The sequence below is a fragment of the Rhineura floridana genome, chromosome 5 (assembly GCF_030035675.1).
Source record: "Rhineura floridana isolate rRhiFlo1 chromosome 5, rRhiFlo1.hap2, whole genome shotgun sequence".
Lineage (NCBI taxonomy): Eukaryota > Metazoa > Chordata > Lepidosauria > Squamata > Rhineuridae > Rhineura > Rhineura floridana.
This window is the reverse complement of record NC_084484.1, coordinates 169,590,489-169,878,846: the sequence shown is the minus strand read 5'-3', so window position 1 is coordinate 169,878,846 and position 288,358 is coordinate 169,590,489. Positions and strand designations below refer to the sequence as shown.

Here is a 288,358-nt window from a genome sequence, read left to right as displayed (position 1 = left end):
CGCACCAGCCTAGCTGTTCTAACTGGTGGGACTGAGAGAAGGTCTTGTGTGGCTGATCTCGTCGGGCGGCATATTTGGTGATGCTGGAGGCGCTCCTTCAGATAAACTGGGCCGAAACCGTACAGGGCTTTAAAGGTTAATACCAACACCTTGAATTGGGCCCGGTAAACAACTGGTAACCAGTGTAGATCTTCTAACACCTGAGTGATGTGATCACGGCGACGGCTGTTCTTAATTAAATGTGCTGCCGCATTCTGTACCAGCTGTAGTTTCCGGACCGTTTTCAAGGGTAACCCAACGTAGAGCGCATTACAGTAGTCTAAGCGAGAGGAGACCAGGGCATGTACCACCCGTGGGAGCAGATGGACAGGAAGGTAGGGTCGCAGCCTCTGTATTAGATGTAATTGATACCAAGCTGCCCGGCTCACTGCCGAAACCTGAGCCTCCATGGACAGCTGGGAGTCAAGGATGACCCCGAGGCTGCGGACCTGGTCCTTCAGGGGCAATTTTACCCCATTAAAAACCAGGTCTATATCTCCTAACCTTCTCTTATCTCCCACGAGCAGCACCTCGGTCTTGTCGGGTTTCAGTTTCAGCCTATTACCTCCCATCCATTCACTTATGGACTCCAGGCACTTGGAAATGGTATCCACAGCCAACTCTGGTGAGGACTTGAACGAGAGATAGAGCTGAGTGTCATCCGCATATTGATGACACTGCAACCCAAATCTCCTGATGATAGCTCCCAGCGGCTTTACATAGATGTTAAATAGCATGGGAGAGAGGATAGAACCCTGTGGCACACCACAATTGAGAGGCCAAGGGTCTGAAACCTCATCTCCCAATGCTACCCGTTGATGCCTGTCTGAGAGATAGGAACGGAACCACCGTAAAACAGTGCCTCCTATTCCCATTCCCCCCAGGCGATCTAAAAGGATACCGTGGTCGACGGTATCGAAAGCCGCTGAGAGATGCAGGAGGACGAGGAAAGTACATTCTCCCCTATCCAACGCCCTCCTTAAATCATCCACCAGAGCGACCAAGGCTGTTTCAGTTCCATGTCCAGTCCTGAAGCCCGATTGGAATGGATCTAAATAATCTGCTTCATCCAAGTGTGTCTGTAACTGTTTGGCCACCACTCGCTCAATCACCTTGCCCAAGAATGGTAAATTAGAGACTGGGCGAAAGTAGTTCAGTTCTTGGGGATCCAAGGAGGGCTTTTTCAGAATGGGCTTTATTACTGCCTCCTTGAGGGCTGATGGCATTACACCTTCTTCCAAGGAAGCATTCACCACTATCTTGATCCCTTCGCTCAATCTCTCTTTGCAGCCCATAATGAGCCACGTGGGGCAAAGATCAACCAGACAGGTGGTCGGCCTCACAGTAGAGAGCACCTTGTCCACTTCCTCAGGGGGAAGAGGCTGAAACCGATCCCACCGGACCGGAATGCAACTGGCCAACTCTGGCCCACTTCCTGTATTCATGGCGTACGGAATCGTGCTCTTCAGGCTCTCAATTTTATCAGCAAAGTGTTTGGCAAATATGTCACAGGAGGCTTTAGAAAGTTCCATGGGTTCCTGCGCAGCTGGACTGACCAGGCTACGGACCACTTGGAACAACCTCCTGGGACAACACTCTGCGGACGCAATAGAGGCAGCAAAGAAATCTCTCTTTGTTGCCTTTGTCGCCACTTGGTAGGCAGCTATTGCTGCTCTAACCAGTGTCCGATCGTCTTCGGAGCGAGATTTCCGCCACCAGCGCTCTAGTCGTCTCACCTCCTGTTTCAGACCCTGCAACCGTGGTGTATACCAGGGTGCCGTCTGAGTTCTATTCAGGGGGAGAGGACGTTTCGGAGCCACCCGGTCTATTGCCCCGGAGATCTCCCTATTCCACTCCCTCACCAGGGTTTCAACCGGGCAACCTTCAGACAGCTCCAAATCCCCCAGCGCATTCAGGAATCCCTTAGGCTCCATCAGGCGCCTGGGGCGGACCATCCTAATAGGTCCCTGTCCCATGCGGAGGGTGTGCGGCATTGAGAAGGCTACATTTACCAGATAGTGATCTGACCATGACACGGGGTTAGAAAAAACAGCCCCCATTTTCAGAGCACTTCCTCCCCCTCCCAAGACAAACACAAGGTCAAGAGCATGACCGGCTACATGGGTGGGCTGAGTATTACTAAGGTGAAATTCCCAGGAAGTCTTGGTTTCCATGAAATCCCGAGGCGCTCCTATGAGAGCTGCTTCAGCGTGCAGGTTGAAGTCCCCCAAAACCAATAGGTTGGGGGAAAGGACCCGCACGCCCGAGACAATCTCGAGCACCTCGGTCAGGGAGTCTGCTGTGCAGCGGGGTGGGCGGTACACAAGCAGAATCCCTAAACTGCCCTTTGGGCCCAACCTCCAGTACATGCAATCAACAAACTTGGTCTCGTGGAGAGGGGGTCTGGCAAAAATCAAAGACTCCCGATAGATGACTCCCACTCCCCCTCCTCGCCTACCAGCCCTCGGCTGCTGTGCATACTGGAAACCGGCTGGACACATGGCCTCAAGCACAGGGGCTGAGGCCTGATCCAGCCAGGTTTCCATGATACACATCAGGTCTGCGTTCTCATCCACGATCATGTCATGGATGAGTGATGTTTTCTGTACCACAGACCTGGCATTACACAACAGCAGTTGAAGTTTGGATGGAGTCATGCATCCCCCAGTTGTCTTCTGGCTATGAACAGGCTCGGAACAAGGAATGGATATTATGCATCTATCCCTTGTTCCCCTAAACTGGCGTGGCCTGCCATCCGCACCTCTCCAGCATCTGCCGCCTAGCCTCTTAATATCGTGGCTTCCCACCCTCCCCACCATAACCCTCTTTGATATGCACATGTCCCCCTCTCCGCCTGACACTTAAGCAGGTCCCCCCACCCCCAACAAGTCTGCGTAAAATTATTCACGCCTTTCTTGCTGCGGTCAGTTCGTTTGCAGCCAATAGGCCGCTCGTCTCCTGTCACTCCTGAGCCTCCAGCACGGCTTCTGGCCTTCATCGCTCTCCCAGTATGTCCAATGAGTCCCTCTCCTCTTCAAGATTGAAATGTTTCATCGTCCTCCTCCCCACGTAGGTCCTATTCTTCCGTAGCAGCCAGGGCGGCCGGCAAAGGGCGCACCGCGTCACGCCAATGGCTCCGTGGTCTCTCTCCTCCTTTCCCCCACGCACAAGCTGCAGAGGGACAAAACACGTGAGCAGCGCCCTGGCCCGCCACTCCACGCCCTCAGCTCGCCAGCTCCCACACCCAGGGGAGGCTCCCTGGGAAATATCTTCCCAGCAGCGGCCAACGCAGTCGCAGCGGCAAGCCGGCGATAATGAACGTCAGGGCGCCTACCGGGCCGATATCCTCGCAGGCTGCGCCTGATCTCCGGCCATTCTCCTCGGCGTTTCCCCGCCGCCGCCGTCGTTCTCGCCACAACGCCACACACCGGGCCCCAGTAGAGAAGGTAAGCCACATCAATTGAAGAGGGGTGTAAAAGCTACTCAGCTTTGCTCTGCTCTGCTCACTCATACAGTCATGCATGAGCCTTCCACTCAAATGCTGATGAATGTTCACCAGGACTTCTTTTTCATTTTTCTTTTAATTTAGACCTAATGCAACAAATGTCGCTGTCTTTCAGTGTGCATCCTGTTTTCTAATGCTATGTTGGAACAGAGCTTGAGAACTCTACAAGAGTTCAAATAATCCATGTTGGAGATATTAGAAACACAAACACACACCATCAAGTTTGGTCCTGCCCGATGATAAGAACTTTTTGGATGGCAATAGCTTCGGAAATAGAGGAAACTGCAAGATATGTTCTGCCAGTGAACTTACTAGTTATTAAATTTGGTTATGTAAGGATCTGGCTTTACCAGAAGACAAAGAATTGGTATTGCACTTATTGACAGATGCTCGTATGGTTATTAGCAATAGTTCAGAAAAATAATAATTCTCCAACACCAGATGAATGGATAGCCAAGGTATGACAGAGTGTTCAAATGATAAAAATGACAAACTGAGGTCCCATCTGCACAATACATTTAAAGCAATATTATACCACTTTTAACAGTCATGGCTGTAGTGAAGGGTGCTGAGAGGTGCTGAAAATGGAAATGGGCTGCCTTCAAGTTGATCCCACTTATGGCAACCCTATGAATAGGGTTTTCATGGTAAGCAGTACTCAGAGGGGGTTTACCACTTCCTGCCTCTGAGGCTGAGAGGCAGTGACTGGCCCAAGGTCACCCAGTGTGCTTCATGGCTGTTAGGAGACCCCTGTTCTTCTCATAGAGCTACAATTCCCAGAGTGGTTTTACAATAAACCTCTCTTTCCAGATAAAAGATCACCTGCCCTACCCCAGATCTGTCCCCCATGCCCCCATCCCCAAGCATATGAACACACACACACACTTTAATATACCCAGTCATGCTACGTCTTGCATTGCTGCATCAGCACACATGTCTGCCATCAACAAAGATGGCGGCAAGGGTGTCAACATACCCCCACCTCCATCTTGGGTGATGGCAGGCATGCAATGATGTAAAAGGTATCATGACTGGGTGTATTTAAGTGCCTGCCAGCTACATGTGTGTGCTAAGATGGTGCCACCTGGGAGACTGGAACTCCCAATCTGCACCACTGTCCAGACATACCCCATGACCTGATGCTGGTGAGGAGCACAGAGCGGGAGCTCTACCCTCTCACCCACAGGGGCTCTCGGCCAGTGCCTGACCTGGCCACCCACTGGCGCTGGGGCTGTCTTTCCCCAAAGCAATTTGGGATGGGTCTAATGTTTAATTAGGGGTTCTTAAACCCTAATTAAACATACAATCTGGAGGGATCAGGAGCAGGAGATGCAGCACATCCCCTCCTCCCCACCCAACTGAGAGAAAGGGTTTCAATCCTGCAAGGTGCTGCTTTGCAAGAACCTTCCCTGCAGGATGCTTTTCACATGCACCTTCCCCTACAGGGGACCTCTGCAGCTTCTCCTTCTTCCTTACCAACTTCTTCTCTCCATTCTTCCCACCTATCTTTTTCTTGCCCAACCTTCTTGCCACATGGAGCCCACTTCTCCTTTTAGCCCAACATCCATCCCCTGACAGGCCCAGATCACTCTGGGTGACCCGAAATGGAGCAATATGAGAGCTTCTCCATCCAACTTCATTGAAGCCCAGATCCCACTGAGTCAGTCCAATTCAGTTTGGGCTTCCTTTGGCTGAATTCTGTGGACAGACCTCATTTATATGCATAGACTCAAATTTAGGCTGATGTTCAGAGAGAAGTGGCCCTATAATCCCTGTATCGAATGGTGGCAGCGGCGGATCGGAGGAAAGTGTATCCAGTCCCACAGAGAAACCCAGGGCTGTATGCTTCAGAGTCAAGGGGCTGCAGGGGGGGTTACAAACTACCTATACCCATTGACACAAGGTATCGGAATAGCCAGGCAGAGACTAGGCACAGTCTATTGGCTAAAAGGGTTACAGAGTGTCGGGTGCTGCTGCCTAGCAGTGGGATCTTTTGAGATCGGTGCTAGTGCTGTAAAGGGTAAGAAGAAAACCTGACGTTCCTGTCTGCTGGTAGCCACAAGTGAGAGCTTCACAGGTGGTGCCAGGGAAGGATGTCACAGTGATTTTGAGCACCTTATAGTAAATACCGTATATTCCGGCGTATAAGACGACTGGGCATATAAGACGACCCCCAACTTTTCCAGTTAAAATATAGAGTTTGGGATATACTCGCCGTATAAGACTACCCCTCTTCCAACGCACACCAAATAAAAATTAAAAAAACATCAGATTTGATTTCAATATGGTAATTTTAATTCAAATGCTTATGACATGCAGGTACTTAGCAGAAAAACTGTCACTTACAAACATAAGGCTGTTTGTCATCAAACATGTAAACATAAAACAGTGCAAGTGGATTAAACTTTTCCTAATTCACTCTAAAGCTGAAAGGAAGGATAAGACAATAAACCCATGGGAGCTGCCATGCTGTTTGTTTTCTAAGCTGACAACCAAACAGTTTCCCTTTAAAAGCCTTCAAAATCCTCCTGTTCGTCATCTGATATCATAAGTACATCAATGACATCTTGTGATACATTTGTAAGGCAGTCATCGTATGGATTGAATTCCGTATCAGATGGTGTGGTCTCAGCTTCGGCTTCCTCTTCATCTTCCCACAAGTAGTCGTAAGAACATAAGAACATAAGAAGAGCCTGCTGGATCAGGCCAGTGGCCCATCTAGTCCAGCATCCTGTTCTCACAGAGGCCAACCAGGTGCCTGGGGGAAGCCCGCAAGCAGGACCCGAGTGCAAGAACACTCTCCCCTCCTGAGGCTTCCGGCAACTGGTTTTCAGAAGCATGCTGCCTCTGACTAGGGTGGCACAGCACAGCCATCATGGCTAGTAGCCATTGATAGCCCTGGCCTCCATGAATTGGTCTAATCTTCTTTTAAAGCCATCCAAGCTGGTGGCCATTACTGCATCTTGTGGGAGCAAATTCCATAGTTTAACTATGCGCTGAGTAAAGAAGTACTTCCTTTTGTCTGTCCTGAATCTTCCAACATTCAGCTTCTTTGAATGTCCACGAGTTCTAGTATTATGAGAGAGGGAGAAGAACTTTTCTCTATCCACTTTCTCAATGCCATGCATAATTTTATACACTTCTATCATGTCTCCTCTGACCCGCCTTTTCTCTAAACTAAAAAGCCCCAAATGCTGCAACCTTTCCTCCTAAGGGAGTCGCTCCATCCCCTTGATCATTCTGGTTGCCCTCTTCTGAACCTTTTCCAACTCTAGAATATCCTTTTTGAGATGAGGCGACCAGAACTGTACACAGTATTCCAAATGCGGCCGCACCATAGATTTATACAACGGCATTATGATATCGGCTGTTTTATTTTCAATACCTTTCCTAATTATTGCTAGCATGGAATTTGCCTTTTTCACAGCTGCCGCACACTGGGTCGACATTTTCATCGTGCTGTCCACTACAACCCCGAGGTCTCTCTCCTGGTCGGTCACCGCCAGTTCAGACCCCATGAGCGTATATGTGAAATTAAGATTTTTTGCTCCAATATGCATAATTTTACACTTGTTTATATTGAATTGCATTGGCCATTTTTCCGCCCATTCACTCAGTTTGGAGAGGTCTTTTTGGAGCTCTTCGCAATCCCTTTTTGTTTTAACAACCCTGAACAATTTAGTGTCGTCAGCAAACTTGGCCACTTCACTGCTCACTCCTAATTCTAGGTCATTAATGAACAAGTTGAAAAGTACAGGTCCCAATACCGATCCTTGAGGGACTCCACTTTCTACAGCCCTCCATTGGGAGAACTGTCCGTTTATTCCTACTCTCTGCTTTCTGCTTCTTAACCAATTCCTTATCCACAAGAGGACCTCTCCTCTTATTCCATGACTGCTAAGCTTCCTCAGAAGCCTTTGGTGAGGTACCTTGTCAAACGCTTTTTGAAAGTCTAAGTACACTATGTCCACTGGATCACCTCTATCTATATGCTTGTTGACACTCTCAAAGAATTCTAATAGGTTACTGAGACAGGACTTTCCCTTGCAGAAGCCATGCTGGCTCTGCTTCAGCAAGGCTTGTTCTTCTATGTGCTTGGTTAATCTAGCTTTAATAATACTTTCTACCAGTTTTCCAGGGACAGAAGTTAAGCTAACTGGCCTGTAATTTCCGGGATCCCCTCTGGATCCCTTTTTGAAGATTGGTGTTACATTTGCCACTTTCCAGTCCTCAGGCACGGAGGAGGACCCGAGGGACAAGTTACATATTTTAGTTAGCAGATCAGCAATTTCACCTTTGAGTTCTTTGAGAACTCTCGGGTGGATGCCATCCGGGCCCGGTGATTTGTCAGTTTTTATATTGTCCATTAAGCTTAGAACTTCCTCTCTCGTTACCACTATTTGTCTTAGTTCCTCAGAATCCCTTCCTGCAAATGTTAGTTCAGGTTCAGGGATCTGCCCTATATCTTCCACTGTGAAGACAGATGCAAAGAATTCATTTAGCTTCTCTGCAATCTCCTTATCGTTCTTTAGGACACCTTTGACTCCCTTATCATCCAAGGGTCCAATTGTCTCCCTAGATGGTCTCCTGCTTTGAATGTATTTATAGAATTTTTTGTTGTTGGTTTTTATGTTCTTAGCAATGTGCTCCTCAAATTCTTTTTTAGCATCCCTTATTGTCTTCTTGCATTTCTTTTGCCAGAGTTTGTGTTCTTTTTTATTTTCTTCATTCGGACAAGACTTCCATTTTCTGAAGAAAGACTTTTTGCCTCTAAGAGCTTCCTTGACTTTGCTTTGATATGCCACACTTCTTGAAAGACTTGATTACTGTTTCTGCATCAATATCATTCCAGGCTTTTATGACAAACTTGCACAAAACATCCAACTGTGGAGCATGCATGTTTCCTCCTTTTGTGAATGACTTTTCGCCGCTAACCATCCATTCATTCCATTGTTCTCGAATGCGATCTTTAAATGGCTTGTTTAGGCACACATCCAGTGGCTGTACCAACAATGTCAATCCTGCAGGAATAACTGCCGTATGTGTTTAGTCTTGCAAGCCTTTGCTTGGTGCTGGGAGTTAAATGAGCCCTGAACATATCCCACACCAGTAGACTACGTTTTTAAATAAGTCCACCTGGTCGCCTGCTCCATACATTATCAAGCCAGAGCTTTACCCCTTCTTCATCCATCCAGCCTTTTTCATTCACATGTACAAAACAACCAACAGGGAACTTGAGTTTCGGCATTGTTTTTCTTTTAAAAATAATCATTGGTCTCAGTTTGGCGCCATCAGCTGTGCATCCTAGTACCACTGTAAAACTGGACTTCTCATGTCCTGTTGTTTTAATTAAAATTGTTTTTTCACTTTTTTGATGGACAGTTTTATTTCCAACCATATCAAAATTCATTGGAGTTTCATCCATATTTCCAATACTACTTAACGCATAGCCATGTTTAGTGCGCTGTTGTATTACGTATCGATGGAAACTATTTACTTTGCTATCAAGATCTGCAGGTAACTTTTGGGCAACTTTCGTCTTTTGCCTCAGTACCAAACTATGCCTTCACATGAATCTAGTACACCAGGATACAGTGGCCTTAAATCTGTTGCTGTGAACTGGGTTAGATTTGGCCCACTGAAGTGCAAACAAACGTATTTTATTTCGTGTCACTACATAACCGTTTTGGCGATGCTCATTCACCATGTCTGCTACATGTTTTTCGAGTTCTGGCCAATGTGGGGTGCCTCTTCTTAATGCACACTTACCCCTTGGCATACTCTTTAATGCTTTTTCATTTGCTTTCCAGTCCCGAACCATCTTTTCTGTTACTCCATATTGTCTTGCAGCAGCGCAGTTATTATGTTCCATGGCAAAGTTTACAACTTTAAGTTTGAAACTGGCTTCATATTTCTTTCTTCTTGCTGGTGGAGCCATGATGGGGTTTTGACTGTTGGACACTTGTATACTGTACTGTATGTACTGGTGCTATACTGTATGAACAGGTACAGATACTGGTGCTGTACTGTACAGAGCTTGGAAAAGTTACTTTTTTGAACTACAACTCCCATCAGCCCAATCCAGTGGCCGTGCTGGCTGGGGCTGATGGGAGCTGTGTAGTTCAAAAAAGTAACTTTTCCAAGCTCTGACCCAGCATACAACATTATAAAATTATTTAGCCTATGGTGCTTTTGAGAAAAGCTGTAGTTACTTTGTTTTTACACAAAGAAATTTCTTTAGATTTACAAACATCCCCTGATGAAAGCCCTGGTTGGGCTGAAACGCGTTGGGCAAGTTCCAATTCAGATTTATACAATAAAAACCATTTTGAAAAATTTTTATCTCCCTGATCTTATGTGGCATTTTGGGGTTTCCCCCCCCTTTTTTTGCCAGTATACAACAACCAGCCAATCACTGGTTGGTTGTTGTATACAAAGCCTGCTTGGATTGGTCAGTTCTCCATCCAACCCAAACAAGAGCCAGCAGCAATGATCCAAAACAACACGGGCCGCGGCGACACAGCAGCACCCGAGCCCAGGCGAACGACGGTGGGCGGCGCCGCAACCGCTCGCGTCTGGGCCACAACCCAGAGCGGCAGCACCCGAGACCGCGGCGCCAAAGGCCGCAAAAAGAACGCGGCACCCCAAGCCAGCAGCGACCACACACACCCGCACTCCTCTCCACTCCAGCAAACGATGTCATCAGCGGCACAAGTAAGGTGGGGTAATAAGTTTAGACGACACCTGGCGTATAAGACGACCCCCAACTTTGGAGAAGATTTTCCGGGGTTAAAAAGTCGTCTTATACGCCGGAATATACGGTAATCAAGTTGCTAGGAAGTGTGTGCACTTTAATTTTTAGTTTCTGTGAAAAAAAAATCACATGCACTTTGATTGCTCTAGAAATGTTTATCGTATCTGACCCTGGTTTGTATAATTTTAGCCAACTGATATCAATTGATATGTTTTAGTGGTTTATTTTAGAATGAATTTAAAATGATACAACACTCATATTATCCAAATGAATTATTTATTTGGATTGTTATATTTTGTTTTGAAATGAGTTAGCATTTAGACAGGTAATGTAATGATATATTGATCTGCATTTTTTGCTGATGCGTTGTGAGCCACTTTGGCCACATTTACTTGGAAAAGTGGAATACAAATTAAAATAATGTATTGTTGTTGTTAACAAAATTAAAGTTTAAAAGAGGGGAAAGGGATGGGAGATCTGAGGCCCCATGCAAAAGAACATCCCTTAACACCACCCCTGAATCTGTAGGGAAGAGGGAAACCTTTTAGTCATTACTATGGTTAGACAATTGGCAATCAGAAACCCTTGGCGATCTACTACAAATCACCCAGAGATTGACCAGATGACCCTGAACTACCTTCTGCCCACTCCTGCATTAGGATGTATTAGGATTAGTTCATGCCCTGAATGCAAAAACATGCATGCGCAGGCTTCTCACAAGTGAAGTTCTGACAGAGGCCAGCGGCAGGTGAATTGCAAGCACACAGAAGCAGGTGTGATTTCCAGTTTCTAACAAACGTTATCCTTGTGACAGTCACCCCCAGGTACCCTGGGCCTTTGCTGTCTGAGGAAAAGGAATTCCCAGCTACTCTCTGCTCAGCCCACCCTTCTCCTTTAAAGAACTTGCTGCCACAGAGTAAGGGGAATTTGGCTATAAGACTTATTAATCAGCCTAATTATTATTATTATTATTATTATTATTATTATTATTATTATTATTATTATTATTATTATTATTATTATTATTATTATTATTATTAATAATAATAATAATAATAATAATAATAATAATAATAATAATAATAATAATAATAATAATAATAATAATAATAATAATAATAATAATAAACCTTCCTAGGGTCTCTCTGAAGACTCTCAAGGTATGTAGTTTTGCAATTTCTAGGCATGAAGGTGTTAAAATATAGATAAACCAGACCAGTTTTATGAAACATGAACTCAAGTCTGCTAAAACGCAAGTTTGGAGTTTTAGGAAAAGATATTATAGGCAAAAGTTATAGTTGCTCCCTTTGGAGCAAAAAAGAAAAACAAAACAGAGTGTTAAATGCAATCCTCTATCCTTGGGCCTATTGCATACCCTGCAGCAGAATCTTCTCCAGAGTTGCAGCCTTTGCTTCTTATCACGCTGAGATCCACCTTGATCTAACCCACTTACCAGCTTACTACCAGTTGCTATAGACTCCACTTGTCAATCACATACTCCACCCAGCATGATTCAGCCAGCAGGAAATGTTGATGCACAGGTTACAGGCAACAAGAGATTTGGAGCTTTTAATTATTCCCATCTTCAAATGAGATGTGCCATTTTTCAAAAACACAATGGAGTTATCATTGCCTTGATATTTGAGCTTTGGGGTATATGCTCGGTTTCCCAGCTAACCCTATAATCCCCAATGGACAAACATGAAAGATAAGAAACAAACAGGAAAACATGGACAGCCATCCATATTAAAGCAGTGTCCATACAAATAGTCCAGGACAGTAAAGTCCAATTCCTTCATAATCCTGGTAGTTACTGTTTGTTAACAAGGACAGATTGTTGTTTTTGCCCTTTAGATTCTGAAAAGTGTGCTTAGTGACCTCAAACTGTGGTATAGCACAACCTTCCCTAGTAGGGTTGCCAAGCTCAGGGCCTGGGACTGATCCTGTATCTTTAGGAGAAGAGAAAATCTGCCAAGTGCAGGTGTTCTTGCAGCAGAGTAATGGGAAAAACCACAAGGTGGAATTCTCCCTCCCCCCTCCACAACTTTTAAATATACAGAAGACCTCTTGGTTGCCAGGCCCAGCCTTCAAGACATCTTCTGTATCTTTAAAACTTGTGCAGGGGGAAGGGAGAATTCCACCTTGTGGTTTTTCCCATTACAGTGTTGCAAGAACACCTGCACTTGGCTGACTTTCTCTTCTCCTAAAGATACAGGATCAGTCTCAGGCCCTGAACCTGGCAACCCTATTTTCTAGACATGGTGTCTGATGATGCTTACTGGAATGAAGGGAGCCCAAACAGATGATGCATCTCAGACCCAGTGACAGAGCATTGAGGCAAACAGTTAAGCAGACCAGTGAGTTAAGCCCAGAGCTTGGAAAAGTTACTTTTTTGAACTACAACTCCCATCAGCCCAATCCAGTGGCCATGCTGGCTGGGGCTGATGGGAGTTGTAGTTCAAAAAAGTAACTTTTCCAAGCTCTGGAAGCCTGTGTGCAAGCAGAAGGTAAGTATAAGTAATGTCCTTGGCTGCATGCCGCCCTGGGCTCCTGCTGGGAGGAAGGGCGGGATATAAATCAAATAATAAATAAATAAATAAATGTGTTCCAGAAATGAGAGAAGGGAATGACTGACAACGAGCAGACTCAGAAACAGAAGCCAACATCTAGAGGAAGAATGATTGACTGAGCGAGGGCAGACACAAGCCCACCCTTCCCTCTGTTTATTTTCTGGGTCTTTTGATATGTGAGTGAATCCATTAGCTACTTTGAAAAAAGATGTGTGCGCCTGAGAAATGGACAGCCCATTTTGTCCTCCACCCTGCCTAACAAAGCCATCGCTAATCATGCTTTTTTAACCATTTGCCTCCCAGGAAACAGAGGGTAGAAGGGTCTTCTTCTACTAGGAAGCCTCTCAGTCAGTGGAAATGTATTAATATTACTGTGGGTGTCAGTGAAAGACTGGCTTTTGGCTTTGAAGGTTTTGGGGGGTACATAATCTTGGTAGGGCTATGCCCTATTTTGGCCTCCAGAGCAACCTCTCCTGCTGTCCATTTATTTAATATAGTAATCATCAACTGAAGTGGAAACAAGGGCAAAGCAACGGGCATGGTGTACCAGGACCAGAAGCTAAATCACGGGAAGGTGATCCTGTAGAAATGAACAGATCAGGAACTGAATCCTTGCAGAGATAATTCTGTAGAAACTTATTTTTGCAGCTCTGCTCTGGCAGGCAAGCCTTGAGTGACTAATAAACCTCAACCAGAAATAGGATTGCCAGGTTCAGGGCCTGAGAATGATTCTGCATCTTTAAGAGAAGAGGAAATTCAGCCAAGTGCAGGTGTTCTTGCAACACTGTAATGGGAAAAACCACAAGGTGAAATTCTCCCTTCCCCCTGCACAACTTTTAAAGATACAGAAGACCTCTTGGCCTCCAATTTCACCTTGTGTTTTTTCCCATTACAGTGTTGCAAGAAAACCTGCACTTGGCTGAATTTTCTCTTCTCTTAAAGATACAGAATCATTCTCAGGCCCTGAGCCTGGCAACCCTAACCAGAAATCTAGATCCATGTTCTTCAACAATGGCTCTCTAGATGTTGTTGGACTACAACTCCCATCATCCTAAGCCTGTTTAGCCAATGGCCAGGGATGATGGCAGTTGTAGTCCAACAACATCTGGAGACCCAATGTTGAACAACACTGATATACCCAATGAAATCCAATTTTGTAAATGGGAAGAGGTAAAAACTGATATGTAGTTCTACATTAACTAATTCCACAGTGCAGATCTAGCTAGTGGGAAAGTCAGCATATCAACAAAATCGGTAGGTTTAGCTTTCAATTCAAGATAAGTATATGCTCAGGTTAGGTTTCAAATGCAGCATATGTTTTAAATGCAGCATATGTAGGTGTAGATTTCAGTTCCATTTGGGGAGGGAAGCAGCTTTTAATTCAGTTTTTAGAGCATAAATTTAGAAAAGTGCACATTGAGACAGGCTTTTAGTGAGTCAGACCTTTGCATTCCCAGAAAGGCTCAAACTGCTGTCATGAAACTACTGTCATTGAAGGGCTGTAGCCTTGCATGCAGAAGATCCCAAGTTCAGTCCCTGGCATCTCCAGGTAGGGCTCACAGAGTCTCCTGCCTGAAACCCTGGAGAGCTGCTGCCAGTCAGTGTAGGCAAAACTGAGCTAGATGGACCAATGGTCTGACTTGATATAAGGAAGCTTCTCATCATCCCTTTAACCTTCTGTCGTTTATATAAATCACCACTCCCAGGAGGCTCAGATTACAAACTTCCTTCTCTAAATTTCCACTCACTGGAGTCTGGTGCAACCCAGTGGTTGGACCACTACACCCTCCTAATAACAGGGAACAGAGGAAGCTGTCTCAAGTCAAAGCCTCCTAATATATTTTCATGTAATTACCCTAACACGGCAAAGGGCTAAGCATACATAATTTTTATGGACATATGTTGCCTTACACCTAATCTTGTTCTATAAGATACACCACACTAATTTGTGCATAGACACAAAGGAGAACATCACTGAACAATGTATGCAACAAAACATTACATACATTAGTCTAAAGCAAACAGAATGAGCATTTGAAATGTATCTGCATTTTTTTTGGTGTATCTGTGCTTTCTGAGAAGATGGGTTGTCTGGAGACTGCATGCATATAGGAACAAAGGGAATGACTGTTTGACTATACATTATGTATGTTGCATACTCAACATTATTTAATGCATAGTCACTAGTTTATAGCAATTTTTAATTACCTATTTAGAATCACAGTCCCTGACCAAGCAAAGGGTTAGAGATGAAATCAGGCTTCTGCAAACCGTGCAGATGCGGAGACTTCCATGTATCTGGAGATGCAAGGAATGCTTATCAGATTTGCAGATGATACAAAATGGAGAGGGATATCTAATATCCTGGAAAACAGAAAACAGAAACAAAATCCAAAGGGATCTTGATAGGGTGAAGCAACAGAATGAAATTTAACAAGGTTAAGTGCAAAGTTATACACCTAGGAAAAAGAAACCAAATGCACAGTTATAAGATGGGGGATACTTGGCTCAGCAATACTACATGCAAGCAGGATCTTGGAATTGTTTGTTGATCACAAGTTGAATATGAGCCAGCAGTGCAATGTGGCTGCAAAAGAAGGCAAATGCTATTTTAGGCTATATTAACAGAGGTATAGTTTCCAAATCATGTGAAGTACTGGTTCCTCTCTATTCGGCACTGGTTCAGCCTCATCTTGAGTACTGCATCCAGTTCTGAACACCACATTTTAAGAAGGATGAAGACATACTAGAACAGGTTCAGAGGAAAACAACAAGGATGATTGGGTACTGGAAATGAAACTCTATGAGGAGAGACTGAAAGAACTGGGTATGTTTAGCCTTGAGAAGAGAAGACAGAGGGGAGATATGATAGCACTCTTCAAGTACTTGAAAGGTTGTCACACAGAGGAGGGCCAGGATCTCTTCTCGATTGTCTCACAGTGCAGGACACGGAATAATGGGCTCAAGTTACAGGAAGCAACTCAGGTTACAGAAAGGGAAACTTACCTAATTCAGACTCTTCAAGACTATATTTGAGCCAAAATACAGACAACCATCAAAATTTGCACTTCTCCAAATTTTGCAGTGAAGTTCTCCACCCAAGTAATGTGTACAAAAATGTGCATATTAGGGTAAAGTGCATGTAAATGCATGTGTTATTGATAATAACATACAAAATGCATTTGGGGAAATTGATCGCAAAAATGCATATATTTGTCAAAAGCTGCGGAGAAAAACATGTATAGTACAAAACGAAATTTGCATGAATATGCTGACAAATTTTCATGAGGATATTTAAAAATTAAATAAATTGCAGATTGCTGCAGAAATGTGGAGAACTGAATTTACGACTGGAAAAATGAGAAACTGAGAGGACCAAAACTGGCATATGCATCCATCCCTTTTAGAACTGAACATATAAATATCCCTGCTGGAACCAACCAAAAGCCCTTCTAGTGGCCAAAGAGATTCTTCTGGGGAAGCCCAAAGCAGAATAGCACTTTCCCACTGTTGGTTCCCCAGTGACTGGTGTTCAGGGACGTGTTGCCTCTAATGCTGGAGATTGCATATATACATCATGACTAGCGACCATTGATAACCTTACCCTCCACAAATATGCCTCATCCCCTTTTAAAGCCATCTAAGTTGACCATCATTATATTATTGTTATCGTTATTACTGTTGTCATTATTATTGTTTAGATTTCTCAGCCACCCTTCACCATAAGGTCCCAGGGTAAGCTACACCAGTGTAGACATACAGTTGAAAACAATTTATAGTCAAAATAATAGGGCGAATCCTAAAGACATATTGCCACCACACCCAGAACGAAGACATGTGAGACTTAGCACTGGAATAATGTTGTTGTTGTTATATGCATTCAAGTTGATTACGTTTTCATGGTAAGAGGTATTCAGAGGTGGTTTACCATTGCCTTCCTCTAAGCCTACGGCACCCTGTATTCCCAGGTGGTCTCCCATCCAAGTTCTAACCAGGCCTGACCCTGCTTAGCTTCCAACGAGATTGAGCATGTTCAGGGTAATATGGCCATAGGTGGAATGTTACATTTATTAAAATATAACCGATTTTGGGGGAACCTGCAAACCAAATCAACCAAATTCAAACCGTGCGGGCAGGTGAGGATTTAACTACCTCTGGCAGGGAAAGATCTCACCCCCATTCCTCTGGACATGTAATTCAGCCTCTAGCTGTGACTGTCCAAGCAGTGCAAGCAAATCCTCTGTCCTTGCTAGGCAAGACTTGGGTGGGCGCCCAACCTGTGCATCCGGGCCCTGCTGTACTGGTGTTCACCCAAATGCGCAAGTCAGGTCACAAGGGCACCCCCCAAGTCACCCCAGGCATAAAGCACTGGCAGCTTGCCAAAGGGTGCCCTTAACCCAAGAATGCCTCAATATAGCTCTTGTTTAACCCCTCACCTTCCTCACCTGCTGTCAGGATGTATGGTTGGGATTCTGATGTTTCTGAGAATGAGCTAGGAGAGGGGGGCAGTTGGGCTGAGTCATCTGGAGGGGAGGAGGAGGCTTCCCAGATAGAGGGGGGAAACCTTGAACAGGCAACAGACTCGTTTCCCACGCACTCCCCCCCTAGGAATGTGAAGCAGTTATAGACAGAGGGGGAGGAGGAGGGAGACCAAGGCCCTTCGGCTGCAGAGAAGGGTAAAGAGAAATCACCTGAAGTGTTGGGCCACCCCCCCACTCCCTACCATCCTTTCCGAATCAGAAGGGGAGGAGGTAGCTACCCCCCCATCGCCCCGCACCCGAAGACAGTTAAAAAGGCGCCAAAGAAAAGAGGAGGGAAGGGGCGTAGATGTGGGCAATTTGAGGCGGAGCAAGAGAATTCACACCCGAAAGCCCCCTTGATAAGGGACAGGGAATGTTTGATACTCTGTTCTATCAACTCTCTTCCATGTCATGGGTTTTGGTTCATGTTAAGAGTTCATGAGGCGGAGAAGCCTATGTCTGGAAATTACTCTAATAAAAACTGATTTGCTTTCATCAAGTGATTCTGTTCTTGAGTCCCAACCCGGGCACGACACCTGCCTGAACTCCATGCCAACAGGCAAGCTAACCACACCACTCCAAGAGCCAATTGAATCACACACACACCCCAGCAGTATGAAGTAGGCAAAACAGGAAGGATCTGAAAGAGAGAATCCAACAACAACAACAACAAATCCTACTCAGCCCCTAAGCGGCAACTGGCAAAGCTCAAACTACAGAGGGAGGGAGGGTGGGTGGCTGCAAAAAAAACAGCGAAGAGGAAGAATGGGGGGTGGAGGTGGCTTTTAAGCCACAGGCTCCCCCTTCCTGATTGGGCCTCCAGCCCATGTGGAAACCCCTCATCCCCTCCCTTCTGGAACAAACTCCCACGTCCTCCTTCCAAAGGGGGAGGGATAGAGGCATATGCATCCCCGCTGAAGGAGGGAACAACGTTGTGGCAGTACATTTCCAAGTTTAACTATGCACTGTTTGAAGAAGTGTTTTTTGCCAATCCTGAATCTCCCACCATTCAGTTTCACTGGATGATCCCAGGACTGTTCTCCAGTTATGAAAGAGAGAGAGAAATATCTTATCAATTTTATGCACACCATGCAACATTTTATACATCTCTTGCCACGTCTCCCTGCCCCAGTTGCCTTTTTTTTCCTAAGCCAAAAAGCCCCAATGTTCCTTGTTGATGAATGCTTTCTTTTTTTATTCTTATGTTTTATTCTGTTATGGATTTTAAATGCTTGATGTTCTCTGTTAATCCTTTGCATCTCCCACATTAAGGGGCAGGGCTCTGGCTATCAGGTCTATTCAGGGCATATAAGACCTTGTTCAGGTGTCAGAAATTCATCTACAGCTTGGATGTTGATCCAAGGCAGAGAAGCATTCCAGAGAGTGTAAATCTCACTTCTCCTTGAGGTGGGTGCTGGAATCCCCAGAGATCATTTCTGAGTCTGGCTCAGGGGAATTATGCAGACATCTTCACAGTTCATTATCCTGTGCAGTCAGTGAAGCATCCTTGTACACAGTCCCTTTCACTTTGCCTTTCACAACAAATCATAGAATGACCTTGTTATTCTGAAATTTGCACACACAGAGACTGCTAATGCTGCCTACAAGTCGGTTTAGTCTATGTAAAGAAAAAAATTGTAACAAAAAATCAAAATCCTGCTAAGCAGACACAGTGGCGTTTGGTGTCACTCGGTGCGGTAACTAATGGTGTCACCCCCATGGACCTCCTCCCGTACCAGACCTAGGGTGCCTAGGGGTGGGGCGGCTCTGGGTTAGGGTTGCCATATTCCAGTTCCACAAATCCGGCAGGCTAACTTGCATATTATGCAAATTATTTGCATATTAATATTTGGATTGTCCAGTTGTTTTGTTTTTGTGCCTAGGAATTACCACCAAAAACTGGGGAAAGATGTGAGAAATCTTTTTTTAAAAAAACATTTTCAGCCTTAAATGCCTAGACTCTAGTTTCCAACACTATGGAATGTTGATTGATTGATTAAGAGGATTTATATCCTGCCCTTCTCCTGTTAAAAACAGAGCTCAGGACAGCTTACGAATATAATAAAAACAATAAAAATGCACAATCAATATAAAAACATAATAAAAACACAAAATAGCAACAAACATAAAGTAAGTCAGAGCAGCAGTACGGTTAACCATTACATATACAATATATTTCAGTGATGTGGTGGGTGGAGAAAAACAAGCCAAAATGTTAGGAAAAGGAGTCTTTCACGCCACATGCTCAGTTCTAAATACTGTTGCAGCAAGTTTTACAAGTTCCTCCAGTATTCCACTGGTGCAGACACTCAGACATTCAACGTATCTGTATGTTTCTTAGGTTTTATAAAAGCAGAGCTTTGCTTAACTCAAAATTTCTTCTCCCTTTGATCAACCACATCTACACAGGTTCCACCTCCATACTCAAAATGAAACTGGGCCTGGAAGTGTGCAACAACCCCACACATACCTTGCTAATTAGATTACCAATGCCAGGATGTCTGTCTTATCGACTACTCTCCTGCTCCCTCCCCCCCCCCCCAGGCATCATGAAAGACCCAGTCCTGGGCTCAGAAAGAAAATAAATATCTGGTCCTCTTCAAAGTACTCATAAGCCTCTTGTTTTAATTAAAATAATAATTATAAGTTCTTGCTCTTATCACTAATGGGAGTTAATTATCTTGCATATGCTGCTGTTGCTTCTATGGCTGTAACGGAGTGAGGTTAAAGATAAGTGAAATGCAAATAGGAAAAAAAAACACAGAAGGCAGTAACACTTTCCTAAATGTAATACCATACCAACCACAACAATATTCCTATGAGTAAGGCAGAAGACTAAGCATCTCACAACCAGTCAGGATTCCTAACCAAAAACCAAAAATAGGATAAATGAAGAAATATTTATATAACCATGACTATCAAATATATTTATTATTTACACAAACTGTAAAGATATTTATAGTGCAATCCTAGGTTTATTTATTCAGAAGCAAGTCCCAGTGTATTCAGTGGAACTTACTCAAACAGGGACAGTACTGCAACCTCAAGTGATAAGCAACTTCATTCACACAACCCAAAATTCTGAATCATGCCACTTTACGCTGTTTTGCAACTGTTTATACTTGTTTTTATGGTTATTGGATTTTAAATGGCTTTATTTCTTGTTGTGAGCTGCCTTGGTTTCCAACGCTACCTCACAGGGTTGTTGGAAAGACTACACACACACACACACACTGCATATGTATAAATACATACAGCCCATATAATAGTTTATTGTCAAACCAGTTGGTCATTGCAGAAAAATCAGTATTCGTTTTTAAAAAATCAGTATTAGTTTCCTACAGAATAAAAATGGTAATACCTAAGTAAGCCCTGCCTACTTGCTTTAAAATAGGACTGGAGGGGGGGGGACAGAAAGAGAACACAAACACAATTCTTTTTTACATTCACTCCAAAGTCCCATTGATTTTCAGCACATTCATAACCATGTCTACTCAAAAGTAAATCCTATTGAATTCAATGGGACATACTTACTCTGGACATATGGGATTAGCAATGCTTTTACCCCCACAAAAGCAAGTATTAGGAAGGTTTTGAAAACACAGCCCAGGATCTGACTCCTGCACACAACAGGGGGAAAAACTGAAATGTATATACTTACCCAATTTATGAGATTTTCAGATAAACGGGGGGAAACCACCATTTTCTGGCCTTGCAAGGAGGTTTACTAGACACTGCCACAGGTCAACCAAACACTTCACTGATTGGCTGCAATCCTGAACGGGTGGGGTTAAAGCTACGAAGTGCTATAAAGTAGTTTAAAGAAAGATTTAATGGGGGGGGCTAACGTTTTTATGTATATCTCGAGAACTGGACCACCTAGAAACTTAATTTTTTAAAAAATTAAAGCTGAGAATCCGGGTCAGCTAAGGGACTAAACAGGCGCCAGGTGGCATGCAAAGAATCTGGGTGAAACCCGGCTAACCGGGCAATATGGCAACCCTACTCTGGGGGACACCCCCCTCTCATGCTATCACCCTGGTGCGGTCTGCACTCCCCGCACCCGGCTAGTGACTGTTGGGCTCTCAGGTTATGTGTGTGTTCCTCACAGAGAGGAAAGCAACTGAAAAACCTGCTCTTATGGGGTTAATCTGGCTAGGGAGAATACCAAGGCCATCTGTGGCAGCTGTGCCAATACAAGGGCACTCTTATCTACTTAAGGCTTGAGATAAACCGAAAGTGGTGTGGGGGTGTAGCGTGATGTGGAAGAAGCTGATTGTAATTCTGAATGTCTCAGTAAAAGGACTCTTAACGAAACCATTGCCTGTGACTGGATCTTTTCCTATACCAAACCTGCTTTTGGTGTTGTATTGGACCACATGCACTATAGCAGCGCAACAAGGGTTATGGGCCCAGGATTCTGGTCCGCTATACAGCGCTAGAGCCGGTACTGGTCTGAAACCTCAGAGCTGAGACCCGAGCTTGGTCGGAGGCCATGTGAGAAAGAGGTGAGCGGAAAGCAGAGTGCTGAGAATGGCAATAAATATGTCTGCTGGAATGCCTATGGAACGGCTCACTGAAACAAATTATGCCAGCTGGAAGCTATGGATGAGGGCTTTTCTGATCAAAGAGGATCTGTTTGAAGTCATTGACACCACCCCACCGGCGGCCCCTCAAGCGGCATGGACACGTAAGGATGAAAAGGCGAAGGCTTTTCTCACATTAGCACTGTCCGACTCTCAACTGCTATATGTGAGAGATGAACCCACAGCAAAACGTATGTGGACTGTTTTGAATACTGTACACGTGCAACAGACCGCAGGGAGCAAACTTTGTTTGGCGAGAAGGTTATATCAGATGCGTCTAACTGAGGAGAGCACCATGATTGACCACTTAACGGAATTTCGACGTCTGTTTGCAGAGTTGGAGGACAGAGGGGTCGAGCAAAGCAATCTACAAAAGGTGTACATCATTTTGTCTTCCCTTGACGAGAAATGGAACAATTTCGCGACGTCTATGGAGGCAATGCCTGACGGAGGATTGAGTCTGGATTTTGTAGAAGAGAAACTCAATCAAGAATGGCAAAGAAGACAGAAGGCTAGGAGGACTGAGCCGAAAGAAGCGGTCAAAACTAAGCAGTCTACCTTCAAAGAGCAGCATGGACTAAAATCCTGTTATTTTTGTGGAGCAAGGGGACATATACAGAGGAACCGTGCAGCCAAGCAAAGAGACAGAGGCTGGAAGCACTCTAGCATGAACTTTGTTAGTGCCCAGGAGCATAAAACAATTAACTGTCAATGGGTAATTGATAGTGGTGCGTCTCGTTGCCTCATAAAAGATGCAAGCCTATTTCACTCATCGAAACCAGTGCAGGAAACTGTTTTATTGGCTGACGGATCCAAACGTGACGTCCTGGCGCGTGGAACTTTGAAACTGAGTAAGCTCCAGACTATTTTGACAGATGTATTGTTAGTCCCGCAATTGGCAAGTAATATTTTGTCTGTAAAGAAATTAACAGATATAGGTTATTCTGTAACGTTTGAGAAAGGGAGATGTGTTGTTAAACGAGAGAATGAGATATGCATGCAGGGGTGTCTGCAAGATTCACTGTTCACATTGCAAAGCACTCACGCTGAGCCGGAATGTGCTGTATTAAGTGCCAATATACAGTTGCACGACAACTGTGTACATCAGTGGCACAGAAGATTGGGTCATGCTCATTATGACACAATTAAGAAAACCCCTACTCATAGTGAGGACATGAAATTACAGGGGTGTGAGCAAGTATATGAATGTGATGCGTGTTACCGAGCTAAAGCCACAGTGGCACCCATAAATCAAAAGACAGAATGCACAACCACTGCACCATATCAGATGATACATGTCGACTTATCTGGACCATTGCAGTGTTCAAAGGGGGGTGCTAAGTATTTCATGGTTGTGGTAGATGATTTCACAAGGTATTGTCATGTGTACTTGCTGAAGAGAAAAGATGAGGCAGATACGAAATTACGCTTGTTCATAAAGAGAGTGGAAACACAACATGGGGTCACGATAAAATGCATACGCTCAGATCAGGGGGGCGAATTCACGAGCCAAGCTTTGCAGGACTTCATGGAAAGAAAGGGGATAGCCCAAAACTTCACTGCCCCATATTCTCCGTTTTCAAATGGGGTTGCGGAGAGAAAAAATAGGTCTCTTCAGGAGTCCATGAGAGCCATGTTGGGAGATTCAAACCTAGCCAACACATTTTGGAGAAAGTGTATCCTATATGCTGTTTATATCCAGAATAGGTTGTTACACAGGAGTCTTGGAATGTCTCCCTATGAAAAACTGACAGGGAAGAAACCACGGATAAGGCACATTGAGTGTTTTGGGGCTAAATGTTGGGTTCACGTGCCCAAGAGTAAAAGGCGTGGTAAGTTAGCACCGAGAGCCCAGGAAGGACATGTGCTGGGCTTTCAGAACGCTTATTACAGGGTCTGGGTTCCTGAGCTGCAACAAGTCGTTCTTAGTCGAAGCATCAAAGTTTCAGATCAGGAATGGAAGCAAAGTCAGACCATAAACCTAAATGGGTCGCACGATACACATGCAGTAAAAGAGGAGGACATACAGCCAGGTCCTAGCGCAAAGGAAGAAGTACTGCAAATGCCATTAAAGGAAGCGTTAAATGAGCTCATTTGGGGGAAACATAACATTAAGAAAAGAAAAGCTGATGATGTGTCATTACATGAGAGGGAGTTACCAGGAACCAGTGCAGGCAACGATGGCACAAGGGAAACGAAGTCCCAAGTTCCCTTAAGACGCTCAGAGAGAGAGAACAAAGGGAAGCCGCCTGAAAGATTCACAATTGGTCTTATCACAGACCAGGGGGCATACACTAAACAAAACATGGATGCAGAAATGTTGTATTTAACATGTGTGAAACCTAAATGCGATGATGAAACGTGGGAAAGGAATGTTGATTGATCTATTTATGAAATGTAACAGATGTAGTGAATAAAGAAAGCCTGGAATCCGGAAAATGTTAACGTGTAAAGCAAAGCTGAAATGTATAAGGTGCTGTCAACTGTAACCAAATGTTTTTTTTTTTTTTAATAATTTTTATTCAAATTTTCATACAACATACAAAACTAAACATTCAAAGACAAAAAACAAAATCAAAAATAATTGAACAAAAAGAAAAAAAAATAAGGAATAAAATATTGACTTCCCATTTGTCACATATCAAATCAGTTATAAGTCTATAATATATAACAATCCTGTCTCTTAAATCATATTATAAAATCACTTTCCTCCAATAGTTATCTTACTTAATCATCAGATCTCATAAACATTACTTTGTTCTTTCCACAAAAAGTCAAAGAGAGGTTTCAGTTCTTTAAGAAATATATCTATCAATTTTTTTCCAAATAAGCATATCAATTAATCCATCTCATTACTAATTATAATAATCTTATTGTCATAACCATAGTCAAAATAAACATTTCAAACAATCCGTCTCATCAGAATCTGTTAGGTTCAATAATTTCAATAGCCATTATTCTATTGTCCCTATTAGTTCCATCTTCCATCTTCCATCTTCGATAGTCCTGTTAAATCCAGTAATTTCAGTGTCCAATCTTCCGATAGTCCTGTTAAATCCAGTAATTTCAGTGTCCAATCTTCCATTATCAGTATTCCATAATAATCTTGCTGTCATAACCATAGTCATACAATAAGAGTCTGATGGGAATTACCTCTATCCCAAATATTATCTTGCCAACCATTCTGAATAGGTTGCTGAAATACTGCTGTAAGATCATATCTCTGTTCTTTTTTTCAAAATGCACTGGCTCATCTCTTGAAAGTTTTTCCATTGTCACATGGCTGCAGTTAATTCCATCCATCACATCATTCCAGTCCAGAAGATTATCCATGCCATTGATAACTTTCTCTCTAGAATCTTCCTTAGTTTCTTCAGAGATAACATTAAATTCCAAACAATAGATTTTATTTCTAAAATCCATAAGCTTCAAATCTTTTTCCTGTTCCACGTTTGTTCCAGTCTCCAGGGTCTCCTCTCTCACAGGGACCCCTATTTCTTTAAGCTCCTGTGACATTTTGCTCAATTCAATTATTCCAGTCTCCAGGGTCTCCTCTCTCACAGGGACCCCTATTTCTTTAAGCTCCTGTGACATTTTGCTCAATTCAATTATTCCAGTCTCCAGGGTCTCCTCTCTCACAGGGACCCCTATTTCTTTAAGCTCCTGTGTCATTTTACTCAATTCAATTTTCAGCTCCTTACTACCCTGTCGCAGGTCTTTTTCCTGTTCCACGTTTGTTCCAGTCTCCAGAGTCTCCTCTCTCACAGGGACCCCTATCATTTTGCTCATTTCAATTTTCAGCTCCTTACAACCCTGTCGCAGGGTTCGTTTCGTTATCTCAATTTCATCCATTATTTTCTGAAACATAGATACTTCCAGGTTCTCAGCCACTTTCTTAATTGCCATTTTAAAAGAAAAATATAAAAGAACCACTTCTTATTTCAGCAACAATTGGGTTAATACTCCAAACTTGGTGACATCACAGCGTAAACAGAACAGACAGCCTTATCTCTCCATGCTTAAGTAAACAAAATGCAGTTCCCAGGATCGAAACAATTAATGGCGTCGTCAGAAAACAGATTCGACAAAATAAAATGAACTAGGAAAAAAGTAATCTCAGACAATATAATATTCTTCAGAATAAAAATCAGGAATAGAAATCCCTCTTCCGTGTATATCTTTAGGGTGCAAATCCAGGACAGCTTTTTGCAACAAAAACAGAGATAAGCTATTAATTAGTGAATAGCAGAGAGAAGTTATGGCTCCCCGGTGAGATGTCAAAAACTGATCAATCTGGCAAATCTCTTTTAAACAGCAACAATTTAAGTCAAGTAAAAGAAAAATATAGAAAGAAGGGTGCTTGCCTGTTAGTGCGTTCTCTCTTTGAAGAAAAGATGAACGTTCGCTTTATCAGATAGAGCTTGTTGTTGAAAATCCATCCCACCTTCGTCGGCTGGACCTCGTCCCACAAATTAATGAGATCTGGTCGTCCCAACAAAAATAGGCTTTGAGGTTAATCTCTTCGTTTCTCCCTACCCGGGAGAAGTTTAATCAGTCAAAAAAAAAAAAAAATCTGACTGATATATCTGAATAAGCTTCTTTTGAGGCAGGAGCCCGTCTCAAAAGCAGGCACAGGCTAAGTCACCCTTCCCGGAAGTCCAACTGTAACCAAATGTTAAAGCAAGTGCATGTAATAGATAAGAGGGCATTGGAATTTCTGTGAGAAACAGGTGGGGGCTGTTGGGGTCTCAGGTTATGTGTGTGTTCCTCACAGAGAGGAAAGCAACTGAAAAACCTGCTCTTATGGGGTTAATCTGGCTAGGGAGAATACCAAGGCCGTCTGTGGCAGCTGTGCCAATACAAGGGCACTCTTATCTACTTAAGGCTTGAGAGAAACCGAAAGTGGTGTGGGGGTGTAGCATGATGTGGAAGAAGCTGATTGTAATTCTGAATGTCTCAGTAAAAGGACTCTTAACGAAACCATTGCCTGTGACTGGATCTTTTCCTATACCGAACCTGCTTTTGGTGTTGTATTGGACCACACACACTATAGCAGCGCAACAGTGACACCGCTGAGCAGACAAACTATGCAAATTAAGTATATTTGTGCAAATATACTCATTTGCATAATATTTATCCTGTTTGTAGAATCCCAGATTCCTTTAAACACCAGTACTTACATTATTTAGGAGCAGTTTCTCAAAAGGCAACGTTTTTCCATCATTCACAAAGGGAACAAAATGTTGGGTTTGATCCTGAGCTCTTGAGGTCCAGCTGAAATGGATCCAAAACTCTGCAGCTGTGAATCATTCTTATGGGAGCCATTAGGCAGCAACACAACTCCTTCTCCCCCTAGACTTTTGTACTTTTTCATCAAGCATCTTGTCTTTTAATGATAACTATAAATGCTGAGCAATCACATCATTTTGATTTGCATGTGTGATAAATATAACTAATGTCATGCAACAATCTCCTTGTAGAAGTTTTGTACTAACAGCTGTCTTCCCGCAATGGGGTGCTGCTTGGATTTTCCCATGAGCAATTTTTTTAAAGTCAGTTGGGCAAGATTCCCCCTTCCCTCCCCCAACACAGTGATTTACAGAGCCATCCAATTTTCTTCCTAAATTAGGAAACATTAATGATGTCCCCAATGCCATACATTTCAATTAACACCTGGAACAAACCACCTGGAGGGCACCCTCCATGCTTTTAATTATCGCTTTGATTGCCCTAACAAATCTGTTGCTAATATGTTTCACTTGTTGCCGGTTCTTATTAATTGTGTACAGTCTTTATCAAAGCTGTGTCTTTAAAGGACCTTTAAGAAAACTCTTCATCTTATGCAGAAATCTTACAAAGGTCAGGGGCTGCCTTTAGGGGAGGCCTGCAAAAAGAGAGACTTCCCACCATATATTGTGGCTTTTCAGATGCTTGATAAACTAAGCAAGGAAGCAAAAGTAGGAAGGCTTATTCAGCCCCTAGTGGGCTGTCTTACCTGACTGGTTGGTTGAACTTGGCTTGATGGGTCACTCCGAGGAATGAGCAAAGCTGGCAATTTTAGTTTCTATCCCTTTCTCGTTCTTCCAGGCTTAAATCCAGTTCTTCACATTTCCACATTAATTTGCAATATTTTATAAGTCCCCATGGAAATTTGTCAGCATTTAGTGCAGATTTCTCCTAATATACAAAATTTTGTATGCAACTTTGCCTAATAGACACGTTTGCAAAAGCAATTTCCCCCAATATAATGCACTTATATGGTATTTTCACCAATATATGCATTTCTATGCATACTTTAGTCTATGTGTTTTTGTGCACATTACTTGGCTGGAGAAGTGCCTTGCAGAATTTGGAGAAGTGCAAATTTCAAAGGATGGTTTTGTTTTGGTTCGCATATTGATTCGCAAACGGCAAATTAAGGAGTTTGGCCTTTAAATGTGAACTGAATTGAATTTCTTCCCCATACCTAGTCACACAATATTTTTTGGGGGGGGAAGACAAATTATTTAGATGGGGAAATTTAGAGAACTCTAAAAAAAAATGAAGATTATGCAAGAAGAAATTATATGTTCTGCCAGCAACAACCACCAACAGTGGCTGATGTGGTCAGGGCTGGCTCCAGGCATGCCAGGGCCCTTGGACACCAGCCTGCCCTGAGCCCCTCTGCTCCCCTTCCGCAATCCGTGGAAGCAGCCGCAGCTCACTGGACAGGAGCTTCCAAGCTGCCCGCCATCCCATTTCACCTACCTTTCTCTCCTCTATTTTTTGCGGCTGTGCACACTGCGCACACAGGTTTGCCATCAATCAAGATGGCAGGCGAGGTTTCCCTAAGGGGCTGAAGCCTCTGCCGCCATCTTGGTTGATGGCGGCAATGTGCGCGTGTAGCACGCAAGTGTGCCATCAACCAAGATGGCGGCAGAGGCTTCAGCCCCTTAGGGAAACCTTGGCCGCCATCTTGATTGATGGCAAACTGCTGAGAGAAAGGTAGGTGAACCAGGGGGATGGGGGTGGCTCGGAAGCTCCTGTCCGGTGAGCAGGGGGGGCCCTGGAGCTACAGGGGCCCTCAGGCCAGTCCCCCCACTGGCTGCCCTTTAGAACCTGCCCTGGATGTGGTGGGGCAGAGCAATGGAACCGCCCTTCCAACCGCAGTGTCACTGCAGCTTACTTGGATGGGGAAGCAGGGCATGGGTGAGGTTGGGGCTATGTGGATACAACGGCAAAGTCAACCCAGTGTTCCTGCCTCTGCATCCGTTCAACCCCAACCTTACCATCACCACCTGCCCCACCCCAGTTCATCCAGATAATCTGCAGCAATATGTTGGGGCCCAGGTTGGGATGGGAGGTTTCGAGGTGCCAGACTCTGACATTGAGGACTGTGAGGATGAGCTGGGGGAGGAGACAAGCAGCAGGGATAGTCCACAGAGGGTGCAAATCCCAGTCACTGACACCTCGACTCCCCCCAATCCTGCCCCTCCTGCTGAAGTGCAACCAGAACTGCCAGAGACTGCTCCTTTGGAGACTGTCCTGTTAGACACACTCTCATCACCTGTACCCGCAGCAGAGGCACTGCCTGTTTCACCTGACATTTCCCAGCCAGGCACCCGCAGGTTCCCACAGTCGAGCAAGCTTACTGCCCACCACTCTCAGAGGGGGAGACTGAGAGCTAGCCCCCATTGCCCTGTGCACACTGGTGGCAGAAGCGGGAGATTCAACAGACATTGAGGAGGAGCCAACGGCTTCGTGCGAAAGCCAAGCCTTCTTAAGGTAATGCAGGGGAGGGGTTCATTGCTGTGCCAGTGTCATAGTGCTGCAAAGTCATGCTTAGTCAGTGTTAGTCAGGGAAAAGCTCCTAGAAAGTGTACTTAGGTTAATGAGGTGCACTGCTTTTGATGTAACTGTAACTAATAAAAAGAGAAAAAAATCACAGCCGCGTCTGACACTGGAGGATGGTTCTGTGGCCCTGCTCTACCACACCATCTGCTATTGAGAGACACTCCATCTGTCTTCTCATCCACAATAAAGTGAAAATCAGAGAAGAAACAAAACTGTCCTTGGTGGGAACCCATGCTTTGTAAGACACATCAACAACAACAACCAAAATGGCAGCCTCGTTTTCAGATCTAGGTCCTCCCCCAAGCTGTATTGGGACTATGAAGTAGGAGCAGGAGGGGTTTCAACCCTTTGCCCCCAGTGTAGGTTCAATTAGACAGCAAGCACAAGGGGTCTGTGGGTCTGGGTCTGTGTGCATGTGTAAGTCCGTGATTCCAATCAAGGCTATGGTGGTGCCAAAGAATTAAACCCTTCCCTCCCCCTGCTATGATCCTGATTCATCTTGCACTTCCAGCACCAGCTATTTATTTAACTAGACAACTACACACCACCAAACTACATGACAAACATCGCATCTAGGATTTTTTTTGGGTGGGGGGAGAGATCTTTACATTCTGTTCATTTCTATCCCCAATCCAGTTACTAAATCAAACATCTTTAATTGCCCATTACAAGTCACTTGCTCTGTAGCATAGTGGTTAGAGTGTTGGACTATGACCTGGGAGACCAGGGTTCAAATCCCCAACAACCATGAAGCTCACTGGGTGACCTTGGGCCAGTCACTGCCTCTCGGCCTCAGAGGAAGGCAATGGCAACCCCCCTCTGAATACCGCTTACTATGAAAACCCTATTCATAGGATCGCCATAAGTCGGAATCGACTTGAATGCAGTCCATTTCCATTTTTTGTCTCTATTATAGTAGCTGTTCAAAGCCAACATCCTCATTTCCTTATCTGCAACAGAGAGTTCGGGGGGGGGTTCATGCATTGCACCCTTCTGATTTAAGTGGTTGAGTAACTCATATTGCAAAGACAGATAGTACTTAATTGCCTGGGCTTCTCGTCATTATAGCTTTGGTTAATAAAGCAATTAAGAATATGCGTTTCATGTAACGAGTGATTACAAGGTAATTTTTTCTGAATAATTTACAGCATTCCAAGACCGCAAAGTCTGAGGCAGCAGGAGCTTCTCTACTTCATTCTGCTCACACATACATGTACAGGTACATATGTACATATGCACACACACGGCCTCTTTTATTTCTTAAGACTTTATTTCCAATCTCTAAGGCAGTCAACATTACAATACTTGACATGAGTGAATTAAAATAGACAGGAATGGGACACTTTTAATCAGGCAACTACAAAATATTTTATGCAGAAAATAAGAAATTAAGAAGAAACGGGTTTGCTTTAATAGTGAGAAGTGATGTAGAAAAAGCAATTAGGAGCTATAACACAAGGTTGGTGCAAGTGAGATTCAGTTCTTTCAGCAACGGGGTAACATGTTGGCAATATCCTGCTCCAGTGAGCAGTCACACTGCCACATTTTGCAGTGGTTAAGGTGTTGGACTACAACTTGGGAGACCAGGGTTCTAATCCCCACATAGCCATGAAGCTCACTGGGTGACCTTGGGCCAGTCACTGCCTCTCAGCCTCATGAAAACCCTATTAATAGGGTCGCCATAAGTCGGAATTGATTTCAAGGCAGTACATTTACATTTTACAGCTTCCAGACCAATCTCAAGGGCAGCCCCACATACAGCGCTTTATAGTAATCCAGCGTGGAGGTTAGCAGTGCATGGACAACAGTGGTCAGGCTATCCCAGTCCTGAAATAGCCGCAGCTGTCTTACCAGCCAATATTTTTATATTGCCCTTCTGTTTATCACTACCAGGGTGGCTGACAGAATAACAACAGCACATCATACAAATACAATAAAGACATCTTGCAAAACATCACTCTCCCTGTTCCCAGATTCCATGCAGCTTCTCTGGTTGCATTACAATCAAGTGTGCTTAAGCATCACCCTGAATGGTCTTGTAGTGCAACACTGATGTTATTAAATCAAGTATGCTGTGATCTTGCTCACCACAGATGGAGATTTAAATGCCATAATTAATGAGATTGGGATCATCATCATAGTATTACCACCTGGACACACTCTCCTTGAGAGCTGATCTGCATCAATTTGATTTGCTTAAGCATCTGTCATCACAACTGATTAATAAGCTCCCATAATGAATACAGAAAACAAAGTAGGCTAATAGGTGGATGAGCCTTCGCATTATGCCTTTGTGCACATTATTAATGCCAGAGCTTGGAAAAGTTACTTTTTTGAACTGCAACTCCCACCAGCCCAATCCAGTGGCCATGCTGGTTGGGGCTGATGGGAGTTGTAGTTTTAAAAAGTAACTTTTCCAAGCTCTGATGCTATGTCTAATACCTGCTGACTAAATTACGGCATCACAATCTGCAGTGTCTGTCCATATAGAGGTATAAAGTAATTTTCATCACATGAAAACCTTTCCCCCCCATGGCGGCTCTTTCAGACAGATTTTCCATGGTGAATTAGCACAGTTCAAATGGATACCACTGCAGAAAGGCAAGCATGGATCTTCATCTGTTTATTTTTGGGGTGATGAAACACACATAGTGATTTTGCTAACTCAAAAACAAATATAGGAATTGGCCCGATTTAATGGATTAGCCTCTTTTTGGTATGCCAGGCCTTCGTTTCAGGGCTACATGAAAATCCATTCAGAAGAAAAGATCAAGAATCTTGTTTTGAGAGCAAGTATTTGTGTGTAGAAACAAGTAACAGTTTCAATTTCTGTCAATTTTGTTGACATGGAAACAGATGTATCATTGTGGACCATCTGGTCCATGTTCTTGGCACACTTCACCAGGCAATGCTCATGTTGAGTAGACAATTCTGTTATACAGGAACACCAGGTTGAAGCCAATTTGTTACCATGGAAAATTCTGCTATATTTTGGCCAGGGAGCTTTTCATCCTTTGAAGCAGACCATATAGAGTTGATATAGGGACAAAGGAACTTCAAGTTCTGACATACTTTACTCCTGGCTTATAGAGAATCTGTCAGAGTTCTCCCAAGTCAAACTCAGAGACAAACTTCACGGGCTCATAAAACAAGTGGTAATTTTACAAGCCCCTGAATTCTTTGCTGGTTCAGATTGAAATCTGAGCCAAGGGAAAATTCAGGGTGCAAAAGGCAGCCACTAATATTTGTCAGCTATGGATCATGTGGACTTCTGAGTTCCCACAATCTCTGGCAGACAAAGGGTTTGCTCAGTCAGGAGAAAGCTCTCTTTTGGCTGCACAAAGCCTGTCAATCAGGGAAGTCGAAGATCCATCATGATCATGCCTGAAGCATCCACCATTAGTTGCTTCAGACATCTTATAAAGGCATATCTTTTTGCCCAGTTTTCCCTGGCTCATAAGATTGGGCTATTATAAAATTTCTGGCTTTATCTGTTATTTATAATACTGTTTTACTGATTCTTATGTTGTATCTCTGATATTATGTTACTGATGTATTCTTGTATATCGCTTAGAGATTTTTAAATATTAAATGGATTAGAAATATTTTTAAATAAATAAATAAATGGCTTCCATCTGTGTTGTGTCATGTAACAACCCAGACACAGCTTCACCACCTCACTGAGGGCCAGACAATATATGATGTCATTTCTAAATTTATTTTTGTTTTTATAAAATGATTTATATGCCACCCTTTAGTCTATCCAGGGCAACGTAAAGTCCTTATTGTCATAAACTTACCATTTCCTGATACGTTTTTATACTATTGGCAGCAGGCTCCCTCTGAAGGGGTGGAGGACTTATTAAGACCACCTCTGGAGACTCATGGAATTTGAACGTTTACTGAATTGTCTGGGGCAGGATTTCTCAAACTGTGGTCCGCAAGCTTCATTTAGGTGGTCCATGGCATATACACATTAGATATTCATATTGATTTTTAATAGTATTTTGTTGTTTCTTTTCTTTCTTGTATCATACTACTATTTGAATTCTACAGAATGCAAATTGTAATGAAATAAAATACAGCATAAAGAATAAAAGAAGCAATAAAAATACAACACAAAAAAATCATGCAGCATCAAACACAGTGCATTACAATTGCTACAATGGGCAGAAAAAGTAGTCCATCAAGAACATAATCAATTCAAGTAGTCCATGGCAAAAAAAAGTTGGAGAAACACCGCTCGGGGGGGGGGTTTCTGGTTAATACCACTGGTAGGTTGCCCTGCCAAGGCCCTTGTCCCACTAGAATGTAGAATGATGAGATGGAAAGGGCCAACAACACAATCATGCCTAAACACCCTCTCCAGTAGTGCAGAGACTAGAAGGCTCTTTGGTTTTCAAGAGAGCTCCAGGTGATCAAAGATACTGGAAGACAGCTAGAGCACAAGTCTCATACAGAAAACAATTGAGCACAGGGGAGAGGGTATAATCAGCCTACAATGTGGCAGTGAGAGTGATGATTAAAGCTTACCATTGTATTTTCAAGTAGCCATCCAGCAGAGCTTTTCTGGGTAGTGAATGGACTAGTGGAATCCTGCACTGGCTGTCTATTCACTGTTGAACTTAATCCAAGGTGCTGGTATTAGAATCTGGGGCTTTAAGGCCTGGGGCTGTATTAGGGTTGCCAGGTGAGAAGCATCCCAAAACCTGAGATTTCAGGGGCAGGCCCGAGAGATGTCATTAAGCATGATACATTAAGCATCAGTTGGTTGGTGCATACAATTCACTTCTCTGATTGGCAATGAAGACAGAAATCTTAGCTAAAAGATGGAGCCTGGGTAGGGAACATTTAATCTAGCCAACTTCCTTCTGGCAAAAAGGGTTTAAGTGCCCTCAGGCCAGGCCAGTCACCAGAAGGCCATTGTAGGAAGAAAGGAACCTAGTGTTGTGGAGATGTTAGATGGGAGCACTCAAGAGTAAAGATGAATGCCCCCAAAGGCTGCAATTCTAAACACACTTACTAAGGGACTAAGCCCCATAGAACTCAATAGGATTTACTTCTGAGTAGATATGGCTTGGATTGTGTTGTTGGTAAAACTTGACTAGGGATCCCCTACAAAGATATCCATATCCAAGTAGGGTTGGCAACCCCCTGCCTGGAATGTCCTGCCCCTACCTTTTAACATGGCTGCTCCAAATGTCTTTACAGATTTGACCCTTCACTTCAGAAAGAGGTCTGAGAGATCAGTACGAGTAAGAAGATTATCTACTCTTTTCTGTCTCCCCTGTGGGCTGCTATAAACTCACTTTGACACCCAACCCAATTCCAGTGAATAATAATTGACAGAGAGAGCACACACATGGTTTGGTCTATCTTCATAGGCAGCAGCTTGGGAACAACAGCAGTTGCAGCCACATTTCCCAGTATGTGAATTCTCTTTTAACACTATTGGGCAAGAAACAAATCGTCATACAAACAACAAGGTACATCATCAGTGGGTTTAAGAGGATTGAGCAAAGCACATGGAACCACTGTTGTTGCTTCTATGGATGAAAGGAAGAGAGGTTAAAGGTAAATGAAATGCAAATAGAAAAAGAAAAGTCAATGATGATTTCCTAAATGCAATACCATACCAACCACAACAAGATTCCTATGAGTAAGTAAGGCAGAAAACTCAGCATCCCAAAACCAGTCAGGATTTCTAACCAAAATCCAAACCTAAAAAAATCCTAGCAGCCAGTCAGTCAAGGTCACAGAAATCCCCATGCAGCACAGCCTGACCCAGGGGCTGCAGTTAGTACAGAATGCTGTGGCATGATTACTGACATGAGTGAGACCCTGTCAGCACATAATACCTCTACTCTAAAATCTGCACTGGTTGCGGTTTGCTACCACATGAAGTTCCAGGTGTGCTTTCCATGTTATGGGTGCCACATAGTACCTGTTCTGGTATTGTAAGAAATCAGTCCTTTAGTGTGGCAGCACCTACAGTTTGGAACTTCCTGCCTATTGACATTAGGCAGACTCCTTCATTGTACTCTTTCCGGCACCTGCTAAAAACATGTTTGTTTAGCCTACCCAGGCATGTAGAAGCTATGGTTTTTTAAATCTGTTTTTAACTCATTGTTGGTTTTATTATTTTGAATCTTTTTCTGTCTTTAACTGTTTTTGCCAATAATTTCATTGTTTTAATTCTTTCTGTAAACCTCTTTGAGATTTTTTACAATAAAGTGGTATATAAATGTTGTACATAAAATACATAAATAGATTTTAGAGTTACTGTTGCCCTTGGGTCTCTTTTCATTTCTGACTCAGGCCATTTGGTGCCATCTAGCTCAAGACTGATGCCATGGACTATTCCAGCCTTTCCCAACCAGTGTGCCTCCAGATGTTGTTGGACCACAATTCCCATCTTTCCTGACCATTGGCAATGCTAGCTGAGGCTGATGGGAGTTGTGGTCCAACAACATCTGGAGGCACACTGGTTGGGAAAGGCTGGACTATTCATTCATTAATGAATACAGATCATACCTAGGGCAGATCCACACCATTCATTTAAAGCACATTCTACACACATTTGAAGCACATGAATCCCACCACAGAATCATGGGAACTGTAGTTTGTTAAGGGTGGTGCGAACTATAACTGTGAGGGGGAAACTACACTTCCCAGGATTCTTTAGGAGAAATCATGTGCTTTAAATGCAAGTTGGATATGCTTTAAACATATTGTGTGGATCTACTTAATAAACTTTGTCTCCACGTTAATTCGTTTTAATTACTTTTTTAAAATGGAAATGAGCTATAAAGTTTACTGGGTTACCATGGACTACTCACCATCTCTCAGCCTAATGGGCTCCTCAGGATGAAAACAACAAAAGGGAACCATGACCACTCCAAGGAAGGAGTGCACACTTAAAATGTAGAGGAAATAATCATGTACAATCATAGTGTGAAATCAGATACTTATCAGGACATAGTATGAAGAAATATTTATATAAGAATGACATATTTATTGAAGATATTTATTATTTACACAACCTGTAAAGATATTTATAGTGTAATCCTATGCATGTTTACTTAGAAGCAAGTCCCAGTGTATTCAATGGGGCTTACACAAACAGGGAAAAGTGCACAGGACAGCAACCTCAAGTGATAAGGAACTTCACTCACCCAACCCAAAATTCAGAATCATGCCTCTTTATGCTGTTTTGCAACTGTTTATACTTGATTTTATAGTTAATGGATTTTAAAGGGATTTATTTCTTATTGTGGGCTGCCTTGGTTTCCAGTCGAGAATCCTACCTCACAGGGTTGTTGGAAAGACTCCATATACACGCACACACTGGAGATGTAAAAATATACACCCCACTGGTTTTATTGTCAAAACCAGCTGGTCATTGCAGAACATTTTTTTAAAAAAAATATCAGTACTAGTTTCCTACTTAATAAAAGCAGTGATACCTAAGTAAGCCCTGCCTAATTGCTTTAAAAATAGTATTGGAGGGAAAGAGAAAGATTTACAACATAAACACAAACCTTTGCTATGTTCACTCAAAAGTTCCATCAATTTACAGCACAATCCAAACCATGTCTACTCAAAAGTAAGTCCTATTGAATTAAATGGGGTTTACTCCGGGTATGTGAGATTAGCATTGCAGCTTTACTCCCAAAAAAGCAAGTATTGGATTAATGCTTCATACTGGGAAAATTTTCAAAACACTGCCCTCTTCAACAGCCCAGGAAAAGTTAAACTGGTTTGACTCCTGCACACAAGAGAGAAAAAGACTGAAAACTATATACTTACTCAATTTATGAGATTTTCAGATAAGCAGGAAGAAAAACAGTTTTCTGACCTTGCAATGGGGTCTAGCTACTGCCTTGTCAATCACAACCCTGACTTCACTTATTGGGTACAAACCTAAAAGGGCAGTATTAGAGCAGCCAGCTATGAACTCATTTTACAGAAGTTGCGGGGGGCGGCGGCTGATGTTTTGGTGTATATCTCTTGAACCAGACCACCTAGAAACTTACTAGAGTCTGGAGATTAAGGTAACTCACTTGGAGACCCAGAGAGGACCCTAATAGGGATGCCAGGTTCAATCCCTGAGACTGATCTTGTATCTTTAGGAGAAGAGAAAGTCAGCCAAGTGCAGGTGTTCTTGCAACCCTGTAATGGGAAAAATCACCAGGTGGAATTCTCCCTCCCCTCTGCACAACTTTTAAAGATATAAAGACCTCTTGGAGGCTGGGCCTGGCAACCAAGAGGTCTTCTGTATCTTTAAAAGTTGTGCCAGGGGGAAGGGAGAATTCCACCTTGTGGTTTTTCCCATTACAGGGTTGCAAGAACACCTGAACTTTGCTGACTTTCTCTTCTCCTAAAGATACAGGATCAGTCTCAGGGATTGAACCTGGCAACCCTAGACCCTAAACATCCAGAGTCTCTGGGCAAAAACCGGAGATTTAGCAACCCTAAGCTGTATGTGGCCTTCCAGGCTTTCATATATGGCCCTTGGGCTCCACCATCTCCCCTCTTTGAGTGTTTTTGGCTGGTTGGGGTGTATTCTTGAACTCTGATCATGCCCCTGCTTGCCTGGAGGACGGGTAGAGAGGGAAGCATGAGTGGCTATAAAAATTAGCCAACTGTACCAAAGCTTGTTTGTGGCCCCTGATGGGCATTGCAAGATGAGACTGTCTAAATTGTTGCCTGCAGAGTTCTGAAGGCTTTGGGTTTGCTAAAACAGAGCAATATAGAATTGTTAAAAATCTAAATGAAGCTTTTAACTTAAAAAAAACTCCTTTGCTATTGTGTTTTAGCAAAAAGGCAATCAAAGTGCTCTTCAGTGTTCTATGGGCATCATTTTGAGCAGCATCGTCTTTTGAAAAGCTCGTGGACTTAAAGGAACACAGAGAGTTAGAAAATTACAGTGCTATAAGACTTTGAAAAGTAACAACAGTGTGACAGCAACATGAACCTTTGTGGGGGCCCTCGCCCAACTGGGGGGGGAGTGTTATTGACATCACACTTCAGCTCAGGAGCGTGGGAAACACCTCTGAATCCCTTCATTATTTGACCTACACACAGAGCTGATGCACACCCCCAGCAAATATTCAGAAGCTATCTAACAGTCTACAATACAATTCTCAGATGACTTCTTGGAAGGACGTGTAGGGACAAACTCTTTCCAGTTCTAGTTAGGGCAGTTTGGACAGAAGACTTAATATTCATGGCTGTTGCAAGGCATTCTCAAGATACCTCCTGAAAACTGTATTACCTCTTCTGCCTGTGGTTCCATATGTTCATATTAATGAAGTGTCTTTGCTGAGCAGCAATTTCAATTTATTTGAAGGACCTGAGGCGATTACTTTTTTTTACAACCCTCTTCCTGCCTTTCGCTGCATCCGCTCACCACTACATGTGGCCCATTTGGAAAGGGTTGCTGATGAAGAGTCCTTTTGCCTGCTATTCCCTGCAGGCTTCCCGGTCCCTTTTCCTCCTGTAGTTTTCTCAAGTAGTTTTTCCCCTTGGGATTTAACAGGTTACTCTGTCAGAGATTGCCTCTGCAACCTTGTGTGGCCAGCCGCTTTTTTACTAATCCCTTTTTCCCCACTCCCCTCGAATGTCACTTGAGCTGCCAAAAAACAAACAAACCCTAAGTTATATTTATAGAAGGTGTTAGCTATCACCCAAATTCCTTGGACCATGACAACAGAGGTGTGCTTGTTTAGTCCAGCCATCTCCAACCAGGTGCCCCCGATGCTGTTGGACTCCAGCACTCATCAGGCCAGGCCAGCATGCCTAATGGTTAGGGATGGTGGGAGCCATAGGCCAGTGATATCTGGAGGGCATCAGTTGGGGGAAGCTTCTCCAGTCTATGTGTATGTGTGTATGTGTGTGCATGTGTGTGTGTGTGTGTGTGTGCGTGCATGCGTGTGTGTGTGTTCAGATCTCCATGATTCCTGCTGTGAGCATGCAGATATTGCAACACTAATTTGTTTTTCTGCACATCAGCTAGGAAGGAGCATTGCCAGCCAGATTGAAAGATCAACATTCATAGACCTTTAAATCTGATACAGCAAGAAACAAGGCAGCCATGGCTTCTCTAGTCTATTCACTCACTGGACCTATCATCTGTCCGCCTCTCCTGCTTGTTGTGTGATGCCACAAGTTGGCATTGACTGTTGACCTGCAACAGGGCCTTCTTGGTGAGAGTTCCCTTCCTGGTCTGTCTCTCTCTCCTCTATCAACTAGCCATTTATCCCAGTCCACATCTGTGTTGGAAATGTTTTTAAGAGGTTTTAAAGATTTTTTATAAAGTTGTTTTTAAAGTGTTTGGTTTTTAAGAATTCTTTAATATGTTTTGTTTTTAAGATGTTTTTAAGATGTTTTTAGTGTTCTGCTATTTGTTTGCTGCCCTGGGCACCTTCTGAGAGGAAGGGTGGGATATAAATTTAATAAACAATATTAACTTTCAGGAGGAATTTGAAAGCATCCCTGTTTACCCAAGCATTTGATGGCTGAAAGATACTGCTCCCAGCAACACTTACATTAAATAGTTGTGACAGTATGTGATTGGTTTTAGGGGTTTTTTTTTAAAAAAAGTGTATTGTTTTAACTTTTTTTTTGCATTTGTTGCCCTGGGGCTCCTTTTGGAAGAAGGCAGGATATAACGGTAATAAATAATAGATGGCTATTGTATCTGGAGGCATTGCATTCTGAGCCAGCTGTAGTTTTCAAGTAGTCTTCCAAGACATGCTTTGATACCTGCCGACCACTTTCAATCAATCAATCAAATTTTATTATGCGTTCATAGACCCAATATACAATTGATTTAACAGGAGGTAAAAGAATAAAATTTATAAAATAGAGCTAACAGAGCTCATATTAATACAGCATTAAAATAAACATTACTGCCTAAGAGAGATCTTCTTACATATAATTTGGGCAGCAAAGATGAACTTAGCAGCAGATAGGGTGGTTAACTTGTCAGTGCCGGCCAGAAAATGTTTCAGTAATCAGTCAACAGGCCTGCCTAGGAAGCTTTTCATAATAGGATTTAGGTACCTAAGGCATTCAACATTATAGTAGGGACAAACAAAGAGAACGTGAGACAGTGATTCAACGTCTACATTCCTATAGGGGCATAGGCGGAGTTCGAGAGGTATGCCCTGGAAATTGCCTTCTAAGAGTGAAGAAAAGAGACAGTTAAAACAAGCCCTGGAGAAGGCTAGACGATATTTAGGAATAGTCAGAATTTCCAGGTAGGTGGCAGGATTAGGAAATGTGAAGTTTAAATCGGAATGGGTAGGGGAGCAGGTTTTAGCAGCATCTGACATTGAATTTTGAAAATAGACGTCCTTAATCAGGGTCTCGATGGTCCGTTTGGCTAATCCAGGCTCCAGTGAGGATAGAAAGTCCACTGAGAAGCCTAGTGTGGCCAGTTTGGCAAATAATGTTTTTGACCATGTGCTGGAAAAGACGTCCTTCCAGATGAGATCTAAATGTCCTGAGGCGGGGCTTGTGTAAACTAATTTGGTCCAATATCTGAAAGCTAAGGACCAGGCAATGGATTCAAATGAAGGCAGTCCGGACTCTAGGTGAAGGCCGGCGGCCGGGACACATCGAGGTACATCGAAAATTGATCTTAAAAAGGTTGATAAGTTTGATTCAACCTTGGGGTCAAAACTCTGGGTCCAAAGTGGAACACCATAAAGGAGTTGGGGAAAGATCTTAGATTTGAGAACCTGGATGGCAGCAGGTATATACTGCCCACCCCTAGTGTAAAAAAAACAAAGAATGGCTTTTAGTGTGTTTCGGGCAGTTTGGGCAGCGGAGCGTATATGAGCAGACCAGGAAAAAGTGAAACAAGACCCCGAAATATCTGTATTGCCTAACCTGTGCTATCTTCCAGCCATTAATTGTCCAATCGGACACTGATGAGCATAGGGAGAAGACCAAGATTTTGGTCTTGTTAAAGTTTATGGTTAAAAAATTTGTAGCACAATAGGACATAAAGGCGTGGAAAAGCCGTTTCAGGCCAATTTTGGAGAGGGACAGGAGGGCGGCATCATTTGCGTACAGCAGCAGAGGGCATTTCAGGTCAGCCACCTTGGGGAGATGAAAGGCGGAAGAATGGCAACATGTACTCACGTCATTTAAGAAGAGGTTAAATAGTACTGGGGCTAGAACACAGCCCTGTCTGACCTCCTTGGTAAAGGGGATGGAGTTTATTAAGGTTCCATCGGTGCCGCATCGAACTCAAAGAGAAGTGGATTGGTAGAGGCGGTAGATAAGGTAGAGGAGTCTCCTGTCCATGTTAGTTCAAAAGAGTTTGGCCCATAGTTTGTCTCTGGGGATGGCGTCAAAAGCAGATTTAAGGTCGACAAAGGCCGTTTCCTAGGGGGCTCATATATTTTTCAGCCATGTGATTTAATAAGATACAATGGTCGAGGGTGGAACTGCCTTTTCTAAAACCTGCCTGCTCCCAGCCCCGAATGTTCTCCTCCTCAAGCCAGCAGATCAGTTTTGTATTTAGATAGCTGGCGTACAGCTTGCCCACCACCGATAGTAGGCTGATGGGTCTGTAATTTGAGGGATCGTCTCTGGCTCCTTTCTTAAAGATTGGTATGACAATGGCCTCGAGCCAGGCCGCGGGGAGGTGGCCGGAGTTGTTAATCTGGGTAAACAGGTTAGCCAATACGGGGGCCCACCAGGCATGATGTGACTTCAGCAGTTCAGGGGGGATAGCGTCCTGGCCTGGAGCTTTACCAGGTTTCAGGGCGCTAATCAGAGATTTTATCTCGTTCTGTGTAACAGATGGCCAGGGTGGAAGGGCAGTGGGGTCTACGGTAAGTGCACAGTTCGAAAAGTGATTACTTGAAGCCTCGAACAACCCTGTAAAATACTGCTCCTAGATGTTGGAGGGAATGTTGCAGGGAGTAGGGTTAGAAGATTTTAAGGCATCAGAAACAAGGGACCAAAAGATTTTAGAGTTTTTGATTTGGGAGGCATTTATCAAGGCCTTCCACCCGTCCTGGGTTGCCTGTCTCTTTTTAGTAGTTATCAAAAGTTTGTATTGGTTTTTAATGATGTAATATTCTGGTGGGAGTGAGTTAGAATTATCCTTCCTGTATTGATGGTATACCTTTCTGAGATTTCACTTGGCTTCGAGACAGGCTTTGTTGAACTACCTGGGGAGGCCCTGTTTAGTTTGCGGTCTAGAAGATGGGGGTTTGGATTTTAAGATTGAACTTAAAGCAAAGGTCAATAGAGAGTAGTCACTTAGGGCGGGAAGAGGTTCAGTAGCATCCACAATTCAGTTTTTAAGTCCCAACCCCTGGGGGGAGTCAAGAAAGAAGATCTTATTCAAGGCTCCTATAGACCATTTGGTTCTCCGGTGTTTGAGGGAGGGTATTTTGTCCTCAGAGTTACATTTGGCATCAATATAGCCTTTCACTGGGAGCGTGATGGAGAGATTGAGGGGGAGGTGGTAGCTGCCTAGTCTATCTCCCACAGTAAAGTTGGTAATCAGGTTGAGCAAATGTTGAGGGATCAAGACATAATCCACGACACTGCTTCCTCGGCCTGATACATAGGTGAATTCCACTCTGTGGTCTACCGAAGTAAGGCCGTTCAGAATTATTAAGTTAAAACAGCCCACCATTTGGGTCAGACAGATTCCCCTATAATTCACCGTTGGGTCTTTAGAAGACCAGTCGTGCTTAAAGGTGAAATTTCCGATGTCAGTTGCCTCCCAAAGGCCAGACAAAAAAAGTGTGGTGTTGTTAGGGCCTATCCTTGCATTGAAATCCCCCATTATTATAAGATGGGCTCTGGAGTATAGGGACTCTAGGTCCATTATGTATTGTTTCAGAGACTCCCAGGCCAAGTATATATCTTTTCTGGAGGGAAAGGGGGGAATGTAGATGTTGATCAACAGGAGAGACATAGATGTAAAGTCCATTAGGGAGGCTATTGCAAGGTTCCCGCATGGATTGAGTTTTTTGGTGTTTGCGAGGAGGGAGTTTGAAAACAGGATCACCAGACCTGCTTTGGGTCTGCCTTTCCCGATAGGGGGCACAGCCAGTAGATCAATTGTTGAAAAGCCGTCCAGGTACAGATCTTTGGTGGACCATGTTTCCTGCAGAAAAATTACCTCGAAGTCTTTTAAAAAGTCAAATATCTCAGGGGGGGGTTCCTTGGTTGCCCTTCCTGCTATATTCCAGGAGAGAAAGTTAAGCTGGGCTCCGGGAGTAATGCTGGATTCCCCATAGTCCTGAGGGCAAGGGGAAGGGCGGCCTGATGTTGGTCCGGTTGAAGGGTTACCTTGTCAACTTAGTTCTGTGATATGGTTAAACTCTCCAGTCGAGTCCACGTAGACAGCATCAGATTGCGCTGGAGGGATGACAAGCTTTGTTTTTTTATTATCCTGCGCGCTCAGATGAAGCATTGTAGGTGTAGGGCCCAGTTCCTCAGGACCCAGAAATCTGGATTGTAGCCAGTCAGTTCTGGACTGTAAAGGTCTGGTTGGGTAGTTTGAGGGGTATTCCTTTAGGGGCCTTAGGCACCCTATCGCAGTGTTGATCAACTTTGTTGGTGGTGGCTTGAGGGTAATGGGGACCTTGGCGTAAGGAGGAGTCCCCATGTGCCGCTTAGGCTGTCCGATTGGCCACTCCGGTTCCCTAAGAGCTGGCGTCGTTGGAGGACATGGTGATTTCAAATCTTGCTCTGGAGGTTTCCCGGCATTGTCCTGCATGGAGTGAACGAGCGTGTCTCTTAAGAAAGTAATTCTGAGGGTTATTTCTTCCTGGGCCTGTAAAGGTAATAATAGGAATGAGTCCAGGAGGACTTTTTCTTCCAGAAATTGGACTGATTTGAAGTCATACAGAGGTTGAAAAAGAGTATGTTTTGGGCTGTGTCCAGGATTCGAAGAGCTTTGGGTAGCCTGGGGATTGTCTGGACGAATAAGCGGATTACTCGAGATATTATTTTCAGAGGAACGGAGGTTGTTGTGGAACAAATCAAACCGATTATGATTCTCGAATAGTCTAGTTATTAAGATTCCAGCTTGGAAAAATTTGACTTTTTCTTTGTAGAAGAGTTGTACAGACGCCCAGGTCCTAAAGGTTATCACGGTTCGGGCGTGCCAGTAATTGTGAAATAGGTATTCAATGTCAATGATGTTGGTGATAGTGCCACACTGGGGGGCAATATTTTTCACCAGGTGAAGAAAGTGAGCTTTGCAATGGTCAAAAGACCAGGTACCTGAGGGTTTCGGAAAATTGGAAAGAATTAGACTTTGACAACTGAGAGTCAGTTTCCAAGCCTGGCTGGTTATGGGGTTTGGGGTGAATCCGGGTTTAATTTGGTCCTTAGGCGAGGAGGCAGAGCCCAAATCTAGCATGTTGCCCTTGAGGCTTCCCCCAGGCACCTGGTTGGCCACTGTGAGAACAGGATGCTGGACTAGATGGGCCACTGGCCTGATCCAGCAGGCTCTTCTTATGTTCTTATCTTGTGAACTGGCAGATGTGTGTATGGAGGCTGCTTTGTGTTCTGAGAAGACCAGGGGGGCTGGCAAGAATTCTTTCTTCCCCCTGCACAACTTTTAAAGATACAGAAGGCCTCTTGGTTGCCAGGCCCAACCTCCAAGAGGTCTTCTGTATCTTTAAAAGTTGTGCAGGGGGAAGAAAGAATTCCACCTTGTGGTTTTTCTCATTACAACGATGCAAGAACACCTGCACTTGGCTGACCTTCTCTTCTCCTAAAGATACAAGATCAGTCTCAGGCCAAGAACCTGGCAACCCTAATCCCAGATAAGCTTTTACATATTCCCACAGCTGCCTTGTCTTCTGCACACCAAGAGATGTTTAAAGGGACATAAATATTCTCCACTTTTGCATGTGGGAACGTTACTGTGAGGAGAGGAGAGTGCAAGCCTAAGAAACCTCGTTTAGTTAGGTATAAACACCTCCCCTCTGCCTTCCTGCATCTGTGTGCATATTTCTGTCTGCCTTTGTGTGTCATTGATTTCCTTATGAAAATTCAATAGCATTTTAGTGAATATTTCTCCTAACATAGACAGTTTTGTGTGCAGTTTTGCCTGATATGCACATTTTGTGCAAGCGATTCTCCTTAACTTACAGCATTTTATATGTTCTTTTCACTAATATATGCATTTTTTTATCCATACTTCCCCCTAACATGCACATTTCTGAACACATTGTTTGACTGGAGACCTGCATGCCAAAATTTGGAGAAGTGCAATTTTTGACGGATAGCTGTGCTTCGGTTTGCATATTATTTCTGAAAGGGCAAATTCAGTAGGTTCATGTTAAAATCCTAACCAAATCTAATTTCTCCCCCATCCCTAATATGATTGCAGGTGAGCGTGCAAGTGTGCAGACCACCACCCTCCACCCACCATTGAAGGCCAAAAAGACTGTCCACACTTGGTATAAAGCTTCTGTTTAATAAATTGTTGCTTCTTATTTTGTCATGTAGATAAGCTACCAGCTCCCTTACTTCTCCTAATTATCATTCCCCACTGAAGGAAGGGCTGCAGCTCAGTGGGACAGCATCTGCTTTGCATGTAGAAGGTCCCATGTTCAATCCCCAGCATCTCCAGGTATTATTATTATTATTTACCCACCTTTCACCCTGAGGCCCCTGAGGGGTTACAACCATTTAACATATATAATTAAAACCAATTAAAAACAACTTAAAACCACAACATCACAAAAAAATAAGGTGGATCCTAAAAATATACATCTCAGATGTCAAAGATTAAGGCTGTCTCTCCATCTCCTGTACATGAGAACTCTGGAGACATAACACACCTGTCTTTTCAGATTCAACAAGTGGTAGGAGGGAGGTGCCCAGAATGACAAAACAATATGATAAAAAGTCACAATTTTATTCCATTTTTATGAATAAAAATTATATAAAAAGCCCGACGCGTTTTCGCTAATCACATATAGCCTTCATCAGGGGCTGAAAGAAAGAAATATACATTGAAATTACTAAACATTCTGTTCAAAATTGTAACTTACAGTTTCAGTTTTTTGGGAAAGGAGAATGGGGTGGGAGTACAAACATTTTTCATCACTATGTTGTTATTACTCACATGCTTGTTTAAATTCTTCCTTCCAAGTGGTGGTATTGTTGATGTTATTCAAAAGATTACAAATTGTCAATAACACGTTCGTCAGGCTGAATCTGGTAAGCATGTATATTGAGAGCTGCCGTGGAAAATATAGTCTATCTTAATTGCTTTCAGATTCAGCCTCAATGTATTGGCCCACATCCAGCCCATCACCATCTCCAAGCACAATTTCAACACCTCAGTTTCCTTTCCTGAATCAGATGGAACAGAGAAATAGACCCTGGGTATTATCTGCATATTGATGACACCTCACTCCAAACCTTCTGACAGCAGCTCCCAATGGCTTCATATAGATGTTGAATAGCCGGGATAGCCACTGCCAGTGCATGGAGGCAACACTAAGCTAGATGTACTCATGGTCTAAGGCAGCTTCCTGTGTTCCAATGCTAAAGCACAAGCTTTGCATGCAGGAGATCCCAGGTTCAATACCTGGCATCTCCTGGTAGGGCTGGAAGAGAGCCATGCTTGAAACCTTGGAGAGCCACTGCCAGTCACAATAGTGTTGTGAGCCACCCCAATCTCTGAGCAGTGTGAGACTTCCAGGAGTTTCTGCACTTCCCCAGGGTTTGGATTCCTTGGAAAATCAGTGGAGTCTGTGAGGATATATGGTTTTTAATTACACATATTCACAACCTGAGCATAAGATGGAGGAGTTCTCAGCATTAACAGTCCATCTGATCTTGCTTCCCAAAGCCCATAGCTTTGAGGTTGCAGACACAGAAGACAGGCCTCTCTGTGTGTCTTTCCATCTTCACTCCCCAAGACAAAATTAAAAGATACAAGCCTGTCTCTGGCTCCAGGATGGGGGAGGAGGGCCTCTCTCCTAAAAAGAATTCCAGTAGCAATAGGTTCTCTCTTGGCCACATCCGTTTGGATATGCAGATTGATCACTCAAAAGCCCATTTACTCACAGGATGACTTGGCCAAACTATTATGCAAAGGAAACTGGTTGGCTTAGCCTAGCAGGTCTCTCCATTGCAGATTGTATCTCTTACGGGCACACGATTATAAACCAACCCCCACAATGCTATAACACTACTAAGCTAGATGAGCCAGTGGTCTCTCAGCGAAAGGCAGCTTCCTATAAATCAGGTGGTGACTTTTGAGACAGCTCCAAGGCTATCAGTGCTTATTTATTTGCCTGTTATAATTACATCCTACCTGATGCTGTCCCTTATTGAGAGGCAGAGTGGAGATACTAGCTGAAATCAAGCTACTGCCATGATTCGTGCTCTCCTGAAATTAATACCATGTGGCTTTGCTCCCACCTTATTCAGAGCACAGTGGAGAGAAAATATCGCACATGAAATCATGTCAAGGCTAGAAGCTAATCCCTTAATATTTTCTCATTACTTAAACACTATCTTTGAAATGAATCATGCCATCAAATTGGGTTCACAAAGCAAGCTGGCAGTTTCTGACTATTTGCAACTCTTCAGCACCAACATTTTAGAATGATGTGCATAGAATAAAGAGGCTGATCAGAAAGTTAGGAAAGGAAGCCTAACCAGGAAGAATAAAATATCACCAAAAAATTCTCTTCAACCATGAAGAGGTCATTCTGCCTTTTCCATGTGGAACAGGGAATATGTCAAGATTATCTGAGATCCGGTTGATTAAATGATGTTAAAGAGCAGCTCTCCAAAGTATTTACAGGCTAAAGATGTATTCCCCCTCTAGGATGCACACCTTAACGTGGTGAGTGTTGAAGAAGCTGAGAGCAATGCCGTCAGGAGTCTAGACCAAGAGGCTAGACTCCTAGCAGGGGCACCCAAGGAGGAATGGTCAAAGCTGAGACACCAGACTAAGATGCATCCAGCCTCAGAGGAAGGCAATGGTAAACCACCTCTGAATACCCTATGAACAGAGTATCTAAAATGCAACACGAGACAGTGCTGGAAGATGAGACCCCTAGGTCAGAAGGCACTCACCGAGCTATTGGGGAAGAACGAAGGACAAGTATGAGTAGTGCTGTGACTAATGACGCAGCTGGGTCAAAGCTGAAAGGAAGCCCAGAGGCTGATGCACACAGATGCGAGAGTCCGGAGTTGTAGGGCACACACAATAGGAACATGGAATGTGAGAAGCGTGAACCAGGGAAAGTTAGAAATTGTCAAGCAAGAAATGGAACGCATCAACATTACAATACTTGGCGTGAGTGAATTAAAATGGACAGGAATGGGACATTTTCAATCACGCAACTACAAAATATTTTATGCAGGAAATAAGAAATCAAGAAGAAACGGGGTTGCTTTAATAGTGAAAAGTGGTGTAGCAAGAGCAATTAGGAGCTACAACGCAAGGTCTGAGCGAGTGATATCAATAAGATTAAATGGGAAACCTATTAACATAACCATCATCCAAGTCTATGCTCCAACAGCAAATGCAGAAGAGGAATTGGAGAGATTTTATGCAGAGTACAGGAAGAAATTGATCACACGCCAACACAAGATGTGCTGATAATCATGGGAGACTGGAATACAAAAGTAGGGAGCAGAGAACTAGGAATTGTGGCAAACTTGGGCTTAGGAGACACATATGAAGCAGGAGAAAGACTTATTGGATTCTGTGAAGCCAATAATTTGTCTCTTGCTAACACATTTTTTGAGCAACCGAAAAGATGACTGTACACATGGACATCACCAAATGGTCAATATAGGAATCAAATTGGTTATATAATTGGTAGCAGAAGATGGAGAAGTTCCATACTTTCTGCAAAAACAAGACCAGGAGCAGACTGCAGTACAGATCATGAACTGGTCATATAAAAAATCAGAGTAAAGCTAAAGAAGAACAACAATCATAATGCCAAAATACAATTTAAATAACATCCCAGAAGAATATAAAGATCAAATAAGGAACAGGTTTGAGGCTTTAAACTTAGTTGACAGAGAACCAGAAGAACTATGGAGTGAAGTCAGAGACGTTATAAGAATGGAAAAAGACAATACCTCTCGGTAAAAAGAGAGAAAGATCTCAATGGATGACTGAAGAAACTCTTCAAATGGTTAAAGAGAGAAGGAAAGCAAAAGCAAAAGAAGATAGAAACACAGTCAGAACCCTAAATGCAACAATACAGCGTCTAGTACGTAGGGACAAAGAGAACTATTACAATAGTTATTGTATAGAAATAGAAGAGGACAACAAAAAGGGAAGAACAAGAGCCTATTCCAAAAGATTAGAGAAATGAAAGGGAAATTCAAACCAAGGGTAGGGATGATGAATAATCAACAGGGGAACACACTGACTGACCGAGATGAAATGAAAGGAAGATGGAAGCAATACACTGAAGAACTCTATAAAAGAGATGACAGGATGACAGATTCATTCACGGAGGAACCGTATGATGAAGAATCAGAAATTTAAGAACGTGAGGTGAAAGCTGCTCTTAAAATACTTGGAAGAAACACATCACCAGGAACAGATTCCATACCAATAGAGTTGCTACAAGCTACTGAGACTGAATCTGTCCGAAGTTTGACAAAAATCTGTCAAGAAATATGGAAAACTAAACAATGGCCCACAGACTGGAAGCGTTCCATATACATCCCAATTCCAAAGAACGGGGATCCCAGGAAATGCAGTAATTATCAAATGCCTTAATATCCCATGCAAGTAAAGTAATGCTCAAGATTCTACAACAAAGGCTCTTACCATATATGGAGCGAGAAATGCCGGATGTCCAAGCTGGATTTAGAAAGGGAAGAGGTACCAGAGATCATATCGCAAACATACGTTGGATAATGGAACGAACCAAGGAATTTCAGAAGAAAATCACCCTGTGCTTTATAGATTACAGCAAAGCCTTTGACTGTGTAGATCATGAAAAACTATGGAATGCTTTAAAAGAAATGGGGGCACCACAGCATCTGATTGTCCTGATGCGCAACCAATACTCTGGACAATCTGTAAGGACAGAATATGGAGAAACCGATTGGTTCCCCATCGGAAAGGGTGTGAGACAGGGGTGTCTTTTATCACCCTATTTGTTTAATCTATATGCAAAACATATCATACGGAAAGTAGGATTGGAACAAGATGAAGGAAAATTGGAGGGAGAAATATCAATACATAGAAGATCTATGTAACTTTAAAGTTGACAATGAGGACATTGAACTTGTCAAGGATTTTCAATACATTGGCACAGTCATTAACCAAAATGGGGACAATAGTCAAGAAATCAGAAGAAGGCTAGGACTGGGGATGGCAGCTGTGAGAGAACTAGAAAAGGTCCTCAAATGCAAAGATGTATCACTGAACATTAAAGTCAGGATCACTCAGACCATGGTATTCCCAATCTCTATGTATGGATGTGAAAAAAGCAGATAAGAGAAAAATCCACTCATTTGAAATGTGGTGTTGGAGGAGAACTTTGCGCATACCATGGACTGCGAAAAAGACAAATAATTGGGTGTTAGAACAAATTAAACCAGAACTATCATTAGAAGCTAAAATGATGAAACTGAGGTTATCATACTTTGGACATATCATGAGAAGACAGGATTCGCTAGAAAAGACCATAATGCTGGGGAAAACAGAAGGGAGTAGAAAAAGAGGAAGACCAAACAAGAGATGGATTGATTCCATAAAGGAAGCCACAGACCTGAACTTACAAGATCTGAAGAGGGTGGTTCATGACAGATGCTGTTGGAGATCGCTGATTCATAGGGTCGCCATAAGTTGTAGTCAACTTGAAGGCACATAACAACAATAACAACAATGATGTATTGGAAGAGCCTCTTTGACATTTTGGTTTATTTTCACCCATTGATTTATTTTTATTTTGGGAAGATAATGAGCAGTTTAAAAGTGTTTGAAAGTGAACACCTAGTATGAAACCATGGCTTGGAAGGGTACTTGAAAGCTACAGCTGGCTCAGAATGCAGCTGCACCAAGCATCTGTGCCTATCAGCTGCCCACCACTTAATAACAACAACATACAATGCCCTGAAACAATGCTTTACTGGGGGCGTTATGGGCTCTCATTAGTGTCAGCTCCAGATTTTAGAATGCTCACCATTGCTTCTCAATGCAACACAGTGCAGCCACTGTGAGAGATGTTTGCAAGTAAGGGTGGTGGCCAGTGGTGGCCTACAGAACTGGCAGAGCAGAAGGCAGAGAGATCAACAGAACGTGTAGCCAGAGCTAATGACAGCCAGAGCCAGCTAATTATAGGCTTGCCCACATCCTCCTCCCTGATGAGTTCTAAAATGGCAACAATGACAGTGAGGAAGAAGCTGACAGCCAGTGCCACCACCCTCTGGACTGGCTGTAAATCAAAAGACAGGCAGGTGGGGGCTGACAAGGTTGGTGGGACAGTGCTCCATTAGCCCTAATGGGCCAGCCTCTGTTGATAGTGGCTCACAAGGCCATTTTCACTCTGAGCTTCTTCTGCTGGGATGGAGCTGACGGTGTCCCATGAACAGAGCCGGCTGCTGTCTGGCTGTATTTGAAGGCCACATTGACCTTCCCAGTTGCAGCTTCACCACCGTGGAGTGCCCTTCCATGGGTTACACGGGTGGCTCCTTTCCTCCTGGCATTCTGCAGGCAGATTAATTATTATTAATTGTTTATTCAATGTATATCCCACCCTTCCTCCAAAAGGAGCCGAGGGTGGCATTTAAAACATTTTTTCTCTCAAACCAGTTGTTTGGTTATGTTCCATTGTTGCGGCCATGCTGTTGTTGTTGCCGTGAGATGTATAAAATTATGCATTCATCCTAGAAGTGTGGATCAGGTCACTTCATATTCTAATTCTTTGGGATCGAAATTCTTAAGCAATTGTAGGCAGTACCAAGGTAATCGAATGCTGGGAACTTGGGATGTTGGGGTAGGAGTTGCTACGTAGCAGTCGCCTAAGGAGAGAAGGAAGGACAATTGAAAAAGGGCAGTTGGGGGAACTACAGGTGACTGGGCTGCTCTGGACAGAATGACAGCCAGGAGCAGGTGAATTGGGAGGCCTGCATCATTTAAGCCAAGGCAACGAACAGCAGCTACCCAGAAAAGACTGCAAGTTGATACAGAGAACAATCACTTGAATACCCATACTGTATTATCCTGAGGAGTGCTGACAAGTGTCAGTCTTTGCCAGCTGCACCGAGGTGATTCATGTGGCTATAAAACAATTAGCTGTTAGCTGGCCAGGCAGAGTAAATCCGTCACGGCAGTGTAAATCCGTCATGGCTTGAGGATTATGAGGCATAATGAGGGTATGCAAGGGGGTCTAGAGGTTTGTTCGAGCTAGCAGTTCAGCTACCAGTAGCAATGCAAGGGTTCAATATTCCAGTAAAGCAATCCAGGTTTCAAGACTCGAAAAGGTCTGGGCATGGCTGGTGAGGGTCTGATGCTGGTGTCCAACATTGCTTCCAGCAGAGGGCAAAAGGCCTCTCACTGTCTTTTAAACTCCCCTCCCTGGTTCAGGTGACAGCAATCAGCCCTCCAACTCCCAGGAGCTTGTAACCTTAAATGGCCAGAATGCCTGCGCTGCTCTGCAGGGGGCAGAGGGGCCTGCTGTTCTCTCTCGGAGGCTGACTGAGGGGCTCCAGCTTTATCCTGAACATCTTCCAGCAGTGGGAGTTCTGGAGCTGCATCTTGGGTGATTCAGCTTGTTCCCTCTCCTGGTTTTGCTGTGACAATCCACAGCTCCTCATCCTCCTCTGAGGACTCATCTGATGGAGGCATAACAACAATGGACGTTGGGTTGTGGGTTGTTCTTGCTTCTGTGTTAACATATATATGTTTTGCTATTCCGATTGTCTGCTGGAATCCCTCAATTATCCATCTCTGATTGTCCTTAAAATCTTCTACATCTGTATTTTTTCTGGCATCACGAACAGGATCTGAGAGAGACTGGTTAGGGACCAGCAGACATGGAAGCAGGGGGGGCACAAAATCCCCCATGCCACCTTATGATGCCGGGGCTCCCTGGTTTCCTTCATATTCAGGAGAGCCAGGACGAGGTGATACTTTGGAGGGTTTTGAGGGTGCTAACACTTTATCAAATACCAGAAGAACATAAAGTGGACATTTTCCTGGCGCAGCTAAAGGGACCAGCCAAGAGAGAGGCAAGGGCTTGGGGACCAGAGCAGAAGACAACAGTAGAACTGATTTTTAAAAATTTGAGAAGTGTGTTTTCTCATAGAACTCTCATTCAATTGCAAGACCAGTTTTTCTCTTCTAAGCAGGGATCGGATGAGTCTCTGCATTACTTCATTCATAGGCTAGAGGGGCAAGCTCAAGCCACTGAAAACCTGGAACCTGGCAATTTAGGGGATGTAAAGGAAAATTTAAAAGACAAGGTCATCAAAGGAATGAGAGCCAGTACTCTTAGCAGAGATACATCGGAATCAACATTGCAGCCCTGGGCTCCTGCTGGAAGGAAGGGAGGGATATAAATCTTCTTCTTCTTGCTGTTGTTGTTGTTCTTGTTTTTGTTGTTGTTGATGATGATAGTAATAATAATAATAATCCAGAGGAAAGCCTCTGGGATTTTAGGCTGTTGGCTTTACGGCTGTGGGAGCAAGAATCCTGGCACGGTATGGCTAGTTGGGAAATTGGGGGTCCATCATTGGGGGCTTGTGCTCAGAGTAGAGAAAGGAAAGACTGAAATGGGGATTTCAGATGTGATGGAGTTAGCTGAAAAGAAATTCAAGGAATTGGCACTAAAGCTGCAGGAGGAGATCCAACAGCAAAGAGGAGATGAATATAGAGCAGGCTTTGGAAGAAAGAGGTTTCCATCCAACTCATGAATCAGAAGAAGGTGAGCAACCCAGTTGTTGGCGACATAAACAGGCAGAACATATGGCACAGCGTTGCTACAAACAGTAGCTATCCAACACCAGGTTCAAGGGGGAAACATCAGGGCAAAAACCATGTTTATGGTCCCCAGGGAAATTAGAGGGAAAGTTGATAGGGAAACAACCAGTAGTTGTGCTAGTAAATTTGGGGGGATTTTATTGCCTGCTTTATTGGACACTGGTTCTCAGTTAACCACACTGCAGTTTGGGAAGTTCTTGCAGCATTGCTACAACCTGGGAGACCAGGGTTCGAATCCCCACACAGCCATGAAGCTCACTGGGTAACCTTGGGACAGTCACTGCCTCTTGGCCTCAGAGGAAGGCAATGGTAAACCCCCTCTGAATACCACTTACCATGAAAACTCTATTCATAGGGTCGCCATAAGTCAGAATCAACTTGAAGGCAGTCCATTTCATTTTTCATTTTTATTGGACACTGGTTCTCAGCTAACCACATTGTAGTTTGGGAAGTTCTTGCAGCATTGGGATAGAACTGAATTAAAATGTCTTCCAGAGACTTGGACTTCTTTAATTGGGGGAACTAAGAGATTTCGGAGCTAGGGCATCTCGAGAAGGAAATGCAGTGCTTGGGAAAACAAATGGGTAAGCGGGGGGGTGTGGTAGTGGCAGTGGAAAGCAGAGTTTCCTCCCTTGATTGTAGGCAAGAATATTCTGTGAGATTGCGTGGTGGAGCTAGCGGAGAAGCTTAGGGAGAACAAGGAAAAACCAGACCAAATAGTATGGAAACATATGACAGGGAGTACAGAGTTACTGAGGGTACCCAGATGCAGATGTGAAAGTGGGAATAGTCACTTGTGCCATTCAAACAGTGATAGAGCTAGGACTGGAAAAAATAGTGATGGGTAGAATAAAACTCCCACCCTGGGGTCCACAACATACTATTGTGATTGAATATTCAAAAGAACACCCTAACTTGAGGGTGGGAAGGAGTTTGGTGGAGACAGGCCATGGTCTTGTTCCAGTGAGGCTATGTAATTTCACTAATAGTAAACTAAATATCCATCCTTGACCACCAATAGTAGTGACATGGATAGAAGTGCCAGAACAGTTGTGGATGTGCAGTCAGATGGCCTTGGAGAATAGCCTAAGAGGAGAGGATCAATGGATCAGGGATGTGAAGATTTCTCAGACAAGATTTAGTCCAGGGGAGCAGGAAGCTATTATGGGACTCTTACATCGGCACAACTCAGTGTTTCCTCAACATGTTAGTGATTTTGGAAAAGCAATAGCCATTGAACATAAAATTGTTAGTACACATCCTCCGATGAAGGAAGCATTTCGAAGTATCTCTCAAAAATTGTATCAGCCAGTTAAAGAAATGCTGTGAGAAATGAAGAATTAAGGAAAGTTTTAGCCCCTGAGCTGCACCCATTGTCATAGTTAAGAAGAAAGATGGAAATATGTGCTTCTGTGTAGATTACCAGAAATTGAACAAGATCACTCGTTTGGATGCATACCCACTTCCTAAAATAGAAGATGCTTAGGAACTTTCCACTCTGCTGCATGGTTTTCCGCACTAGATCTGGCAAATGGTTATTGGCAAATACCTATGGCAGCAGAAGATCAGAAGACAGCATTTACTACTTTTATGGGGACATATGAGTTCCTTCAGATGACCTTGTTTTGGAAAATGCACCAGCCACCTTTTCCAGAATGTTGGAAGGGTGTTTAGATTTACATTTTGAATCTGTACTTCTGTATATGGATGATATCATAATATTCTCAAGAAATTTCATGGAACGTTTGAAACATCTGGATGTGGTATTTACTCGCCTGGGCCAGAGGGGATTGAAGATGAAGCCTGTAAAATTTTTCCTCTTTCAAGAGGAAGTGAAATATTTAGGGCATCTAATGTCAGCCAAAGGGGTGGCACCAGATCCTGAAAAAGTGTGAACAGTCGAGGAATGGAATACCCCAGAAACCGTATGACAAGTGAGGCCATTTTTGGGATTTGCAGATTATTATCAGAAATTTGTTAAGAACTTTTCACACACACAAAAAGACCCTTGACTGATCTCTTACAGGGAGTGAAAAGAGAAAGGCAGGATCAGGCCATTCAGGCTACAGAGTGCCAGGAAGCATTTAAAAACATTAAATCTGAATTGACTTCTACTGATTCTGGCTTATCCCAACTATCAGCTGCCATTCAAGCTTTATATAGATGCTAGCTCTGATGGACTGGGAGCTGCATTGGCACAGAAGCAGAAAGGGCGAGAACAGGTAGTTGCTTACATTAGCGAGTGTAAAACAGAGTGTAAGAAATATGGAAAGTTATAGTTCCTTCAAACTGGAGCTACTGGCTCTATTTGGATGATTACTGAAAAATGTAGACATTATCTGAGTGCCCTCTGACATGATTACTGATAACAATCCTCTGGCTTATTTAAGTTCAGCAAAACTATGTGCTTTGGAACACTGATGGATGTCCCGCTTAGCAAACTTTAAATTCAGTATAAAATTCAGATCAGGGCCAGAGGAGGGGACAGATGAAATTGAAGATATAGAGATGCCAGAGTGGAAGCAAGTGTCTACTGAAGCTGTGAGGGTGTGTTGGAACAAGGATAATGAAAATAATGCTGTGGTTGCTGTGCCTCAGGTGTTAAAACTGGAGAATGAAGAAGACTGAGCAGACATGCAGAATCAGGATGAAAACATTGCATGGCTGAAGAAACTGCTACTGTCAAAGGGAAGCCATAGAAAACTGGACACGAAACAATTAAATAGAGAAGCATGGCTTGCTCAAACAGCTGCAGAGACTAGTAGTGCGGAATGGGCAGCTATTTTGAGCAATTATTCATCCAAAAACTGCTGAGAAGGGATATCAGCTGGTCAGCATTGCATTCTTTTACCAGGACTGTTACAGTCAATAGATATTGATAGCCTTTGGTGCACATGGGTAGTTTTAAATGACCCAAGGCCACTAACTCCAGTGGTCGACTAGCAATGATAGACTTCAGCGGTGCTTTCTCCTTTTTGAAATGTTTCTTTTTCAAGGTGCATGTTTGACATTTGCCAACCCAGACTTTAACATCCCTGTGCAGATCTGGTCAATAGAACCCAGCCCTCAAAGTGCCCTCATAAGAACATAAGAACACAAGAAGAGCCTGCTGGATCAGGCCAGTGGCCCATCTAGTCCAGCATCCTGTTCTCACAGTGGCCAACCAGGTGCCTGGGGGAAGCCCGCAAGCAGGACCCGAGTGCAAGAACACTCTCCCCTCCTGAGGCTTCCGGCAACTGGTTTTCAGAAGCATGCTGCCTCTGACTAGGGTGGCAGAGCACAGCCATCATGGCTAGTAGCCATTGATAGCCCTGTCCTCCATGAATTGGTCTAATCTTCTTTTAAAGCCATCCAAGCTGGTGGCCATTACTGCATCTTGTGGGAGCAAATTCCATAGTTTAACTATACGCTGAGTAAAGAAGTACTTCCTTTTGTCTGTCCTGAATCTTCCAACATTCAGCTTCTTTGAATGTCCACGAGTTCTAGTATTATGAGAGAGGGAGAAGAACTTTTCTCTATCCACTTTCTCAATGCCATGCATAATTTTATACACTTCTATCATGTCTCCTCTGACCCGCCTTTTCTCTAAACTAAAAAGCCCCAAATGCAGCAACCTTTCCTCATAAGGGAGTCGCTCCATCCCCTTGATCATTCTGGTTGCCCTCTTCTGAACCTTTTCCAACTCTATAATATCCTTTTTGAGATGAGGCAACCAGAACTGTACACAGTATTTCAAATGTGGCCACACCATAGATTTATACAACGGCATTATGATATCAGCATTATGATATCGGCCCTCCATCTTTTCTATTCCCCAGTGTCCTGATTGATCATGATAACGTTCCACTAAAGATGCAATTGTCTCTGATGGAACTACCAGCTGATATGAAAATGAAAAAAAATACAGATGTAGAAGATTTTAAGGACAATCTGAGATGGACAATTGAGGGATTCCAGCAGTCAATCAGAAGAAATAAAATGTATATATATTAACACAAGCAATAACAACCCACAACCCAAAGTCCCTTGTCAGCACTCCTCAGAATAACACAGTACGCATATTCAAGTGATTGTTCTCAGTTAGTATCAACTTGCAGTCTTTTCTAGGCAGCTGCTATATGTTGCCTTGGCTTCTCTGATGCGGGTCTCCCAATTGACCTGTTCCTGATTGCCATTCTGTCCTGTGCAGACCAATCATCTGTAGTTTCCCCAATTGTCCTTTTCCAACTGTCCTTCCTTCTCTCCTTAGGTGCTATGCAACAGTCCTATGCAACGGTCCTAGGCGCTATGCAACTCCTACCTCAACATTCCAAGTTCCCAGCATTCCATTAACTTGGTACTGGCTACACAACCATAATTTACAGTTAAAAATTAAAGTGTGGGGACATGGCAAGATGTACAAGATTATGCATGGTGTGGAGAAAGTGGAGAGGGACCATCCCAATGAAGGTGAACCACTGGAAGATTCAGAACAGACAAAAGAAAACACTTCTTCACACAGTGCACAGTTAAACTATGGAATTCGCTCCCACAAGCTGTAGCGATGGCCACCAATTTGAATGGCTCTAAAGGAAGATTAGAGAAACTCATAGAGGATAAAGCAATGTTCTGCCTCCACCATCAGTGGAGGTATGCCTCTGAATACAATTTTCTGGCAATCCCAAGAGGGGGGAGTACTCTTCCACTCAGGGCCTGCCTGGAGGCCTTCCCATAGGCATCTGGTTGGCCACTGTTAGAACAGGATGCTAGACTGGATGGGCCTTTGGTCTAATCCAGCAGGGCTTTTCTTATGTTGATTTTGCTTATTTGTCTGCTTTTTCGTCATACTTGATTTCATCCAAATTGTATTTCAATTTATTTTTCTTCAACATGCATCAAACCCTTTCCGGAGGAGGACTGTAGAATGATATATATAAAGTAAGTAAAACCATAACATAAATAATAATAAAGCTGTCACCAGGCAACAAAAAGGTATATATTGTGTTCTGCATTCATGGACAGGCCTGCACAAACAAGCCCTTGAAGTCATTGGGCAATTATCCCTCAGGGCATAGAGTGTGGGTTGGACACCCTGCTGTCTTCCAAAACCTGTTCTGAGAGGTCGCTGCTTTTTAAAAACTGGGCTGTTCTCAGCAGCACAGCCTAGTCCTCTTGGTCACAGCATGTTGGCTGTGATAGATGACACTGTGTGACTCCAGAACACACAATTGCCATCCATGCCACTCGGTGTTAACTGTTGGGCTCTTCCAAAAGATTGATTTCTATCCTGCTGTTAGTAAGACAGAAAGCAGTAAGTCGGGGAGAAAAGAAATCAGACTGCTTCTGCTCTGTGTTCTTTTCTGGCTTCTCTAGTTATTAAAAGTCAAGGACTTGGGGGGGACGGGGCACACATAATTTCCACCCAGGAATAGTGGCTCCATGTCAGCGGGGCAGTGGAATTCGCTCCAGGTTTTAGTCTGAACTTTCAAGGAGCTGTCCAAGGTGAATCATTCAATTCAGTTCACTTTTACAGCTGAATCAATAAAATGTGCACTTTCTGAAACAATATGAGAACGAAACGGCAACCATCCTTTGAAATTAGTACATAACTGAATTTTGCAATGCAGTTCTGCAACCAATGTTTACAAAAGCATGTTAGGGGAAAGTGAGCATAAAAATGAATATATTTGTGAAAATAACATACAAAAATGCATTATGTTATGTTGCAAAGATGTGTTCATTAGTCAAAACTGCATACAAAATGAGTTTATTAGAAGAAATGCTGAATAATTTTCTTGAGAATTTTTTTTTTAAATGGCATATTGCTTCAAAAATGTGGAGACCTGAATTTAAGACTGGAAAATTCAGAAACTGAGAGAACCAAAATTGGCAGATCCTTCCATCCTTATTCTCCAGTCAAATTAAACACACTCAAAACTTGCCTTAATGGAGAGAGTCAAATAAGACAGGGGCAGCTCAGACTTTGGAATCACGTGCTCCTGTAACCCCATGCAAGAACAAATAAAGAAGATCTTCATGGGCATTGAGCAGATCTCAAACTCTTGAGTCAAGGAACACTTTCCTCATCTGTTCTTCTGCCAAAGAGAGTGGCCAGGATGGTGAGGGTTCTGGAAACGAAGTCCTCTCAGCAGTGGAGGCCAAGGAAGGGTGAGAAATTTGATTCAGTTCACATTTCAAGCTGAATCTATCAACTCCGCACTTTCTGAAACAACATGAGAACCGAAATACAGCCATAATTCAAAATTCACACTTATTAGAATTTTTTGATGCAGTTTGCCAACCAAACAATATTTTTTAAAATGGAAATATTAGGGGGAAATGTGCATAAAATGAATATACCAAAATGCATTATATGGTGAGAAACCGCTTGCAAAAATTGTGTACGTTAGTCAAAACTGTCTACAAAAATGTGTTTATCAGTAGACATTCGCATTAAAATGCCACTGAATCTTCATGAGGAATTTTTAAAAAGACATTCGCAAATTGCTGCATAAATATGGAGAACTAAATTTAAGATTGGAAAAATGAGAAATGGAGAGAACTGAAATTAACAGATCTTTCCATCACTAGTGGAGGCTAATGGCTCTGATATCAGTGAGGCAGTGAATCCACTCCAGGTTGTAGTCTGAACTTTCAAGGAGCTGTCCCAGATTCTGAGAGCTAGAAACACATTAGACAGCTCCTTGAAAGTTCAGACTACAACCTGAAGTGGATTCACTGCCCCACTGCCGCTAGAAACACCATCTTCCACTGCCTTTAAGGAAAGGTTGAAACAGCCTGGAGAAGAGCAGATGAAAGGGAGACATTTATTTTTTATTCTAAGAATATTTCCAAACTGCCAGCTCATTAAAAAATATTACAGTAATGTACAATAAAAGAGATTATAGCCGTCTTAAAATTTCTGAAGGGAGGTTATGCAGAAGATGGAGCAGATTTGTCCTCTGTTGCTCGAGTGAATGACTAGAACAAATGGATGGAAACAGCAAGGGAGCAGATTCTGACTAAACGATAAGACGTGTGGAGAACTTTTGGCCCTTCAGATGTTGCTGAACTACAACTCCCATCAGTCCCTGCTAGCATGGCCAATGGTCAGGGATGATAGGAGTTGTAGTTCAGCAAAAGTTCCCCACACCTGCAAAAACTTTGTAGCGATAGTTTTTTGGCAGGGGACCAGTCTGTCCTGGTAGGTGGGAGGCTTTCCTTGGATCAGCTTTTCCCGACTAGTGTGCCTCCAGATGTTGTTGGACCACAATTCCCATCTTTCCTGACCATTTGCAATGCTGGCTGAGGCTGATGGGAGTTGTGGTCCAACAACATCTGGTGGCCCGCTAGTTGGGAAAGGCTGCCTTGGATGGTGGTATTTACATAAGGTCAGGAAGGCCATCTGTCAGGGATGTTGTAATCACATCCTGCACAGTTCATCCTGCATTGAGATTGGATTAAATCATGGGTAACCAATGTGGTGCCCTACAGATACTGCTGAACTACAGCTCCCATCTTCCCTGATCATTGGCCATGTCAGCTTGGGCTGATGGAAGTTGGAGTCCCAACAACATCTGGAGGGTACCATGTGGACTATCCCTAGATTAAGTCCCTTCCAATTCTATGATTCCACAAGGAACCCCTGATAAACTTCAATAGAATCCCAGGATTGTACAGCAACAAGAGTGGCTGTATACTATAGCCAGCGCAGATTGTTCACATTCCACCAAGTTAAATTGAAAATACCCCTTCATGCCATTCTGCTGGTTCATTTCAAAACAAAATCTTACAAAACTTATAGTCCTGAACTCAGAAATGCTAGCTTAATTAACCATCTAAGTTTCCATAGCAATATACAAAACACTCAGAATCCAGAGTTCAAAGTGTAAAACGAGGGAAAAAATCCAGACCCCTGATGGACTTTTTTCTGTCAGTGGTCTCATAATTTATTCAAATTAATTAAAAATCAGCCACATTCACAGAGTACCTGTAATCCTATTACTGACCTTGCCCCATACTCTGACCTTCACCTTCTGTGGTTTAAAAGTTAAAAAAAAATGCATGGCTGATTTTTAATAAATTTAACACTGGAATCTATAATAGTTCAGGCGTGCTCAGTAAGAACCAACAGCCAGATTCACAGCTGTTCGGCTTGGCTAATCAGGGGGCCACATCGATGCCAGCCATTTCTCCATTTTAAACAGTTATGGAATCAAAAGAATCCTGGGAAGTGTAGTTTGTGAAGGCTGCTGAGAGTGGTTAGGAGAGGCCTTATTCCAGTAGCCAGAGTGGTTTAACAATCAGCCCATCTTCTAGTGATTGTAGCTCTGTGAGGGGAATAGGGCATCTCCTAACCACTCTCAGCAGCCTTCACAAACTACACTTCCCAGGATTCTTTGGGAGAAGCTATTACTGTTTAAAGTGGAATAAATGTCTGGCGTGGATGTGGCCAGGAACATTTTGGTTTAAATTTGGGTGGGAGGCTACAGGTGTCTGCTGTAGAATAAAAAAAATGGGGGAACCCCCCCCCCAAATAATGATACTGTTAATGTTTTCTTTTTGGAAAGGAAAGGGGCTTTCCTTCTGCCCAGGGCCCGCCCACCCAATCTCCTCCCCTCCCTCTTCCCCCCTCCCCTTCCCTTCCTCCACTTCCCTCCTCCTTCCCCATCCTCCCCCCTCCCTGCCCCTCCCCCTTGTCAGATTCACCTATCCTAAGTGTGATTGCACAGGAGTAAATTCCATTGAACTCAATAAACATGGAAATGATCAAACCTACCCTACCCTCCTCCTCTCTCCTATCCCCTCCCTCCTGCCCCTCCCATCCCCCTTCCTTCCCCCTCCCCTTCCAATCTACACAGGAATTGGATCGGACTGTGAAAGACCAACCCAAATTGTGTTTGCATTTTGACAAATTTGTAGGGCAGTACAATATCCAGGAGAGGAGTTCAGGTCTCCTGTTCCCCTGGTGCATTCACTATAGCTGCCCAATTTCCCTGCTTTTTAAAGTTTGATAGAAATATCTGTTGGCTATAAGTACATTCTTAAACTGCAAGTTTTTATTGCCCATTAGTGAATTTATTCTAATCTTTGCAGAGTGGAGTCCCATCAGATATGAGAAATATTCCAAATCATTGAGAAGATAGAGAGGCAGGGCTCTTACTCTGGGGCAGTCATCATTATATCTCAAGATGAAAATTAAATTGGGAACTTAGCCGAGTTCTAAACATGCATTCACTTTATCCTTGGTATTTCTGCCCAGTCAAGCAGGAGACTGTGCTAGAACAAATATAAACTTAGGATCTAATTCATTGGTTTTTAATTCATATTATGTCCTTATAGAATAGTAGGAAGGGCTGCCTGGCATGTTGAATTCCCAGGTTCACACTTGCAGTAGGGTGAGGGCCAGCTTTTCATAAAACTGCTGGATACTCTCCAGTACTATTTAATTAAGAAAAAGTTTTGATGCAATAACCAGTTTGGAAAAGAATTTTAGAAATCAGTTTATACGAAGAACTCCACAGAGCTTGGATTAATACTGTGTAGTTGAATAGTTTGTGTTTTTTAAAAAACTTTCCCCATTCTGTTGCTATCCACAATAGATGCTGCTACAAGCAGATGGCAATTAGTGTGTGCATAGCATCAATTTAAGTGTCTCACATTTGTGGGAAGGAAATAAAAAACCACAATTTACTCAATAAACGGGACACAATAGGAACAACCAAATTAGAGATGGGAGGTTTGGGGCACTGCAAATGGAGAGATCATCCTAGGAGACATTAATGCTATGGCAATTATTATGTTTGTCCATATTATTGCTGCAGTGGGCTAGCCAACTTGACTGGAAGAAAATGTTTTTTCTCCTCCTGCGTCTCCTAATTCTATTTTGTTTGTGTTTCAGTCACAAGGCCAGCCCTACCATTAGGAAGAATGAAGTGGCCACAGCTAGGTATGGGCAAGAATTTTGAATCAGTTTACATTTCAAGCCAAATCTACCCAATTCACACTTTCTGATAAAATATGAGAACCGAAACACAGCCATCCTTCAAAATTTGCAATTATTTGAATTTTGTGATGCATTTTGTCAACCAATGTTTACACAAATGCATATATTAGTGGAAAATGTGCACAAAAATGAATATATGAGTGAAAATAACATGCAAAAATGCATTGTATTATGAGAAGGCTTGCAAAAATGTGTACATTAGGCAAAACTGCCTACACAAATGTGCTTATTAGAAGTTTGCACTAAAAAGCTGGAGAATTTTCATGAGGACTTTTCTATTTTTAAAAGAAACACAAATTCTGGAGAACTGAATTTAAGATTGGAAGAATGAGAAACATACCAAAACTAACAGAACTTTCCATCTCTAGCCACTGCAGGTGTCTGATTCTGGGGGGCAATGTGGACCAGTTATGAAGTGTTGAAGAACAAAGTGCCGTGTGTTATGCAACCAGCTCTGAGCCCCCTAAGCTAGCCTGCAGCCCTCAGGTATAGTGGAGGATGCTGTCTCATCTTGATGTAGCTGCCAGCCTACTCAGGCTCTGTAGATCGAATGGGAGGGTGAGAGACACCAGGTTGCCTATCACCTCTTCCAACAAAATGTCCTGGGATGGCCCTGGTTTCAAAGATTCTGTAATAAATAGATGGTGTTGCAAGATCTAGTCAGATGGAGATGGAAAGGGGGTAAGTGTGCCCTTGGGAAAGGGCCATAGCTCAGCAGTAGACTATCGTCTGCCTTGCGTGCAGAATGTCCCAAATTCAAACCACGGCATCTCCAGATAGAACTAGGAAGTCCCTTTTTCTGGTAGCAGCTCTCCAGAGTGTCAGTTAGTGTAGGTTTATTCATTTCCCACCCTTCCTCCCAGAAAAAGCCCAGGACGGCAAACAAAAACACTAAAAGCACTCTAAAATATATTAAAAACAAAACATCTTTAAAAATATATTAAAACAAAACATCTTTAAAAATATATTAAACAAAACATCTTAAAAGCATCTTTTAAAAAACAACAACCCAGCAGCTTTAAAAATATCTTAAAAAGCAATTCCAGCACAGGCACAGACTGGGATAAGGTCTCTACTTAAAAGGCTCATTGAAAGAGGAAGGTCTTCAGTAGGTGTCGAAAAGGTAACAGAGATTATTATTATTATTAATTACATTTGTATACCGCCCCATAGCTGAAGAAGAGATGACGCCTGTCTAATATTTAAGGGGAGGGAATTCCAAAGGGTAGGTGCCAGAACACTAGATAAGACTGAACTAGATGGACCACACTGGTCTGACTCAGTATAAAGTTCCTAAAGGTCTTCTAATTGTCAGGCAGCTAGAAGCCTCTCCATTGGCCTGGTATAACTTCAGAGAGGTTTTCCTTCTCGTCTAGCCTGTTCCCTAAAATGGCTCTATCCTTTCTTCTTTGTCTTTCCTTATGCCTAGAACTGCTTCCCAGAACACCTGTGTGATGGCACCTCTAGACTATTTCAGCAGTCCTATAATGAAGAACCTCCAGGTTTCAAATGTGGGTAAGGTTGCCCAGGACCCCAAATCTCTCTAACACTCTGCACCACTGTCCCAGGAGGAAGACTGTGGTCACATCCACACCATACATTTAAAGCAGCACATGGCTTCCCCCAAAGAATCCTGGGAACTGCAGTTTACTCCTCAGAGAGCTGCAATCCCCATCACCCTAAACAAAATACAGTTCTCAGGATTCTTTGGGGGATGACCATGTATGGCATGGAAGTGGCCTGCGTTTCAGCTGTAGAGACGTCAGTCATGTCTTGCATCACTGTAGCTTAGGTTGATTCACAACACTGGCGAACCAGATGCAGGCATCTTGTGAGCCAGTCAGTTTTTCAATCTGGCTCAGTTTATTTTTCCTATAAGAGGCCCAAGTCTCTGACGGAATATCAAATTCTTGCTGATATAGCTGAATGAAACCCAACTTTACTAGTCCCAACAGAAGGCACTTCATTAGGCACACAAATTATGAATAGCTTAATTATGTTCCTCTTTAAGTTTAGGGTGGCAGGTCATTGACTGCTTTTCAAAGGATTAAAAAGGAATATTGAACTGCAGGGGGAGAAAGTATCTTTTTTTAACTCAGTCTTTCATAAAAATCACACATGAAAAGTACATTCCAAATACAGCTATAATTTTCTTATATAGCCTGCAGCTGTGATCTTTACTCTCAAAGAAATGCATTCCTATTGTAGTCTACTTTAGAACTATTTTTATTACTTTATAGTTAAAAACTTTTGATTTCAAGTTTTTTCTCTGCCTCTCAAACTGAGGATCTGGGAGTTCAAATTTTAAAACAGAATCACTGTCTACATTTAGAGAAGATGGAGAAATATCTGTAGCACTATAGTGTTAGTATATGCTATCAGGGATGGAGAACTTGTAGCTCTTCAGATGTTGCTGGACTACAGCTCCCATCATCCTTGACCACTGGCTATACTAGCTGCAGCTGATGGGAGCTGGTATCCAGCGAAATTAGGGCCACAGGCTGCCTATTTCTGATGTAGATGAAACCAAAGTGCATTTTAAGATAGGGATAGGCAAGTGGAGATCCAGAGGTTCAGTATTCGTTCTGGAGCTTCCCAACTGACCCTTTTCTAGACCTTGAATTCAGGACAACTCTTGCTTTATTATATCACTTAGGCTGCAATCCTATATATGGAACTCATGGGACTTTGTTCCAGGCAAATATGCATTGGACTGCACTGTCAGCCACTTTCTCCCACAGTCTGTAAGACATAGAATCATAGAATAGTAGAGTTGAAGGGACCTATAAGGCCATCAAGTCCAACCCCTTGCTCAATGCAGGAATCCAACTTAAAGCATACCCAACAGGTGGCTGTCCAGCTGCCTCTTGAATGCCTTCAGTGCTGGAGAGCCCACCACCTCCTGAGGTCATTGGTTCCATTGTCATAGCACTCTAACAATTGGGAAGTTTTTCCTAATGTTCATCTGAAATCTGACTTCTTGTAACTTGAGCCCATTATTCCGTATCCTGCACTCCAGGATGATCAAGAAGAGATCCTGGCCCTCCTCTGTGTGGCAACCTTTCAAGTACTTGAAGAATGCTATCATATCTTTCCTTAGTCATCTCTTCTCAAGGCTAAACATGCCCAGTTCTTTCAGTCTCTCCTCATAGGTATTTGTTTCCAGTTCTCTGATCATCCTCATTGCTCGCTGAACCCGGTCCAGTAGCTGAACTACCATTTCTTTTCTCTGTCTTTTACTATGGATGCACCTGAAGAAAGCTTTTTTGTTGCTTTTAGCATCCTCGCTAACCTCCGCTCATTCTCAGCTTTAGCCTTCTTGACGCCATCCCTGCACTCCTTATAATCTGAACACCAGCAAAGGCTTCATCAGAATTGTTTGGGCCAGGGGTAACAAATGTGGTGTCCTCCATATGCTGTTGGATTGCAACTCCCATCAGCCCCAGCCAGCATGGCCACTGCTCAGGCATGATGGGAGCTAGAGTTCAACAACATCTGGAGGGCATCATGTTGGCTACCCCTGGCTTAGGCAAAAAAGATTTGGAAGAGGAGGTGTCTAACGGCTGGACATTGCTGTAATGGGACAGAGGTAAAAGAACCCTTTGCTCCATTCAGTGTGGGAAACCACACAGTATACCAATTGTGGGGAATCTTTGACCCTCCAGATATTGCTGAACTACAACCCCCATCAGCCCCAGGCACCATGGCCAATGGCCAGGGACAATGGGAGTTGTAGTTCAGCAAGATCTGGAGGGCCAAAGGTTCCCTACACCTTATAATGTGGGCAAAAGATTTAGAGGTCACCTGGCATGGAAGTGAATTTATTATTTAGTTAGTTAGTTAGTTGATTTATATCCCGCCCTTCCTCCCAGCAGGAGCCCAGGGTGGCATGAATGAAAGAGGTTATCTCCAGTTCAGAGAGCCAGTGTGGTGTACTGGTTAAGGTGTTGGACTACAACCTGGGAGACCAGGGTTCAAATTCCCACAAAGCCATGAAGCTCACTGGGTGACCTTGGGCCAGTCATTGTCTCTCAGCCTCAGAGGATGGCAGTGGTAAACCACCTCTGAATACCGCTTACATGAAAATCGTATTCATAAGGTTGCCATAAGTCAGAATCGACTTGAAGGCAGTCCATTTCCTTTCATGACTCTGAACACCAGTTGCTGGCGATTATAAGCAAGAGTGTTCTGGTGTACTCAGGTCCCGCCTGTAGGCTGTTGGAAGTGGGGCAAGAGCAACTCCTGTTTTGTTCTTTTGTTTATGTTCCAGAAGGGAGATAAGAGCTAGAGTCCTCCAGATGGATAGGCTTGTTTACCTTTACCTGTGATGCTCTGACTGACTTCCTTCTGTCGCTGGACTGTGACGTCTTTAGGGAAACTTACCTGCCCCTCCTTCTTCCGCCCTTTCCACTCCTTTCTTCTCTGACTGTCCGGGAGAGAGGAGACATCCCTTTGTCTCTGCTCTCTCTCCAAGCCAAGAGGCTAACCCCTACACCTGGGCATTATGCCTCCAACTTAGTTAGTTAGTTAGAACTACGTTTGCTTTTCAATCTACAATGTATTTCTATAAATAAAGTAGTTTTTCTTATTTTACTAAGTCTTCAGTCTCAGTGATGCTGATGCAGGGTAAAAGCCTGCATTCTTAGGCAAACGCACGCACATGCTGGCACACTCGCATTTCAACATCTGCTGTTACTCTGCTGCTGTTGTGTTGCTTTAAGCGAAATTAAGCACACAAATTACACACAGCGCAACATAGGCTGCCCATTGGCATCTGGTTTGGCCTGTTGCTGGTGTCAGAGGTGTCATTTAGCCAGGCTATGGGACACTGAGAGGTCCATATGGTTCTGTGTTGACGAGAATGTGGAAGTATGAACTTTAATCAGCTGTCTTTTAATGACATTCACGAAGGCTCCATTATAAGTTAGCGTCAGTGGTGTAGTTTCCTCTGGATGAGTCCATAGGCCTATCTTCATGACACCTCTGAAGCTAAGCTAAGCAGAATCAGTGGGAGTATACTGCACATAGAACAGGTCTGCACAATCCATGACCCTTCCCGCAAGCCAACTAGCCCACAAAACATGTATAGGACTCAACAGGAGCTCTACAAACCTTTTTCACTGTTAGTCTGGTAGGGATATAGGGAATGGCTGTAGCTCATGGTGGAGCTAAGGCCAGGAGAGAAACTTGATTCAGTTTGCATTTAAAGCCAAATCTATCAAACTCACACTTTGCAAAACAATACAAGAAGCGAAACACGGTCACCCTTCCAAATTTGCATGTGTCCGAATTTGGTGATGCCATTCTCCAACCAAACAATGCTTACAAAAATGCACACCCTGGGGGAAAGTATGCTTTTAAAAAGGCCCGGCGCTAGCGAGCGCCAGGCCCTCACAGGGCCCCCCTCGCTAGCCTCAGCCCAACCCCAGCTAGAGCAGCCAGCTCTGTGGGCCACTTAAGTCTCCAGCCTTGGCGTTTCCCCTCCAGGCTGCCGAGAGCAGCTTAGCCGGAAGGAGAGTGGCAAAACGCCGCCACGCATTACGCACAGGCGCTGAGGGCAGGGCAAGGGCAGCGCTGCGCCAAAGAGGAGGCGGCTGAGGTGAGGCGCGCAGGAGGAGGACAAGAGAGGCGCGGAGATGAAAAGCCATCCCTACGGCCTTCCAGCAGCGGGAAAGGAGAAGAAAGTCGGTGAGTCTGCAACCAGATGCCAAACCAAGGCAGCTTCGCCTTGAGCAGCTTCCCAGGGATTTGGGCTCCGCTAGACGAGGCAAGCCGGGTCTCTGCATCCAGGCGCACGTGGCTGCCTCCTCTCCACCTGGTGAGCTGCCAAAGTTGAGCCTCCACCGGGAACAGTTATTTTTCTCTTTCGCTGGCTTTTTGTGTCGAGGGAGGGGGGAGTGAATGGGGCGGACAGGTGGGCTTTGGAGACTTCACAATGCAATTGTTAGCGGTCTCTCTTACTGGGTTGAGCGGGGATTACTTCCCTGTAAGCGTGCTTAGGACTGCCCGCTCATGCATAATGGAGATTTGCTTTTTGGAGAGTTGCTGCTCCAGTTTTTAACTCTCGTCCTCCACCCCAATCTGTTGTGGGATGGGATGTGTCATTACAATGCTGTGTAGGTTGATGCTTGGCACTTGGGCAGCGCCCCTAGCCGATGGTAGAGTGTTTGCTTTGCAGGCAGAAGGTCCCTTGTTCAATCCATGCATCTCCGAGCAGAGGTAGAAGGGGCAATTAGGAGGTTGTGGGAAAGATCACTAGCTGATACTTGAGAGAGCTGCTGCCAGTCAGACCAGACAGTACTGGGTTAGATGGATCAGTGGCCTGACGCAGTTTACGGCAGCTTTATATATTTACTTGGGCTGTTGTTGGGAATGCAGGAAGTAGGCCTACATTGGTTGATTCCCCCGCCCCTTGATGAACAGAATATGGGAAAGACAGCCTATGGCTCATCTTTGAGCATCGCTACAATAACTATTTTTGTTTTTGTTCCTAGTTAATGAAAATATTTTCAGGAGAAAAGCATCTATCAGAGTTGCTTAGAGCAGGTGTATCTAATGCAAGCTACACATTCTAAACAGTGCCTTTTTGTTCTTAATTTAAATCCAGTTACTGCATAGGACCTTGTTCACTGTTACTATCTGTGATGTATGTAATCTGTTTCTCTTTTCTAAAGGAGAAAATGGCCTAAAACCAATCGCAACTCCCTGCTAGAATAGACCCAATGAATCAATGGGAACTTGGTAAGTCAACACTTATGTGAGTTCCCATTGATCCAGTGGGCCTAGTCTAGCTGGGACAAGTAACTGGATTGGTGAAGTAACTTGCTTCTGTTCTCTAACATAGTTTGTTAAATAAATAAAAAAAGCTTCTAACCTGATGCTGTTGGTTCTTATCTCTCTTTGTTTTTCTACCCTTATCTTAATGCCAGGGCTGTGGAGTCGGAGTCATGGAGTCTGAGTCGGAAATAATTTTGGGTGGAGTCAGAGTCGGTAGAAATGTACTGACTCCAACTCCGGCTTAAAAATAATTTTGATTGACAGATTATTTAAAATATAAATTCAAAATGTCAAAGAAGCTTCCCATGAAGTCAGCTGTAGTTGAGCATTTCACCATAACTCAAGATGGAAAACATGTTGTGTGTCAGTGTATGACACAGGACCCAGATGACGACAACTGCTGTGATGCCAAGATCAGCGGATATTCAGGCAGCGATAAAAATGCTCCTATGAGAGCTTCTAATTTAAAAAGACTTTTACCGCCCTTTCCAGGGCTGTGGAGTTGGAAGCAATTTTGGGTGGAGTCGGAGAGTAGAAAAATAGAGGAGTCGGAGTCGAAGGTTTGGCGTACTGACTCCACAGCCCTGCTTAATGCTAGAAGTAACTCTGTAATTGTGAATGATCCCTTCACTTCAGCTGGACCTGGGACCCTCCCCCTTTTAGTTAAGATTTCTGTCTTAATTTCCAACTAGAGAAATATTTTCTCTTTTATTATACACTGTGTTTTTTTATTTCGGTGTTCCAAGCAACTGTGCTTTATGCTTAATATATCTTGCTTAAAGCTATCACCAGGCCCTGCCTCTGAAATCTCAGGGCCTGGGTTGTTCCAGACCTAGCAACCCTACTGCAGTTCCCGTTTATAGGCATTACTATATCAAATATTATTTCCATACTTTGGCTGTATACAAATGTTACATTTTCTCTCCAAAAAATGTAGTGTGAAATGAGATTCTAGTAGAGAGACTCAAGGGTTAATTTTAGACATGTCGGAGTGGTGCATCGATTCATTGATGTAACTCATCCTTTCAAAAGTTCAAAATGTTGTATTGTTTTTCTTTTGACAATAAGAGGTTGATTGGTCAAGATTTGTTTTACTTTAAAGGGGTGAGGCCAAGGGGGAGTGTGGTTGAGGGGAAAAGCAAGAGGACAAGGGCCTGCAGAAACCTGAAGCCAGCCCTGCTTAAAAATGAATATATTGGCAAAAATAACATACAAATATGCACTCTATTAGGAGAAATTGCTTGTAAAAAATGTGTCCTTTGGCCAAAATTGCATTAAAAATGTGTTTATGAGGAGAAACTCACACTAAAAACCTGAAGAATTTTCAGGAGGATTTTTGTTTCTTTAAAAAAATGGCAAATTGCCACAGAAATGTGAAGAACCTGAATTTAAGATTGAAAAAAATGAGAAATTGAGAGAACCAAAATTGACAAGTTCTTCCATCCTTAGGGAAAGACGGCCCCAGGTTCAGTTCCAGCAGTGACAGCTGCTGTGCGCTGGTACTAGTGGGGCAGAAGGCAGGGGAACTGACGGTAGGCAGAGCCAGAGTCAATGACGGGCAGAGGCAGCCCCTAACTGGTTGCAAGTAAGATGATTACTGCTTCCACAGTCAGAGGCAATATACTTCTGAACACCAGTCACTGGACACTGCAGGAGGGGAGAGTGGTGTTGTGCTCACGTCCTGTTTCCCAGAGGCATCTGCTTGGCCATTGTGAGAACTGGAAGATGGACTAGATGGGCCTTTGGCCTGATCCAGCAGGGCTCTTCTTATGTTCTTAAGACAGGCGGGGGTGGGGTGTTGACTGAAGGCAGACTGAGCTTGATGGGACAGTTCCTATTCTCCCTAATGGACCATTCTTCACTGATCTCCAGATAGATCTGGGAAAGACTGTGCCTGAGAACTTGGAGAGCTTCCAGCAGTGACTGCAGACAATATCCAGATAGATGCACCAATAGTCTAGCTCCATATGAGGCAACTTTTGATGTCTGCATGAGATTGTCAAGCATCGGATGCTCTACAGTGCCTGGCCAGTGGGCTTCTTTCCAGTGTGTCGGGCTCAGGAAACGTAGGCTTAGTCTAAAATGTGTTCCGTGCATGTGCGGCAAGAAGTTCAAAATTATTGGTAGAACAGAAAGATGGCATGACAGCGTGGGTAATTGCTTGTTTTATTTTCCCATTTTAATGCATCCCTTTCTTCCCCATTTTAGAAGCAGGCAGCTCTAGGTTTTATCATAATTGAATTTAGGTTGTAGATATGAGTTATCACAGGTGCCCTTAATAGCAAGATTTTAGGGTTTTTTGGGGGGGAAATGATGGCATTGTGATAACAACTTCGCCAAGGTAGCAATTTGAGTGAAAACCCCACATTTGCAAAGACACAATATTTATGGTAATGGCAACAATGCCTCATTAACACAATTGGAGGGGGGGTGGAAAGAGAATACTGCAGTTGGAATTCAAAGGAAATTGTAATGACTCAATGCAGTAAAAACAAAGAATGGGAGAAAGGGTAGGAAAGAAAGAGCAACCGCATTTCTGATCCCAGTGATGGGGGTGAGGCGGGAGGCAGCAGGTGGAGATGTAGGCAGATGGAAGACAGCTTATCCAGTATTCTAGGATCCACCTCATCTTTGCATTTGGTTCCTCTTGATTTTGAGCAACGCTGAATTGCCCTTGCTGAATTCAGTGCCGCTTGGCGTGTCTGACTCTGAAATCTGTCCAGCTTATCTGCGTATAGTAGGGATGGACAGGGAACCAACCAGTCTTCCAGTTGTTACTGGACTCCGTCTCCCATCAGCCCCCAACCAGCATGGTCGATAGGGATGATGGCTGTTGGGAATCCAACAAAATCAGCAGGGCCACACAGGTCCCCCATGTCTGGTTTATAGAGTTCAGATTATTTATTTACCTAACCTTGAGAATGTTTGCAGTCCCTCCCGGTTTGGTAGCACTGACAATCTGGGCAATTGCAGGGTCTATTCCAGTAGCAGCGCATGTGGAGGAACGGAGCTGAAGAGCAACTCTCCCAACATTGACATTGCTGTTGTTGCTCCTTACCTAGGCAGGACAGCAGTGAGGTTGGGGCTGCATGGATGCCTTGACAGAGCATCAGACTTGATGGCAGCGGCTGTGCTGGTGCATCTAAAAGAGCACCTTCTCCAGTATTAACCATCTCAGATCCTATGATCAGCAGGCAAGGCTTTGGTGGTGGTGCCGCCACCCAGTGTTGCCCTGTTGGTGCTGACTCGTGACAGGGACTTTTCAGTGGTGGCTCCCCATTTGTGGAATACACTCCCCAGTGAGGTGCGTCTGTCTGAATCACTGTTAGCTTGCAGGAGGAATTTGAAAACATCTCTGTTTACCCAAAGGGTTGATGGCTGATGGGGACTGTTCCTGGCAACCTGAAGGTCACTGATAAAATACTGTTTTTAAGCTGTGTTTTATAATATTTTAACTGTGCTTTACAATATTTTTAACAGTTTTTTGGAATGTTTTTAGTAGTTTTTTGTTATCTTGTTAAATTGTTTGTTTAGGTTTGCCACCCTGGGCTCCTTGGGGAGGATGGGTGGATAAATAAAATACGTCATTGTCATCATCATCTGCACAGCACTGACCTCATTGCCACAGCCCCACCCTACTCTATCCAGGTAAGCAACAGCAACACCAACGTCAGCAGGGCCACTATTGGTCTACTTTGATTTGGATGCAGGAGTTGTATTGGAGTTTGGTATATATTGCAGTGGAGTACAGAAATGAGTAGTCTAGTAAGAATGGTGGCTGAAAAAATAAAGAGGTTTATTACCACTGGGAAATAAAGCCATTCTGAGTACAGGCACACATGTGGCCATTATGGAATCATGAGGCTAGCATTCACACACGCTAGCTAGCTAACAAGATGAAAGGGGGAAGGCAGTAAAACCTGAGAAAAGCAATCTACATATCGGCAAGTGGTTTACTGAAGAAGAAATCAGCGAGGGAAGGATAGGTTGCCTTTCTGTCTGTCATTCCCTAGTGGTTCAGGTTACTTGTTGCAAGTGTTGGTGCTTCACTCCCAACAAGATGAAGCTGCTGAACACAACTAGGTTCATCACTGACTATCCTCTTGAAAACAACCATTGAATAACACTTTCCAATCTGAATATACCATGCTGTACAAACACCAAGAAAATCCAAGCAACTGCACAGCTGCTCTTACGATAACCTAGTATTTTTCAGACTTGTGGCCAGTCTTTAACGGAAAGCTGCAACATATGAACACACAATTGGAACACAAGAGCTCTGCTGGATTGAACCAAAGGCATCTCTAGTCCAGCACCTTATTTCCCCACAGTAGCCAGCCAGACGTCTCTGGGGAAATCCATAGCTGGGACTTGACAATAGCACTTGCAAGCTGTTGTTCTCCAGTGGCTACAATTCAGAGCACGCTACCTCTGGTCCTGAAAGTGGCATATGGCTAGCATGGCCTATAGCCATTGATAGCCTTATTCTGCATAAATTTATCTAAACCCCTTTTAGAGTCTAAGGGTTGATTTCAACCAAGTCCTAATCAGACTCATTAAAACTAATAAACCTAAGTTAGTCATTTTTATTAACTTCAGTGGGTCTACTCTAAGAAGATAAGAAGAGCCAATGGCCTATCTAGTCCAGCATCCTGTTCTCACAGTGGCCACTCAGATGCCCATGGGAAACCAGCAGCAGGACCTGAGCACAAGACCACACACCCCTCTTGCAGTTTCCAGTGACTAGTATTCAGAAGCATGCCTCTGACCATGGGGTCAGAGCATCACCTTCATGGCTAGTGGCCATTGATAACCTTATCCTCCTTGTATTTGTCTAAGCCTCTTTTAAAGCCATCTAAGTTGGTGGCCATTGCTACCTCTTGTGGGACCGAATCCCACAGTTTAACTATTTGCTGCGTGAAGAAGTACTTTGCTTTGTCTGTCCTGAATCTTTCAATATTCAGCTTTATTGGATGTCCACGAGCTCTAGGGTTATGAGAGAAGGGGGTGGGGACTTTTCTGTGCCCAGTGTCTCCATGCCATGCATACTCTTGAGTAGGACTAGCATTGAATACCACCCTGAATCAGTAAGCTATCACTGCATCTTGTGGGAGTAAGTTCCATAGTTTTAACTATGGGTTGTGTGAAGAAGTACCTCCTTTTGTCTGTCCTGATTCTCCCAACATCCAGCTTCATTGGATGACCCCACATTGTAATATTCCATGAAAGGCAGAAAACTACTCCCATTTTCTCCACACTGTGCATCTTCTTATACACCTCTGGCACGTCCCCACTTTTTAAATTGTTTGCTGTAGGTGCTTAGGAATTTTGATCCTATTTGCTATACAAAGTGATCCGATCTGCACCTCTCAGATTAAGGTGGGGATCAAAACACAGCAGTCCACCTAATATGGCACTTCTCCAAAACATGTGATGCAATTCATGGCAATTTAAATGCTATAAATTAAAAAGTATTTTGAGAGGAAAATAGAAGTTTGACTATCTGTTTTGAGTTGTTTTTTTTAAATGGATTGATGCATGAACACATTTAAAAAATGAAATGGAACAGAAATAGATGCATTCATCTGGACTGTATGTATACCTTTTCCCATCTCTGCCTGATTCTCCTGGATGGAATGTGACCAGTTGTGGGTCCCAACCTGCCAGTTCAAGACCAATAATGTAATTCAGGAATGGGGACACCTGTGCCCCCCCAATATTGGTGAACACCAACTCCTGTCAGCTCCGGCCAACATGGCCAAAGGTCAGGGATGATGGTAGTTGTGATCAAACAACATCTGGAGGGCCACAGATTCCCCATCCCTGATGTAAAAAAACATGGCTTTGGGGACTTTGCACCAATTGCGTGAAAGATCTAATGGTTTTTTGACATCCAAGGCTTGCTTAATCTATCAACCCTGTGTAGAACTTCAAACAGCTCACTTCTGTTTATCCAGGGACAGATGTAAATGAGTCAGAGTGATTCCGTCATCCTTGGGAAGTGCTTCGCAGGAAAGGCACTGCTATAGCCAAGGAAGCAATTGCTAGCTGAACCCAATATCCTAATACCATACATACAAATGCACAACAAAGTGCTGCATTCAACTAGACTTAAGGTGTCTGAATCTGGCCTCTCATGAGTCACGCCTGCCTCTAATTTTGCCAAGAGCGTCTTGGATTCGAGACCTCCTTTTATCCCAGAATTCTATAGAAAAGGTCAGAGCAGATTATCAATTAACTTAACAAGGAAAGCAAGACAACTTGGCTATAAAGTTGAAACTGCCAGCTCAGTGAAAGCTGCAAGATGGGGCTGTTTGAAAAGGAAGCATGAATGGGTTTAGGAGAGGTTTCCGCTCCACAAACCCTCACTTAGGAAATGAAAGGTTAAACGGGAACAAAGACAACTAAAGCCAGAGCCTTTTGAGTTGGTGCAGTTTGGGGTCATGGCGTTGGTGGGAGTTTTTTTGGGTGTCCCAATCAAGCACACAAAATTGGTTTAATTTTTTTTAAAATGTGTTTTTAAAATGTTTTTTGTGTTTTAAAAATTGTATATTTGTTTTTAATGTTTTTAATTGCTGTAAGCCGCCCAGAGAGCTTTGGCTTTGGGGCAGTATATAAATGTAATAAATAAATAAATAAATAAGAAATCTCTGCCTGTCACCGCCTTCTTCGCCTCCCTTTGCAACAAAAGCCCTCTCATCTGTCATGGGGAGGCCATCCCCTCAGATGGCAGATACCAGGGGGTGGGACAGTACCGTCAGCTATACTTCCTGAGCTCCCTGGCCATTCCCATCTGTTAGAAATCAGAAGTGTGTGCACTCCATGGAGTCCCTCAAGCACCCATTCAACTAGCTTGCTGCCCTCAAGGGCAGAGGCGGCGGCGACTACCCTATTGCCAGGGATGAAGTAAGATTCAGCTGCCAGCCCAGTCAGCTTCTGTACATGGAATGGGAGGGGGGAGTTGCGATCTTATCTTGGGCCAGCCCTGCCTAGATGGTGGAACTTGCCACCTCTCCATTCCTGTCCCTTTTTTTTGTCCTTTTCCTTTTCAGTTCTGCCCTTCTTCCCAGGGAACTCTGGGAATTGTAGCTCTGTGAGGGGAAGAGGGGTCTCCTAACAACTCTTAGCACCCTTAACAAACTGCATTTCCCAGGATTCTTTGGGGGAAGCCATGACTGTTTAAAGAGGTAAGATACTGCTTTAAATATATAAATGCAGATGGGGCCTAATTTGGACCAGTACTGAAAATTTTACAGTGTTTCAGCTTGCTTCACTTCCAAAGGGAAACAATTTCAGAGTTCCTAATTATCTACATGCACTTTCTGTCTGGTGTTTGATTAACTAACTGATGATGAGTTCAGAAATCTCTCTTCCTAGCAACTGAAGAAAAGAAAAAGACCTTGAAGAGAGTGTTGCAATCACAGCTTGAAATAACCTCTTAAACAGGAGTGAGGGAGAAATTCAATTCAGTTTGCATTTAAAGGCAAATCTATCAAACTTGCCCTTTTTGAAACAATATGAGAACCAAAACTCAGCCATCCTTCAAAACTAACACTTTGCTCAATTTTTGCAATGCAGTTCTCCAACTAATGTTTACAGAAATGCATATCATAGTGGAAAGTGTGCCTAATAATGAATATATTAGTGAAAATAGCATTCAAAAATGCATTCTGTTAGGATAAATTGCTTGCAAAAGATGTGTACATTAGCCAAAACTGCATACAAAAATGTGTTTACAGGAGGGCCCTGCTTTATAGTGCTTCTCTTTACAGCGATTTGCTAATACTTAGACTAATAATTAGATGCAATTAGACTAAAGCACCACTCATACGGCGCTTGTTCTGCTTTTACGGCAGTTTTCAGGCATTGCACGCCATTCTATGCAATGAGTTCCGCTTTACAGCGGTTTCCACTTTACAGCGGGGGTCCGGAACGTAACCCGCCATATGAGTGGGGCCCTACTGTACTGGGAGAAATTCACACTAAAAAATTGATGAATTTTATGAGGATTTTTTTAAAAAAAATGCAAATTGCTGCAAAAATCTGGAGAACTGAATTTAAGATTGGAAAAATGAGAAACTGTGAGGACTGAAACTGAAGCTCTCCCCATCCCTGCTCTTAAGACATTCTAGCTCTCCTGCAATGAGGGGAGAGCTCACTACCCCCACCCAATCTGTTCCATTCCCATTGCCTGGCCTCACTGCCGTCTTTTTTTTTTTTTTTTTTTATTGATACGGTCATAGACCAAAAGACATTTATAAATAAAACTACATACATTTATAATAAAAGGTTACAAAGTTGCAGTCATGTTAAAACAGTAAAACAATAAAACAACAAGGAAAACAGTTACAGTTGGGTGGCGGAAGCTTCTGAAAGGATAGATGCCTTCCGAATTGATTGAGCCGCAAAAATAAATTTAGCAACTGACAAGATAGTATCCTTATTAGCTGCTGACAAAAGATGTAAAAGTAAACAGTTAAGCGGTTTGTAGGGGTATTTATTTATGATGGGGGTTATGAATTTGGAGCGAATATCGTCATATAGGGCGCACTCAAAGATGACATGAGAGAGAGTTTCTATGGCGCTGACACCACAAAGGCATAATCGGTTTGCATACGGGATACGTTTAAATCTCCCTTCAAGTAAGGCAGAGATAAGACAGTTAAATCTAGCCTTTGTAAAGGCTAGACGATATTTGGGGATCGTAAGAGTTTCCAGATAAGGGGCACTGAGCATAGGCACAAAGCTCAGACCAAAGTGAATAGGAGAGCAGGTCGAGGTGGCTGCAGTTATGGAGCGTTGGAAGTCCATATCGTTGATACGAGTCCGGATAGAATGTTTAACTATCTCTGGAGCGAGGGACATCAGATGTTCAATTGAGAGGCCAATACTTGCAAGGTAATTTGTAAACGTACGGGCCCATTTCGAGGTAAAAGAGTCTTCCCAGAGTAAAGGGAGATAGCCAGTAGATTTTTCATAAGACATTTTAAACCAGAAATTTAGGGAGGCCAACCACGCTTGAGACTCAAGTGAGACTAGGCCAGATTCTAACCTAAGGACCGCCGCAGGAACGCACCTGGGAACGGCAAAAATTTGTCTGAGAAACAAGGAGAGAACTGCCTCCGCAGAAGAGTTGAAGGCGCCAATCCATAAAGGTACCCCGTAGAGAAGTTGAGAAATAGTTTTGGATCTAAAAACCTTTAGGGCTGCCGGAATGTATTGTCCTCCTTTAGTGAAGAAGAACCTTCGAATACCACTGGCTGAGTTGCGAGCAGTAGAAATAGCCCCTCGAATATGGGGATTCCAGGACAGAGAGGAATGAAAAAGTATACCAAGGTATTTGAAATGAGAAACCTGTTCTATTTTATGGGTATTAATTGTCCATGCGTGAGCAGGAGAGTGCTTGGCAAAAGCTAAGATCTTAGTTTTGGAAAAGTTTATAGATAGTTTGTTATCATGACAGAAACTCATAAAAGCTTTAGTTAGGCGTTTGAGTCCTACTTTAGAAACAGAAAGGAGAACAGCGTCATCTGCATACAATAACAAGGGACAATGCAGGTTTGCTAACTTAGGGGGGTGGAAGTCCGGGGATTGACAATAAAGGGACAGATCATTCATGAAAAAATTAAATAAAAGTGGGGCTAGTATGCAGCCTTGTCTAACTCCTTTTGTTGTAGTAATGGGGTTTGTGAGATGACCTTCACGACTACATCTAACACGAAAGGATGTGTGGTGGTGCAGACGGCTAATTAAGAAGAGGAGTCTCTTGTCGATCGTAGATTTTGCGAGTTTCGCCCATAGTATCTCCCTAGGGATGGAATCAAAAGCCGATTTCAAGTCGACAAAGGCAACAAACAGGCCGTTACCCCAGCGGTTCTTGTATTTTTCAGCTAAGTGATTTAAAATCACACAGTGTTCTATCCCAGACCTACCTTTCCGGAAAGCTGCCTGCTCCCTCCCAAGGATATTATCCTCCTCCAACCAAGATGAGAGTCTCTCTTTTAAGTAGCAGGCATATAGTTTGCCAATAATGGAAAGGAGGCTAATTGGGCGGTAATTTGCTGGGTCCTCTTTGTTCCCTTTTTTAAATATAGGGATAACTATGGATTCAAGCCAAGACTCAGGGAAGCATCCGGAATTATTGATCAGAGTAAAGAAATTTGCTAGAAGAGGGGCCCACCAAGCTTGGTGCGCCTTCAACATTTCAGAAAGTATGTTATCAGGTCCAGGAGCTTTGCCAGATTTCAAGCTAGCAATCAAATCAATAATTTCTTTTTGGGTTACAGGTGGCCAAGTGGGAAGATTTGTTAAATTATCAATAAAGGAAACAGCATTTACAGTCTCGTTGTTTGCAGAAAAATATTTCTCCCAGAGGTATGGGGAAATGTGGCAAGGGGCCGGATTTAGTGGGCTCATAGAACCAGAAATCAGCTCCCAAAAACACTTCGAATTATTTGATCTGGAGGCTTGAATTAAGGCTTCCCAATCTTCATGCATCACCTGCCTTTTTTTGATGACTATCATATGCTTGTAGTATTTTTTGATAATAAAATACTCAGGGGGGAGGGTGGTTAAATTTTGGTGTCGATATTGAAGGTATAGCCGTCTCAGCTGTTTCTTAGCATCAAGACAGTCCTTATCAAACCATCTGGGAAAACCAGTGGTAGGAGGAGCCCTGAAGGAAGAAGATGGTGGGATAATAGAGGCTTTAAGTTTGGTAATTAAGGAGTTATACGCTATTGACGCTAAATATGAATCAGAAGCATGCATGATCTCCCTCTGTAAGGACAGGGCAGAGGGGGAAGTGAGAAATAAGGCCACATTAGAGGCTACTGTGGGAGTCCAAAATGTCCTTTTATGGGTAGGGTGGATTAGATTTGCCATTGGTTTATGGGTAAGGAGCAAGTGACCGCGTTCTGGTAGATAAAAGGAAAAGGTAAGGGGAAGGTGATCACTATCCTTTCTGGAGCCGACAGAAAAGTCCAAAATAAACCTGAACAGGGAATGCGAGATCAAGGCGTAATCGATGACACTGCACCTGAGGCCAGAGATGTAGGTAAATTCCGCACATGAATCTATCTGCTTATGACCGTTCAACATTATTAGGCTGTGTCTAGCGAGGAATCGGTATAAACATATTCCACCATAATTTATCTTGGGGTCCTTGGAAGTCCTAGCATAGCCTGGGAGGTATGGGGCGATGTCCTCGCCCCCCCAGAGGTTTGAAGCAAATAGCGCATCATTGTGGGGGCCAGACCTGGCGTTGAAATCACCCATAACAATGAGAGGCGCTTTGGGGAATTTAGCCTCGAGTGATGTTAGATAATTGGTAAGAACGTCCCAGTCACAGTCAATTTGTGCCCGAGAGGCATGAGGGGGAATATAAACATTTACTAACAGAAGAGAAAATGTGCTAAAAGATAATAAAACAGCCTGTGCAATGTTTTTACAAGGGGTTAAACTTATAGAGCGAGCTGTTACAGAAGTAGAAATGAGTATGGCTAGGCCTCCTTTGGGTCTGCCTTTGGAACTGGGTTGGGAATAGGTCGCTGGTAAACATGAACAAGAGAAACCATCCACTATTAATTTAAGGGTACACCACGTCTCCTGTAAGAAAATTAAGTCAAATTTGTTCAGAAAAGTAATAAAGTCAGGAATTTTTTGTTTGGCATTCCACCCTGCAATGTTCCAGGAGAGAAGGTGGAATGTAAAATTAGGTGAGAGAACAGAAACCTGGCATGCATTAATAATTGGATTCGTAGGATGAGAAATTTCCTTTGCTGTATAAGATTTGCAGAGTGAGTGCTGTGATGTCCTGAAATGAGGGTTTACCATTTTTTCAGGAGATTCACAGGATAGAATCGGGTTTTTAGAATTTAATAAGGGTTGTCAAGTCAGTTCAGGAACCTCATGTACTATCACATCACATATTGTGCTAGGTCTACAAACATTTGAGTAACAATGTGGCAGTACCTTTAAGGGAACTTTCAGAGGAGAAACTTGAATGCTGGATGGTGAGTTCAGTTCATAGTCCTCCAAGTATCTGGAACATGTCCTTTTTGCCCTTAGATTGTTCAGATTCTGCATTTTGTTTATGACCTCACTTTGTTCATTCTCAGTGAATGTATGGAAACTATTTAATAGTTCCTCCTCTCCCTCACAAGCAAAGTCAAATGCAAGATCTTGATTTTCCTTACTGTTTACCAGAGAAGGAGGTGACTGTAACGGAACGAAAATGGGAGCTGGTGGTGGGGAGGAGCTTACTTCATCCAAAATAATAAGATCAGAGTTTATGGAGTTAAGTGTTTCAAAGTTTAATGTTTCTTGTGCTGGGGGAGTCAAAGGGGATAAATTCTTTTCCAGCATAGTTGGTCCTAATGATAGAGAAGAGCAGTTCATGTTTAATGTGCTTTTAAGAGGAAGCTGTTCCAGGAATGGATCCAAGTTTCCAGAGTTTGATATATTTTTGCTGCTGATCGAGGAAAACTTCCTCCTCTCATGTGAAGAGATAAGGTTTGTTGTTGGAGTTCTCTTTGTGAACAAGGAAATTGGACTGGCCAGGTTTGTGAAATGTCTCTGAACGGATATTCCATGGTAGCTGAGAAGGGATTTATTTGCAATTATCCGTGCTGTTGTCTCAGCCGATTTAAAGGTAAGTAAAGCAGACGTTTTTGTTGAGGGGCTGTAAAGGAATTCCACATACGAGATATCGTCAGGCTGTAAATCCATTACACCTAACGACTGGAGGGCGTAACACACTCTTTGCTTCCTGGTGTTTACTTTTTCTTTGATGTTAAGAAGAGGAAGATTCAGCAGTGCAAGTTTGTTTGAATTATATTTGAGAAGCCAATTCCCATTTGTATTCTCTCGTCGTGAAATCTTGTTATTGGTAGAGCATATTCCGCTATAGGACCTCGGGTTGGGGTGAGTAAGTAGCTCTGGGAGATTTGGACTTTTTTTGCTTTCTGGTAAGGCTTTGCAATAAGATCTAGGGGGTGTTCTCGCTGTAGATGAAGCAGATAAATTCTTTGTTTGCGAAGCTGTTTGCTGTTGAGCTTTAAGTACTTTAAAAAGTTTCTGAAAGTTCATCTTCTTACTCCTTGGCGGTTTGTAATTTTTTATGTTTTTGGATTTTTTCTCCTTAGGTGCAATACGAGGTTTCTTTATGTTTGCACACTTCAGTGTTGTTGTTGTTTTGTGGGGGGGAAGAGTGTAGTTTAGGCTCAAATATAGTTTGGATAGTTCTTCCATAAATGATTTTAGAAGGTTGTTTGTTTCTTCCAAAAAAGCTTTGATGTTTTCAGTCTCTTTTGCCACAATGGCTAATTGTAACTGCAGACATTTTTGGCCAGTTAGAAGTAGTTTTTGGCCAATTTGTGCCAGTTCCGTGGTTTCAGTAACTTCTGTAGAGCAGGCAGAAGATGGCTGTGATTGAGTAAAAATGGGAGTCTGGCTGTCGATGTCTGTAGCATGCACAGTAGACAGAATGTCTAAGGGGGAATGTAAGTCAGTGTACTTGTACAGAGAGGAAGATGGCGTCTCCTTGCTTTCAGGTACCTGCAGCAGAGAGTTGATCAGACTAGGTGTATGCGTCTGCCCAAAAAGGGGATCTGTGGATGTTCCATACACCAGGCTTTGTATAATTTCTGGGTCATCCCTTGCCTGGAATTCCTCACTCAAGCAGGAACAGAATTGTTCTGTTTCGATTTGGGAAGGGGTTTTCTCAATAGATCGTGACGCATTTCTCTTTGTCTTATCCGCTTTGGTTGGTAAAAAGAAGTTTGTAATTTTAAGCTGTTGATCCCCATTCCCAGATTCTTCCAAAACCTGGTCTGATTTATGGTCATGTTCATAACATCTTTTCCTTGTTTGAACCATTTTAAAAACTATAAGGTTTGCCTTTTAAACTCTAAGATGAACGGAGGTATAATTATAAATTGTCGACTCCAAGGCTAAGTAGTTTTATCTTAGGAATCCTTAGATTTTGTTATGGTAAATTATATTCCTTGAGTTAGTAATGCGAAGCAGAGTTGTGACTCACCGGCTGATAAAGAGTCTGTTTTCTTGCTGATAAAATGGTTCCATAGCCTTCAAAAAATAGGTGTTGTTGATGCTGTTAGGTTCCAGAATAAAAATTTCCAAAGAATATCTCTGTGTTTGTTGGCATTGGGTGTGGCTATTAACCTCCCCCTCTCTTTCTAGAACCAGCTACTGGAGCTGCCGTCTACAACAAGGACTTTGCTGCACTTGCATAGGCTCCTTGCACAAATTAGAAACCTGATTGCAGGGGGCATTGCTAGATTCCTAAAAGCCTTAGGGCACAACCCCATGGCACAAATTTGCCTGGGCCAATTTACACATCTAGGCCACGTTTCAGGGTGGAAGCTGTCCTCTAACAAAAGCTTGAAAAAAATGTTGGGGGGGGAGGAGGGATAAGATTCCCAGGCCAAAAGGCATGGGCCACTCCCTAGCATTGCCACATATTATCATGAAAAAAATGGAAATGGACTGCCTTCAAGTCGATCATGACTTATGGCGACCCTATGAATAGGATTTTCATGGTAAGCAGTATTCAGAGGGGGTTTACCATTGCCTCCCTCTGAGGCTAGTCCTCCCCAGCTGGCTAGGGCCTGCTCAGCTTGCCACAGCTGCCCAAGCCAGCCCCTTCCTTATCCGCAACTGCCAGCTGGGGGGCAACTGGGCTCCTTGGGACTCTGCAGCTTGCCCACAGCTGCACAGGTGGCAGGGAATATCCCCTGCGCCACTCCCTGTGGGGGTGATCTCTAGCTGGCCCTTGACACCCAGGAGACATGAGTGGGGATTTGAACTCACAGACTCTGGACTCCCAGCCAGGCTCTCCTCCCCACTGTGCTATACCAGCTGCCCCATGTCATCATGCAGGGTTCTAAATGCTGCCCTGGGGTCCTTCTGGGAGGAAGGGCAGCATAGAAATAAAATAACTAAATAAATGGGCGGGGCCAGCAAGCGCGTCCCTGCTCTTGCCTTTAATGATCTTAATCCCCCCTCTGTGCATTCTCTCCACGCATGGACGAGGGAAAGGCCTGTAACGTACTGGCAGAGCATCTGCTTTGCATGCAGAAGGTCCCGAGTTCAATCCCCGCTATCACCAGGTAGGGCTAGGAGAAAGGTGCTGCCAGTCAGTGTGGGCAATACCGAGCTATAGATTCGGTGTATCTGATTCCGTATCATGCAGCTTCCTATGTTTCTCAAAATGTATAATGAAAGAAGCGTCTGTAAGAGCCAGAAGGAGGGAGAAGGTGAAGGATCTTCCAAGCTGTTCTCAGTGCAACCCTGTAGACAAAGAAGTGTCTAGTGCTTCTCAAGCCCCTTTTCTCCTTCAGAGGCTTTGGGATGTGCTGGAACGAGCAAGGATGGGGCCTACCGCTTCGCATGCTCCGCAGATAAAAAGGGCGAGAAATGACCTTTTAACATTTAAAACACTTAAAAAAAATAAGCTCAAAATCCAGGGAATGTGTTTGGGATCTCTCGCAGGCAGGGGAAACCACTCAGAGGCCTCCTCTGTGGCTGCGGTGCAGATGCTGCGGAAGCTCCATCACCCAATGGCTGGGGTGGGGAACTGTTTTCAGGGCAAAGGCCACATTTCCTTCTGGGGGCCACATGCCAGTGGTAGGCGGGGCCCAGGCAAACATGGGTGGAGCAACTGATGTGAATTTTGCCTTTCTACAATAGGCTAGTTTCTACACACACCCCTCTCTACCCTCTAACCATCCAAGCAAGCTAGCACCAAGGGCCAGACAGTGAAGCCAGATGGCCCACCCTTGGCCCTTCCACCTGAGATTCTTCCCCCCGCCCCCTCCAACCTATAGAATCAAAGAGATAATGCTTCTTAGCCAGTGGTGTTGTCAGGGAAAGACTTTGGAGCAGAGGTCCAGGACCCCACTCAGCAGAATGAGCAGGGAGGCCCCACGGGCAGTGGGACAAGTGATTGCACATCACTACTAAAATTCTCTAACTGCACGACTGTGCCTAGGTAATCAACTGCAACCGAAACACAACAGGAAGCCTGGCTCAAGGCCTAAGGCAAGGATGGGGAAACCTTTGGCTCTTCCAGATGTTGTTGGTCTCCAGCTTCCATCAGCCTTAGCCAGCATGGCCTATGGTCAGAGATGATGGGAGTTGGAATCCAACATCTGGAGGGGCACAGGTTCCCCGCCCCTGGTCTCAGCCTCCTGTTTGAAACTGGAGAGTATGCACACTTGCTAGTTATGCCTTGCCCATTAGCGGAGCGATACAAATTTTAAATAGGTATTAGGTTCTCAGTAATCACAGCTCTTAGAGGAGGGGAAATTAACACTCTTAGGGGAGGTGGAATTGGATGCTCAGTGTTTTTCACTGGGAAGAAAAACTAATATAAAACAAATTACTTAAAATATTTGCTACAGCTTTGTAACTCCCAAATTGCAGTACTAGCCTCAAAGCTTTAGTTCGATGCTCCCAAATGACTGTGATATGATACAACATAGGAGCAAAGTTGATTTGCCATTAACATGAGAGCCCACACACAGCTTCTGAACCTCATTGGAGGAGGCATAAATCTTGTTATTATACAAGAGAAATAGAAGATTCATTCTCTGATGAAAGAGCAAGAATTGAACATATGAGGAATTTTCTTTAGAGCGTCCTATAATTCTTAGTTCTGCCACAAACGTGTCAGCAAATCAGGATTCAATTGGTGAGTCAGAGTGACTTATATAATTTTGTAACTCATGTAATAACGGCAATTGTCACTTGATCATCCAGATGTACAGGAACTCAGTCATCAGTAATATTGTAGTAAGTCATCTGAGATTATTGCTGCTTAGGCTTAGTTTATTTATGTCTTTCTGAATTTTCCAATGCCAACTGACCAAGAGAGCAGACCCAATCCATCTTTTCCTTGTCTGCCCATACCTACAAAAGGATGAATGAAATAAAAATGAAAATAGATAGATTTAAATTTTATTATATCTAGAAAAGGAAAAATGAATCCATGAACAGAAGAGCAGACTTAGGGCACATCCACACCATACATTTAAAACACTCTTATGTCACCTTGACACTCATGACTTGCCCCCAAAGAATCCTAGGAATTGTAGTTTAAGGGTGTGAGAGTTGTTAGGAGACCCCTCACAAAGCTACCATTCCGAGCACCATTAAACTACAGTTCCCAGGATTCTTTGGGAGATGCCGTGATTATTAAAGTGGTATAACAGTGCTTTAAATGTATGGGGTGGATGTAACCCTATAGATCAATCCCATGCATGTTTACTCAGATGTAAGTTCCACTGGAGTCAATGAGGCTTACTCCCAGGAAAGCATAAGACTGCAGCCTTGCTTCCATTTTCTTGCAACCATAATAGTTTGCTTTTTATACTTCTAGTCTGACCGTCTCTAAGTTATCCTAGGGCAGATTGTAACAAAAGTACAGTTTACACTAAAATCATAAAATAAAACCAGACCTATGACAAAGTAACAAAATAGCAGAACAGAACAGCAATGCAGAAGGAAGCAGACATTCACTTAACCAAAGAGGTGTCTTGGCCAATCGCTGAAAAGCATACAATGAAATTGCAAGACATACTTTAAAGAGGTCATTCCATAATCTGGGGCCATCACAAAGAAGACCCTCTCATGTACCTTCTTCAAGCAAAACTATATGCTACAGTCAATGCATGGCTGCTGATGCAAACACTGGTCCTTGCCTGCTCCACATCTCTTTCTAGAAAAGCAAAAATGTGTGATGTGACATCCAGGCCCCATCTATGCTATACATTTCAAGCAGTATCATACCACTTTAAATACCCATGACCTAGGTTTGGATGCAATGCTAAGCCAGAGTATGTCTTAGCTCCCAGCAGAACAGCAGGAGCAGAAGAGGAGCAAAGCACCCGCAATTTTAGCAGCGTGCATCAGCAGACTCTGCATGCTCACCTTTAAACCATAGTTTAGTTTAACTATGGTCTATAGTGACATGTGGCCATGGTCAGTATGAAGAAGACTAAGAGGCAAGAACAGATGTAACTTGGATTTCTTAAACAGGAGAATATTTTTGGGGCTCAATGTTAAGAGGAGAGTTTTAGGAATTGGGAGGTATTGTGACCATTTGGTGACTTATTTGCCATGCAATGTAGTGGGCTGGCTAACTTTGAATGCCCTCCTTCTACACATTTTTGTCTTATATGCTGTTTAACCCTTGGTGATTTGTTTTTGTTTTAATTCAAAATATTTTTTAAAAAAAATGCGGAAAAAGGCAAAGTGGCCCCAACAAAGTTGCTGCATGTAGGCCCAATTGCCTTTCCAAATGAGACCAGCTGAAGAAAGAAATCTGTTGTCATACATGGAGCCTCTAGTAATGTGAATTTAATGGTGCCAAGAAAAGATCAGCTCCAGGAGTGTGCCTGTGATCTTTAATTATGGCACCCTTTATCTCGTTCACAGCATTTCAGGTATCTGGACTGGGCGGGGACTCATGGTGGATGTGTGGCACCAACAATATTAGCGTTTGGTCCTGCTATTCAGTATTCCATCATCTGGAATGAAATGCATTGTAAAAGGGACAAACTGGGCATGGGAAATGCAAGAGTCACTGCTTATTTTTATTATTTATTTATTTATTTTATATCCCGCCCTTCCTCCCGGCAGGAGCCCAGGTTTTACGTGCCTAGGTTTTCTTTGGAACTTTGAACAGGCAATCATCTCAGCTCATATTCTATAGAAGAACTATTTAATTTGTATACACCTCTGTTTCAGTATTACAGAGCTTGGCAAAGCTTCCCCACTGACAGTTGGGTTCTGGCAACATTATTTTAAAAACAGCCAATACTTTCCTATACCTGATTGGAAATTTCTTCTTCTGAAACCTTTTTTTGTGTGGTGGTGGGAAGAATGAATCACTTGGAGCCAGCTGTCCTGAGTGCTGGAGCAGAACGGGCTGTCATTGCAGCCTGGTGCAATGGGCTCTGTTTGAACACAGGAACCTGCCTTGCATCAGGTCAGGTCATTTTCTCCATCTAGCCCAGTACTGTCTACTCCGGCAGGCAGTGGCTCTTTCAGTCAGCCTCCCCTAACTTGCTCCTGATGTTTTGGACTGCAACTCCCATCAGCCCCAGCACACATGGTCAATGGTCAGGTCAGAAACTGTAGTCCATCAACATCTGGAGGGCATCAGGAGGAAGGTTGCCCTAGTCTTATGTCATCTTCTCTTCTTTGTTTAATGATCAGAATTTCCTTAGTCCCTGCTCCAAGCACAAGACCATCACAACACTCAACATCTGGAGAGCACCAGGTTGGGGAAGGCTGCTCAAGTGTCTCAGGCCTTCCGCATCAGCTGCTACCTGACCCTTCTGAACTGGAGACGGCATGGAATGGCCTTGGGGACTTCTGCTCCAGTGCTCAGCTTTCATCCCTCCTGAAACCCAGAGCGCTCCATCAATCCACCTTGAGGTTAGCACTGCTTCTGCATGGTACTGCTGCTTCCTCACCATTCTCCCTCAGTGGTTGCTTATTATTATTATTATTATTATTATTATTATTATTATTATTATTATTATTATTATTATCATCATCATCATCATCATCGTCATCATTATCATCATTCATTCATTCATTCATTCATACATACATACATACATACATACATACATACATACATACCTCGCCTTTTGGCCAAAGGCCCTCAAGGCAGCTTACAAAAAACACAAATATAAAAATATGATATAAAATACATCAATAAAACAATACAATTTACAAAAGTTAAATAACTGCTCTTAGGCTAACAATGTAAAATACAGGCAACTCCTTTTTATAGGCCTTTGTCTGTTCTAGCCTGGTTAGGAACTGAGCACAGAACCAATGGTAGCCAGATACTATTCTGTCTTCTCACCCCTTCTCTGACACCAGGGCAACTCAGCCAATCACAGTCAGTGACTTCATCATCATTGCCACAAAGTCCCCAAGCTTTATAAAGGAATTTACAAGACACATGAATGAAGATCTCTTGCATCATCAAGAAAGATATAATGCTACCATGTACTGAATCAGAACACATATATACTCCAACTAACAGTACATTTTTGAGGAACATAGAAAGCCAGTTTGTGCACAGTCAGACCATTGATCCATCTAGCTCCACATTGCCTATACTGACTGGCAGCAGCTCTCCATGGTTTCAGAGAGGGGGTCTTATCTAGCCCTACCTGGAGATGCCAAGGATGGACTTGGGACCTTCTTCATGCAAAGCATGCACTCTTCCATTGGTGCCTTTCCCCAATAATGATGCCTGTGTCTATGCTATAGACACCGGCCATACTACTGCCTTTGAAAAGTAGCATTTTAGTAATCAAGTCAGCACAAAAAAAGATGAAAGTCCCTGTTTTTCTTTTGAACAAGACCAGAGCTATTCATCTCAGAAAAACAGCAATTTTCTAAACAAGCGGAGAAAGTAAGGCAGAGGTCTGGACTAGGAGCACTAATCCAATGTCATAGAAAGCTGAAGACATCAAAAGATGGCTGTCATGAAAGAAAGCAACAAGATTCTAAACTTTCTTGATCTATCCAGTGAAAGTGGCAAAATAATAACTTGCAAATATGAAAAGTGAGCCACACCATTATTTTCCTGTCCCAAGATGACTCAGAGCTGAACAGGGAAGCTGACTGCAGCAGAGACACTTATGAGTAGGGCAGGGTGACATCAGGTGAGACTGTCAGGACCCTGGATAGAGCACTGTGGAAAGCCCTGGTTGTAGCATTCTCAGCCACACAAAGAGAGCTGTTGTCTTAGCAAGGTGCAGAGGCCTTATGAAGGCTGGCTGATCTGGGCCTGCTGTTAGTCCCTCCCCATCTGAGGAGCTTCTTTGTGCTCTACAAGGTCCATCACTCAATTCTGCAGCTTTTGGCTCCCATGGTGTGAAGGCAGCTCATGTTAGAAGTGTGACACTGATTCTACAACAGCTGCACTGATTACCAATTTGCTGCTGGGCACAGTTCTGTGTGTTGGTGATTACCTTTAAAGTCCTAAATGTCCCAGGTCCTGGATACCTTACAGACTTCCTGCCTCCATACTATCCTGCCTAGTCTCTAAGAAGAGAAGAAGACTTTTCTGAGTCCCATCTAAGGTGGGTGCATAGCTGGGTGGGACAAGAAAGAGAGATTTCTCAATGGCTACACCCAGATTATAGAACACCTTGCCTTGTAAACTAGGATTGGTCCCCTACCTCACTATTTTTTTTGTCAGATACCGAAGACCTTATTCCAGCAGGTATTTATTTTATGGGCCAGACAATGTTTCTATAACTTTTGAATGTCTGGCTGTGGTTTTTTTTTCTTGTTATTGTTTATATTCTCTTATGAAATGGTAATGTTATATGTTGTGAGCTGCCCTTTCAAATATATCCTGTATACTACATTTGCCCTGTACAATATGACTGAGTGTTGTTAATGCCCACTTTTGGACAATGGAACAAAAAGATTGATGTATCAACACTCGTTTCTGTTTACATGTTGAATCCACTATTGCCGTAGTTTTCAGACTGGCTTCTGGAAAACCCTTGAAAGTTTATTAGGAGTTCTTAAACGGAAAAATTAGAATCCTCTGCAACCCGCATGGATTCCACAGCTAACATAAGAACATAGGAAGCTCAGTATTGTTAACACTGAGGCCACATCTGCACTATACATTTAAAGCACTATTATACCACCTTAACAGTCATGGCTTCCCCCCAAGAATCCTGGGAACTGTAGCTTGTTAAGGGTGCAGAGCCTCGTTAGGAGACCTCTATTCCCCTCACAGAGCTACAGTTCCCAGAGTTATCTGGGAAGAGAGATTTATTGTCAAACCTCTCTGGGGCTTTTTAGTTTTAGAGAAAAAGTGAGTGAGAGGTGACATGATGGAAGTCTATAAAATTATGTATAGCATGGAGAATGTAGATAGAGTAACATTTCCCCCCCCCCTCTCAGAACACTAGAACTCATGGACATCCAAAGAAGCTGAAAGTTGGAAGATTCAGGACAAACAAAAGAAAATACTTCTTCATACAGCACATAGTTAAGCCATGGAATTCACTCCCAGATGAGGCAAGTGAGGGCCACCAACTTGGATGGCTTTAAAAGAAGATTAGAAAAATTAATGGAGGATAATGCTGTCAATAGCTACTAGCCATGATCGTTATGTTCTTCCTCCACTGTCAGAGGCAGTATGCTTCTGAATACCAGTTGCTGGAAACCACAAGTTCTTCCAGTGTTGTTGTTTTAAAGTGAATTCTACCACTGATTGGTAGAATTTTAGAGTGGGAAGGTATCTTGGAGGTCATCTAGTCTAACCCCCTGCTCAGTGCAGGAATCTTGCAACTATAGCATGCTGAATGAATGGTCACTCAACCTCTGCTTAAATACCTCCAGATGAGGAAAGCCCACTACTTCCTGAGGCAGGCTATTGAACAGCTCTGACCACTCAGACATTTCTCTAAATGTTTGCCTGAAGTTTGCTTCCTTGCAATTTCCCCGTTTGTTCTAGCTTTGCTCTCTGGAGCAACAGAGATCAAGTCTGTTCCATCTGCTGCATGTCAGATATTCAGATGTTCTTCAGAGAGTTGAAAACAGCTACCATGTCTACCCTTAATCTTCTATTTTAAAGGCTAAACATATGCCACTCCTTCAACTTGGTTTCCATACCCTCAACATCTGGTCACCCTCCTCTGGAACGTGGGGAAGGGCCATAGCTCAGTGGTAAAGCATCTGTTTTGCAGGCCAAAGGTCCCAAGTTCAATCCCTGGCATCTCCAGGCAAGACTGGGGGAGACTGTCTGAAAACCTGAAGAGCTGCTGCCAGTCAGTACCGTAAGTATAAGGCAGCTTCCTATGTTCTAGTTTGTCAGTGTCCTTCTTAAAATTCAGAACCTGTAAGTGGGCATGGACTCAGCAGTGGAGGCTGGTCTATTAGGGTAAATGGGGCATTGTCCCACCAACTTTATCCTGCCCTCAGCCAATGAGTCCCCCCATCTTACTTACAACCATTCCAGTGGGTGGCACTAATGTCAGCTTCCTCTTCCTTAGTCTCAGTGTTGCCTCTTGTAGAACTCAGGAGGGAGGAGGAGGAGGAGAAAACTAGAGTTAGTGGGCTCAGCCTGCCACTGGCTGTGGCCCCAGCAGCTCTTGGGCTCCTTGCCTTCTGCCCTACCAGTCCTTGTGGGCTTCAGCCTCCACTGGGGCACATTCCTCCAGATGTGGTCTGAGCAGCACAGAATAGAGTGAAACTATTACTCCTCCCGATAGTGAAGTGTCATGTGTAGTTACAGCCTTAGCAGGCCTGTTACCGCTGTTCTGCATAGACTGTCAGCTGATCAAGATTCACACAAGCTGCTTCATAGGCTACATAAGGAGGATACATCCTCACCAACCTGAGCAAAGGTGCCATTCCTTCCATTCTCTAATTTGCTGCATCTTGTGTTGCTACCCTCTTTCGCAACCATTAGAGCTGTCTTTTGATGCCCTTTATGCATCCAACGAAGCTGTAACAAGAGTCTTCCTCATCGTTAATGAGCCATTACAGGATGAACAAAAAATGACTCCAACGTTATTCTGAGTGGGTGGATCCTCCCTTCCCCCCCCCATTATTGGAATTCTGGGTTTGATACTTCCTGTTAGCAAAATGTGTGTATATACACATACACATGTACAGCATTATTTACTGTAATTCTAGACAATGATACTGGCAAATGTCAAAGCCCACGAGGGAGTTGTATGCCACACCTTGTATCGAAATTAACCAGAGCTCTGTTGCGAAAATCCACCAAATGCCTTAGAGACATCTACGTTGGAATCCAGGTAGCGTTCCTACAGTCTAGTTCCAACAGACCATAAATGTGCAACATGATGACTGAAAAAAAACCCCATCTGTATGTCAACACAGAAATGCCAATTGCAAGGAATGACATGTATTATTTATAGAAGTATGTTTCCAACATAGCGGTCTTGCTCTCTGCTCCGTAGGAGACAAACTTCTGCATTCCTTATGCTGCTATAGAATTCACAAGAAGACGTTGCTTATTTTCCCAATAACGTCCTCCTATTCTCTTTCCATCTCCATGGTGGCAGCAAATATTGATCACATACACGCAGTATATAAATATCATTTAAGATTCGCAAACTTCTGTCCCCAAAGGTGATTTATAGACTTCCGCGCACACATTGCATTCATCTGAAAATCAATAGCTCAAAGAACACAGGCTGCAGCTTACAGCTGTTTCTAGACATTTTGGTTTGAACCACAATTGGGGGAATGGGAGAAGAGAGATTTGATTTGAAGCTAGTTTTTCAAAGATGTATTTTTTTTATTCCTAAGATTTCTTACCCACCTTTCACCATGAGGTCCAAGGGCAGGTTACAACAGTATAATATACAGTTATGAAAGCAAGTAAAACAATTACAAAGTTAAAAGCAAGTAAAACACATAAAAGCATTACAACCAAATGGGGGTGCCTGTTGCGGTTCTCTCAGTTTCTCATTTTTCCAATCTTAAATTTGGTTCTCCGCATTTCTGCAGAAATTTATGAATTTTGTTTAAAAAATCCTCACATTTCTCTTAACAAACATATTTTTATATGCTGTTTTGACTAATTTTTCAAAAAGTTGGGTAGCAAATCGATTGGGCTGTCAAGTCCTGTAAAATAATTTGTGAAGGTTTCTATGGGTTTCCCATCACCATTTTGCAGAATTAAAAAAGGGGGGAGGGGGAGAGAAATGTCCTTTGTGAAAACACATTACTGATGGTGCATGCTTTTCCTGAAGACATCTTCCGTACAATAATTTAGTCTAGAATGACTTACTAAGAACACTGTATATTTTTAGATTAATATCAATGTTATGTTGTAAACTGCCCAGAGAGCTTCGGCTATGGGGCGGTATGCAATAATAATAATAATAAAAATAATAATAATAATAATAATAATAATAATAATAATAATAATAATAATAATAATAATAATAATAATAATAATACTTTTAATGCTCTTATGATTGTCAGGGAACAGTTTCACTCTGGATATCTCATCCATGAGTCATCATAATCTCTGTGTTAGATTACTAATGCCTCTGCTATGTGGTATCCCCTCCGGTGGATAATAGGGATGGGAGAGAAATTCAATTCTGTTTGCATTTTAAGCTAAGTTTATCACCTTCACACTTTCTGAAACAATATGAGGACTGAAACACAGCCATTCATTGAACTTCACGCTTATCCAAATTTTATGATGCGGTTCTCCAACCAAACGACGTTTACAAAAATGCATATAGTAGGGGAAAGTGTGCATAAATTTGAATATATTTGTGGAAATAACATACAAAATGCATCATATTATGAAAGATTTCTTGCAGAAACATGTGCATTCATCAAAACTACATACAAAAATGTGCTTATTAGGAGAAATCCACACTAAAATGCTGGAGAATTTTCACGAGGAAATAGCAAATTTCTGCAGAAATGTGCAAAACTGAATTTAAAACTGGAAAAATTAGAAACAGAGAGAACTGAAACGGACACATTCTTTCATCCCTAGTTCGTAATGACATCAGGAAGGTGAATGATGCAAAAAGGAGTTTCAGGGACTTCAATCAAGAGGGCGTGTACATCGACACAACCCCTTGGTAGGCTACAGAGCTTATTGCCACATTCTTCAGCTTTGGGTCCTCAAATGCACTACAACTTCCACAATCTCTAAACAACTTACCCAATGATCAGGGACTTATTTTATACAATACTAGCCAGTAGTACTGAGCAAACCCATCCCAATTCAATTCACAATTGGCTCAATATTTGTCAGCTTGCTTAGAGAACATTTGAGAGGAAAGCTCACCTATTTATAAGACTTCTTGTCTGGGGCATGATGACAGCATATGGGTGATGCTGATTTGCACATGTGCCTTTTTTGTGTTTCTGCCTGAGAATTGTGATAGTCAGCTCTTGCCATTCAAACGTTTTGTATTGCCACCCAAAATTTGTAATATTTAATGTCTTCATGTCCTTCTTGTAATGGCATCTGCCTCGCCATTGTTGAAAGCACACTGCTGGACTAGATGAACCTTGGACTGGATGTTCCTTTAGAAGGAGGGACTATGGCTCAATGGTATGCAAAAGGTCCTGAGTTCCATCTCTGGAGTCTCCAGGTAGGTCTAGGAAAAGGCTCCTGTCTGACACCCTGGAGTGACACTGCCAGGTCATGTTGAGAATACTTGATGGACCAATGGTCTAACTTAACATAAGATGGATTCCCTATGTTCTTATGCTGACATGCTAGTTTTGTGTGTACAAGGATTGCTTGTGTTTGTCTGCACTCACATGCACACATGAAAGTGATTGAGCATACACGCTCAAGCATGTTATGCCTCACCTCTAGTCTAACGTGATATAGGATAGAGACACACTTACTGTTCTGCTGATTCCAGTGCATCTATATCTCTCTTTTCTGAAAACAGGGGCACGTGACACTAGTTGAACCCCACCCCCTTTTACTGTAAAATTTGATGGGATCAGCTCAAGTGCATTTTGTTAAAAATTCCATTTTGGAGAGATTTTGCAACCATTTAGCAGATCAACCTGTTCTCCTTCCAGGTGTGGCCAATGGAAATGCTTTGCTGTAACCGACTAGTGTGCTCACAGCCATACTCATTCTGTAGTCTGGAAATGTCAGGCTATGTAAGCTCCCCACTGATTATAGCATCAGTCTGCGTCTGTGACGGAATTGCTTTTTAAATGTTTTTAAAGCTGTTTTTTGGGGGGGAGGAAGATGTTTTTCAAGATATTTTGTTTTAATGTGTTTTGTTTTTAAGATGTTTTAAAGTGTTTTTGTTTGCCACTCTGGTCTCCTTCTAGGAGAAAGGGCACAATATAAATTTAATAATAAATAAATAAATAAAACCAGTCCATTTTTATACCTTCACCGCTGGTCAATAGACAGGATTTAAAAAATGAAACTATTCCCATGTGGTCAAGTGAGCTTTGACCTCTGAAAAGCTCAAATGGGCTTTAGCCACTGCTGTTGCAAGACAAACTGCTTTTGAAAGTGAGGTGACTTGCAAAAGCCACTTGCAATGTGGGACAAGAGGCAGCTCTTCCAAGGAAGAAGGGCAAAGGTCTCACTGGGCTAGTGCAAGCCTTTGGGGCAACCACCCACAGAGACACACTATTCAGAACCTGAGCAAAACAGGAGAGTGACAAAGGCGCTCCTTGCCTGGAGCACAATTCTGGCACCAACCTGCTTCCAACCCAATTTACAGTTAACCAATTTACAGCCCAATAGGCTACCTTGGCCTGAATGCCTGACACTTTATTAAAATAAAAGCATCAGCCAAGGAAACAGCTGCCAGAGAGACTCTCTCTGTGGATAATGCTGAACTTCTCTCATGTAAAAAGGTAACAGGAGAGACAAAGTTGGTAAAACCCAGGAACTGTTCAGCTGCTGCTGTTGGGAGTGTACACAGTTTGTAACTTGAAAGAGTTTTTCCTTGACAGCAAAGAAAAGTGAGCTTCTCATTTTGTTTTCTTTGCATTATATACTCCAGAGTCCACTCTGTTTGTTTGCATACCAATCTTCAAGCCTCAGTCACAGAGCTGAGCTACACATTGATAAAAATCACACTGTAGAGACATTAATGGATGGCACCACTGAACACTGCAAATGGAAGGAAATTCATTTTAATGACCCCCCCGCCCATGTTGAAACACATATACACCACTGTTGAACAGCAAACTGAATGTAGAATTTAGACCAGCCTTGGCCAACCTGGTGCCCTGCAGATGGTTTGGACTACAACTCCCATCAGCCCCAGCCAGCGCATGATTGAACTTGGGACTTTTTGCATGCAAAGCAGATGTGTATCTCTGAGCTACAGCCCCTCCCCTGTTTTCACAAAAAGCAGGGGGTGTGCAGGGCCCCAATCTAGACTGGGTCTCTGGCACACATGGAAGAGAGGTATCTCTTTTCTCCCTGTGCTATTTTGTTACAGTGCTATTTTCAGTAAACAGTACCTTCAGGAGCAAATAACAGAGTGTGGAGAGGGGGGCAATTTCCAACTGGAAAATGACAGTGAAGAAAGGGTTAATAGCCTCTTCTCCAAGCACCATGGCCCCAATCTGGATTGAGGCTTGATCTGGATCAAAGTCCCAAGTGGCTTCTTCTTGTGAAAAAAAATTAAGTGGCCAGTGTTCATCGTTGTTTATTATTATTAAGAACAGTGTTAATAGCATGACTGTTCTTTGAAAGTGCACTTACCATCATGTATAGTGTGGCCCTTAGAGCCAGTGGGTGAGATCCAGACTAAGTGAGCCATGCTTTAGTGCCATTGAAACCCATGGGGCATCAATTAGGACCACTAGCTCTGTCCCGTTGATTTCAATGGGGCTAACCCAGGGGTGGGAAACCTCAGGCCCAGGGGCCAAATGTGGCCCTCCAGGCCTCTTCCCCAGGTCACCTGTCTCACTGGCCCTGCTCCATGTTCTCCTCAAGTGTTTTTGCCTGGCTGGAATTTGCCCTTGAACTCTGATCATGCCTCTTTCTTGCCTAGATGGAGGATGGAGAAAGGTGTGAGAAACTAGCCTGCTGTACAAAGGTAAAATTCACACTGGTTGCTCTGCCCACTTTTGCCTCTGGACCCACCCCTCACTGGCACATGGCCCTTAAAAGGTTGCCCAGAACGGAATGTGGCCCTGAAGCTGAAAAATGTTCCCCAGCCCTGTGCTGAAGTGTGATTAAATTAAACAAGATGAAAGGGGGGGGAAATGCATTGAGAGGTGAAGGAGATCTGTTGACTACAATATCAAGGGATGACCTGCATGTGCGATGGACAACCCACCAGAGATAATAACAACTCAGACAGAACATTGCTTTGGAGGGGATGTGCATGAAGACAAACTTTTTGATGGACTCCATTCTCTGATTCAGCTGCCTACCATCAATTGTGCAGTAACTCAGTGAAGAGAGATTAAAAAGATCCCCGCCTCTGAGCGAGCCAGGACAAAGAGATAAACCAGGGTGGGGAACAGAGCCTATCCATGGTCAAGCCCAAGGTTTGCACCCCTATCATCCATCCTTCACAGCATTTTCCTTGTATTGGAATTTGGTGTATGTTGCAGCAGAGTGCAGAAATAAATAGGCTGGTAAGACTGGCGGGTGAAATAAAGATACTTAAGGTTTATTAATACTAAGAAATAAAGCCATTCTGAGTACAGGCATACATGTGGCCATTATAGAGTCATTATTCACACATACTAACAAGAGGCAGGAGGGAAGGAAGGCCTAAGAAAAAACGTCAAGTTGTTACTCAAGAAGGAACCAGAGAGGAAAGAATAGGTTGCCTTTCTCTCTATTGCCCCCCACTGGTCCAGGTTACATGTTATAAGCATCGGTCCTTTACACCCAATGCCTTGGTCCTTCGATCAATCACTGTATTCCACAAACTCAAAAGTTACTGGAAAGTTAAAGATTTTGCCTTCATGGAGTCAAGAGTTGATTAAGGATGGGCTTTCCCAACTATTTGTTTTTCCCTTTGGTCAAAAACTCCCCAGATCCAGTTATCAGGAAGGCATTAGCTTTCATACCAGCAACATTCAGTAAAGTATTAAAGTCTTTGGTTCCTCCTCTTGCCCATCAGCACAGCTTGTCCTTTCCAGAGCTTTTGCAAAGAATGAGCCAGGGCTATGAAAGAGAAACCTCTCAGGGGACAAGACGCATCTAACAAAGCACGCTGCTTCCGATCAACAGTGGAACGTAGGAGCATAAGAAGGTGCCTTGTACCGAGTCAGACCACAAGTCCATCTAGCTCAATATTGCCCTCACTGACTGGCAGCAGCTCTCCAGGGATTCCAGACAGGGAGCCTCTCCCAGTCCTACCTGGAGATGCCGGCAGTTGAACTTGGGACCTTCTTCATCCAAAGCAGATGCTCTGCCACTGAGCTATGATTCTACCCGCTAGCTTCCCTAGTGGTGGGGGTTGAAGTTATTCAGTCTGATTTTGTCAGTCTTTGGGGAGCTAGCAATAAGCTGCTTTTGGAAGGGAGGGGACTTTGAGAGACGGAAATCACACACTCTTCAAGATGTGTTATAATAACCATGTTTCTTGGGAAGAGGCCATAGCTCAGTCAAAACCTTGGTGACGGAGTGGAATAGGGAGATCACCAGGGCAATAGACTGGGTGGCCCCGAAACGTCCTCTCCCCCTGAATAGAACTCAGATCGCACCCTGGTATACACCATGGTTGCAAGGTCTGAGACAGGAGGTGAGACGACTAGAGTGCCGGTGGCGGAAATCTCGTTCTGAAGACGATCGGACACTGGTTAGAGCAGCAATAGCTGCCTACCAGGTGGCAACAAAGGCAACAAAGAGGGACTTCTTTGCTGCCTCTATTGCGTCCTCAGAGTGTTGTCCCAGGAGGTTGTTCCAAGTGGTCCAAAGCCTGGTCGGTCCAGTTGTGCAGGAACCTATGGAGCAGTCAAAAGCCTCCTTTGACACATTTGCAAAACACTTTGCCAATAAAATCGAGCGTCTTAAGAGCACGATTCCGTACGCCGTGGATACAGGAAGTGGGCCAGAGTCGGCCAGTTTTATTCCGGTCCGATGGGATCGGTTTCAGCCTCTTCCCTTTGAGGAAGTGGACAAGGTGATCTCTACTGTGAGGCCAACCACCTGTCTGTTTGATCCTTGCCCCACGTGGCTCATTGTGAGCTGCAAAGAGAGACTGAGCAAAGGGATCAAGGCAGTGGTGAATGCTTCCTTGGAAGAGGGTGCTATGCCCTTAGCCCTCAAGGAGGCAGTAATAAAGCCCAACTTAAAAAAGTCCTCCTTGGATCCCCAAGAGCTGAATAACTTTCGCCCAGTCTCTAATTTACCATTCTTGGGCAAGGTGATTGAGCGAGTGGTGGCCAAACAGTTACAGACACACTTGGAGGAAACAGACTATCTAGATCCATTCCAATCGGGCTTCAGGACTGGACATGGAACTGAAACAGCCTTGGTCGCCCTGGTGGATGATATGAGGAGGGCGTTGGATAGGGGAGAATGTACATTCCTCGTCCTTCTGGATCTCTCAGCGGCTTTCGATACCGTCGACCACGGTATCCTTCTGGATCACCTGGGGGGAATGGGAATAGGGGGCACTGTTTTGCTGTGGTTCCATTCCTATCTCTCAGACAGGCATCAACGGGTAGCATTGGGGGATGAGGTTTCAGACCCTTGGCCTCTCAATTGTGGAGTGCCACAGGGTTCTATCCTCTCCCCCATGCTATTTAACATCTATGTAAAGCCGCTGGGGGCCATCATCAGGAGATTTGGGTTGCAGTGTCACCAATATGCGGATGACACTCAGCTCTATCTCTTGTTTAAGTCCTCACCAGAGTTGGCTGTGGATAACATTTCCAAGTGCCTGAAGTCCGTAAGTGAATGGATGGGAAGTAATAGGCTGAAGCTGAACCCCGACAAGACCGAGGTGCTGCTCGTGGGAGATAAGAGAAGGTTAGGAGATATAGACCTGGTGTTTAATGGGGTAAGATTGCCCCTGAAGGACCAGGTCCGCAGTCTCGGGGTCATCCTTGACTCCCAGCTGTCCATGGAGGCTCAGGTTTCAGCAGTGAGCCGGGCAGCTTGGTATCAATTACATCTAATACAGAGGCTGTGACACTACCTTCCTGTCCATCTGCTCCCATGAGTAGTACATGCCCTGGTCTCCTCTCGCTTAGACTACTGTAATACGCTCTACGTTGGGTTACCCTTGAAAACGGTCCGGAAACTCCAGCTGGTACAGAATCCGGCAGCACGTTTGATCAAAAACAGCCGTTGCTGTGATCACATCACTCCGGTGTTAGAAGAACTACACTGGCTACCAGTTGTGTACCGGGCCCAATTCAATGTGTTGGTGTTAACCTTTAAAGCCCTTTACGGTTTCGGACCAGTTTATCTGAAGGAGCGCCTCCAACATCACCAAATATGCCGCCTGACAAGATCAGCCATGCAAGACCTTCTCTTGGTCCCACCAGTTAAAACAGCTAGGCTGGTGCGGACCAGAGAGAGGGCATTTTCAATTGTGGCCCCCACCCTCTGGAACTCCCTGCCTTATGATCTTCGCCATGCCCCCTCCCTGGTAGGCTTCCGCCAAGCCTTAAAGACATGGCTATTCAGGCAGGCATACAGGATTGCTGGGGTGGACTAGGGTTAGCTGTATAGATGGGCGGTTTTAGATTTTCATCGACTGTTATTCTGGTTAAATGTTGTATTTTTATCCTTTTATCTTTTTATGTACGTCGCCTAGAGTGGCCGTTGTCGCCGCCATATAGGCGACTTAAAAATAATTTTTTTTATTATTATTATTATTAGAGCATGTGCTTGTTGGAAGTGGGGGCAGGAGCAACTCCTGTTTGGGTTCTTTTGTTTTGTTCCAGAAGGAAGGTAGAGTTAGAGTCCTCCAGCTGGCTAGGCTTACCTACCTTTACCTGTGCTGTGCTCTCCCTTCCTTGTAAATTGATATGCTCAGGAAAGCTTATCTGCCCCTCCTCCTTCCGCCCTTTGTTCTTCGACTATCCAAGAGGGAGGAGACATCTTTGTCTTTGCTGTCTCTCCTGAGCCATGAGGGCAATACCTGTGTCTGGGCGTTGCACCTCCAACTTAGTTAGTTATTTAGAACTAGGTATGCCTTTCCTATCTACTATGTATTTCTATAAATAAAGTAGCTTTTCTTATCTTACTAAGTCTTCTCGGTGTCTGTAATGCAAGGTAAAAGCCTGCCACTTGGGAAAATGCACACATTGGCACGCACGCATCTCAGACCATTGTCGATCTCTGCTCATTTATACAAATTTACATGTGCTTTGCATGCAGAATCGTCAAGAAACCCTGGGCATGTAGCAGCAAGCAAGTTCAATCTCCGGGGTTTGAACCCTGATGGCTCCTTTATACATGTAAGTCATCACTAGCTGTTGCAGTCAGTGAGTCATAAGCATGTATGTTCACTAGAGATGGACAAATCTATCAGTTTGGGGTTTTCTCCATTTCTCATCTTTCTAGTTTTAAGAATGCAGAGAACCGTTCCACCTGTGTTTTTTTTTTTTTTTACATTCTCATGAAAATTCATCAGTGTTTAAGTGCCAGTTTCTCCTAATAGAAAAACTTCTGTCTACAATTTGGCCTATTATACACATTGTCCAAGCAATTTTCCCTGCCATAATGGACTTTTGTATGCTATTTGCTCTAATACATGCCTTTTAATGTACTTTCCTCTAATGTATGCAATTTTTTTACACATTACTTGGCTGGAGACCTGCACTGCACAATTTGGAGAAGAGCAAATTTCAAAGGATGCCTGTTTCGGTTTGGTTTGGCATTGCAAAATTGGAATGTTGAAGGATAAAAGTGTTTCAGTTCATGTATTGTTTCAGGAACTGCAAATCAGGGAGGCTTGCAAAGCAAACCAAGTATCTCCCCATCCCTAGTTAAAACAGGATCTAGATTAAGTGTTGCAACCGTATCACATTTTTGCTGCCTGTCCAAGTCATCAATCGTTTTGTTGCTTTAAATCCCTTGGGAATCTGGAATTGATCCCCTGACCTTTCCGGTGGGCTTTTAAAAATATATACTCCTTTATGGACATAAAACTCTGACCACAAAGGTTGTCATGAACTGCATACTATTTACAGCAGGGGAAATGCTGGAAGCCTTTTAAGTTGAGACCTATCCCAGTCTGCATCTGTGTTAGAATTGCTTTTAATATGTTTTCTTTAATAATATGTTTTTAACCCTTTTTTTAAAAAAAAGATGTTTTTAAAGGTTTTTAAAAAATGTTTTTAACGTTGTTTTGTTTTAATGTATTCTAAGGTCTTTTTATGATGTTTTAAAGTGTTTTTAGCATTTCTGTTTGCCGCCTTGGGCTCCTGCTGGGAGGAAGGGTGGGATATAAATCAAATAATAAATAAATAAATAAATGTGACTGAATACCGTGCACGCAGCACAGTGCCCTGAATCTCAGGCGGGCATAGCTAGAAAAGCAGCAAAAACAGATGGCTCAGCTTCATTTTTTTTTAATAATCTTTTAAAGCCCTCATGTTCTAATTACTACACAGGAGACAGAGTGAAAACCAGTCTGCTTGCCAATTCAGAGAGAAGCACAAGACTGAAATAAAAAAGGCAGGGAGGAGGTTATGATTAATCATGATCAATAAAGAAAGAGTATTACTTTGCCATAAATCTCCAGCAAATCTGCTTTCATGTCGCAAATAATAACCCACCATGTCTCCACTGGAGGAAAGGAACACCGGAATACAACATGATTAAGAATGTGCTCAAGTGAAGATGGGTATCTGAGAACAGACAGGCCTTGGAAATGTTGCTGCCTGGGGCAAAGGATAAGATGCCCCCTGCAACACACATATTCCGCATACAGAATTCAATCAGACTGAGGCCAAATCTGCACTGTACATTTAAAGTACTATGACACCACTTTAAGCAGTCATGTCTTCCCCCAAGGAATCCTGGGAACTGTAGTTTGATAAGGATGCTGAGCGTGGTTAGGAAACCCCTATTCTCCTCACTGAACCATTCCCAGAGTGGTTTAACAATCAATCCCTCTTGCTAGGGCACTCTGGGAATTATGGCTCTGTGAGGGGAATCAAGGTCTCCTAAACAATAACAGCACCCTTCACAAACTACAGCTCCCAGGATTCTTTGAGGGAAGCCATGACTGTTTAAAGTGGTATCATGGTGAATCATAGAGTTGGAAGGGACCTATAAAGCCACTGAATCCAACCCCCCCTACTCAATGCAGGAATCCAAATGAAAGCATACCTGACAGGTGGCTGTCCAGCTGCCTCTTGAAGGCTTCCAGTGTTGGAGAGCCCACCACCTCTGTAGGTCATTGGTTCCATTGCCGTACCACTCTAATAGTTAGGAAGTTTTTTCTGATGTTCAGTTGAAATCTGGCTTCCTGCAACTTGAGCCCATTATTCCGTGTCCTGCACTCTGGGATGATTGAGAAGAGATCCTGGCCCTCCTCTGTGTGGCAACCTTTCAAGTATTTGAACAGTGCTATCATATCTCCCCTCAGTCTTCTCTTCTACACTCTATATAGTGTGGATGTGACCTGACAGTTGAAACTTGCTTCAGCAACATCCTCCACCATACCTGAGATCAGCAGGGTAGTTGAGACTCAAGAGGAATTATAGGTGAGATTACTACTAACTCCATCATCTGCCACTTGAGGCACTCATGTCACCAGTGCCAGATTTAAGAACAAACCAAGTAAGCCATGGCTTAGGGCCTCACATTAAGAGGTGCCTCTACATATGGTGGAGATAGCTAAGAAGATTTATCATCATTGAAATCGCTTTGTCTTAAATAACCTTTCATTTACAATCCACCCCTACAATTCTGACCCTTGGCCTCTCCACCCCAGTCCACACCCAATCCCATCAACGTCCCTTCCAGGGCAGCTGGATTACTTGCATCATCCCTAGGTTACTCATCCTTACCTCAGACCTCAAGAGGAGACAATGGGAGGTAGCCCAGCAACACATTCTAAAGTCTTTTTCCATATCTTCACTGCTAATCCCTTCCTTGCCACCTTCTCACTCCCCCCTATGCCATCACACAGGCCTGTAGCTAGGAGGGGGCTCTACTGGAAAATACATGCAAGACAAATACATGTTTGGAGGAGACAGGTGAAATCTAACATTTTGACTTTGATGCCCCATCTGAGGCCCATGTAAGGCCCTGAATCTGCTTAACTACATGCTTTTATGTGCTGCTGTGCCATTGCAATATTTGACTCTCAGACTGGCTTGTAAGGAGTTAAGTCTGTGTAGGAATGAATGACAGAAGCTGTCAGAGGAGGGGCTGTGTTCTTCAGTTTCATATGTGCTAATTAAGAAATCATAAGGTGTTTGATAGTGCAAATCAAGGTTTTTGCAAAAGGTATGTTTTATTTAGCTGTTTTTCTTTGCCTATGTCTATGTGCAAATGTAGTGGTTTACCATTTTTTCCATTACCCCTTCTATTATAATGTGATACACGTTTTTCTCTTTATTTTTTATGGCATGAGCCCTCTGAATCTTGATGTGCCATAGGGCCTCAGCATGTCTTAATCTGGACCTGCATGTCATTCTGACCATCAGAAGAGCCCTGCTGGATAAGGCCAATGGCTCATCCTTTTCTCACAGGAAGCCCATGAGCCGGCTCAGAGTGCAACAGTCCCCGCATGTGTGGTGATTGTTGTTGTTATTTATTATTATTATTATTATTATTATTTCCATTTATAGACCGCTTACTATCTAAAAGATCTCAAAGCGGTTTACAATAGAATACACAAGGTACAATAAAAAAATCAAATTAATTTACAAAGCAAAATACATGAACAATATCCATATACATAAACAAATACATAAACACAGTATAAAAGTCAGAATTCACCAAGGGAAGCCCGTAAGCCGCCCTCCCTGCTCTATGAAAGTGTCAGAAAACTGAAATTATGTTGACCATGGAGGAGGGCAACAAGCAGGTAAAAGGTTATCGCTCCCCTGGTGTTGCTTGCTGCCGTTTCTCTTGCCTCTCCTTCCTCCCGGGGGTGAATGGCTAGGGGAAAAAACCCAGACAATAGACAGCACAGCACTAGCTTAAATATTGGAGGCCTTATATGATACAGTCAATATTTTTGTCTGGTTCCCAGCAGCTGGTACAGAAAGGTTCAGTGGATATCATGGGCCTATCACTCTCTCTCAGCCTAACCTACCTCATACTGTTGTTGTGGCCAGAGCTGGCCTAAGACCTTTTTGCTCCCTGAATCAAAGGACATAGGAATGTAAGAAGGTGCCTTATACCAAATCAAACCATTGGTCCATCTAGCTCAGTATCATCCACACTGACTGGCAGCGGCTCTCCAAGGTCTCAGAGAGGAGATGTTTCCCAGCCCCACCTGAAGATTCTGGAGACTGCACCTGAGATCTTTCGCATGCAAAGCAAAGGCTGACCCACTAAGCTGCAGCCCTGCCGTCTCATGAAAAGAGGTGCAGGAAAGCCTGCACGTTAGTCTTGCTCCGAATGAATCCAAAATTCAGTTAATATGGTACGGCTGTACATTTTTATCAGTGATGAAACTGTATTTATCTAGGCCTGAAATGGCTAAGCTTGTGTTGTTGGAGGCCATTCCATCATCATGTGGATGGTGAAGTGAAAATATATCCAGGTACACAGCTCATTGGCTATGCAAACAGAAAACTGGTTCAGTGCACAAATATCCCTTGCTGGATTGGGGCGACTATTAGCTGTTTTATTTTGCGAGTTTTGTTTCAAGTACTGGGAGAAAAGTGGCAAATAGCTCAAGAAAGCTGTCTGAAACCCCGTCATAAGGAGTAACAAAAGAAACTTCCCCATACATAGGCATCAATGAGGGCTTGAAAATGCATAATCTGCTCCTATTTATTTTCCTAACGTCTGCCAAGTCCTAAGAAAGTTTTGGGTGGCAGCTCCAACCGTAAGTCTTCCTGTTCAGATGACTGCTGTTGGAGACTGTGTAAGCTTAGGCAAGCATGATGTCTGACATACAAAGACTCTGAATAACCAACAGGCAATGGGGAGAAGGTAGGAACCCTCAATCTTGTGCATGCACGTGGATCAAGGCTAAGGATGCAAAATGATCATCAGGCCATGTCCAAACTAATTGGGTTTCATTTGCTGATCTTAATGCCCTTACCAGACAGTGGAGGAGAAAACAGTTTTTTAGGTAACCTACTCCAGAGTTGTTTTATGTCACTGTATTCATTTCTAAACATATTTTATCAAAAAGAAATATTGTATCATAAAATACGCATTTAATGCATTTTGGTATGTATTGCAATAGAATTATATTGAAAAATTCAGAGAAGTGCAAAGTTCAAAGGACAACTACCTTCCAAAAGATAACTAGCACCAATTCACGCATTAGTTCAGGAAGTGTGGCTCAGGTCAATTCACTTCAGAATTCACAGAAATTGAATCCCTCCATAAATGGGTCACCATCTTGCACAATTTAGGTTACACTTGTGGCACTATAATCAACTTTTGGAGAGAGGAGAAAGGAAGAGGCTGACAGACATCTGAAATTGGAAAAGAGACAAAAACAGATACAATAAAGATAAAAACATATGTTACAACCATTAAAAGCAGGTCCATGTTGAGTGATTGGTGATAAAGGCAAGTTTTGGGACTGGAAAGTTTCAAGATTATCATTTAGGTGAGCAGTCAAGCAGTCTGTAATTGCTGTAAACCACCCAGAGAGCTTCAGCTATGGAGCGATATATAAATGTAATAAAATAAATAAATAAATCTGCTTAATCAATTTTCAACCAAGAACATAGGTAAGCACAACTTGGAAAGGGCCATAGCTCAGTGGTAGATCATTTGCTTTGCACATAGAAGGTCCCAGATTCAATCCTTGGCATCTCCAGGTAGGGCTGGTAGCAACTGTTGCCTGAAATCCTGGAGAGCCACTGACAGTTATTGTTAACCAGGAGTTCCCAAACTGTGGTCTGTCAAGCACTGTGGTCTTCAAGCTTCATTCATGTGGTCTGCGGCATGTCTGTAAAAATACAATTAAAAATCATGCAGCATCTAGCACAGCATGTTACAAATGCTACAACAGGAAGGAAAATCATTCAGTGGTCTGCTAAGACCCTCAGCAATTTCAAGTGATTTGTGGGGGGAAGGATTTGGGAACCCCTGGTGTAGACTGTACTGAGCTAGATGGAACATTGGTCTGGCTCAGTATACTTCTTATGTACCTATCCTTCAGGGCACCAAGGAGCCCCTCTTGGAAGCATAAACTACATGGAAGAACCAGCCAAAACAGACTGTTCTGCCAAAAGGATCTGAAGGATTACAGAAGGAAAGAAGACCTCTGGAACAAGTGGTGCAAAGCAGCACTGCAGAACATGATTTGTTGTTTATGTGCCTTCAAGTTGATTACGACTTATGGTGACCCTATGAATCAGTGACCTCCAAGAGCATCTGTCATGAACCATCCTGTTAAGATCTTGTAAGTTCAGGTCTGTGGCTTCCTTTATGGAATCAATCCATCTCTAGTTTGGTCTTCCTCTTTTTGTACTCCCTTGGTGTTTTTCCCAGCATTATTGTCTTTTCTAGTGAATCATGTCTTCTCATTATGTGTCCAAGGTAGGATAACCTCAGGTTCATCATTTTAGCTTCTAGTGACAGTTCTAGTTTAATTTGTTCTAACACCCAATTATTTGTCTTTTTCGTAGTCCATGGTATGCGCAAAGCTCTCCTCCAACAGAACAGAGTAGAACATGATAAGAAGTAATTATATCAATCACACAGATGTACATAGAATCAGTGTCATGGATTGAGATTGTAGAGTCTAAGGAGTGTTAAGAACGGCTGCCAAGTTCAGCCCTTGAAACAAATGAGTCAATCATGTGCATAGCACACCTGGCAAAATATGACAGATGAGTTAATATGTGCACAATAAACCCAGCAGAATGTGACCTGGATAGCCCTTGCTCTTGCACTTAACAGAAGACAAGAGGATATATTTTCTTTCCCAGTGTGATGCCCAATGAAATCAATGTGTTTTGAGAGAAAGCAGAGATAGGAATAAAACAGTGAGGTTCCATCCGGTATTATCTATTACGTAATACCCCATCCAGGGGCGGCCGAAGACATTTTGCTGCCTGAGGTGAAAGAGCAGGTGGTCTGTCCACTCCCATCCCACTTACAGAAGCTGTGGCAGTTGAATCTTACTTCAACACTGATGACAAGGCAGAGTCCTCCCAAGGGTAGCAGTCTAGCTTAAGGGGCACAGAGCAGGCCATGTGGTCCACACAGCTCTGTCTCAAACAACTTGCTGCTGCCCCCCAGTATCATACCTGAGGCGGCCACTTCACTCTGCCAAATGGTAGGGCTGGCCCTGACTCCATCTCACCCCCATTCTGTGGCTAACTGCTCTCCTTTATCTAGCCAAACCCAGTGTGAGTTCTGTTGTGAACATACTGAAGCCACAGTAGCCATGTGATTAATCCAGTGGCTCCCCAAAGCATTGCCTCATTCACTGTAGGCTGCAACTCCCATAAATCCTGCTAGGGGGCTGGCTGCTGAAAACACCCACTTTGGGAAGTTAGACCTAATGCTTTTATGCACAGGTATTTAACTGGAGTGATAAAACAAATGGGAATAACAAGGGATTGAAAATATTCCAGACAAACTGGAGAGACTGACCAATATTCCCACAAAGCCACATGTCAGACACCTCCTCCACATTTATCTGTATTCAGCATGTTCCCTTTGCACTGAAGCGATATGCAGTTGTTAGAGAGGAAAGCTGAGGAACCTGGAGCCCTCCAAGGAGTGGACTAATGAGTAGGTGCAGAATTTCTGGACCAATGGTGGCCCACAGATTTCTCACTTAAGAAAGGTGCTGGCCCCTTCACACAAATATTCCAAGGCTCATCAGACTGGGGCCACATCCGCACCAGACATTTAAAGCACCATTATACCACTTGAACAGTCATGGCTTCCCCCAAAGACCCCAGGTAATTGCACTTTGTTAAGGGTGCTGACAGCTATTAGGGAACCCGTTCCCATCACAGAGCTACAATTCTCAGAGTGGTTTAACAATCAATCCCCCTTCCCAGGGAACTTTTGGGACCACCCGCCCTGCCCCAGATCAGTTCCCAAAGCAATTTGGGACAGAGCTGATGCATAATTATGGTTTCAACTCTAATTAAACCATCAGAAGGAACAGGGGAGGGAGAAGCAGCATCTGCTCCCCTCCAGAGCTTGGAAAAGTTACTTTTTTTGGCCTACAACTCCCATCAGTCCAATCCAGTGGACTTTTCCAAGTTCTGCTCTCCCCCCCCCCCCGACTAAGAGCAGTGTGGGTTCAATTGTAGCCTTTCAGAAGATGTTGGAGTACAACTCACATCATCATCCCTGACCACTGGCCATGCTGGCTGGAGATGATGGGGAGTCCAGCGACATCTGGTAGGGTACAGGTTCTCCATCCCTGTTTTAAACTGTGTTCTGACCTGAGTGCAGTTGCGGAACGTGCTGTGTTCTTCTCATCCTCGTCGGTGACTTCTCTTCCCTCTTCTCCCCACAGCTCATTGGGGTAGAAAACCACCATGAAATATCAGCCAAATTCAAAAGATCTTGAAGAAACCCAGAAGAGAGCCTTCAAGAAAAAGAAACACCCTCTGCATATGTGGATCTCAAAATGCCTTGCCTCATTTGCCCCAAATATCAACTCCTGAAGGGAAGCCGGTTGGATAGATATTTGCATATCTAGGTAGGTATCAGTTTGCACTGATGAAACATGTTCAGTCTTGGGGGGGAGTTGCCCTGGGGGGTGGATGTGGGAGAACCAACAGCTCACTCCCTTTCATCCCTCTCTGAGCACTTTTCATAGCTACGAATAAAAGAATCCCCACATCACTGGAAGCAACAATGAAAATCCACCAGCCCCCCATCACTTCTCTGAATCACATTGCTTGGCAAACACGAGGGCAGTAAGAATGTATTCTTACCTCTGGCTTTTGTATAAAAATTTAATAATTGTGTCATTAGTTTCACTCTGAGGGGGAAAAAAACCACTCTCTCATTTAACATCAAGTGGCGGTGCTCCAAATATATTTGTTGTCCAACAGGGCAGGAGTAACTTATAGAATCATAGAATCGTAGAGTTGGAAGGGGCCTGTAAGGCCATCAAGTCCAACCCCCTGCTCAATGCCGGAATCCAAATCAAAGCATTCCCGACAGATGGCTGTCCAGCTGCCTCTTGAATGGCTCCAGTGTTGGAGAGCCCACTACCTCTCTAGGTCATTGGTTCCATTGTCGTATGGCTCTTACAGTTAGGAAGTTTTTTCAGATGTTCAGTTGAAATCTGGCTTCCTGCAACTTGAGCCCATTATTCCGTGTCCTGCACTCTAAGACAATCGAGAAGAGATCCCGGCCCTCCTCTATGTGACAACCTTTCATGTACTTGAAGAATGCTATCATATCTCCCCTCAGTATACTCTTCTCAAGGCTAAACATTCCCAGTTCTTTCAGTCTCTCCTCATAGGGCTTTGTTTCCAGTCCCCTGATCTTCCTTGTTGCCCTCCTCTGAACCTGTTCCAGTTTGTCTGCATTCTTCTTGAAGTGCGGAGACTGGAACTGGACGCAGTACTCAAGATGAGGCCTAACCAGTGCTGAATAGGGGGGAACTAATACTTCACACGATTTGCAAACTATAATTCTGTTAATGCAGCCTAATATAGCATTTGCCTTTTTTGCAGCCATATTGCACTGTTGGCTCATGTTCAGTTTGTGATCAACAACAATTCCAAGATCCTTCTCACATGTTGTATTGCTGAGTCACGTATCCCCCATCTTATAACTGTGCATTTGGTTTCTTATTCCTAAGTGTAGAACTTTGCATTTATCCCTGTTGAATTTCATTGTTGTTTTCAGCCCACTGCTCCAGCTTATCAAGGTCCTTTTGAATTTTGTTTCTGTCTTCTGTGATGACTGCCTGTACTCTTCCTTTGTGGCCTGGCCTTCTTTCAACTTTCTGTATGTGTCCTTTTTGTTTTCAGGTCATCTCTAAGGTTTTTGTGAAGCCACACTGGCTTCTTCTGCTGTTTTCCTTCTTTGTTCCTTGTTGGAATTGTTTGCTGTTGTGCCTTTAGAATTTCCTTTTTTAGAAACTCCCACTCATCTTGGACTCCTTTTCTCATTAGGGTCGCTTGCCACATAACCTTACTTACCATTGTTCTGAGTTTATTAAAATTGGCTTTCCTGAAGTCCAGGGTACGTGTATGGCTACTTTCAGTTTTTGCTTCCTTTAATATCAAGAACTCAGGTATAACATGGTCACTTTCCCCCAGAGTTCCCATTAACTGCCACTTCATCCACTGAGTCATCTCTATTGGTTAGAATCAAGTCAAGAATAGCTGATCCTCTAGTTCCTTCCTCCACTTTCTGTAGGAGAAAGTTATCTTCAACTCGTCAGGAATTTCTTGGAGGGGTCATGCTTCGCAGAATTTGTCTCCCAAAAGATATTGAGGTAATTGAAATCCCCCGTTACTACTACCTCCTCAAAACATTGGCAATTTGCTTTGCAAAAGTTTCATCCTTATCTTCTTCCTTGATTGGGTGGTCAGTAGTAGGCTCCAACCACCATGTTCCTTTTATTCCTTGCCCCATTAATTTTAGTGCAAACACTCTTGATGGGGTTAGCAAGCTCATCCTCCTGTATTTCTGCACAGGGATATATATTTTTAAGATATAGCGTGACTCCCTTTCTATTCCTTCTGTTCTTTTTGAACAAGTTATATCCTTCAGTTGCTGTATTCCAGTCATGGGAGTCATCCCCCAAGTTTCAGTTATACCTATCAAGTCGTATTTCTCCTCCTGTATTAAGAGTTCAAGTTTGTCCTGCTTGTTCCCCATACTCTGGGCATTAGTATACAGACAGTGAAGACAATGTGATTTATAGTCTGGCTTCACTCTTGCATTCTCCTGTAGGAGTCATTCTCTCAGTTCCTGTGCATAAGCCTTCAACAACCATTACCTCCAAGTTTGCATCTCCCTTCCCCTTAGGATTCAGTTTAAAGCCCTCCTGATGAAGTTCTCCGTGCTGTGGCCAAACACATTCTTCCCAGTCCTTGAGAGGTGCAACCCATCATTTGCCAGCAGTCCATCTTCCAGGAAGCTTAGCCCCTGGTCCCAGAATCCAAATCTCTCATGTCGACACCACCTCCGTAGCCAGTCATTCATCTAGAGAATTTGGCTCCACGAGCTAGAGGGAGCCCCAGCTGACGAAGCGTCAAGGCCCCAGCTGACGAAGCGTCAAGGCGAGTTAAGCAGCAGAGCGTGTTCGGCAGCAGGGCGAGGAGGCCAGGGCCCCCCACTCTGCCTGTCTGTTCCCTGACCTCAACTAAACCGCAGTCTCCAACCCATTGACGTAATAAACCTTAAACAAAACTATGCAGATAAGAAGCCAGCAGGGGTGTGGGGGCTTTCCAGTGTTTTGCACCGCCTGCAGCATGTACGACTATCTGCCTGTTGGACAGAAGTCGTGGGTGTGCTCTCGGTGCAATGAGCTCCTGGCTCTCCGGGAACGACTTCATTTCCTTGAGGCCAAGGTGGCGGACCTGGAAAAGCTGAGAGAGGCAGAGAGGTGTGTGGAGGAGGCCTTCAGGGACGTTATAGCTGTGTCCCACTCCAATGATGATAGCTCTCCTGCTATCATGGACAACGATGGTCTTGGGGAAGGAGAGCATCCAGCTGAGGAAGAGGGAAACGATCCCTTAGAAGGGACCCATTCCTTGGGGGATGAGCAGCTATCCTCTCGTGCCGAGGATATATCTCCAGGGGGTGGAGGGATCCTTGTAGTGGGTGATTCGATCATTAGGAACATAGACAGTGGGGTGTGTGATGGGCGTGTAGACCGCAAGGTGTTTTGCCTGCCTGGTGCGAAGGTTGCGGATATCGCCCGTCGTTTAGATAGTTTGGTAGACAGTGCTGGGAAGGAGTCAGTGGTCGTGGTGCACGTTGGCACCAACGACATGGGGAAATGCAGCCGTGAGGTCCTGGAAGCAAAATTTAGGTTGCTAGGTAGGATGCTGAAAGCCAGGACCTCCAAGGTGGCTTTCTCTGAAATGCTACCAGTTCCACGCGCAGGACCAGCCAGACAGGCCCAGCTTCGCAGTCTCAATGCGTGGATGAGACGATGGTGTCGGGTGGAAGGGTTTGGATTTGTTAGGCACTGGGGAACATTTGGGGACAAGCCGGGCCTGTACAAAAGGGACGGGCTCCACTTGAACCAGAATGGAACCAGACTGCTGGCACTTAAAATTAAAAAGGTAGCAGAGCAGCTTTTAAACTGACTGAGGGGGGAAACCCGACAGGAGCTGAGAAAGGTCCGGTTTGGAATAAACCTCCCCCCTGGGATAAAAACCAAAGAAATGATGAAATTTTAAAAGGGGTAGGCCTAGAAGTAGGCATTGTGAGAGCAGGGGCACAGGATATAAATTCAGAAGAGCAAAATTACCACAGGCCTAACCACAAGTGCCAAAGACACTTGAAGAGAGACACTGCTTACAAGTGCCTGTACGCTAATGCTAGGAGCCTCCGAACCAAGATGGGAGAACTGGAGAGCTTGGTCTTAGAGGAGAGCATTGATATAGTGAGCATAACGGAGACCTGGTGGAATGGAGAAAACCAGTGGGATACGGTTATCCCTGGATATAAACTATATCGGAAGGACAGGGAAGGACGTATTGGTGGCGGAGTCGCTCTATACGTGAAAGAAGGCATTGAATCCAGCAAGCTCGAAACCCCAAAAGAGGCAGACTCCTCCACAGAATCGTTGTGGGTGGTGATACCGTGCCCCAGGAGGGACTTAATACTGGGAACGATCTATCGTCCCCCTGATCAAAATGCTCAGGGAGACCTTGAGATGAGATATGAAATTGAGGAAGCATCCAAACTAGGAAATGTGGTAGTAATGGGTGACTTCAACTACCCGGACATAGACTGGCCGCATATGTGTTCCAGTCATGACAAAGAAGCAAAGTTTCTAGATATTCTAAATGACTATTCCCTAGACCAGTTGGTCATGGAACCGACCAGAGGGACGGCAACCCTGGACTTAATCCTCAGTGGGGACCGGGACCTGGTGCGAGATGTAAGTGTTGTTGAACCGATTGGGAGCAGTGACCACAGTGCTATTAAATTAAACATACATGTAACTGGCCAATTGCCAAGAAAATCCAACACGGTCACATTTGACTTCAAAAGAGGAAACTTCACAAAAATGAGGGGATTGGTAAAAAGAAAGCTGAAAAACAAAGTCCAGAGGGTCACATCACTCGAAAATGCTTGGAAGTTGTTTAAAAACACTATATTAGAAGCTCAACTGGAGTGCATACCGCAGATCAGAAAAGGTACCACCGGGGCCAAGAAGATGCCAGCATGGTTAACGAGCAAAGTCAAGGAAGCTCTTAGAGGCAAAAAGTCTTCCTTCAGAAAATGGAAGTCTTGTCTGAATGAAGAAAATAAAAAAGAACACAAACTCTGGCAAAAGAAATGCAAGAAGACAATAAGGGATGCTAAAAAAGAATTTGAGGAGCACATTGCTAAGAACATAAAAACCAACAACAAAAAATTCTATAAATAAATTCAAAGCAGGAGACCATCTAGGGAGACAATTGGACCCTTGGATGATAAGGGAGTCAAAGGTGTACTAAAGAACGATAAGGAGATTGCAGAGAAGCTAAATGAATTCTTTGCATCTGTCTTCACAGTGGAAGATATAGGGCAGATCCCTGAACCTGAACTAACATTTGCAGGAAGGGATTCTGAGGAACTGAGACAAATAGTGGTAACGAGAGAGGAAGTTCTAAGCTTAATGGACAATATAAAAACTGACAAATCACCGGGCCCAGATGGCATCCACCCGAGAGTTCTCAAAGAACTCAAAGGTGAAATTGCTGATCTGCTAACTAAAATATGTAACTTGTCCCTTGGGTCCTCCTCCGTGCCTGAGGACTGGAAAGTGGCAAATGTAATGCCAATCTTCAAAAAGGGATCCAGAGGGGATCCCGAAAATTACAGGCCAGTTAGCTTAACTTCTGTCCCTGGAAAACTGGTAGAAAGTATTATTAAAGCTAGATTAACGAAGCACATAGAAGAACAAGCCTTGCTGAAGCAGAGCCAGCATGGCTTCTGCAAGGGAAAGTCCTGTCTCAGTAACCTATTAGAATTCTTTGAGAGTGTCAACAAGCATATAGATAGAGGTGATCCAGTGGACATAGTGTACTTAGACTTTCAAAAAGCGTTTGACAAGGTACCTCACCAAAGGCTTCTGAGGAAGCTTAGCAGTCATGGAATAAGAGGAGAGGTCCTCTTGTGGATAAGGAATTGGTGAAGAAGCAGAAAGCAGAGAGTAGGAATAAACGGACAGTTCTCCCAATGGAGGGCTGTAGAAAGTGGAGTCCCTCAAGGATCGGTATTGGGACCTGTAGTTTTCAACTTGTTCATTAATGACCTAGAATTAGGAGTGAGCAGTGAAGTGGCCAAGTTTGCTGACGACACTAAATTGTTCAGGGTTGTTAAAACAAAAAGGGATTGCGAAGAGCTCCAAAAAGACCTCTCCAAACTGAGTGAATGGGCGGAAAAATGGCCAATGCAATTCAATATAAACAAGTGTAAAATTATGCATATTGGAGCAAAAAATCTTAATTTCACATATACGCTCATGGGGTCTGAACTGGCGGTGACCGACCAGGAGAGAGACCTCGGGGTTGTAGTGGACAGCACGATGAAAATGTCGACCCAGTGTGCGGCAGCTGTGAAAAAGGCAAATTCCATGCTAGCAATAATTAGGAAAGGTATTGAAAATAAAACAGCCGATATCATAATGCCGTTGTATAAATCTATGGTGCGGCCGCATTTGGAATACTGTGTACAGTTCTGGTCGCCTCATCTCAAAAAGGATACTATAGAGTTGGAAAAGGTTCAGAAGAGGGCAACCAGAATGATCAAGGGGATGGAGCGACTCCCTTACGAGGAAAGGTTGCAGCATTTGGGGCTTTTTAGTTTAGAGAAAAGGAGGGTCAGAGGAGACATGATAGAAGTGTATAAAATTATGCATGGCATTGAGAAAGTGGATAGAGAAAAGTTCTTCTCCCTCTCTCATAATACTAGAACTCGTGGACATTCAAAGAAGCTGAATGTTGGAAGATTCAGGACAGACAAAAGGAAGTACTTCTTTACTCAGCGCATAGTTAAACTATGGAATTTGCTCCCACAAGATGCAGTAATGGCCACCAGCTTGGATGGCTTTAAAAGAAGATTAGACCAATTCATGGAGGCCAGGGCTATCAATGGCTACTAGCCACAATGGCTGTGCTCTGCCACCCTAGTCAGAGGCAGCATGCTTCTGAAAACCAGTTGCCGGAAGCCTCAGGAGGGGAGAGTGTTCTTGCACTCGGGTCCTGCTTGCGGGCTTCCCCCAGGCACCTGGTTGGCCACTGTGAGAACAGGATACTGGACTAGATGGGCCACTGGCCTGATCCAGCAGGCTCTTCTTATGTTCTTATGTTCTTAATTTCCCTTTCTCTTCCTACTCCTTTTCATATATGATATCAGGAACAAGAGAGGGGGGTATGCCTTCACCAAAACAGCCTTGCAGGCCAAATGGGGAAGCTTAGTGAGCCTAATTAGGCCCATGGGACGGAGGTTCCCCACTGCTATTACAGAGAAACCATCAACGGAAAGGAAATAAAAGCGTCCCCAGACATGAAGCTGTCAGCATGCATGCATTAAACAGTTTGTGTTCTGTGAACATAAGAGCCCTTTTGGATCAGGCAAATGGGTCATCTACTCCAGCATCCTTTCTCACAGTGGCCAACCAGATGCCCCTAGGAAACCGGAAGTCATCACCTGCATGCCTCACAAATGCATCGTTTCCACTACAGATGTTACAGATGTTAGTGACGTTAGGGGGAATGTATCAGGGAGGATTGGCTACAGTTCCCCTCGCACGCATGCGTAGTTGCCAATAATACACTTGCCTCTCCATAAAAGGATTGTAATGATGCGCTACGCTCAAACACTCTTACAAGTGCTAAGAGCCAGTGTGGCTGGCCAGAGTAGTGTGAGGATGTTACATTGTTATTGTTTATTATTGCTATTCTACTCTAACTTTTCTTCAAGTGGCTCAGAGCGTCCTCCCATTTTCACAGCAGAGAAGCCAACTGGCCCAATATCATTCAGGGAGGTTCCCGAATGAGAAGGCGCATTTTTAGAAGAGGCCCGCCCTGCCATTAGGCAGAGTGAGGTAGCCATCTCAGGTGGCAGATGCTGGGGTAATATCTTCCTGGCAGCAGTGATCTCTCCCTGGCCGTAGCTCCTGTGCCACCCAGCATTGACCTCTGTTGGAGGACAAAGCTATATATGTATACAGTTGTATACAGCTTGGCCTGGGGCCCTAAACGACCCTACTGCTGTAGGAGCAGTGAAGGGCACACCTGTCCTATCGATGGTGTAAGATTCAAATGCCAGACCAGTTGCCTTCTGTACGTGGATTGGAGAGTGAGCATGATCTTCTCCTACAACCCAGGCAGCAAAAAATCAGTTTGCTTCCAGTTTGCTCAGGAGGAAATGCTTCTTTTCTCCAGGGGTGCCTGCCAATAATGTAGTGGCAAATTCAGAAGTGCAGGGTCCCCTTCATGACAGTCACTGCCACACCCCCTTCTAAAATTGTACAAGCTTCTAAGATTATAGAATAATCTGGCCAGGTTTGAATTGACTGTCCTTTAGGAACTCGGAACTCCTTACACTCTGATCAGCCGGAAACAAGTTAGAAGACACTTCTCAGTGGCTAACATGCTCCTCTTTCATGCTGATTGCCTCATAGGACTCTGGAGAGCTGGGACCTGGCTCCCAAAAAAGTAAGGGGTTTACAACCCCCCCAAAACCCTGAACAACTACACCCTTGGTGCCTGCTGAGAGAGGTGTGTGCATCTTCTAAAAATAAAAAACAAAGAAGTATCCTATCTGTATGCAAATATGTGCAGATTTAATTTGATTGATTAATCTTGTGAAGCATATTATTCACAAACATTTTGTGAAACTGAGTGACAGTCCTACTAGTAATCTGCTTCTGTATACAGAGAGGAAATGTGTGTGTATGGGGGGAGCAGAGCCATGATATGCTGATGTTCTCTAGAATGGTGCAAATCCACTGTCCCTCTCTGCTGCAGCCATTGGCACGAAATCATTCAGGCTGCAAAATGGAGAAGAACAAATCTGGATCTCAGGAGAGGCTGGTCCATCAGGGCGAACGGGGCACTGCCCCACCAGCCTCAGCCTGCTCTCAGCCAGCCCTCACTTGCCTACCTCCTTACATAAAACCAGTCCAGGAGGTGAAACTACTTGTCAATTTCCTCCTGCTTGGTCTGTGTGATGCCCTTGTAGAACTCTGCTGGGGAAGAAGATGGTGACAAAGCTAGAAGTTGGCTCTGCTTCTCATTGGCTCTGACTCCACCTACTGTTGGCGTCCCTGCCTTCTGCCCCACCAGTCCTAATGGGCACCAGCCACTACTGTTGAATCTGACTAGACAAGTGAATAGCTACAGTTACTGACTTCTGTGCCATTGCTGACTTTCAACACTAGCGTTCTGCTGTCTGCCTGGGAGGCAGGGGAGGCACTATCCCTGGTTTTAGATCTGGGTTAAATTAGATACCTGGTCAGTGTTAGTAATGGCAATTGGCAATGGTGCCAGTAACAAACATGCCTTAAGGTCAGCAGCAGAGAGAATTTGCACCAGAGTGGAGAATGATTGGTGGGAAGGAAGGCAAGATCCCATAGCCCGCTAGCTGTTTCTTAGCTGTGGTTGGCAACACAAGGCTATATGTATACTCAGAAATTCAATGAGGCTTACACCTAGAAAATTACATAGGATTACAGCCCAAGAGATTTACCAGCACTGTATCTCCCCTGGACACAGGCATCATAGAGTTGGAGGGGATGTTGGTAGCCACCTAGTCAGTGCAGCCTGGTACTCATTAGATCTGGTAGGACGGAAGACAGGGAGACCAACAGTAGGTGAAGCCAGAGCAAACGGCCATTGAAATCAGAGGCAATGATAGGCGCGGCCAACTAATTCTGCTTTTAACCCCATCCTCCTCTTCCCTGTTGAGTTCTACAAAGGCAACGCTAAAACTAAGGAGGAGGAAGCTGAGGAAGGAGGTGGCAGTGCTACCACCTCGGCTGGTTGTAAGCAAGGAGGTAGGCGGCTGGGGGCTGGTTGAAGACAGACTGCTCTTGGTAGGCACTTGCCCTAATAGACCAGCCTCCAGGCTAAATGTCCATAGGCCAACCTAGCCCAGCACTCTGTTTTCATTGTGGCCAACCAGATGCCCTATGGAAGCCCACCAGCAGGACCAGAATGCAACAATACGCTCCCCACCTATGATTCCTAGCAACTGGTATTCAGAGGCATATTGCCTCCAACAGTGGAGGTAGAACTTAGCCATCATGGCTAGTAGCCTAAAGCATGCCTAACATATTGCTATCTAGCCTTTGCTGGAATACCTCTAGCAAGGGAGAGCCCCAGTAATTGGTTCCGTTATGAGACTGGTCTTATCATCATGATGTTTCTCTGAATGTCCAACCAACATCAACTCTCCTGTACCTTAAGCCCATTAGATATAGCCCTGCCCCCTGGGGCAGCAGTACAATAGACGGGCCATCTGCTATGTGGCAGCCCCTCAGATTATTTGAAGAATGTTATCGTCTACCAGGGCAGGTGAAACTTACCCAGCTCCAAGTCAGAAAGGGTCCAGCTTCCCTATCAGTGGTGAATTGGGGAAAGACCATAGCTCAGTGGCACAGCATCTGGTTTGCATACAGAAGGTCCCAGGATCAATCCTCGGCATCTCTAGGTAGAGCTGGAAAAGACCCTGATCTGAAGTCCTGGAGAGGCGCTGCCAGTCAGTGTAAAGAATACTAAGCTAGATGGAAAAATCATCTCACTCAGTATAAGGCAGCCTCCTATGTTCCTAATTATGCTTTTCTATGACACTATATGTTGTAATTTTTAATATTCATAGAAATGACTCCTTCCCTACCAGTTTCCCACATAGGCTGATATAATTTCCTGATTAAGGATGGCTGATTAATTCATCATGAATACAGTTTTATTACTGAAAAATTCAGCTCCTCTCCCCCGCCTGTCTTAAAATATCTGTAGCTATGGGGTGGGTGAGGGAAGAGATAGCAACATGCCAACCTTGATCAATGCTATAGCTGTGAATTTTCCAGTTCAGATAACAACAGAATTAGGATGTTAACATATGCCCCCACCAATGGTGGCTGATGGCTCCATGTCAGTGGGGCAGTGGAATCTGCTCTGGGTTTTAGTCCGAACTTTTGAAGAGCTATCCAAGGTGCTGGAGGCCTTCAAGAGGCAGCTGGACCGCCGCCTCTCAGGTATGCTTTAACTTGGATTCCTGCATTGAGTAGGGGGTTGGACTCGATGGCTCTGTAGGCCACTTCCAACTCTTCTGTGATTCTATGATTAGGGGTCTTCGGAAGGGTCCTCTGGAAGCTTAGAAGCTTCCAGACAAGAGAAGATTGTGGGCTTGGAGAGAGAATGCCTGCTTTGTAATAGAATCAGGACAACATTATGTAATAATGCAGAAGACACGCTGTGCCTTGGCTGGTTTCAGATCACACCTCCAGGAGCTTAAAAGACATCAGCAGGGAGATATAGACATGCCGAGAACTGAAGTACTTGCAAAGCAGGTTGAACAATCTCTTTTTTATTATTTATTATGAAGCACTATTGCAACTCTTTGAGAAGAAATTAGTATTTAAGGGGGGAAAGCCTGCATGTAGATAAACAAAAAGCCAGGCGGGGACTTTCCATTTCTTCAAAACTTGCATACACAATGAAACTGCTCTAGTAGCAAATTTAATGTGTGCCAGGGTGGGGGAGGGCGGCAGCTTAATGAGTTTACAGACTAATATTTTCACTGCTATAAAAGATTTATTCATTATACCCCGTTCCTCTCCCATCCATGACTTGGATGCTGCCAGGCATGGCTGAGATCGTGTCATTTGCCAATCAGCTGAGAAAACGGCGCCTTCTGCTTGCTATCCTTTGGCTTCATGGGGTAAATGGCACCTTCTGGTGTAGGAACCCTTTTGAGGATTAATGCTGATGATAATAGGCAGGAGGCCGTAGCCCAGTGGTAGAGTATCCGTTTTGCATGTAGAGGGTCTTACGTTCAACTCCCGGCATCTCCAGGTAGGGCTAAGAAAGACTGAAACCCTGGAGAACCATTACCAATCAGTGTAGACAGTACTGAGCTAGGTGGACCAATGGTGTGACTCAGTATAAGGCAGCTTTGATGACAGCAATCTCAGGCTACATCTGCACTATGGCTGCTCCTATTGCAGCAGGATCAGCTCCCTGCTGCTGGCCAATATCCAACAGTGGGAGACAGAGTAAGAGTGGTAAAATGAGCAAAGCTGTTCCTTGCTGCTGCTCACAAGACACTGGCTGGGAGATACAATTAGGTTTTACATGGACATTATCATGTCCTCAAACCTTCTTCCACATTAAACCCAGTATGAATATTACATTGATATGAGCTTGAGGTTGGTTTAGATGTCATCTGAGGGGGCCCTCATCATGGCCCTGTGATTCTTGGCTACAAGACTGAGGTTTAGCCAGAAGAGGGTTAACGGAGCAGGAAAAATAGTCAGAGATTATCTTGGGCTGGCCCTGGCAAAGAGGTGAATGGACCCTTCTTTGTTAAGGAGCTGACTCAGTGTCAATGGATTGTTACTAGAAAGAAGCCATTTGGAAATTGGAGCTGTGCTTTCCCCACACCCCTCTCTTGGCTGCAGGTGAGTGTGAAAGAATAACCAGTCTAAGCTTGTATCCAGAGCTGGAAGCACACAGAGGCCTGATTTCGCTCTCTGTGCTGAATTTAAAGCTATGGGTCTGACTGTAGGAATGCTGTTGTTGTTATCTTTATAGCCCATCCTTCCTCTTGAAGGAGAAACGTTAAAACCGTGAGCCCTTCCATCTTATGCTGAACCTGTATATATGTGTAAATAAAACCATATATCATGAAGACACTGTCTCCAGAAACGTTCATTCAAAGGAAACCAAACTCAAGGCATTCATTGGCACCCCTGAAATCTCTCACTGCTTGTAGAGTGGGGTCTGTGTAACGATATAGATTGCTCCTGTAACTTATTGTTTATATGATGTGAACTTTTTTTCTTGTTTAGATGCACCAATATGCTTGCATTTAATAAAGTAAGAATAAGAATTTATTGTTTTATTTATTTATATGCCATCTTTTCTCCAAGGAGCTACCTGGAGATGCTGTGGAATTGAACCTGGGATCTTCGGTATGTAAGGCGGATACTCTGCCACTGAACTATGGCCCTTCCCAGTGGCCCTTTGTCCCCCGACTGGTAGTAGAGGTCAGAGTGTGCTGCCTTTCACATGACATGCTGAAGACCATCAAGAAGAAAAAGAAGAAAACAGGTTGTGTCGCCATTTTTATTCGATACAGGCCATGTAGGCTACTGAACACATAGTACAGACTAGCAGCAGGCTAATAACGCAGCTAGTGAATATGCTACATTACAACTGCTCACAATACAGCCCATTTAAATATAAATTCTCATACTGCATATAAACATAATTCCATTGTACTCAATGGGCCGTGAACATTTAAAAAATCCACTGGAATAGTTCCCATTTATCTTTCTTATGAATGATCATTTTTGTTCCCTCTGTAAATACATCTCAGAGTTAAAGTTCTGTGGTCGTTCATTAGTTCCAGCTGCCTTCATCTACACATCTCATTTGTAACATCTTAAAAAATAACTACATCGCTACTTAATTGTTTTAAAAAATATTTTGCTACTTTTTAAGATCTTTGGCAAATATTCCCTTGAACTTTATTTTGTACATGCCAACTGCTCTGGTTTTAATTTTACATGCTAGAATTAAATGCCTTTTCATGGAGGATTTTCATGGAGGATTTTCCCAGCCATACTTTTAGACCAACTGAAGCCAAACATACAGTGACAGAGCACTATTCAAACTACTGGAGTAGTGCCATTGACATAAAGACAATACACCTGTGTGAGCCTGCTCTGAATGAACCACCTACAAGTAGCCAGGTCCTACACAGTAGGAAGAACACTGAAAAAAATGTGGTGCAAATATTTTAAATATTACACACACACTATCAACACCCAGATGCCATACTGTTTCGAGTTACATGCCGCCCCCGCCCCCCATCTGTTAGCATTACTGGACACGCTAAATAAAAATTAAAAGGAGGTCCCGAACACTCAGGTGCTGACCAGGAAAGAAAGCCTGAATTGCTGGGCTGAGTGATGGGATAAACCAGATTCATTCAAGCATTCAAGCTTGCTGGTAAGTGCCCTGCACTCTCCTGCCAAGATTTTCGGTGTGGAATCCTTCCAAAGGATAGGAGCCAAGCGTTCCCAATGACCTGAATTTTGGATGTGGTAGTCTGCACCCATTTTAGGGTGGAGGAGGCAGGGTGTTCAGTGCTTCAGCATCCACTCCTCCCCCCCCCAATTTACAAAAGGCACTTATGGACTTAATAAGCATGACTTTGGACACCACGACCTCAGCCTCATTATCCGTTTGTGGGGGCCAAAGGCTATTGGTGGTCAAGCATGATGGCTCAGGTCCTTCAGCGCACTGGCACAGACTTGGGCCTCCAAGTTGGATTAATGGGACAGGGAAAGGATGATCCGAGTAGATTTGGTGGTTTTCTATCCTCTGAAGGCACACAGAGGACTGCCAAAAACAAGAGGAAGAGAAACTAGAGTCTAGTATTGCCTTTACCAGATTTTTTTTAAAAAAAATCTATGTACAGCAGGGGTAACAAACATGGCGTCCTCTAGATGTCACTGGACTCCAACTCCCATCGTCCCTGATCACCGGCCATGCTGTCTGGGGCTGTTGGGAGTTGTAGTCCAACAAATATCTAGAGCAGCCTTTCCCAACTAGTGGGCCACTGGTCAGGAAAGATGGGAATTGTGGTCCAACAACATCTGGTGGCCCACTGGTTGGGAAAGGCTGAGAGCCACCATGTCGACCATCTGTGATGTACAGAATAGTCAGTCTCAGGACAGAAGTAGGTGAAATGGCAACAGATCTGTGCTTTTGAACATTAATCTGCTGTATATGCGGTGCAAAACAGAAAGGGGGGAATCTGATTTAAGGATCAAAGCAGAAATTGAAGGGAACATGGATCCCTCTCCCCACACATTACGTAGCCGTCTGCAGCAGCCCAAGATTCGGAGCATTTGGGGAGAAAAGTGACACTTTTGCTCATGACTAGTGCACACACACACACACACTTTTTACACGATTGCAGCAGATCGATGTTTTAAAAGCACACAGATCTAGCATTGCTTTAAATGAAAAAAAAGTCATCACAGCAGCATATTTTTTTTACCAGTTCCATACAATGCAGTTCCTTTGAAACAACAAGAGTTTTAGCATTATCCTGTAATGAGAAAGAGCAGCCTCAGGCTATGCTTTACAAGCAGATCAGAAGAGTCTGGGTGGAGGTGGGGAAGAAGAGCTGAAAAAGTGGGACATAAATGCTTTATGTTTCCATCATCTAGTGGGAGGGAGGGAGAGACATGGAATGAATAACATTAGTGCCACTGTTACTGTTGCATAGGCTCATTCCCAGAGCTTGGAAAAGTTACTTTTTGGAACTACAACTCCCATCAGCCCCAGCCAGCATGGCGCTGGCTGGGGCTGATGGGAGTTGTAGTTCAAAAAAAGTAACTTTTCCAAGCTCTGCTCATTCCATTAAAAGTGCAGAGTGAGCACAACTTCAATTTTATATGCAGTTAAGAAAACCTGGGAGTCAGCGTGCACACACACACGAAGCCAAGGATCCTGGCCAGGAGGTGAAGCAGCGTATCAGCTGCACTCATCGCATGTAGTGTGAGTATTCCATTCATACACACACACACGATTTGCACTCTTCCCCTGCCCCCCAAGTTTTAGGAGGGAAAAGGATCACATGAGTCAGGCCTATGGTGGGGGAAGGTGGCACAGATCCCAAGAGGGGGATGTGGACCTGAGCTGCGTTCAGGAGTGAATTGGCTGTTAGTATCTTTTGAACTATGGTATTCCATCTCAGTTGCTGCTGAAGACACAAAGGAAAGTAAAAAGGCCTGTAATGCAGACCCCACGGCACAGCTGTTCTGCTGTGCAAGCTTCACTGAAATGAACAGGAAGCTGCACACCTTCATTTAAACAGAGCTTGCATAAGAGAACCTGCCATGGAAGCAGAACGACACAGATCGAGCACACAAGTTAGTTACACTCTTTAAGATTACAAAAAGTAAGATCTTGGGGGGAAATGAGCACAGCCCCAAGTTAACAGCCCTTTAACAATTGGTTTCAACAGGGTTCGAAGCACTGGGCTCTTCCAGTTACGGCCAACGCATCTAAATGCTACCAAAGTTTGTTCCCTAAAAACAAAAAAGGTAAATGAAAACCTAATGAATCCTCTAAAGTTGAATTCTGCAGAAATATCTCTTGAAGCGATATACAATGCGGAAGTACAAAATATAGAATCATTCTAAAGAGTTATGAATAAATAGAAAAATACAATTTGCAAAATTGCAATTAAGTTTGCTGGAGAATAAAAAAATAGCTTAAACAAGCCTATGTGGCCATTCATGGTCAAGGTTCTGCTCCACTAAAAAGAGTTAAGCAGACACTGCATGTGCAAATTCTCATCATAGCAGAGGGTATTTTTGTTGTTTTGTGTCATGTAAACATGATTCGCATCTTCATCACTGCAATCTAAGGCCATTTTGTCACATTCAGTCTCTCTTTAACCTCTGCTATGGATGATGTCAGTATGCTTCATTTTGTGGACCACTACCCATATGGGGGGGACTGCAGTGGAGGAGCTGGCTCAGAACCCGGCCACTGCTGAAACAGAACCTATTGGGACCTGCTCGTGGCCAAGCCTTGTAACAAACGTAACAATTTGCATTAAAAAAGTACATCTGTATTTTTTCATAAGCCTTGTTAACTTCTGGTGGCTTGCAACGGAGAGGGTCTTGACAGACACATAGCGGCCACACAATACATGAACAATGAAAGTCAATGGGAGACGGCCACCACCGTTTGCGTTGGCCAAATCATGATGTCCGAATAGCGTTTTTGCTCTCTGGTCCCATTTGCAAATAAATACACAGAAGGCCATGATGCTGTGAAAGAGCGTTCCTCGCTCGATGAAGTGCTTACGGGTCAAATGGAAAATGGTCTGAACAACTTGAAGGTGTGACAGGAGTCGTTTTAGGTTTTCGGATATTCACTCAACATACTGAGTGAATCTCAAACCTTCACATTTGGAATCAGTTATCTTTGGTTCTCCAAAAATTTTTTAAAATCCATAATTAAGAACTCCAGAGTGTTACAATCTTCTAGCATTAATTGGCACCCCTGGCCAAATGTGAAGCGTTGAAACAGCCAGATGAAGCCTCTGTAGCATTAACGGACACCAAAGAAGCTGGGCAAATAATCTCTTTAACAGCTACATATGTGCCTGTAACAAAGCCGATCACTCCCAGGGAGGCTACAGAAACATCTTTTAGTATCATCCATAGACTTTGCTTCTCCTTGTAAAAAGTGAGGATTTCGACCAGAGGCGGCAAGATCAAGGCTAATGTGCTGCTGCTTATGGCTCCAACGAGCGAGATCACGATGTCCAGGCGAGGAATGGAAACCGCCAGAACACCTGAAAAGAGAGGGGTGGGAGAGACAGAGAGGGCTTGTTATTTTTTATTTTAATATATATCTACATGAAGGGAAGTAAACAAAATCGAATGAATCACAGCTCTCAGAGCTGAAGGAATGTGTTGGCCTGAGAAAGAACAGCTAATTCACTATTATATAGACCAGGGGTGGAAGAGTGTGTCAATTTCTCTCGATTTCTCATTTTTCCATGAACATTTATCAGCATTTTAGTTGTGCATTTCTCCTAATATCATCCAATCCATGACTGCAATCCAGGCACCATCTTGCACAGCCTCTCCTGACTCGGATGTAATGGAAAAATAGAGCTGGGTATTATCAGTGTACCGTAGGTAGCATGAAGGCAGGAGAAGATCACAGAGATGTTTATTTATCACTGCCTTGCTGCAGACAAACAGACTAAATTGTGGGTAGATGGGGGGTTGCTGTCACTTTAATTCAAATAAATGCCTGTCCTAGTCCAAGTATGCTAAGCTGAAGCAGTATTTAAATCTACAAGTTATGCCACACAGGGAAAGTGGTAAACATGCCAATATATTATTTATTTAATTTTAAACAAATCCCGCCTGATCCCAGATGTACAGCGACAGATTACAACACATTGATGGGGACAAAAAATAGAAGAAAACCCAATACATAATCCCACCTGCAATAGCAGACCCAGTGCATATCATGTATTCCAACCGGACAACATTTAAACTTCTGGCTACATCATCCCCACCTCTGGGCAACAAATGTGACAAGTAGTATTGAATAAACAATTCCTCCATCTCCCACCCTCTGCAGAAAAGAAAAAGGCATACTGGAGGCATTCAAGAGGCAGCTGGACAGCCATCTGTCGGGAATGCTTTGATTTGGATTCCTGCATTGCACAGGGGGTTGGACTTGATGGCCTTATAGGCCACTTCCAACTCTACTATTCTATGATCTATTCTATGATAAGAGACCAGCTTCAGCATGTTTATACTCTCCCAATTCAGATGTCTATAGCAGGAAGATTATGCGAATTGTCTCAGGAGGTGAACGTCATTTACAAAGCATCTCAGCCCCCTTCGACTGGGCAAGAAACCCAAGTTGTTTCACAAAATGAGAAAATTCATAACAATGTACACTTTACTGGTACATCTCAATCCCATTCTTCCTCCAAGGAGCATAGGGGCAAAGTACAGCGAACCCTCCTGCATTTTCTCCACACAACAACCCTGTGAGGTAGGACAGACTGAAAGACAAAACTGATCCAAGGTCACTTAGCAAGCTTCATGGCCGAGGGGAGATTTGAACTCAGACTTCCCCCATTTCTGTCAGGCAATATCAACTACACTACACTGGCAACTTTCAAAGCAAAACAATTTTGCTACGGCCAAATCAGTGCGGCTGGTTGCTAAACTGCAGTACTGTATGTGAACTCTGCTCCGCTCCTGCTCAGCAAGTACTGAACTCAGTACATACAGAGGTCTGGATACTCATGAGTACACAAAAGCGAAAGAAGAAAGACCTGTCAAATGGAGGACAAGCAGTAGGGATTTATTCATTTATCAGTAAAACCATTAAATACAGTCTCTTTCAGTCCTAACAAGGGCCCCAAAAGCAGCTTACAATTAAAACTGGAAAAGTTAACACACAACTAATACAATATGATCTGAAAGCATGGAACAAAACCATTCAAAAGAACCCACAGGGATTATTGATTTTACTGCAACAGGCTTAACACTGCTATCCCCTCTAGAATTTCTTAAGAGAATGCACCGCTTTAAGACTAGAAGGCTGCAGCCAAATAATTGGCTGGCTAATCTGAATAAATGTGACAGATTCAGCACCCCCTCCTCGTGACTTCCTGGTCCTCATGGTCCCATTAGCTTTGCCAGGCTACAATACTGCAAAGACAACTTGGGTCTTCTTAAAAGATACTGGGAGATGTTTCAGTCTCTAGCCATAAGAACACCAGGAGGGCCCTGCTGGATCAGGCCAGTGGCCCATCTAGTCCAGCATCCTGTTCTCACAATGGTCAGCAAGATGTCCGGGGGAAGCCTGTAAGCAGGACCTGAGCGCAAGAGCACTCTCCCCACTTGTGATTCCCAGCAACTGGTATTCAGAGAGGTATGTTGCCTCCAACAGTCAAGAGAGAACATAGCCTTATCCTCCAAGAATCCTCTTTTGAAGTCACCCAATGGTAGCTATCATGCTGTGTTACACACTGTTTCTATATGCCTTTCCCTTAGACCTCCACAGAGGCTGTACTTTTTGCTACTGAGAGATTTGTCCATGACCCGCTGGAATGTTCATAAATATTCCATAACGTCACAACAGCTGAGGCTTTTCAACCATTTTGCCTTTATTAGGGTATCACTAATATAAAACAACTTTCTTATCCATTCCCACGGTGATGAACGTGGCTGCTCATCCACATTTTTTTCTACAAGGAATTTCTCTTTTCTGTATTTCATAATTAAATGTATATAAACTAAAGTCCTAAAAGAAGAGAGGCCACATCCTCACTATACATTTAAAGCAGTATCATACCACTTTTAAATAGTCATGTCTTCCTCCAACGAATCCAGGGAAGTGTAGCTTGTTAAAGGTGCTGAGAGTTGTTGGGAGGTCCATATTGTTGCTGGGAAGTATTTAAAGCATTTAAATGTATAGCTCAGATGTGGCTAGCGAAGGATAAAAATCTGTTGTCTAGTGACTGAAATTTGTCTCATACTGGGAATATTCAGCAGTATTATTAAATTCAACAGCACTATTTACACATTTGGAGCATGCTTATGAACGGAATATGTTGTCCTTCTTGACCCAGTGCTGAACTATAAGCCTATATGGGAGCTGGTTCAATCTCCTTCCGTATTCTTCTGACTTGGATGTTCATTACACCACTCTTTCACATGCGATTATTGTAATGTTAAAGGTAAAGGTGTCCCTGCACTTGTAGTGCGAGTCATTTCCGACTCTTAGGGTGACGCCTTGCGACATTCACTAGGCAGACCATATATATGGGGTGGGATTGCAAGTTCCGTTCCCGGCCTTTCTTTACCCCCCAGCATATGCCGGGTACTCATTTTACCGACCACAGATGAATGGAAGGGTGAGTGGACCTCGACCCCTTTTACCAGAGATTCGACTTCCTCCTTTCGTTGGAATCGAACTCCGGCCGTGAGCAGAGCTTCGGCTGCGTTACTGCGCCACAGAGGATTGTAATGTTAAAATGCCACAATTGCCACAAGTCATTTACCACAACCTGGTTAGTAACACTTGATACTTAAAAACAAGCAAACAGGAATTGGCACATTATCTATAGAAGTGCTCTCTCTCTCTCTCTCTCTCTCTCTCTCTCTCTCTCTCTCTCTCTCGTGTGTGTGTGTGTGTGTGTGTGTGTATTGGAGGGCAGAATTCAGCAAAGTCAAAACAAAAACATCTGAAGATCATTAAGAGGGGGCCAGCTGAACTACAACTTCCTCGCAGAAAAAGTGGGGAAGTGTCATAATTCAATGGTTGAGCATCAGCTTTGCAAACAGAAGGTCCCAGGTTCAACCCCTGGCATTTCTAGGTAGGGCTGGAAAAGACTCCCTGCTTGCTACCCTGGAGAGGGGCTGCACATCAGTGTAGACAATGCTCAGCTAGATAGACCGATGGTCTGACTCAGCATAAGGCAGCTTCCCATGAACTTTTTTGGAAATAATGTTCCACAACTGAAAAAGCCCGCTCATGTTCCCACCAACCACTCTCCCTTGGAGGTGGTGGAATGTGGGGCATGGATCCGGAAGGGGCTGCCTCAAGGTCTCAAGACTCTGCTGTTGTGATTCATGCCGACATACGACCGCATGGCACTGAAGCACTTCAAATCTGAAGTTGAAATACGCTTGCATTGGATGGCAGAATTCAGTTAATGAATATCTGGAAAGCTGAAGCAGCGGAGATAGCTGCACATTTATTACACTGCTAGTTAAATGGACGTGGTGGGTGGAATCATTACACATAAATTCTTAGCTATAATAGACCTCTTTCAATTCTCCACAAGCAACTACAATCGAGTAAGATCGTTCATTAGTTATACGAAATTGGCAAGTCTGACATTCACGCTGGTTATGAAAATGAGGAAATTGTTTACTTAAGGCTTTGGGTTTGTTTGTTTGGTGTTTTTTTTTAAAACACCTGAAGTGTAAGGACAGGTTTTCACTGCATACACATTTATCTAGAAAGGGCTACAAAACAGCCAAGCAGGAGACGCTTGCAGATGATACCAAATCAGTTGTGTGAACCGAAGCGGGTGGCATCCAGAGAGACGGCCTTCTTGGTCGTGGCCTGCCATGTAGGGAAAGTCTCCCTAGAGCAGGTGGGGAGTCAAATGCAACCCTCCAGGCATCTCTGTCTGACCACTGGGACTCATGGGAATATAGGAAGCTGCCTTACACCGAGGCAGACCGCTGCCCCATCTCGCTCAGTATTGTCTACACTGACTGGCAGCAGCTCTCCAGGGTCTCAAGGCAGGACTCTCCTCCAGCCCTATTTGGGTTCAAACCCAAGATTAAAGATGCTTTCAGAAAGTGGGTGGGAGAAGGAGAGGCTGTCATTCCTTCACTCCCACCGCCCACACACCTTGCAATCCCTTTTTTTAACATGCATCGGAAAACGAAGTGAGAGAAGTGGAGGCTTCCATTCATATCCCTCCCCTCCCTCATACCTTGCGCGGACACTTGTTAAATCAGAATTTAAATCCCTGATTAAACATGCAATAGGCAGTGGGGGAAGAGAGGCTGTGTGAAAGGGGCTTGCAAAGAAGCATCAGCTTTCATGCTCAAGCCCCGCCCCCTGACAGTCCCATATCACAGCTCTAGAATCAACTGTTCAGAGCAGAGGTTGAGTTAACAAAGGGCAGCCACTGCTGCTTCTGCTGTTCCAAGACAGGTCGTGTAGTTTGGGAACCTCTGAGCTAGATGGACCATTCAGTATAAGGCAGCTTGCTAACCCTTGTTGTTTGTTGTTGTTATGTGCCTTCAAGTCGATTAAGACTTATGGCAACCCTATGAATCAGCGACCTCCAAGAGCATCTGTTATAAATCACCCTGTTCAGATCTTGTGAGTTCAGGTCTGTGGCTTCCTTTATGGAATCAATCCATCTCTTGTTTGGCCTTCCTCTTTTTCCACTCCCTTCTGTTTTCCCCAGAATTAATGTCTTTTCTAGTGAATCATGTCTTCTCATTATGTGTCCAAAGTAGGATAACCTCAGTTTCATCATTTTAGCTTCTAGTGATAGTTCTGGTAATTTGTTCTAACACCCAATTATTTGTCTTTTTCGTGGTCCATGGTATGTGCAAAGCTCTCTTCCAACACCACATTTCAAATGCGTTGATTTTTATTCTTATCCGCCTTTTTCACTGTCCAACTTTCACATCCATACATAGCGATCGGGAATACCATGGTTTGAATGATCCTGACTTTAGTGTTCAGTGATACATCTTTGCATTTGAGGACCTTTTCTAGTTCTCTCATAGCTGCCCTCCCCAGTCCTAGCCTTCTTCTGATTTCTTGACTATTGTCTCCATTTTGGTTAATGACGCTGCCAAGGTATTGATAATCCTTTACAAGTTCAATGTCCTCGTTGACAACTTTAAAGTTACATAAATTTTCTTATCCATATAACAAGTCCTCCCAAGCATTATGATCCGGAGAGGGAGCAGCCACCTGTTCCCATGCTCTTTTGCACCAATATATAATGCAACAGACTTCAGAGATGGTCCAGCTTACAGTCATTCACCGACGATGAGCACTGCTGCTATAGCACTATATGATTACTGTACATTGACAATGAGTAATAATAAAGATAATAGCACTGCACAGGATAAAAGCTTTAGAGCCATGAAAGCTTGAAGGAATTGCACAATGATATCTGAAAGAGCAGAGGAACTACCTATCATTACCCATCTTCCCTTGCAGCTTTGGAGAGCCTTGCGAACTAATTAGGGCTGTACAGTATATTTTGATTAGAAAGAGATGTCCCATCAGAGTTCTAATTAGTGTTAAACAGAAAAGCCTTAGTTTTAAAAGGGCAGTTTTTTCCTTCCTCCAGATTAACTGTACAGTTTTTTCATTCAATTCTGGGACGTCAGACAAGCTTCCAGGCATGTGAATAAACATAGGTAAATAGGCTTCCTCCTTCTCCTCAGTCTCAGCACTGCCTTGTAGAACTCAGCAGGGAGCAGAATAAAACTAGAATGTGTTGGCTCTTGCTCCCCCTACTGTTGGCCTCCCTGCCTTCCATCCTCACAGTCCCAAATGGGCATCAGCCAACAGTGAGCTTGGCTGATAGTTTTCTCCACATTTTGCACGCATGATGACTTTCCACATTACAGTGCTGCTGTACCCAGTGAGCCCCTTGCATACATTACAGCAGCTGCTGTGCAGAAGTACTGCATATTCACTAACAGGCAAAAAAACCTTGTGGTTTATGAACGTACCTACAGCCAACAGATATTTCTATCAAACTTTAAAAAGCAGCAAAATCCCCAGTATTCTCTGGGAAGAGGGGTGACTTAAACCACTTTGGCCACTAGAACCGTAACACCATTTAGCACCCTTCACAATCTACATTTCCCAGGATTCTTTGAGGGAAGCCATGACTATCTCAAGTGAAATCAAATTTGGCGTGGGTGCGGCCCCCTGATTAGGCAAGCCCAGAAGCTGCGAGTCTGGCTTTTAGAACACTGACAGTTGGCTCTTACTGAGCATGCCCAGGCTTATCACTGACTCCAAAGCTAAATTTCTTAAATTAATTAAAAATCAGCCATGCATTTTTTTTAACTTTTAACCTGCAGACGATGAAGGTCAGAGTATGGGGCAAGGTCAGTAATAGGATTACAGGTATTCTGTGAACATGGCTGTTTTTTAATTAATTTCAACAAATTATGAGACCACCGAGAGAAAAAAGTCCAACAGGGGTCTGGCTTTTCTCTCTCAATTTTTACACATTGAACTCTCAATTCTCTCTGCCTGTTTTGTGTATCCTCATGAAAATTTACAGGGTTGTTAAGCAAGCGTTTCTGAATTCAGGACTATAAGTTCTGTAAGGTTTTGTTTTGAAATGAGCTTATGGGAAGCATCAGAATGGCATGGGGGTATTTTCAATTTAACATTGTGGAATGCAAAAAAATCCATGCTGGCTGTATAATAACAGTATGCTTGTGCTAACAAATGCTTGAACAGGCTTTGTATAACAGTCTGACATATTCTGTCATATTGCTTTATCTTGAGAATTTAACTGTTTACTGGCTAGAGCCAGGAATGTGTGTTACCTATGTAAGTAAGAATTAAGTTTGTATGAAATAAACCTTATTAATTATTGTTTTATTGTCATTATTTTACTGCTATATCTCTAGTGCTAAGAGTATCTTTGATGGGAGGTTAATCTTTTAATCTGCCCCTGCAGATATCTCCTACATTCAGAAACAGTGCACGCTTAGGTTAGAACAGTGTTTGGCAATTGGAGATCTGCAGGGCCACAAGGTTAAAAGGGAACTTGTGTGAACCCTTGATCCTGTGCATTCACTAAAATGAGGTAGTCCAGACTATTTCTGGGCACACAATGTTTGTAAAAAGGAAGCAGCTTGGCCCAAACCAGCCTCCAACATTTGGAGGGCCATGGGTTCCCCACTCTTGGTTTAGTCAGAAGGAGGTGCACTCTCAGAACGTCAGACTGCCCTTCTGTTCCCAGGGAGAGGATGGCAAAGGACCTTTCCACTCAGATTTCTCATTTTGGTGTGGAGCTAAACTGAAGTCATTGAGTACTTTTCTTTTTTAGTTTGCCTCAGCTTCTCTAACAAAAAGGGTGGAGCACAGAGTATTGTTCCCCAGCTTCCATATCAAGGACACCTCCATTGAGGTCCATAAGACCCTCCATTTCAGAAAATATCTGGAGGCGGAGGCTGATGAGGTCAGCAGAAAGAAGCCCCCAAGGCCAATAGGGAAAAGCAGAAGCTTAAAAAAGAAAAACAAGAACCAAGTGTAGCTTTTAGTTTTTATTTGTGAGATTACTTAGTAACTAATGGCAATTTATATATTATTTATCAGCGAAAAAGGAAAGGAGGCGGAGCTAGGTGGTAGAGCATATGCCTCACATTCTAGATTCAACACCTGATGGATGTAGGAGAGTGCAACTCAGAAAAATTCCTCCCAAAGAGCCAAACTACATATTATGCAGAAGAGTGAGTTAGAATTCTAGAATACTGAAGAATTCTAGAATATTGACTGAAGGTATAGGCTGAAACTGATTTAATTTCCCCCTCTTCTTAGGTTTATCTCTTTAGTCCCCTTTTAATATCACTCCCCTTGAATTGTTTATTTTATTTATTTATTTATTGTATTTATATACCGCCCCATAGCCGAAGCTCTCTTGTTAACTGTATTTTATATCCATTTTAATGTGTTTTGTGTTTTTATTTATTGTATATGATGGTATTGTGAGCTGCCCTGAGTGCCTCATTGTAGGGTGGAAGGGTGGGATAGAAATATTTTAAATAAATAAATAAAATATTCCACTCCAGGAGAGGAGCTTGGTCATGTCTGAATGGTCTGGTCTTCTCAACATCCCCGTTCTGTACTTTATGCCTTCAGTTACAGACATCCCTTTAGTGGAGAGCAGTACCACTCATCTTGAAAAAGCCAGATGTTATTATTTAAGCAACTCAAGGCAGAGGAGATATGCCGATTGTAGTGCCACTTGTTAAAAAAAAACACGATAGCAAATGCAAGAAGAAACACAGCTATTCAAGTTTCAATAAGTGCTAGATTTGATGGTGTAATGACACTCTAACCACTACACCACTCTGGCTGAGCAGTAGCAGCTTTTAAAAAAAAAAATCTAAGGCATCGAATCAATATAGAATTTTGGATTTGTGTGAGTTTGGTGGGGGGGGGCTGTTACCAGCATTATATATTGTGCATTAATCTGGCTTTATTTATTTATTTATTTATTATTACATTTATATCCCACCAAGAAGCTCAAGGTGGCCTCTGTGGTTTTCCCCATCTCCATATTATCCTCACTACAACCATGTGAGGTAGGTTAGGCTGAGAGTTGCTGAGTAGGGATTTGATCCCTGATCTCTCAAGTTCTAGTCTGACATTCTAACCGCTACACCACACTGGTTGAGAAAAACTCTTTTTTATCAGAAAGCCGGCACAGAGGGAAACAGATGGCTTGGTGAGCACCCTAGCATGCCTCTGGGGGTATAACAGTGCCCATGGCCACTACATTGGTGGCCCCAATTAGAGCTTATCCCTGCATAAAATTGCTTCAGCTTAACTTAATAGCCTTAACTCATGTACTATTCAGAGTTTTTGAACATAATTTCTGCATTCATATTCATGCTAAAATAAAAAAGGAGGAGACAATTCATGTATCGTTCATAAACAGAATTCAGGTGAGAAAGAACTTATCCAGGCTTGGAAATAGTTGCTCGCCTGCTAGCAAGAAATAAGCTCATCTAAGAGGCATAGCCAGGGATGCTGTCATCCGCAGTAAGACCACTCCCCCTCTGACTATATGTCATAGATTAGAAAGATAGGCATGTGTGACCCCGTGGGCTAGTCATCTTGCTGGAGTTGCAAAACTAATTTGCTTCTGTTCTCTCTGAGGTATAATGATTAGAACGAGGAATGGATTTCTGAGATACAGGCTTCGCAAGACAAACCCTGCTTTTATATTCAGGTGAAAACAAAATAGTTTTGGCTAATATCTAGGACAACAGCAACCGTCTCTTTTGGATTCCCCCCCCCAAGAAAGAAGACCTTTTCCATCATTATCATCATGCAACACACAATTTCACAGGGGAGACAGAATTCATCCTATTCCAGTGGTGCTGGTGGCTCCATGTCAGTGGGGCAGTGGAATCCGCTCTGGGTTTTAGTCCGAACTTTCAAGGAGCTGTCCAAGATGCGGATTCCACTGCCCCACTGACATGGAGTCACCAATCGCCACCGATCTTGACTTTACCTCTAAGGCTTGTCCTTCCCCACTTTTCACAACTGTGTTATTTTACATTGCCAAAGAAAGAAAAAGGGTCAACCAAAGGAAAATGGCTTAAAATTGCACTATTTATCTTCCCCTTGTGGCACAACAGTTATGCGGAGGTATTCACCAAGAGCATGCAAGAGCTAGAAAGACATTTTTCAAGCTTCATAATGGATTGCTTTAGATATAGTCCTTTCTCCACATACCATCAAAATGTTAAATTTTTCATTTTTACTTATTTACATCTCTATCTCATTGTCATCAAAGGGTATGGGTCAAGTAAAATATTTGTTTGCTATCTGTTCTTAAAAAAAGATGCCACAATTATAACTCCTGGGCATTGAAACCAGAACCAAGGTTGGCATTTGACAGATGGAACAAATCGTCAAGTCAATTATTGTCAAAACAGTAGCCAAGTACAGCCTTGAAAGGTAGCCAAAAAATGTTAGTAGATTTCAAAAAGTTTTACTTGCCTGGGTTTTTTTACCCATAAGAGAGACTGATGGAGGATGATTATGATTTACTAGACTTTTTCATTCTTGACAAAGGTCTCCAAGCAATTCATAACACATTTAAAAATATAAATACATTATGCCATTTTCACAACTTGTTTCATAGTTTTATTCTCTTGTCATTTATGTTTAGGCAAAACTTTTTTTAAAATTCCTATTTATGAATTGATACTGCAATTACCTAGACCACTGTTCTTCAACCTTGAGAACCCAGATGTTCTTGGACTACAACTCCCAGCCAGCTCAACCACTGGTCAAGGGATCATGGGAGTTGTAGTCCAGCAACATTTGGGGACCCAAGGTTGAAGAACACTGACCCAGACCAATGTGGTGACCTCCAGATGCTGCTGGACTGCAACTCCTACCATGCTGGATCATAGGCCACGATGGATGGGGGCTGATGGGAGTTAAGAGTCCAACAACATCTGGAGGGCACCACATACTCATCCTCTGGCCTAGATATTGTATACAGTGGAAGCTGGCCCATTAGGGCAAATACGGCGTCACCACCAACCTCAGTCTGTCATCATCCAGTCCTCACTTGCCTACCTCCTTACTTATAAGCAGTCCAGGCAGTGGCACTGGCTGTCAACTTCCTTAGATCTCAGTGTTGTCCTTGCAGAACTCAGCAAAGAAGAGGATGGGGTCAAAACGAGGATTAGCTAGCTCTGCTTGTCATTGGTTCTGTTTCCCTGCCTTCTGTCCTTCCAGTCCCAATGGGCATCAGCCACCAATGACTGTATATCAAATTGATACCTCAAAGCGACAAAAAGCTTGGCAATCCTGTTTCCGTGGTTTTTCTTGATAACAATTTTGAGTAAAATGTCCAAAGATTTGTTTTTAAACTTTTATTATTTATCAAAGCTGACATAAATTAATGTGTAGTATAACTTTATATTTTAGGGTAGTGGTTAGAGTGAGGGACTAGGCTGCAGAAAGCCAGAGGCAAAATCCTCACTCAGTCGAACAAGCTCACTGGATGACCTTGGGCCAGTGACAGTCCCTCTGCCTAGCCTACCTCACAGGGCTGTTGTGAGGATAAAAGAGTGGGGAGGAGAGCCATGTACATCGAGCCTTGAGCTCCTTTGGGGAAAGGTAGGATATAGTATATAGAAATAAAAATATTGAGGAAGGACTCAGTTGGAAATGCGTTGGGCTCAATAAGAGAAAGGAGAGTTTGTCTCCAGTTATCCACCAGAGAAACACACCCCAGGGAAGGGGTGGAATGATCTATGCCTGTTCTTCCAGTCTCTTGGACACAATCAGCTGCATTGTGCCCTGTAAGCCCCACTAATCAGCTGGTTGTTGGCGTTTTCCCTCTTTTGGCCGGGCTGGGTGTCTTTAACTGTTGCACATCTGACATCAGGTGTAGAACAGGTTGCAGTGGTTTGGCCTTGTGAGCCAAATGGGGAGGCCTGGCCAGCCTAGTTAGGCCCATGGACAGGAGGTTCCCAACTGCTCAAATCAGGCTTAACTGAGCTCTTGAACTTGTCTGCAGGAGAGCATGCAGCCTCCAAGTCCATTGCCAAGATCACACCACCAGCAAGAAGAGATTACCCATGCAGATGTAAAAAAAGGGAAGGAGAAGAAAACACACCCACAGAATCTATGTTCTCTTTCAAGATTATAGCATCTTTGTTAGATGTCCTTCAAAGGGGGCAAATTAATTCAATCTACTCAACTTTTACATTTTTAAGTACTATACATTTATTCTGTAAGTACTGTACATGTGGAGGCAGAGTGACTGAAAAACACCTCGAGCTGGAGTTATAATTATGATCATTTATCCTTTAGGCTTCTTACGTTATCATTTCATAACCAAAAATTTCACATCTCTTCCTATTAGGGGTAATTAAAAAGAAGCAAATAACAGGAAATTAACACTCACATGCCTCTCTCTTCTACCCAGTTCTCTTGCTAGCAGAAGAACATTATTAGGGTAGCCAAAAAGTGATGTTGATAGTTGTAGATAATTTATTTTCTCTAATTGCCATATTAGGAGTAAAGTGCATTTAATAATAGATTAAGAATAATTTTTTAAAAACTGAGTTATGAACATGAAGGATCTCTCTGGGGTGCCTCTGGCAAGACCCCCTCCCTCTCTTCCTCCCCACTTTCTCATTACGAGTTATTAACCTTCAACGTTCCTTCTGTCAGTCAGTGGCTTCCATTAAAAGATGGGCATTCAACCATGCCAGTATGTGGCCTCTGCGGGGCATTCTGTTGGGAAACTGACACAGTGTTGCTAACAGCGGATAAAAGCACTGCTGCTTTTTACAACAGCTTCAATCTTAACCACGTTCCTTAAGAAGCAAGCTCCACTTTCAGGACAGCTTGGTCCTGCACACTGGAGGATTGCAATCCCAGAATGACAGAGCCACAGAACCCAATAAGGGTGGGGCACGTTAGCAATGACCACATAAGGTCCCACAGCAGGCTTCCCTAACCTGGTGCCCTCCCAGATGCTGGTGGACTAAATCTCCCACAACCCCTGACCGCTAGCCATGCTGGTTGGGGTTGCTGGGAGTTGTAGTCCAGTGACATCTGGAGGCTACCCAGTAGGGGAAGGCTGCTCGATAGACTCTGCTGAATAACTATTGCTAAGGGAAAGTTTAAATCTCATATCATACATAAGAACAAAAGAAGAGCCTGCTGGATCAGGCCAGTGGCCCATCTAGTCCAGCATCCTGTTCTCACAGTGGCCAACCAGGTGCCTGGGGGAAGCCCGCAAGCAGGACCTGAGTGCAAGAACACTCTCCCCTCCTAAGGCTTCCGGCAACTGGTTTTCAGAAGCATACTGCCTCTGACTAGGGTGGCAGAGCACAGCCATCATGGCTAGTAGCCATTGATAGCCCTGTCCTCCATGAATTTGTCTAATCTTCTTTTAAAGCCATCCAAGCTGGTGGCCATCACTGCGTCTTGTGGGAGCAAATTCCATAGTTTAACTATGCACTGAGTAAAGAAGTACTTCCTTTTGTCTGTCCTGAATCTTCCAACATTCAGCTTCTTTGAATGTCCATGAGTTCTAGTATTATGAGAGAGGGAGAAAAACTTTTCTCTATCCACTTTCTCAATGCCATGCATAATTTTATACAGTTCTATCATGTCTCCTCTGACCCGCCTTTTCTCTAAACTAAAAAGCCCCAAATGCTGCAACCTTTCCTCATAAGGGGGTCGCTCCATCCCCATGATCATTCTGGTTGCCCTCTTCTGAACCTTTTCTAACTCTATAATATCCTTTTTGAGATGAGGCGACCAGAACACTGAGGGACGCAGGATGATATCCAATTGTGACAGCCCGCTTGCACAACTGACTCCAGAGAGTTGAGGGACCTTCTGGAGCACATGGGAGCTTTGTGGGGCAAGGGAGGAAGGGGATAATTCCATCGTATCCACCTGCCCACACAGTTCAAACCTATACAAGTTTACTCAGAATGAAGATCCACGGCTTTCAATTGGACTTATTCTAGGATAAGTATGCATAACACTGCAGCAGATTTTTGGAGATTAGTTTAGCAATACTCTAATCCAGGAAATATGAAAGAGTGGCCCTTGGGTTAAATCTAGTCTCCAAAGGATCTCTTTCACCTCCTCCTTGGTCATCCCATTCAACTTGAATGAAGCTGCAGTAAAAGGTTTGTATGAACTCTGCCACAGAAACGTATTGGAATGGCTTTAAAGGACGATTAGACAAATACACGGAGGATAAGGCTATCAATAGCTACTAGCCATGATGGCTATGCTCTGACCCCACAGTCAGAGGCTGCATGCTTTTGAATACCAGTTGTGGGAAATCATAGGAGGGGACAGTGCTCTTGCACTCAGGTCCCATTTACAAGCTTCCCATGGGCATCTGGTTGGTCACTGTGAGAACAGGAAATGGGCCACTGGCATGATCCAGCAGGCTCTTATGTTCTTAAGAGATGACCTCCTAGGTCGCTTCCAAGACTGTTCTACAATTCTCTTTCTCTTGTATTCAGATTCATGCAGATATAATCAATTAACAGATGAACTGACAATTTCCTATGCTGTGTAGACTTTCTGTAACTAGACAACAACCCCAATATATTTATTTCATTATATGTAGATCCTGCCTGTCTTCAATAGACCTCAAGGTGGAGTAGACCTCAAGCTGTCATCCAGATACTGACCGGACCAAGAGCTGTAGCTTCTGTACAGTTGCTGATTCAAGTACCCATCTCTTGGACCTTAGAGGCCTTATTTTCATGTAACCATCAATCATTAACAGATGTGAACATCACCATTCAAATATCAATGTACCTCTTTTCAGTCTTTGGATACAAGTTTCATCTCTGGCCAAGCATAATGTCAAAAGGGATGGGAAACCCCATGTGTACAAAACCAAAACACACACATATATTTCACATATATATGTTTAAAGAGCAAGCCCTTAAAAGCATTTCTAACGGCTGCAGTGAAGTTAAAAACATTTAAACTTTAATCCTTTCTTTAAAAGGATTTTTTAAAAACAAACACACACCACATATCATCAGAAGATCCCGAAGAGACAGGTTTTCAGATAAAATCTTTAATTAAAGTTTCATTTAAATTTAGTATTATATATTTACTTTCCTGAATAATTAATCAATGAACAGATAGTTAAAGGTAATAGGATTTTCCTTTTGTTTTGGCTGATATAAGCCACTGATATAAGATACTCTTGAAATTCAGTGGCAACATCATGGAATAAGCAGTCATGGAATAAGAGGAGAGGTCCTCTTGTGGATAAGGAATTGGTTAAGAAGCAGAAAACAGAGAGTAGGAATAAACGGACAGTTCTCCCAATGGAGGGCTGTAGAAAGTGGAGTCCCTCAAGGATCAGTATTGGGACCTGTACTTTTCAACTTGTTCATTAATGACCTAGAATTAGGAGTGAGCAGTGAAGTGGCCAAGTTTGCTGACAGCACTAAATTGTTCAGGGTTGTTAAAACAAAAAGGGATTGCGAAGAGCTCCAAAAAGACCTCTCCATATTGAGTGAATGGGCGGAAAAATGGCAAATGCAATTCAATATAAACAAGTGTAAAATTATGCATATTGGAGCAAAAAATCTTAATTTCACATATACGCTCATGGGGTCTGAACTGGCGGTGACCGACCAGGAGAGAGACCTCGGGGTTGTAGTGGACAGCACGATAAAAATGTCGACCCAGTGTGCGGCAGCTGTGAAAAAGGCAAATTCCATGCTAGCGATAATTAGGAAAGGTATTGAAAATAAAACAGCCGATATCATAATGCCGTTGTATAAAACATGGTGCGGCCGCATTTGGAATACTGTGTACAGTTCTGGTCGCCTCATCTCAAAAAGGGTATTATAGAGTTGGAAAAGGTTCAGAAGAGGGCAACCAGAATGATCAAGGGGATGGAGCGACTCCCTTACGAGGAAAGGTTGCAGCATTTGGGGCTTTTTAGTTTAGAGAAAAGACGGGTCAGAGGAGACATGATAGAAGTGTATAAAATTATGCATGGCATTGAGAAAGTGGATAGAGAAAAGTTTTTCTCCTTCTCTCATAATACTAGAACTCGTGGACATTCAAAGAAGCTGAATGTTGGAAGATTCAGGACAGACAAAAGGAAGTACTTCTTTACTCAGTGCATAGTTAAACTATGGAATTGGCTCCCACAAGATGCAGTAATGGCCACCAGTTTGGATGGCTTTAAAAGAAGATTAGACAAAATCATGGAGGACAGGGCTATCAATGGCTACTAGCCGTGATGGCTGTGCTCTGCCACCCTAGTCAGAGGCAGCATGCTTCTGAAAACCAGTTGCCGGAAGCCTTAGGAGGGGAGAGTGTTCTTGCACTCGGGTCCTGCTTGCGGGCTTCCCCCAGGCACCTGGTTGGCCACTGTGAGAACAGGATGCTGGACTAGATGGGCCACTGGCCTGATCCAGCAGGCTCTTCTTATGTTCTTGTGTTCTTAACATAAAAGCACATGTTAAACAGAGACAATTACACCAGTGCTGGTTTCAGCTGGTTTCAGCCTGGTGTTTAAATACTGGGGAAGTATCAGCTAAAAAGGTCTCTTGAATGGTAAAAGATTATTAACTTAGGAAAACCTGCTATTAGAAAAAAAATTGAGTGGGGGCAACTCACCAAGCCAGAGAGTACCAACCATCTAATGTGGCCTCTCACACACTTAACAAACACACCCAGTTTTTGACAGGCAAATAGCAAAAACAAGAGATTTATCTACTTCCTGGAGAGCCACATCCACTGCTGGTGAGCTGTGCACCATTCACCTTGGTGTCACAAAATTGTGCAGGCCTATGATAATTCAGGATTCAAAGAGATGTAGGGCGCAAGGATACAGGTGCCCACTGTCTGCACTTTCCAGAAACAAAAGACGACATCTGCAAATACTTTGTATGTTTTTTTTCAAAAAAACATACAATCTGCTGTTTTCTGTGTTCTTCTTAATTATTTTTTAGCTTTTTAAAATAAGATCATAAGAAGAGCCCTGCTGGTACTGGCCAATGGCACATCTAGTCCAGCATCCTGTTGACAGAGTGGCCAACCAAATGCCTATGGGAAGCCTGCAAGCAGGACCTGCCCCTCCTGCAGTTTCCAGCAACTAGTATTCAGAAGTATACTACCTCAGACAGTGAAGGTAAAACATAGCCATTGATAGCCTTACTTACCCTCCATGAATCTGTCCAATCCTCTTTTAAAGCTATCCAAACTTGGTGGCCATCACTGCCTTTTTTATGGAAATGAATTCCAAAGTTTAGCTATGTGCTGCATGACGAAGTACTTTTTTCACGTCTGTCCTGAATCTTCCAACATTCAGCTTCATTGGATGTCCTGAGTTCTGTTAGTTTATTAATTTAAAATTTATTTATGTATTTATTTATTAAATTAACAACAAAGAATTCTTAGAAACAATATGATATATAAATATATAAACAATACAGTTGTTTATTAATTATTTTATTAATTTATTTATTAAATAAACAAGTCTACTATCTAATTGATTTATTAAATAAATATATTATCTATCTATCTATCCTGTCCTTCCTTCCAAAAGAACTTCTAGTGTTATGAGAGAGGGAGAAAAGTTTTTCTTTATTTACTTTCAGATCCTGCTTGTGGGCTTCCCACAGGCACATGGGTGGCTACTGTGAGAACAGGCTGCTACACCAGATGGGCCTTTGGCCTGAACCAGGATTCCTCTTATATTCATTAAGAAGAAAAAGCTGGTCAGGCTTGTGGGAAAGGTAGTCTATTTCTTTTTTTGATGGGGGAAAAAGCATGATCTTTGTCTTGGAGGATTCACATTTCAGATACTTCCACAAGTATCTTAGAGAGATGTAAAACATTAATTTTAGTACCCCCATGCACTGCTTCGGGATGGGACAGTATGAGGAAGACAACAGAAAATCAAAAGAATAGTAAATGTGGCTTTAGGCACAGTAGAGGGGGAAAAAGGTTGTTTCCACCACTCCCTATTAAAAATAAAATAAATGAACAGGCCTTTTGAAAGTCAGTCTTAGTAACCTAGTAACCAAAGGTCTAACAATAAGCACTTGTCAGTTCTAAACAAACATCAGACTGAAATATGCCTAGAGACAAACATTGGCTAAAATATGTAATGATTCCACACATAACTGACCCCTAAAAGGTGCAAAAAGAATGAACCATTTTTGTTTGAGACACAGTCAGCCAATATAGTATAACACACACACTTCAGAATATGAATTCATCCCATAGTTTAATGGCATATTGAGCCATTCACAAGACTGAGTTCTACACAGATGCAGAGTCAGTGCCACCATTAGGCAAGATGAGGGGCACTGCCTTAGGCTGAAGACCCTGGGACAGCACGAAAGGTCAAAAAAGTTTGAATTCCATAGTCATGATATTTAACTGCATGAGTGGGGAAGTGGAAGAAGAGAACATGAACATAGTGAGGAAGCAGAAAATGGTTAAGTTTTGTCTGAACCCATAGACTGAGTTATGTCAAGGATGGGGAACCTTTTTCAGCCAGAGGGCTGCACGTGCTTCTGGACGGCGTTCCAGGGGTCACATGCCAGTACCGGGCAGGGCCAAAGCAAACGTGGGCAGAGCAACAAATTTAGATTTTACCTAGTTCCTGCATACACATGCACATCTACCTCTCTGTCCTTCATCTGGGCAAGCAAAAAGTATCATCAGATATCAAGACCACATTTCAAAAATAGTCAAAGGTACAAAGCAAGTGCAGTGAGGGGTGTCGCCTGGGTAGAGTCCTGAGGGCCAGATGGAGACCCTTGGAGGGCCACATCTGGCCCTGGGTCTAACGTTCCCCACCTCTGGGTTATGTGGTTCTCCCCAGGACAGTGAATTTGCAAGAAGATCAAAATATCTACAAGAATTTTTCTAGCCACAGCCTAGTTTTCGTCAACTTGTTAAGAATCCCAATCCTACAAAACTGCACCACCTGCCCTGTGTATCAGAAAATGTAGAGCTGTTTTATCATATTCAAGTGATGTGCCCTAATATTTAGGGTCTTGCTATTCAGCACTGGCTGACTGTGCTCTTCCCATATATCCTTTGCATCCCTCCCACCTTCCATAAGAAATTGTGCACTACACTTCTGATAACACGGGGGGGGGAGTTATTGAAATTTCACAACTAAGCAGCATGCCCCTCAGTGGCATGTACCATGTGAAGCATCAATCAATAAGCTTCACTACAATTTCATCAGTTCTAGCGCACACACACACCCTGGATGGGTTTCAAGAAACTAATAAGGATTCCAAGTTCACCTGGGCAACAACCGAAATAACATTTTTTTGCAAGCTTCACAATGTTTTGCAACTTGAACAACAGGAGTTCCTTATGGATTCGCTTTGAATTTAGATTTCAGTTCAGCCAGGTAGTCAAGCATGCAGTCCACAGACTGCAAGTTGCTCGGGTATTAATTCAGCACAGATTAAAATTCAGCAAAATCTAAACAGAAAAAAGTAGAAATCCAGCATGATGAACATTTCAAACAGAAATAAAGTTCACCTGATGACTCTAAAAAGCATAATCCATTTATTCAGAGATTTTAGGAACCTGAGAAGAAAAGAGGTAATAGCATTATGTTAGATCAGGGAAGCCAATGTGGTGCTGTACCAGAATTCCCATCATTTTGACTATAAGACCATGCTGGCTAGAGCTGATGAGAACTGGAAAATCCAACAACATTGGAGGTGCACAATGTTGGCTACCTCTACTTTCTATTAACATAACAGATTAACATATTCTATACATGTACTGCTGTCAGATTTGATTGTATTAAACCCATATTCAAATGCCTACTCAACCATGTAACTCACTAGGGAAGTCTCAGCCAAGTCACTCTTTCCCAACCTGGCAAGGTAACAAGAAAACAGTGTAACACCATGGATGCTTCCCCAACATCCTTTTGAGGAAGAGCAGGCCACTCAGGTAATAAACGAAATGAGCTGTTGTCTTGCCAAGACCAATTCCAGAAGCAGCTATGCCTTAAATTTATTCTCTTTCATGCCTTCTATATCATCACCAAAAGCACACCACCACTCAAGCATTAGAGTGGTGAAAATGTTTTTAAGGTTCTATTCCGTAAAATGGAATGTTCTGATCTTGAACTTCAGTGGAGAATTAATCCTAAAATCCAGCTAACAATCTAGAGGGGAACTGAGCTATATAGGAGGATGAGTTTTCGAGATTACAGAATGGCAATCCCTTTTTAATGGCTTGCTGTCATTTATGCTCTTATTCAGAGAATGTGCCATGGCAAGTGATGCACAGTTCTCACGTGTATGAATAATAATGATGATGATGATGATGATGAACTGCCTTCAAGTCGATCCCGACTTATGGCGACCCTACGAATAGGGTTTTCATGGTAAGCGGTATTCAGAGGGGGTTTACCATTGCCTCCCTCTGAGGCTGAGAGACAATGACTGGCCCAAGGTCACCCAGTGAGTTTCATGGCTGTGTGGGGATTCGAACCCTGGTCTCCCAGGTCGCAGTCCAACACCTTAACCACTACACCACACTGGCTCTCAATAATAATAATAATAATAATAATAATAATAGTAGTTTACCTTTCAGGTATGCATTTCAACAAATAGGAAACAGTTGTATTATAGGCATGGTCTTGTGCCGGCCAGGCTGAGAAACCGTAGGGCATCAAGCAAGGTTAAACAGTTGTGTTTAGTACCTTAGTCCAGGTACTAAGCAGAGGCTGGGACCTTGGAGAGCTCCCACACAAGAAAGAGTTCCCTGGTGATCCGAGCACCAAAACTCCAGCGTAGGCCTGTTGAGAGTCCCTGTTTGCTGCTAGCAAGAATTTTTTAAAGGATCAGAGACTTTGCTAGGAAGTGTACATACTGACATTCCCGGGTGGCATTCTCCAGGTGCACCCTTCGTCTTCTCTTCTTGTTGTTATGTACCTTCAAGTCGATTACGACTTATGGCGACCCTATGAATCAGCGACCTCCAATAGCATGTGTTATAAATCACCCTGTTCAGATTTTGTAAGTTCAGGTCTGTGACTTCCTTTATGGAATCAATCCATCTCTTGTTTGGTCTTCCTCTTTTTCTACTCCCTTCTGTTTTTCCCAGCATTATGGTCTTTTCTAGTGAATCATGTCTTCTCATTATGTATCCAAAATAGGATAACATCAATTTCATCATTTTAGCTTCTAATGATAGTTCTGGTTTAATTTGTTCTGACACCCAATTATTTGTCTTTTTCGTGGTCCATGGTATCCTCAAAGCTCTCCTCCAACACATTTCAAATGAGTTGATTTTTCTTTTATCCGCTTTTTTCACTGTCCACTTTTCACATCCATACATAGAGATTGGGAATACCATGGTCTGAATGATCCTGACCTTAGTGTTCAGTGATACATCTTTGCATCTGAGGACTTTTTCTAGTTCTCTCATAGCTGCCCTCCCCAGTCCTTCTCTACCAGCAAGGGGCCTTGGAAAGTTGGTGGAACTGCAGATCAAGCATTCTTGCTTCAGAAATGTCAGCTCCTGAAAAGCAACAAAGCCTAGGGGAGGGCCATCGAGTGATCTTCCTCATATCACAAGAATCTTGGATCTGGACCATAATAAATCTTGCCTAACCTGACAGGAGAGATCCATTATTATAGCATCAGGAAAAGAAAGGCTGCCCAGGAAGCTGCCTTATACTAAGTCAGACTATTGTTCCATCTAGCTCAGTATGGTCAACTCTGACTAGCAGCAACTTTCCAGAGTTTCAGGCAGGGGTCTTTTCCCAGCCCTATCTGGAGATGCCAGGTATTGAACGTGGGATCTTTTGCATGCAAAGCATGTGTTCTACCACAGAGCTTAGAGTACACCACAACTTTGACCCTCCTCATTATGGAAAGGAAGCATGGTTTTAGTACTGAGTAAGTTATTTGCAACATGAAAAAAAATTATCCATGTGCACTTTATTTATTACATTTATATCCCGCCTTTCTTTTCATCATTGAAACCCAAGGCAGCTTACATATGGTTCCCAGGCGGTCTCCCATCTAGGCACTGATCAGACCTGACCCTGCTTAGCTTCAGTAGGGAGCAGGCCTATGTGCTTTTCAACCATAGCCTGGGACATTAGTGTAAAGGACCCTCTGTGTATGGAAGAGGACAACATGCTTTTAGTGCAACCTATTTTGAGCCTCTACAGTAATACTTTGCACACATCAATGGTATTGCAGACGTTGTTTTTACAAAGATTATTTAAGAGGGTAAATATAAACTTACTCATTTTTGGTCTCAGCAGCTTTCTTGGCTGACTTTGTTTGTTGAAACTAGACTTTATTAGGCTGTTTCCAAACAGCTCCTTTCTGCAACCCCATACGTCTCTACAGAGTCCCTGGCTAGTTCACTCCGCTGTGTACACACTCACATTGGAGAAAGGGAAATGCTATAGCCAACACCCAAAGTATTACCTTAAGAGGCTGAATTGCTGACTCTCTCCCAGGCTGCATTCAGACATGGGGCTTATTGCATTAGTTTAACGGATTAGAATGGCAGCGCTTCTGTCCCAATTTTTTAAATTCCTTTCACACTGCACTACCTGTTGTGTTAAGGAATCATGGCTTTTTCAATCAATATATCAGCATTTCACACAACAGTCTTTTACGCTGCTCAGATCACAAGGGAAGCCTCTTTCTTGCCTGGGAGCTCTCCAACCTCTGCTACTCGACCTCTGCTTACTATCTGGACTTGCTTAGCCATGTTTAACAGTGCCTTGTTTTCATCCCTTACCCGTTATACACATGCGCACTGTAGTTCCCCCATAATTCACTGCTTGTGTTAGTGTCTAGCCATGGGGGGGAGAGGAGGGGAAATGCTACTACCTAGGACTACACTGGAATACTGGTACAATTTTCGTCAGGCAAAAAAAATGTGCACGTGCATAAAGGGCAGGAACACAGTGCATGCCAGGATGCCTGTCACGTGAGTGGCTGCAGCTAGCAGAAAGCTCCCATGATTTTCTGGGTTCCCAGACTTGCAAACAGATTATTTCTGGTATTACTTATCATGAAAATTAGCGCTAAACTTCCACTATATTCCACTAGATTTCTGGAACTAGCTTTTACATCATGTGAAAGGTCAAACATAATGTGCAAATTACCAGGAAGAGAATCATTGGAATAATGGAATAAAGAGCAGTGTGAAAGCAACCCGTCTCTCAGTCCTTTGAGAGCAACATTTACCTTGCACCCAACACTTAGGGGCAATGTGCACCATGGCAACCACAAGTCTTAAAAGAAGGGCACAACACCCCTTAAACCCTGCGGCACATACAATGGTGACTATTCCAGATAGCACAACACTGCCACCTGCTGATACATTAAATAAGAATCAACGGCCTACCCATCAGTCAGCACCTTTATTATGGCCTTAAGACCTTTTTTTTTTTTTATGTACTGCCTTCAAGTTGATTCCGACTTATGGTGACCCTATGAACAGGGTTTTCATGAGGCTGAGAGGCAGTGACTGGCCCAAGGTCACCCAGTCAGCTTCATGGCTATGTGGGGATTTGAACCCTGGTCTCCCAGGTCGTAGTCCAACACCTTAACCACTACACCACACTGGCTCAGATTAAAAATCAGAGCACACGTGAATAGTATACGGTCAATCGCTCGAGATTCATATTGAATTATGGTGAAAACTGATACCTTTAGCTTTATTTTTAAAACAAAACTTTCTGTAAAGAATGCTTTATTCAGGTGAAATGTGCGTACCTGGAGACCTGGGAAGATTGTTTGGCTTTAGTCTTCTTTTATTTTGAACATATGTACCTTATGTTGCTGCCATTGAAATATAAAATATAATAAAAGTTTTTAAAAATACAGAGAGCAAATAGCAGTACACTAATACAGCCAATCAACCCACAACAATCCAGACCTCCACAGTGATATGTTAATGGTTGTTGACAGTGTAAATTAAGGCATCAAACATACCAGAGTGCTGGGCGTGGTGGTGGGGAGGTGGCATGAAGAGAGAACAGCCAAACAGTGGCCTTCTCGCTCTAACGTTTCACTACTGCAAAAATAGACAGCAACGGTAATCAATGATTTGTTGGCTGGTCACCAAGCAAAATGTGTCTGGAAAATACAGGGGAAAAGAGAAGGAAAAAACCATCGGCTTCATACCACAACGGAATCTGAGTTGAACAACATATCTGGGTCTTCTAGTCCAACCATGAAAAAGAGGAATCCCATGTCAAGAACCACCAGAAGAAGACCCCTAGAACCCACCAGGCAGGGAACCCACATACTCTCTTAATTTCAAGGCATCTCAGTCCTTTTATTATTATTATTATTTATTAGATTTATATCCTGCCCTTTCTCCCAGTAGGAGCCTTTTACGGCCACTTTTCCCAACCTGGTACTCTCCAGATGTTTTGGGCAGCAATATTTATTTATTTATTTATTGAAGGGTCAAATTTAACAAAAAAAAGAAAGAAAACAAAAATAAAAAGGGAGGATGAAGACCCCAACACCAATAAGCACTGTCAACTCCTATTGAGAATACAATAGCTCTTCAGTGCTTCCATCTAAAATTAAGCATAGCAGTTCATATAAGCCCTCCAGATGTCCAAACAGGTATTCATACAAGACTGGTATTTATAAAAAAAAATGTTCAAATGTAGCAAGGGTGGTATAGTCTATTGTGTAATGGATGGTGGGTGTTTATCCTTCCCAGTGTGAAGTCTCATGACAACTTCTTGCCGCCACAATCACTGGCCAGGCTTGCTGGGGCTGATGGGACTTGTAGTCCAAAACATTTGAAGGGCACCAAGTTGGGGAAGGCTGCTTTGAGCCATCATTAAACAGATAATTCCAAGATCAGATGCAAATTAGGAGGCTTTCCCCTATGTTTAACACAATTCATTATTAATTAAGTGAAACAGTTTCAAACTGGCTTATACATCTCTTTTTACAGAGCATTTGATAAAGTTTACTTTAAAACTTTGGGGCATTTTAAAAGTAATTTTAGGGAATATTGTTAATATGATATGACATCATTACTGGTAGTTTTTAAAGTAGTAATTGTAAGCTGGCCTAGACTCTTAAATGTGGGCAGGACAGAAATGATTTGCAATTTTAAAAAAGCTAATTTTAATTTTGTCTGGTCTGGATTCTGTTTTACTAGGCCTCAAGGGTACAGGTGGTTGCGCTTTCAATTCCTCTTTGAGAGACTTCTAAATATTTAAGTATCTGTTTTAAATATTTAAATATCCATAAACACATTTGAACATTCCTCCCACCCCAGTTGAACTTTTCTCTAGGCTGTAGACAATCCATTCCCACAGGATTTCATGCTTACAGTTAGTTTTTACAGATCCTTTAGCTTCCTCTGAATATCCTGTCCAGTTTGTTAACATCACTCTTGAGTAGCAATGTCAAAAACTGAACATAGTACTTCAAAGAATAAAGCCTTACGAAAGCTTCAGTAGGTTGTGTTAACAGCACTCCTATGGAGGGCTGGTAAATAACCAGTAGTATACAGTAGGGCCCCGCTTTAAGGCGTTCCGCTTTAAGGCATTCCGCTGATACAGCGGCTTTCGTTTTCCATTTTAAAGGTTTTTTTTCCCCTTTTGCGGCGTTTTGCGGCGTTTTTGCACGACATGGCCCATTAAAGTCAATGGGGTTCCGCTTTACGGCGTTTTTTCACTTTACGGCGGGGGTCCGGAACGGAACCCACCATATAAGCGGGGCCCTCCTGTAGTGGCAAATTCAGAAGTGCACGGTCCCTTCATGTTAGTCACAACCATGCCCCCCCCTTTTTGCTGCTAGGTTGATAATGAGATCCTTGTTAATGCCTTCTCCCACAACTGATATTGCTAGGAGCCAACAAGCATGAAAGGGGAGAGTGTTAGCTGCTGGGAAGAGTCTTCTCAATGGCTGGCTCATCTCCTTTCCCTCTGATTGACTCCTAGTGATAGCTGGAAAAGACAAGGAAGCATGTTAGAAGACTCTTCTCAGTGGCTCATAGGATGCTGAAGACATAGGGACCCTGCTGCCACAAACGTAAAGAGTCTAAGCCCCCCTGAGACCCTAGATGACTACACCCCTGTAAGTAAGGTATTGCTTGCTTGCACAAAGCTCACAGTCTTCACTTCACTTCTGCATGAAGCTTGCAGGCCACAGCTTGGGAACCCCTCGCCTACACTGGCTGGCAGTGGCTCTCCAGGACTTCAGACAGGAGTCTTTCCCCAGCTGTCCCTGGAGATGTCAGGGATTGAACCTGGGACCTTCTGTACATAAAGCAGATGCTCTAGCACTGAGCTACAGCCCTTCTCCAATGAACTCAGTTAAAGAGCACCACCAGGCAGGCAGACAGCCCACTTCCAGCTCAATATTGGATGATGAGGGGCTATGTAAAATTGGGGAAGGGGGCAGATGCAGACCTCCAGTTGCCATACCTGTGAGCAAACATGCATTAGCTTCAAAGTTGACTTAGGTCCTGTACTAATCACAGAAGCGACAATCCACACCTAGAAAGCTTACAGAGTGCACTACCTCTTGACGTAGAGCTGACCTAAACAGAACAGCAGAGCATGAGTCAAGACTGTATCATTTCATATGGCAGGTAAAAATGACATTTTGAAGGCTCTACATGAACACACTGCACATATCAAAGTAGTATGTCACAGAGAAAGCTAGATTGCAGTCCTTTCCTCAACATCTAGTTTTCTGTTAGCAAGGAGAGACACTTGATCATACAGTCTTCCACTTGCCATCTGTACAAGTCCAGGAAATGATTGACCGCGTGATCTCCTGCAACGCAGGAAGTTCAGCCAACTTTCTTGCTTGAAATTTGTTGCTGCAGTTCAGCTAAGGTTCCCAACACAAGTGTATAAGTGAACAGAATCAAGACAAGGTTTAATTTCTGCAGCAATATGCAATTACAAGAAAGAGCAAAGAGGGAGTGTCTGAGGGGGAGTTGCAGAGGCAGCAATATGACGCTTCCCGACAAGTTGTCAAAGAGTCCATGGCTCTAGAATATTGTATCACCTCCTTGGTTTTCTGTGAAGCTTTACGTTCCTCTCTGTTCAAAATTCTCAGAACTTCATTCTAAAAATGGGCAAATATTTAGCACCACACTTAAGTATTTCTCAACAGGCATTTTGATTGCACTCAGACACCATGAACAGCCATGGTCCCCCCCCTTCCCCTTCTCCTCCTGTGGCATGGTCACAAAGAGGAGATTGGAAGCTTTTGCTTATCCACAGTGTAGCATTAGGCCATAAACCCTAAACTGTGGTTAATCTTAACTATGGTTTGTTGAAGCAAGCCAGTGTAGCCATTGGTAGGTAGTAGCACGTAGCTTACTCCAACCACATTTACAGAGCAAGCCAGAAGTGTGAAGTTGCATAAATGTAGGAGGCTGCAAAAGGAAAACTGCAGCAATCTGGGGATTTGCCAGTGACAGTCTCCCCCCTATTCCGGCAGAACTGAAGCACCGACTGAAGGAGACACAAGAGAAATGACACAGATGCAAGAATCATCTTGAATACAGGAGGACGCCTAAGTTGATTGTGACTCAAAACCTTTGCTGGGAATCACAGGTTAAGACAAACATTGAAAAGCAAGAATGAATGCTTGAAGGTGCACATTCTTCTCTTTCCCACTCCTAATATATTTAAAGAGTTTTAGCTATGCAACAAGGGCACTTCTTACTCCCCGGAGAACAGTATTTATATAGCTCTAAGTATTTCAAACCAAAACTGACAACTGAAACAAACAGGAGCTGAGCGCTGCTTTAGAGTTTCAACTAGCGTAAGCAAAGCAAAGCTGTCAGCTCGTTTGTTTGCCACTGCAAAACAGCAAGCAAAAGTTTCTTGGAGCTTTTTCATTTTTTAAATAAGTGGAACCTGTAAGAAAATACTGCAGCGCAGAGTGCTCCTGTTCAGTGTTTCAGCCAGGAACAAAAGGGAACAAGCACCAAACTGGAGACAAAAAGGAGGGGCAAGCTCTGGTGCTGAGTAAAATTTATTGTAGTGCTCTAAGCGTTTCGGAAATACTTTCCTTCCTCAGCAGCTAAAAACATTGAAACAAACTCAGATTAACGTCGTGGAGACAACACCATGGTCTTAAACATCAGCAGAATACTTTTAGAGACCACATTCTGTATAAATCACTTTAAAAACATTTTAATAATTTTTTTCATTATGCTATATCCCTAATCATTAACGTCGGACTGACATCTTATAAAACCACTATATGGCTCAAATTAAACGGAATCTTGCAATTATAAGATGTCAGTCTGATGTTAATGATTAGGGATACTGTACAGCATAATAACAAAACAAATTTAAAAAAATTCAAGTGATTTATACAGAATGTGGTCTCTAAAAGTAATCTGCTGATGTTTAAGACCACGGTGTTGTCTCCACGACATTAATTTGAGTTTGTTTCAGTGTTTCAGCCGGCCGGCCAGCCAGCCACAAGAGGCAATGATGGCCACCAACCTGAATGACTTTAAAAGGCTTTATAAGTAGACAGATTCATGGAGGATAAGGCTATCATTGGCTACTAGCCAAAATGGCTATTTTCTGCCTCCTAGTTTATTTCTGAATACCAGTTACTGGAAACTACAAGAGGGGAGAGTGCTCTTGCACTCAGGTTCTGCTTGCGGGCTTCACATAGACAGGTGAAAACAGGATGCTGAACTAGATGAACCACCGGCCTGATCCAGCAGGCTCTTCTTATGTTCAGCCATGTCCTTTTCCAGCATACTCCATTATATTCCCTCCTTGCTGATGATGCTATGCCGGCCCCTTTCCTAATGATGCCATGCAATATCACAATGCCATTAAACAAATCTATGGTGCGACCACATTTGGAATACTGTTCTGGTCACCTGTCCTCAAAAAGGATATTGTAGAGTTGGAAAATGGCAGCCAAAATGTTCAAGAGGATTGAGCAACTCCCCTATGAGGAAAGGTTACAACATCTGGGGTATTTTAGTTTAGAGAGAAAAGGCAAGTCAGAGGTGATGTGATAAAGGTGTATAAAATTATTCATGTCATGGAAAAAGTGGGCAGAGAAATATTTTTCTCCCTTTCTCACAATACTAGAACTTGGGACCATCCAGTGATGCTGAATGTTGAGTGATCCAGGACAGACAAAAGAAATAACCTCTACATACAATGCAGAGTTGAACTATGGAATTCACTCCCACAAGATGGCCACCAAATTGGATGGCTTTAAAAGAGAATGAGACCAATTCTCAGAGAATAAGGCTATCAACGGCTACTAGCCACAATGGCTATGTTCTACCTCCACTGTCAAAGGGAATATGCCTCTGAATATCCAATGCTGAGAATCGCAGCTGAGGAGAGTATTGTTGCACTCAGGTTCTGCTTGCAGGCTTCCCATAGGCATCTGGCTGACCACTGTAAGAACAGAATGCTGAACTAGATGGGCCAGTAGCCTAATCCAGCAGGCTCTTCTTATTTTCTTAGCTGCTTACTATCATTTTTTTCTGGTTTATGCATGAACTGCATAACATAATTTTTTTATTTACTTACCTTGTACACCACATTCTGTTTCAAGAAAACTCTAAGTAGGTTTACGTATCTCAAAAATCAATATATATTATATAAAAAGACAAATTCCACAATTTAACACAATAATAATAAAAGTCCACATTTTCCATAATGTAATGAAACAAAAAATCTCTCAATCACATCCTGAGCAAAAGGAATATCCTGTTCAAACACAGCCTTCCACGAAAAGTGAATCCACTAGTTGGTACGTATTATATATATGCATACAAACATGCAGACAGACATTGTTGTTGTTGTTGTCAATTACAACTTATGGCGACCCTATGGATCAGCAACCTCCAATAGCATCTCTTGTAAACCACCTTGTTCAGATCTTGCAAGTTCAGGTCTGTGGCTTTCTTTGTGGAATCAATCCATCTCTTGTTTGGCCTTTCTCGTTTTCTACTCCCTTCTGTTTTTCTCAGCATTATTGTCTTTTCTAGTGAATCATGTTTTCTCATTGTGTGTCCAAAGTATGATAACCTCAGCTTCATCATTTTCACTTCTAGAGATAGTTCTGGTTTAATTTGTTCTAACACCCAATTATTTGTCTTTTTTGCATCCTATGGTATGCGCAAAGCTCTCCTCCATTTCAAATGAGTAGATTTTTCACTTATCCGCTTTTTAAACTGTCCAACTTTCACATCCATACATAGAGATCGGGAATACCATGGTCTGAATGATCCTGACTTTAGTGTTCAGTGATACATCTTTGTATTTGAGGACCTTTTCTAGTTCTCTCATAGTCTCCCTCCCCAGTCCTAGCCTTCTTCTGATTTCTTGACTATTGTCTCCATTTTTGTTAATGACTGTGCCGAGGTACATAATCCTTGACAAGTTCCATGTCCTCATTGTCAACTTTAGTTACATAAATCTTCACAGACAGACATACAGACACGTATATGTATGAAAAACCTTTACTGTGCTTATTAGACACCGAATACATCTGAAATTCAGTATCGACATTCTTGTTAGAATCCTAGAGGATGGAAAGGCCTTATTCCATATTATAGCTCAACAGCCTATGAAATTACACATTGAAGGCTTTTTTAAGACTGCACTGGAAAATACCCAAAGCTATTTCACTTTGCCAGTTTGAGAACAAACACAACAAAAACCAAGCTTGCATCTAAATTGAGACATTACTCCTGTTTTGAGAAACCTACAATCCAAAAACAGAGAAACAAACTGACTGCCACCATCCCTCCTCCTAAACTTAATTGGTGCCACTGGGCATCCCTATATTTGGAAACCATTCCATATATTTTAGTTAAGTATAGAGGAGGACCAGCCTCAATTGCTCAACAAGCCATAATCAGCATGTTAAGAAGTTTCTAGTTGTTCCTAGACTTCCCCCCCCCCTACATTACATACAGCAGCTGCATGGTAGAAACAATATAAAAACCGATGCGAAAAAACTTTTTTTTAAAATCAAGTGTTGGCAAAGTACATAAATGTACATTGTTGGCAAATGTATATTTTTGACAATCCAATATATTGCACAACTGGAGTGTCTCATTACAACACATTCCCTTATCCCAGACATACTAGTTTTGGGTGCACAGGATGTTTATTTATGGACAGGAGCATTCAGGTACTTGAGTCCTCCTCACCCTACCCTCCTGCAGTCCGGGATGGTACATCCCAAGAAGCAAATGCATTTCATAGAACTGTTGGTCTGTTGCAGCTGCATGTACACTGTGGCAAATCACCATTTAGTAGAGAGTTATGTCTATTTATCCACTGCAGGGGCTTTGAACAAACTGCTTTTTCTTAGTCAGTCTTCCAATTGTAAAATGCCACCCTGGGCTCCTGGGAGGAAAGGCAAGATGTACATTTAATTTAATAAAATAGTAAATAGAAATGAAATTAACACATTACAGCAAATGAGTGGCTTAACTACACGGTTATTGCAAAAAGAAACAACAATAAAGGTTGCCAATGACTTTGCAAATATGCTCTGCCTCCATGGTCGGAGGCACCAGCAGGGCTCTTCTTATGTTCAAATTAAAAGTATTGCTAATAATTTTATACAGCTGTCTCAGACGGTACTTACACAAACCAAGCCTCAAATGGGCTAGTTATCCTGAATGGTATCACATCTAGTCCTGGGCAATAAAATTTTATGTGCATCAGAAATCACTCCCTACACCAGTTTTGAAAGTCTGTTTTTCTTTCAGTCTGCAACAAGCCAGTTGACTGCACTTTAGTAGCTACCCCAGAAAGCTCCTTGCTTACATGTATAGCATTATGTTCTCCAACCCCACAGAACTAGAGATATTTTTTCACCCAACAGGCGAAAGGGAAATGTTGGGAAAGGGAAGCTTATTGGGAGGTGGGGGGGTGGCTTCTCTATGCTGAGCTCCATCATACAGAGCTGCTGTCTCCCTACTGGGGAAAGCTTCACCGGTTGTCAAATTTCTACCTGGTCATTGTTAAAGAGCAGATCTTCCATCTTCTAAAAAGATGGCAACTGAAGAAACTAAGCAGCCACAGAAAGAGCCACATGTGCACACATCATATAAAGAGAACACACAGCTCAATGTACAGCACGTGCTTTGCAGAGAAATCCCAGACTCAATCTACATTGAGTAGAGAGGGCCTTCTCTGTGGCAGCCCCTAGGCTGTGGAACTCTCTCCCCACCGAGGTGCATCTGGCAACTTCATTGTACAATTTTCGGTGATTGCTGAAGGCACACCTCTCTACCCTGGTCTTCAAAACCTGAGATGTATATTGTTAGGACCCAATCTATTTTGGTGATGTTGTTTAGGCTGTTTTTAACTGTTTTATTTATGTGCTTTAAAATTGTTGGGACCTTTCTGTGAAAGGCGGGTAATAAATTCTGATCATCATCATCATCTCAGGTAACAGATGATGAGAAATGTCTCTGCTGAAGTCCTTGGAAAGCTGCTGCCGGTCATAGGATTATAAGAATCTGCCTTATATCAAGTCAGGCCATTGGCCAATCTAGCTCAGTATTGTCTGCACTGACTGGATGTGGCTCTCCAGGATTTCGGGCAGGGTTCCCTCCCAGCCCTACCGGGAGATCCTGGGGATTGAACCTGGGACCTTCTGTGTGCAAAGCAGATGCTGTACTACTGAGCTGCTGCCCTTCCCCAATTATCTACAGTCACAGATAATTAGCCTGGACAACGCTAGGCTAACGAAAGAGCTGGGAAACTTTTTGACCATGAATGAATCCCAAATCAGAATTCCTTAGTGATGTGATGTAGAGGATAACCATAAGAAGCCAAAAACTAACATGAAAAAATGAATTGCAATCAACAAAACAGGTGTGGATTCAAAAAGTACTGTTTTCTGCTGCGGCATACATCTACCTTGCATGTGGTCGATGGACATTCCTCCATGACTACTCTCAATAGCTCACTCATCCTGAAGCTTCTAAAGTCATGCCTCTGCTACAGAAGCCCACTGCCGTTGCTTCTGATGCACGCAATGACCAAGATCTTTTTTAAAAAAATATCTTTTAAAAGATGTTTTGTTTTTATGATGTTTTATAGACGATTTTAGTATTTTTATCATCTGTGCTGCCCTGGGCTCCTTTTGGGAGGCAGGACAGGATATAAATTCAATAAATAAATAAAAATAAATAGATGGACCAATGTCAGATGCAATACAAGGCAGCTTTAAATGAACCTATCAGGCCCTACTCTATTCCTGCCACCCAAGTCACCACTGCCCTTTCTCCTCTCTGGAGGATGACATCCCCTTGTTCCATAGAACTATTTTGCCATGTTGGACTATGGGACACCCATTCTTATTAATTCCCTCAGTTGATTCACTGCCCCTAGAAACAAGAGCAGGATCTAGCTCGACTCAGAGCACCCTAAGGCCCTATGCCAAGCAAAACTTAACAATCAACATTTGGCTATAAAAGGCTGTTGTCCACCTTGAACTCTTGGGATACTGGCGAAACAATTAATGGTGTATGTGTGTGTTTAATCTCTTTCTGTGTATTTATCCTCCATGAATTTGTCTAATCTGCTTCTAAATCCATCCATATTGGTGGCCAACGCTACTTCTTGTGGAGTGAATTCCACAGTTTAACTATGCATTGCGCGAAGAAGTACTTTGAAAAAATGGACTGCCTTCAAGTCGATTCTGACTTATGGTGACTCTATGAATGGGGTTTTCATGGTAAGCAGTATTCAGAGGTGGTTTTACCATTGCCTTCCTCTGAGGCTGAGAGGCAGTGACTGGTCACCCACTGAGCTTCATGGCTATGTGGGGATTCGAACCCTGGTCTCCCAGGTCATAGCCCAACGCTCTAACCACTACACCACACTGGCTTTACCTATACTTTACCTGCTTTTAAAGATGCTTTGTTTTAATATGTTTTTATGTTTCAAAGTCTTTTGTTTTTAAGATGTTTTAGATCGTTTTTAATGTTTTTGTTTGCCACCCTGAGCTCCTTCCTGAAGGAAAGGCATTAAAATATGCTGCAACCACATCAGTCTAATGCCAAACTAGATGATTCTTACCCATTCTGTTGAGTAAACTCTAGAGCAGTGGTTCCCAGCCTTTATGAGCACGGGACCCCCTTTATTAGCTGAAAGTTTTTTGTGACCCCTTCCCCCCAGGGAGGCAGGCAGGCTGCCAGGAAGGAAGGGGGAAAGCAGCCTTTCTTTGCAGGCTTGCTTCTTTTTGCTTCACAAAAAGCCCTCTCCTCTCATTCTAAGTAAGGGCATTGCCAGTAGCGGCAGTGCAAGGAGACAGGAATCAGTGATAGTATTCCCCTCTTCTTCCTGGTAGCTCCACCCTCAGCCTCCTTTGGCATCTGCCATGTGTTCTATATTTATTTATTTATTTTTATTTATTTTATTTCATTTATATACCGCCCTAAGCCTGACGGCTCTCTGGGCAGTGTACATAAGAGATAAAAACAGCACAATATATAACTATAGGCAGATGCCTGCCCTTAGTGCGCCTGAAAGACGCTCTGGCGCTTCAGCAAAAGGCCTCCCCTCTCGTTTGGAGCAAGGGGGAGGTGTCATCTGCAGCGGCAGTGGAAAGCAGACAGTGTAGAAGGAGTGAAGACTTTTAAAAAAAATTAATAAATAATTCATTTCTTTACTGTTCATGGCCCCCTCTGGATTACTTCGCGGGGCCCCTGGGGGTCCCGGCCCCCAGGTTGGGAACAACTGCTCTAGAGCTCTAAATGTAAGAAATTTGACACCCTGGTTTGAAGTCTCTTCAAGGGCCTTTCCTGACATTTCTAATTGTATGTCACTAGCCGTGCCAAATAATAGATTAGCTTGGTAAGTTGCTATACAGTGAGGTAGCTGCATTCCTCTCCTTTACATCTCCTGTTGACAACATTAAAATTTCAGCTAAGAGAGTAATTATACAGTTTGTGTCTTGCAGGAAGAGGCAGCCCAGCCATGACTGGTAAGGCACAAGAAACAATTTCAATGTAGAATAGTAGAATAGTAGAGTTGGAAGGGGCCTATAAGGCCATCAAGTCCAACCCCCTGCTCAATGCAAGAATCCAAATCAAAGCATTCCCAACAGATGGCTGTCTAGCTGCCTCTTGAATGCCTCCAGTGTTGGAGAGCCCACTACCTCTCTAGGTAATTGGTCCCATTGTTGTATGGCTCTAACAGTTAGGAAGTTTTTCCTGATGTTCAGTTGAAATCTGGCTTCCTGCAACCTGAGCCCATTATTTCGTGTCCTGCACTCTGGGACGATCGAGAAGAGATCCCAGCCCTCCTCTATGTGACAACCTTTCATGTACTTGAAGAGTTCTCTCATATCTCCCCTCAGTCTTCTCTTGCATCTGACCAAGTTGATTCTGGGTGTTAATAATAAAAAAACCTCCATATATGATGTTTTACTGGAAACATTTTCTCACATATAGAAAATTAGTATGAAAATACTCATTCCTTTGCATCATACATTTGCACACTAATCTATATTTTAAAATCTAAACTGGAGCTTGATACTAGATGGCCAAGCAGGTTAAAACAAAATGAAGGAGGGTTACTAAAGAAAAGAGCCAAAGAAGAAATGTGGAACTATTTGGTGCAATGTTAATTTAATACACAGAGTTTATTACCACAATGATGGCTCTAGTTTAGATGGCTTTCTAAAGGATTAGACCAGGGATAGCCAACGTGGTGCTCATCAGATGTTGTTAAGGCTGCCAATGCTCTAACATGGCCAATTGTCATGGATGATTTAATATTCCTTGTAAACCGCTTAGAGGTTTTCTTACGACCAAGCAACGTATAAATTTTGTTAAATGAAATAAATAAATGATGGAAGCTTCAATCCAACAACTTCCGAAGGTTGCTAGGTGGGGAAAGCTAGACAGACAAATTCGTTGAGGAAAAGCCTATAAAAAAGTATTAGCTATGGAAATCAGCCTCCTACTCTATTTCAAGCTTCCCATGGAAATCTGGTTATTGGCAATAGAACTCTGGACAAGATAACCCTATGGAATGATGTCTGTGTATGAGGGGGAGGAGTTTGAAATATCTGCAAGTTGAAAGAGGAAGAGGAGAAAGAAAATGGAACATAAAAATGGAAGACATTTTGGAGGGTAAAGGTTTTAGTGGACCCTGCCTGTTCCTTCCTGTTTGAGGCATCATCCCTATCAGTAGCGTCATCCATTTTATTTATTTATTAAATTTATATCCTGCCTTTCCTCCAAGGAGCCCAGGGCGGGAAACCAAAACTCTAGAAATGCTCTAAAACATCTTAAAAACAGAAGACTTTAAAACATATAAAAACAAAACATCTTTGAAAACATATTAAAACAAAGCATCTTTCAAAGCAGGTAAAGTACTTCTTCACACAACGCATAAACTGTGGGATTCACTCCCACAAGAAGTAGCGATGGCCACCGACTTGGATGGCTTTAAAAGAGGGTTAGACAAGTTCACAGAGGATAAATACATATGAAGAGAAGTTCATTCACAGTTCACACCCACACATCTGCTGCATGGTATCATAACACAGACCACTGGCTTTTGGACTCTTCCAAAGTGGGAGTGAGCAGATGTGAATGTAGAGGCAGCATGAAAGCAGAGAACTAAGTTGGCTTAGGGAAGGAAGTTGTTGAACTTTAACTAACTTTAACTTTAACTAAGTCATGTGATGCAGGAAGTAAAGCCAGTACCATGATAAAACAAGTAAAACCATTCCAAATGGAACAAGGTTTTAGCATTACAGCCTTGAGGTGGGCAAACCAGAATACCCCAGCACCCCTCTAAGGATTCCCAGTGATCTTCACACCCTGTAATATTTACAACTAGAGGGATACCAGAGATGGGCTAGCAGACAGCTGTTGCTCAAATTCCACTAGGGGCTCATACCTCTTAAAATGAACCACAACAGTAGCCCCCCTTGCACATTAAACCATGCGAAGGGGCTCCACAGTATTCAAAGGGGGAGTGGGGATGTGCTGCAGACCTCACCTCCAGCATGGCATGGCTCCCCTGGCCTCGCCCCACAGCATGGACATCTGCAGCAAGGGAGCCTATGTACACAGACCTCCATGGGTTCTGGAGCCCTGAATGTGTAATAATCCAGCTCCCAGGGAAGCCTATGTGCATGGGCGTTCCCACTGCAGGTGTCCACCTATAGGTGCCAGATGCGGGTCCAGGGAAGCTATGCGATGCTGAAAGAGAAGGCAGCAGAATGACTCTGCAGCTCTTATATTTATTTATTTAGAAGTTATGAACCGACTTACTAACTTGGATTCCTGCACTGAGCAGGGGGTTGGACTCGATGCCCAATTCTGCTATGCTATGACTCGATTATTCTAACCGCATAGTCAAAGAATCCCTAAAGCAGTGTACATGAAACTGTTCAAAAGAATTATAAAAAATAAAATCAGCAGAATGTAAAAACAGGTATACCTAGCTTGTTTACGTGTCCAGACAGTCTTGCCAGGACAGAAAGGTTTTTGCAGGGGTCTAAAACAGTGCAACGAGGATGCCTACCTAATGTTAATAAGCAGGGAGTTGCAGAGCGCAGGTGCTCAGTGCTGGCTGGTGCCCTTTGGGACTGGCAGTGTTGGCAGGGAGAACAACAGTAGGTAGAATCAAAGCATATCACAGGCTGAGCCAATTACTTAAACTTCCCCCCCCATGCTCCTCTTTGCTGAGTTCTGCAAGGGCAAAACTGAGACTAAGGAGGAGGAAGGAGGTTGGCAGTGCCACCCCCTGGACCGATTATAAGGAAGGAGGCAGGCAGGTGGACACCTGGCTGAAGGCAGAACTGGGTTGGTGGGGCAGTGCCCCATACACCCTAATGGGGCAGCCTCCACTGCAGGTACTGCTACACTGAAAGCTCAGATCCTCGCAGGTGCACCGAGGTACTTGCAAGAGTGAGATTTCCGCAGATCGAAGTGGTCGAGGAGGCATATATAAGGGGCCTAGGTGATCCCTCAGATAAAACCCTTTAAGCTCATAGAGCCCTTTTGCATGATTAGCAGGCGATGCTGGCGAAGGTTGATTCGGGGTTCTTGGCTAGCTTTGGTTGCCAGCCACAACTTGTGCTCACCACCAGCTCTTCCCTCCCTCTTTGCTGTGGCCGTACATTGAGTTCAGAAGGTGTCCAAGTGCGTCCCAGGCCCAGACTACAAGGACAAGGGTCTGCCCTCCTCCCTAGCTTTGCGCTTAGCAGGAGACGAGGACCTTCACGCCCAGCCGCTCCAGGGCTCAGCAGAATGGCCACAAGATGCGCTTTCCTTTTCCTGAGCCTGGAGAACAGTAAGGGGATCTCCCAGACCACACCATGATTTCAAAAAGGTTCAGAAAGTAGCAAGAAGCCAGTGCTCTTGCGGATGCAAACCTTCAGCCTCTCTGTAATGTGGTGATGGAGAGTCCTCAAACCTCCTTTTCCCTCTGCCTGGGCACTGTCTTGAAAAGAGCTGAAACGGGAAGCAGCACCGTTGGGCTTCTTGTCTCCCTCAACTTTCACCAAGCAGCAACCATTCCATCAGGCTTGAGCAAGAGGCGAGATGGGAAAATAGGGTCACTCCACCAGCTCTGCTGAGAGACACCAGTTTCATTTGCCGCCGCCTCTCCCTCACCTATTTCTACTTCAGCTGGTCAGGATAAGAATGGCTATTTAACTTCTAAGAACTGATACTTGAGTTCACTTATTTTCCTCTTCCCTCTTCCCTCCTCATTCTTCTTTCTTTTTGTGTCATGCCTGTGGGCAGGGACTGTCTTGTCTTGTTATCGATTTTATGCCAGCATCGCAGGCAGCCTTTTCAGCTGGAGAATAGGATGAAAATGCTTTAAAAAGCAAACAAGATGTCTTGCTGGTTCTATGTGCCTCTCCGAGGTTTAGTATAAGCTTCAAGCAAGATCTCCCAGCTCTTCTCTCACGCCTGGAACAGAGCGGGGGATCTTGACAGTAATTGCCAGTGGTGAGTTGGCAAGCATATTTGGGGACCCCTGGCTAAGTGAACTTAACTGCAGGTCACTCAACTTTTCAGCTCTGCTTCACACACTACTGATAATTTAAAAAAAAAAAGATATGTCAAAAGTTGCTCTGTAACTTTTTCACATAAACTATTGAGTGAATGCCTATCAGGAATGCCCAAGCACAACAGCCAAATTGTAAGCTGTATATTAATATTTTAAAAATCAAAATATGTTATTAGAGGCCATCAAAAGCATTCATAGAGAAAAGGCGGGGGGGGGGAGCTACAAGAACTGACAAGAGAATAGGAACAACCTAAAGGTATCTTCAAGCGTTTGCCTACTGCATTATCTTCTCTAAAGAGCTTTCCCTGCAGACCCATTCTCTCTCCTGCAAGGCTAAAATAAATGCAGGAAACAGAATTTAAATCCAAATTAAGTTGGATCCAAGATAAGCTGCCAAAGCAGTGTGCCTGCAATCCGTAATATTCCCAAAGACACAAGCATTATTCTTGCACACGCTTCTGCTACGTGAAATGTTAAAGCAAGCATGTGGTTAAGTCAAGCTAGCTAGCTTTTCTGCAACTACTAGCGTTACTTGAGGAAGAAGACTGGTTATGTTAACAATGTAATTCACTAATAGGCAAAAAACTTTGCGGTTTAAGAATGTACCTATAGTCCACAGATATTTCTACCAAACTTTAAAAAGCAGGGAAATTGGGCAGCTATAGTGAATGCACCAGGGGAGCAGGAGACCTGACCTCCTCTCTGAGATATTGGACTACCCTACAAATTGGTCAAAATGCAAACACAATTTGGGTTGGTCTTTCACAGTCCAATCCACTTGCTGTGTAGCTTGGAAGAATTTGGTAACATGTGCCTCTGAGCATATGGTGAGTGGTGGCAACACCTGCCATCTCCAAAGATGGAGAATTGTATTTTTGTATGTTTGCTGGTGTTCTTCTTACTTTGCTTCTTTCCTGTGTTACTAATGTTCCTACAGAGAATCTAACCTAGAAAATTTTATTTCCCTCATTATTCATCCCAGAAATCTGTGTCAAATTTATTTTTATTAATTTCAAAGCCTTTTTATTGGTCAATGTCATATGATGGTGAAGACAGCTTTTTGTGTTTCAAATTGGAGGTTATGTTCTATTTCTATTTCGGGTGCATTAAAAGTTGGATCTGAAACTGCAGTTTGATGTAAAATCAAACTGATTACAATATGTTGCTACTTCAGCAATGACTAGCTGTTGGAAAAAAGAGGATGCATGTTTTCAGCTTGCTATGTTTCAACCACTTTATTTAAGGCAACGTGGGCACGGTCAATTAAAAACATAGGGCACACCTAGAATTTTGCTAGAATATATTTCACCTCCCACTGTTTTATCTTGTGCAAACTGAGACATTCCTGAGGACCACTGGAGACTATTCTGCAGAAGCCAGTGCCATTATTTGTTATTGTGCGGTATACAAATGTAATAAATAAATAAATAATTCCACAATTATAGTTTTTTTAGTGTAAATTTTGCAAACTGTTGCTGTACTTCACATATTCACAGAAACAGAAACAAAAGAAAATGATTTCCTATAGGAAGCATCACTAAAATTGCAAAGTAAATCAGACATATTTAAAGTGACCATCTGAACTATATCAACTGTCTTAAAAATGTTGCTTCCTCCATGCTAAAACAAGATCAGCACAGGACACGTCTTCTTTCCATTCTTTGGGCTGGTTGCCGGTGTTGCCACCACTCACCATATGCTACACAGCAAGTGGATTGGACTGTGAAAGACCATCCCAAATTGTGTTTGCATTTTGACAACTTTGTAGGGCAGTCCAATATCTCAGAGAGGAGGTCAGGTCTCCTGCTACCCTGGTGCATTCACTATAGCTGCCCAATTTCCCTGCTTTTTAAAGTTTGATAGAAATATCTGTGGGCTATAGGTACATTCTTAAACTGCAAGGTTTTTTGCCTATTAGTGAATTTCCCTGCTTTTTAATCCAGCAGGTAAGAAATGGGATCCTGTGCAAGTTTGCTGAGAATGGATTGATCATTTGCATGCTTATTGAGTTCAGTGGGATTTACTCCCCTGCAATCATGCTTAGGATAGGTGAAAGTGACCACAGGGGATGGGGAGGGGAGGAGGAGGAGGAGGAGGGAGGGGAGGAAATGCAGAGGGGAGGAAATGAAGAGGGGAGGACTGGGATGGGAGCAGGAAGGAGGGGGAGGGGAGGAGGAGGACAGGTTTGATCATTTGCATGTTTATTGAATTCAGTGCAATTTACTCCCGTGCAATCATGCTTAAGATAGGTAAAAGTGACCGGGGGCGGGGGAGGGATGACTGGAGTGGGCAGGGGAGGAGAAAGGGAGAAGAGAGGGGAAGGAGGGGGAAAGCAGGTCTGATCATTTGCATGCTTATTGAGTTCAATGGGATTTACTCCTATGCAATCATGGCTAGAATAGGAAAAACTGACCATGGAGGAGGAGAAGTGGGAGGGGAAAGGAGCATATTGGAGGGGGACAAAGGAAGGGGGAGGGGAGGTTTGATCATTTGCATGCTTATAGAGTTCAATGGCATTTACTTCCGTGCAATCATGCTTAGGATAGGTAAAACTGACCATGAAGATGAGGAAGGGTAAGGAGAAGGGGAGGAGGGGGAAGGGGAAGAAGGGGATTGGAAGGGGATTGGAAGGGGATGGTTAGGGAGGGACAAAGGAAGGGGGAGGGAAGGGGCAAGAGGGAGGGGATAGGAGGGAAGAGAAGGGAGGGTGGGTTTGATCATTTGCATACTTTTTGAGTTCAGTGGGATTTATTTCTGTGCAATCATGTTTGAAAATGGAAATGTACTGCCTTCAAGTCAATCCGACTTATGTTGACCATATGAATAGGGTTTTCATGGTAAACGGTATTCAGAGGTGGTTTTACCATTGCCTTCCTCTGAGGCTAAGAGGCAGTGACTGACCCAAGTTCACCCAGTGTGCTTCATGGCTGTGTGGGGATTCAAACCCTGGTCTCCCAGATCATAATCCAACACTGACCTGGGGGAGGGGCAGGGAGCGGAGGGTGAGGGGAGGAAATTGGGTGGGTGGGCACTGGGCAGAAGGGAAGCCCCTTTCCTTTCCAAAAGGAAAACATTGTGAACAGTATCATTGCTTTTCAGGGTTTCCCCCAACTTTTTATTCTACAGCAGGCACAAGTAGCCTCCCACCCAAATTTAAACCAAAGCTGTCCCTGGCCACATCCACACCAGGCCTTTATTTCACTTTGGACAGTCATGGCTTCTCTCATAGAACCCTGGGAAGTGTAGCTAGTGAAGTGTGCTGAGAGTTGCTAGGAGACGCCCTGTTCCCCTCACAGAGCTTCAATCAGAGTGGCTGACTGTTAAACCAGTCTGGCCACTGAAGCTCTCTCAGTGGAACAGGAGTCTCCTCTCAACACCCTTCACAAACTACACTTCCCAGGATTCTCTGAGGGAAGCCATGACTATGTCACGTGAAATCAAAGTCTGGTGTGGGTGTGGCCCCCTGATTAGCCAAGCCCAGCAGCTGTGAGTCTGGCTTTTAGAATTCTGACCGTTGGTTCTTACTGAGCATGCCCAGGCTTATCATATGGTCCCAGCCAAAATTTATTAAGTTAATTAAAAATCAGCCAGGCATTTTTTAAACTTTTAAACTGGAGAAGATGAAGGTCAGAGTATGGGGCAAGGTCAGTATTAGGATTACGGTACTCTGTGAACATGGCTGATTTTTAATGAATTTCAACAGATTATGAGAACTCTCAGAGAAAAAAGTCCAAAAGGGCTCTGAGGTTTTTTTCTCTCTTTTTACACTTTGAACTCTCTATTCTCTCTGACTGTTTTGTGTATCGCCATGAAAATTGAGAGTGTTGTTAAGCAAACGTTTCTGAGTTCAGGACTATAAATTTGGTAAGGTTTTGTTTTAAAATGAGTTTATGGGAAGCATCAGAATGGCATGGGGGTATTTTCAATTTAACATTGCAGAATATGAAAAATCCTCACTGGCTATAATATACAGCCACTCTTGTGGCTGTATAATAAATCAAAGAGAAATGCCAAGCTAAGGTTGGAGGCATCCAGAATCTTTGTCTTTTAAGTACTTCTTTACTCAGCGCATAGTTAAACTATGGAATTTGCTCCCACAAGATGCAGTAATGGCCACCAGCTTGAATGGCTTTAAAAGAAGATTAGACAAATTCATGGAGGACAGGGCTATCAATGGCTACTAGCCATGATGGCTGTGCTCTGCCACCCTAGTCAGAGGCAGCATGCTTCTGAAAACCAGTTGCCGGAAGCCTCAGGAGGGGAGAGTGTTCTTGCACTCGGGTCCTGCTTGCGGGCTTCCCCCAGGCACCTGGTAGGCCACTGTGAGAACAGGATGCTGGACTAGATGGGCCACTGGCCTGATCCAGCAGGCTCTTCTTATGTTCTTATGTTCTTAACAATTTTTTTAAAAACCATAGCACCTTGAGCTGCCATCCTGACTCCTGGACAGCAATGGCAGGTCTTGATGGAGAGATGCAGGCAATCCAAACTGGTGGCCTCGATGTCAGGGGGCAGTAAATACATCTACATTTTTTGTGAGGCCAGAGCCTATTTAGTATAACCACTCTCTTTGAATTCCTCCCTATTGACACCTATCTTGTATTGCATTAAGTTCACTAATGACAAGGCAGAATCACAGACTAGTAGAGTTGGAAGGGGCCTATAAGGCCATCGAGTCAAACCTGCTCAATGCAGGAATCCAACTTAAAGCATCCCCGACAGGTGGCTGTCCAGCTGCCTCTTGAATGCCTCCAGTGTTGGGGAGCCTACCATCTCCCTAGGCAATTGGTTCCATTGTCTGACTCTGGGCCCTGCACTCTGGGATGATCAAGAAGAGATCCTGGCCCTCCTCTGTGTGATAACCTTTCAAGTACTTTAAGAGTGCGATCTTATCTCCCTTCAGTCTTCTCTTCTCAAGGCTAAACATGCCCAGTTCTTTCAGTCTCCCCTCAAAGTGCTATGTTTCCAGTCTTGTTGCCCTCCTCTGAACCTAGCTTGTCTGCATCCTTCTAAAGTGCAGTGTCCAGAACTGGAAGCAGTACTCAAGATGAGGCCTAACCAGTGCCGAATAGAGGGAAACTACTACCTTGCAGGCCTATGCCAGTTCCAGTGACCAGATATAACAAGTGTGGGGAAAGGTTGGCCCGTCCAGACGTTGCTGAACTATAACTCCATCATCCCCGGCCATTGGCAGTGCTTTTGCGACTTATGAGAACTGTAGTTCAGAAACACCTGGAGAGCGAAAGGTTCCTCACACCCGAAGTGATACTGCTAGTATTCACCTGAAAGGTGTTTCCAAGGGGGCACCAGGACCCCACCAAGTGGATTTTATCCACCAATGCCTTGAAAGCAGGAAAAATGTCATTGCTCCAAGATGCTTAGCAAATGGGACTTTTTGCCAAATGAGCAACTTTGTCAAATCCCATCTTCCCTGACTACTGGCCATGCTGATGGGAGCTGGAGTCCAACATCATCTGGAGATTACCATGCTGTCTACCCTTGCCCTATAAGATTCAGAATTACACATTAAAAAAAGATGTCCTGTGTTGCCCTCAACAAAAAGCCGCTTAAAATAAAATGGCAAAACAAAAGTGTTTGTCGAAAGGCCACATAAATGCGACAGTAATCAGTCCTGTTGAAACAACCCACACCACCAATTTGCCTGATATGATTGATCAATTCACAGTTCCAGTTAAGTGCAAAAGAAAGAAAGAAACATCATCATAAAAACAAGAATGCAGCAGTTACACCATCTCCTTAAGTAGTTTCCAGGAAAATCTACCCTCCATTCCAATTTCCCTATTAATTATGCTTTCTCCTATCGAAAACGCAAAATCTCAAGGACATGGTTACATACACAAATTTGAGGGACAAGGTTTAAAATTACACACATATTGATGTAGGAAAATAAAAATATATTTTTTAAAAAAATCTAGGTTTGCTAGCTGAAATGTGTGAATTTCTATGTAGAACAGGTGTGGGGAACTTTTGGCCCTCTAGATGTTGCTGAACTACAACTCCAATCAGCCCCAGCATGCATGGTCAATGACTGGAGATGGTGAGAGTTGTAGTTCAACAACATCTGGAGGGCCAAAGGTTTATTTATTTTTAAAAGGTTCCCCACACCCAATGTAGTGTGATATTTCAGTTTTGATAATTGTGATAAACTGTTAAAAGCTTTCAACTACTATATGGAACTATTTCATGTAGAAGTTTCTCCCTGTAAATTCCTGTTCTACGTGTCTCCTGGACAGTGTTCCAGAGTTTGCAACAAGCAGGGTCCCATCACGCTAATCCTCTTCTTAGCTTATCCAGACCATCCTGGTAAAGCAAAGGTGACTCCACACCCATACTTCCTCATGAAAACTTCCAAGAGTCTAGTTGCAACATGTGGACCACAAAAGAACAAACAAGATGGTCAAGGGGTTAGAACAACTTCTTATGAGGAAAGGTTACAATGTTTGGGGCTTTTTAGTTTATAGAAAAGGTAAGAAATAAGATATGATTCATGGTATGGAGAATGTGGACAGAGAATAACACTAGCAGTTGGGCCATCCAATGAAGCTGAACACTGAAAGATTCAGGACACACAAAAGAAAGTACTTCTTTGCACAGCGCATGGTTAAACTATGGAATTGGCTCCCATGAAGAGGTAGTGATGGCCACCAACGCTGATAGCTTTAAAAGAGGATTAGACATATTCATGAAGGATAAGGTTCTCAATGGCTACTAGCCACAATGGCTAGGTTCCAATATGCCTCTGAATCCCAGTTGCTGGGCATCACAAGTGGAAAGAGGGCTGTTATGCTCAGGTCCTGCTTGCGGCCTCCCACAGGCCTCTGGTCAGTCACTGAGAACAGGATGCTGGACTAGATGGGCTTTTGGCCTTCTTATGTTCTTAAGAACCAGAAAATATATAGGATACAAAATAAAAGGGGGTTAATTATAGGACTGTTGTTGTTATGTGCCTTCAAATCAATTACAACTTATGGTGACCCTATGAATCAGCGACCTCCAATAACATCTATTATAAGCCACCCTGTTCAGGTCTGTGGCTTCCTTTATGGAATCAATCCATCTCTTGTTTGGCCTTCCTCTTTTTCTACTCCCTTCTGTTTTTCCAAGCAGTATTGTCTTTTCTAGTGAATCATGTCTTCTCATGATGTGTCCAAAGTATGATAACCTCAGTTTCACCATTTTAGCTTCTAATGATAGTTCTGGTTTAATTTGTTCTAACACCCAATTATTTGTCTTTTTCACAGTCCATGGTATGCGCAAAGCTCTCCTCCAACACCACATTTCAAATGAGTGGATTTTTCTCTTTTCCTCTTTTTTCACTGCAACTTTCACATCCATACATAGAGATCGGGAATACTATGGTCTGAATGATCCTGACTTTAGTGTTCAGTGATACATCTTTGCATTTGAGGACCTTTTCTAGTTTTCTCATAGCTGCCCTCCCCAGTCCTAGCCTTCTTCTGATTGACTATTGTGTCCATTTTGGTTAATGACTGTGGCAAGGTATTGACAATCCTTGACAAATTCAACGTCTTCATTGTCAACTTTAAAGTTACATAAATCTTCTGTTGACATTACTTCAGTCTTCTTGACGTTCAGCTGTAGTCCTGCTTTTGTGCTTTCCTCTAACTTTCATCAGCATTCATTTCAAATCATTACTGGTTTCTGCTAAGAGTATGGTATCGTCTGCATATCTTAAATTATTGATATTTCTCCCTCCAATTTTCACACCTTTCACCTTGGTCCAATCCCACTTTCCTTACGATATGTTCTGTGTATAGATTAAACAAGAAGGGTGATAAAATACACCTCTGTTTCACACCCTTTCCGATTGGGAACCAGTCAGTTTCTCCATATTCTATCCTTACAGTAGCCTCTTGCCCAGAGTATAGGTTGTGCATCAGAACAATCAGATGCTGTGGCACCCCCATTTCTTTTAAGTCATTCCATTGTTTTTCATGATCTACACAAACAAAGGTTTTGCTGTAATCTATAAAGCACAGGATAATTTCCTTCTGAAATTCCTTGCTCCGTTCCATTATCCAATGTACGTTTGCAATATGATCTCTTGTACCTCTTCCCTTTCTAAATCCAGCTTGGCTATCTGGCATTTCTCGCTCCATATATGGTAAGAGCCTTTGTTGTAGAATCTTGAGCATTACTTTACTTGCATGGGATATTAAGGCAACAGTTCAATAATTACTGCATTCCCTGGGATCCCCTTTCTTTGGAATTGGGATGTATATAGAACGCTTCCAGTCTGCATGCCATGGTTGAGTTTCCCATATTTGTTGACAATTTTTTGTCAAACTTTGGACAGATTCAGTCTCAGTAGCTTGTAGCAACTCTATTGGTATGCCATTTGTTCCTGGTGGTTTTAATCTGTCACCCTTGCATCTCTTTTACAGAGTTCTTCAGTGTATTTACTTCCTTATATTTTGTCTCGGTCAGTCATTGTTTTCCTGTTGATTATTCAACATCCCTACTCGTGGTTTAAATTTCCTTTTAATTTCTCTAATCTTTTCTTTTCTTGTTCTACCTTTTTTGTTCTCCTTTTCTATTTCTATACAATAACCATTGTAATCGTTCTCTTTGTCCCTACTTACTAGTCGCTGTGTTGTTGCAGTTAGGGTTCTGACCGTGTTTCTCTCTCCTTTTGCTTTCCTTCTCTCTTTAACCATTTTAAGAGTTTCTTCAATCATCCATTGAGGTCTTTCTCTCTTTTTAACGAGAGGTATTGTCTTTTTGCATTCTTCCCTGATAATGTCTCTGACTTCAATCCATAGTTCTTCTGGTTCTCTGTCAACTAAGTTTAAAGCCTCAAATCTGTTCTTTATTTGATCTTTATATTCTTCTGGGATGTTATTTAAATTGTATTTTGGCATTATGATTGCTTTGTTCTTCTTCTTTAGCTTTACTCTGATTTTCGATATGACCAGTTCATGATCTGTACCACAGTCTTGTGGTCTTGTTTTAGCAGAAAGTATGGAACTTCTCCATCTTCTGTTACCAATTATATAATCAATTTGATTCCTATATTGACCATTTGGTGATGTCCATGTGTACAGTCATCTTTTCAGTTGCTCAAAAAATGTGTTTGCAAAAAACAAATTATTGGCTTCACAGAATTCAATAAGTCTTTCTCCTGCTTCATTTCTGTCTCCTAAGCCCCATTTCCCCACAATTCCTAGTTCTTCTCTGTTCTCTACTTTTGCATTCCAGTCCCCCATGATTATCAGCACATCTTGTTTTGGTGTGTGATCAATTTCTTCCTGTAGAATATTGTAGGACAGGGCGGAACTAACCAAATGTCCTTATCTAACAACAAAGACCACATGTAAAGCAAAGGCTTAGGTCTGAGGAGAGGATTACGCTCTACTAAAGAAACAACATTGGGTAGAGTGTTCTCCAGCAGACACAAAGAACGGGTATTCTCAGTAAGAAACTTCCCTTTCTCCTGTGGTTCCTAGAGAGCACTGCAGGCCCTTAGCATGTAAAAATGCAGTACCTTTTGGGGGCAGGCCTCCGGAACCTGGAAAAGCTCCCAGGGACGATGTAAGTGGATCAGAGGTAGTCTAACCCTGCCTTTACACCCTAAAAACAACCCAATGACCGTGAGTCCAGGTGAGTTAAAAGGAGTGGCAACCTCATTTGGAACTGTACACTAAGGCACTGTTGAACGGCATCCCACTGTGCTACTCCCTGCGGGAACCTCTGGACGAGTGACTCTCCTGGTAACATAAAACTTGTGCTTTTATTGGGAATCCTTTCTCCCTAGGTGTATTTACACTGCCCTGTCCCTGAAGCCTGGTTTCACTGGAAGTTGCCTTATACTAGGCCAATCTATTTGTTCATCTACTTCAGTGGTGTCTGACACACAGTGACTCTCCATGGTCATAGGTCTTTCTAACAGGAGATGCCAGAGATGGAACTTGGGACCTTCTGCATGCAAAACAACTGCTCTACCAATGAGCTATTCTCCCCTTACGTCAGGGTTGGCTAACCTGTGGCCCACAAGATGTTATTGGACTCCATCTCCCATCAGCCCAAGCCTCCATGGCCAATGGCCAATGGCCAGGGGGATGACAGAAGTCCAACAATTTCTGGAGGATCACAAGTTAGCCACCCCTGCCCTACAGTGAATCAATCCTGCTTTTAATAAGAAAGATCATTTCAAACTTCCCATCTGAGAGCTCCAAGATGAATTGGGAGTCTGGTGATTTTTAAGCTAGATAGTCTGACTTGGCATAAGGCAGCTTGCTATCCCCAGATGGAGTGTCTATGGGGAGTTTCCAAGCTGAAAGAGTCCTATACAGAGAACATGCCCAACTCAACTGAAAGAAATGGGAGGGATGGGACTGGAACCATTTGCACAGATTTCAATTGAGATTTGAATCAAGACTCCTAAAATTGGCACTTTTAAAAAAAGGAAAATCTGCCCCCAAAAAAGAAATCAGAAAGAAAATGAACAATAGGGGAAACGAGTGTGGAGTTTGGCATTGCTAAACTGCCAGTAAGCACCGGGATTTGCAGAGCAGAAAATAAACCATGCAATTACATTGTCATTTTCTGCTATTTCACATAGCAGAATTACTGCAAAGAGATGGAGTTAAAAAGCAGACTCAAGAGATAAATACCGTATAATCAAATGGTGGTTAAGTTAAATGTTGAATAATTAAAAGCAGTGGTTAATGCAGCTGAGAGTCACAGTGACTTCTTCTTTGTCAGTGGTGTACAACATAATCCATAAATTTGGGAGACTTCTAGAATCAGCAAAGAAAAAGGAAAAAACAGAACGAGAACTTCAAGGGGCTTTGGAGCCGTGATTTTTGAGTTCCAATTGAGGAAGGCATATCCTCAGTATGGCACACTGGCCAATTGGCACAATATGGCCTAATACAGGAGATTTTTTTGCAAGCAACTTGCCCCCAGTAATTCAGATAGCCTTGAAAAAGAGGACAGCCAGATAATACAGCTCAGGAACTTCAATATGTAGGGCACATTCCTCCACTCCAACTGATCACCCTTGAAATATACAGGTGCAAGGAAAGCTGGATGCCACCAAGGGCAGGGAAAAGGTAGACTCTGGGAGATTTGTCTGAGTCCAGCAGCAATTCAATTCCCAATAATTTAATAGCAAGAAAAAAGTTAAGACATTTGCCATGGCACGCCTTGTGCTAATTATTTATCTCTTTGCCTCCATGTTTGATTTTCATTTAATATGTATATGCTACTTTTCCAACAAGCAAGTTGAGCTCAAAGCAGCTCTCGACAATAACGAAAGCATTAACAGAGAAAAACACTTCCTAATACAAGCGGAATATACAATGAAAGTACAATAAATGAATCAAATCAATTAAAAAATAGCAAAATCACAAAATACATATCAATCACATGGATATGGGATATTGGTCCATTAACCGTGCACCAAAAAAAACCAAAAAGACTCTCAGTCTGGAAGAGTTCTCAGATGTTGGAAAAACTGGAAACACCTGCTTAGTTTAGAGCAGGGGCTCCCAAACTGTGGTACATGGATACCAGCTATCTGCGAGCTTCATTCAGGTGGTCTGTGGAGTGTCTGTTGGATTTGTGGTGGAAGACAAGTGACAGCACATCCATCATATTAAACATCCATATTGATTTTTATTGTCTTTTTATTGCTTCCTTAAATTCTTATACAGTATTGTATTTTATTATATTGCAATTTGAATTCTAAAAGAAGCGATAAAAATACCATCAAAAAATCACAGTTCAGTAACAGGCAGAAAGATTGGAAAATGGTATGCCAAGACTCTCTACAATTTTCAAGTGGGTCGTGGGGAGAAAAGTTGGGGAATCGCTGTTTAGAGGATTTGTTCTGGGTGAATAGATGCCAACGAATTCCTGATGAGGAGGTTATTTGTCACATTAACACAAGCCATTTCCATGAACCCATCCCCAACTTTCTTCTCCTGGTTTGCTTTCCTCTCTGTGCAAAAGGACAAGCGAAAGATGCTAAAATCTATTATCAATAGGGTTGCCAGGCTCAGGACCTGAGAATGATTCTGTATCTTTAAGAGAAGAGTAAATTCATCCAAGTGCAGGTTTTCTTGCAATAATGTAATGGGAAAAACCACAAGGTGGAATTCTCCCTTCCCCATGCATAACTTTTAAAGATACAGAAGACCTCTTGGAGGCTGGGCCTGGCAAGCAAGAGGACTTCTGTACAGTAGGGCCCCGCTTCTCGGGGGGGGGGGCTTTTCGGCATTCCACTAATACGGTGCCAGCAGGAACTCCCCGTGCTCCAGCTGATCTCGCTGGAGAAGGGAAAGATCAGCTGTAGAGCGCTAAAGCTGATCTCCTCTTCTGGAACGATCAGACTCCCACACTCCAGCTGATCTTCTCCTCCTCCGGCGCTATCAGCTGGTTAGGTTCCAGATGCCCATGCTACAGCTTATCCACTTTCCGGCAGTTTTTGCTTTTCAGCGGGGGTCTGGAACCTAACCTGCCGTATGAGTGGGGCCCTACTGTATCTTTAAAAGTTGTGCAGGGGGAAGGGAGAATTCCACCTTGTGGTTTTTCCCATTACAGTGTTGCAAGAAACCTGCACTTGGCTCGATTTTCTCTTCTCTTAAAGATACAGAATCATTCTCAGTCCCTGAGCCTGGCAACAAGGGGTGAGGAACCTCAGGCCCAGAGGCCAAATACGGCCCTCCAGGCCTTTCTATCAAGCCCTTGGAACCCTCCCAAGGCCACACCCCTCACTGGTCTTGCTCCAGGCCCTCTTCAAGTGCTTTTGCCTGGGTGGAACGTTTCCTTGAACTGTGATACTGCTTCCAGCTTGCCTAGAAGAAGAAAAAGCATGTGCGCGTGTAACCCATGCTTCAGTTGTTGCTACCAGCATTGTTAAAAAGAGCGGTAAACCCAGCATGCCTTTGTTTGCTGGCATTGGGTGTGGCTATTTCCCTCCCCCTCTGTTTCTAGAACCAGCTATTGGAGCATGTTCAGTAAGTACCCTCCAGGGTGGGCTGGCTTCTCTGAGAAGATTCCAGCAGACCAGCCCAACTCAAGAAGAGGAAGCTGCTCCAGAAGGGATGGGAAGGCCAGCAAACTCTATGTTATTCACAGGCCTGCTTCATGGGTCTATGACCGTAATAACAAATAAACTAAACACAGGCCTGCTTTGGTTGTTTTTAAGATCCAAGCAGCAAAGAAAGGAGATGTTATTTCCTGCAGAAGAAAATAGCAGCCAACCTAAAACTGTGAGCTCATCGTTTTTGTTAATTTTTTTTGCATCCTGTTAACTGCTGAAAAAAGGAGAATTTCTTTACTGCTATGAAACAACAGCAACCAGATTAAGAGTATTATTATTACTTATACTTATTTCGATAAAATATACATTTAATTCTGATCCTTGTTGTTTCTTTTCCTTGTCACTGCGACTATGGATGGGAATCACACTGTGAGAAAAGACTGAATACGCCCACTTCTCCTACTTAATGTAGGGATGTTTGTGGGTTACATACACTCACAATCATGTTAGGCAGGATGTAGCCTATCACACAAAGGTAAGAGCCACATCCATCACTCAACCCACTTTTGCCTGTGTTCCGAGCATGCACTCCTGCATGAAGAAATGCACTAAGAATGTAGTTCCATCAGCACAAGATTTTATGCTTGTGCAGTGGAAATTTTCCCACCTCTCCTCCCACTGCCCTTCCCTTAAATCTGTTCTAGGGGTTTCCCCGCCCTTCCAGATCAGATTTGGGGAGAGTGCAGGGCATGCGCAGAGTGAAGCCTTGTTGTGCTGGCACTAATCTTTGTGCTGACGGGACAAGTCAATGGACTACCGCCCATAATGTCTGTCCTGAAGCGTCTGCCAATCCCGCTGGACCATGAGTTCTAATATAAATGAAGGAGGGAAACTGTCGCTATCCGGCTCAACTCTAATTTCACATACCTCTTATAATAATAAAGAGCCCACCGTTTTGTTACCACCTAACAAAAGCAGGGCTGTAAATTGGGAGGTCCAAAGGACGGTTTAATGTCCAGTGGGAGGGGGAGGGAGAACTGTTTGGGGGGCTCCACATGTAAAGAAAAATCAGTTCTTGCCCTCTGAATGCTAACCTGGACAACTCTTTTTATCTGTATTGCTTGGTTATTTCGTATAGACCAAGTATAAGAGCAAACAATGCTCAATGGTCATGTGACAAGGTTTTTATCTGCCTAAGTGTGGAAGACTAGTCCACAGCTGCCAACCGCATTTCTCGCATGCCAACTTAAAATAACCACCAATCCGAACAAGAATTTGGCAAGGAGCCAATGGAAACTATAGAGTGTGGGGGAAATGAAGTATCTAAAGCAGGAAGAGATTAGAACAAAAATCAGATGTGGGGAAAACCTTGTCCAATCATTGCAGGTGCAGCTCTAATCCAGCCAACTCAAGACTCCAAGTGATTCAAGCTGGCTTGCATGGGAGCTCACAAAGATTGCTTTATATAAGAATGGCAGACACCAGTTGCCCACCATAAGCATTTCTCAGAATGCACCACCACCACTTTCTTATTCAGTGAGTTGAGAGGTTCATTTGGAACATAGGAAGCTGCCTTATTCCGCATCAAAGCCATTGGTCTTCCTAGCTCAGGATTGTCTATTGGCAGTGGCTCTCTAGGGTTTCATAGTGGTGTCTCTCAGCCCTATGTGGAGATGCCAGGGGTTAAACCTGGGGCCTTCTGCATGCAAGGCAGATGCTCTACCACTGAGCTATGTCCCTTCATGCTATAAATACGTGCACTCATCTGAAGTTATGCTTATAAACATCCCTGTGTTGGACTTGCATGCAGCACAAGTTCAGGAATGTTTGCTCAGATTCAGGTCTGGCTGAGTTCTGTGGCAATTCTTCCCAAGGGAGGTTGTATAGAATTGTAGCCTTGTAGATTTTTATTCTGCAGTATCCATAGCATATCCTTTCCCTTTGCTAAGGGAAAGACAGCTCATCTAAAACTTCTAAAAGCTTTTCTCGCGTTGCAAATAGTTGGCATGTGGGGCTCCAATTTTGAATGGGACCACAACAGGAGCAAATAGTTAAACCCCTATACCCCCACACCACAGTCCTTATCTGGCTGGGGTTGGGTGAGTAGGCACTCTATACTGATTATTTTTAAAAAATCATATACACACTGCCAATCTACATGACAATTTTTACATTTAGTTTGGCCCAAAGTTTTGGCACAAACAAATATCTCACAAATTCTCTATCTGCACTGTAACAGTTAAGTTTTGAAAAGCCTTTAAGCTCTTTTGTTCAACACTTTAAGGGTCATTTGAAATCAATTACAGAATTTTCATCTGTAAATGAATTCTATTCCCACGGTGGATGCCAGCATAACACCAGCAATGAAAAATAAACAGTGTCCTTGAATTAATAGTTCCTAGTCATCTCTCAGTGTTGCACAGATAAATTAAGTTCTCTCAAGAATTTCAGACTGAAGCCTCAATGCATCTGTTCTTATTTACACCCCTATCTGAAGCATTTTAATAAATGAAATCTCATCTTTGTTGTTCCAACAATAAAATACAATTCCTGGCACGGTGCATAATTAATAAAATTTGCAAGTTTAGGTACAAGAGGTGCCTATTTATAAAATCTTAAGATAACAGCATGCTTCAACCACCTAAGACGTTTGTATATATGAGTGTTATGCATTAATATTTTAGATTATCTTTTGACAATTTCTGCAACCAAAATGATAAAGAGGTTGGAGCAACTCCCCTATGAGGAAAGGTTACTGCATTTGGGCCTTTTTCTGCTTTAAAGAAGAGGCAGGACATGACAGAGGCACATAAGATCACACTGGTGTTTCTTACAGTGCTACAATCTGCAGTCGCCCAATGAAGCTGAATGTTGGAAGACTCAGGAGAAACGAAAGTATTTCTTCAACAAGGTGCACCGTTTTGTGCAATCCACTCACACAAGATGCAGTGATGGCCATCAAACTGGATGGCTTTAAAAGTGGTTAAGTGGCAGAAACAAAAGGGGAAAAGCACCAAACTGAAGGCAGGAAAGAGAGACAGGCTCTGGTGCTGAGTAGATTTATAGTATGCTCAACGCGTTTCGGAATTTATCGTTATTCAGGAGCAGTGGAGATCTGTTTTCTTTACTCTATCCAGGCAATTCAAATTCTTTGTCCAGCTCCACACTAAACACAGAAAAGGCAAATAAGAGGGGGCATGACAGAGGTGTATAAAATTATGTACGGTGTGGAGAAAGTGAATAGAGAAAAGTTTTTTCCCCTCTCATATAACACAAGAACTCAGGGACATCAAATGAAACTGAATGTTGGAAGATTCAGGGCAGACAAAAGAAAGTATTTCACACACCGCATAGGTAAACTATGGAATTCACTCCCACAGGAGGCAGTGATGGCCACCAACTTGGATGGCTTTAAAAGAGGGTTAGACAAATTCATGGAGATTAAGGCTATCAATGGCTACTAGCCATAATGGCTAAGCTTTGACTCCACCTTTGGAGGCAGTATGCTTGTGATTCCCAAGTATTCACAAGTGGAGAGAGCTCTTTTGTACTCGGAACCTGCTTATAGGAATCACACACGGTGCTGATTGTTATGCTTCTAGGAGAGCGCAAGAGTTTTGCACAGTGATCATCTTCCGGATGGAAGCCTGACAACAACTGAATGGCCCATTATGCTTTTTCTACCAAATAATTTCTAAGCCCGCAATTCATTATCCACTATGGTCATCATGCTTACGAATCCATTCTTTCCTTAAAGTTTTTTTTCTTTTCTTTTTTCTTTTTGCATTAAAAATCAGACCTATTTCAAACAAAAGAAAATAATTTCCGAGCTCGCTGCAATCATAACACAATTTCTCAGAAGAGCACATCTTTCCAAAATGCAAAGAAGAGCACAAAGTGCAGACTGAATTTTCATTCTCATTCAGATACAAAATTTAAATGACATTTACTAGAGCTTAGCAAAATACTTTATCATTCGCATTCTGCGACAGGTTGTCCAGGAGGAGTGATCATCTTCAATGTATTTTAAAAGGGGATTGTTACATTTTGGCAATGGGACTAAGGGAGAAGGGCTCTTCCAATATCCAGACTACTTTATCACTGCCATTTATTTTTTCAACAAGTTTTGTGGCAGAGTTTCTCAAAGTAAACATCCTTACATCTAGGAATGAGTGACATAGATCTTCCCTAGCTAAGAAAATACAGATGCAAAAGCCATTCCTTGTTCTGATCAAATTCATGGATGGCAAGCTGGAAATGCCCCTGTGGGACTGTAAGGATGCAAAACCCACATCTGCATAAGACTGAAATTCTGACCGGTCAAAACAGTTTTGGTCAACTGACTTGTCAAATAATGAGCAAGTATTTCTAAATCATTAAAATCAGAGAGCTAGTATGGCAAAGTGGTTGCGTGTTGGTCTATGACCTGGGAGACCAGGGTTCAAATCCCCACTCAGCCAGGAAGCTCAATCAGTGACCTAGAACCAGTGACTGGCCCCCAACCTAATTTACCTCACAGGGTTGTTGTGAGGATAATTTGGAGAGGGAGAGACACATCATCATTATTATACATTAATTAGATATATTAGTCGCTTGTTACCCAAAGGTCTCCAAGTGACTTAAAAAGGTAAAGGTGTCCCCGCACTTATAGTGCGAGTCCTTTCCGACTCTTAGGGTGATGTTTTGCAACGTTTACAAGGCAGACCGTATATATGGGGTGGGTTTGCCAGTTCCTTCCCCAGCCTTTCTTTACCCTCCAGCGTATGCCGGGTACTCATTTTACCGACCACGGATGGATGGAAGGCTAAGTGGACCTCGACCCCTTTTACCGGAGATTCGACTTCCTCCTTCCGTTGGAATCAAACTCCAGCCGCGAGCAGAGCTTCGGCTGCGTTACCGCCGCTTACCACTCTGTGCCACGGAGGATCTATCCAAGAGACTTACAACAATGTTAAAAACAAATACAAATATACAGTACTATAAAAACAGAATAATAAAACACGTACGCCACCTTTATATCCCACCCTGAGCATGTTGCAAGGTGGGATATAAATACAATTATAAATAAAAAACAAAAAATGCTTTAATAATCAATAGGGTTGATACCTATGTACAAAAACAATTAGTTGGATTCACTGGCCTGGTTTGGACAATCATTCCTGGATTTATAAACCATGTAAGGCCCGGTTAGACAATCATACCTAGATTCATCAACTATGGTTTATGAAGCTGAGAACAAGTGTCAGGGACAAATTACTCCTCCCTCCCTCCTCTGGTGCACTGCCTTCAATACAAAGATCCTGTCTTGCATGGTTGTATTAATGTGGAATTCCCAGTTGTGCTTGTCTGAACCAGGGAACTCTAGGTTAATATTGGCTAAAAACCCAGCGAAGTAAACCAGTATGCAATTACAGATGATAGGATTGGGGTGGGTGGGAGAGAGAGAAGCTTGGCCCCAGTTTTGTAAACCATGGCTGATGAATCCAGTTAAATGATGCCTAGTTGCTAGATATCAGTCCAAACTCTCCCAGGAACATTACAGAACAGAGAACCAGAATCCATATAGAATATATTCCATAGTTCCTGCAGCAAAGAAGATTGAAGCCATGGGAAATCCTAGGTAGTGACCTTGGTGACTTTTGCTCTTGCTTCTCTTTGGAGTTGCCTGCAGGTACAGCAGGTAGCCAGAGGCAGGGCTGTGGAGTCAGAGTTGGAGTCGTGGAGTCAGGAGCAATTTTGGGTGGAGTCAGAGTCGGTAGAAATGTACCGACTCCAACTCCGATTCTGACTCCGACTCCAACTCCGACTCCTTCATAAATGGCAAATGTATATTAACTAGTAATAACAAATTTACTGTAGTAAAATGGTAGCACAAGGCATTTCATCACCACCACGTGAACCAGAGCTTGGAAAAGTTACTTTTTTGAACTACAACTCCCACGAGCCCAATCCCTGGGGCTGATGGGAGTTGTCATGCCCGGGTTGGGACTCAAGAACAGAATCACTTGATGAAAGCAAATCAGTTTTTATTAGAGTAATTTCCAGACATAGGCTTCTCTGCCTCATGAACTCTTAACATGAACCAAAACCCGCGGCATGGAAGGGAGTTGATAGAACAGAGTTTCAAGCATTCCCCGTCCCTTATCAAGGGGGCTTTCAGGCCCGGATCCTCTCACTCCGCCTCAAACTGCCCACATCTACGCCCCTTCCCTCCTCTTTTCTTTGGCGCCTTTTTAACTGTCTTCGGGTGCGGGGCAATGGGGGGGCGGCTGCCTCCTCCCCTTCTGATTCGGAAAGGATGGTAGGAAGTGGGGGGGGTTGGCCCAACACTTCAGGCGATTTCTCTCTACCCTTCTCTGCAGTCGAACGACCTTGGTCCTCCTCCTCCCTCTCTGTCTGTACCTGCAGCACATTCCTAGGGGGGGAGTGCGTGGGAAACGAGTCTGTTGTCTGTTCAAGATTTTCCCCCTCTATCTGGGAAGATTCCCCCTCCCCTTCAGATGCCTCAGCCCAGCTGCCCCCCTCTCCTAGCTCATTCTCAGAAACATCAGAACTCCAACCATACATCCTGACATCATCCCCTTCTCCATGCTGTGCTCCCTCCCACCCTGTTGGTTTGGGGCGATGAGGGAATTTCTCATGAAAGTCTCTCACTAAAGTGGGGGTGTGAACGTCTTCTGCTTTTTCCCAGGATCTGTCGGCTGGCCCATAATTCTTCCAATGAATTAGATACTGCAGCTGGTTTCTCTTTCTCCTGGAGTCCAGGATCTGCTCCACTTCGAACTCTGTTTGCCCCCCCACCAACATCGGTGCCCCTGGAGATTCTATCGGCCTCAGCTCACTGGGGGGGCGGCCTTCGTTAGCAAAGAACGATGGAATACTGGGTGCATTTTAAAAGTCTCTGGCAACTTTAAATGAAAAGCCACTGGGTTTATTTGAGCCTGGATTTCGAAGGGTCCCACTCTCCTATCCTGCAACTTTCTGCACTTACCCGGCATGTTAAGAAAGCGGGTCGACAGTCATACTAGATCGCCCACCTTGAGGGGGGCCCCCTCACACCGACGTTGATGAGCAACTCTTTTGTATTCCCTTTTGGCTTCGTCTAATTGTTGTTTCAACACTTGCTGGGCTGCCTGTAATTCCTGGAGAAACTCCTCGGCCGCGGGTACCGGCCCACTGCCTGAGCGGCTGGGAAAAGCTTTGGGATGAAATTCATAATTAGCAAAGAAGGGTGTTTGCCCCGTGCTGGTGTGCACAGAATTATTGTAGGCGAATTCTGCAACATGTAAATAGGAAATCCAGTCAGTTTGCTGGTAAGATACGTAACAACGCAGGTATCTCTCCAAAACTGCATTAAGTTTCTCAGTTTGTCCATCAGTCTGGGGGTGGTGAGAGGAGGAGAGCCTTAGCTCCGTTTTCAACTGCTTCCAAACAGCCTTCCAAAACTTAGCTGTGAACTGGGTCCCTCGATCCGAGACGAGGCTGTCTGGCAACCCATGCAATCTGTAAATCTCCTTTATGAACACCTTTGCCATCTCCTTGGCGTCCAAGGCCCCAGAGCAAGGGAGGAAGTGGGCCATTTTAGTCAATGAATCCACGATCACCAAAATAGCAGTCATTCCTTCTGACCTTGGTAGATCGGTTATAAAATCCATGGAGAGGTCCTGCCAGGGCCCCTTTGGAGTGGCTAGAGGTTCCAACAGCCCTGCAGGCCTTCCCGTGCTTGTCTTCGCCCTCAAACACACGGCGCAGGATTTTACATAGTTCTCAACATCTCTGCGCATTTGAGGCCACCAAAAATCCTTAGCTACATTTTGAATGGTTTTAAAAATGCCGAAGTGCCCAGCTGTGGCATTGTCATGGCATTGATGCAATACTCTGAGTCTGAAGTCCCCTTTTGGCACATATCTGGCAGTTTTAAACCACAACAACCCATCCCTCCAGTGGAAACTTACTTCTGAGTCCGTGCTCTGCTCCATTTCCTGGATGTAGTGTTGTATGTCTGGATCCCCCTGCTGGGCCCTCTTGAGCTCTTCTTCCCAGGATGGCTGACAGGCTCCTAACGTGAGTTTTTCCGGTGGGATGATGTGTTGGGGGGGGTGTCAGCCTTTTCGTCTTTGTATTTGGGTTGTCTGGATAGGGCATCCGCCCTCTGATTTTTTGTATGGGAGGGGTACTTTATTTTGAAGTTAAACCTGGCGAAAAACTGCGACCAGCGTATCTGTCTCTGGTTCAATTTCCGGGCTGTCTGTAGGCTCTCAAGGTTCTTATGATCAGATCGTACTTCTATCTGATGTTGAGCCCCCTCTAAATATTGCCTCCAGTTTTCGAATGCGTCTTTGATAGCTAAAAGTTCCTTTTCCCACACAGTGTAGTTTTTCTCAGCATCCTTGAGCTTTCGAGAGTAGTATGCACACGGGTGCAGTTCCTTCCCACCCCTGTCAGGCTGCAAGAGAACCCCCCCGATCGCCCGGTCCGAGGCGTCAGCTTCCACGACGAAAGGCTGGGTCGGGTCAGCAAAGCGTAGGATAGGTTCGGAGGCGAACTTCTCTTTCAGGTCTTCAAACGCTCTTGTTGCCTGATCTGTCCATTGAAACTTCCCTTTTCCCCTTAAACAGTCTGTGAGGGGGGCGGTTAGTTTGGAGAAGCCCGGGATGAATTTTCTGTAGAAGCTGGCGAAGCCCAAGAAACGTTGCACGTCTTTCTTGGTGGTCGGTTGTCCCCAATCCAACACACAGCTCACCTTTCCGGGATCCATCTCCACTCCCCCTGCTGAAATTCGGTATCCAAGGAAGTCCAGGGAAGACAGGTCAAAGCCACACTTTTCCAGCTTGGCATATAGGTGGTTCTCTCTCAGCCTTCCCAGCACAGTTCTCACATGTTGGTCATGCTCTGACTGGCTCCTTGAAAATATCAGGATGTCATCCAGATAACAAACCACGTACTGGTCCAAGAGGTCCCTAAACACTTCGTTCATGAACTTCTGAAACACTCCTGGACTGTTACTTAACCCGAACGGCATGACCAGGTACTCAAATTGACCATAAGAGGTGTTGAAACTCGTCTTCCATTCATGTCCCCCCTTCATTCGGACCAAATTATATGCCCCCCTCAGATCCAACTTTGTGAAAATTGTGGCAGAACGCAGTCGATCTAATAACTCTGGAATCAGGGGCAGGGGGTAGCTGTTCGGGATGGTAATTCGGTTGAGGGTGCGATAATCATTGCAAGGTCGTAATTCACCCCCTTTCTTTTTCACGAAGAGTAGGGGGGCTCCTGCAGGCGACTGCGAGGGATGAATAAATCCCCACTTCAAGTTCTTTTCCAAAAATTCTTTCAGAGCTACTCTCTCTTGTTCTGTGAGGGAGTAGATTTTGCCTGCAGGAATGTTCGCTCCTGGCACCAAATCGATAGCGCAGTCATACGGCCGATGGGGGGGGTAAAGTCTCAGCTTCAGTTTCACTAAACACATCCACAAAGTCCAGGTATTTCGAGGGGAGGGTCACCTCCTTGACCTCCTGCACAGCTCCTGCTAGGGCTTTTATTGCTTTCTCTGGCTGACAATTTTCGTGGCAATACTGGGATGTAAACCACACGACTGCTTCTCTCCAGGCTATTTTTGGGTCATGCTTTATCAACCATGGCATTCCCAGAATCGCCTCAAAATTAGACAGGTCCGATACACACAAGGAAATGAACTCTTCATGCCCCGGGATTTCTAGCTTCAAATCCTCAGTGGCTCTAGTGACCCCCCCGGACTTTAGTGGTCTGCCATCTATCATCTCCACTGATAAGAGGGCTTCTAGTTTCCGATACGGGATATGATGGCATTTGACTAGGGCGGTATCGATGAAGTTTGTAGAGGCTCCACTGTCGATCAACGCTGTTGAGTTGAACTGCACTCCTGTGGAAGTTGTAATCCTAATGGGTAATACCAGAATTCCTTTTAGGGGGGGATGGGTTAACAGAGGCCCTTTGCACAGCGCTGCCCCCAGTCCTCCGGCCTGCACTAGGACTGGGCGCTTCCGTTTCCCAACGACCCTGTTCGGTCTCCTTTCAGTTCACAGTCCCTGGCTAGATGGCCTGGCTTGGAACAAATAAAGCAGAGATGTTCTCTGCGACGTCTGTCTCTTTCCTCCTCCGACAGCTTCTTCCACGCCCCTCCCGAGCCGTCCCCCACGTTGCCTGACGTCCCGGGGGTCAAAGGGATTTTACTGCGGGATACTGAGGCTGAATATTTTTGCACCTCTTGTTTTCTCTCTAACCGTCTTCCTTCCAGTCTGTGATCAATTTGTAGGCACAGCTGGATTAGTCCAGACAAATCAGTTGGATTCACGTGGTGGTGATGAAATGCCTTGTGCTACCATTTTACTACAGTAAATTTGTTATTACTAGTTAATATACATTTGCCATTTATGAAGGAGTCGGAGTCGGAGTCAGACAGTAGAAAAATAGAGGAGTCGGAGTCAAAGGTCTGGCGTACTGACTCCACAGCCCTGGCCAGGGGGAGAAACTTTGTGAAACTTTGCTACAGAAGCCAGCCTTGCCCCAACCTGGTGTCCTCCAGATATTTTGGATGCATGGGGCAGCAGCGAGGCGCGGTGGCCTCACCAGGTGGATGACAGGCCGGCCATGGAAGGGGAGGTCTGGCACCCCCAGCGTGGTGGTGGGGAGGAGAGGGGAGCTCTGACAACCCCTGGGGTGGGCTAGGGAAAGGGAAGGGGTGGGGAGTTCTGGCAACACCTGAGGGGAACAGGGGAGAGCTACAGTGAACCATGGGGGGAGGGGGGCTTTGGTGAACCGGGGGGAAGAGAAGGTTCATGATGGTAGGTGGGGTTAGTGAGCGAAGCCCCTAGTTTAATTATATTTTTACAGGTGCGCCGTGGACCACCTGAATGAAGCTTGTGGACCACCAGTGGTCTAGGGACCACAGTTTGGGAACCCCTGCCTTAGTTGTCTAAAAAATAACCAGAAGTATGTAATACTCAAATATGAGCAACAAAACTACAGATGAATTTCACAAAGGCAACGTATTCTGTGTGGAATTCAAGAGACGAAAATGAACGAGAACTTGGTTTCATGACAATACTTTTTTTTTAGGGCGATTTGTTGATACCATACCTTCACAAGTCCACACCAAAAAAGCAAAGCTGCACTACAATGTTTTTCTCAAACATTTTAAATCATAAAAGTCATTGGCAGTGGTGGCAGCATCTCCTTAGAGAATAGATTCAAAGTAATCTTTGTCAGCTTGGTTGCCAAAACGTTGTACATGGCATATTGCCATGCAAACCAAACCACTCTTCATATAGGCACAGGTAAGAAAACACTCCAGTAGAGGTGCGAGTGCATAGTTTGTATTGGCCCAAACCATAGGAACGTAAGAAGCTGCCTTACACAAATCAGACCACTCATCCATCTAACTCAGTATTGTCTGCACTGACTGGCAGCAGCTCTCGGTCTCAGATAGAGAATTTTTCCCAGCCCTACCTGGAGATGCCAGGGATTGAAACTGGGACTGTCTGCATGCAAAGCAGATGATCGACCACTGAACTACACTCATTCCCTGAAGCTGCTTTTTCAGTGCACACCCCCAGTGCCTTGTTCTTTTCTACATTTCTGGGCTATTATTACAATGGAGACACCATGTTTGACAGTGCCCTGCACTCAAATGGTTTCCTGCATGAGCAACAGTTCTCAGAAGTCTCAGGAAGACATATCTTCATTAACTGCTACTTGATCTTTCTAACCAGAGGTAGCAGGAATTCAACTTGGGGCCTTCTGGTGCTCAGCCACTGAGAAGTGGTCTTTCTCCAACATTTGGGGAGTTTCATTTACCCATCTGTAGGCTGACCAAGTGGCTGGTTAAAGGAAGATGTTGGATAGATATGAGATGCAGGGTTGTGATGCCCCCTCCATATAACGAGAGTAAGATGTTGGGAAAGAATGGGAGATAGAACTTTAGTTAATTAAAGCTTTAACTGAACACTAATCAATCATACTGTGGCCCTGTAAATTAAGGGCTGAATTGTTTATTTGGGACAAAAAGCTATTTTGATTCTACACAGCATTCATGTTAATAGGAAATGAAAGAGAACATTGAAGATGACACTGAGCAGCATCCTTCATGATTAAATTGAAATTTGCACACTCCCTTCAATATCATAAAAAGGGAATGGTAATCCAGAAATACAATTTAAACTAGCTGATTAATCAGCTGGGGCATGGGGGTGGTAATTAGCTAAGAGTACTCTATGATAAACCTTTCCCCAGCTGCATCTGAGAAACATATGTAAAAGTTTATACATCCAGGTACATTCTGGTTTTCTTTCATGGATATTATCTCCATGGAATAAAACTGTGATATTAGAGACAGTTCTTACTATACGCTAAAGAAGGCTCCGTGGCAATTCAGACAATGGCTACATCAGGGTCAATAGCCACTGATCGCCTTTTCCTCCCTAACTTTGCCTAACCCTCTTTTAAAGCCATCCAGGGTGATGGGAGTTGGAGTTTATACATATAAAGCAGTATCATGCTACTTTAAACCGTTGTGGCTTCCCCCAAAACCATCCAGTTCCGGGAACTGTAGTTCTGTAAGGGGAACAGAGGTCTCCTAACAACTCTCAGCATCCTTTGCAAACGATCACTCCCAGGATTCTTTGGGGAAAGCCATAACTGCTTAAAGTGGAATAATACTGCTGAAATGCCCAGTGCAGATGGGGCCTCAGACCACTGGTCCATCTGGCTCAGTATTCTCTACAATGACCAGCAGTGGCTCTCCAAGGTTTTAGACAGGGTTCTTCCTCAGCAAAGCGGATGCTCTACCCAGTGTGCTAAGCCCTATCCCGCTGTGACATTGTTATGAACAGCCAACTTTCAGCAGAAACTAATTGTTTAATTTAACTTTTGTAAATTGTATTGCCTTTATTGTTGTATTTTTATATTTGGGTCTATTTTTCTTTGTAAGCCGCCTTGAGGGCCTTTGGCCGAAAGGCGAGGTAGAAGTAAATTTAATAAATAATAAATAAATAGTTCCCCACCCCCATTTTAAAACTTTTTCAGCAAGATACCTCTGCAGCACTTGCCCAGATATCAGTCAAACCAGCTAGAGAGACAAAGGCTTCAGTGTCTGAATACAGAACTGAAATCGAAAGCACACTGAACTGCATCCAAAGATCAGATGCGCCATGCTCTGCAGCAGCCAGAACAGAGGCATACTGTAAGGAGCACTATCCAACTGTTCACGGCAGAGGTTTTCAAAATATCTCCAGATATTGGCCGGGGGGGGGGGGAGAGGATGAGAAAAAGAGAACACATTTTTTGCACCCTCTAGTGTTACACTCATGCATTCTGCATACAGCAGATCCTTCATAGCCATTCACTGACAGCAAAGTAGATGTTTAGCAGGGAGTTTATCCTACCAAATGCACTGAACATAAGAAGAGCCTGCTGGATCAGGCCAGTTGGCCATCTAGTCACAGTTGCCATTCTCACATTGAACATTAGGAACACAAGGAGCTACCTTATACAGTAGGGGTCCACTCATACGGAGGGTTACATTCCAGACCCCCGCCGAAAAGCAAAAATCGCCAAAAAGTGGAACTCCGTCAATAAAATGGCGCCCAACGCTCAGCTGCTGAGCGCATCATGCCAGAAAACACAAAAAAAACTGGCACAAGCACCGTATGAGTGGGGCTTTACTCTAATTGAAAAACGCCATATTAGCGGAACGCTGTATTAGCGGGCCGCCAAAAAGCAGGGCCCTACTGTACTGAGTCAGACTGTCTACATTGCTGCCAAAGTTTCCTGTGGCTGTTGGGGGAGGGGGAGTATTTTCATTTTATTGTGTTTTGTTTGTATGTGTTATACGTATATTAATACATTGTAGGGGTCACGATTTTTTCTTCTTCTACAATATCAGGTGCTTATGTTTTTAGAGCAACCTGATTGGAGCCCTTTTAGGTAACAAGTGAGTAAAAAGTCTAAATCATCATCATCAACATCTGACTGCCAGTGGTTCCCCTGAGGTTCAGACAGGAGCTTTTCCCAGCCCTACCCACAGATGCCAGGGACTGAACCTCAAACCTTCAACAGGGAAGGCAAATGTTCTGCCACTGAGTTATGGTCCTTCCCGTACATAAGCAGCTAATTCACATAGGCCAGTTTAGGCCTGACAACAGACACACTCCACAAGCACCTCAGGAGCATCGTGGCTCATGACAAAACACGTGTTGAGGACATGGTCAGGCTTACCGCATGCTCAAACCCCAGTTCCTACAAAGTGCTTCTGTTCATTGCCAGTATAAATCAGGCCAGTCACAGCAGCCACCTATGCAAATGTCCACTGCAAGCTTCTGTTCCTAGCAACCTCCGAGCATGTGCAGCTGCCTTATTCCAAGTCAAACCATTGGTCTATCAAGCTCAGCACCATCTACTCCACTGTTCTTCAATCTTGGTTCCCCAGATGTTGTTGGGCTACAGCTCCTATCATCCTTGGCCATTGGCTAAGCTGGCTGGGGTTGATGGGATTTGTAGTCCAACAATACCTAGGGACCCAAGGTTGCAGAACAGTGATGCTGCTCGAACAGATGCAACACAAGGTCACAGACAGAGAGAACTGCCCCACCCCTATTAGCAGAGTCTTAACTAGAAGTACAAGGGATCCAATGCAAGAACTTATGCAAATGAAACATGTGTCCTACCTCTGAACAACAGCCTCTCCCTAAACCTGAGATAGTCCATGGGCCAGACCAAAAATCAGTATCATGTAAGGTGGCAAAACTTCATCATGATTTACTGAAAGGTGTGTGTCTCTGGATTGTATTTTCACGCGATAGCCTGTTCTGACTGGTTGCTTAAGCTTTTTATGATGTCATCAAGATGGCCAAAGCCATCTTTTTCTAACTTTTATCATTTAAGCTACAATGTGTGAATGAAGTTCTTGGGTTAAAAATTTTAAAGTGTGTAGGAAAGCTAATGAATTCTCTTACCAATAACTGATTGGAATAACAACCTTATCCATTACTTATCCATCTAGGGCAGGGGTGGGGAACCTGTGGCTTTCCAGATGTTGCTGACTACAACTCCCATTAACCTTGACCACCGGCCATTCTGGCTGAGACAGATGGGAACTGAGTCCAAAAACATTGGGAGGTCCCCACCCCTGCCCTAGATAGTGTTGCTAGGCAAAAATGACCTGGCTGTGAGCTCATGGAAATCCAGCAGGCACCTGTCAAATTGCTAATCTGCCCACGCCAGGTATGGTTCACTTGGCCTGTTTTGCATCAACTCTCAGTGCATACATATAATACGCATTGATCACTACAAGTTCCTATACGAGCCTTCCCAAACCTAAAGCCCTCCAGATGTTGTTGGACTACAGCTCCCCTCATTCCTAGATTAGCCACTGGCCATGCTGGCTGGGCCTGATGGGAGCTGGAGCCCAACAAGATCTGGTGGGCTGTCCTATAGATGTTCAGCTCCATTGTCTGCAGAGAAGACAATGATCTTGCCAACCAACTCAGGAACTAGACATGAATTATCTGGGACTTCAGGATGACAGCTCAGGCACCCTCTGCTTTTCTGTAGAAAAGCATAACCTAACACTGGGCTTGCCCAACATCGGAACCATTTAGAGGGCAAGCTACCTTTTTTTTTTATTCGTGTAGGCCTTTTGACAGGCTAATCTCATTGCAGTCATTTTAAGAACAACTGGGGGGGAATATTTTATGCGTGTTGGTGTTTTGGTGTTGGTAGTATGGTTTATTTCTATGCCATAGTAGTAATATGGTTTATTTCTATGCAGCCTTTTAGCCAAAAGGCCCTCACGGCGGCTTACAAAAAATAAACACAAATATAGAAATACATATCAATAAAAACAGTACAATTTACAAAAAGCAATAAGGTAACAACATTATTAAAAAGCAACAATAACAACTTTAAATGAAAATACAATTTTATGCATTTGTGTGTGGGGGGGTTACTGTTCTTTGGGTCATAGCCAATGTAGCACTGAGTTAAAGTTACGTAGCAATATGCTTGTTCCACTAGATAAATGATTTGTGCCAGTGGTACGCTGCTGTGTACGAGAATGCACAAACAGTTTACTGGTAACTTGGTTTGCACACTAGATTGCGCATTCTGTTGTGCAACAAGTTTCTCCTACCACAACTGCTGTGTTGGATTCCTCTGTTGTGCAGCATTAAAACTCGCAGTTGCACTAGCAGATAATGTTGGATACAGGCCTTCATTCTTACAAGCAGCTTCAAACTTGCCAATATAAATATTGAAAAGTCTATACATTTCTGTTAATTTTTCTATGGTTAACAGCTCCAGGTTCAGAAAGCTCTGTATTTAAAAAAAAATGAATGCATGAATTTATACACATCCCCAAAGCCATCTCTGCTGAGCTCATTTGTGATCAGCACACATTAGGATTCCTTTTATGCACGGTGTCCTTTTATGACCACTTGTAAATGGAAAGTTTGCTTTCTCCACATCCTCCAAAAAAAGTAAACACATATACTTTGGCCATAAGTTACACAACTCATATTTCAGTTTTAGAACCTCTGTATCTAAATGACCACCTCTTCCCTTATGTACTTCACCTGTGCTGCAACATCATCAGCTGAGGCCCTATTCCAAGTACCAAATGAGAAACAGCAAAGAGTTTAGGCCTCTTTAGCAGTGACCTCTCAGCTCTGGAATGCCTTTGCCAGAGAGAACCACCTGGCCCTACTTAAATATATTATTGGCATCACGCAAAGAGCTTTTTTATTATGCTATGGTCGAGCACATTGGCCCTCCAGATGTTGCTAATCTACAACTCCCATCAGCCCTAGGAGGCCAATGGCCATAGATAATGGGAGTTATAGTTCAGCAACATCTGGAGAGCCACAGCTTCCAGGCACCAGACCTACCATTATTTTAGTTACACAATGCATTGTACTTCTTTGCTCTTCATTTTTAATTGTTGTAGTGCTGAGGTGTTTTTATTCTTATCTTGCCTTTACTTTTAAAAAGTAATTTGTTTGATTTTATAGTTAATGGGCTTTGCTGCATTTCAATTGCTTTTTATGCACTTGCAATATTTAACATTATTGTTCTACCTCACCTGCCGCCCAGAGAACCACTGGTACAGGGCAGCTTATAAATTGAATAAATAAGTAAATAGATAAAATGCAGCTCTGTTCCCACTTATGACAGCGTGAAGGCTTCAGGCAGAATGTACGGATTGTGGATAAACTGCACCCTTGATCTTCTTTTGTTCCTTTTGAAACTAAAAACAACAGTGTTAGGCAACTCTTGTATGTCATGCCTGAACTTAGGTTGCATCATTGATGGTTTGGAGAGGCATTTGACGCATCCTGGTGTATTTGTCGGCCTACGCAGCAGGTAAAAGCTTCCCCCACTCCCATGCCCAGTGTAATCATTTCTCCCCAGAAGATCACACATATGCACACACAACATAACTGAGTTAAGCTGCCCAGGAACCAAAGCAGTTTAAATACAAAATGGAAATATACTCCAACAGCACCACTTCTACAAGGGCACCACAGCTGTGATAAGTATGCTGCCACCATAACAGAAACCAGCATCAGATCTTTGTCTTGTTTAATGCTGCACTGTCAGATGAGCAACAGGAACAGGAGAAGAGACACAGCAGAATTGCTAGAAATTATCATGTGGGATTCCCCCTTGTCTGCGTTCAGCATCTCAGCTTTATTTATGAATCAAAATGGCCCTTCCTGGGCAGTGATAGCTTAGCCACACTGGGAACTTCCAGGTTAAACTACTGCAAAACACTCTACTTGGGGCTCAGCTTAAAGACAGTTAAGACGCTAAAACTAGCACAAAATGGAGCAGCAAGACTGCTGGTGGTTATTTCTGTCTGGGCACACATTACGCACTCTGAAAGATTTGCTGAGGTTGCCAATCCACTACCAAGCCCGATTTAATGTAGTAACACTGACGTAAAACCCTAAAAGACTTAGGCCCAAATATCTGAACGAGCGCTTCCTTCTACAATGACCTGTCTGAAGGGTTAAAATTAGCAGGGAAGACCCGTTAGACAGTACCACCACCCTCCAAGGTCCAGTGGTGCATGACAGGGCCTTCCCTGTCACAGACTTCAGGTTGTAGAATAACCTCCTCTACAAGTGTATCTTCAGCGTATGTTGTCTGACGATTGGTAAAGACGCACCTTTGGTAAATTGAATGTCTTCCTGCCTCCCGCTTTGCAGTTCTGTGCCACTGTTCTATTCACTACTGTTAGTTTTGTGCTTTTATTTTATGATTTTATTACAATTTGCACTCATTTTAATTGTGGTATTTTTGTAACTTACCCTGGGACCATTCAGTGGTTGGTACAAATAATGAATAAAAACAAACAAGCCTTGACCAAAATTATTCAGCATAACATTATGGTTAATTTGAGTCATAAACAGTTGCTGTACAATCATAAATAGGGGACATGCTGCCAATTTGCCGGACAAGGTTGAGGCCATTTTGAATGCGCCCATCCTTGCCTCCACCACAGTGCTTGTGGGCATGGCAACATATGGATTCCAAACCACTAGAGCAGGGGGGAGGCGAAGAAAAAACACATCTTACATTACATTTGGATTATTTGTGTGAACCGCTTTGAGCACATGTATATTTGTGGGAAATGTGGCATATAAATAAACTTAATAATCATATTCAAGCAAAAAACATGTCCCACCATTGTATGTTAAATTTTCCACAGAAACCCAATTGCTCCCCTACTAATACAGTGAAATCACATTCCCATGGGGGTGGGGAACCTTTTTCAGTCAGAGGGCCACATCAAAAATATTTCTGAGGCCACATGCCAGGAATGGGTGGGGCCAAATGCAAAAGAGGGTAGGCCAAAGGATACGACCCATAACCTTACACAGCAAGCTACATTCCAGTCATGCAAAATCAAAGGCTGTTACACACACATAGCATCTCTCAAGGCAAGCAAGAGACATTGGCCACATTTACACCAGACATTTAATCCACTATTATTCCACTTTAAACAGTCATGACTTCCCCCAAAGAATCCTGGAAAGTGTGGTTTGTGAAGAGGGCTGACAGTCAATCCCTCTTCCCAGGGGACTCTGAGAATTTGAAGCTCTGTGAGGAGATCAGGAGTCTCCTAACAACTCTCAGCACCCTTCACAAACTACACTTCCCAGGATTCTTTGGGAGAAGTCATGACTGTTTAAAGTGGAATAATAGTGAAATAAATGTACAGTGTGAATGCAGCTATTATCATATTTCCAGGACACATTCCAGCCTGGCAAAAGCACTTGAAGAGGGTGTGGAGAAATCTGGTGAGGGGTGTGGTCTGAAGAGGAGGGGTGTGGCCTGGGGATAGTACCCAAGGGCCAGAAAGAGAGGCCTGGTGGGCTACATTCAGTCCTCAGGCCTGAAGCCCCCCCCCAACCCTATGTTAAAGGATGCCACCAAATGCAAAACCACTATATCAACAGGCCCAATCTGTACTGTACACTTAAAGCAGTATCATACCGCTTGAAACAGTCAGGGCTTCTTCCTCCAAAGAATCCTGGGAACCATAGTTTGTTAAGGGTGCTGAGAGATATTAGGAGACTCTTATTCCTCTCGCAGAACTATAGTTCCCAGTGTGGTTTAGCAGTGTTTCCCTCTTCCCAGGCAACTCTGGGAATTGTAGCTTAGTTAGCAAATAGTACTCTCCTAACAACTCTCAGCACCTTTAACAAACCACAGTTCCTAGGATTCTTTGTGGGAAGCCCTGACTGTTTAAAGTGGTATGATACTACTGAAAGCATATAGTGCAGATGAGGCCTTATACTCTGTTCTAGCTAGAAATGTGAAGGCCAGGAAAAAACCCTGAAAATTCAGGAAAAAAACGCACAACTACATTTACTCGTGCCATCTCCACCACCACCAGCAATGAAAAACTACAAAATGGTGTCCCCAGATGGCTAATAATTTATTACACTTTTGGCAGAGGAGAGGGCAAAATTAATAATTGTATTTTTTAGGCTGTGTTGTGTTTTTTGTATTTGCTCTTGAAGATGTGTTAACTTATGTTGTACACCGCTTAGAGTTTCACTTAAACATAAGTGGGATATAAATTATCTAGACAAATAAACTCTACATGGGGCACCATTTTCAGTGGCATCCTATTTCTCCTGTCACACTGTCCTAAGAGAAGAAGGCCAAGATAAAGTTCACAACCAAGCAGTTCCTGAATTTCTCCAATACTGTTCATTGAACCTTCCATTTTGCTATACGTTTTCTGCTTCAGCAGTTGAAAAGCTGGTCTCTAGCAAGCTTCAGCCTCAGTTTTTGTTGTTGTTGTTGTTTTTAAGCCCAAGCTCACTCAAACTTTATTTGGGGCCAAGAAACCCTCTGAAAGACATTCCTCTTTCCTTTCAATGTTGGTGAATCAGAGAAGTCTCTACCTCTCTGGGAAAAAGAGGAAGCCACCATGGATATCACAATGCTAGTAAGACTTGTCTAACATCAATATTTACCTAACTGAGCACGTTCCACTTCTGACCCAAGAGTGCCTTAAAAGCAACTCAGTTTTTAAAAAAATCACCTTTTTACAAGTTTGGCCTAAATTTCCAAACCCCAACTAGAAGCCAAATCTAATTTGTGAGACATTTAAAAATCATTTAAAATCTTTTTTTTTTAATTATCTCTTCCGTCCTTAATAAGCTCTAAGTGAGACTAACCAGTAATACAGGAAGCTACCTGCGTCAAACATCTATGTTACATCCAAGGAAACTGATTGCATCTTGGATAAACACATTTCAGTCCTATGCAAAACACAGCAAATAAGTTTGTTACCTTTTAATTGTCTCTGCCTGACCTGTGCTCATAGTTGAATCAGAAACTTTGCACCCTTCTCCCCTAGATAGAACAGAGCCGGTGGCCACTTCCACAGGAATTGCTCTGATTTTTTTTATTTACTCAGCCCAAGGAGGAAAAGGTGTAACCTAATTTGTTGCTGGGGGGGGGGGGTCACAGCTACCAAGGTTCCAATTAGTCTGTAGGCTCTTGCCGTTTTGAAAGACAAAATTTGTTAAGCCATGTCATTCACTCACACAAGATGTAGTGATGGCCACCAACTTGGATGGCTTTAGAAGAAGATTATACAAATTCATGGAGAATAAGACTATCAATGACTACTAGGCACAATGGCTATGCTGTCTCCATATTAGAGGCTGCATTCCTTTGAATACCAGGAGCTGGGAATCACAAGTGGGGAGAGTCCTGTTGTGCTCGTGTCATGCTTGGAGGCTTCCCATAGGCATCTGGTTGGCCACAGGATGCTGGACTGGATGGGCCATTGGCCTGACCCTGCAGGTCTCCTCTTATGTTCAAAAATAAAGCCAGTAAATGCTTGGTTTCTAACTTGCTAAAAATATTTTTTTAACTGTATTTTACTGAGAATTTCATGAGTTATTGTAATAACAAGAATAGTATGAACAACCAGGTCTGTACAATAAAACACCATACATTAATAGTCATGTCTTCAAGTACAGAGAAAATTAATACAAAGAAAATAAGTAAAAAAACATTATAACTCAGGTTGACCTTTTTTTCCCTGGCCCTGTTCTCAGCCTTTTAAAGCACCAGCCTGACACATATTTAACAAGTGAAGTTTTTCACTACTTAAAATCGCTATTTGTTCAGCATGTTCACTTCCTGCCATTCTTCCATTGCAGAACTCAACCATCCTACCAGTGACCAGACCCAGACCTGCTTAGCTTCAGCAAGGTAGATGTATATCATTAGCCCTCAAGCCACTCCAGGAAAAGTTTTAAAAAAAACCCTTCCCCTGCTTAAATATCTGTAAACCAAGATCATTAAGAGAAAGGAACTGAGCAGTTTGTTGATTTAAAAAACAGCAATCCTAGCAACAGCCATAGTTCATGTAAGAGATTAAGTAAAAGAATACAGCTTTTTAAAGAGCACCTAATGCAGCCTTAGCCAGAGTTACCTGCTCCCTATCAGTCTTTGCATGCATCGCTTCCAGCACCCACCTAAGTAGCTCACTAAGCCCTGCTGTGTATATGACCAGCATCAGTGGTCCAGTCCTCTTACAGTGGAGGAGTGGCTATGTGCCGCTCTACACCTAAAGAAAAAAACAGCCCCCACACACAGCCCCATGAAATGTCTTTCAGCAACAGCTCTCCCAATTTCTCTGGCTTAACCAAAGAAAAGAACAGGGCAGGTTGGGAGAAATCAGGTGTATGAGTAAGCTCCAACATACTTCTAAATCACCTGAATATAGAACGCACATCTACGAAGTTATGAGATTGATTTAAAACTGAATTAGTTTTAAGTTCAGAGCCAAGTTACCTTATAAAGTCTAAACACAGCCTACAGTGAAAGCATTTCCAAGAGCAAAAGATATTGGCAAATCACATGAATTCAGATATGTTCTGCGATGTGCCCATGTCCAGTCTATGTTATCAGGACACTCATTCACTTTACATAAAAAAAAAATAATTAAAATCAAGTCACGTATCGGAAAATGCAACTTAAATCTGAAATTCACCAAGTCTCTGGGAACCATTCCCTCACTCCCCAAGAAACTGCTTGTCAAGGGAAATCCAAACAGTAAGGCTTACAGCAGTCTTCTCCAACCTGGTGCCCTCCAGATGTTTTGGATGGAATTATAGTTCAAAACATCCAGAGGGCACCAGGTTGGAGAAGGCTGCCTTACAGCATTGTACTTACAGGTTGAGCAGACCAAGAGCGCCCTCAGCACCAGCTCACAGAGCAGTTTCAGCTTCTGCTGCACTCTAGCGACAACAACTGGAATGATTATCTCAGCCGGGACGTAGAATTGAATCGAATAAGTGACAAAAATCCCGAAGGAATAGAGAATCTTGACCATATGGTACAGCCTGGGGAAAAAAAGCCATTTGGACAGAATGTACATTGGTCAAAAGGTCACAAAAAACAAGTTTGCTGCAAGGAAAAGGCATCGCTTAAAAGCATATTTACCATATGTGCTCACCTGGGATCAGTTTATTTGAAGGATCGCCTCACTCTATATGAGCCCACTCAGTCAGATCTGTGGAACTGGTACTTTTACAAGTGTCACATAGCATTTGTTCCTTATGCAAGAAAGTAATCTTTCAGTGTGGCAACACCTACACTTGGAACTCCCTGCCAGTTGATATTAGGCAGGCACCTTCACTGTATTGTTTTCCACCCTTGCTAAAAACTCTTTTTGTTCCAGCAAGTCTACCTAGGAATGCAATTTTGATTTTAGTGGGTATAAGTGTCTTAAAATTACTGATTCTATTTTAGAGTTTAGTTTTTTATGGTAGCTTGTTTTGATGTTTTTATTGGTATTTTAAATGAATATTTTGGACTGTCTTGTAAACCGCTTAGTGGTCTTTCGTTCTAAGTAAGCACATGTGATACTGGACTTTATTTGTTTGAATTAAAAATGTATTTTGCTTATTTGATTGCTTAAAGTAAAAAGTGCTGGGCCTGTTTGGAATTGTAGCACAGTAAACTGACAGTTAACTTGTTTGTGTGTTAATTTCCTGACAGTTAAGTTACTTGTGTGTGTGTGTTAAAAGGAATGCTAATTTGCTGACTTGCATTATCATTGTTTGTTTAAAGCTGCGTCTGCAAAAATAAGGTCTCAGGCTTTTGTTGCAATGTCCAGCTGTACTGTAGAAAAGTATCAAAATTTGTTGCAGATACAAGGTTAAAATGAGCAAAACAAGTTGTGAATAACAACTCCAAATATGGGACTAGGAAGAGAGGGGAAGGTACCAGTGCGCATGGTTAAAGTGATGTATGGAAAATGAAAGTGATGTAGTTATGATGATAATGATGCTAATGTAATTAACATAACAAAGCTGATAAAAAGGCCAGCAATGCATAGTTTTGCCAGAACTGGCCTGGCCTCTTCTCCACGTGCACGTGTTAGCAATAAAGATACTCCTTCTCCATCATTGTTTCGTTCGTTTCTGAACTCTATTGGGTGAGTACTGGGAGCGAGCTCAAGCCATTAGGACCCCTAAAAGGGGCTAAGGCGTTTTGTTCGTAACACACATATAAATGTTGCTATATAAACCAAATAAATTTAGATCAGGATCTGAGACCCTGCTATCTTGCCCACCAGCAAGAGCCGTTAAATTGGCAATATTAGCGACAAGGCTTCTTCAGTGATAATCCCATTCTTTTGGAACTCCCTTGCCATGGAGATTTTTCAGACCTCTTTACTGCATTTCTTTTTAAAAAAAAGCTTCTGAAGATGAACATTTATTCAAATCTGCCTCTTGCAATTTTTTTTTCTTGTGTTTTAGAGGTGGTGTGGGGAACATTTGGCCCTCCAGATGTTGTGGAACTAAAACTCCCATCTTCTCTTGCCACTAGCCATGCTTGCTGGGACTGATGGGAGTTGTAGTTCAGCAACGTCTGGAAGGCCAAAGGTACCTTAGGTCTGTTTTAGAGCCTTCAAAACTACTTTATGGGGGCAGTGTGCCTTGAAAGGCAAGTTAATCTTTTCAAAATGAATATTTGGTGGGTGGCAACCTTCCCCATCCTCTCCTCCTTTTTCAGAGACAAGCTTTCCATTGCTGGACCAGACTAAAAGATATTTCTGCACCAACAGTAACCAGCCAATAGTCCCTGAAAACTACATAGGCACAACAGGGCATGACTTCACCATCAGGAAATCTGATTTATTAAATTTTACAACCAGCCTCTCCAAAATAGTTTGAGGTAACTATGTAACAGAAGAGCAAAAAGAATAATCAAATAAAGTAAGAATGCTTCTGGAAAGAATTTTGGGATATTCAGAAGCCTAGGGAGGTGTGAAAATTGGAGGGAGAAATAATTTAAGATATGCAGACGATACAATACTACTAGCAGAAATCAGTAATGATTGGAAACGAATGCTGATGGAAATTAAAGAGGAAAGCACAAAAGCAGGACTACAGCTGAACATCAAGAAGACTGAAGTAATGACAACAGAAGATTCATGTAACTTTAAAGCTGGCAATGAAGACATTGAACTTGTCAAGGATTATCAATACCTGGGCACAGTCATTAACCAAAATGGAGACAATAGTCAAGAAATCAGAAGAAGGCTAGGACTGGGGAGGGCAGCTATGAGAGAACTAGAAAAGGTCCTCAAATGCAAAGATGTATCACTGAACACTAAAGTCAGGATCATTCAGACCATGGTATTCCCGATATCTATGTATGGAAGTGAAAGTTGGACAGTGAAAAAAGCGGATAAGAGAAAAATCAACTCATTTGAAATATGGTGCTGGAGGAGAGCTTTGCGCATACCATGGACTGCGAAAAAGACAAATGATTGGGTGTTAGAACAAATTAAACCAGAACTATCATTAGAAGCTAAAATGATGAAGTTATCATACTTTGGACACATCATGAGAAGACATGATTCACTAGAAAAGACAATACTGCTTGGAAAAACAGAAGGGAGTAGAAAAAGAGGAAGGCCAAGCAAGAGATGGATTGATTCCATAAAGGAAGCCACAGACCTGAACTTACAAGATCTGAACAGGGTGGTATATAACAGATGCTATTGGAGGCTGCTGATTGATAGGGTCACCATAAGTTGTGATCAACTTGAAGGCACATAACAACAACAGAAGCCTAGAGCTACTATTACTATCTTCCACAAAAGGGTGTGTTTATTAGATGCTAACTATTGGAAATAAGCAAAACTACCAAAGTTAGACGACTAGATTGTTCTAGATAAATGAAGGTTATGTGATAATGGCAAAATTGACAAATTAAATAAGATTCAAAGAAAAATATCAGAAATTAGATTTGTTTATGAACAAATGGAAACCATATGTAAAATTCTGTAATCAGACCTCTTTCATTCCAAGCTGCATTATTGTTTCAAATCAGAGTTAAATTTGTGATTTCCCTCAAGTGCTTTCGCATGACTAGAATATGTCCTTGAACTGTGATATTGCCTCGTTTGCTTAGATGGAAAAAGTGCATGCTGCAACCTCCAACTTTTGCACAGCTGGAATGCAACCAGTTGTACACAGAAAAGAGTAGCATCTATTACTCTGCCCAATATTGCCTCGGGCCCCTCCCACCACTGGCACGCAGCCTCCGGAAGGTGTCCCATGAAGCAACAAGCTGCTCCCACTCCTGAGGTAGAAAAATGACTGCTCCTGCTGCTGCACCTTTTCCTGTTTTTTCCGCTTCTCCTCCCAAGCTGGAGATAGTTTGGCATAGTTTGGGCACTCTGGAGCTATTGCCAGGAAACCAGGGGATGATGTTTGGGGTCGCCCAGTTCCTGGCTGTAGGGTTGCTCAGCTAAATGCAGTGCTTGGAATGAACTAGTTCAATTGAACAAGTTCATAAGCTCCTACTGGGAGAAAGGGCGGGATATAAGTTTAATAATAATAATAACTACACCTGAAGGTAGTTCCCATAATTCACTGTTAGTTCACTTAGCACTTAAATTCATTTTGGGGTAGGCTAACCTTCTATCTGTCAGACATCTTATTACTTGTGTGGGGCCCCTGAGTTACTTTTGGACCCTTTACTGCCGCCCAACAGCTTGCAACGTTCTGAGTGCTGAATTTTTATTATTATTATTTTCCAAGGATGATCTATTCATTTGGATGAACTTAACCCGAACTAGTTTGTTTTGTAAAAGGACAAATCTGAACTGGAACTAGTTCTTTTTTTGCATAGAATGAGCTCGAAGTAGTACTAGCTCCTTTTTAAAATGTACTTCCAAAGCTCTGGTTAAATGTAAATACTGCATACTTTTGGCACATGTACGTTGATACTTTAAAATTTATTTTTATAATTACAATCTCAAAATTATTCTCATCAGACAAAAAACTAAAAGAAACAATAAACAAGAACAGCAGCAAGACAAAAAAGGCACAATAATTCAAATCTAAAAAACTGTAGCAATGCTGAGAGATGGAGATGTTTCGTCAACTATTGGAATGTAAATTATGGCAATATAAGACTTGAAAGGAACTTATTTTTGCAATAAAAAATAGAATGAAAAAATAACAGCAATAAAACAGCGCACACAACACACACACACACACACACCCCTAGTCAAATAAAGGGTTTTTTTTTCCTAACGGCAAAAGTCTTAATGCTCAGAGATAAAGTGCACTCATATAGAAATTCTATTTTTTCTTCTTGACCAAGGCTAGAATTTGTCTAATTTTTTAAAAGCCAAATTGTGTCAACGCCGCAGGTCAATGAATTCCACAAAACAGTGTGAAATGTGCTTGCGAAGTAGATACCAGAGAATCAATCTATTGTAGTGGATGATTCCATTTTTTAGTGATGCAGAAACATGGTTAATTTCTCTCTTCTAAATAGTTCATAACGTTAATCCAATTCTTGCAATGCATAATGCTCATTTCACACATAGGAGAGCACAGCTTGGAGAACTTCAACCCAATCCAAGGAGAGACAGAGGTATGCAACACGTGGTCTGCCTCATGCTAAATCATGAAACAAAACATCGTAAAGAGTCTGGTCCAGAATCGAGTTCTCATTGGTTACCGTTAACTATTGATATGGCCCAGAGTTGTTACAGAGGTTGAAGTCAGATCTCTTCTATAGAAAAGTTCAGAAACCAAGGTATGAAAGTCACAAGAAGTTGGCACAGCGGTTTTGAGTATTTGTACTGCAATCATGAAAACTATGAGCTGGAGATTCATGTGGAGCTAAAACATAGAGACTTATTGCATGGTACAGTCCTTCCTAGACTCTACCACTTTAGGATATAATTGGGAGACAGAAGTCACATGTCTGAATACTCTTCTACATCAATACGCTTTTTGTACATGAAGACACGTCTGTATCGAAGGAAGAGGGCAAACTAGCAGGGCAGAGGGAGGCAGCAGGTGCTGGTGGGGAAAGGGAATGTGTTGTGAGGTGTTGGAGAACAGAGGTGTGTGTTCCACATGACCTGTCCAGCACCCCCAAAACTAGCTTGCTATTCTTACATGGTGAGGAGGACACTGTACCACAGGAGTCGGGAACCTCCAGCCTGGAGGTCAAATGCAGCCCCCAGACCTCTCTATTTGGCTCTTGGGACTCTCCCCAGACCACACCCTCCTTGAGTGCTCTTGTATTGCTGGAACTGGGGTAATGACTCTTGTTTGCCTGCAAGGAGGATGCAGAGATGTTAGGTTTGTGTGCAGAAAACCTCCACCTTTTGCAATGCTGAAATGTAACCTGTTGTACAAAAGGTAAGATATCCATTGTTCTACCCGCTTTCGCATCTGACCTCTACTGGCATGTGGCTCCTGGAAGGTTGCCCATGAGGGGATGTGGCCCTTGAGCTGAAAAATGTTGGAGGTGGGGAGAGAAAGTTGCTCTCAAATACTGGAAGACTTTTTCAGCTTTTGCTCTTCAAGGAAGAAGGGCAAGATGATGATGATGATTTATTGTTCTATATCACACCTAACTTTGCAAAGCTAAATTGACCTATTTCTCCATGTGAAGCATTTTTACTCCAAATATGTTCCAATGTTGCCAAGAGACTGAACACAGTGAATAAGGGCAGAAGCTAACTAGGATTTTAAAAAGTAGTCCAGCTATACACAATTAAAAGGACAGAAAATTTAAAAGGACTGAACACCCAGTGTGTAGAAGCAACGTATTGAGAGCCTAATAGGGCCTGAGCCTCCAGGAGCCTGGTAGAATTTTCAAATATGCTCAGCATGCATAAAAATCAATTATCATGATGCAAAATGTCATTAGCAACTAATTGCCCAGGAATTAAATGTTGTAGAATACTTTGCATGAGAGTACTCAAGTGTCCAGACGTGGATATTTTAAAGAGGGGACACTGCTCTTGCACAAACAGCTCAGATTCTTTTAAGCAACACCAATGTCTTTGCTTTGGCTGGAAAAAAGGTTAGAAAGAGAGAACTAGATAAAATTGCTATAAATGGTCATGGAGACTCACAGCATTAATTTGAATTTGAATTTGTTAATTCTGTAAGCTATTTGTCTTACTGATGATGTATTACTGAAGTTTGTAATATTGTTCTACAAGGAATACCGCTATGGAGGAGGAGGGAGCTTGATAGGCAGTGCCACCCACTGAATTGGTTGTAAGTAAGGAGCCAGTCAAGTGAAGGTTGGGTGAGATTGGTGGGGCAGTGCCCCATTTGCCCTAATGGATCAGCCTCCACTGAAGGAGGTAGACCAAAAAAATCAGATACGCTAAACTGAGGACGGTCAATGGGAATCCTTAAAGGCACATAGCACACAACAAAGGTAGCCATGGGATAAAAGGTAGAGCCAAGGTTGCTCACAACAGCTATAGGGAGAAAGGAGAAAGAATGGAGAGAAGAGCTCATTAAAAACCTTAATCTGAAAAAAAATTACTCGAAGCTGATGATACAAGTTGACTTCAAAGCAAACCTCCCCAATCTAAAGGAGTAAGCAAGTTTCTAGCACCAAAAAGTGTTCAAGAACTTCTCTTAAATACCCAGTCGATCGCTATGCTCTGCAGGTGAGGGCCTCCTGCAGATACCATCTTATCAGGAGGTCCATTCTGTACAACATAGGAAAAAGACCTTTAGTGTGGCAGCACCTACCCTGTGGAATTCCCTTCCCTTAAATATTAGACAGAGGCCATCTCTATTATCTTTTCGGCACCTACTGAAGACCTTCCTCTTTTAACAAGCCTTTTAAGTTGAGACCTTATCACAGTCTGCATCTGTGTTGGAATTGCTTAATATGTTTTTAAACTTTTTTTTAAAAAAACATTATGTTTTAAACCTTTTTTTAAGATGTCTTTAAAGCTTTTTAAAAAAATGTTTTTAAAAGATGTTTCATTTTAATGTATTTTAAAGTCTGCTTTTATGATGTTTTAAAGTGCTTTTAGTGCTTTTGTTTGCCGCCCTGGGCTCCTACTGGGAGGAAGGGCAGGATGCAGATCAAATAATAAATAAATGAACAAACAGGACAGGATTTTTAGTACATTTATATCTTGCCCTTCTTCCATCATGGAACTCAAGGAGGAGTACGTGCGGGTTCCTAGGTGGTCACCCATCCAGGCCCCAACCAGACCTAGACCTGCTTAGCTTTAGCAAGACAGCTGCCTCGTATGCCTTCAAACTATGCCCAGGAAAAGCAGCAGAGCAAAAGCAACTGACTCACTGGCAAACAGAGATACTACTTGCCTCTGTACTTTCCCCTTATTTCCTTCTGCAGCAGGATTGGGCAGAAGGTAGATTTGGACCAACTGGTTAGATCTCCTGCTGGGAGGAAGGGTGGGTTATAAATAAAAAAATCATCATCATCATCATCATAATCTCTAAGTGATTTGAGTAGATCAGCAAAGGTTTCCAACTCCCAACTGTTTTAACATTTGGCAACAAACTGACTTTTTCCACCTAGATTACAGTGTTTGGGTGGCTTCAAAAGAGGATTAGACATAGAAGATAAGGCTATCAATGGGCTACTAGCCATGACAACTATGTTCTACCTCCATAGTCAAAGACTGAATACCAGTTGTTGGAAACCACAGGAAGAGAGAGTGCTCTTGCTTGTGGGCTTTCCATGGGCATCTGGTTGGCCACTGTGGGAACAGGATGCTGGACTAGATTGGGGCCACTGGCCTGATCCAAAAGGCGCTCCTTATGCAGAAATGAAGAAAGCTAACTAAGAGAGCTCAACTCCTTTGAAATGTGGTGCTGGAGGAGAGCTTTGTACATACCATGGACTGCGAAAAAGACAAATAATTGGGTGTTAGAACAAATTAAACCAGAACTGTCACTAGAAGCTAAAATGATGAAACTGAGGTTATCGTACTTTGGACACATCACGAGAAGACATGATTCACTAGAAAAGACAATAATGCTTGGAAAAACAGAAGGGAGTAGAAAAAGAGGAAGGCCAAACAAGAGATGGATTGATTCCATAAAGGAAGCCACAGACTTGAACTTACAAGATCTGAACAGGGTGGTTTATAATACATGCTCTTGGAGGTCGCTGATTCATAGGGTCACCATAAGTCGTAATCGACATGAAGGCACATAACAACAACCACCACCACCACCAAGAAGAGAGCATTTCTGTGTGAAAGTACTGCAAGCTCAATTCACTTTCTGGTACTGAAAACAAATTCCTAGGACCAGAAGGTGCTCAGATGCAGCCTGAAAGATTGTCTTTCCCCTTATACACAGTTGATCACTGCACTCTGCAGGTGAGGACCTCCTGCAGATACCATCTTATCTGCACAACATAGGAAGCAGACCTTTAGTGTAGTGACACCAACCCTTTGGAATTCCCTCCCCTTAAATATTACACAGGCGCCATCTTTGTTATCTTTTTGGCGCCTACTGAAGATCTTCCTCTTTCAACAAACCTTTTAAGTAGAGACCTTATCCCAGTCTGCATCTGTGTTTGAATTGCTTTTTAAGATGTTTGTAAAGCTTTTTTTAAAAAAAGATGTTTTTTAAAATGTTTTGTTTAAATATGTTTCGTTTTAATATATTTTAAAGTCTGTTTTTAAGAGGTTTTAGAGTGTTTTTAGTGTTTTTGTTTGCTGCCCTGGGCTCCTACTAGGAGGAAGGGTGGGATATAATGTTTATTATTATTATTATTATTATTATTAAAAATAACAACAACAACAACCTTTTTCACTGGCTTGGTGGATCTTAGGGTTCTAGGGAAAAACCAAGTTGTTCTGACAAGACTGAAGTCTGTCCATTTGTTCTACAAAACTAATCCCTTTTATAGTCAAACCCACTTCCTGAATCGCATAAAAACTATGGGTGGTATTCAATGCTAGTCCTACTCACAGTAGATCCACTGAAGTTAATAGGCATGATTAACAGGTTCATTATTTCAATGGGTCTACTCTGAGTTGGACTTAGCTGAATACAAATCTATGGTTCAGCAAACAGACATACCCTTTAATAAGCTTTTCCATCTACCACACTGGTCTACATTAACCATGTTTCATACTTGAAAACTTAACCTTGTCCATATGCTTCCCTCCCCCACAATGCTACTCCCAGTGCCCTTTTTATACAGTGATGAGCAGCAATAGAGCAGATTAGCATTAGGGGAATAAGGCCGATTAAGAGCCACCAAAGGACACTGGACTTCTTCAATATCATGCTTCTACTTACCATCTATCTTGTGGCAGGTTCAGAGTGATGCTGCCTTTGATTTCATCCCCAAAGCGCATATACCCAAGGGTGGCCAACGAGACGTACAAGGTCATCACAATTCCCATGCCAATGTTGAGCGCCAATGGGAAGCGATCGGTTTCTTTCATTCTGTTCTGGAGGGGAAGCACCTGAAGAAGGAGGGGAGGGAGAGATCATGCACGTGCAAGATAGGCAGAATAAATGATCAAGGAAGAGCTTTCTGGTTTAAAGCTTCTTGCTACCTTTAAAAACCATTAACCCAAGCCATCTATCTCAACAGAAGAGGGTTTTTTTTAAAAAAAATATCATTTTCACATGTAGAAGCCCCCCCCCCCACGAGGGAAGAGGCAACTGGTTTTGTCCGACACTGCGTGAGCTGAAATCTCCCTCTTCCTCTCTCTCCACACCCCCTAAATTTGCATTAGAGTAGAGCTTCCTAAACTATGGTTTGTGGACCACCACAAGCTTCTTTCAAGTAGCCAGTGGCATGTCTGCATTAAATATTCATATTGATTTTTTATTGTATTTTTACAGCTTCTTCTTTTGTGTTTTATTGTATTATATAACTTGAATACTACGGAATGCAAATTGTAATACAATTAAATACAATATAAGAAATGAAAGAAGCAATAAAAATATAATTCAAAGCCATACAGTATCTAGCACAGTGCGTTATAACTGCTACAGCAAGCAGAAAACACGTTAGGTGGTCCGTGAGGAAAAAGGTTTGTGAACCAGTGCCCTAGAGCACTGTTCTTCAACCTTGGCTCCCCAGGAAGTTTGTTGGACTACAACTCCCATCAACCCCAGCCAGATTAGCCAATGGCCATGAATGATGGGAGTTGTAGTATGCTGATGACACGCAGCTCTATTTCTCCTTTTCATCTTCTTCAGGTGAGGCTGTCAATGTGCTGAACCGGTGCCTGGCTGCGACAATGGACTGGATGAGGGCTAATAAACTGAGGCTCAATCCAGACAAGACTGAGATGCTGCTGGTGGGTGGTTCTTCTGACCGGATGGTGGATGTCCAACCTGTCCTGGATGGGGTTGCACTCCCCCTGAAGGAGCAGGTTCGTAGCTTGGGGGTTCTCCTAGAATCATCTCTGTCACTTGAGGCTCAGGTAGCCTCGGTGGCACGGAGTGCCTTCTACCAACTTCGGTTGGTGGCCCAACTACGTCCCTATCTGGACAGGGATAACCTGGCTTCAGTTGTCCATGCTCTGGTAACCTCCAAATGAGATTACTGCAATGCACTCTACGTGGGGCTGCCTTTGAAGACGGTTCAGAAACTGCAGCTTGTGCAAAATGCAGCGGCTAGATTGGTAACAGGGACCAGATTGTCCGATCATATAAAACCGATTCTTGCCCGCTTGCACTGGCTGCCTTTATGTTTCCAAGCTCGATTCAAGGTGCTGGTTTTGACGTGTAAAGCCTTACATGGCTTGGGACCACGATACCTGATGGAACGCCTCTCTCGATACAAACCCGCTCGTACACTACGTTCAAGATCAAAGGCCCTCCTCCAGGTGCCTACTCCAAGGGAAGCTCGGAGGGTGGCAACAAGGGAGAGGGCCTTCTCAGTGGTGGCCCCCAAATTATGGAATGATCTTCTTGACGAGGTGCACCTGGCGCCAACACTGTTATCTTTTCAGTGCCAGGTCAAGACTTTCCTCTTCTCCTAGGCATTTTAGCATGTGTTTTATACTGTTTAAATTTTTAAATTGTGTTTCAAATTGTTTTTATAAGATCTGTTTTAAATTGTATTTGTTTTAATGTTTTTAGTTACTGTAAACCGCCCAGAGAGCTTCGGCTATGGGGCGGTATACAAGTATAATAAAATAAATAAATAAAACATCTGGGGACCCGAGGTTGAAGAACAGTGCTCTAGGGGGTCCGCATATTTGGAGGGTGCAGGGGTGGGTTGCAGGGAAGAGGAAAGAGGAGTTCCATTGTGCAAGCAGAAGTCTGTTGCACGAGTGGAACAGCTGTGTTGCTAACGCTCCATTGTTCTGGAATGAGCACAAGCGACACCACTTATCCCTTCATCCCAACAAATTCACCTAGAGCAGCCATTCCGACAAGCTCCCTGACCTGTTCCCATCCCAGCTGGTGATCATAAGAACTATAACTGCAAGGACTTGTTTTTTTAAATTACTTATCAGTGCTGTTGCAAAGGGTTGCTGTGCTTATTTTGTATACAGTAAATTCTGGCAGCTCTAAATGAATTGCCATTATTTGCACTTTTTGCATTTCATTTCTCTCTGTCCTCACTGCTTACAATGGTCTGACTTGGTACAAAGCAGCTTCCTGCATTTGCTCTTTCACCCATCCATCCTTGTGAATAAATACCTGCAACTAAGGATTATATTTCCTACATCTGATAAAGTGGACCCTGTCCCCCAAAACCTTATGGCATAATTAAATTGGTTAGTCTTTAAGGTGCCGCAAGACTCTGCAATTTGAAACAGCAAAGCATGAGCTAAAATATTTATAAAAATAGAGTTTTTGCCTTAAGATATGCAATCACTCTGCTGATAGAGAATGAAAGGGTTTTTTTCTAAACTGATATATCTTCTAAGATCTTCTAATTTTGTTGTTTGCATTCAATTTTGTTATACGGCTAGCCTCCAGATCTCACACTCATTTTTCATTCCTCTTTTCCATTTCAATTCCAGGCATGTGAGTAAGATGGCTTTTCAAGAAAACCATTAAAATGAGATTATCCAGGTGATGAGCAAAGAGAATCAGACAATGTATAGGAAATACATTCTAAAGCAGGCTGTCAATGGCTAAGAAAAATGAGCCATCATTCAAACACACCATACCTGAGGACAAGATTGAAATGGACTGCCTTCAAGTCAACCTCAACTTATGGCAACCCTATGAATAGGGATTTCATGGTAAGCGGTATTCAAAGGGGGTTTACCATTGCCTCCCTCTGAGGCTAGTCCTCCCGAGCTGGCTAGGGCCTGCTCAGCTTGCCACAGCTGCACAAGCCAGCCCCTTCCTTGTCCGCAATTGCCAGCTGGGGGGCAACTGGGCTCCTTGGGACTAGGCAGCTTGCCCACGGCTGCACAGGTGGCAGGGCATGTAACCTCTGAGCCACTTGCTGTGGGGTGATCTTTAGCTGGCCCTTGACACCCAGGAGACACAAGCAGGGATTTGAACTTGCAGACTCTGGACTCCCAGCCAGGCTCTCTTCCCCACTGTGCTATACCTAACTAGGACAAGAATAAAAGTAACCAGTTTAAGTTACAGGTTGTCTTTGCGCTAGCTAGAAGGGTAAACCTTACCTAGTTACAACTTCTTAAAACATAGGAAATGTTCGTTTTATCTTTGATCAGTTCTTTTATGTCTAAGAAAATATTTTTAAAATGATCCAACTACACCAAGCCAAGAGTGCAGGAATCTTAAATGCTGGAGCATTTAAACGGTCTCCTGGGCACTTCTAAGCAGTTATCCTGTAGTGATTTTCACACAGCTGGGAAAAATCTGAAAGGCAATTATGATTTAAGTGAGTCAGTTCACTCTGCATAAAGGACAACCAGAGCTTGGAAAAGTTACTTTTTTAAAACTACAACTCCCATCAGCCCCAGCCAGCATGGCCACTGGATTGGGCTGATGGGAGTTGTAGTTCAAAAAAGTAACTTTTCCAAGCTCTGAACAACTGGAGAGAGCCTGTTCCTCAAGGCCTGAAAATCAGACTGCATGAAACACAAGAGACGAGGAAACAGTGGGGAGAAACAAACAATTTTTTTGTTTTTGTCTGAACTTTTCCTCTCCTTCACACATAACTGGACCTTTTGTTTGTTTACGATGCTGGGCTCAGTTCATTTAACCCTCTGCACAGGCTTGGAGCACACAGAACTCTAAGCCATTTGTTTAAATTAACTACATGTTATCCTACTGATTATTAAAAAAACTATGGTTTGCTTCTCCAGTTTAGCTTGCTTTCCAGTTTTTGTCTCACGTCTTTATAGTTTGGGGAGCATCTGGGATGGGGTGGGCTGGGATGAAGTAAGGCAGCCAAAAAAACCATGGTTAAATAAGGATGCTCAGTTCACCCATAATGCCAGACCATAGGTAAAACAAATGAAGGTTTGTAAACCAACCAACCATAGTTTCAGATTGTAGTTTGTTGGCAGTAAACAAACCATAGTTAAGCTGCTAGGTAGTGTTCACATAACACTAAGCCATGGTTTAATAAACCATAGTTTAATGAACCATGATTTAGTGTTGTGGGTGAACCAGGCCACTCAATGCATCTCACTATCACTTCTCTCCCTCCCTCACACACAGACATACACCATCAGACTCTAAACAACAACATGCAGGTGGAGATCAGGCTAACATGGGATTAGCTGTCAGTGGAAAGCCTCCTAGCCTGATCTTAAGTCATTGCCAGAAAAGGCTGTGAAGAAAAGAGAACTGTTTGAAGAGATAAAATAGAAAGCTGATCAAAAAGGGAAAACTTTTTGACAAGTAGCATCTTTTCGCTTTAAGTGTTAATAGGACTGTTCGCATCACCTCTCAAGATCTAAGCCAGTGACATTTTGAAAATGATAATCCTGTCCTTTAAAAGACAGGGAAGAAAGAAGAAAAAAGTAATTTAGCAGCCGCTTAACAAATCCAAAGCTGTTTAAAGCTGAGATATCCCCATTTTTAAAAAAAAAATATTTTGCGAAGACACCTATTAAAAAAAATATGTGAAGAGGGTGACTTCCTCATTTTTGTGTTCCAAGTTTCATATCTTAAAGAAATTTAAACATTTTCTCTTTGCTTCGTTCATCATCTTAGAACATCTCATCAGGATAGGGACTATCTGAAGACTGCAGAAGTCCACTTTTAAAGAGGATGCAAAGATCACCTAATTTTCCTTCAGCAGCACATTTTTGTCCTTCTTTAGCAATTTTAAAAGCGTATCAACACCAGTTTACATATTGAGCAAGGTAGCCTTATTTGCTTTCTTTAAAAAATACGTTACCAAGCTACATAGGCTATGAGATTAGAATCCCAGGCTATGGTCTGAAGGCACATGAGGCCAGCACCCTGGTCTGGTCAGTGCCTAGATGGGAGACCGCTTGGGAACCATATGAAAGCCACCTTGGGTTTCTATCATGAAAAAAAAGGCAGGGTATAAATGTAATAAATAATAATCATCATCACCTCTACAGAATTAACATTGGAAACTTGGCCCATATGATTAGCTAGCAATAGGTTTTTTTATTGGAAATTCTTTAAGATGTATGTCAGCTATTAACATGTTCAGTTTTTCTTTTTAGGTCATCTTATTTAACTCAGCTCAAAGATGTGGGGTAAAAAACTGTAAAAATTAAGGGGAAAGGGTCACGGCTAGCATACTACTTTTCTACTTGCAGACTATTAAAAGCATACCACTTGCTGCCATCTGCAGTCTGAAGCAGTACAGTATAAGGGTAGCACAATGCCACTTGACTATAGATTGACAAATCTGGCCTATGAGATAAGGGGCAGGGTTATGCAGATGGCAGCAGCCTCAGTTGTCAGTGGCTCCTATAGAATTTTATGGGCTCTTATACTCTGATCAGTAACTGAAGGGTTCCGGGAACATGCTTTGAAAACCACCGCACAGCCTTGGGGAGACTGCCAGCAAATACAAATTTAACATTACTTGGTTAACTGATCGGTGCAAAATAGGCAAAAAAAAAATACATTCCTGGTAATTCTGACAACAAAATTGTATGTGACTCACACTAAGCACTCTGGAGTGCCGTATAAATGCTAATTATTATTAAATCCAGATCCTCTTTTTTCTATCCAGTGGCTTTCCTTCCCTTATCACATTCATCTTAACATTCTACTTTTTGCTTCTAAGTGCTTTAATGTATGATATTGCTCCTCTTCATTCGTTCATTTTGCTTCCTTGGTTTATCTTAATGTCCCTTCCAGAGCTACGCATTCTTCTGAAACAAAAGATTACATCTCTCTTCTTGTGTTTCCAGCCACTTTCTTTGGCAACACCTTTTCTGTGGAACCCACTGCCTCCAGATACACAGATGGTTCGGCCCAAACTACTGATTAAGAAGCTTCTCAGGATTTACTTTCCCACACTTTCCCAAGTTTGCTGAGATTTTAATTTACTTACTCTCTCCCTCCATTTTTTCCCCTTCACCCTTATTAGTCATGTGTCCATTTCTTTAGATCAGGGGTGAGTGACCCTTGGCATGCAGGCTTTGGGCAAACGTCAACAACCCTCTGCAAGCAAGCAATTCAGACTTCTGACACAAGCAAATCTGCCTCTTCCCCAACAGCCCATTGGGCAGGGAGGAAGAGAAAAAGTTGGCAAGGAGACAGAGAGGGAGCAGGAGAAGGGGGTGGCGGAAAATGAGAAAAAGGGGTGGTCCTACCCATGTTTGGCTCTGGTCCCACCCACCACTGACGTGCACCCCTTCCCCAGACTGATCCTGAGGGAATGTGGCTCTTGCCACAAAATACAGTCCACCTCTTTAGACTGTAAACTGTCAAAAACATATGCCCTTGGAGTAAAACAGAGGCTAAAAATATTTCAAGGCGGTAGAGAGATGGATTTAAGCTGCCCTTGCCTTTAGACATGTTCTTAAATTCTAAAACAACACTTACCACTCCTATTCCTTCAAATGCAAAGACAGCAGTGCCAAAGAAAAGCGGGTACCTCTTCCAATCAGCCACTGCAGGCAGTTTTTGGGGACTGGACAAACCCTGAAAAGAGACATCATAGTGAAGACAAAAATTGGCCTTTGGTAGTCCACCCTGCCAACCTCAGACACAAGTCTGGCAGGAGCGTTCACAACCAAGCAAAGTTTTTGGACAGTCTTCAAGGGCAGCCCCATGTACTGTGCATTATAGCTATCCAACCAAGAAATGACTGTGGCTAAAATCCTGACCATGTCTTCCCAGAAGTAACTCCCACTGAATTCAATGAGGTTTACTCCCAGGTCAGTGGAGTTAGGACTGCAGCCTAAGGCATGAATGACAGAGGCTAGGTCTGATTTCTTCAAGAAAGGGCACAGTTGGTAAACCAGTTATAAGCAGGTAAAAAGGCACTCCTGGCCACTACTCAGTTGTATTAATGGGCAGGGAACTCTTTTGAGTGCATGTGGAAGAGCTGGGCAATTTGTGTGTACTAACATAGCCCAAGAGCAAGCGTATCCACTGTCGGAGGCAGTATGTCTTTGCATTCCAGTTCAAGGGCATCTCAGGTGCGGAGAGCACTGTGGCACCTAGGTTCTGCTTTTGGGCTTCCCACAGGCATCCGGTTGGCCGCTGTGAGAACAGGATGCTCTGGACTAGATGGGCTTTGACCCGATCCAGCAACCTCCTCCTACATTCTTATCAAAGTCGTCCAGGGATACCAGAAGTATACTCTAACTGGACTTGTAGCCAACGCACCCATACCAAAAGCTTGGTTTGCAATGTGCCAGGTTTGTATTTCACTATGGTTAAGAGCAGTCAAATGCAATACCTAATTATAACAGGAGGAAGGGAATTCACATGCAAGGCGAGAAATGCGCAGTCTCGTCAAACTCTGCCCCTCTGAAAACTAGCTAACAGACAAGCCAGCATGGTCCCCGTACTGAACCCCAAAAATGCACAAGTGAAAAGGTGTTTCTCCTACATTTCCAAAGTTATGGAGCTACGCTGGTGAATCACAGTGACCTTTAGACAACAGATGAGTGGATGTGGACAAATCGACTGAAAGGTCATTGTCATTTGACAGTGTGAGTTTTGGCTACCCAAGAGATGCATCATGTAGAATTGTCAGCTTCTGTTTTTATTTTCACTAATCTCCATCCACTGTAACCTACACACATGCAATTGGTGGCTGAAAATTTTATTAAACGTGAAGAATGGAGGTGGGTTAGGAATTAAGCTAAGACCTTCCCAGACACAGAAGATAAGGCTGTCAGAGGCTACTAGTCACAATGCCTACCTTGGGAACCAACTACTTCAAGGAGTACCTCCCCCAGTATAAATCATCTCGGGCCCTACAAACCAGCAGCAGAGGCCCTGTTGGTGGTGCTGCCTCTGGCTGCTGTTCAGTTGCCGTCGACATGTGACGGGGCCTTCTCGGTGGTGGTTCCCAGATTGTGGAATACCCTCCTGGTGAGGGCAGTCTGTCTCCCTCATTATTAACGTTCAGGAGAAGTTTAAAAACATTCCTGTTTACCCAAACTCTTGATGGCTGATAAATACTGGCCATGACAACCATGAAATTAATAACTGTGAGGTTATGGGATTACTTTAGATGTTTTTAGATAGTTTGAAATTTTAAAAACATTTTGAATAGGTTCTTATCTTATTTTAAATCGTACTATTTCAACATTTTGGGCAAAACACAAATTTGATAAATAAATACCTCCAGGATCAAAGGCAGCATTTTTCTGAATACCAGTTGTTGGAGAACAACAGCAGGAGAGGGCTTTTGCCTTCGTGCTCTGCCTGTGGGCTTCCTATAGGCATCTGGTGGGCCACTGTGCACAACAGAATAGTGGACTGGGTAGGCCTTTGCTCTTATTCAGCAGGGCTCTTCTTACATTCACCCCCTAGTCATATACACACATTCAGTTAAAGCAATGCTAAAATTATTATTATTAAATGCATTGCCCGCCCTTCCCTAGCAGATTTCAGGGTGGGTTACAGCACTTTAAAATTCACTATTAAAAACAATTAAGACCAATTACAACCACAGAAGTAGAGTGGGTCCTGAAAAACATACATTTCAGGTGTCAAAGGCAAGGCTAAAGAAGTGCATCTTCAGCATTCACCGAAAACTCCACAGTGAAGTTGCCAGATGCACCTCTGTGGGGAGTTCCAGAATTTAGGGGCTGCCACAGAAAATGCCGTCTCCCGGGCCACTACCACAAAGGTGGGCGGAACTACCAGATGGGCCCCATCTGCTGATCTCAACTCCCAAGAGGGTCTGTAAGGAAGGAGGCAGTCTCTCAGATGTTTAGGGTTTAAACACTAAGTGTAAGCATGTTAAATTGAGCCCAGAAAACAACTGGCAATTATTGGAGAACAGAGTTCTAAAAGCAACCCCAGCCAGTAATCTGGGCACTGCATTTTGGACCAGTTGAAGTTTCCAAGTCGTATTCAAGGGAAGCCGGATGTAGAACGCATTGCAATAATCCAATCTGGAAGTTACCAGAGCATGGAGTACTATGGCCAAGTCATCTATGTCCAAAAGGGCCATATCTAATGAACCTGCTGGAGTTGGAAATAGGCACTCCTACACATTATTTTTATTTATTTATTATTTATTTGTTACATTTATACTCGACCTTTCTTTCACCATGGAACCCAAGGCAGCATACATGTGGTTCCCAGGTGGTCTCCCATCCAGGCACTGACCAGACTCAGACCTGCTTAGCTTCAGCAAGGTGGTGGCCTCATGTGCCTTCGGACCATACCCTGGGACCACTGAGGTCACCTGGGCCTCAAAAGACAGTTGGATCCAGGAGTACCCCCCAAGCTACGAACCTGCTCCCTTCCACGGGAGTGCAACCCCATATAGAACAGGACGCCTTCTTTTTAGGATTCCATTTCAGTTTTTTGACCCACATCCAGCCCCTCCAAACACCTGTCTAGCACCTCAGTTACCTCTCCCAACCCAGGTGGAACAGAACGATTAGGGCTGGGTACCACTGGCATATCACCTGAATATCAAATAGATTTCACCTGGAAGCCAAAACATGACTAAGTGCAACACTACAAGAAAGAAAGAAAAATGAGTGGAGAACCAATTCTTACTCACCTGAACAACATATTGATAAATAATTAGAAGACTGATGGCCATGCATAAGTTTGCCAGGAACGAGAGCACAGACATATGCTTAAGGTCACGGATGAAGACCAAGAGGATAATAAATGGGAGGAAGCACAACATATACATTCGTAGATCAATAGTTCTCTTGTCTGAGGGGCCACTGATCCCAGTAGCATTCACACCAGCAGATTTATTTTCAACAATCCCTTCATGAACCTGCAAGAAATAATATATATTATATTTTTTTTAAAAAAGAAGAAAATTGGCATTATTATGCAATTATTTTGAACTACATAATAATGTAAGAAAAGCCCTGCTGGATCAGGTCAGTGGCCCATCTAGTCCAATGTCCTCTGGGAAGCCCACAAGCAAGACCTTAGAATAGCACCAATCACTCTACTTGCAATTCCCAGCAACTGGTATTCATAAGCAGACTGCCTCCCACAGCAGAGGTAGACCATAGCCATTGATAGCCTTATCCACAGTCCTCTTTTAAAGCCGTCCATGGAGGTCATCACTATCTCTTCTGGGGGCAATTCTACAGTTTAACTCTGTGTTAAGTATAAAATGGTACAAATACATCATCTTCCAACAACAGAAAAAAGTCCCAGGTGCCTTTATGTCATCAGAGACATTCAGCTCTTGGACCAGAATGGCCCATCCTCCAGATGCTGTTGGGACTGACTGCCGTGCATCCCAGCCAGCATGGCCAGTGGTCATGGATGATGGGAGTTGGAGTCCCAGCACCTTGAGAGCCACCCCTGATGTAGAGAAGTAGCGGTACCCCAAGCTGGAGGTACACCCTGGATTTGAGAGGTACACCCAAGAAGGACCCTAGACTGTCAAAGTGGCCTTCAGTTGGGGCACAAACACACCAGCTGGAATTGGCATGCTTAGAGTACTGACAAGTTCCTTTGGAGAGGGACTTAACAAACATCCTTTCTATATTTCTTTCCTTTTTATATCTATTTATTTACTGTTAGCCACTCAATAGCAAATGTCCTCTGCACAACATACAGAATAAAAAACGAACTGAAATCGTGAAACGCAAAGATACAATTACAAAAAAGAGCATTAATATTTTAAAAAAACACAAAACAGCATATGTCACAGCCTAGAAATTCCAGTGTGCAAGACTTGGACCTTGGATCTGAATGTCTTATAGCTTTTCACACAAAGGGTAACATGCTGGTTTTTCATAGCCAACACAGTTTTTCATAGCTACTTCTCCCCGTGCCTCTCACATCATTTCCTCCCCATCACCCACATCACTTCCTCCCTCTGCGCAGTGCACCATGGGAACAGAAGCACTAAATCCCACCTTCCTACGTTCTTCGGCGAGTTGGAGACTCTGGAAAGTTACCAACATCACAGACATGACCCACTTTCCTCCTCCTAGCTGAGTGGCTACGACCAATCTAAGGAATAGGTTAGTTAGATAGCTATGAATATGCTAGTTTGTTTTTTTAAACAAGAATTTTTCTGCAAACATTTCCCCGGTATCCCTGAACTGCCTTAGCAAGACTGGGATTTGTTCTCTCAAATGTAACCTCGAGGTTTACACAGGGATCCCTCCTTGCACCGCACAGCCAGGATGACTGATGGGAGTTGTTCAAAATATCTGGAAGGCACCAGATTGGTGAAGGCTGTGCCAGTGTCAGCAGGGCTGTAATACTGGAAACACACGCACACACTCAGAATGCGATATTGTCCTCAAAGTCTCCTGCAGCCATGCCGTAAACACGCCCCACAGTGTCCAGTAGGGCTAACCCCAAATACATGTGTTTGCAAATTGCAGGCTTGGTTCTATATTTGTGCTCCAAGGTCCAATCTTCGAACCAAGAAGTGTAGCTTTAGGAGGACATAACTAGGCCACGACATCACTCCCCAGGGAAGAAAACATTTTAAACTCATTCTCATGCCTGCTTCACATGGACATCCAGGTAATTAAATAGCTGAGCAATGCTTACATGAGGTAGGAACACTACATAAGTATCCAATATCTATTTTGGCAGATGCAATCAAAATGCTATTTATCCTCTTTAACATCTTTTTTTTTTTTTTTGGTTATGATGGAAGAGCAGTGTCATTCAGCTAGGCTTTTAATGTTGTGGCGAGACTGCATTAGATCTAATTAACAGGCAAGAGCTTGGAAGAGCTGCAGTTTGAAAACATTTGATTTCACACACACACACAAGCTCCATTCATAAAATGGCTAATATATAAACCTCTTGTCCTTCTGAGCAATATATAAAAAAATGAAACTGTATTGCTATAAAAGTCCATCAATTGCAACTGAATCGTCTCAAACTGTACTTTTTGGATTATCTTTCAGCTCCAAACTTATTTTAAAAAATTCTTCATACCTACCTATTCTTATTTTATTTATTTGCAGATTTAGAAACTGTTTCACAATGAAAGCAGAGTTCCTGGGAAGAGGGACTGACTGTTAAACCACTCTAGGAACTGTACCTCTGTGAAGGGAATAGGAGCCTCCTAACAACTCTCAGCACCCTTAACAAACTAGATCCCAGGATTCCTTGGTGGAAGCCATGATTGTTTAAAGTGGTATGATACTGCTTTAAACGTATAGTGCAGATGGGGCAAGAAGAAAGGTTGTCCCTCCCTGATCTAAATGACATGACACAAAAAGAAAGGGGATTGAGTGGGAAGAGGAGGTGGTGAAAGCTCAAGCACTAATAACTGACATCACAGAGTTCTGATATGGGCAGCTGAAATGGGAAAAAACCACTTCCAGGAAGAGGAGGAGGCACCAGACGTTGCTGGTCTATCTCAGCAGAGCCGATGGAGTGGCCCTGCTTCCCTTCCTTCCCTCTGCTGCAGCATGATGGAATGGCTGCTGCTAGGTGGCTGAATCTTCCCAATAAAGCTGTTTCAACCGGGAAGCTACTTAAAGCTGGCTTCCCATGCCTTCTCATAGCCATAGCCATAGCCCTGGGAGAAGTGCTTTGGGTGCCTGGCCCCTTCAAGAATATTCCAGTCCCCTCCCCATCAATAGGCAATTTGGCTTTTTCTTTTTTTCTTTTTTTTTTACAGTACAGTCCTTTTACTGGAGAGAAAAGAGATGTAGGCAGAATTCTACCCAATTGCTCAGTAAAAACCTGCTTCTTCTTTCCAGTGTTCGTTTGTTTAATTAATTTATATCCTGCTCTTCCTCCCAGAAGAAGCCCGGGGCAGCTGATGAGCATAATGGTACTGATAATAACCTAAGACACTGGTTGATAATTTGTGAAATAAAATTGTTTTATTAGTGCTTAATACGTTCAAAACATTAAACGTTCCCTGGCTGTTAAGAACATAAGAAAAGCCCTGCTGGATCAAGAAGCGTGTCAGGGTACACAACCAGCTAAATGATCCAATTTGCCATTTGCAGCACAGCAACCAGGGAAGGGCCACAGCTCAGCGGTAGAGCATCTGTCCTGCGTGCAGATGGTCCCAGGTTCAATCCTCGGCATCTCCAAGTAGGGCTGAGAGAGACCCCAGTGTGAAATCCTGGAGGGCTGCTGCCAGTCAGTGTAGACTATACTGAGGTAGATAGACCAATGGCCTCACTCAGAATAATGCAGCTTCCTACGATCTCATGACTAAAAACCAAAAGCAGCCGAAACAAATCAAACACACACACACAAAGTTAACAAAAAAGCCATGAAAGAGCAACATCCCTCCCTCTCCTTCTCCCACATCTTGTCTGGGGTCAAGCAACAGTTAACTGCTGATTGCGATAAGATGATTGGTACATGTGTGACTCATCTTCTGCCTAACCTAGCTAGTCTCCTTCGCAATGTCAGACTCAATATCATCACCACCTCCAGCCACTCGGTCACCATCACTTTGAAGTTATGGCAATTTTCTCCAGTGTGTCACAACACTGAGTTAGTCATGTTGGGAGAGGGCATGGTAAACATCACACACACATACCCTCCCCGCCTTCTGCCCTCCAATATGTTGGCTCATATTCAACTTGTGATCAACAACAATCCCAAGATCCTTCTCTCATATAGTATTGCTGAGCCAAGTATCTCCCATCTTATAACTGCATGTGGTTTCTTTTTCCTAGGTGTAGAACTTTGCACTTATCCCTGTTAAATTTCATTCTGTTGTTTTCAACCCAGTGCTCCAGCCTGTCAAGATCCCTTTGAATTTTGTTTCTGTCTTCCTAGGTGTCCCTCCCAATTTTGTATCATCTGCAAATCTGATAAGCATTCCCTGCACCTCCTCATCCAAGTCATTCAAAAAATGTTGAAGAGCACTGGCCCCAAGACTGAGCCCTGAAGTACCCCATTCGTTACCTCCCCCCATTTTGAGAAGGAACCATTGATAAGCACTCTTTGAGTACAATTCTGTAGCCAACTGTGGATCCACCTGATAGTTGTTCCACCCAGCCCACATTTAGCTAGCCTGCTAATCAGAATATCATGGGGCACTCTGTCAAAAATTGCCAGCTTTGTGATTTTTTTTTCATCCATGCTGTTCTAAAGATTTTCGGCCTTGTGTAGCATTGCTTCCCCATCACACGGACTAAAAAATTCACAAATTAAACTGACGAACTTGTTTGGGGTGATGTGGATGGGAATCTAGTTAGCTTGCCTTTGATGGCATTGTTATTCCAAATTTGCACCTATGCATATAAAATTAGCATCCGCACTTTCTGCAAATGTGTGTTTGCGGCCTCAATCTTTTAAGTACCTAGCTTAGGCAGATGTAGTTGATTAAAGGGCCTACTCCATCCCCCTTATTCTTTGCAAGGAAATCAAAGACAGACACGACTTGGCTTCTCAACACAAAAGAAAAAGAAAAAAGGAACACCAGCACTTAATCCAGACTGAAGATGCTTTTGAGAATGACAGTACAGACCTTTCTTCACTAGTGTTAAATGTGGGTGTACACAATTGCTCTTTAACAGCAGGTGTAAGGCTCACCCAGCTGTACCTGCAGATTCCAATGCAGCTACTACAGCAGGGACGAGGAAGTAAAATTGCAATGTATTTTGTTTATTAAAGACAAGAGGATGCATTCGGGCATCACATTCTCTAGTCTCCAAACAATGGTTTCATGATTGGGAACTAGCCATGTGCTCGAGCACTCTCGCCTCCCCTCAAGCTCTCAGCTTAATGCTGCTTTGACCAAGCGATTGCATTTCCCATCAATCCCTGAGCCAGCAGTGTGCTTTGAACAATGCCACAAAACACAACTACGCGGTCAAGCCTAGGGGTGCAAGAATGGACTGTGCCACTTTAGACTGCAATTTTTTAAAAAACTGCATAAACATCCCGCCAGCAGAAAACTGGCACAACAGGAAAGGCCTGGGCTAAAACCACTGGCCCTACTGTGCTGCTTTTCTACATGCAGGAGGCTTTTGTTGTCTGCTATTCATGAAGGGAAGCATCCCAAAATGGAATTCACCGCCTTGAGTGCCACAGTCTATTCTGCCACCCCTGGATTCTGATCACTACATTCTGCTGCATGTGTAGATGCAGCCTCAAGTGCCCAAGGTCCAGTTGTCCAACCAAGAAGATCCATCGTCTTCTGCAACTGATAGCACCGTGAACCCAGAGTGCTTCAACAAGCTTTCCTTCAGAACGTATGCAAGACACACACTAATTACTTCTCTCTATTTTCCGAAGGTAAAAACTGAAAGATCCTGTAGGATCTCCTGGGACTTTGCTAGAGGAATTCAGAACAGGAATCACTGTAAGCGAAGGAAGTGGAGAAGAGAGTGAACAAAGGGATCCAGCAGGTGGGATGAAATAAGTGAACAAGGAGATTTCTCAGGGATCTAGCATGGGGAGCTCGTAACCCTCCAGGTTTTGTTGGACTCACAACTCCCATCAGCCCCAGCCAGCCAGTCAGGGATGATGGGAGCTGCAGTCCAGCACGATCAGGGAAGGCCAAAGGTTCCCCAACCCCTGGGCTACAGAATGCAAGCTAATGGGAAGGAAAATCAGTGTAGAACACCCAAACAATGGAGGCTGTGTCAGATCACTAACAGAGAGAGAGAGAGCACAAGAAAGTTATAAATGAAACAGAAAGAAAAGGAAAGGAGAGGGACCAGTAGTGGAAGGAGTGAAGAAGAAAATGCAAGCCATGTTAACAGAATAAATTCTACTGCTGAAGTGTGGGGGCAACAGTGGTGCAAGCAGAGGAACAAACCCAAATTCCTAAAATGGCTTTGCACATGTGTTAGCAACGATAGCCCACCTGTAGTTGTGAGATGCACATATATACCACAGCCTTGTATTGACTTAGAACACTGTTGTGTTTAGCCCAGTATCCATCCACCGGACTGGCAGCAGCTCTCTAAAGTCCGAGTTAGATCTTTCCCAAGTTCCGCTATCCGAGATCCTTGGATGGAGGCATTTGGGACTGCACCCAGGACCTTCTGTATCTAGGACATGTGACCTCTAGATCAGCGGTGGGGAGCTTCTGGCCTGAGGATTTAACAAGGTGCAACAGGGGTCCTAATTCACCCACGAGGAAGTTTTCCCCAAGCTACGCTCACCTGCCGTGCACCTGGCATCATATATGACTTCAGGTGTAGAGCAGGTAAGGATGCAACTCCCCGCTGAAAGCAGGGTTTGTAGCCACTGCCAGACAGCCAGTCGGTGATACCAGCAAAGCCCTCTGCCTTTGCCTGCATGGTTTGATTGCAAACCATACAACCAAAGGAAAAAACTTCAACTAACATCCTGGTGACATCAGGTGGGCAACAAAGATAGTTCTTGGGTACTGCCTTAGCTCCATCCACCTTCAATGCTCTCAAGAACAAGTGGTGGCTAGTCTCCACTGGGACTCGAAGGGAATAAGGCAGGAGGCCAACAGTAGGTGGCGCCAGAGCCAACAACAGGCAGAGAAAACTAATTCTAGTTTTGTCCCCTTCTTCCTCCCAGCTGCATTTTAAAGTGCAACACTAAAGATAGAAAGTAAGAAGGTAAAGAGGTGGTAACTCACTGATAACTGGCTGAGGTTGGTGGGGCACTGCAGAACATAATGCGATGCCATAGCTCTTACTTCCTTTAAATTCCTCTGTAAAATCCATGAAGCCTTTGGCAAAACCACCTGGCTCCCACATCCTGCTGCAACTCTAACCAAGCCTAAGCATGCATAACAGGAACAGCTGCAGTTTCTTCCTCCATTTTTTCCTGTTTTCCCCAACTTTGTGTCACATTTTATATTATAAGCTCCTAAGGGCAAGGAGCTGTCCTCCTCTACTTTCTAAAGCACCATGGAAGGACTGTAATTCAGAGGCAAAGCATCTGCCTTGCAGGCAGAAGGCCCCAGGCTTAATCCCTGGCACCTCCAGGTAGGGCTAGTAAATACTCCTGCCTAAAATCCTGGAATGCAGCTGCCAGTCAGTGTAGACAATACTGAAGTAGATTGACCAATGGTCTGACTAGGGAGAAGGCACCTTCCTATGATCCTAGGCAAAACTGCAACACTTTTTTAGAGGAGGAGCAGTAGCGGCAGCAGCTGCAGCCTGGTTAGTGGATCAGGCCCCAAAGCCCATCTTGTCCAGCATTCCATTTTCAACAGCGGCCAACTAGATGCACCAATGAGAAGCCCTTAAGCACAGCATGAGCAACCCCCAGTAACTGTCTTTCGGAAGGAATATTCCTTCCGCCGTTCCCCAGCCCTGGCCTTCATGTACATCAGAAGGAAGCAAGTGTTTGTATGTTACAAGTTCACCATGAACATTTATTAGGATCAAGCTAAGACTATAGTAGGAGGTGCCACTAAGAGTCTCTTCCAGCACACAGAAGAAGGCACACAGGAGGAGGAGGGCCACGAACTCTTCTCAATCGTCCCAAAGTGCAGGGCATGGAATAACGGGCTAAAGTTACAAGAAGACAGATTTCGACTGAACATCAGGAAAAACTTCCTAAGTGTTAAAGCAATACAACAATGGAACCAATGACCTAAGAAGATGGTGGGCTCTCCAACACTGGAGGCATTCGAGAAGCAGCTGGACAGCCGCCCATCAGGAATGCTTTCAGCTGGATTCCTGCATTGAGCAAGGGGGCTCGACTTACAGACCCCTTCCAACTCTTCTATTCTATGATTTTGTTATTGTGCTGGGACCTTCAAGGGGCAAGCTCTTTGCCTGCCTCGCCCTCTCACTCCCGCTCTATTTGACACCTTTCTGGGAAATGCCCTTTGCCAGGAAGATGGAAGTATTTGACTTTTCAGTGGGTTTTGGGGGAGCGGTTTTATTATTGTTATTATTATTTTTGAAATGTTAAGTTTTCATTGTCTTACATTTTTGTAATTTTTTTTTACTTGTGTTTTGTATTTATGCATTTTTGAGTGTGTGTGACCCACCTTAGGAGCCCTTTTGGCCCAAAGGCGGTATAGAAATAAACTATTATATATGTGAAGCGATGTATATATATTAAGCAGTGTAGAAATGGTCTAAACATATAAAATAAACTACAACATGGCTTTGAATAGAGATTGTGAGTGCAAGGGATGTGGAACAGTGATTCATAATTTGTTGCCATGGGTAATTTACTGTGGTTGACACATTCATGGTGCGAAAAAAGTTTTTCCTCTCAGAAATAGAGTTACATTTCAAAGCAACACTGACAGGTAGCCCTTTGGCTCCCCCTATAGGGCAAAGTGAGTATTCCATTAAAAACAAATCCTTTACAAATCCTCCCAACCTTTATTTATGAGTACGGACCCCTTTGTAAGCTCAAAAAATTTCATGACCCCCCCCATGCTAATTGTAATTTTAGTCTCCGTTAATTGAAAAAATGGTACATGGCAAAATCACATCTCCATATATCCCTTCCAAAAAAAGCTCCTGGCAGACGGGGGGGTGTTGCTTTCTTTTCTTAATGCAAAGGTCCAATCAAATTGGGATCCTCCATCTCCCCCCCCATCTGAAGATGTACAGTCCTGTCTCCCAACACGAGTGGCTTACAGTGTTGGACTAAGATCCAGATTCAAATCCCCACCCAGCCATGAAGCCCGCTGGGTGACCTTGGACCAGACACAGTCTCTCAGCCTGACCTATCTCATAGGGTCTGTGTAACGATAAAATGGAAAGGGGGGGGGAGAACCATGTGCACCACCTTGAGCAACTTGGAAGAAAGGTGGATACAAATGCAATAATAAATAAATAAATACATTTCAGCTGCAGCATGTGGATCCCAGCCTTGAGCCAACCTGCTAAGCTTTTAAAAAATAATAATCATAATCAAGAAGTAGCAATGTGGTCAAGGTGGGGATGCTACATTGTGAAGACAAAAGGGTAAATAGATTGAGGAAGGGGGTTAGTGCTTTTAGGCCTTGTGATGATCATCAGAACTGATGACTTGGTTAGTGTGCACTTGGGGAATGAGAGTGAAGCAGAAGACAGATCAGAGCACACACACACACAAACACACCTGCCCCTCCTGCAAGCAATTGCAGGTATGCAGGCGTTTGGGCATGTGGGAGGGGGGAAGCCCACAACTGCCTCAGTGTCATGGCCCCGTCAGAGGACTCATCAGATGAGGATGACTCGGGAGTAACAGCAGCAGACCCAGAAGCAGCAGACCCAGAAGGAGAAATGGAGGAAACTCCTGAGAACCCAGCTCCTTCTCCCCCTCAGCTGCAGAGCACCCCAGACACAGCTGAAGCCCTTCAGCCAGACGCAGCCAGTGAACAGGATACTCCCCTCTCACCTGCAGAACGTAGACAACAGAAGGTCAGGCAGAAGAGGGGCAGACCTGTCCACTTAAGGCCAAAACGCTGATGGCTCACACCTGCTGACAAACCTGCTCCTTAAAAGTCAAACCTTGGCGTGACCACTGTGTGTCTTCCTACCCCCTGAACCTTGACTTGGACTGATCTCTCGGCAAACTAGACCCGGACCTTCACTGACGTCTCTTCTGGATTTCTGGCTTGGCACGTAAGCTTTGAACGGCCTCTGCCCTTATCTTGCTTCCTCCTTGCTAGCCTGGCACATTTATAGCCAAGCTGCCGGCTGAGGACTTATGGCCTGGCAATTACCAAGGAATCTCTAGCCCTGCCTGCACCCCCACCGACACTGCTGTCTCAGTGAAGAGCTGACACTCAGCAACTTGGAGAGAGAGACTGGGGGGGGCAGAGTGTAGGTGGAAGAAAGGGGGGATGCTGGCACACACAGCCTCAAAGATGGGGAGTGAGCAACTCCTGAGCTTCCTCACTGCTCTTTGGCTCTGTCTAGGCCAAAGGCAAGATCTGGGTGGCCTCGCAAATAAGAATAATTTTTAAAAGGAGGTGGCAGCAAAGCAGGAGTCAAGAAAGGCAGGCAGGTTGGCTGCCAGGATGGAAGGGGGAAAGTAGCCTTTCCTTGCAGCCTTGCTTCTTTTTGCTTCACAAAAAGCCCTCTCCTCTCATTCTGAGTAAGGGTGCTGTCAGCAGCAGCAGTGCGAGGAGATGAGTGTCGGTGATAGTAATCCACTCTTCTTCCTGGTAGCACCTCCCTCAGCCTCCTTTGGCATCTACCATGTGTGGTATAGGCAGATGCCTGCCCTTGGAGACCTGAAAGATGCTCTGGCATTTCAGCAAAGTCCTCCCCTCTTGTTTGGAGCAAAGGGAAGGTGTCATCTGCAGTGGCAGTGGGGAGCAGACAGCATCCAAGGAGTGAAGACTTTTAAAAAAATCACTTCCTTACTGTTGGCGGCCCCCTCTGGATTACATTACGACCCCCAGGTTGGGAACCATTGCTCTAAAACGAATAGAAATACAGGTGGCTGTCTTGCACTAAGTCATACTAGTCTGTCCAGCTCAGTGTCGTGCATACTGACAATGGCTTTCCAGGGTCTCAGACAGGAAACTTTCTCACCCCCACCTGGAGATGCAAAAGACTGGACTTGGGATCTTTCACATGCAATGCAAATTTTCTGTCATTGAACTAAGGCCCTTCCCCACATTCAAATGCATTTAGATATGGTCTGGTCAGCCCGAGTAGCAACCAACATACAACCAACAACAAATTGTACCTAAGACAGTGCTTCTCATGGACCACTTGAAAACTGCTGAAGCTCTTGGCAGACCGCTTAAAGATTGTTCTGCCTGTTGTAGCAATTGTAACATGTTGTGCTAGATGCTGCATTATTTTAATGGTATTTTATTCTTGCTTTTATTTCTAATATATTGTATTTTGTTGTATTCAAATTGTAATACAGTAAAAATGCAATATAAGAAGTACAATAAAATACAATATATAGGAAATAAAAGATGCAATAACAATAGAATTAAAAATCAATATGAATGTTTAATTGTGATAGATGGTCCAACTCCAACCACAAATCCACAGACATGCTGTAGACCACTTGAATGAAGCTCAACCTCTGGCTGAAAGGAGCAGTCCTGGGAGAGAGAAGCAATTTCCACTGAATGGAAAGCACTTCCCCCTCCTTGAGCAAAGGGCACTCCTGCCAGCTGATGAGCGGATGGAAGCACACCTTGCTCCAACAAAAGAACGGCTAGGAGCCCATTTTAAGCTCCCATTTGTCTCTTTGGAGCCCCTACCCTTATCCACCCCACACCCAAACATCATATATGGCAGGTGGGCGCGGCTTCACCCAAACGGCCTGATAGCCCAAATGGAAAGACCAGGTGGACCAGGTTTGGCCTGGGGATGGACATTCCCCACCATTGACAATTTCCATCATCCCTGACCATTAACCATGCTAGCTGGGACTAATAGGAGTTGGAAGTCACAACAGGATCTGGAGGTCCCACAAGTTCCCCACCAAGGCACAGTAACTGAAGGTAGGTGCATGCACACACACACACAGGCTTTTTATAGAGAGATGTCTGGTTTGTCAAAAGGCAGGAAGCACGAGAACTTTGCAGACTAGCTGTTTCATTTCCAAAGAGGCTTTACTTACTTGTTTCACATTTTCTGCTAAGAACACAATGTAAACACTGCAGAAGCCCAACTGTGTAATCACAAGGAAAAAGTCCACAATATATCTATGATGACACAATGAGAGAGAGAGAAAAAAAAACCTGGTGTTTATTTGTAGAAGCAATGATTTTGAGATCACATCAAATGCAATGAGAAGTCATTTGCAATCAAATGAACCTTTTTCTGCAAGATAGCAATGCACTACGTTGCTTCCAGAGCAACTACGCTGACTAGGCAGTGGACATAAAATTAAAGTAAGAGATGGGCAGAGCTTACAATTTTTAAAATAGGAAGGGAAATAGAAGGAGAGGGTTTGGCAGTGCATGAACAGAAAAATGAAGCATTTGCTTCTCTTAAAACAAGCATTAAACCCAGTCAGGTTGAGGCTGACCCTTTCTAAACCTGTTGGTGCTCTGACCCAGGGAGACTGAAACATGCAATGTAGTCTCCAGACAGATTCAAATGCAAGCGAGTGACTCGATGGGTGCATCCTCACAGGATGCTGTACACCAAGACACCTTACATATCACCAAACAAATGTTTTTTTTCTTGAGGGACAGCACTTGAGCTACAGCACAAATCAGACAGTGATGCTCAAGCTGTGCTAAAGCACCTAGTGCTGAAATTATACTAAAGCTAAGTTGATGTGGACCTCAGTGGCTGGACTAGAGGCCACTGGGAGCCCCATATAAGCTACTCTGAATTTTCTCAAGGGAGAGTGGGATACAAATATACCAAGTGATGCAATAGAGTAGCAAGCACGCACACAGGTAAAACTGCCTTTAAGTAATAGAAGTTTCAAGACCACATGTCAGGAGCAAAGTATTTGGGTACCTTAGTCAATTACACAGATTGCAATTAAAGATTATCCACCCTGAAGATTAGGTAGCAGAATGGCAATGCAGAACCTGAGGCAAGCATCTCTGAAGCTACTCTTCACTATATATACACAAAAAAACCTAACTAAGTAGGTAGGCTCTAGTGGCAAATCTTTACACACAGGTGTACTGTAAACTACCCTGGGCTTGACAGAGGACAGAGATGGGGAGCCTATGCCCCTCCAGATATTGATGGGTTCCATCAGACCCAGACAACAGATCAATGGTCAGAGATAATGGGATTTATAGTCTAACAACATCTGGATGACTCTGATGTAGGATTAGGAACACTTTATAACATTTTAAACAAGTAAAACGTTTGAGTTCCAGTGTGGTGGACAGGATGCTTGGCTTGGACCAGGAACACATGTGCACTGTTCCGAAGTCCTTGAAGGGATGGATACATAATGAATGAACCCTGGGCCCATGCCAGAAGGTGTACCGATTGGTTCATTGAGCTAATCAATAAGCAGTGATCCAAAACTGAGGAGGCAAACCCACACGTTATATTCTAATACAATTTTGTTGAAAATATTTTGGTTTTAAAAAGGTACTAACCGTTTGAAACTGGAATTCTTTAATTTTTCTTGGGCCATCACAATAAGCTCATTTCAGTCCATATTTAAATAAAACATTTCTTTGCTGTGAAAGCGAAACAACATAATGCAGATCTTAACTGCTTCCTCCACACGCACTAGGAAGGTGAAAAAAGCCAAGAAGGCATTTCGCTCCCTAACCTGTATCCTTTCCAACATACACTATATCAGGAATGGGGAACCTGGTGCCCTCCAGATATTGTTGGACTACAACTCCCATCATCCCTGAGCAGCGGCCATGCTGGCTGAGGCTAATGGGAGCTGGGAGTCCAACAACATGGAAGGCCCATAGCTCAGTGGTAGAGCACCTGCTTTGCATGCAGAAGGTCCCACATTCAATCCCCGGAATCTCGAGGTAGGGCTTTGAAAGAACCTTGCCTGAAATCCTAAAGAGCCACTGCTAGAGACCACCTACTGAGCATGGACTTTATGAGTTTCAACTCTAATCCACCAGCTATTTTGAGAGTCAATGTGGTGTAGTGGTTAGAATGGGACATGGAGACCAGGGTTCAATGCCCCACTTGACCATGAAGCTCACTGGGGCCACATTCACACCATACATTTATTCCACTTTAACCAGCCATGGCTGCCCCCAAAGAATCACGGGAAGGGTAGTTTGCAAAAGAGACAAGAGACTTCTATTCCCGTCACAGAGCTCCAGTTCCCAGAGTGGTTTAACAGTCAGTCCCTCTTCCAAGGGAACTCTGAGAATTGTAGCTCTGTGAGGAGAATAAGAGTCTCCTAACAACTCTCAGCACCCTTGACGAACCACCCATCCCAGGATTCTTTGGGGGAAGCCACTGTTTAAAGTGGAATAACTATGGAATAAATGTTTAGTGTGAATACAGCCTGGGTGACCCTGAGCCACTCACTGTCTCTCAGCCTAACCTACCTCACAGGGCTGTTGCAAGGACAAAATTGGGAGAGGGAGAACTATGTTTGTATGCCAACCTGAGCTCCTTTGGGGGAAAAGTGGGATACAACTGTAATAATAAAACCAACATCTGAAGGGGCAGAGGCTTCCATCCCTGCACTTCCTTCCTCATCTTCCCCCTAAAACTATCTGCATCTAAGTCGTGAGTTCTTTCACAGACAGAGATACACCTCCTTTTGTCGGTAATAAGGTTGCCACCCACCATGAATCCCCCCCATATACAAAAGGCAGCAAATTTAGAAGAAAGCTTCCAATCTCTTCTTGGCTCTGCTCTACAACTCCAGAACTACCCCATTCAGTAATTGGGACATGCTAAATATGCCACAGCGCCCCAAGTCCTTCCAAAGGGTCACATCCCCTTTGCATTCGTGGAGTTTGCATTCACAGTTTTATTGACTAAGTGCATTTGATTAAATGTATTGAGCCTAAGTTATCTCGGTCATTGTGATCTTTCAGGATTCTTCAATACCGAACCTGGGCTTTATTATTTTATTTATTTAGAGTATTTGCATCCCACTCTTCAGCCAGAGTGGCTTACATACATCGATTAAAAACAAGACAGTCTCTACCTGCAGGCTTACAATCTTAAAAAACAGTGACACACAAGGGGAAAGGAGAAAGGAGGGAAGAGGAAAAATAAGACTCAGGCACCAATTCTTAAATAGTAGTTCTTACAATGACCAGCTGGCACAGAAACAGTTCAGGAGTAGAAGATGCCTGATGGCGCTGGGCTTTAGAGTTCTGCATCTGATCTCTGCCACTGAGGCAACCTAATTTGGTAGCTGTTGCCAGGTGACAGTACTTTTACTTGCAGTACACTCACACCCCTTATTTTGTTCTTATGAAGCCAGCAACTCATCTCCACTTAGGACCTGTGGAATCCCCACCCTCTTGCACCTTCATTAGATAATTTTCATCATATGCTGAAGATGCACCTCTTGACTTTGTCCTTTAACACCCAGGGTATTTTTTTAATGACCAACCCTATTCTTCAAATTGTAAATTGTTTCAACTGATTTTAATATTTTGTTTTTGCACTGTTATAACCTGCCCTGGGACCTTACAGTGTAGGGTGGGTAAGATCTGCAACAACTGCAGCAACAATAGCAATTCTGTATATTATATTTTGTTTATTGACTGCATTCTTAGCCTACTTTTCGGTCAGTTACCATCACCCAAAGCAGCTCACATCGGATTGTACTCAACAAAGTCCTACTCAGAGGAGGACCACTGAAATTAATGGCCCTAAGTTAGTCATGTCTATTGGCTTCAATGGGTCTACTCTGAGTAGGGCTAGTATTGAATCCCACTCAACAATGAGAGAGAGAGAAAGGCAGAGAGAGCCGACAATCAGCCTTACAAACTAAAAAGGTAAGGCAAGATCCACTCCAAGTTCTTATAGGCAATTGAGTTAGAAGCAGAAAGGCACTTACCTTCCCCAAGATGCTCGTTTCTGTAATGAGTTAAAGGGACACACTTCCATCGCATGGCTAACTGTGTCGCTATACCCTAAGGAAGCCTTTTTCAATCTAACAAGAAGAACGGGGGAGAAATAGTAATTATTTCCGTTTAGGATTACTGCATAAGATGCAACTTTGCAGGAAAAGGTTTTGCTTTGCTTTTTAAAAATATATATATATTAACCCCACTGCGCAGCCAGCAAACAAAATGGAAATTGGCTAATATGTATTTCAAATGAAGCAGTTAACTGAAACGGGGCCATCAGTAGCAGACAAAGCAAGCTACTGCAGATAGAGGCAGCCGCAGCTGAATATCCACTGGGACATACTTAGAAGTTAAATATAAGCCTCCTTCCAAGAATACCCAAAACCAAGAAATAAACTAAGGAATGTGCCATCACTGAGTGGAGGGAAAGCAGGCATTGACTACACTTCCCCCAGGCACCTGGTTGGCCACTGTGAGAACAGGATGCTGGATTAGATGGGCCACTGGCCTGATCCAGCAGGACTCTTCTTATGTCCTTATGTACACTGAAGCCCTCAACAAACTAAATGAGTACCACACTTACCTTTGGGATAGATACTGGCTGCAGCGCACCAAAATGTGCATGCAGTGAATGGACACAATTCCAAGGAACACAACACTGATTGGCCCAAGCTGTATAGAAGAGGAAAACACAGACACCGTTATTAACAGGAACCTCACATAGAGTAGGTTCCTACCCTGCGCCGTGCCTGAAATTCAACAGAAGTTACCACCTTAGTGGACTTCCGGGAAGGGTGACTTCGCCTGTGCCTGCCTTTGAGACGAGCTCTCGTCTCAGAGGAAGCTTTTTCAGTTTTAAAATCAGTCAGAACGTTTTTTTTTTACTGGTAAAGACTTTCTCCCGGGCAGGGAGAAACGTAGAGATTAACCACAAAAGCCTGTGTTTTGTTGGGAGGACTGGATTTCATTAGTTTATGAGAGAAGGTTCAGCCAGCAGTGCCGGACGGACTTCCAAACAAGCTCTAACTGATTAAGCGACACGTTTATCTTTTCTTCAAAGGAAAACGGATTTTAACAGGCAAGCATCCTTCTTTCTATTTTATCATCTGGTTTAAATTGTTGCAGCAAAAAGAGATTTGTCAATGAATCAGCTATAAAGAATCCCTGGGTGAGTTATAACTCTTCTCTTTCATTCACGAAATTAAGGAGGAAAGAAATTGAAAAAGCTTATCTTTGTTATTATTGCAAAAAGCTGGCCTGGAATTTGTGCATTTTAAAGATACAAACGGATGAGGGATTTCTATTCCGAGGAGAAAAAAAATAAATAAATCTGATTTATGAACTTTTGGAGTATTATATGTCTGGGACTATTTTTTTTTGGTCTATTTCATTTTGACGAATCTGCTTGTTCACGATGCCACTAACTGTTTTGATGCTGTGAACTAAATTTGTTTTGCATTCCTGAACATATAAGAGATAAGGCAGGCTGTGCTGTCTACACTGTGATGTCATCAGGCTTGGAATATTAACCCAATTGTTGCTGGAATAAGAAGTGGGTTTTTTTCTTCTTCGTGGTTTTAAGAATGGCAATCAAGAAAGTGGCTGAAATCCTGGAAGTAATTATGCTTCAGAAAATAATGGATGCGATTGAGATAACGAAACAAACCCTGAGACAGGGTAGACAGGAGATGAAAATTGAATTTGGCAAAATGAAGCAGGAGCTTAAAGAAATAGGGGATCTTGTGAGAGAGGAGGTTGATGAGATCAGAGATACAACTGGACAAGCATTAGAAGATGAAAAAAGAAAAATTAAAGGGAAGATGCAAGCCTTGGAGATTGGAACAAATGTGGAACTGGAAAAAGACTTGGAGCTTATGGATATTAGAGATAAAATTTACTGTTTGGAATTCAACGTTTGAAGAAATTAATGAAGATATTAGAGATAAAGCTATCAATGTCTTGGATAAATTTCTGGACTGGAATGATGTGATGGAGCTTGACATAGAAAAAATCTATGGAATTAATTACAGATATGTGACAATGGAAAAACTCTCAAGAGATGTGCCAGTGCATTTCGTAAAAAAGAAGAACAGAGATATGACTTTACAACAATATTTCAGCAACACATTCAGAACTGATGGCAAGGAAATATTTGTGATAAAGGAAATTCCCATCAGACTCTTATTATATGACTATGGCTATGACAGCAAGATTATTATGGAATACTGATAATGGAAGAATGGCTACTGAAATTACTGGACTTAACAGGATTATTGAAGATGGAAGATGGAATTAACATTGATAATGGAAGAATGGCTATTGAAATTATTGGACCTAACAGATTTGATGAGATGGATTAATCGACATGTTTATTTGGAGAAAAATTGATAGATATATTTCTCAAGGAATTGAAACCTCTCTTTGACTTTTTGTGGAAAGAATAAAGTAATGTTTATGAGATTTGATGATTAATTAAGATAACTACTGGAGGAAAGTGATTTTGTAATATAATTTAAGAGACAGGTTTGTTATATATTGTAGACCTATAACTGATCTGCGACAAATCGGAAGTCAACATTTTATTTTATTGTTTAATTATTTTTGTTTTGTTTTGTTTTTGAAAATTTGAATAAAAATTAATGATAAAAAAAAGAAGTTACCACCTTAGTTTAAGGCAGTGTACCACTCCACTGCTATTTCCCCAGGAGTGCAGGATTCAGTAGCATGAGAATCAAGAGCTCTCATTTTAAAATGAACACATGTGCAAATTTCTAGCCCATATAGCTGTGAAGATACATTTGAACATATTTGAGCAGTGGGATCTCAGACACCAACTGAGTTGCTGATCAGATTAAGGGTCAAGGCACTTCTGTGCCCCTCCCGATCACCAATAAAATCAGAATGGAAAAAAAGGAATGCAAAGTGTGCTCGATTTACATAAATATATGCAGGCTGCAGAATTCAGCTCTGCCTAGTGCAGAATCTGGGCTATCTTTTGCAATCTTAATTTTAAGTTTTAGCGCACACCTCTAAGTAGTAATTAGTTATATTAAGGATTTCTGATTTTAAAATTTATGTGATTTTATCATGTATTTATATATGCTGTAAACCATTTTGATCCAATGGTATATGAATATTTTGACAAATAAATAATTCTCCAAAAGAGATCCATATCTCTCAGAAACAGTGAGAGATACTACCCAGGTAGCATGGCAGGCCAACACCCCAGCAGGTTGCTTTTTATTTAATTTTACAGCTGTCAAGTTGGCGTTTCCAAGATCCTGTGCCCAGCCAAACCATGTAGAAGATATAGAAAGCAAGAATGCATTCCCCAACAGAAGAGTCTGATGAAGAAGAAATACAGGAAACAAGTGGGGCCTGCAACAAAAAGCTGCAGTGCAGAATGCTCCTATTCAGGGGTCCAGCTAGTTAGCCATGATCTCTTCCAAAATACTCTATTCCATTCTCCCTCCTGCCTGGTTTTCCAGTATCTCCCTTTTTGACACCCAGCATCTGTGGCCACTGAGCATGCTCAGTCCTCATTATGCTGAGTATTTTTGGGTGGGAGAAGAGGGCCCCTCCTTAAGTTTTTTGTAAAGTAGTTATGGGGAACCTCAGGCGTGGGGGCCAAACGTGGCCCTCCAAGTTTCTCCACCTGGCCTTTAGGGATTTTCCCAGGTCACATCCCCTCCTCAGCCACCACCCCCTCTCCCCAGGCCACTCCCCTCACTGCCCCTGCTTCATACGCTCCTTGAGTGTTTTTTGCAAGGCTGGACTGTGTCCTTGAACTCTGCTCATGCCTCTTGGCTCTCTGGATGGAAGACAGGGAGAAGGGTGCGGGCGTGCATGTAGAAAGCAAGTCTACTGTACAAAGGTAAAACATACAATTCATTGTTCTGCTCATTTCTTCCCTGGCCCCACCCATCACTGGCATGTGGCCCTCAGAACGTTGCCCAGAAAGGAAGGCGGCTCCTGGGCTGTAAAAAGGTCCCCACCCGTGTTCTAAACAGTTTGTTTACGAAAGTACACAGTAGTGTTCCCCCCGACCCCGCTGATACCTCTATGTGCAAGGATCCGTTTTCACTACATAAGGATCTACACCTTGGAGAAGGAGTTTACTATTAGTACAGAGGATACGACTCCAGCTCTCCGTCTTCCCAACTTATTGCTGCCTCAAGCCGCAACGGTGTACAAATCCAACCTCAGCTGCTTCAACAGCACTGCAAGGGATCTTGGGTGCACTGCACAAATCACACATGGTTTGGGATTAACAGTTTGGGACCAATTTACTTGTGCCTTACCCAGCATGCACCCACTTCAATCTGCACAACTGGCCCCATTACAGGTGCCACATAATTCTCACTGTGCACTTGTAAGAAATTGTTGTCTTAGTGTGGCAGCCATTACACTTTGGAACTCCCTGCCTATTGACATCAGGCAGGCGCTTTCACTTTATTCCTTTTGGTGCCTGCTTAAAAAATAATTTCTGTTTATGCAAGCCTATCCAGGCACACAGATGCTGATGTGCTTTAATGTCTTTTTAGTCTACTGCTGTTTTTAATCATTTTTCAAAATGGTTTTAATAACTTGTTTTTAACTGTTTTATTGATAGTTTTAATATTTCTTGGAAATCGCTTAGAGGTTTTGTTACAGTCAAGCAGTATATAATTTTTGTTAAATAAAAACAAATAGTATTATCTTCCCTTGATCTCTAGCATGAATTCTAGTCACTTCCCTTTGCCCCTCCAAGTTAAGCAGCCTGGACGGGGGCAGAGAGTGAGCAAACTACCCAGAAAGCAGGGGTGGCTAACCCCTAGTTCGCCCCCCAGCAAATATTTCTAACCTCCTTCCCAAGACCCCATCAATTTTCACAGTGGCAGCAAAAAGAAAGAACAATTAAAGTAGACACAGCACTGGTGTGGGCAGAGCCCAACGTTCCAACAGGGATGCGAATCAACCCCTCCCCAGGCATCAGATCGCTCCGTTGATAAGTGGAAAGGGAACAAAAGTCCCTTCTCCTCAACTGATCTGCAGGATGAGCTGGAGAGTACTGTGCCTGCATATGCATGCAAGAGTATGGGTTGGCCACCCTGAATACTGGCATGTGGTCGCCGGGAAGGTTGGCCAAGGGTGAATGTAGCCCTCAGGACAAAAAAAAGTTGGCTGCATGAGCTCTACACCTACATGAACATTTAGCTTTCTTCCCATCCAGGCCAGGTGACAACATACCCTATCCATTTGCAATCATCTCAAGATGTAGGCGAGAATCATTTGGGCTCAGGCAGAGAGACTTGCTGAAGGACAGGGGAGGGTGCCTTTACTTCCAAGTCCACAATCCTATATATCAACAGCTTTACAGAACAAGAAAAAAAAATCAGGGGGAAACCCCAAGGGGAGAAAACAACAACAAACCCAAATACAGCACAGAAGGAACCAAGTTTGATCCACAGCCACAGAATGCTCACTGACTGTTGGGAGGGAAAGGAGAAAATGGAATGGAGTATCCTGGAAAGGGCCATTGCTGGCTGATACCCTGCACAGGAGTCCACTCCGTGTTTTAGCCAACTAAGTTCAATAGATCTATGGAGCAGACTTATTGAAATTAACTGACCTAAGTTAATCATGCCCATTAATTTCAATGGTCCTAACATCAAGTGTGACTAACACTGGATTACAACCATTTGTTGCTGGTCCCACTGATGAACTACTAACACACAAACCTCAACAGTAAAATCTACATGGATTGTTCACCCTCCCCGAACTTGGAATTGGCTAGCCACTTACCACAAGCCCTGCATTTTTTATTGCAAGTGGAAGGCCCAGAAGTCCAGTTCCAATGTTTCCTTTGAGAAGATGAGTAAGCGTCTGTAGAAACCTATAAATTAAAAAAAAATACACACATGCACAATAGAGAGAAGCATCTGTAAACTAGTACAGTGTAAAAACAACCAGAACCCATATGCCCCCTGGGTTCGATCTTTTGCAGCCACAGGAAAAACCAGAAGGCAGTAAGCAATTATTTTCTTTTAAAATATCTTGGTATATAATTAAAAGGTAAGGCTGTAGTCATGCAGCAGTTTGCCTGGCCACCAATAGGTGGCACTGCAAACTACAACGTGATTGCACTCTTCTGAGAGCTGCTGCCCAGTGGAGGAGGAAGACAGAGGCAGGGTGGCACAGGCGAAATGCAGAGGAACTGTCAGAACAGGGCAGCTCCCCAGTAACTATCCTGCTCTGCTGCTGCCACACACCAATGTTTCCGTTTTGCCCTCAGCAGCATCGGAGGCTAAAGACAACAAAAGAAGAGGAGGGAGGCAGTGGATGGCAGGCAGCCCAGGCAAGCTGGGGTTGGCCAGGCATAAGGGGAAGGAGTTAGGGTGGGGAAGCGAAGCAAAGCAAGCGTGCAAATACACATTGGTTTTCTTAAGTAGGAATTACAGTACATACGTAATGCTCTCCTGATTATCAAGTTGGTATTTCTTCTCAGGAGGCAGCAATTCATTCTCCTCCTCGTCATCAGTGTCTGAATTCTGATCTCCTATTAAAGGCTTCATTACTTCCAGATCTATTAAAAAAAGAAGGAAGGAGGGAATGGTACCTCACTATTCTTGAACAAACAGCACCATGAATACCCAAGATGTTTTGAGATTGTCAAGTCATTCATCTTGCCAGAACATTCAGGACAGAAAAAAGAAAGTACTTCCTCACACAGTGCATATTTGAGCTATGGAACTCGCTGCCATAAGAGACAGTGCTGGCCCACCAATTTAGTTAGCATTAAAAGAGGATTACACAAATTCATGGAGGATAAGGCTATCAGCGGCTACTAGCCACAATGGCTATGTTTTGCCCCTATGGTCAAAGGCTATGCTTGTGAATACCAGCTGCTGGAAACTGCAGCAGGGAGAGTACCCTTGTGCTGAGGTCCTGCTTGCAGGCTTCGCATGGGCTTCTCTGGTTGGCCACTGCGAGAACAGGATGCTGGACTAGATGGCCACTAATCTGATCCAACAGCCTCTTATTAATAAAGGCCAACCTTATAAAAGAAGTTTCACTTCGCTGCCTCTATCAGGACATCTCTCTGCCGCCCTGCAGAGCTTTTTAGGGTTGTACGAGGACTCTTACATTCTGGTCCTCGAGATACTATTGAAACATCTGAAGCTCGCTGTAACGACATCGCAGGGCACTTCCAAAATAAAATCGCATGCATCCGTAGGGACCTAGACTCCGATGTTATGACAGACGAATCCATTGAAGTGTCCAGAACACGGTCTTGTCTTTCATTATTGGATGAGTTTCAGTTGGTGCAGCTTGAGGAAGTGGACAAGGTACTTGGATTGGTGCGGGCGACCACGTCTGCTCTAGATCCTTGTCCATCTTGGCTAGTGAAGGCTAGCAGGACTACTACCACCGGCTGGGCCAAGGAAGTGATAAATGCCTCCTTGAGTGAGGGAGTAGTCCCTAGTAGCCTCAAGGAGGCAGTAGTAAGACCTCTCTTAAAGAAACCTTCCTTATACCCAGATGACCTGAACAACTATAGACCGGTGGCGAATGTCCCCTTTTTGGGCAAGGTTCTGGAGCGGGTGGTTGCCGGTCAGCTCCAGGTGCTCTTGGATGAGACCGATTATCTGGATCCGTTTCAATCCGGTTTTAGGCCTGGTTTTGGCACTGAAACAGCCTTGGTCGCCCTGTATGATGACCTTTGTCGGGACAGGGACAGAGGGAGTGTGACTCTGTTGATTCTCCTTGATCTCTCAGCGGCGTTTGATACCATCGACCATGGTATCCTTCTGGGGAGACTCGCGGAGTTGGGAGTTGGAGGCACTGCTTGGCAGTGGTTCCGCTCCTACTTGGCGGATCGTCACCAGAAGGTAGTACTTGGGGAACATTGCTCGACTCCTTGGACTCTCCATTGTGGAGTCCCTCAGGGGTCGGTTTTGTCCTCCATGCTTTTTAACATCTACATGCAGCCTCTGGGTGCCGTCATCAGGAATTTTGGAGTGTGTTGCAACCAGTACGCTGATGACACGCAGCTCTATTTCTCCTTTTCATCTTCTACAGGTGAGTCTGTGGATGTGCTGAATCACTGCCTGACCGCGATAATGGACTGGATGAGAGCTAATAAACTGAGACTCAATCCAGACAAGACTGAGACACTGTTGGTGAATGCCTTCCCTGCCCAGATGGTGGATGCTTACCCTGTTCTAGATGGGGTTACACTCCCCTTGAAGGAACAGGTTCGTAGTCTTGGGGTTCTTTTCGATCCTTCCTTGTCTCTGGAGGCGCAAGTGGCCACGGTGGCAAGGAATGCATTCTACCACCTTCGGTTGGTAGCCCAGCTACGCCCCTATCTGGACAGGGATGACCTCGCCTCAGTTGTTCATGCTCTGGTAACTTCTAGGTTGGATTACTGTAATGCGCTCTACGTAGGGCTGCCCTTGAAGACAGTTCGGAAGCTTCAGCTAGTGCAAAACGCAGCAGCCAGACTGCTGACGAGGACCAGCTGGTCAGCGCATATAACACCTGTTCTGGCCCGTTTGCACTGGCTACCTATTTGCTTCCGAGCCAGATTCAAGGTGCTGGTTTTGACCTATAAAGCCTTACACGGCGTGGGACCGCAGTATCTTGTAGAACACCTCTCCCGCTATGAACCGACCCGGTCACTTCGCTCAGCGTCTAAGGCCCTCCTCCGGGTACCAACCCATCGGGAAGCCCGGAGGACAGTTACTCGATCTAGGGCCTTTTCTGTAGTGGCCCCCGAATTGTGGAATAGCCTCCCCGAAGAAATACGCCTCGCGCCGACGCTTCTATCTTTTCGGCGCCAGGTTAAGACCTGGCTATGCTCCCAGGCATTTTAATGCGTTTAATGTTACAATTTTAAATCTCTTTGTTTCAGTTTATTTATTGTGATATTTTGTATTTCTGTACTTTTAATCTTTTGTACACCGCCCAGAGAGCTATTCGCTATGGGCGGTTTAAAAATGAAATAAAATAAATAAATAAATAATAAAATAAAGCCTCTTATTTTTAAGGCATACAAACTGCACCTTCATCCAAAAAAATGGGTGCCAAGGCAGTATGCGAAGAAACATAAAATTACAAAAATTTAAAAGGAATCAAAACCATTCCACCCACTAATTTAAAATGTCTGGGCAAATAAAATGTTTTAACCTGCTGCTGAAGAGAACACAGGGAGGTCATTCCATAGTTGGGGCACCACAACAGAAGGTCTACATAGGTTGGTATTCAATACTAGCCCTACTCAGAGTAGACCCATCGAAGTTAATAGACATGACTAACTTAGGTTCATTAATTTCAATAGGTCTGCGCTGAGTAGGACTTAGTTGACAACTCACTATGTACTTCTCTTAAAGATGGAACACAGAGAACAGCCTCCACTGGCTATCTTAGCACATGGGTAGCAATGGCCGGTGGCCATTGGGACTGGTAGGCAGGGAGCCCAATTGTAGGTGGAGGCAGGGCTAATTACAGGCAAAGCCAGCTAGCTTTGTCCTCTTCCTCCCTGTTGCGTTCTACAAAGACAACAAAGACAACATTAAGGAGCTCATTGCCAGTGTTACACCTTGGACAAGTTGCAAGTAAGAAGACATGGGTATTGGCTGAGGGCAGATTAAGGTTGGTGAGGCAGTGTCCCATTTGCCCTAAAGGACTCCACTGCTCATGGCAAAGGCCAGTCCTACCATTACGGAGAGCAAAGCAACTGTCTCAGGCAACAGATTTGGGATGTCATGAAGGGTAGCAAGTTGATAGCCAATGGTCAGGGATGATGGTACAAGTTGGCTGTGGATGATGGGAGTTGTAGCCCAACCACATCTGGGGACAAGAGGTTGAAGAACACTGCTGTAGATATAGGGACTGGGTCTTTAGGGTGGTGACACCTGCTCTTTGGAATTCCCTCCCATTGTGTATTAGGCAGGTGCCACCTCGCTGTCTTTTTGGCATGTACTGAAGACCTTCCTCTTCCAACAAGGCTTTTAAGTGTACTGGAACTACTTTAACTGTTTTTATAAATGTTTGTATTGTTTTGAAGAACACTGTCATGCCGAATGGACCTTTTGATAAGATGGTTTCTACAGGAGGCCCTCTCCTGCAGAGCACAGTGATCGACTGGGTATATAAAAGGTGAGATGAGCTTTTTACAAGGGTAGTTAACGTGGTGCCCTCCAGATGTTGCTGGACTACAACTCCTATGACCATTGGTCATGCCAGATAGGCTGACAGTAGTCCAAAACATCTGGAGAGGACCACATTGGCTACTTCCACCTTATTAACATTACCTAACTAGTCCCAGCTTCTATCCAGTCCCAAGCACTCAGGGGTGACAGGTTAAATTAACATATCATAGAGAAGTTAAGAGCACCCCACACCCCCTTAACAAAACCCCCATTACTTGAAGGTCATATTTCAATGCCATCCAGCTATGGCTTAATTACAGACAGATTTATATTCATAGATAGGCTTAAGTATTTCCTTATCAGTACCTCAGAATGACACATGGTGCTCTGGTGTAACAGTAAGAATCAAATGGTTTGGAGCCTCTGTAAGATGGAGATCCAGAGCACATGACATGCTTGCTCCTATGGTTACCAGCTCTTGATTGCAAGAATACTGGAGCACTCGGGTCAGAGGGCGGAGCCAAGGCAGAACCTGGTAGGCCAGTGGGTGCAGCCTGATGGAATATTGAACTTACCAGCTTTTCAGGCCCCAATCCACTTTCACTGGTTGGCTACTCTAGCTGCGTTCCCCTGGAAGGCTGGGCCTGATCTTACATCACGCAAGAAAGGCGCACTCAATGGCTAGAGAACAGCAAGATGCAATACGGTGTTGGGTATAAAGCCCCGAGTGTCTCGAGGCCTAAATATCTTTAGGAGTACCTCCCCCAATACCAATCAACTCGATCCTTAAGGCCAATCAGGAGCAGGCAGGGGATGCCCTGCTGATGGTCCCAACCAGGATTCATGGTAAGGGGGCTTGTAAAAGCATCTTCTGTGCAGTGGGGCCTCTACTTTGGAATAGTCTCCCCCTGGAGTTGCGTCCTCATTGCGTAGACATCAACTGAGCGTGTTTTTATTTAGCCAGGCTTTTAGAGTTAGATAGGGATGTTTAATCCCTAAAAGCAGTATGCCAGTTAGTTTTGCATTTGTTTTATTCATTGATGCATTGTGCACTATACTTTCAAAGGGAATTATTCCCCACGCAGAGCTACAATTTTCAAAGTGGTTCAGCCGTCTCCTGCTGGGCTCCTACTGGAGGAAGGGCGGGATATAAATCAAATAATAAATAAATAAATAAAAATAAACAATCAATCCCTCTTCCTAGGAGACTCTGGGAATTGTAGTTCTCAGAGGGGAATAAGGGGCTCCTAACCACCCTCAGCACCATAACAAACTACAGTTCCCAGGATTCTTTGGGGGAAGCCACGACTGGTTAAAGCGGCATGATACTGCTTTAAATGTATAGTGCAGATGCAGCCTTAGGCAGCAGAGTGCTGAGTATTTGAACAGGAATAACTGTAAATTACCTCTCCCACGCAGCGCTTGATTTTGGCTGTGTGGGCTTCTCCCACCCAACTGGGAGCGTTGGCCACAGGCATATCTGCCCTCCCTACAGAGGTAACTCGATTGCCTTTTATTTATTTGAACTGCCTAAATTTAGCTGTAGACCCACAAAAAAAGCTGGAGCCAGACCTAAGTCATCCATCTGGCTTCTCTCTCTCTCTCTCTGGGGAGGCCACTGACACACACTATCATTGTTTGGGCCTGCAGCAGCTGAGCTGTCAGGAAACAATGGATCTGAGCAACCAGTCAGAGTCCATTAAGCTAAACACACATGGAGCGATTCAGGCACACAAAAGGACTGCTGGAGTTCCAGAAGCTTCCAGAGGTCAACTTGACTCCTACCTCAGAAAACAGCACCTAAACCATGCTTCGGCTTCAAACACTACTTATCTAATCAACAAGCAACAAGCAAACCTGTAATTCAGAGCTGCATATAAAATAAATCTGTTTCATCAGGTTTTTAGTTCCCATCATGCAGAATCATCTTAGAGAAGGGCTGCCTTCAGCTTTTGCAGCTGCAGTCTTCTGAATTACAAGGCTTAACGTATTGTTTTTCACCATATGTAAGCAAGACAGTGGGAATATAAAAGGTGTGTTGAAGCTGCTTGAACTTTGTGGATTCAGTGATATGTGTGTCAGGCCAGTTTAGTACACCAATGCACTTTTCTGTTCTCTGTGTGCAAAAAAAACACCTTAAACACATGACCTATGCCACACTATCTTTCTTAAAAGATCAAAAATCTTTTAAGAGTCATTAAAAGACTCCTTCTGGATTTGCGTCTCATTCTTAGACTTCAGGCATTTCCCTTAATAAGTTGCCAAGCTAGACATGGTAAGTTTCCTATGTGCTTGTCTTTTTTAAAAAAAAAAACAATCCTAAAGCAAGATGAGGCTTTCAGTGTCTCTTCTCCCTCCTCCCCCTCCCTCCTCCACTTTCTATCGCCAAAGTGAGAGATTGAAGGTGGCAGTTTAGCACCCAGTTAAAATGTGCTGTACTCTGGGGTGGAGGAGTGCTTGGCCATCAAGCGGCTCAGTATTAATTCATTATACTGAATACAATGTTATTCCTTTAAGTGGATTTTGGTGATGTACCCCATTTTGTTCTCACAGCACTGTAAGGTAGGTTAGCAGAGTGATTTGTCCAAAGTGAGTTTTGTGGCTGAGTGGGGAATTTGAACCCAGTCCTCTGCAGCTGTATGATACTCTGTCACATTGGCACCATTTTTCTATTCCCTTGAAATTCTATCCTTAAAACACTATTGCGTGTTTGTGAGTATAGAGTATAATTGCTACTGTCCCCCTAGGTAGAAATATTTTGGTAGAATGTTATTTTCAAAGGCAGAAGCCTCTTTATTTTGTTTTATTTTTTCTTACTGGGTGCAAAGAAGCATTGGATAGCTACTCATTTCCTTTACAGCAGAGGAGAATGGCAGTGGTTTTCTTTCCACTGAAGTGCCTATGCAACAGTGCAAAGGGAAGTAAGCACATTATGGCTGAAGTGAATACCCACCCGTACACTATGAACCCACCTGTACACTATGCTCAACATCAAAGGCCTTCCTCCGGGTGCCTACTCCAAGGGAAGCTTGGAGGCTGGCAACAAGGGAGAGGGCCTTCTCAGTGGTGGCCCCCAAATTATGGAATGATCTATCTGACAAAGTGAACCTGGCACCAACTTTCGGCACCAGGTCAAGACTTTCCTCTTCTCCCAGGCATTTTAGCATGCGTTTTTAAATTGTTTTAAATTTTTTAATTGTGTTTTTAAATTGTTTTTAAAAGATGTGTTTTAAATCTGTATATTTGTTTTAATGTTTTTAGTTACTGTAAACCGCCCAGAGAGCTTCGGCTATGGGGCGGTATATAAATACAATAAATAAATAAATAGAAGGCCATACAAAAATATAAGGGAATGTAGGAAGCTGCCTTATACCAAATCAGACTATTGGTCTAGCTAGCTCAGTATTGTCAACACTGACTGGCAGTGGCTCTCCAGAATTTCAGACAGGGAGTCTCTCCTGGAGAATGAACCTGGGACCTTCTACGTGACAGAGAGATGCTCTACTACTGAGCTATGGCCCTTCCGCAGTCGTAGTGGGTAGAGTGTTGGATTCAGAAGAGCAGAGCCAATTTCAAATCCCTCCTAAGCAAGGGTGTCTGCGGGGGACGGGACTTCCACCACCACTAGGGTTACCATCCTTTTGTCATTTCAAAAAGAGTACATTTGGCTTTGATAAGTGAAAAGTAAGAGTATGCTGTTGCACCATCTCTAAAAGAGTACGGTTGGTAACCCTAACCACCACCCCAGAATTCTAAATGTCATGGTGGGCTGGCCATGACCTATGGTAACAATTCATAGACCTTGCCCCCACCCCAGAAATATTTCTGCAGACACTCTTGCCTCTAAGCTGTAAGCTCACCGGGAAATTTTGAAATTAGGGCTATAACCCCAGAGGTGTTTGGCCACCATCACACACATTCCAAAGCCCTCACTGGATTTTCAACTTTCATTGAACAAAAAAGTATGACTTTAGCAGCTAACCAAATGAGTCCCACAAATGGACAAATCAGAAGATGGGGAACTCTTTAATGCATGCAATACCAATGGGGCTCACTGTCATTAGCAAGCTCTGCTTGCAAATAAACAAATCTGGAGCTCACTTTAAGCTCTCATTGTTCCTTTGTAGCCAAAGGCGTACCTGCCCCACCCAACATCACGTATGATTTCAAGGGTGGGGCAGGGGTGGGCATGGTTTGGAGGAAACTGCCTCACAGGCTAAATTGGTACCCATGCGGAGCCTAATCAGGCCCAGAGATCAGAAGTTCTCCACCTCTGCTCCAGCCCTTTAACTCATGGAGAAGAGGAAAGAGCCACAATATTCTACCCTATTACTTGCGAATTAGCAATACAATGATATAAGTACATCCAGCTTATTTATGATCTACAATCATTCTCCACATGATTTCAGAATACAGGCAAGCTTGAGTCAGACTAACCTACCCCATGGAGGGCAAGGGTACTCTGAGCTCTGTAGAGGAATATGTGAGATTACAGAGACTATGGCATTTGAGCACTCACCGTAATCACAACGGTAAGATTCCCACCAAAGCTAGTAACAGAATTGTTGTGATCAGATATGTACGTATAAAATCAAGAGCCCTGGATGGTACTGACATCTCCCAGCAGAATTATCAGCAGCAGTCTCAGCCCACCAAGAAGAACTAGGCAGAGAAAGGTTGGCCAACAATGATGGCTGCAATCTGTGAACCTTCCTAGGGGTTATTTGAGTACTTGTCAGTTCATGAACAGATAACGCTGTTGTATACCGAGTCAGGCCATTGGCACTACAAGGTCTCAGTTAGAGAAATGTCTTGGCCCTGCTATGGTCTCTGTAAGGAGGGGGGCAAAGCTCAGTGGCAGAGTGCATGCCTTGTTTTCAGAAGGCCCCAGGTTCAATCCTCAGCATCTCTAGTTAGAAGAGAAAGGGCGACATCAGAAGGCAGGACTGGGAAAGTTCTTGGAAAGCCACTGCCACTCAAGAGTAAAAGGGCCATCTGCTGAATGGGCCAGCGTATGACTCAGAAGGCAGCTTTATGTCTTCATGATAGACAGATATCACTATGGTTACATCCACACTATACATCTAAGATGTTCATACCACTTTAACAGTCACAGAAAATCCTGGGAACTCTGGTTTGTTAAGGATGCTGGAATTGTAGCACTGTGAGGTCAGTACCCTTAAAAAACTAATGTTCCGTGGATTCTCTGGGGGGAAGCCATGGCTATTAAAGTGGTCATAAGAACATAAGAACATAAGAAGAGCCTGCTGGATCAGGCCAGTGGCCCATCTAGTCCAGCATCCTGTTCTCACAGTGGCCAACCAGGTGCCTGAGTGTTTTAAACGTATGTTGTGGATGTGACCTATCCTTCACTGAATTGCTTATTTTGTAAACACCACTTCTATGTATTATAATGGAAGTAATGGAAATATACTTCCAATTGGTTTGGTTAGAAGATGTAACCTTTGTCCCTGTAGAGCTGTAAATTAAAACTTATGTTTCCATTCTTCCAAGACACCTATGAGATTTGACCAAGGGGATGATGTTCCCGACTTTACTTCCATTTCTTTCTTGTCCTATTCAATTCTCTGACTTGACAAACAATTAGTGTTGACTCTCCTCTACCCCCCGCTGTCGTGCAAAAAGTTGTTCCCAGCTGACAATCTGTCTCCCTAGCAAATGGTTAGAAATTATCTCCACTTTCCTTCTGCAGGAGAGCAAAAAGGAGCCACACAGTTGTTGTTGGGGTTTTTTGCCTTTTTAAAGAGTGTTTCTTCATGTGAAATCAATATAAGCTGCATCTCTACAATTTGATCCCAAATTATGGTTTCCAAAACTTAACTGACTCACTTTATCCATTACATGGATAAATCTTACCACAATGACGCAAAACATGGTACATTTCAAAAGAAATGTTTCAGGCACTGAATTAATTAATTAATTTCTTACATTTATACCCCGCCTTTCTTTTAATGATAGAAACCCAAGGCGGCTTACATATGGTCCCCAGACAGTCTCCCATCCAGGAACTGACCAGACCTGACCCTGCTTAACTTCAGCAGAGTGCTGGCCTCATGTGCTTTCAGACCATAGCCTGGAATCTGATTTCAGGGGGTGGGAGCAAGGGAAGGAGAAAAAATAATCCATTTAGGTCCTTGTTGGAAATGAGGGTTTGTGAAGGAAAATGTATCTTCAGGTACAGAGGCCAGATTTCTGCATCAGTTAGCTACATCCCTTGATCTTCAACTAATGGACTAAAACAGTGGTGCTTACTGATTTTTGGTTTGAACTACAGCTTCAAACTGTAGATCTGGCGATAGCCCATATTCTTACACACAAAAACCTGGTGAACAGAGGGTGGGCACAGCAAAGGTTTCAGAAGTCCTCCTTCCTTTTCTCTTTTTTTGACGTAGTTCACTGCTGGGTTTTTTGTCTGATGTATAGCTTTGGTGCTTTTTTTTTTAAAAAAAAAGAGTATTTTTCACTCAGGGATCACTTCAGCGTCATGACCTAACCAATCACGTTTGGCTATGGGACATTAGCATGAAGCCAAATCAGAGCAAAGATTGGCTGCTTGATGAGCATAACTAAGCAAAGTCAGAGTGAGGGCAGTACTCCTGTCCTCACTTTGAACAGGCAAACATTTTTTCCCCTCTCTTTCACAAGAGGTTCCTCCCATGCTGGCTCAGGCCTGTTATTCACCTCTTTATCACAAAAAAACCTGTCATAAAACAAATGGGGTGCAAAAAAAAGCCATGTATGGAAGACAGGGCAGAAATCTAAAATGACTGCTGCCGTGCACTTCTATTATCAGCATTTGGTGTGCAGGTCCTGGCTAGCCTGAACAGCAAGGAGAATAAAGGCAAGGAAGCAGAGGCAGCCTCCCCCAAAACAACAAGGTAGATGGAATCTCCAGGCAGCAGCGCGGAGGGGTTGAATCTAAAAGGCATGTTCAAGCATTCACCTCAACATGCAAACTAGCAAAGTGTGAATGGGGGCAGGGGCACACATTTAAGTCCCACCCAAAAGTCCTTGTGCCCCCCTCAGCCCCTGCAGGGGGCTTCTACGGTGTTTTACTTGAACTGGGTGAGGGACAATGTTTGCAAAGATGTTGGGGCAGGGAGTGCATGCACATTCCTACCCCTAACCTCACTTTGAGTATTTCCATGTTCGGGCAAATGGCTGAACATGCCTAACAACGTAGTACAAGGATCCAGACCCCCATCCTGAAGTTTGGCTTTGTATATTCTTTCCTCAACAGCCCCAGCTGGTTCAACAAGTGAAGCAAGAGGCAGAGACAGACTCCTTTGCTCAGCTAGGTATTTGCTCAAGGGTAGATGCCATAGCCTTGCCTACAAGGATGCATAACAAGTTTTTCAATTACATGCCAAGAGGAAATTGGATTATGCTATTGCAAACAGACTCTGAATGAAGTGTCTATCAGTGTGGATGTCAGCAATAAGCTCTTTATTTTATGAAATATGCATCAATAAGAGTCATTAACAAATCAGTTGAAGCCAATTTCTATTGTTGGGAATGAAGAACAACTTCAATTGGCAGACTGGAGAGCTCTCTCTAATATTAGGTATTTTTGCACAATGGCAAATACAAACTAAGCTATATGTTCACTAATATGCAAAAAAAACCCTTGCAGTTTAAGAATGTACCCAACAGATTTGTCAAAATGCAAACACAATTTGGGTTGTTCTTCACAGTCCAACCTACTTCCTGTGTAGCTTGCAAGAATTTGGTAACATGTGCCTCTGAGCATATGGTGAGTGGTGGCAACACCTGCCATCTCCAAAGATGGAGAATTACACTTTTGTATGTTTGTTGGTGTTCCTCTTACTTTGCTTCTTTCCTGTGTTACTAATGTTTCTACAGAGAATCTAACCTAGAAAATTATATTTCTCTCATTATTCATCCTAGAAATCTGTGTCAAAGTTATTTTTATTAATTTCAAAGCCTTTTTATTGGAAAGTGTCATGTGATGGTGAAGACAGCCTTTTGTGTTTCAAATTGGAGGCTATGTTCTAGTTCTATTTTGGGTGCATCAACAGTTGAATCTGAAACTGCAGTTTGATGTAAAATCAGACTGGTTACAATATGTTGCTACTTCAGGAATGACTCTAGCTGTTGGAAAAAACAAACTTAGCCTGCCCAAGATGCATGTTGTCAGGCTGGTATGTTTAAACCACTTCATTTAAAGCAAGGTGGGCATGATCAATTAAAAACATAGAGCACACCTAGAATTTTGCTAAAATATATTCCACGTCCCACTGTTTTATCTTGTGCAAACTGAGACACTCCTCGTGTCCATTGGAAAATATTCTGCAGAACAGTCAGTGCCATTATTCCACAATTGGTTTTGCAGCTTTTTTTTTTCCGTGTTGCAAAGTGTTGCTATACTTCGCATATTCACAGAAACAGAAGCAAAAGAAAATGATTTACTATAGAAAACTTCACTAAAATTGCAAAGTAAATCAGACATATTTAAAGTGACCATCTGAACTATATCAACCGGTTTAATATTGTTGCTTCCTCCCTGCTAAAACAAGATCAGCACAGCACATATCTGGTTTCTGTTATCTGAGCTGATCGCGAGGTTTTTTTCCCCTATTAGTGAATTTCTCTGCTTTTTAATATGGGAGGTAAGAAATGGAATCCTGTGCAAGTTTGCTGAGAATTGCTTGATCATTTGCATGCTTCCATTGATCAGGGGGATTTACTCCCCAGTAATCATGCTTAGGATAGGTGAAACTGACCACAGGGGGTGGGGAGGGGAGGAGGAGGAAGGGCAGAGAAGGGGAGTGGGGCAGGCAGGAGAGAGAGGGGGAGGAGAAAAGGTTTGATAACTTCATGCTTATTGAGTTCAGTGGGAGTTACTCCTGTGCAATCATGCTTAGGATAGGTAAAACTGACCATGGGGGTGAGGAAGACAAGAGGGAGGGAGGGAGGGAGGGGTGGGGTGGGCAGGAGAGGAGGAAGAAGGGAAGAGGAAGGGAGAGGAGGAAGAAGGGAAGAGGAAGGGAGAGGAGGGGGAAGGAGAGGAAAAGCAGGTCTGATCATTTGCATGCTTATTTTCAATGGAATTTACTCCTATGCAATCAGGCTTAGGACAGGTAAAACTGATAATGGGGAGGGGGAGGAAGGGGACAGTGGGAGGGGTGCAGCAAGGGGGAGGAAGGGGCAAGAGAGAGGGGATAGGAGGAGGGGAGGGCAGGTTTGATCATTTGCATGCTTTTTGAGTTCAATTGGATTTACTCCTGTGCAATCATGCTTAGGATAAGTGAAACTGAGCTGGGGGAGGGGCAGGGAGGAGGAGGGGAGGTGATTGGGTGGACAACATTGTGAACAATGTGATTGTTTTTCAGCGTTCCCCACCACCACCTTTTCATTCTACAGCAGGTACATGTAGTCTCCCACACAAATGTAAACCAAAGCTGTTCCTGGCCACATACACACCAGACCTTTATTCCACTTTAGACAGTTATGGCTTCTCCCAAAAAATCCTGGGAAATGTAGTTAGTGAGGAATGCTGAGAGTTGCCAAGAGATGCCCTATTGCCCTCATATTTATTTATTTATTAAACTTGTATACTGCCCCATAGCCGAAGCTCTCTGGGCGGTTTACAATAACTAAAAGCAAATACAATTTAAAATATATCTTTTAAAAAAATTTAAAACACAATTTAAAAATTTAAAACAATATAAAACACATGCTAAAATGCCTGGGAGAAGAGGAAAGTCTTGACCTGGCACTGAAATGATGACAGTGTTGGCACCAGGCGTACCTCGTCAGCAACATCATTCCATAATTTGGGGGCCACCCCTTGTTGCCATTCTCCGAGCTTCCCTCGGAGTAGGCACCCGAAGGAGGGCCTTTGATCTTGAATGTAGTGTACGGGTGGGTTCGTATCGGAGAGGCATTCCATCAGATATTGTGGTCCCAAGCCGTGTAAGGCTTTATAGGTCAATACCAGCACCTTGAATTGAGCTCGGAAACATAAAGGCAGCCAGTGCAAGCGTGCCAGAATCGGTTTTATATGTTCGGACCGTCTGGTCCCTCTTACCAATCTGGCCGCTGCATTTTGCACAAGCTGCAGTTTCCAAACCGTCTTCAAAGGCAGCCCCACGTAGAGTGCATTGCAGTAATCTAATTTAGAGGTTACCAGAGCATGGACAACTGAAGCCAGGTTATCCCTGTCCAGATAGGGACGTAGTTGGGCCACCAACCAAAGTTGGTAGAAGGCACTCCGTGCCATTGAGGCTACCTGAGCCTCAAGTGACAGAGATGATTCTAGGAGAACCCCTACGAACCTGCTCCTTCAGGGGGAGTGCAACCCCATCCAGGACAGGTTGCACATCCACCATCCAGTCAGAAGAACTCATAGAGCTAGAATCTCCAGAAAAGGGCCTGACAAAACCACTCTGGCTCCTGGAGCTCTGTCAGGGGAATAGGAGTTTTCTCTCAGGACCCTTCACAAACTACACTTCCCAGGATTCTTTGGGGGAAACCAAGACTGCCTAAAGTGAAATAAAGGTCTGGCATGAGTGTGGCCTCCTGATTAGGCAAGCCCAGCAGCTGTGAGTCTGGCTTTTATTTTTTTTTTTTTCAATAATTTTTATTCAGATTTTCATAAAACATACAAGACGAAATCATAAAACATTCAAAGACAAAAAACAAAATCAAAAATAGTTAAACAAAAAAAAAAAAAGAAAAAAAAAAGAAAAATAAAAAATAAAGAGTAAAATATTGACTTCCCATTTGTCAAAGATCAAATCAGTTATAAGTCTATAATATATAACAATCCTGTCTCTTAAGTCATATTATAAAATCACTTTCCTCCAGTAGTTATCTTACTTAATCATCAAATCTCATAAACATTACTTTATTCTTTCCACAAAAAGTCAAAGAGAGGTTTCAATTCTTTAAGAAATATATCTATCAATTTTTTTTCCAGATAAGCATATCGATTAATCCATCTCATTACTAATTATGATAATCTTATTGTCATAACCATAGTCAAAATAAACATTTCAATTAATCCATCACATCAGAATCTGTTAGGTTCAGTAATTTCAGTAGCCATTGTTCTATTATCCCTATTAGTTCCATTTTCCATCTTCCATCTTCAGTAGTCTTGTTAAGTCCAGTAATTTCAATATCCAATCTTCCATTATCAGTATTCCATAATAATCTTGCTGTCAAAGCCATAGTCATATAGTAAGAGTCTGATGGGAATTACCTCTATCCCAAATATTTTCTTGCCATCCATTCTGAATAGGTTGCTGAAATACTGCTGTAAAATCATATCTCTGTTCTTTTTTTCAAAATACACTGGGTCATCTCTTAAAAGTTTTTCCATTGTCACATGGCTGCAGTTAATTCCATAGATTTTCTCTATATTGGGCTCCATCACATCATTCCAGTCCAGAAGATTATCCATGCCATTGATAACTTTATCTCTAGAATCTTCATTAATTTCTTCAGAGATAACATTGAGTTCCAAACAATAGATTTTATTTCTAAAGTCCATAGACTCCAAATCTTGTTCCTGTTCCACGTTTGTTCCAATCTCCGGGATCTCCTCTCTCACAGGGACCCCTGTTCCAGTCTCCAGGGTCTCCTCTCTCACAGGGACCCCTGTTCCAGTCTCCAGGGTCTCCTCTCTCACAAGGACCCCTATGTCTTTAATCTCCTGTGTCTCCAAACAATAGATTTTGTTTCTAAAGTCCATAGACTCCAAATCTTTTTCCTGTTCCACGTTTGTTCCAATCTCCGGGGTCTCCTCTCTCACAGGGACCCCTTCCAGGGTCACCTCTCTCACAGGGACCCCTATATCTTTAATCTCCTGCTTCATTTTACTCAATTCAATTTTCAGCTCCTTACAACCCTGTCGCAGGTTTTGTTTCGTTATCTCAATCTCATCCATTATTTTCTGAAACATAGTTATTTCCAGATTCTCAGCCACTTTCTTAATTGCCATTTTAAAAGAAAAATATAGGAAAACCACTTCTTATTTCAGCAACAATTGGGTTAATACTCCAAACTTGGTGACATCACAGTATAAACAGAGCAGACAGCCTTATCTCTCCATGCTTAAGTAAACAAAATGCAGTTCCCAGGATCGAAACAATTAATGGCGGTCGTCAGGAAACAGATTCGTCAAAATAAAATAGACCAAAAAGAGAGTAGTCTCAGACAATATAATATTCTTCAAAATAAAAATCTGGAATAGAAATCCCTCTTCTGTGTATATCTTTAGAATGCAAATCCAGGACAGCTTTTTGCAACAAAAACAGAGATAAGCTATTAATTAGTAAGTAGCAGAGAGAAGTTATGGCTCCCCAGTGAGATGTCAAAAACCGATCAATCTGGCAAATCTCTTTTAAACAGCAACAATTTAAGTCAAGTAAAAGAAAAATATAGAAAGAAGGGTGCTTGCCTGTTAGTGCGTTCTCTCTTAGAAGATAAGATGAACGTTCGCTTTATCAGATAGAGCTTGTTGTTGAAAATCCGTCCCACCTTCGTCGGCTGGACCTCGTCCCATAAATTAATGAGATCTGGTCGTCCCAACAAAAATAGGCTTTGAGGTTAATCTCTTCGTTTCTCCCTACCCGGGAGAAGTTTAATCAGTCAAAAAAAAAAAAAAAACCTGACTGATATATCTGAATAAGCTTCTTTTGAGGCAGGAGCCCGTCTCAAAAGCAGGCACAGGCTAAGTCACCCTTCCCGGAAGTCGTGAGTCTGGCTTTTAGAACACACACAGTTGGTTCTTACTGAGCATGTCCAGGCTTATAACTGATTCCTATGCTACATTTCTTAATTAAAAGTTAAAAAAATGCCTGACCGATTTTTAATTAAACTGCAGAAGATGAAGTTCAGAATACGGGGCAAGGTCAGTAATAGGATTACAGGTACTCTGATTTTTAATGAATTTCAACAAATTATGAGAACACTAACAGAAAAAAGTCCAACAGGGGTCTGGGTTTCCCCCCCTCTTTTTACACTTTGAACTCTCGATTCTCTGACTGTTTTGTGTATCACTATGAAAATTTATAGGATTATTAAGGACACGTTTCTGAGTTCAGGACTATACATTTTGTAAGGTTTTGTTTTGAAATGAGCTTATGGGAAGCATCAGAATGGCATGGGGGTATTTTCAATATAACACTGCAGAATGCAAAAAATCCATGCTGGCTATAGTATACAACCACTCTTGTGGCTGTATAACCAGCCACTCTCATGGCTGTATAATACTTTTGAGGCTGCAAATTCTTCTTTGTGTGCTTACATGGAGTAAGCACCTGTGGTTCTTTTTTTGTAAACATGCACAGGAGTGCTCTGTACATTTGACAAATATGGCAAATTATATAACTTTATATGCCAGCTAGCAATGGTAAACCACCTCTGAATATCTCTTACCATGAAAACCCTATGAACAGAGTATCCAAAACGCAACACAAGATAGTGCTGGAAGATGAGACCCCCAGGTCAGAAGGCACTCATCGAACTACTGGGGAAGAACAAAGGACAAGTACGAGTAGCGCTGTGACTAATGACACAGCTGGGTCAAAGCTGAAAGGAAGCCCAGAGGCTGATGCGCACGAATGCAAAAGGTGAGTCCGGAGTCCGCACACAATAGGAACATGGAATGTGAGAAGCATGAACCAGGGAAAGTTAGAAATTGTCAAGCAAGAAATGGAACGCAATCAGGCAACTACAAAATATTTTATGCAGGAAATGAGAAATCAAGAAGAAATGGGTTTGCTTTAATAGTAAGAAGCGATGTAGCTCCTAATTGCTCTTGCTACAACGCAAGGTCTGAGCGAGTGATATCATTGAGATTAAATGGAAAACCTATCAACATAACCATCATCGAAGTCTGTGCTCCAACGGCAAATGCAGAAGAGGAGGAATTGGAGAGATTTTACGCAGAAGTACAGGAAGAAATTGATCACACACCAAAACAAGATGTGCTGATAATCATGGGAGATTGGAATGCAAAAGTAGGGAACAGAGAAGAATTAGGAATTGTGGGGAAATGGGGCTTAGGAGACAGAAACGAAGCAGGAGAAAGACTTATTGAATTCTGTGAAGCCAATAATTTGTTTCTTGCAAACACATTTTTTGAACAACCGAAAAGACGACTGTACACACGGACATCACCAGATGGTCAATATAGGAATCAAATTGGTTATATAATTGGTAGCAGAAGATGGAGAAGTTGCATACTTTCTGCAAAAACAAGACCAGGAGCAGACTGCGGTACAGATCATGAACTGATCGTATCGAAAATCAGAGGAAAGCTAAAGAAGAATAACAAAGCAATCATAATGCCAAAATACAATTTAAATAACATCCCAGAAGGTTATAAAGATCAAATAAGGAACAGGTTTGAGGCTTTAAACTTAGTTGACAGAGAACCAGAACTATAGAATGAAATCAGAGACGTTATCAGAGAAGAATGCAAAAAGATAATACCTCTAGTTAAAAAGAGAGAAAGACCCCAATGGATGACTGAAGAAACTCTTCAAATGGTTAAAGAGAGAAGGAAAGCAAAAGGAGATAGAAATACAGTCAGAACCCTAAACGCAACAATACAGCAACTAGTACGTAGGGACAAAGAGAACTATTACAATAGTTACTGTATAGAAATAGAAGAGGACAACAAAATGGGAAGAAGAAGAGCCCTGTTCCAAAAGATTAGAGAAATGAAAGGGAAATTTAAACCAAGAGTAGGGATGTTGAATAATCAATAGGGGAACACACTGACTGACCGAGATAAAATAAACGGAAGATGGAAGCAATACACTGAAGAACTCTATAAAAGAGATGCAAGAATGACAGATTCATTCACGGAGGAACCATATGATGAAGAACCAGAAATTTTAGAATGTGAAGTGAAAGCTGCTCTTAAAATATTTGGAAGAAACAAATCACCAAGAATAGATGGCATACCAATAGAGTTGCTACAAGCTACTGAGACTGAATCAGTCCATATTTTGACTAAAATCTGTCAAGAAATATGGAAAACTAAACAATGGCCCACAGACTGGAAGTATTCCATATACATCCCAATTCCAAAGAAAGGGGATCCCAGGAAATGCAGTACTTATCAAACTACTGCCTTAATATCCCATGCAAGTAAAGTAATGCTCAAGATTCTACAACAAAGGCTCTTACCCATATATGAAGCGAGAAATGCCAGACGTCCAAGCTGGATTTAGAAAGGGAAGAGGCACCAGAGATCATATCACAAGCATACATTGGATAATGGAACAGACCAAAGAATTTCAGAAGAAAATCACCCTGTGCGTTATAGATTACAGCAAAGCCTTTGACTGTGTAGATCATGAAAAACTATGGAATGCTTTAAAAGAAATGGGGGTGCCACAGCATCTGATTGTCCTGATGTGCAACCTATACTCTGCACATGTCAGGCCCAGGATGTGACTCAGGAAGCAGACCAGAGGTTGTAGTTAATTCGTGTTTTATTAGGGTAATGTCCAAACAAAGACTGCGCTTTCTCATGAAGCAATACAAGGATACAGGTCCTGCGACATTGGGAGAAAGTTGACAGAGCAAGGGGCTGCTTCCCGCCTGTTCTTTAAGAAGGGGCTAAACGGGCACGCAACCTTTCGCTCCTCCTTAACTCCCCCTCAGGTACTGCCCGCCTTCCCCCCCTTCTCTCCTGTCTTTTCAACCGTCTGCATGTGCGTGGTGAGGGGGGAGGCATCACCTCCTCCTCTTCTGAAGTGTCCGATTCCACTATGGGTGATAAAGGAGAAGCTGAGGGTAAACCATCTCTCCGCCTTTCTGCTGTGATCAGCCCTCCCTCTTGCTCTGAGCTGCGGAGAAGGGAGGGCCTGGGAATGTCTGGGGGGGATTCTAAAACTTCAAGGCTCTCAGGCTCCCCGTTGCTAGGCGACCCTATCTCTGGCATGTCCTCTGTTTCAGCTTCGCTCCACAGAGGGTGAGTTCCTCCCTCCTTCCTCTGCCAGCCATCTGAATCTTCTTCCAACCCCCCAGGAGCCCAGCTCATCCTCCCGACAGCACAAGAGGCTACTGTAAGGACAGAATATGGAGAAACCGATTGGTTCCCCATCGGAAAGGTGTGATACAGGGGTGTATTTTATCATCTTATTTATTTAATCTATACACAGAACATATCATACGGAAAGCAGGACTGGACCAAGATGAAGGAGGTGTGAAAATTGGAGGGAGAAATACCAATAATTTAAGATATGCAGATGATACCATCCTCTTAGCAGAAACCAGTAATGATCTGAAACGAATGCTGATGACAGTTAAAGAGGAAAGCACAAAAGCAGGACTACAGCTGAACATCAAAAAGACTAAAGTAATGACAGCAGAAGATTTATGCAACTTTACAGTTGACAATGAGGACATTGAACTTGTCAAGGATTATCAATACCTTGGCACAATCATTAACCAAAACGGAGACAATAATCAAGAAATCAGAAGAAGGCTAGGACTGGGGTGGGCACCTGTGAGAGAACTAGAAAAGGTCCTCAAATTCAAAGATGTATCACTGAACACTAAAGTCAGGATCATTCAGACCATGGTATTTCCGATCTCTATGTATGGATGTGAAAGTTGGACAGTGAAAAAAGCGGATAAGAGAAAAATCAACTCATTTGAAATGTGGTGTTGGAGAAGAGCTTTGCGGATACCATGGACTGCAAAAAAGACAAATAATTGGGTGTTAGAACAAATTAAACCAGAACTATCACTAGAAGCTAAAATGATGAAACTGAGATTATCATACTTTGGACACATCATGAGAAGACATGATTCACTAGAAAAGATGATAATGCTGGGAAAAACAGAAGGAAGTAGAAAAAGAGGAAGGCCAAACAAGAGATGGATTGATTCCATAAAGGAAGCCACAGACCTGAACTTACAAGATCTGAACAGGGTGGTTCATGACAGATGCTCTTGGAGGTCACTGATTCATAGGGTCGCCATAAGTCGTAGTCGACTTGGAGGCACATAACAACAATAATATGCCAGCTAAGTTATAAAAAGATATTTAAAATGTTATTTTCCTTTGCAAACCAGCTGGAATTCAAATCAGCTCATTAGCTGACCTGAAATCCTGCTTCCCTTGATTTCAAACCATGTGGGCAAAGATAGCATTTCCCTGTGGATTTTATAATCAGCTGACTGACACTTACAGCAAGCCCACTTAGGACAGGGATCAGTTGCATTCCTTATCAAGAACTCCATAGTGCAACCAATCTCAGCAGGACTTGCTATAAGTACCAATCAGCTGATGACAAGTGTGGGAGAGGTGAGCATCGTTTGTAGAGAACAGTCTCACGGGGCAAATTAGGACCCTACCCAGCTGATTTAAACTACTGGTTTCAACCACTTATTTAAACTATGAAAACAATCATATAATTTTCCCAGCAAATATTAGTTGAGGAAACCTCTTCTAGAGTCTGAATACAAACATGTAAAGCTATCTGCGCAAGAAAAATAATATCAGGCAAGCACTTCCAGTAATTACAGATGGGCACACAAATGTTCAGCGGACAGAATCATAAACTTCATGATAACACCTCAGCCAGTGTTCTACAAAGCACTCAAACAGGTAAGAGTAGACATCATGCCAAGCATATCAGTAATAAAATATGGAAAGTCCTAGAAAAGATTAGTAATGGTAAAATATAAGCTTTGCCAACTGACAACACAAGTAATACAAAAGCAACCTGTGACATCTTATTAGATTGTTTGTTGTTGTTATGTGCCTCCAAGTTGACTACTAGGAGTCTAGCCTCTTGATCTAGACTCCTGACGGCATTGCTCTTAGCTTCTTCAACACTTTCAAACCCCCTCACCACATTAAGGTGTGCATCCTAGACCCACATATCAGTGCAACAGTATGCACTTCCCACGGCCTAAACCTGCCATTTAATTATTTCACGAAGATGGACACTCTGGAAGAGATCTACAGAAGAGCAAAATAAGTTTCAAAATATGTAAAGTCTACTCAACATTGTCACCGCAGTCTTTCTAAGAAGCAGCAAAAAGAAAAGAATGCGAAAAACAAAACAGTGACTCAAACATCATTGTAAGACTAGATGGGGTGGGATGGTAGCCTCAACTGAAAGTTTACAAGAGAGGAAAGACAACACACTCCCTCCAGCTAAAGCTCGACCATTTTCTCCTCTGCAGAAACTTCAAAGGGCTCCCTCTAACCAACTACCGGCTGATTGTCTGTTAAGGGGCGCCTGTCTTCAAAGGAGGTTGCTTTACAGTGACTCCCTTTGAACTTTGACATGTGTCAATCAGCTGGCATCATTATGACATCAGATAACTAACTGGTGGATGGTCCCACCCACCTGTCAAAGCTAGCCCATGGTGGGTGGAGGAGAGAGAGATCTGGCCCCCTGAGCCAAAAATGTTCCCCACCCCTATACAAAACTAAGGCATTTATACCATTGAGACTGGAACTCTACATGTACTTATCTGGGAATGAAATGGAAATGGACTGCCTTCAAGTCGATCCCAATTTATGGCGACCCTATGAATAGAGTTTTCATGGTAAGCAGTATTCAGAGGGGGCTTACCATTGCCTTCCTCTGAAGCTGAGAAGCAGTGACTGGCCCAAGGTCACCCAGTGAGCTTCATGGCTATGTGGGGATTCAAACCCTGGTCTCCCATGTCATAGTCCAACACCTTAACCATAACCTCCACTAAATAAAGTGGGCCTTACTTCTCAATAATCATGCATAGGATTGCTCTGTAAATTTCAAAAATATGCCCAGCTTAAAAAATGTTATATGCTAACTTACTTATAAATCAGAGATGGAGAATCCATGGCCCTTCAGACATTGCTGGACTACAGCTCCCACAACCCTTGACCATGGGCTATGCTGGCTGGGGCTCATTAAAGCTGGACAAGAAAATCTGGAGGACCATAGGTTTCCCATATCCTTCATTGAGGATGAATTTTATATTTATGAAATAGTGAATAAGTTTAGGTTTTATAAGACTGTAAGTATGGCATGTATTTCAATTTTCCCCAAGATTTTTTTTGGGGGGTGGGGGAGGGAGATGGAAAAAAACGGTATTTTCCCATAGCTTCAAGATTTCTGGAAATTTTACATCTCTACAGTGCTTGCCTTGCTTGCTATCTGTCCACAACCCAACCCATTGGATGATTTGAGGCAGGCTTCTTTTGATATATCAACTATATACAATCAAGCGTTTGTCTCCCAGTCTGTAATCTCAAGAAGATGACAGTATTTTGGTTAATCAGAAGCCTGAGAGAGAGGATCTTTGTGAAAAAATAGCAGTTCATTCCCATTTATTAGTGTGCAGAAATGAAAAACTAATATTGCCATAGCAATCAATGTTGTTGAAACTAAACTGGACTGCCTTCAAGTCGATCCCAATTTATGGTGACACTATGAATAGAGATTTCATGGTAGCGGTATTCAGATGGGGTTTACCATTGCCTCCCTCTGAGGCTAGTCCTCCCCAGCTGGCTAGGGCCTGCTCAGCTTGCCACAGCAGCCCAAGCCAGCCCCTTCCTTGTCTGCAACTGCCAGCTGGGGGACAACTAGGCTCCTTGGGGCTATGCAGCTTGCCCATGGCTGCACAGGTGGCAGGGCACATAACCCCTGAGCCACTCACTGCAGGGTGATCTTTAGCTGGCCCTTTCCACCCAGGAGACACGAGCAGGGATTTGAACTCAGACTCTGACTCCCAGCCAGGCTCTCCTCCCCATTGTGCTAGGTCACATTAAATGAGAACCACATTAAATTATATTAAGAAAGGCAAGGGAACAAGGCTCTAAGCCAGCCTTTCCCAACCTTTGGGTCCCCAGATGTTGTTGAACTAGAACTCCCATCAACCCCAGCCAACATGGACAATGGTCAGGAATTGTGGGAACTGTAGTCCAGCAGCATCTGGGGACCAAAAGGCTGCTCTAAGCTAAACTCAGTCATGTGACCTATGTGAAGACTTTCCGAAATGCTGAAGTCAGAAAACACTTCTGGATGAACAAGAGCCAGAGACACCAGTTGTAGAAATAGATACAAATATGTGTGATTGTTCTATTAAATAATATAGTAAGTTTTAGTTTTGGAGAGTGATCAGTAACAGTTATGCCAAGCAGCACAATATTTAATCCACAGTGCTGCCAGATATCTGCCAATATTTCAATGATATGTGCTTGCCACCATTCTGCCTGTGCATTCAAGTCAGGTTAAAATGTAAGACTGGGAGGGGGAAACTGTGGAACTCCAGATGTTGGAATCTAACTCCCATCAGCCCTCACCAGCATGACCAACAGTCAGGAATGGTGGGAGTTGTAGTCTTACATCATTAGGCGGGAAGGGCAATAAGCACAATGGCATAAAGATACGGCAGGTTGTCACAGTAAGTCAGTAATGTCAGCTAAAGAAAGAATATGGCTACTTGAAATAGCAAGTGAACCTATGGTCTGGAAGCAGTCTACCTGAAGGACTGCTTTCCCAGTAAGAGCCTGCCCTTCACAGAGATTATCTGAGCAATATCATAATATATCGTATTTTACTACTTCCAATAGTGTTTGCTCTTAAGTGTGTTGTGCATTTTTAGATGGTTAATTACTGTTATTTTTATTAAGATCTGTGAAATGGTTCACAATATCAAGGTGGAAAGGCAGGATGCAAATATCTTAAATTAAGGTTGCAATCCTATCTGCCCATAGTTGGAAGTAAGTTCCTATTCAGCTCAGATGGAATTTCAAGTAAAACATGCAAGGGATAAGACTGCATGTTAGGAAATCAAGGTCAGCTGGGCTTATATTTCAAATTAAATTTTATTGTCTCAGCTGCCTGTGTGGCTCAGTGCAGCTCAGTGCAGCTTCCTTCTTTGTAGCCATCATCAGTCAAGGGTAGATTTCCACTACCCAACTCCTTCTTGTGCAATACTTAATGGTCAGGCCCAAGGACGAATGGCCTGAATTGCATCAGTGCTACATATATTTATTACTAACCAAGTAAACCTCATGGACTTTAATTTCCACATTAAGCATGCTCAGCAGTCATGGGGTCCACATACACACACACCCCTTAACCCATTGGAAAGTCAGATACTTTCAGAGAAACTTGGGTTGATTAAGGCAAATCACTCAGATGGTGAAGTCACCCCATGTGGAATGGGGGGGGGGGTAGCACCAGTACAGTGACTGCTCACATGAACACACTCACACATGGCAAAATCCACCAACACTCATCTTTTCACTGATTTAAAGTGATTCTGAGAGTTTATAACCCACGGAATCACAGAGTTGGCAGGTACTTCAAAAGGTCATCTAGCCTAACCCTTGCCGATTCAAAGAAATTATCCGTTCCCCGCTCAAGTCACCACACCTGCACTACTTGGTATGAAATCCATCCAACCACTGGATTACTAAATATCCTGATTTAAAGAGACACCACTTGGACCATCTCCCAGCCCACTCAGTGTACTATTTATCGGGGGAGGGGTGTAAATCTTACGCCACTCACATGAAAAACTCAGCCACACAGTTATTAGAGCGTTCGGAATTCTGCATGCATTCTGAGTGGAATCACATACGCAAGCGATTCTTTTACACACTTGGCAGTAACTTCCAGCCTTAAGCAGAGGCAGAGCTTTTCTAACTCGAAGTGAGTCTCCTGTCCCGATCGTCCTAAGGCTGCTGCGGAGATGCAAGATGCAGCAAGTTCTACCAGCTCAATTCAAATAGGCACGGGGCTCAATTCAAATCAGCCTCTCTCACTCCCCCCCCCCCGGAGGATGGTCTCTCCGACTCCTTGGATATGGTAAATTCAACGGGACAAACCATGACCCGCGGGGGGGGAAGAGACAGAAAGGGGGGAGGGAAAAGACTCCCAATGCCCCCTCCTGTCCGTATTATCCCATTACCGATCAGAGTTATTTCTCCCGTTTTCAGCCCACGTCAATTCAAGCCATCCCACCCCGCTACATCCTTTTTCAGATAAAGGTACCTAGCTCTTCTCTCGCCGCCGTCTCCATCTCTCTATGTCTGTCTATGGTTTCCTCCTCACCAGCTTCCGCCAATGTGGAGCCCGAGCACCACAAGGAATAACTGCGCGTGCGTGTTCAGCTGCGCGTTTCTCATTGTGCTCGGGGCCGTGGCGACCATAGACAAGCCACTGGGTGCTAGACAGGACGCTGTAGGCAGCCATTCCTCTGTGGGGGTGAACTTCTCTGTTATGTGGTGGTGGAGGGGAACATTCCATAGTGAGCGTTTTGGAAGTAAACCTTAAAGGCATGAATCGGGTTTTGTTCTTGTTGTTACGCAAGACGGCCATTTCTCTTTCATATGAAACGGTTTCGATCTTCAGGAGCGTGTCGGGAACCGCAAGGATTTCATCCCTAGTGTCTCCTAGCCAATTTACATTTTTATAAGCACATAAACATTATTCTGACACATTCTCTATCAACGCCGCCCTCGGTGCTTGTAAGGAAACTTAGCAGCCAAACAATATTAAAGAGACAGTTTAATGTTTGTTGACCATTCTTAAGCCAACGTATCTCAGGACAGCTTACAACGCAATACGACGCTGAAGTTGGTTCCTAGTTCCCAGTTCCTTATTTGTGTGAAATTTCAGTCACTAACAAAGAAGAAAAGTTGACAGCTACAGCAACGTCAAGCCAAATTTAAAATGCCCCTGAACCCCAAAATAAACAATGGGGTACCCTGTATGATATATCGCTGTAATCAGGAGACTCTCCCCGTCAAGACTGACAATAAACTTATACAATCAAAATCATCAGGATTCTGATATTATCAAATACATAATGATGTCATAAAATCATAAATCATAAGTAACTGGGGGTACACACCCCAAAATCTGCTCTGGGCCAGGACAAATCATATGCCCCAGGAAAGGGGAGGGTGTCCCCTACGAGATGCCACTGCGTCCCGCCTGCTGGGTGCAGGGCACGTGGGAGGGCATCTATCCAAAACCAAAGCAGACAAAAACATACAGGAAAAAATAAGTAACTGGGGGTACACGCCCCAAAATCTGCTCTGGACCAGGACAATTCATATACCCCAGGAAAGGGGAGGGTGTCCCCTATGAGATGCCACTGTGTCCCGTCCGGCCCAGAGCTTCTGCTGGGCACCAGGCACTCACGAGGGCATCTATGCAAAATCAAACTGGACAAAAACACACAGAAAAAAATAAGTAACTGGGGGTACACGCCCCCAAATCTGCTCTGGGCCAGGACAAATCACATGCCCCAGGAAAGGGGAGGGTGTCCCCTACCAGATGCCACTGCGTCCCGCCTGGCCCAGAGCTTCTGCTGGGCGCAGGGCACGTGGGAGGGCATCTATCCAAAACCAAAGCAGACAAAAACATACAGGAAAAAATAAGTAACTGGGGGTACACGCCCCAAAATCTGCTCTGGGCCAGGACAAATCATATACCCCAGGAAAGGGGAGGGTGTCCCCTATGAGATGCCACTGCGTCCCGCCTGGCCCAGAGCTTCTGCTGGGCGCAGGGCACGTGGGAGGGCATCTATCCAAAAACAAAGCAGAGAAAAACATGCAGGAAAAAATAAGTAACTGGGGGTACACGCCCCAAAATCTCCTCTGGGCCGGGACAAATCATACACCCCAGGAAAGGGGAGGGTGTCCCCTATGAGATGCCACTGCGTCCCGTCCGGCCTAGAGCTTCTGCTGGGCACCAGGCATGTGAGAGTGCATCTATGCAAAACCGAAGCAGACAAAAACATACAGGAAAAAATAAGTAACTGGGGGTACATGCCCCAAACTCTGCTCTGGGCCAGGACAAATCTTATACCCCAGGAAAGGGGAGGGTATCCCCTACCAGATGCCACTGCGTCCCGCCTGGCCCAGAGCTTCTGCTGGGCGCAGGGCACGTGAGAGGGCATCTATCCAAAACCAAAGCAGACAAAAACATGCAGGAAAAAATAAGTAACTGGGGGTACCCACCCCAAAATCTGCTCTGGGCCAGGAGAAATCATACACCCCAGGAAAGGGGAGGGTGTCCTCTATAACATTCCAGTGCGTCCTGCTTAGCCCAGAGGTTGTGGAGGCCGCAGGGCGCGTATGATGGCATGTACTCACAACTAAAATGGACAAAAACATTCTCTACGAGAATCCATGGCTTCCTGACTTGCCCAGAATTTCTTGTGTGCAGAAGGAATGGATCTGAGCAACTATACACATCCAAATGTTTAAATTAGGTAGGGGAAAAAAGGATCTGGAGGTGCCCACCCCAAAACTTTATTTGAAGTATTATATATCATTCATTCATTTCATTCATTCATTGGCGATCACTCATGGCCGAGTAAGATTGTAAGGTCTTTAGTGGTGGGTCCGTAAGTGACTGTAGAGGCCAATTCTGGATCCACACAGCCTCCCACAGTGAGGACATAGTTTTCCAGATGAAAGATGGTCACGATGAGGATTTGCTTGACGTGCCTTCCGCTTAGCTCGCTTGTCCCTTTCGCCCTCTACTCGTGCTTCTTCAAAGTCCATAGCACCTTTGATAATGGCCGACCTCCATTTGGGACGTTCATGGGCCAAGGCTTCCCAGTTCTTAATGCATGTTACATCTTTTAAGATTAGCTTTGATAACATCTTTAAACCTCTTTTGCTGTCCACTGATATTCCTTTTTCCATCCTTAAGTTGGGAGCAAAGTGCCTGCTTTGGAAGACAGTGATCAGGCATTCAAACCACATGACCGGTCCAGCGAAGTTGGGGTTGGAGGATCATTGCTTCAACACTGGTGGTCTTTGCTTCTTCCAATACGCTAACATTAGTCCGCCTATCTTCCCAAGTAATCTGCAGAATTTTCCGGAGGCAGCGTTGGTGGAATCTTTCAAGAAGTTGGGAGTGGCGTTTATAGATGGTCCATGTTTCACAGGCATACAGTAAGGTCAGTAGTACAATGGCTTTGTAAATAAGCATTTTGGTCTCCCTGCGAATATCCCGATCCTCATACACTCTATGTTTCATTCGGGAGAATGCGGCACTTGCAGAGCTCAGACGATGCTGAATTTCAGCATCGATTTCAGCTTTTACAGAGAGATGGCTGCCAAGATAAGAAAATTGATCGACATTCTCCAGCGTTGCACCATTAAGCTGGATTGACGGTGCTACAGAGGAATTGGTTCGCACTTGCTGATGAAGCACTTTGGTTTTTTTGATGTTAAGCGAGAGGCCAAGCTTTTCATATGCTTCTGCAAAGACATTTAGGATAGTTTGAAGATCTTCCTCTGAATGTGTGGAGACTACATTATCATCGGCATATTGAAGTTCTATGACAGAGGTTGTAATTACCTTACTTTTTGCTTTCAGCCTACTGAGATTAAAAGGCTTTCCATCTGTTCGATATGTGATTTCCACGACAGTGGGAAGTTTCCCCTCAACAAGGTGTAGAATCATGGCGATAAAAATAGCAAATAAGGTCCGAGCAATGACACATCCCTGTTTGACGCCTGATCCCACTTTGAATGGATCACTTTGAGAGCCACTGTTATCCAAAATTGTTGCCCTCGTGTCGTCATGGAGGAGTCGCAAAACATTCACAAATTTATCAGGGCATCCAATTTTCAGAAGGATGGTCCAGAGGGCAGTTCGATTTACAGTATCAAAGGCCTTAGTCAGATCAATAAATGCCATATACAGAGGTCGGTTTTGCTCCCTGCTTTTTTCTTGAAGCTGTCGTGCAGTGAAGATCATGTCCACTGTCCGCCTGGAAGGGCGGAAACCATTTTGGGATTCAGGGAGAATGTCTTCTGAAATATGTAGGAAGCAATTTGCAAGGATCCTTGCAAGGATTTTACCTGCGGTAGCAAGAAGAGAGATACCTCGGTAGTTCCCACAATCTGTTCTATCACCCTTCTTGAAAAGAGTGATAATTATGGCATCCCTAAAGTCTGCCGGGATCTCCTCCCTCATCCAGATTTTTTCGATGAGCTTATTAAGTTGTTGTGTAAGTTCAGGCCCACCTTCTTTAAAGACTTCAGCAGGAATCCCATCAGGTCCACTAGCTTTGTTATTCTTCATTTGATTAATGGCTTTACTGACTTCATCCAAATTAGGGGATACTGCAAGCTCATCTCTAATTTGTTGTTGCGGGATTTGCGAAAAGACCTCATCAGCCACAATAGAGTTACAATTAAGGAGATCGTGGTAATGCTCTTTCCAATGCAGTGCAATAGACTCTTTGTCCTTTAGAAGTTTGGTACCATCTATTGAACGTAAGGGATTTGTACCATAATTTGTTGGTCCGTAGATGGCCTTTGTGGCATTAAAAAAGCCCCATGCATCATGAGCATCTGCAAAATGTTGGATTTCTTGAGCTTTCTTTATCCATTGGGCGTTCTTCTCTAGTTCTTCTTTGGACCTCAGCCTTTGCACTAGCATAGATTTTTTTCTTAGCAGCACAGTCTTCTATTAGATGCCATCCATGCATAGTTTAGAGTCTCATCTATGAAATTACATCTTTATGCTTCTTGAGTGAATCATTGTCTGGTGATCCGGCCAAGTTTCCATCTGCCATGGCACCAGATAACATAGAGTCATACTGTGAGAAGAATTGTTGTGCATTTGATTTATTATATCTCTAAATAAATTACTACACATATATATTATATTTCTCCAACAGGTAAGAACCAAGTATACAAATGAACATATAAACAAGTGCAGACTTAATTTAAAAAACAAATAAGGAAGTCACATTTATCAGAACTGGTAAAACAGTAAAAAACATTTTGCTTAGAAATATATTAGAACATTTTTCCAGTTTACAAAATCAACACCATTTCACATGGGCTGGAATTAAACAATTTTACCCATCCGAAATTATCTCCTGGTTTTCAAACATCTCTGAAATAGTAGTAGATTTAGAAGGGGACCTTCTAAACTGCACATTGCACATCATCATTATTGTTTGGTCCTTTATAGCCTCATTGCTACAATATGACTTGGAGTACTATTTTTCTTTGTGAAGTCTTGGAACAACTCATTTGTTGCACAAACATCACCACATTTGCCCAGGGTGGCAAAAAAGTGATACCCCTCCCAAGTCTTTTAAAAACATATTAAAAACAAAAGATCTTTACAAAATCAAATACAAAACATTGAAAAACACCTTTTGAAAATTACAAAACATTGTTGAAAACATCTTGAATATAATTCCAATACAGATGCACACTGGGACAAGGTCTCTCCTTAAAAGGGTTGTTGAAAGATGGGATTTTCTTATGTTTAATTTTTGTATCGGTCTACCCTCTTACTCACCTTGTTACAGCTCAAATATTATTATTTTAAAAAGCCATTGGTATTGGCGACAGAAGGAAACGTGGCAGGTTAAACAACAATGATTTCTTGAAGATGTAATTTCATAATTGACACTCAAAAGCATTCATGGATGGCATCTCAGAGAAGACACTCTTCCAGGTGCAATGTAGTATGTTTTATGGTACCCCAAACCATCTTTTGTGATGGGCACCTCATTTCCTTATTCTTTTCCTGTACATATTTGCTAAATTTTCTAATACATATATGCCCTTGTCTGTGCCATACAGATACAAGAAATTCTGAATTGGGTGGGAACCCTCTCCAGAATGCATGGGTGTATGACCTGCAGTGCCCAAAGCATGTTTGATGGTGGAATCCCACAGTTGCTTATGTATTTTCTACATAGCTTGATTATTGTTGTTGTGCATAGATGTCGATACCTGTTCCGTATGACCACAAACCATGCCAGGCAGGATGCAGTGGCATCTCGCGGAGGACACTATTCACTTTGCTCAAGTGAATGATTTTTCATAGCCCACAGAAGATTTTGTAGTGGTCACCACAAATTATTTATTTATTTATTTATTTATTTATTTATTTATAGAATTTATTAGTTGCCCATATGGCTGGCTGTCCAGCCACTCTGGGCGACATACAACATAGGCATATAATACCTAGACATTGAAAATCTAAAAACAATGAAGATAAAATCTAGCCCACCCCAAAAGCCTGCCTGAAGAGCCCGGTCTTCAAGGCCCAGCAAAAGCTCATCATAGAAGGGACATGGCGGAGATCATTTGGGAGGGAGTTCCACAGGGTGGGGGCCACAATTGAAAAAGCCCTCTCTCTCCTTCTCACCAGTTTGGCTGTTTTGACTGATGGGATGGAGAGAAGGTCTTTTGAGGCTGATCTTGTTGGGCGGCATAGCTGATGATGCTGGAGGCACTCCTTTAGATAGACGGGACCGAAACCGTATACGGTTTTAAAGGTCAAAACTAACACCTTGAATTGGGCCTGGTAAGCAACTGGTAACCACTGCAGCTCTTTTAGCACTGAAGTGATATGATCTCGCCAGCAGCTGCCTTTAATCAGGCGCGCCGCCGCGTTCTGTACTAGTTTTGCCATATTTACTCTTCATTATTTTAGCTGGGAAAGACATGCATCTCATAGAGTACACCATCTTTTTTCCTGGGGTATATGATTTGTCCTGGCCCAGAGCAGATTTTGGGGCGTGTACCCCCAGTTAGTTATTTTTTCCTGTATGTTTTTGTCTGCTTTGGTTTTGGATAGATGCCCTCCCATGTGCCCTGCGCCCAGCAGAAGCTCTGGGCCAGGTGGGACACAGTGGGATCTCATAGGGGACACCTTCCCCTTTCCTGGAGTATATGATTTGTCCTGGCCTAGAGCAGATTTGGGGGGGTGTACCCCCAGTTACTTATTTTTTTCTGCGTGTTTTTGTCCAGTTTGATTTTGTATAGATTTATTTATTTATTTATTTATTAAATTTCTATACCGCCCCATAGCCGAAGCTCTCTGGGCGGTGCACAACAGTCAACATCAAAATACAATAGGTCACATATAAACAGATTTAAAACTTTTTAAAACTTTAAAAATATAAAAATTCCCAGAAGAATCAAGACAGGTTTCAACACATACTAAAATGCTAAAATGCCTGGGAAAAGAGGAAAGTTTTAACCTGGAGCCGAAAAAATAGTAATGTTGGCGCCAGGCGTACCTCATCCGGGAGATTGTTCCATAATTTGGGGGCCACCACTGAGAAGGCCCTTTTTCTTGTTACCATCCTCCGAGCTTCCCTATGGGTAGGTACCCGGAGGAGGGTCTTCGATGTAGAGCATAGTGTAAGGGAAGGTTCATATCGGGGGAGGCGTTCCATCAGGTATTGTGGTCCCACACCGTATAAGGCTTTATAGGTCAAAACCAGCACTTTGAACCGGGCCCGGAAACATATAGGCAGCCAGTGCAAGCGAGCCAGGATCAGTATTATATGATCGGAGCGCCTAGTCCCCATTATCAATCTGGCCAGTGCATTTTGTACAAGCTGCAGTTTCCGGACCGTCTTCAAAGGCAGCCCCACGTAGAGTGCATTGCAGTAATCTAACTTCGAGGTTACCAGAGCATGGACAACCGAAGCAAGGTTCTCTCTATCCAGATAAGGGCGTAGCTGGGCCACCAACCGAAGTTGGTAAAAAGCATTCCGTGCCACCGAGGCTACCTGAGCCTCAAGTGACAGGGATGGTTCTAAAAGAACTCGCAAGCTACGAACCTGCTCCTTCAGGGGGAGTGCAACCCCATCTAGAACAGGTCGAACATCCACCATCCGGTCAGGAGAAGCACCCACTAACAACACCTCAGTCTTGTCTGGATTGAGCCTCAGTTTATTAGCTCTCATCCAGTCCATTGTCGCAGTCAGGCATCGGTTCAGCACATTGACAGCCTCACCTGAGAAAGATGAAAAGGAGAAGTAGAGTTGCGTGTCATCAGCATATTGATGGCAACGCACCCCAAAACTCCTGATGATTGCACCCAGCGGCTTCATATAGATATTAAAAAGCATGGGGAACAGAACTGACCCCTGCGGAACCCCATACTGGAGAGCCCAGGGTGCCGAGCAATGTTCCCCAAGGACTACCTTCTGGAGACGGCCCGCCAAGTAGGAGCGGAACCACTGCCAAGCAGTACCGCCAACTCCTAAATCAGCAAGTCTCCCCAAAAGGATACCATGGCCGCTGAGAGATCAAGGAGAATCAACAGAGTCACACTCCCCCTGTCTCTCTCCCGACAAAGGTCATCATACAGGGCGACCAAGACTGTTTCCGTGCCAAAACCAGGCCTGAAACCCGACTGAAATGGATCCAGATAATCGGTTTCATCCAAGAGTGTCTGGAGCTGGCCAGCGACCACTCGTTCCAGGACCTTGCCCAGGAATGGGACATTTGCTACCGGCCTGTAATTATCAAGATTTTCTGGGTCCAGGGACGGTTTCTTCAGAAGTGGTCTTACTACCGCCTCCTTCAGGCAGCCAGGGACCACTCCCTCTCGCAATGAGGCATTAATCACTTCCCTGGCCCAGCCGGCTGTTCCAATCCTACTAGCTGTTATTAGCCACGAGGGGCAAGGATCTAACCTAGAAGTGGTTGCACGCACCAGTCCAAGCACCTTGTCAACGTCCTCAAGCTGTACCAACTGAAACTCATCATGAGTGCCTGGTGCCCAGCAGAAGCTCTGGGCCGGATGGGATGCAGTGGCATCTGGTAGGGGACACCCTCCCCTTTCCTGGGGTATATGATTTGTCCTGGCCCAGAGCAATTTTTGGGGTGGGTACCCCCAGTTACTTATTTTTTCCTGTATTTTTTTCTGCTTTGGTTTTCGATAGATGGCCTCCCATGTGCCCTGCGTGCAGCAGAAGCTCTGGGCCAAGCGGGACGTAGTGGTATCTCGTATGGGACACCGTCCCCTTTCCTGGGGTATATGATTTGTCCTGGCCCAGAGTAGATTTTGGGGCGTGTACCCCCACTTACTTATTTTTTCCTGCATGTTTTTGTCTGCTTTGGTTTTGGATAGATGCCCTGCCATGCGTGCTGCGCCCAGCAGAAGCTCTGGGCCGGGCGGGACACAGTGTCATCTCATAGGAGACACCCTCCTATTTCCTGGGGTATATGATTTGTCCTGGCCCAGAGCAGATTTTGGGGCGAGTACCCCCAGTTACTTATTTTTTCCTGTATGTTTTTTTCTGCTTTGGTTTTGGATAGATGCCCTGCTATGTGCACTGCGCCCAGCAGACGCTCTGGGCCAGGCAGGGCGCAGTGGCATCTGGTAGGGGACACCCTCCCCTTTCCTGGGGTATATGATTTGTCCTGGCCCAGAGCAGATTTTGGGGTGGGTACCCCCAGTTACTTATTTTTTCCTGCATGTTTTTGTCTGCTTTGGTTTTGGACAGATGCCCTGCCATGCGTGCTGCGCCCAGCAGAAGGTCTGGGCCAGGCGGGATGCAGTGGCATCCCATAGGGGACATCCTCCCCTTTCCTGGAGTATATGATTTGTCCTGGCCTAGAGCAGATTTTGGGGCGTGTACCCCCAGTTACTTATTTTTTTCTGCGTGTTTTTGTCCAGTTTGATTTTGCATAGATGCCTTCGTGAGTGCCTGGTGCCCAGCAGAAGCTCTGGACCGGATGGGACACAGTGGCATCTCGTAGGAGACACCCTCCCCTTTCCTGGGGTGTATGATTTGTCCTGGCCTAGAGCAGATTTTGGGGTGTGTACCCCCAGTTACTTATTTTTTATGATTTTATGACATCATTATGTATTTATGATAATATCGGAATCCTGATGATTTTGATTGTATAAATTTATTGTCATTCTTGACGGGGAGAGTCTCCTGATTACAGCGATATATCATACAGGGTACCCCATTATTTATTTTGGGGTTCAGGGGCATTTTAAATTTGGCTTGACGTTGCTGTAGCTGTCAACTTTTCTTCTTTGTTAGTGACTGAAATTTCACACAAATAAGGAACTGGGAACTAGGAACCAACTTCAGCATCGTCAACGCAATCATGTATATAGGCAATGTCAGCCCCATTGAGCTTGATGGTGCTTACTCCTTGGAAAGTGTTTTCAGGCTTGCAGTCATACAGTTAGATTTATACATTCCTTAAAGCCATATTTGTAAGTAATATTTAGCAAGCAGTTCAGCCATGTTATAAATATCAGTGAAACTAAAAACCTGCACAATGGCCTTCAAGATTCCAGCGCACCAAAAAAAAGACCTAGGAGCGGGAGTGACAGCCAGCTCAAGTGTGATTTGGTATAGAAAGGGCCATAGTTCACTGGTAGAGCATCTGCTCGTTCTATCTCTGGCATCTCCAGGTGGAGCTGGGAGTGCCCCCTGCCTGATATTCTAGAGAACTGCTGCTAGTCAGTGCAGTTAATACTGGGCTAGAAACAATCCAACTTTGTATAAGGCAGCTTCCTAGATTCCAAAATAGGAGGCAGAGCCACTACTGAAAAATCAATTCATCACCTTTTTTTAACAGCTGAAAGCTACTGCCATCCATTCCACACCTTTCCCCCTTAACTGCAAACAGCAGCAATTTTTGGAAACTCCATTCTCGCCATATTCCTCAATACTAGGGCAACCACTTAAGTAATGCAAAAGAAAGAAAGAAATGCATCCCCAAAAGAGACAGCCCAAAAGAGGACACAGATCTACAAAAATTATGTGCATGCTAATTTATATGTAAATTCAGATTTAGAAAAAATTACTGTAATTTAAACAGAAATACAATACATCTCTCAACATAGAGGAAGCCTTTTCACCAGCTGATGTGTGTGTTTGCTCTAAGGATGGGTGAAATTTTCAATTCAGTTTGCATTTCAAGTAGAATTTATTAAATTTGCACTTTCCAAAACAATATGAGAACTGAAACACTGCCATCCTTTGAAATTCGCATTTATTAAAATTTTGGGATGCAGTTCACCAACTAAACAACATTTACAAAAATGCATATATTAGGGGAAAGTATGCATAAAAATGAATACATGAGTGAAAATAACATGCAAAAAGGCATGAAATGATGAGAAATGGGCTTGCAAAAATGTGCACCTTTGTCAAAACTACCTACAACAATGTGTTTATTTGGAGAAATTTGCATTAAAATGGTGGAGAATTTTCATGAGATTTTTTTTAAAAAAATCACAGATGACTGTAGAAATGTAGAGAATTGAATTTAACATTAGTAAAATGAGAAACTGAGAAAACTGCAACAAACAGATCTTTCCATCCCTAGTCTGCTCAGTCTGCTATGGAGGTGTTGATAAGACACTTCAAGGCCCCGCTTCTCCCTTCTTAGGGCCCTTTATCTTTAAAGAAGTCTTGGAATGGACAGCCATTCAGAGGACACATGACCACCCTGGATACACTACTGCTGACCATCAAGAAAACCTGGGGTCTATAATATTTGAGAGTCCTAGTTTAAGAATACACAAAGAACCAAAATGTAACTGGATGGATACAAAGCATATACTGTACAAACTAAAATATCCTTCCTTTTCCCAAACCCAACATTTGTTACCCACGATGAAATAATCACAGCATCCCCCCCAAAAAAACAAATAGGGGGTGGGAAGAGGAGAGACAGTTTTTAAACATTTGTCTCGTCCCTCTTTGGGGAAAGACTAGCTCAGTGCGAAAGCAATTTTGTGTTTTGTTTCGCCTTCATATCTTACTCTCCCACTACAGAATTTGGTTCTCAAGTGCTCAGTGTTTGGGATCCTACTTCATACCAACTATGCTTATTATTAGCTTGTTACCTGAAAGGTCTCCAAGCGACTTGCATTTAAAAACATTGATATATTATACCATGGAGGGAATTTAGAATCATAGAAGAGTACAGTTGGAAGGGGCCTATAAAGCCATCAAGTCCAACCCCCTGCTCAATGCAGGGATCCAAATTAAACCATACTTGTTCAGCTGCCTCTTGAATACCTGTGGTGTTGGAGAGCCATATAAATATTAAAATTTTCATACAACACCTGCAATGAATTAATGTATGTGTATATATTTGCCGCCCTGGGCTCCTGCTGGGAGGAAGGACGGGATATAAATCAAATAATAAATAAATATACACACACATTACATTACATATAAACAACAAAAACCCCATGAATATCTCATAAAAATAACATAACTATAAAAATCTGACATTCTAGTCACACCAAATCTTAGGACTAGATGTGGAGAGGGGAGATACAGACTTATTACAGGCTTCCTTACCTGTTCCAGAACGGTAACAATATAGGGATGTTCCAATACAGCAACAGTAAAGACCAAGGCTCTTTTAAGATAGTATTCACTAATAGGCAAAAAACCTTGCGTTTTAAGAATGTACCTATAGCCCACAGATATTTCCACCAAACTTTAAAAAGCAGGGAAATTGGGCAGCTATAGTGAATGCATGCACCAGGGGAGCAGGAGACCTGAACTCCTCTCTGAGATATTATACTGCCCTACAAAGTTGTCAAAATGCAAACACAATTTGGGTTGGTCTTTCACAGTCCAATCCACTTGCTGTGTAGCTTGGAAGAATTTGGTAACGTGCCTGTGAGCATATGGTGAGTGGTGGCAACACCTGCCATCTCCAAAGATGGAGAGTTATATTTTTGTATGTTTGTTGGTGTTCTTCTTACTTTGCTTCTTTCCTGTGTCACTAATGTTTCTACAGAGAATCTAAACTAGAAAATTTTATTTTCCTCTTTATTCATCCTAGAAATCTGTGCCAAATTTATTTTTATTAATTTCAAAGCCTTTTTATTGGTCAATGTCATATGATGGTGAAGATAGCCTTTTTTGTTTCAAACTGGAGGTTATGGTCTATTTCTATTTTGGGTGCATTAACAGTTAGACCTGAAATTGCAGTTTAATGTAAAATCAGACTGATTACAATATGCTGCTACTTTAGCAATGACTCTAGTTGTTGGAAAGAAGAGGATTCATGTTTTCAGCCTGCTATGTTAAAATCACTTTATTTAAGGCAAGGTGTTCACTGTCAATTAAAAACATAGAGCACACCTAGAATTTTGCTAGAATATATTTCACCTCCCACTGTTTTATCTTGTGCAAATTGAGACACTTCAGAGGTCCACTGGGGACTATTTTGCAGAAGTCAGTGCCATTATTCCACAATTATGTTTGGAGTTTTTTTAGTATAAATTTTGCAAAGTATTGCTGTACTTCACATATTCATAGAAACAAAAGCAAAAGAAAATGATTTCCTATAGAAAACGTCGCTAAAATTGGAAAGTAAATCAGACATATTTAAAGTGACCATCTGAACTATATCAACTGTCTTAATAATGTTGCTTCCTCCCGGCTAAAACAAGATCAGCACAGGACATATCTTCTTTCTATTATTTTCGCTGATTACAGGTGTTGCCACCACTCACCATATGCTCAGAGGCACATGTTACCAAATTCTTCCAAGCTACACAGCAAGTGGATTGGACTGTGAAAGACCAACCCAAATTGTGTTTGCATTTTGACAACTTTGTAGGGCAGTACAATATCTCAGAGAGGAGTTCAGGACTCCTGCTCCCCTGGTGCATTCACTATAGCTGCCCAATTTCCCTGCTTTTTAAAGTTTGATAGAAATATCTGTGGGCTATAGGTATGTTCTTAAACCGCAAGTTTTTTTTTACCTATTAGTGAATTTCCCTGCTTTTTAATCCGGGAGGTAAGAAATGGGATCCTGTGCAAGTTTGCTGAGAATGGATTGATCATTTGCATGCTTATTGAGTTAAGTGGGATTTACACACACACACCAGGCAATCATGCTTAGGATAGGTGAAACTGACCACAGGGGATGGGGAAGGGAGGAGGGGGAGGAGGGAGGGTTGGGAAGGCAGAGGGGAGGACTGGGATGGGAGCAGGCAGGAGGGGGAGGGGAGAAGGACAGATGTGATTGCATGTTTATTGAGTTCAGTGGGATTTACTCCCATGCAAACATGCTTAGGATAGGTAAAACTGACTGGGGGGGAGGGACGGAGGGCTGGAGTGGGCAGGGAAGGCGGAAGAAGGTAGAGGGGAGGAGAAAGGGAGAGGAAAGGGGAAGGAGGGAAAAGGTAGGTCTGATCATTTGTATGATTATTGAGTTGAATCGGATATACTCCTATGCAATCATGATTAGGATAGGTAAAACTGACCAGGCTGGGCCTGCCAACCAAGACATCTTCTGTATTTTTCTCAGTTGTGCTGGGGGAAGGGACAATTCCACCTTGTGGTTTTTTCCTATTACAATGTTGCAAGAACACCAGCACTTGGCTGACTTTCTCTTCTCCTAAAGATACAGGATCAGTCTCAGGCCCTGAACCTGGCAACCCTACCTCCCACCCAAATTAAAACAAAGCTGTCCCTGGCCACATCCACACCAGGCCTATATTACACTTTGGACAATCATTATTTATTTATCTATTTATTTAGTGTAATTATATACCGCCCCATAGCCGGAACTCTCTGGGCGGTTTACAATAACTAAAAACATTAAAAACAAATATACACATTTAAAAACACATCTTTTAAAAACAATTTATCATGGCTTCTCTCAAAGCCATGGCTCAAAGCCAATCATGGCTTCTCTCAAAGAATCCTGGGAAGTGCAGTTAGTGAAGGGTGCTGAGAGTTGCTAGGAGACACCGTTTCTCTCACAGACCTTCAATCAGAGTGGCTGACTGTTAAACCATTCTCTCAGGGGAATAGGAGTCTCTTCTCAGCACCCTTCACAAACTACACTTCCCAGGATTCTTTGAGGGAAGCCATGACTGTTTCAAGTGAAATCAAGTCTGGTGTGGGTGTGGCCCTCTGATTAGCCAAGCCCAGCAGCTGTGAGGCTTTTAGAACACTGACAGTTGGTCCTTACTGAGCATGCCCTGCGTTATAATAGGCTTCCAGCCAAATTTTCTTAAATTAATTAAAAATCAACCAGGCATTTTTTTAACTTTTAAACTGCAGTAGATGAAGGTCAGGGTATGGGGCAAGGTCAGTATTAGGATTACAGGTACTCTGTGAGCATGGCTGATTTTTAATGAACTTCAACAGATTATGAGAACTCGCAGAAAAAAGTCCAAAAGGGCTCTGAGTTTTTTTCTCTCTTTTTAGGCTTTGAACTCTCGATTCTCTCTGACTGTTTTGTTTCTCGCCATGAAAATTTAGAGGGTTGTTAAGCAAGCGTTTCTGAGTTCAGGACTATAAGTTTTGTAAGGTTTTGTTTTGAAATGAGCTTATGGGAAGCCTCAGAATGGCATGGGGGGTATTTTCCATTTAACATTGCGGAATGCGAAAAATCCCTGCTGACTATAGTATACAGTCACTCTTGTGGCTGTATAATATGTTTTAAAAAACCCAAGATGGTGAAATACAAGGGTGTTAATAAATAACCCACTTAATTTGTTGAATTACCTTTACAGAGAACTGTAGGAGAATCCCTATCGCTTTAAGGAGAAGCAACAACAAAAAAACTATCAGTATCAGGAAAAGCATATCTGTGTAAAACAGCTGCTACTAACAAACCAAACAGCATGCAACAGCTAGCCTTCATCATACTTATACCTGGTGGTTTGCAAGGGACTCTGGGTAATCTAAAAAGGTAGCCATCTTTCTTGTGGGAGGTGACTGGCCACACAAGGAATGAAATAGGAAGGTAGCCAGGACATCTTGTAAGGAGAGAAGTTGAATATGATGCAGTAATGAGCTATAGTCTTTTTTTTTTAAATGGTTGGTATTTGACTAAGTGTATACATTTTGGAACAACCTCTTGATTCGGAAGTCTTGTCTCTTCTGGGGGGGGAAATGGTGATTATTTTTAACAGATATTCAGTACAGTGCTTGTGTAAGTTTGGTTAGGTTTATTCAAATGCATGTTTGTTGTTTAATGTTAGAGATTGGGGTGATATAGAAATTGTTTTGTAAGTACTTATCTAGTCTAGTTATATTCACTAATAGGCAAAAAAACCTTGCGGTTTAAGAATGTACCTATAGCCAACAGATATTTCTATCAGACTTTTAAAAACAGGGAAATTGGGCAACTATAGTGAATGTACCAGGTCAGCAGGAGACCTGACCTCCTGCGCCTCTGACAGAAAAAAGTCCAAAAGGGGTCTGGTTTTTCTCTCTTTTTACACTTTGAACTCCTGATTCTCTCTGACTGTTTTGTTTCTCGCCATGAAAATTTAGAGGGTTGTTAAGCAAGCGTTTCTGAGTTCAGGACTATAAGTTTTGTAAGGTTTTGTTTTGAAATGAACTTATGGGAAGCATCAAAATGGCATGGGGGGATATTTTCAATTTAACATTGAGGAACGCAAACAGTCCATACTGGTTACAGTATACAGCCACTCTTGTGGCTGTATAATAAGGCTGTGGAGCAATATGGTGCCTATAGTTCAGTTGTATGCATGTTTATACAGAACTGAGCCCCGTTATGCTCAATGGGGCTTACTCCCAAGCAAGTGGATACGATTTCTACAACAGTCTAGCTTTTTTAAAAAAAACTAAAAAGTAAAAGGGGGGGAGGAGAAATAAACCATGAAACATGTCATTAGTCATACATGCAAACAAGCTCATTAAGTTCAGCTTTGGTATACATAGTTCAAAGGGTGTTTTTCCTAAATAGGTATATAAAGGATTGT

General features: G+C 43.3%; 1 protein-coding gene and 1 long non-coding RNA gene across 4 annotated transcripts; one reads left to right on the top strand and one right to left on the bottom strand.

Moving 5' to 3' along the window:
• Positions 1–83,800: 83,800 nt before the first annotated feature.
• LOC133385568 (uncharacterized) lies at positions 83,801–127,788 on the top strand. Of its 2 annotated transcripts, XR_009762907.1 has the most exons (7): positions 83,801–84,200; positions 90,791–91,012; positions 100,123–100,167; positions 104,424–104,503; positions 110,359–110,601; positions 112,684–112,869; positions 125,461–127,788. It is a non-coding gene; the product is annotated as an uncharacterized LOC133385568 (long non-coding RNA). The 2 variants fall into 2 exon arrangements; XR_009762908.1 differs by lacking the exons at positions 100,123–100,167; positions 104,424–104,503.
• Positions 127,789–127,948: 160 nt separating this feature from the next.
• Positions 127,949–271,994, bottom strand: SLC36A4 (solute carrier family 36 member 4). 2 transcript variants are annotated; one of them, XM_061628851.1, is made up of 11 exons: positions 271,868–271,994; positions 246,163–246,280; positions 245,500–245,590; positions 240,299–240,387; positions 239,703–239,798; positions 235,842–235,926; positions 223,948–224,175; positions 220,794–220,892; positions 214,155–214,324; positions 204,742–204,911; positions 127,949–129,917 (listed from the first exon to the last, which is right to left on the bottom strand). In XM_061628851.1, exons 1-11 carry the CDS (start codon positions 271,893–271,895, stop codon positions 129,610–129,612), a joined length of 1,482 nt encoding a protein of 493 aa, XP_061484835.1. In that variant the 5' UTR covers positions 271,896–271,994; the 3' UTR covers positions 127,949–129,609. The 2 variants fall into 2 exon arrangements, with proteins under 2 accessions (XP_061484835.1, XP_061484836.1); XM_061628852.1 differs by lacking the exons at positions 246,163–246,280; positions 271,868–271,994 and adding an exon at positions 244,945–245,066 and having other exon boundaries at positions 245,500–245,581.
• Positions 271,995–288,358: the final 16,364 nt, after the last annotated feature.

What these genes read in the sequence shown, in the direction of transcription:
- SLC36A4 (XM_061628851.1), bottom strand. Translation starts at nt 271,895, where the DNA reads ATGGAGACGGCGGCGAGAGAAGAGCTAG. An exon ending in TAAAAAATGCAGGGCTTGTG is followed by an intron (nt 240,388 to 245,499) that starts GTAAGTGGCTAG and finishes TCTTCTATACAG; the next exon opens with CTTGGGCCAATCAGTGTTGT. An exon ending in AGCCAGTATCTATCCCAAAG is followed by an intron (nt 239,799 to 240,298) that starts GTAAGTGTGGTA and finishes TCTTCTTGTTAG; the next exon opens with ATTGAAAAAGGCTTCCTTAG.